Here is a 223,098-nt window from a genome sequence, read left to right as displayed (position 1 = left end):
ACAGAAACAGTGCTGAGTTAACCAAAATGCATCAAAAAACCAGTCATGTATATACAATGGGTCAAGATCTGGGCAATTGAACCAGGCGTTAAACATTTTAAAATGACAAGATGTTTTGCACCATTGTTTCACTGATATAGGGAGCACATTGTGTCCCTCAGAATGAGATCAAATAAAGGTTCCAGAGTGACTATTTTGTCACTTAGCATTTCAAACATGGTCAAGACAATAACTGCAGTGTTTTGTAAAAAAATGGCTATTCATCACAGTACTGTGGTAAAAGGTGGCATCGGGGTTGTGCATTCAGAAGCTTTTAGAATACTAATGTGAACCTTGTTCCAACAAAAGTGATCGAACATTCACAATTGATTTTGTCAGTAAAATGTGGTTCCTTTGCAAATGTGTAATTCTATGAAACCATTCATTCACACCCAAAATATTTTAGTAAGCTCTGCAACTGTAATAGTAGAAATTTGTTAAACACCTGCTATTATTTAAAAGGCATAAAAACTCAATATATTGTATGTTCAGGAAGATTTTCCCACCGGGCCTCCCCTCTATGTTTCTTTGTACTCAGTGTTACATCTTCAGGTTCCATTTCCATTTGACTCATTCAAAGCCCCAACACGTCAACCATTGTAGCTTTATATGCTCACCAATATTTAAAAAGATATCTATATCTATATATATTTAAATGTACTCCAACTAATGTATGCTATTGAAATAAAATAATTTAATTATAAAACATTGAGGCAAAGCCCTAAATCATATTGGCTTTTTTAAACAATCCATTAAACTAAAAAGCTAATTCATAACAAATTTGATCTAGCACTTAATCTGGTATTTTTCAAAATAACTTTTTTGTAACAGTAATACATGAAGTAATTAATAAACAATTGTTGAAGTCATCTTTTATTTTATAACTAATTGCATGTAGACTTTAATATTACAATATACACTCAGAGGTCACTTTATTAGGTACACCTTAGAACCGTGTGGTCTTCTGCTGCAGCCCATCTACTTAAAGAATTGATGTATTGTGCATTTAGGGATGCTCTTCTGCACACAATCATTGTAATGCATGGTAACTTGAGTTATTGCTACCTTCCTGTCAGCTTGAACCAATCTGGCCATACTCCTCCAACTTCTCTCAAAACAAGGCGTTTTCACCCATTGAACTGCCACTCACTGGATGTTTTTTGTTTGTTTTTGAACCATTCACTGTAAACTCTAGAGATTGTTGTGTGTGAAAATCCTATGAGATTAATGGTTCCTGAGATACTTAAACCATCCTGCCTAGCACCAGCAATCATTCCATGGTCAAAATCACTTAGGTCACATTATTCCCCATTCTGATGTTTAATCTGAACAACTGAACATCAAGCATCTCTGCATGCTTTTATGCAGTGAGTTGCTGCCACAAGATTGACTGATTAGATATTTGTGTTATTAGGTACAGATGCACCTAGCAAAGTGGCTACTGAGTGTATTTCTAAACTGCTTTGTATAAAAAAGGTATTTAACAATCAACTATTACATCACATGCAAACTTTGTGGGTGGCATTTGTTCCAATTTCAGAATAAAGTTTATTTCTTTAGCAAAATGAAGTAATGCAAATATTCTAATAGACAGTTGATACACATGAAACATTTGTTAAAGCAACACAGAAAAGAAATACAGTATTTGTGATTCTTCAGTATCATACAAATATACATTTTCAAAAATACACAGTGACAATGGCATTTTTGTTCTTAATTTCTTATAAACAAAACACATTAGGACATCAAGAATACATGCTCAAGATAAGCCATACTGGTAATTAATGGTTATCCATATCCATGTCTCTCTGTCAAATTTCTTTCATTTACACTCAGCTGGCCACTTAGTTTCATCAGTAACTTCACAATTAGACCAGCCTGCAGGATAGAAACAAGAAATAAAATGTAATTGAAAGATAAAAAGAGAAAATGAAATAATTCCACTCTATATTATTTACAGAGTAACATATTTACTTGATAAAGGTGATACTCTGAGAGGATGATCGGGGTCTCTCTTCCACACATCAGAGATATCTATCAGGTGTGCTGCATATGCAGAGCCCTTAGCATTGTCAATGATCCCTCCCATTGCCCAACCATCTCTTTAGCATCAGGCAAGAGGTATGTAGCATTAGAACAAGAACGGCTGGATGGGAAACAACTTCTTCCCCAGCCATAAGACTACTGAACTTCTGCCTCCACCCAGGTCTCATCATGCATTAATTGTTAAACTTGTGTCATAAACACAGCTTATTAGTTGTTCATTTACTTGTGGTAATACTACCTTATGTGTTACGTGTGTGAGTTATTCAGTACTGTGTTGAGCACCTTCATCCAGAGGAACATTGTTTATTTTACTAGTATACATGTATATGGTTGTATGATAATAAACTAAACTTGAACTTGATAATTGTTCACCTAAACTATTATTGTCACCAACTCCTGATACTGTTTTAAAATGAGAAAAGAAATTATATTTACCTCACTATTCATAATGATTTCTTACCTGCTTTGTGTGTACAACAAGGCTCATTTTATTTTCCAAACTGTGAATTTGAAAGTAGGCATCTGCTTCACCCAACTGCCACATGAGGGAGCCGTACTTAAGGCTAATCAGCAAAGCCTAACAAGAATTCAAGATGTATCAAAAAAACTACCATCAATCACTTCTGTAATTCTAAAGTACTCAGCAAATATCAGCAACAATGAACAATTCCCATCATAAATGGTCAAAGTATATACAGTATATCTGTGCAGTAGTAGTACAAGTCAGATAGGGAAAGGGCTTCCCTTTCTTCTGATGTTCTAACCTGAACAGTACCAGTTTTAATTTATTAGTTGTTACTTCGCAAACAATCAAATCATGGCATCTATTTCTACAAATTCACAATTAAAAAATGTCTTCCAAATATACAATATACATTGAAAAACCAAAGCCACGTTTTTTGATCTCTACCATAATTTTCATTTCCTGTCCACCAACTCAGCAAATAACTAAAACTACAACAGAATGTTTCAACCTTTGACCTCAAGATGAGATCCAGAACATCAATTAGATACCAATTCTCTCCTTCAGAATATCCCCTGAATCAAGCCCTGATGCACATCAGCTGTTGCTGAATTTCTCATCTATTCAAATGTATTCTGGCTACAACCTGATCATCCAAAATTCTGCAAACGTACCCCAACAAAATGTCTTCTTCACCTTTCACTTATGTGCATGGAGATTTTGGGAAGCAATTGCCAGATTTAAAATTTTAATCTTGCTTTCAAATTATTCCATGGCCTTTCCTCTCCCTATCTCTAATTCCCTCCTGTCCTAATATCCTCCTAAGATTATCAAAATCCCACTGACTCTGGGCTTTTCTGCCTGTGAACTAAATTAACCTATCACTGGTGACTAGCTTAAATACTAATTCCCTTGCCCTGGAATTCTCTCTTTAAATATCTGCATGTCACTCTTGCCTTTTAGGATATGAATTAACCCTTCTACTCTGACCAACAATCCGTTCATTTACTCTCACCAACTCTGATCATCTACTCTGACCAACATATCAGAATGAAAATATCTTTGCTAATGCTTCTAAAGCACTATATAAATCCAAGTCATTATTTTTTTGAGGAGTTAATATAAGTTGCTGTTACAAGTTTTTACTTTGAAAGCAATTTCATGTAGGAAGCACCTGAAAGTATTAAATAAACCTGCATTTGTCACATTATGAACTTATTGGGATTTATACAGTAAAATTACCTTTGTTTCCATGTTGAGCAAATGCAGACCTCTTGTGTTTACACCTACATAAACCTTGACAACCTTATGACCACTTGAGCTAGCCTTGGTATATATTTGTCCTGTGAAAAAGGCTGCTCCGTAGGTTGGAAATTCCCAGCAAATTTGCAGGAAGAGTCGTTGAAGATGGTGCATCTCCTTACTGATCCCTTCACGGCTACTTAGGCCCTATTAGAGATTACATTCTTTTAGATATGTATTCAAAAGGAAAAAAATTACAAATACTCAAAGGGAGAGAATGAGGTTTGTAAAATAGTTTCACATCTACTTGGTAATTTAAAAAAGTGCATCAAATATTATTGTTAAAAATAACAATTTACAATGGAAAAACCTATTTATTTTTCCATTGTTAAAATAAATTCCACTGTGTTATTGTTTTAAGGTTTGTCAAACTTGTGCCGAAAGATATTACTGAAAATATTTCAAAAACATACTGTTTTACATTAATATGACAGGGAGTTCAAGGATAAGAGAGGAGCCAGAAGGGAAGTCAAGAAGGGACTTGGGAGAGTTAGAATGAGTAATGAAGAGACCTTGAGTAGTATTTAAGAGAATCCCAAGGCATTCTACACATACATCAAAAGCAAGTAGAGAACTAAGGAGAGAATAGAACTCCTCAAGGATAAAGAAGGGAACGTGCTTAAAAGATTTGGGTAATATTCTAAGTAAATACTTTGTGCCTGTATTTACCCAAGTGAAGGGTACAGAGGATTATGAAAATAGAATAAAGCATGCTAAGATGCTAGGGCATCTGAAGATTAGGAAAAAGGTAGTGTCTGTGTATCTTTGCTAGTCACAGGTATGGTGCCAGAGGACTGGCAAGCAACTAATGTTGTCCAATGAATTAGGAGAGGTTAAATTACATTTAAAAAAAAGAGAAGGTAATTGTAACATAGATTTCACAATGGTGCATTTTTGATGGCTCACATTTGAGAGCTATCTGTGTAGCTTTAATATACATTGTTTGAAAAAGTGCCCAAAGGTCCACATAATGTATCAGAGATTAAACAAGGCAATTACTAACTAAAAAAAAATCTTGAAATAATTAACTTGAAACACTTGACATTTACCATAAGAATGTAGAGATTTTTAAAAATAATTATGATATCTTGGTGGAGCTGTGGTGACATTTTTCCTTGGTTTAGGTAACAAATGAAAACAGGTCATCAAATTTATTATGAAGAGAGAGATTACATGAAATTTTGGTAAATACTGCAATTTAAACCTCAGAAATAGTACAGGATAAATGGATCATTTGGGATTTGTCTAGTAAAGACCATGCACAGACACTGCTGGTAGCAATTATTCAAGGAAGATTAATTAGGAGTTCTTTTTCCACTTATTAATTTGTTTCAGACTTCTAATTTAAATTATATATTCAAACCACAGACACCAAATACTATAAAAGCTATAAATCTGAAATAAAGCAAAAAATGCTGATAAACATTAAGAAAAACAAAGTAAGTATTTTAGGGTCAATGACTCATCAGGTCTGATAATAGATCATTAACCCAAGGAGCTAAGCCTTCTTTCACATTAGCATAGATATGACCTGATCATTATTTTCTGTTTTAATTTAAACTACATTCTTGCTGATGGATATTATAAAAATTGGAAATATGGCAGTTTGAAATCAGTACATTAGTTTTCTATGGTACAATTCTCTTCTCCTTATTCAAATGTAAATTCACCTCTCTTAATTCACTAATTTACATGTCATATTATTATCTGGAGAATGTACAGGAGAATAACATTTTGTTCCACTTATGCTAATTTTGGCACAGATATGAAACAAAACACATGGGTTACACTACTGATCTGGAGACATTCCAGTATCCGTAAGTCACCTTTGTACATCGGAGGAATAGAGAGAAAGAAGCTGATCATCACTTTTTCCTCCTAACTCATGGACATAGGTGAATTAAAAGCGTAAGTAAGCTGAACATTTAATAAAATATGAAATAACAGCAAATCCTACTTATGTGGGTGCGCTTTTATTTTGCCAGTTGGGGGAGGGAGTATTGTTGCTTACGCACGGGAGCAGGGAGCTGGGGGGGGTGGATTTCGGGGTTCTCACACTTAACTGTTGTTCATTCTTTGGGGCACTTCTCTGTTTTCGTGGATGTTTGTGAAGAAAAAGCATTTCAGGATGTATATTGTATACATTTCTCTGACATTAAGTTGGACCTTTGAACCTTTCATCTTTCCTAAGACAGTTGAGGAAGCTTGGTATGGGCCCCCACGTCCTAAGAACTTACTGCAGGCGCACAACTGAGAGCATCCTGACTGGCTGCATCACTGCCTGGTATGGGAACTGTACCTCCCTTAATCGCAGGATTCTGCAGAGAGTGGTGCAGATAGCCCAGCGCATCTGTAGTGTGAACTTCCCATGAGTCAGGACATTTACAAAGATTAGTTTGAAAAAAGGGTCCGAAGCATCATTGGGGACCCGAGTCACCCCAACCACAATCTATTCCAGTGCTACCATCCGGGAAATGGTACCGCAGCATAAAAACCAGGACCAACAAGCTCCGGGACAGCTTCTTCCACCGGGCCATCTGACTGATTAACTCACGCTGATTTGAGTGTATTTCTATATTATATTGACTGTTCTATTTATTATAAATTATGAATTACTATGATTGCACATTGCACACTTAGACAGACATGTAATGTAAAGATTTTTACTCCTCATGTATGTGAAGGATGTAAGAAGTAAAGTCAATTCCATTCAATTCAAATGGTATTACATTTAGAAAGCAGCATGATAAATATTAAAGAATAACTTGAAACTGACCTTATACTCCTGTAGAATCCTACCAATCCAATGTGGACCCTTGCTTTTCACCTTGGTGCATGGTAATATACATTTGAGATTTTCCTCACTAAAAATGTTAAGAAACAGAAACAAGTTAGAACTACAGCAAACAAACACAGATAACAGACACACAATGTTCACTTCAACAGTATAGCTAAACACTGAAAGATGCAGAGGGAAAATATTTTGTCAAATAACAAAATAAAATTCTTGCTTTTTACAGAAACTATTTGATCTTAGTCAAGATGAACTCTGTAAGTGCAGTTAATTTCCCTGAGAATCCCTTTGCATGGGAAGGGAAATTAATTAAGTATAGTTTCTGTAACAGGAAGGACACATTTAAGCAAATTAGGTGAAGAATTCTGTTTGCCTCTGATAAACTGCAGAGTGATACTGAGTATTCACAAACATGGGGTTATTTACTTCATTAAAACATGAGAAATTCACAAAGAACTATATTTCATTATTGAGGAAAATAGCAGTTACAAAAAAAAAGAACTACATCTATCTTTGTCAATTCTTCCCATGCTCAATAAATCAATACCAAAGTTTAAAAATTGAAAAGACTAAATCTCTGAAGGGAAAAAAATTCCATATGTACAATGGACTCTGGTTAGTTGGGACAACACCTTATATGGGACAACTCTTAAAGAACAAACGGTAATCAAGAAAATAGCTGAGGTTCCCTTCATTTATTTGGAACACTATGCTATTTAATTGTGACAGAAGACCATTGCTGAACAGTTTCTAACTAGCATCAGTCACATTAACTTGTGTGGCTGTTAAGACACTACACTGTGCTCTGAGAGAACAGTATTTAAACAGCATCAGCTGTGTGTTCAAAAAGCAGTGATTCTTGATACTGATAGTTGGCACGAAATAAGCAATAAGACAATTCGGAGTTGCTTTGCTCACTATGGTTTTAAGCATTTAGGCTTTGAAATGTCAGAAATAGCCAGAAGTAAATATGAAACAATTTCACTACTTCAATCTCCAAAAAGAAAGTATAATCATCTACATGACATCCAGAATTAAGTACTGCACTATTAATATTCTTGGGGTAACCTGAACCACCCTGAAGTATATGCCGTCTTTTCCAAAGGGACAATTCTGAATGGAACTTCATTAGTAATAGAAAAATGTTTCAAAAAGTGACAGCTCATGTTTACTTCCTGTAATAATAAGAACTGGATCACTTTGCTTTCATTTATTCATGTTATTACTGTAAAATAGACAATCAGGGTTTCAAAGGGACAATCATTTGAGTGAGATGCACATATTTAAAGCACTGAAGTAATATTACGTTTCTCAGCCAGAAAACCAAAATAATCAATTGTGAGATGGAGGTAGTAGATAAGATCATTAAAAATCTTGAACTAATATCCTAGTAGATTTGCTCTATCTGCCTTGTCCATCACTAATAGGCATACTTACTTAAGGAATCCTTGCTTATGCTTTTTACTGTCATAATTTCCATAGATGATTTGAAGGAGGAGACCAGCCAAAATTATCAACTGACTGTCAGCACACGGATATAATCCTTTCAGCAGGTTACTACGTGCCTCATCAAATAGAATGAGGATAGCCAATGGATCGTCCACCTTTAACAAACAAAATATATGAAAATCAAAAAATAAACTGCAGATGCTGGAAGTCTGAAATAACAAAAGGAAATTCTTGGAATTGATGATAAGCTCAGAGAGCATCTCTGGAAAGGTAAACAGAATTATGTTTCAGGCTAAAGACCTTTTATCAGAACTGGGAAAACAATGGGGTGCAGAAAAGGATGCCTTGAATGATTGCAAGTTACACAGACAGAGAGGGAAGGGGGCCTTAACAATATGAGACTAAACCTTTCTCCAAGGTCCCTAGAACTTTAACTGGTTTTTTCACTTTCCTAAACACAAGACATTCTGTAGATGCAGGAAACTATGAGCAACACACATCAAAATGCTAGAAGAACTCAGAAAGATGGGCAGTATCTATGGAGGAGAATAAATTGTCAACATTTCATGCTGAGACCCTTCATCAAGACAGGAAATGAAGGGGGCAGAAGGCAGAATGCCACTTTCCTAGTTCTCATGAGGGACTTTGACTTAACCATTAATTATTTTTCCTTCCACAAATGCTGCCTAAACGAATGAGTATTTCTTTTTGTTTTTAAGTTAATATATAGATTATGTACCTAGCACCATGTAAACTATGCTTAAACATTTTTGATACAATATTAAATCCACATCAGCATAGGTGATAACATAAAATCATCAGTGGACAAGACCTCAAATTGATTACTAAAGCAAAATTGCAATAGTTACAATCAATACATTATAATTTCCAAAACACTTAATTATACATAGGTCAATATAAGTGAAAACTACATTTATGACCAATTCAATACAATACTTACTCTTTTTTTTGCATTATTTTAATGCCAACCTTTCCAAGATGCATACCTCACAATCCATGGACTGAGGGAAACAGCCCCATGCTGCCAGGCTATTGCAGATGCTGCAATGGTAATGTCAGCAAGGGAAGACTAGCAGGAATGATTTGCTCACTACTTTCCAATTCTTGAACATGTAACACCCAGTGACTGCAAATTAAAGATTCTGTTTGAATCTGATCAAGGAATAATGGAACTGCAGACACTGATGAGTCCATTTATAGTTTAGAAACCATAGTGTATTTTGATTTTAATTATAATTTTAGAATGACATATACGAAATTCAAAGCAAACTCTCATTTTCTTATCAATTCACTTCACAACAGGTTTGAGGTCCTTGACATGAAAGTTTTTTTAATTCGAACAACATTTTAATCCCAAACATGTTTAAAAATGAAAATTATTTCCAGTTTCATGAACTAAAGTGGGGCAGATATAATAATTTGGAGTATGGTATATGGTTTTGGTCATTCAGCTATAGAAGAGATGCGGCTAAACTGGAAAGAGTGCAGAAAAGATTTATAAGGATGTTGCCAGGACTACAAGTCCTGACTTTAGGAAGAGGTTGGCCAGACTGGGTCTTTATTTCTGTTTATGTGGCAGACTGAGGAGTGATCTTACAGAAATGTTTATAAAGTTCTCAGAGGCATAGATAAGGTGGATGGCAACAGTCTTTTCCGCAAGAGGAGGGAAGTTCAAAACAAAGAGGCATAGATTTAGGGTGAGAAGGGAAGGATTTAAAAAGGACACGAGAAGAAACTTTTTCTTCACAGAGAGTGGTGTGGTGAGAGTATATGGAATGAGCTGTCAGAGAAAGTGGTGGTGGAGGCAGGTTCAAAAAATATGACTTAAGAAGCACTTGGATAGGTATATGGGAGGGGGGACTTTAAGGGATATGGGCTGAAATCAGGGACTAATTGGGACTAACTGGGTGGGCACCTCACCTCGGTCAGCATGGACTTATTGGCCAAAGGACCTATATGTGACTATAAAAATCTTACTTTAAACTTTGCAAAAAAAATCAACAAAATAGAAATAAACCATGAAAATGAAAGAGAAGTGGTATGGGGAGGGGAGTGAGTAGAACTTATCCCAATTATTTCTCAGTTATCATCATACACAAGAGAACAGTGGAAAGAGCAGAGAAAGCATTGAGAACCATCAAGAGTTATAACAACAGATCCATTGTAGGAACAGTTTACCAGAACAACGCATTTCCTCAAACACTGAAATGAATTTTTGTTACGTCAAAGTTTGCTATCTTTATTACTATGACTAAGGGTTAGTTTTAGCAGTGAAAGAATAGTGATAGTAAGGTTAAAAATAATGTATATGTAACTAACTAAACAATCTATGAACATTAACCTTCTTCTCATTTTCTAGCTGAAGTCGCACATCCCTACGCAGGAAAAGTTGTGGCTTTTCCAAATGAGGATCAAGGCATGTTAATTCCATAACAATTTCCGGCCAGTCTCGCAGGTGCTGAAGTGATTTATGATATGGCTTGAGTTGCAAACCTGGACAAAGAAATTCATGTTATTTTAATGAAGCAGTAGCTTACATCTATGAAAAAAACTGATATGCCTTAAAGTCAATAATCAGAAAGTGAGAAATTTCAGTGGGTTACACGCAGACATTTCACTTCTGGGAATTAACTTGAAATATAACTGTCTCAGAGTGATGGTGTGAAAGCCAACTTTCCCACAGATTTTCAGTATTCAAAAATAAGAGCTTGGGTGCTCTTAATCTATTTTCTGCTGAATGCTGGCTTGTACCATTAAAATGGCCCAACTGTCCCATAGTCTTTTCAGCTCACGACAGTTGAATGAATGCTCAAAGGCAACAGTGAATAGTATCCTCATTTTAAAAACAAAATTGACAAAATGCACAAAAAGATCAAAGCAAGTTAAATATCTCTATTGTATTCAGAATTTATGATAGATCTAACAGAAGGTTTGAGTGGTAAGATTTTCACACAAAGGTTAATGAATGAGCTGCCTCGGGGATTTGGAGGCAGGTACAATTACAGTGTATGAAAGGTGTTTGGACAAGTACCTGGATTGGAAAGTTATATATACTTAATGCAGAGAAATGAGAATAATTCAGATGATGTCATGAACAAGGTGGACCAAAAAGGACAGTTTCTGAGCTACAAAGTTTTATGATTTTTATGATCTCAGAAATGCCAAAAATGACAAATATAACTTATTTCAGGATTGGAAAACAATCAAAATAATTAGCTATGTTTCAAAATGCTTACTAAAATTTCTCCTGATACCATGCTTACACCACCATTTTTATTTTATTCTATTTTAAAAACGGATTGAAAATTACATCCCTGACAATATCTGGCCATTTAACTTGCATGAAAATATTAATAACCACATATTAAATTGTTTTTTTAACTTTCTTACTGAGGTTCTCAGAGCAGATCCAGATGGTAAAGTACTGTTGTGTTTCCTGTGAAAGCCGCATGCCTTCCATAATCTGCTGCACTGTTGTATTGTTACCATGCCTCAGCTCAACAGCACGGTATGACCCATCAGTACGATAAATCCTAACTTTCTCGTACTAATCAAAGAATAAAAAAGTACAAGTTAAAATTTAACTATATTTTAAATGTTTCTGAAAAGTTTATCCTTCTGATTATAATGCAAAATGAACTAATCAACACCATAAAAGACAAATTCATAAAAGCATTCCCTGAGAAACATAAGCGCAGGATTTGCTGCCTGGAATTGTCAGCCCATTCATGAATCCTGCACAAATGAAAAACCTCTTAATATGTTACAAACATGAGGAAATCTGCAGATGCTGGAAATCCAAAGCAACACATAGAAAATGCTGGAGGAACTCAGCAAGTCAGGCAGCATCTATGTAAAAGAGTTAGCAGTTGACCTCTCAGGCCGAGACCCTTCTTTAGACAAGTTCTGCCAGTTGAACTCAATATCAAGGCCCATGTTGATACAGAAGCTTGATGGAATTCTAGTGAAGAATCTACTCTCAGAACCCATGACACATTGAGCTGTGTAATTAATCCATTCACTTCACTGGAAATTTTAGGACTACAAGAAGAACAGGCAATATTTTAAACCCCCAGCACTCAGGACATGCGCGCTTTCTCATTGTTACCATCAAGAAGGAGATTCAGAAGCTGAAGGCATGCACTCAGAATTCAGGATGGCTTTTTCCCTCTGCCCTCCAATTTCTAAATGGACATTGAACCTATGAACATTACCTCGCTAATGTTTTTTTCAATTTCTGTTTTTGCACTACTTAACTATTTAATATACACACACACACTTACATAGGCCAGCAATATTCAGCCTTATTCTGATTTTTGTTTCCCTTAATGTTTTTAACTTATAAATATGTTTAGATGATCTTATATTTTTAAAATTTCTTTTTAATGATTTAATTGTTCACTTGAATTTAACAGTTTTAAAAGTTTTCTGCAAGTTAGACAGAGAAACACTGAACAACTGACAGTGGACAATAAAGCTGAGATGTTGTGGTTTCACCATCTATTTGAGATCTTCAGTTTTGCTGGCCCACCCAAACATACAGTATCACTAACATCACTGAAGGTTCTTTATGCTCAGGACATTTTCAGCAGGCAAAATTATTTTTGTAATTGCAGATAAGGTAATGATACAATATCAACATCTTCTGTTGGTGTTAGGGAGTATTCTGGAGTTAAGTGAATATAGCAGGTATCAATTCAAGCAAGAACCAGTTTTCAGTTCTTATTGTATATTGCAAGCAGTGAATTGAAATTGAAAGCACAGGCTACTTACCAGACTAAAAGATAAGACTTGCAAAATGGTGACTATATTTGCATATACATCAGCCAAATGGTGGCAACTATTTACTTATGTATGTATTTACTTATTGACCAGCAATTAATTACTGTCCAGCAATCCCCTAATTTAATCCTAGCATAATGACAGGACAACTTGCAATGACCAATTAACCTACCAACCTGTATGTCTTTGGAATGTGGGAGTTATCTAGAGCACACAGAGGAAACCCGCACAGTCACAAGGAAAATGTACAAACTCCTCACAGGCAGATGTGGGAATAGGTAAAGTAATTTGCACCATTGTGATTTGAGTTAAAGGAAGTTTGCAGACTAGTCTGATATTATGTCAATTAGTTTGTCCCAGAGGTTTCTCCCACTGTAGATGTGCAATTCAGAGGAAGCACTGTCAACCCAAAGTATTGAAGTAAACAAAGTTATTGTAACTATTGAAACTGTATTGAATCACCTATTGATTTTAAGGGTATAAAAGTGTGATGTTCTTCTGAGTTTGTGAGACTCTACTGAGAGGATCTCTGGAAGAATGCCTGATTGTTGTGCTGAATTAAAGACTTCTGTATCACCAGCTTCAGTCTCTCTCTGATGACTGATGACAGTCACAACAGTTGGTATGTGCATGAGGGTAGAAATTCACAGGTCAGATTCAGTAAAATCCAGGCCTGCAGTATATTTTAATGCGCCACTTCAATGTTCATTAGTATCATAATCTGCACTGTAATATAAAATAACCTCTACATGATTTTGGAAATGTACATGTTCATGAGACAATTAACAGCAAGATACATTGAGTATCACAATTTTGTACTTTATAGCAATAATATGGTCTCTGTACTTCCTACACTTATGGGGGCATTATTCCAAATTCAGTTGCTGAGCCATCTTCAACAACTTATGGCCTTCATTGTCAATAATAACAATATTCATGCCAGTTCAATCCACCAATGTGCATGTTGGTTAGAAAATTAGAAATCTGCAGAAATGTGTGGGTTTCTATAGTTGACTCACCTTAGTCAACAAATGTATCAGAACAGATCATTGTTCCCACCTTACCAACTTATTTTGGCCCAAAGCACTATTACAAGGTAGGTAAAATTTGGTACATTTACACAATCCTTCTAAGATTTTAAAAATTAAATATTCATTCCTAAGTTTTGAAGATTTTCATCAGATATTGCTGTTCTAAAAACATGCAATTTCAAACACTGGTTAAAGTATAACAGCAAAGTTTTGTACATAGCAACATGATGCTTATAAAGTAATAAACAAAATATAAGTCTATGATTAAATATCAGACACAAACTAAACACTAAAACTATGTTTTCATTATTGAAGTAAAAATGACCAAGTCCATTAAATATCAGCATACTGATAAAACGCACAGCCTAGGATCTATCTAAAACAAAGTTCCAACAGTTAAAGAGTACTTGAACTTACTGGCTTATTCAGTGCATCAGTAAGAAGTTGTAATGTTTTTTCCCAATCATTCTGTTTGTTTTCTTTGCAGACTTGTATTGATGTCTTGCCCTGCTGGTCCACAATATGCTAGAATAATAAATATGCATAAAGTAACTCACCACAATTTGCAAGCATTCTATGATGCTATATCCATTATTAAAATATGATTCACACAAAGTTATTTGTCTGCGAACATATCCGTAAGCAACTGTTACAGAGCTGAATAGTTTTAAAGAAGCCAATTGAACTGTGATAGCAACTACTAGCCTTTTACATTTTTTAATGAATCCCCTGGATCCCTTTCTCTTTACCAATTACTATAAAACAAACTTTCAGGAAAGCAGAGGATAACTAGCAAGAAAGCTAGTATGGTCTATCAGGGGTGACAAACCTATGGCACATGTGCCCAAGATAGCACATGCAAAAATTTTGTTGGCACACAGCATGCAGTGACTCCCCGATTCTTTAAATCCTCCCAAAATAAAAAGGTACATAATGACTATTTTTACTGCCAAATGAAGCAGAGAACATTTTTTTTTACAACCCAAGAGCAGTGAGATGTTTTCACAGGAAATATTTCATGCCAGCCTGGTGCCATCTGGTATGTTGGGAGAACCTGTGTCATTGGATGACACATTTTGAAATTGTTGCAGACCTGGTCCACGCTTCAGTATATGGTTCTAGAAATCCAGAGAAACTGACTTGAGAAATCAGACAAGAGTTTCTCATCTCAGGCAGGAGGATTATAATCTTCATACTTTCCCAGAGAACTGTGAATGAAATATTAAGTAAATTCAAAGACAAAAGGATTTTTATACCACATGAGAATCAGGACCAGGTAACAACGTGGAGTTGCAATCAATGAATAGCTAAACCATTATCTTTTTGAAAGGCAGGAAAGCTCCTGGATTTCTCCTGTTCTTTTTCCTTATATTCATTTCTAGCAAACCTATACTCAATACCTTCAAGGTAAGTCCATCTTTCCTTAGACACTGAGACTAAAACTGAACATAGAATTTCAGACGCAATCTTACCACAGCATGTACAGTTTCAGGACAACTTCCTAACTCTCAATTCAATCTTCTTTCAATACAGGGAAAATACCATTTGCCCTCCTAACTCTTTCAATACTGGCATGAAAGCTTTCTGTCATTCATACACTAGCACACCAAGATCACTCCCAATACTTTATTTTTAAAAATATCTTATTATTTTTCATATCAAAGTGAATAACCTCACATTATATTCAATATGCATCTATATTTATCCCATCAAACTGTCAATAATCTTTAACAGACTCTGTGTCCCACTCAAAGTTCTGCTTGGTCCTTTCTCCTAAGGCATTAGCAAAGATTAAGTATAGCTTAGAGTTCAATACTAAACTTAAAGCATCCCATTGGAAACAGTGTATCCACATGGGCATAAGAAAATAAAGAACAAGAGCAGGAATAAGCTGCAAGGCCCTTTAAATCTGCTGCATAATTTAATAAGTTTATATTTGATATCAACCTCAGCTCCATTCCTGTTCTCAATAATGTTCTACAGGGTAATGAAATAACAATGATTTTCAGAGCCTTGAATACTTCCACTATCACTTTTATGAATAGAAGAAATAGGAGCAGAAGTCGGCTATCTGGCTCTACAAGCTTGCTCCACCATTCAATAAGATTATGGCTGATGTGGCTGTAGACTCAGCTCTAGCTACCTGCCTTTTCCCCATAACCCTCAATTCCTTTGTTATGCCAAAATCTATCTGTGTCTTAAATATATTTAATGAGGTAGCCTCTACTGTTTCTCTAGGTAGAAAATTCCAGATTCACTACTCTCTGGCATTGAAACAGTATCACCTCATCTCCATCCTAAATCTATTGCTCCAAATTGCAAGGCTATGCCCCCTAGTTCTAGTTTCACTCATCAATAGAAACAGCCTTTCAACCTGTATCTTACCTATCACTTTCATAGTGTGAGCAAGGCCTTGGGGAGTGCTGTTGAAAAGAGAGACCTAGAGGTAAAGTATATAGTTCCCTGGAAGTTTCAAAATATGTAAGTTGCTGGTGAGGAAGGCATACGGTATACTTCACTGGCAAAAGAAATTTTTCACACACAGAGTAGCTAATATGTGGAATAAGCTGCTGGAGGTGGTAGTGGAGGCAAGAGCAGTAACAAAATTTAAAAGGCATATGAACAGGTACCTGAATACGCAAATCATGGAAGGATGTGAAGGTGAAAGTATAGATAGTCATGATGGTCAACAGAGATATGATGAGCTAAAGGGCCTGTTTCTAACTTGTACAAACATGCAGCTCTGTGACTCAATAATGAAGAAAGAAGCTTTCAAAGTGTAGCTCACATGAAGACAAGAAGAAAGTGATGCAAAGAAATTGCTGAATCATACCCGATCAATCTCTGGATGCTGCAGCAGAAGTTGCACAATCTCTGCACGCCCTCCACCAGCTGCAAAATGTAGCGGGGAGCTGAGTTGTCCATTTAGAAGATTGGGATTACACTTTCCTTTTTCTAATAGGAATCGAGTAGCTTCAACTTTTCCATACCTAATGAGTAAATTGTGACAGGAAAATGTAAAAGACAGCAGCATACTTACATTCAATTACTTCTGCTTTTCAAATGAACATGATTTTGATTTTGTGATTTGGAACCTTTCTTCCATATTTAAGAAAACTGATTTGCTGTATCACCTCAATTTAATTTAACCAAGGAGATGATTGTTGACTTTAGAAAGGCAACTTTGGGACAGCACATCCCAGTTCTCACTGGTGGATCAGAGGTGGAAAGTGCAAGCAGCTTCAAATTCCTATATATTAATATCATAGATGACTGATCCTGGACCTTGTACATAAATACAAGCACAAGGAAGACATGCCAGTACCTATACTTTCTTAGAAACTTAAAGAGATTTGGCATATCACCAAATTTCTGCAGATGTATATTGTTGTAAGTATGCTAACTGGTTGCTTCATAGCCTGGCATAACATTTCCAATGCACGGGAACAGAAAAGCCCGCAGAGTCCTGGACAGTTAAGTCCATCATGGACCCAACCCTCCACACCATTGAGACCAGCTATAGGAGGTGCTGGCTCAAGGTAGTGGCACCTGTAATCAAGAATTTCCACCTTTGGGATCATGCTCTATTATCTGCTACTACCATCAGGCAGGAAGTACCATACACCACCAGGTTCCAGAACATCTACTTTCCAAACCCATCAGGTCGTGACCTGAACCTATGTCTCTAATTGTGTTTATTTCTCACTAATGTCTTACTTTTGCATAGTTTTTTCTGCTTTTTGTCTTGTCTGACTTACGAACGTCTTGTGTGTTGTCTGAACCTACACGCCTGGGATGCTGCTACAAGCAAGTTTTTCATTTTACAAGTCACTATACTTGCACATATGACAAAAGCTTGACTTGATTTAATTGTAAGTAGTGCAACGGAGATGACTGAAGTTCTGAAGATGATGTGGGTTTACTGAAAATAGATCCATACATCACATTTCTACACATCATCAGTTTTAAATACAGATAGAATAGAAATGTTGGTTTTACAACAAGATGAGATTTTTTTTAAATGGTAGAGCGGAGATAGAGCTGGTGCTCATTTTTGGACCCAAATTTTGAGTTGTATTGGTCTATCTTGTTTGTCTACGTCATAACTTGTGATTAACATGTTCCAGATACTCCAGATAGGTGTGGATCCTTCTATTCTCTCCTCTGGGCTGGTCATAAGTTTGTACAGTGTAACAATGAAAGGTATGGAAACAAGACCACATTTCGCCTACCTTTGAAGTGGCTGCTGCAGAAAATGAACCAAAATGCAAATGACCACCAAACCATTGTTATCTACGTCACAAATGAAGTTAGTGAGCTCACCTATCCAGCAAATGTGATGGCAACACATTGAGGTGTACAAATATGTCAATTCAAGAATTAGAAAAAACAATGAAAGATTATCATCTAGTTTTCCTCTTTCCATATATGAGTGTAACCTGCTGAGTATTGTCAGCAACTGTTTTGTTTCCTATTTTTAGCATCTGCAATGGGTCAGTTTTGAATGAATAAACACCTTAACCATATTTAAGAATGCTTTGACATCAAAAAGCTGGAAGTATGGTACACAAGCTAAAAATCTTTTAAAATAGTTAACTGTAAGGGATACTCAGAATTTTCTAGCCAGAAGAAAATCAAAGACAGACTATATCTGAGGACAAATGCAAGACTTGACTAATAATAGAAAGTAAAGTAGAATTTGGGTATATGTCTTATTATATATCAGATTAATTGGCAAGTGTAAAAGGGATCATCCTAAATGGCGAAGAACAATGGATGATGAAGGTGGTATGAGGCATGAAATGAATTACCATTATTTAGCATATCATCAAACATGCCACAGTGGAAAACTTCACAGCCAAACAATGCACGCACATAGGAGTACGAATGTAAGAACATGCAACAAAATATGAATTATGAAGTAGACAAACAAGACTGACCAATATAACTCCAATGATCAACCCTGTAATTCATGCGTTTGCATTTACCAAAACATCCAATATTCAAGCAAAAAAGAAAACAATGGGTGAAATTATACTTATGGCTTTATCAATGCCAGTAACTAGAATCAGTATGAACATTGTGTAGAGATGGAAATGATTTTTAGATTGTATACAGTAAAACAACTTACCAACAAGCATAATGAATGGGAGCCCAATGATCACTGTCTAACTGATTAACTGAAAAGCCACTATCCAGTAGTTTGCTCAATAACTCTGTATCACCTTCACAGGCACTGCGATGCAGGGGAAAATCATCCACCCATTGTCGCTCCCTTGAGGAGAAATCAAATGCATATTACTACCCTTCCAAATAAAATTGTCATTAGAAACATATAAAGCACAAATAAATTATTTTTCCTTTAATTTATATGCCATTCCTTGTAAGTCAAAAGAAATTACAAGTTCATTGGGATAACTTCTGGGGAAGGTATGAAATGTACAAAAAGGACGGCTTACACCTGAACCCAAGGGGGTCCAATATCCTTGCAGGCAGGTTGTCTAGAGTTGTTTGGGTATGCTTAAACAAAATTGGCACGGGTCCAGAAACCGAAGTGATAGTGCTGAGTTTACAAAGAGAGACTATATGGAGTGAGACTCCTAGCAACGAGAGGCTGATGATAGAGCAAAATTGCAGTCAAAAAGATGAGTTGCAAAATAAAAAGCAAACAAAATCCAAAAGGGTGAAAACAGGACTGAAGGTCTTATATATGAATGCTCGCACTATACGGAATAAGGTAGATGAACCTGTAGCAGTTACAGACTGGCATGTATGATGTAATCATGGCTGAAAGAAGATTATAGCTGGGAGCTTAATGTCCAAGGATACACACACTATCAAAAGGACAGGCAGAAAGGCAGAAGGAATGGCGTTGCTCTGTTAGTAAAAAAAAGAAATCAAGTCATTAGAAAAAGTTGACATGGGGTCAAAAGGTGTTGGACATTGTGGATAGAGCTAAGGAACTGCAAGGGTAAAAAGACCCTGACGGGATAAATATACAGACCCCCAACAGTACTAAGGATGTGGTCTGCATATTACAAAGGGAGATAGAAAATGCATGCCAAAAGGGCAGGGTTACAATAGTCATGGGGAATTCCAAAATGCAGGTAGATTGGGAATATCAGGTTGGTGCTAGATTCCAAGAGGGGTAATTTCCAGAATGCCTATGAGATGCTTTTTAGAGCAGCTCGTGGTTGAGCCCACGAGGTGATCAATTATTCTGGATTGGGTGCTGTGCAATAATCTGGAATTGATTAGGGAGCTTAAGGTAAAAGAATCCTTAGAGGAAAGTGATCATAATATGATTGAATTCACACTGAATTTTGAGAAGCAAAAGCTAAAGTCAGATGTATCAGTATTATAGTGGAGTAAAGAGAATTCCAGAGGCATGAGAGAGGAGTTGGCCAGAATTGACTGGTAAAAAACACTGGCAGGGATGACGGCAGAGCAGCAATAGCTGAAACTTCTGGAAGCAATTCGGAAGGATACATATTCCAAAGGGGAAGAAGAACACTAAAGGCAAGATAACACAACTGTGGCTAACAAGAGAGGTCAGGATCAATATAAAGGGCATGGTGACGGCATGTAATAGAGCAAAAATTAGTGGGAAGTTAAAGGTTTGGGAAGCTTTCAAATACTAACAGCAGGCAACTAAAAATGTCATTAAGGTAAAGATGGAATATGAAAGTAAACTAGCCAATAATACTAAAGAGGACACCAAAAATTTATTCAGTTACATAAAGTGTAAAAGAGAGGTGAAAGTAGATATTGGACCACTGGAAAACAATGCTGGGGAGAGGTAGTAATGGGGAAAGAAAGAAATGTCGGATGAATTGATAAGTATTTTGCATCAGTCTGCACTGTGGAAGACACAGGCAGTATGGTGGAAGTTCCAGGTGTCAGGGGTCATGAAATGTGTTAAGTTACCATTTCTATGGAGAAGGTTCCAGGGAAAACTGAAAGGTCTGAAGGTAGATAAGTCACCTGGACCAGATGATGTACACCCCAGGATTCTGAAAGAGGTGGCTGAAGAGATTGTGGAGGCATTAGTAATAATTTTTCAAGAATCACCAGATTCTGGAATGGTTCTGGAAGACTGTAAAATTGCAAATGTCATTCTACTCTTCAAAAAGGGAGAGAGATAGAAGAAAGGAAATTATAGGCCAGTTAGGCTGATCTCAGTGGTTGGAAAGGATTGGAATCGACTGTTAAGAATAAGGTTTCTAGGTACTTGGAAACACATGATAAAATAAACCATAGTCAGCATGGTTTCCTCAAGGGAAAATCTTGCCTCAGAAATCTGCTGGAATTCTTTGAAGAAATAACAAGCAGGAGAGACAAAGGAAAATTGGTTGATGTTGTGTATTTCGATTTTCGTAAGGCCTTTTTGGCAAGGTGCCACACGTGAGGCTGCCTAACAAACAACGAGCTCATGGTATTACAGGGAAGATTCTACCATGGCTAAAGCAGTGAATGATTGGCGGGAGAGAGAGTAGGAATAAAGGGAGCCTTCTCTGAATGGCTGCCAGTGACTAGAGGTGTTCCAAAGGGATCTGTGTTGAGACCGATTCTTGGATTTGGATGATAGAATTGATGGCTTTGTTGCAAAGTTTAAAATTGATACAGAGATAGGTGGAGGAGCAAGTAGATTTGAGGAAGTAGAGAGGCTACAGAAGGACCTAGACTGATTAAGAGAATGGGCAAAGAAGTGATAGATGGAATACAGTGTCGGCAAGTGCATAGTTATGCACCTTGGTAGAAAAAAATGACTATTTTCTAAATGGAGAGAAAATACAACAAACTGAAGTGCAAAGGGACTTGGGACTGCTTGTGTAGGATTCCCTAAAGGTTAATTTGCAGATGACCATGTGGTGAGGAAGGCAAATGCAATGTTAGCATCTATTTCAAGAGGACTAGAATATAAAAGCAAGGAAGTAATATTGTGATTTTATAAAGTACTGGTGAGGCCTCACTTGGGAGTATTGTGAGCAGTTTTTGGCCCCTCATCTTAGAAAGGATGTGCTAAAACTGAATAGGGTTCAAAGGACGTTCAGGAAAATGATTCCAGATTTGAACGGCTTGTCATGTGAACAGCATTTAATGGCTCTGGGCCTGTATTTACCAGAATTCAGCAGAATGAGGGGCATCCTCAGTGAAATCTATTGATTGGTGAAAGTCCTTGATAGAGTGGATGTGGAGAGGATACTTCCAATGGTGGGAGAATCTAAGATGAGAGGACACTGCCTCAGAATAGAGGGGCATCCTTTTAGAATGGAGATGAGAAGGAATTTCTTTATTCAGAAAGTGGTGAATATGTGGAATTCCTTGCCACAGGCAGCTGCGGGGGGGGGTGTGTGTGTGTGTGTGTGTGTGTGTGTGTGTATGTGTATAATATTTATTAAGGGAGAGGTTGATAGATTCTTGATTGGTCAGGGCATGAAGGGATATGGGGAGCAGGCAGGAGAATGGGGCTGAGTCGAGAAATGGATCAACCATGATGAAATGATGGAGCAGACCTGATAGGCCAAATGGCCAAGTTCTGTTCCCATGTCTTATGGTATAAAATGCTGCACAGATTTTTTGCGCTTGTCAAGTCAAGTCACTTTTTATTGTCATTTCGACCATAACTGCTGATACAGTACACAGTAAAAACGAGACAACGTTTTTCAGGACCATGGTGCTACATGAAACAATAAAAAAACTACACTGAACTACATAAAACAACACAGAAAACTACACTAGACTACAGACCTACTGTATCCAGAGATACCGGCCACGTGACAGATGCACTGCACCTGGCTGGTCGGAGGACACACCACATGCCAATCAACATTTGGTCCCTCCCAACTAATCAATGCACACCTAAATTATTGGTCACCTTAATTGGATTAACTTGCCCAGCCTAACTTTTCCGTTGGTCATAGCAACTGTCAGCGAAACTGGTACCCGGGTGCCCCAGTGACCACTGCCGATGATGCCGCTAAGCTGGGAGCTCCCTGGACTCTAAACGGGACCCACTGGATCTGCGGCCACCGTGCCTACCCGTTGCTCCTCACGAGCTGGTACAGCTGCTGCTTTCCAGCATATGTGGTGCCCTTCATCCACCCCTTGAATGACCTTGGGGAGCATCCGGCGTACAGCGGCCACCGGGACAAGAGAGCCATTACAGAGGCAGAGAGGTTCTGGATGATAGCCTTTCCCAGTTATGGTACGGCCCGGCTGTCCCGGGAGGTGATCCAGATGGCCAGTGTGCTCGAGACTCTGGCCAACGAGGCGGCAGTGACACTGCAACACACGGAGGATGCCCTCACCCGAACGGCGGCAGAACTGACAGCTGTCAGGATGGTTGCCCTGCAGAACCGAATGGCACTGGACTACCTACTCGCTGCTGATGGTGGAACGTGTGCGGTGGTTGGTAAGGAATGCTGTACCTTTATCCCTGATGAGTCCAGCAACATCACTCACTTGGCAGCTCACATTCAGGACTCGGTGGCTAAAATTCAAAAATCAAGGGACCAGCTCCTCCAGCACAACACCTCATGGGGCAATTGGTGGCCATTTGGGTCCCTGGGGGGGGGGGGTGGGCAACTATCATTCACTGGTCCATCGCACTCATTCTTGTACTCATATTGGAGTATAAAAGTATAAACTTTAACTATGAAGTCAGTTATTTGCTATGCATGTACTCAATTTAGTAGAATGAAATCTTAAGAATGTAGAGGTAGCTAAAGAGCTAAAGAAATGTAGATTAGAACATTGCTCAGTTCTGAGTTTTCCTATTTGCTATGCATGTACCCAATTTGGTAGGAGACTGCAGTCTTAAGATGACAATGGTGTGTTAATGAGAGGTAGCTAAAGAACTAAAGAAATGTAGATTAGAACATTGCTCAGTTCTGAGTTTATTATTTGCTATGCACAATCAGCGACTAGCTCAATGACTGTCTCAGCTTTGATTTGCAAATTAAAGTTTAATACTTCTTGAAGAATCTTCTGCGTCTCCTGGTCATTTGTAAGGCACGAAAAACCACGACACTCATAGCCATTTTTATACTATGTTGCGCATGCCAGCTGATTAAGAGTGTCTCTGCATTTACTTAGCTGCTCAAAATTGGTTATTTCTGGTATATTGCGATTTTGTTTCACCCTCTTATGTGTGTTGGACTATGTGGTGTGTCTTCTGAGGGGTGGAGTGTATCCAGAGATACTGGCCACGTGACAGATGCACTGCCACCTGGCTGGTCGGAGGACACACCACATGCCAATCAACATTTGGTCCCTCCCAACTAATCAATGCACACCTAAATTATTGGTCACCTTAATTGGATTAACTCGCCCAGCCCCATGCTTTAAAAGGTGAGACTTGCCCTTGGCTAGCCCTCTCTTACAGACCACCACATTGGAGTTAAGTGCATTGATTTATGCTTGGGAAGGTCTATTGTTTGTCCTGGTAAGGGAGCCGCAGCTATCCAAGGTCAAGGGGGATAGCTGTTGTAGTGCTTTTCCCTTGTTCTTTGTTTGTGTAACCGTACCCTGTCCCTACACCGCTTCCTGTGTATTGTAGTTGCTTGTGTTGACCCGACTTCCCCTTTAATAATAAATTCCTTATTATTAAAACTGTGTGTGTCTAGGCCTTTACTGTTGAGACTCAAAGAACCAGTTATTTTCCATCATAACACCTACCCAGGACCGCTTAAAGTGCACAAAACAGTGCAGGCATTATAATAAATAATAAACAAGACAATAGGCACAGTAGGTTAGTGTCAGTCCAGACTCTGGGTATTGAGGAGTCTGATGGCTTGGGGGAAGAAACCGTTACATATTCTGGTTGTGAGAGCCCGAATGCTTCGGTGCCTTTTCCCAGATGGCAGGAGGGAGAAGAGTTTGTATGAGGGGTACGTGGGGTCCTTCATAATGCTGTTTACTTTGCAGATGCAGCATGTGATGTAAATGTGGCATTGTTGAGGGAAGAATGTTGAACACAACACCATAACACTGGAAGAAATCCCCATAAACATTTCCAAATAGTGCTTTGGGATCTTTTACATCTGTTAGACACAGTAGAAACAACTTAGTTTGGTGACATCTGAACAGATGCCACCTCCGAGGATCCAGTATTGCTCATTACAATACTCAAGGATGTAACTTCAGTACTCCTCTTTACATACTTCATCTACTGCCCAGTAAGTGTACAATGGTAGCTTAAGCTGACTTGTACCTTAGTTTCCCTTTCCTGAATAACAATTTAGTTCTTGTGTCTTGTTATGACGTTAAACTTTGTCACTACCAATGTATATATCAGCAAATATAAATTACATTTCACTAAATTCCAGAAGTGCATTCTAATGTTTCAGGCAATGGCTTGGACAAAAGGGGATGTTTAAAACTTGAGTATTATCATTCCATTTGTGATACTTTTGTATCGACATACAAAAAAATTTCATCTGATCAGAGCCACATAGATATCATTATTGTAGCTTCTGTCCTATTTCCTATAAAGATTCCATCCCAGTTTCCTTGGTTTTGTTTAATCTGTTCTTATGATCACACCAGTACTTCAGAGGTGTCGCTAACTTTTTCCCCTTATTATAAAAGATCCTTATTATATAGTTGACAGGGCACTCAATCTTGTGTTCCATTTCCTGTGTGTATGCACTCATGCACTCTCTTCAGACCTTAAGCATCCACTCCACCAGCCTCCACATTCATGGCAGCATCCTTCATTAATTTCTGTCGTCTTTAACGTGATCCTGCTTTCTCCACATGTTCCACTCTCCTCTTATTATTTCAAATGGACTGTTCTCTCCATGACTTACTGGCCCATTTTCCATCTCCACCTCCCACTTTCTTATGACACTTTCTCAAGCAACTGCAAGAGATGCAACACCTAAGCATTTATCTCTTCCATTTACACCATTCAGCAACCCTAATACTCTTTCCAGATGAAGCAACAATTCAGTTGTACTTCTTACAGTTTCATATTTGCATTGATTGCTCTTAGTGTGGTCACCTCTGTCTCATGACATCCATGACAGAAAACACTGTTCATGACCAAGGATAATATTGAAAGTCCAATTGCCTGTCATTCTACATTCACTGAAATCATTATCCCACATTCACTCCAACTTCTGTCTTTGATCTCTTACAATATTTCAGTTAAGTCCAAGTCCAAGCCCAAGGAGCAACATCACATTGCTGACTATGTGTTTTATATGCTAAAGGTTGAATTTGAAAACTACAGACAACCAATCATTTTAGTTTGTATGAGAACTGGACAATTCTGATAAAAGATCAATAATTTGTAACTACAATTCACTTTTTTCTTTCTCCACAGACCCACCGGGTATCTCCAGCATTCTCCTTTATTTCATATTTTCAACAAATGCAATATTCTGTATCACGTTGTTCCAGTATTCTCTTTTCTCACCTGTTCCCTTTAATCTCCTTCTATTTACATCTCCTCCAGGCAAATCAGCTGCAACTAACAGACTTTACCAGTTTTCTTTTGAAGGCAGAACCTACACTAATTGTGCAATTCAGCTTCTTTTGGTTTTCACTGTATTATTTTCTTTGTTTTCCCTATCCCTCCCCTCTCTTCACAATCTAAAACACCTGTCATTTATAACTCTTCTAACTTCTCATTAAGGGCCAATCTGAAACATTAATTCTGTTTCACTCTCTGCAAATACTGCCTGACTGTTGAGTATTTACTGTACTTTTTGTATGTATTTCACCAAGTCATATTTGAGGAAAGTACTGCCAACAAGTTACAGATTATGACCATGGTTTAGGGTTCAATATTTAACAAATGATGCCGAGATGCATCTCATATGCAATGCTACCATAAATCAATGTGAAAAGAACATATTTCTCTCGGTTCCACATTTAGCCAATTTAAGTATTAAACATAAATTTTGCAATACTTACTTGTCCTCCATAATACTACTCATGCTGCGTTGCCATTTTTCACGTTTTGGAATCTGTATCTTGGAATAATCAGGAGCTCCCAGACCAAAATATGGGTTTATGACTACTTTATCTACCTTTAAACAGAACCAACAAAAATAAAGATTGTTTACATTTAAGCATCCTCTCACTCAGAATGATTAGAAACAAATCATACATTTTTAAAACAAGTAGCAAAATTAAGCTTCAGAGTAAATCCACAAACAAAATAATGCAGATGGGTTGGAATTCTAAAATATAGATGTAAAATACTTTAAGTACTCAATTCAGCGAGAATCTATGAAATAAAAAGTTAACAATTCAGGTCAGATGTTGTCTAACGTGTTTGGTATTCCTGGCATTTTCTGCTTTTATTTCAAAATATTATAATTGCATAGATGTAATATCGGCAAAAAGCAAATTTGACATAGAATATCTTTTAAACACATTCTTGTGCTTCTACGTTTGATTAAAGAAATAATGTTTAACACAATAAAATGTGTGCATTCATTATTTCTCTCTTGCTTAATTTGTAAAATGTTATGTAAATATCATATGATATAAACTAGTTAAATTGTATGGAGTAAGTAATGGACATTAATTTTAATTCTACTTCCCATTACGACATGTTGGTCTCCTTTACTGCCACAGTGAGACCACTCGCAGGTTGGAGGGGCAATACCTCATGTCCTTTCTAGGTAGCTTCCAACCTGATGGCCTGAACACTGATTTCTCTAACATCCAGTAATTCTCTGCCCACCCCCCCCCCCCCCCCACCATCACCACTTCTGTCTTTCCCATTTCTGACTTACCCCTTACCTGTCCATGACTTCTCTCTGGTACCCCTCCTCCCTCCCTTTCTCTCATGACCCATTCTCCTCTCCTACCTGATCCCTTCTTCTTCAGCCCTTTATGTCTCCCCCAGCACATCCCAGCTTCTCATTTTATCCCCCCCCCCCCCACACCTGGTTTCATCTATCACTTGCCCATCCTCCACCTTCTTATTCTGGTGTCTTCCCCCTTCCTTTCCAGATTTGAGGAAGGGTCTGAGCCTGAAATGTCAACTACTTATGCTGCCTGAAATGCCGAATTCCTCCAGCTTTTTGTGTGTGTTGCTCTGGATTTTCCAGTATCTGCAGAATCTCTTTTTAGGAAGTAACCAATTCTATCTTCTAAGAACTAAAGTGCTTCATATTTTGAATGCAGTTTATTTGTGAACGATTGTATCTACTTAAGCACAAATAGAACAAGCTGGGGGAAGAGATTGTAAGGTACGTCAAAATTTCGGTGTCCTTCACTGTACTTTAGGTAAATGAAAGAGAAACCAAGTTACTCACAGACGTTACCTCACAACCAGTATGAACAATGACAAAGCTTAAGTCCAAATAAGTGCATAGTAATATGATTTTGAGGCCCTACCCTATTCGTGTACTGCAAGTCAGATCCAAAAAGTGGATTGTAGATACAGAGATCAGCCTTCTCCAGTGTCTTCATTTTGCTTTTTATTTCCAAAGCAGTATAGCCCACATGCAACGTGTTTTCACCTTGATCCATTTCATTTACATAAGCAGGGTTTGCAACACAAGACTTGATTCTGTCAAGAGGAGATGGCCTAAAAAGACCCGGAATGGCATGGGAGATGGTGTGTTGCTCTGCCAGCCATCTGATTATGAAGAGATGTAAAAGAAAACGTGTTTTAAATAAACATTTTTCAAAAGTTTTTTCACATAACCAGTTTTTCTGATGATATGACCACTTCTATAATCTTAATGTGCTACATTTTTAAACAAGCTAACCTTTCTCAGGCACTGCACCCAAGTGACTTTTATTCTTACATGAACATTGGCAGAGAAAATAGGAAGGTAGTGTATTTTTTTTTAAGAAGCTGAGAGATTTATGGGTGTTGATGTTCAGATGAACCTGCATATCCTTCTAGGTGCAGTAAGCAATTAGGAAATCAAACAGCAGGTAGGGTGCATTGCAGGCCAGGCAGCATCTATGGAAAAGAGTGCAGTCGATGTTTCGGGCTGAGACCCTTCAGTAGGCCATCCGAAACATTTACGATACTCTTCTCCATAGATGTTGCCTGCACTGCTGAATTCCTCCAGCATTTTGTGGTGTGTTGCTTGGATTTCCAGGATCTGCAGAATTTCTCTTGTTTGAACATGTTAAATATAGTAGTTTTTGAAAATGTAAAAGAGGAGAGGGAGTTGTACTACTAATCAGGCAGAACACAATACAGCTATATGGAGGGAGAACATCCTAAAGAATTGATCCAGTGAGTCAAAATGAGTAGTGCTCAGAAATAAAAAAAGATGCAATGCTTATAATGGAGTTATGCTAAAACCCTTCAAATGACTATCAGGAGATAGAGAAACAGCTATGTAGACAGATCATTGAAAGATATAAAAACAAAAGGGTTGTTAGAGTGACTTAAATTTCCTAGTGTGGACTGGTATTCGCTTAATGCCAGAGACTCAGATGGGGCAGAAATTGTAAAGTGCATCCAGGAGGGGTTTTTGAGATAGCATGTAGATGATCCAAACAGTGAAGGGTCTTGCACAGTACTGTGCAAAAATCTTGAGCCCATCTAGATAGCTAGAGTACTAAGTCTTGCCTGGTACTGTATTTATCAATCTGGAGCGGAGAGCAAGTTTATAAATCTGGCGGGTGCAAAGGAGGAGTGCCAGGCAAGGTCACTTGATTCTGAACAATTGGTTTATTGATCATTATAGAATCTCACTGATGCTTCCTGCTCCCTCTCCTCCCACTTCCTCCTCTCCCTGCACCTTTCTTACACTCAGTCCACAATAGAGACCCAAATCAGAAGCAGGTTCATCATATGTCATGATTTTTTTGTGGCAGCGGTACAGTGCATTACATAAAATTCCTGCAGTACTGTGCAAAAGTCTTAGGCAGCCTAGCTATATATAAATGCCCAAGACTTTTGCTCATTACTGTACATGGAAATAAACCTAGCCAGCTGATTAGTTTCAATGGAAGGGCATTTTGGGAACAGTACTATATTGGAGAAAGGCTAGTTAAAACATTATTAGCCAAGAACTTTGGAGAGTAAATTCAGAACAGCTGTTATTGGGCAAGTCCACAGCTGGTGTAGGTGCCATTTAAAGACCAGCTAGTTAGAATTCAGGATCAATACCTTCTCATGAGGAGACAGATAAAGGTGGGAATGTTCAGGAAAAATGATGGACAAGAGATATTATAATTTAGTCAAAAAAAGAAAAAAGAAAAATTGAGATTTAGGAAGCTGAATTCGGATAGTGGCCTTCAGAAAAATAAAGCAAGCACCAAAGAAATTAAACAAGGAATAAAGAAGCATAAAAAGGGTCATGAAATATCCTTGCTGAATATTCCAAGGCATTTTATGCATACATTGAAAACAAGAGGATAGTTTGGAAAGAGAGAATTACTGAGTACAAAGGAGGCAATTTATGCCTGGAGCCAGGGGAAACTTATTGAGTTTTTTTTTTAAGTGCAGTGTTTATGATGATTGAAGAGTGTAGGACAGAGGATGTTAAATACAAGGAATTTAGTAAAACATTCAACAAGGTAAATTGTGGTAGGTGATCCAGAAGAATAAGGTACTTAGGATTCAAAGTGAAGGCAGTTTGAATTTTCAAATTTACCTTGACCTTGGAAAGTAAAAGGTAGTGACTAAAGAGTGTTATTCTGACCAGAGGTCACTGACCAGCAGAGTTCTGCAGTGCAGTGATCAGTGCTGTAAATTTTATTTGTGATATATAAAAATGACTTGAATATGAGTGTAGGTGGGCTGTTTAGTAAGTTTGCAGATGACACAAAAATTGGCAGAGTTGTAAACAGTAAGGAAGTTGTCAAAGGATACAGCAGAACATAGATCAGTTGGAAATGTGGGCAGAGAAATGGCAGATAGAGCTTAACATGGACAATTGTGCTATTGTACTTTGGAATGTCAAGTTTAAGTGGAAAAGATAGTTAAATACAAGACTTTTAGAAGTATTCATGTACAGAAGGCTCAGGCTACAAGTCCCTACCTCCCTGAAAGTGCAAACACAAATAAACATTAAGGAAAAGAAGGCATATGCATTCTTGCCTTTGGGACGTTGCATAAAGTTGGGAAATCATGTTACAGCTGTATGCTACTTTGGTTAGGCCACATTTAGAGGAGAGTGTGCACTTCCAGACACTGCATTACAGAAAGGGTGTGGAGACTTTGAAGAGGGTGAAGAGGATGTTGCCTGGTCTGGGTGTGTTAGCTACATGGAAAGGTTGTAGAAACTTGGATCATTTTCTCTAGAATGATGGTGCCTGAAAGATAACCTGATAAAAGCACATAAAATTATGAGACATAGACGGTCAGAATCTTTCACCGATACAGAAAATGGCAAATGCTAGAGAGCATAGCTTTAAGCTTGGGGGTGGGAAGAAAGTTTGAAGATTTACAAAGCAAGGCAACAGCATTGTATGACACATGGCAGTGATTTTAAACTTGATTCTGACTTTTTTTTAAATATACATATACAACAAATGGTAGGTGCCTAGAATGTATTACCAGGAACTTTTAGGAGACACTTAGGCAGGTACTTGTACAAATTAATTTGATTAAATTGGCATCACGGGCAGATGGTTCTGTTCTTGTCCGGTTTCTGTCTTACATTTCTCAAAATTTCAAATGTTTCATTTATCCTCTATGAACTTTTATCAGTTTATGCTTTTGGTAACTGTGTGCAAAATCTTCTAACACCTAAATGAGAAATTAAATCTAACTAACAGCTATGATGTGAGGTCCTCTGCTTTAGTAAAATCTATTTTATATAGTTTTTAAATAGCTATTTTTCTATATTAAATTTTAATAGCTCTCCTGGATGTCTTTCATGGTTCACTAATGCATCACAATTACTAATTCTCATAGCATTAAAAAGATATAAATAGCAGACATTAATTTCTGAAAAATGTTTAATGACTAATCTAAGAGGTAGTACAAGGTACAGTCTTGCAAAGCAAACAATGAAGCAATATGTAAGTATGCTTGAAACTTGGCAAATCTCAACTCGAAATAATATTCGCACTGCAGGTTACATCAAATTTAAGAAAAAAAGTGACAACAATTATTAGCTCTGAATTGTTCAGGACAGCATATTGAATCCTGAAACTTAGAGCTCCTGATCTCATCTGAGCAGTAGTGCAGTTGGAAAAGTAATCATGGAGTGAAGCTTCTTTTGCACATTTCATATTCACATTTTCAAGTTACAGTTCGTTATCAGGGATAATTTTCATCACTTTTTGTATACAAAAGTAATGTGATAGGAGGAGTGACACAATTTCTTTTATTCACTTTTAATTCAATTTCAAGACAATTATTGTGGAAAGTTTACTGGTGAGGAATTGCACAGCGTTATATGCATTTTTTTAAAACCACACCTGATCACATTTAATACATTAAATGTATGATGAATAATTATTAAACTTTCTTACTTGTCCAATGCCATCAACATTTTCGCACTGAGGGTAGAAAAATGACTGCTGGTTTCACTACACACACGCATAATATCCTGGAAGCAGTAAAAACTTGGCACTCCAAGGCAATAGGATATCTTGCTATTATCTACAAATGATAGAAGCATGAGATAAATAATACAATGACTGACAGCTTATTAAGTTACATTCATGAATATTAGTCAATAAATGCAATTCTGTAATGAAGACCAAATGATATAACCAACTTGGTCTTTTGTATATGAATGCGATTTTGAACTGAAGCTGAACTGCATCTTATATTATATACTGATAATATAACCATTACCTTATAAAATCTGTATTGTTATGTGTCATATAAAACAACTAACGTTATATGAACCATTCTCAAAGCCAATAAACATCTGTGCCAACTTGCATGAATTTTTAAGATTTTCTGCTGGGAATATCCTATTCCAATCATGAACAGATACCTAAATGCTACCTGAAAAAAGGAATTATTTTTCTCTCAAACTACTGTTGGAAATGAAGAACATCCTTACTGTTGTTGCTGTAGAGGGAGAGGAAATCTGCAAGACCATAAAACTGAAAAAAAATTCTTCTTTAGCTGACAGAGGCTTATCCCTCTTGCTATATATACATTTGACATTGTGGTATTAGCTTGCTACCTTTAATTGCAGCTGGTACAACGTAAAGTGAAGCTGATCTGCTAGCGTTCTCTCCATGAACAGGGAATTCTTTAATCCGCACCACGCGTTTACCTTGGGGTGAAATAAAGAATGACAATTTAACAGGAATAGTTTATCACCATAGATAATTGATAAGCTCCCATTTGCTTTCGCTTTGTTGGTCACACTTTTTTCATACTTAGGACAATATTTGTTCATTGTGTTTTCCATACACAGCGCAACAACACTCTTTGGCCACTTGATGGCATTGTGCACAGTATGCACACATCTACAAAGATAATTTGTGGAAATAATTTATCTTTTACTGTTTCACTAGTAGGCAATTTGCTTTTCAAAATATAAAATTCAATTGCTTTTTCTGAAAGAAAATTGGGCTCCAAAGGACAACTTGAATCAATAAAAATTCAAAGAACAATTTAGCTTATATCACTTTGATAAAAACTATAGTAAAACAGATGGTTGAATTCATTTATGCAAGTTAATGTTCATTTATTATAGAGGACGACAAAACTTTACAGTTGTTAGCTAATGAACAAAGATTTATGACATTTGGTAAAAAAGCTGAAGAAAATGTTAAGGATTTTTTTCACTGAGTCAGCTGTTATAATTTGTGATGCACTCTCTGACACACTAAGGAAGCATATTCATTGGTAAATTTTAAAGATTTTGATATTTACCTATTTAATTTGTGGGAGGAAAACATATGGAACAAAATTATAGGTCTCCGAGTGTGAACAGACATTCAAAGTAAAATGTCTTTTTATGATATACAATATAGCTCTATGGAAGTACTGTCAATGAAATAAGTATCAATAGATTATCCTGACAATAATGATAGGAAACAGCCAGTTTAAAAGATATTATAATTAATCACCAAAGGGACACAGAATCAACTTGTCAGTACTGACAATAGTATATGGCACCCATACCTATTGCAGCAGGTTTCTAAATGAGCATATTTAAGTGAATGCAGCTTACTTTCAGAGAAAAATTATCATCAATATTTACAGATCCCGGATACATATCAACAGGACCAAAGACTACATACACTGGTATATAAAATGGAGTTATAAAAAATAATATTCACAAAAGGATTTTAATGTAACTTTCAATGTAATGTGTTCTATCTGAAATATTGTTTCTCTTTATATAAATACTGTCCTGAGTATCTCCAACCTTTTCAGTTTTTACTTATTTTTGCAATTTATTGTTTTACTTTTTATTGTTAGATGCTACAGGCAGACTGATCATGCTATTGGCATTTTGAGTCAAGAGGCCTAATGATCTGGGCTGAGAGATAGACAAACTTCTCATCTGTCACCTCAGCTTTAAGCCATCTAAAGCAGAAACCTTCATTCAAAATTATGGCAGAGCAAAATGGTGTCCACTCTATCTATGGCTTCTTTTATTCACCTCTATCAAATCTGCTCCGATTCTCATTTGCTCTAAAGCCTTAGCTTGCTCCTCTGAAAATATACTCTCTAATCCAGGCAGCATCCTGATGAATCTCCTCTACATCCTCCAAAGCTTCCACATTTTTCCATGAGGCGACCAGAACTGAACACAATACCCCAAGTGTGGTCTAATCAGTTTTATAAAGCTGCAATATCATCTTGCTCCTCTTGAACTGAATCTGCCGACCAATGAAGGTGAGCACACAATACACCTTCTTGACCACCCTATCAACATGCGCCGCAATTTTGATGTGGACCCCAAGATCCTGCTGTTCCTCCACACTGTTAAGAATCCTGTCATTAACCCTATCTTCTGTCTTCAAGTTTGACCTTTCAAAGTGAATCACTTCTCACTTTTCCATTCCTCAGCCCATCTCTGCATCATATTAATATTCTATTGTAGCCTACAACTATCCACCACTCAACTAACTTTCATGTCATCTGCAAACTTACCTTCAACTTACCCTTACCCTTCAACTTCCTCATCCAAGTTATTTATAAAAATCACAGAGCATGAATCTCAGAACAGATCCCTGCAAAACACCACTGGCCACCGACCTCCAGGCAGAAAACACATCATCCACTGCTACCCTTTGCCTTCTGTGCACAGACTAATTCTGAATCCACGCAGCTAAGTTTCCCTGGAAACTATGCTTCCTGACTTTCCAAATGAGCCTATCTTGGGGAACCTTGTTAAATGCCTTACTAAAACCTATGCACACCACCTATACTGCTCCACCTTTATCAAATTGTTTTGTCAGTTCCACAAAGAATTAAATCAGGCTCATGAGGCACAATCTGTCCTTCACACAGCCATGTTGACTATACCTAATCAGACTATGCTTCTCCAAATACTCGCAGATCATGTCTTTTAAGAATCCTCTCCAATAGTTTACCCACCACTGATCCAAGACTCACTGGTTTATACTGTAATTTTGAGGGTTATCCATGCTCCCTTTCTTAAACAAAGAAATAAAATTTGCCACACTCCAATCATCTGGCACAATTCCTGTGCCAAGTGAGGGTGCAAAGGTCCTTGGCATGGATGGCATACATAACAAAGATTTTTCAGTATACCTCGTCACATGTGACCATAACAAACCAATTTAACCTATCGCAAATTACCCGAATATGTTTCTACCACTCTTTTTAGAAATGCGCTCTAGAGCACACATATTTGTTGCATTATTAAGTCACCAGATATCCTGTATATCAGTCTATTTATTAGATCTTGGGACATTCTGTAAGTGTTTTCATTTTGCTGCAATAAATAATTTCAATTCCTCTTAAATATGAAAGCATAAAATCACAAGTACTAACATAAATAGGCTATCATTTCTAAATTCTATTCCAAATCATGAGTAGGAAATACACTACTATTACTTCATTGTTCTGGTTAAAATCCTGGAAACATCCAGCTAGAAATGATACCATCAGTCCACTTCCCCTGCTCTCTGCCTGGAAAAGCGAGACTGTCTTCACTGCACCAATCGCAGTGGTTGAAAGAAAACATCATCACATCCATAGGGTTCAATGTGTTTTCAATAAAAGTCAAGGCAATTCATGCATTGATTTAATACAGCAATTAAATCTTCACAGTTGGCAATGGCAAATAAGATGCATACCTTTCACAGAAAAGAATAAACTGGATTTTTGCTCTACCTTTGATTCCTTGGTTGTTTGGAGATGTAAGCTTGGTGGTTTCAACTACAAAATCGAGTATGTCTTGTCCTTTATTTTCATCTCTTTTCAATTTTGTTTGCAACAAAACTTTCTTCCTCTTTTTTTCATTGCCTTCATTTTGCAATTCTAGCAGCAGAATCTGTAAATTAAGAAATAAGTCTTAAATAAAATGTGATACATTACATCTGAAACACATCGAAATGTGTATTTTGAGAACCCTTTGCTTTAAGAGAAACATTACTGCAGAAAGTTAGGATAAAATGTGTAAAGAACAATTCAGCTAGTCCCTACGTGACTACAGATAAAACACTCAATGTTACAAGTTCATTGGTATCTTTGTTGATAACTCTAATGCATATTCTAGTTCCTCATGTACCACTCGGGATATACTGTATTTGAGTGCTAGCAGAATCAGTGCAAAACAAGGTCAGATGCAACAGTGTGCAAGGAACCTGGCATGAATTCCTACCCTTAGCTGGTAGCAATAAAATAATTGAAGTGATCTCATTGCCTTGGTGCACTGTCTCAATGGATCAGAACACAATATACAATACCTACCCATTAGAGACGGTGATGGCTGGGTCAAGGCAAGCGCTGCAGCTACTAACTCCAGGAAGTGGGGCAACAGGGCCACAGGATGGCAAAAACAGAATGTGGCCACTGGTAGGAATTGGCAGGGCTGATCTACATGCTAGACCATAGACCAGGAGCAGAATTAAGCCATTCAACCCATCGTCTGCTCTGCCATTCTATCAATACCATTCACCTGCCTTCTCCCCATAACCTTTGGCACTCTGATTAATCAAGAATTATCAACCTCCCCCTTAAATATACCCAATAACTTGGTCAGCAGAGCCGTCTGTGGCAAAGAATCCCACTCTAGCTAAAGATAAATTTCCTCATCTGTTCTAAATGGACATCCCTCGAATCTGAGACTGTGTCTTCTGATCCATGACTCCCCAACTATAGAAAATGTTCTCTTCACATCCACTCTATCCAACCCTTTCAATATTCCATAGGTTTCAATGAGATCTGCTGTAGACCTATTGCTGCGATAGGCAAATTACAGTAGTCCATGTTCTTGCTTAGGTAGGTGTTGATTCTAGCTATGACCAACCTCTCAAAGCACTTCATCAGTCAAAGTGAGTGCCACTGTACCACAGTTACTGAGGCAGCTCACCCTGTTCTTCTTGGGCACGGGTATGAAAGTCACCCTCTTGTCACCTCAGGTGGGAACCTGCAAATGCAGCAGTGAGAGATTGCAGATGTCCTTGAACACTCCCACCAGTTGTTTGGCATAGGTTTTCAGAGCCCTACCAGGTACACCATTAGGGCCTGATACCATGCAAGTTTTAACCCTCTTGAAATACTTTCTAACATCGACATTTGAGACAGAGATCAGTGTTACCATATGCTGCAGGGATTCCCATAGACATAATTTTATTCTTCCTTTCAAAGCCTGTATAAAAGGCATTGAGCTTATTTCGGGGGGTATAAAGTATTACTGCCATTCAGTCATAATATTAGGTTTCACTATGTAGATAGTAATGGCCTGTAAACCCTGATATGCAACTGATTCCATCTCTAGCCTCAATTGGAATTGTTTTTTTGCTCTAAAGATAGCCTTCTGTAGATAACACAAAATACACTGCAGATGCTGTGGTCAAATCAACACGTACAAACAAGCTGGATGAACTCAGCAGGTCGGGCAGCATCCATTGAAATGAGCAGTCAACGGATGCTGCCCGACATGCTGAGTTCATCCAGCTTGTTTGTACATGTTGAGCCTTCTGTAGATGCCTGGACCTCTTGTACAGTTCTAGATCACCGGTCTTGAGTGCAATAGATCTAGCCCTCAGGACATTACGTATCTCCTGGTTCATCCACGGCATTTGATTTGGGCTGTCTGGTACATTCTTGAAGCCACACACTTATCCACACAGATTTTGAAGTTGCTCACAACTGTGGCATTTTCACTTAGATTCAAAGATGAATCCCTGAATATTGTCCAGTCCATCGATTCAAAGCAGCCCGGTAAGTGTACCTCCATCCCTCTTGACCATACCTTCTTGGTTCTCACCACTGACTCTGCAGTCTTTAGTCTCTGCCTTTATGCTGGGAGTAGAAGTAAAGACAGGTGATCAGATTTTCCAAAGTGAGGGTGCGGGATGGCACAGTAAGTATTCTTGATGGTGACATAACAGTAGCCAAGTGTGTTGGCTCTCCTGGTTCCACAGGTGATATGTTGGTGGTAGCTGTTCGGACTTTTTCAAGTTGACCTGTTTGAAAACCCCCACGATGATAGGGAAGGTATCAGTGTGTGCTGTTTTGTGCCTGCTGATTAAGGAGCTTAGCTCCTCTTGCATCTGTTTAACACTGGCCTGAGATGGAATGTTCATCACTACCAGGACAAGGGTGGAAAGCTCTCTTGGCAGATAAAAAGGACGACATTTGACTGCTAAATTGTTTCTGATTGGGTAGGCAGGACTGAGACAGAACAGCCACATCTGTGCACCATGATGAATTAACTATACAGCATACTCCACCTCCTCTGCCTTTAAAAGACTGAGCTATCCAGTCTTTACAGTAAATGATTAAGCCATCAAGCAGCAGTGCTGCGTCCGAAATAGCAGGGATAGCCATGCTCCCATGAACCAAAGTACACATCAGACCCTGATGCCCCCCTTGTACAGCAATCTTGCTCCAAGGTCTTTAATATTCCACAGACTGTACATTCATCAGAAGGATAGTCACGAGTAAGGGTCTAAAGCCTCTGCACATCAATCTTACTGCAGCCCAGCATGCTTTCCTCGCTTCCCCTTTCTTAAAGGGAATCTGAACTGAGTCGATAGTCCAGGATCCATCTATTTTGAATGTCGCTTTTTTTTTTAAAACATCTTAAAATGATGTTGCTTACTGTAAGTAAACATGGCTGTGGATTTCTGCTGTAGTGACCCTGAATAAGAAAATTTGATGGTTCCCATCAGAGCTGCACGTAATGAATTTCCCCTTACCGTCAACATCTTTAAGAACCTTCCATCCAGTTGCATGAGGCTTAGCTTTAGCAAATTATTTTAATTCAGAACATTCACAATTGTTTCTGAATCTGTGTTTGAAATTCATTTATTTACCATTTCAATTCTCTAACTCAATTAGTTAGATATACCAGTGTTTATGCTGGTAGTTCTCCAAGAGTTACTTGCATTTAAAAACATTTTTAAAAATCATCCTTCATAAGTTGTGTATTTTCCTCAGATCCAATATAAAACTGAGAACCGCATTTACTGCTTATGGTAGAAAATCTAACCTAAGCTTGATAAGTCACTTAAGAGCCAAAAGAGCTTCCATTACAACTTAAATTAATATTTGATTAATATAATGGAAGCAGCAATTCCATCCTTTTGTAATTTATTGTGAGTAATAAATCAAATGAAAGGTGTGTGTGTGTGTATGTATGTGTATACACACACACAAACACACACACACTCTCACTCACACTTCTGGAATTTTGCCATGTTTAAAAAGTAGTTATTTGCATACTTCATAAGACTTTGTTCGATAGTCACGAGAATTCAAACTAGCTGCATTCTTAGGACGAATCACTGCAATGTATGTATCTTCTGGATCATTGAGACTGCCCATGGCTACTTCACTCCATTTGCTAAGCTGTAACCACTGTGCCAGTTCATCTGCAGATACAAAAAAGACAGAATATCAATTTCACATTAGACGAAGATTTCAAATTGGTCCCAATCTGCCCTGAGGTAATCACGTATGAAGATTTTATGTGAAGCAGTTTACACAAAAAAGAGAAGATTTCAATTAACAGTAGTATTCTGGAAATCTGAAACTCCTTTCTTCAGATTTTATTTTCTAGAATTGTCAATTTTCCAGTAACTTTTAAACAAATAATTTCCCTATGCATTCCCAGTAACTACCTATTCAATATATGTATACTGTAATTGATTTACTTGTTTATTTATTATTATATATTTTTCCTTTTTCTGTATTATGTATTGCATTGAACTGCTGCTAAGTTAACAAATTTCATGACACATGCCAGCAATAAACCTGATTCTAATTCTAACGATGCCCAGTTCATTATATTGCTTCAAATTTAATATTCAATGTAGATGCTATGTTTCATAAATTAAACTGTGCCATAGTATACAAAAGTTAAAGTACTTCAATGACGAAAAGCACAACTTTTTTATACTTTATAACCAAAAATCAGACACTTTAACCAGAATCCTGCAGTAGCAAAATGAAAAAATAATTTCCATTACACTTTGAAACATGCAATAGCTTTGGGATGCCTGCCATTTGTATTTTTATAAGAAAATGCAGAAGCACCTTCCTTTCCTGCTGATCACAGACGTTACAGCAATGAAAGATGTTTATTTACCCACTATTACATTCGAACTGCAATTATGTATAAATATAAATTCAAGTAGGTGAGATAGGATAGAGTTTTTAGATGAGGAAACGCAGTAACTCAATCTTACATAGGTCTTTGGAGTATTGCTGGTGGACAAATATGGAGAGGTCAGAGTGGGAATAGCCACAAACTGTTGGAAGCTTAGGGTTCTCTCTGAGATACTGACAATGAACTTTTAGATGCCTGTCACCCAAATTCTCCAGCCCATTTACACTTGGTTGGCGCTTACTCATAGACTGTTCCAATGAAATGCAACATCTCATCTTCTATCTTGATGCATTAAGCACAGAGTACTTAACACTGAATTCAACAATTTCAAACAATGAGATTTCCATTTGTGTCAGCACTGGCTAGTTGTGATGCATGATCATTAACCTGATATGTGAACTCTATTTTTCAGTGTCCACATTGCACCTTGATCTGCTGAGTATCTTCAAAATTCCAGATTTATTGTATTTATGATTTCTTGCAAGTCCAGTGCTTTAGTTTTACATCCTACAATTTTCAGTGTTTTGTTTTCCCTCTTCTGCTTTCATTTATCTCCTTCAATATGCATCTCCTCCAGAAAGACAAATATTCATCACCCTAACACAGAAAGCAAATTAATACTTGTCTCGATTGGTCTTCTTACTTCCTTCACATTGCAGACATTCAATGTGTTGTCATCTGAACAGGATTGGAAAAGCTGCATGAAGTTGTAAACTCAGCCAGCTCCATCATGGGTATTATTCTCCGCAGCATCAAGGATACCTCCACAAGCTGATGCCTCAAAAAGGTGGCATCCATCATTAAGGACCCTCTTCACCCATGCCTTCTTCTCATTGTTACTATCACAGAGGTAGTACTAGAGTCTCAAAAGACACACTCAACGTTTCAGGAACAGCTTCTTCCCACTGCCATTAGATATCTAAATGGACAAAAAAACCCTTGTACACTACCTCACTATTTTTTGTTCTCTTATTGCATTACTTATTAACTTGTATTTTTGTTATAGTAATTTAGTTATTTATTGTGTATTGCAGTGTACTGCAGTACAACATATTTCACAACACATGCCAGTGATATTAAACCTGATTCTGATCTCTTCAACTTAAAAGGGATTTGCTTTTAACATTATCTCCACACAGATCATTACCCTGAAATGCTAACCCTGTTTCTCTTTCCCAGACACGTAGTAAACTGCTGAATATTCCCAGCACTATTTGCTTTTATTTCAGATTTCCAGTAGAAAAGAGCAAATTTTAGATTTCGAAACATTCATTTTCCAAAAAATTAAATGTTCGAGAACTGTTTGTATTTCATTAAAGAAAGTGCCATATTAAGTAATAGGCCACTTTTCAAATAAAAACTTGATTACTTTGTAGGTATACAGCCCAGTGTATGATTAAACAAAGATAACAAAAAGGATGCTAATGATCAATGACTTAATAAGTTGAATGAACCAAACTTATTAAATGAAACAGTTGTACATCAAATCAAAATGAGTGAAGGACAATCAAACTAAAAACTGAGAGTTTGGCAGATGTGACAGTTTAGCCTTCAAATCATTAATTCTTACACCATGGCAAAAGTGAGCATAGCAACAAGACACAAGATGGTCATATACATCATCAGGGTCTCTCCCAAGCAGAAACTTTGCAACACACAGGAGTTTCAAGACGCGTTGTCCAAGCTCTTCTGAAGAAGCACAGAGGTATTGACAAAGTTGAGCACCAGAAACAGTGGCCAGTCATGGAAACTCTGTGCAGCAACGAGATACATCAAACTGACGTCCCATCTAAATCGGAAGAAGTCCAGCACTGAGTTCATAGAAACCACTTGAACCCTAATACAGCCCTTTACTGTCTGGAGAAGTCTTGTCAGAAGTGGTCTTCATGGAAGAATTGCTGTCAATAAGCCATTCCTCCAAAGTGGAAGCTAAGCCCAGAGACTCCTCTATGCATAAAAAGTAAAGGACTGAGGTGCTAAACAATGGCATAAACTGCTGTGGACTGACAAGACAACATTTGAAGTTTCTGGTTCAAGCAGGAGGCAGTTTGTCCACAGAAAAATAGGAGAGCACTACATGAGGAGAGTCTGCAACCAACAGTGACACGCAGCGGAGGTTTGGGGCTGAGTTGGTGATCTGGTCAGAATTAATGGAATCCTCAATGCTGAGAAGTACAAGCAGATTCTCATCCATCAGGCAATACCATCAGAGAGGTGTCTGATCAGTCCCAACTTCATTCTGTAGCAGGACAATGACCCCAAACACACGACCAAGATCATAAAGAACTATCTTCAGTGGAAAAAAATAAGGAGTTCTGCAACAGATGTTAAGCCCTGATCTCAACATCATTGAGGCTCTCCGCGATTACCTGGAGAGACAGAAGCGAGCGAGACAGCCAAAGTCTGCAGAAGAACTGTGGTAAGTTCTCAAAGATGCTTGGAACCACCTACCAGCTGACTTCCTGATAAAACCACATGACAGTTTACCTAAGAGAATTAAAGCCGTTTAAACACAAAAGGTGGTCATACAAAATATTGATTTGATTTAGCTTTTACTGTTGACTGTTCTTTATAGTAATTTTTTGATTTTCAGAAACTTTTCATTTTAATATTTTTGAAAGCATCTTCGCTTTGCAGAATTTTTTTAACATTCACCCAGTACTGTATAAAAAAAGACCAACTACCATTTAACTAAGTAACAAATGATGTATTTAAATGAAATCATAACAAATTAAAACATCACTAATACTACTACAGTACTATAAAACTGTATTAGCTCCTAGTAGTTAACAGCGGAAGAATTCATCTGCTTTGTTCTTTTGAATGACTTTAAATGAACGAGATCGGCAGACACTGAGTACAGATAACACACTGCCTTCATACAGTGCTTTCAACAATTACATCCTGCAAATCTTCATTGTGTATGTTGTAACATTCAAAATAACTGGTGATACATTCAAATTCTTTGTAGTTCCTAACTTGAAGTCTCTGCGATCTCCAAATCAAAATGCTTGAAATCGCAGTGAGCAAAAGTATTCTGAATTGTCCTGCTGCTTATTTCTTGCTATCAGTGACAAAAATCACAGCTTTTTGAACACAAACACACATAAATGATACTATTTTAAAACTGTTAGCTCTAAGCATGGTGTCATTTCAAGTGCACATTTCTCATACTAGTTACAAGCTGTTCAGCAACAGGCTTTCGTCCCAATTATTAAAATAGTTTCCCAAATAATCAAAGGGAATTCCGGCTATTTTCTTGATACGTTTTTGTTAAGAGTTATTCCAAATAAGCAGCTACCCTGATTAACCGATGCCACAATTAATTGGAATCCACTGTATATAAAAGGGTGGACCAAGCACTCAGTATCTGCAGAACAAAAAGTCCTCTGCAACACACACAAAATGCTGGAGGAACTCAACAGGTCAGGCAGCATCTATGGAAACGAATAAACAGTTGACGTTTCAAGCTGAGACCCTTCTTCAGGACTGAAAAGAAAGGGGGAAGATGCCAGAATAAAAAAAGGTGGAGGAGGGGAAGAAGGCTAGTTAGAATGAAATAGGTGAAGCCTGGTGCTTGAGAAAGGTCATGGGCTGGAGAAGAAGGAATCTGATAGGAGAGGAGAGTGGACCATAGGAGAAAGGGAAGGAGTGGACCCAGGTGGATGTCATAGGCAGGTGAGAAGAGGCAAAAGGTCAGAGAGTGGACTAGAGGAAGTGGGGATGGGGGAAAAGAGGGGAAGAAGGGGAATTTGTTTACCGGAAGGAGAAATCGATATTCATGCCATCAGGTTGGAAGGTACTCAGACAGAATATAAGGTGTTGCTTCCCCACCCTGTAGGAACCCCCTCATCTTGGCAAAAGAGGAAGCCATGAACCAACATGTTGGAATGGTAAAGGGAATCGGAATTGAAATGTTTGGCTACCAGGAAGTCCTGCTTGTGGCAGATGGAGCGAACATGCTCAACAAAGTGGTCCCCCAACTTACAACGGATCTCACCACCATAGAGGATGGCCACATTGGGAGCACTGGACACAACAAGCAACCCCACTAGATCCGCAGGTGAAGTGTTGTTTCAACTGGAAAGACTGCCTGGGGTCCTGAATGGAGATGAGGGAGGTGTAGCACTTAGGCCATTTGCAGGAGTAAGTGCCGGGACCGAGATTAGTGGGAAGGGATGAACAAACAAGGGAATTGCGGAGGGAGTGATCCCTGCAGAAAGTGGAGGAGGGAGCTAAAGATATATCTAGTGGCAGAATCCCCTCCTACATAGTCCATAATCCTCTATTTTTCGTATATCCACCTGCCCATCGCCAATGCCCAATGCCATTAGGCTTTACAATTCTACCGCCAGGACTTAAGAACTTTTTAAAAGCTATTATTAATGCTTTTTGAGACGGTGATTTAGATGCATATCATATTTTTTTACTGAGTTAAGTATTGTATGTAATTAGTTTTGCTACAACAAGTGTATGGGACATTGGAAAAAAAAGTTGAATTTCCCCATGGGGATGAATAATCTATCTATCTATCTATCTATCGATGTATCTTTTAAATGACTCTATTTCATCAGGCTCTACAATCACCCTGGGCAATGCATTCCATCTACCCACCACTGTGTTAAAAAAAATGTCATCTCCCTTTAACTTTCCTCCACTCCTTTAAACAGATCTTCTCTGGTATTGGCCATGGCTACTCTAGGAAAAAGGTGCCGGCTGTCCACTTTACTCAAGCCTCTCAAAATCTTACGCACCTTTGTCAAGTCACCTCTCATCCTCCTGCACTCTAAAGAGAAAAGCCCCAGCTCATGTAACCTCTCCTCATATGACATGTTCTCTAATCTGGGCAGCAACCCGGTAAATCCCCTCTGCTCCTTCTCTAAAGCTTCTGCATCCTTCCTATACAGAGCTGTACACAATAGTCAAAATTATGGTTTAACCAGAGTTTTACAGAACTGCAACATTACATTAGTGTTTTTGAACTCAGTCCTCCAACGAATTAAGTAGCATGTAATTTCTTAACCACCCTATCACACTGCACAGCGACTTTGTTGATTATGTACTTTCATCCAGATATCCCTCTGTTGCTCGACACTGTCAAGAATCCTGCCATTACCCTTGTACTATGCCTTCAAATTTAACCTGCCAAAATGAATCATTTCACTTTTCCCAGTTGAACTCCTTCTGCCACTTTTCATCCCAAATCTGCATCTTGTCTATATCCTCTTGAAACCTACAACATCCTTTACTATATACAACACTTCAACCTTTCTGTAAGATTTACTCAGTTCCACACAAAAAAGTCAACAGGTAATTCAGAAGAACCCTGAGAGCATCTAGTTCTGCAGCCAGCACTGTTCTAAATATTAATGAGCATGAGATTTCACCAGGAGGATATGGATAATGCCCACACCATAGCACAATGGTTTTCAGAACTGCACAGAAAAAGATGAGAAAAGACAGCTAAATGTACTGAAGATTCTATATGCAGGCAAGCAGTCAGACATTACTGAGGTTGCAAAAAAAAAGCTTGATGATGGCATATTTTCTCCCTGGTGCTATGGCTCACTAAGAAGTACCAGTAATTCAAGTCTGAATAGCCAGAGTGCATAGTCCTAAGCAGCAGGACCCCAAAAGACAGCAAGTATTCTTTCAACCCTCATCCTCTTCATGGACCCGTCTTCAACCCTCATCATCTTCATGGACACCCCACTCTGGATCTCTTTATTGCTAACTGCCGACAGGACATCAACCGTCTTGTTTTAAGAGTCCTGACGAAGGGTCTCGGCCCGAAACATCGACTGTGCTTCTTCCTATAGATGCTGCCAGGCCTGCTGCATTCCACCAGCATTTTGTGTGTATTGCAAGTATTCTTTGGATTATTTTATGCCACATGCCCATGAGTAACAAACAGGAGCATAACAAGACTGTGCAAGAAAGTGAGAAAAACATTAGGGTAATACAGCTTGGTTTGACACTGGAATTCACTGAATGGTTCTGTTGTAGACCCATTATTTAACACAAGTTTAAGGCTGTTCAGAAGTGAAGTGCAAGATCAAGACAAATTTGGTAAGCAACCAAATTTTAGAAAATGTTTCCTCCTGACTGATGACGTCAAGGTCATTAGTGATATCAAGATGTCAGATAGAGTGATTACTGCTGCTCTGTGTATCTTTGCTGAGAGTTATTGTGCAGTGAAGACCATGCCTGCTTCTACTGGGTATGAACAAAATCAAAAGATTCAGAGAGCATTTATTGGGTCACTGGCAGTTGAGGAAAACTCTGTTAATATAACAACTTTTCCTGTGGCAGACAACAGGAAGGTACTCTAGTTAGGATAATTGAACTGGTCTTCTTTCTTGGCAACAATTATGATTGCTAGAGATTCCCTGGAATATCCTTGCCTTTACAGATGTGGAATTGAGGCAATGGCATTATGATTGAAGCTCAATAACAGCAATCAGGATTTCAGCACCATATACACCCATTGAGATGGCTAAGGACTTCGCATTGATATGGTGTAGCAGCAAGGCTAAACAGAACAAGTTTCTGTGGAATGGAGTCACATGCAATCATGTCCTGAAAAGAGTTGCAGTTGACTTAGACTTCAAAATGTTTCTCTTAATAGGTATAGACACCCTTTCTACCCTTCATCCCATTCCTCACCCTCAATGGATTACATTGATTTCCCTTTGATTAACCCTCCAATTCACATTATGTTTGCAATTAATTAGCTCCTTGTTCTCCTCATCATTCATCAAATCATTCCATTTTCTGCCTGTTAGAGAAACCACAGGTCTCTTCAAAGGTGCAAATTACAGTTGACTCTAGGAGAGTCCTTAAATCATAGAGGCTCCTGTAAACTCAGATTTAACAGGTTGCTAGAGGGATTAGTTTCTAAAAAAAGACAAGTTTGTTAAGCTTTGGCACTGATCTTGCTGTGGCAACACTTCTGTTGACACTAAAGTCATGGGTCCAAGTTGGAGGAGAGGATAGGGTAAATTTGGCAGTGACTGCTAAACTGACTATCAGTGCCTGTCATGGCACAGGCAGCACACACACATCTTTGTAATGTCTTGTTTTAGCACCCACCATGACTTGGGACTAGGAGATGGTGCTCGCCCTGACCAAACAGGGTATATGTTGTAAAGCAGGGACTACAGACTGCACTGATCCCCAATTCAGAGTCTGGCATCCCAAAGCACCAGAGAGGTCCTACCAATGCAGTCTCCACAAAATCCTACAAATCTTTTCTCATGCTAAATGAACCAAAAATCAGTGTCCGCTCCCAGAACAATACTTCCTTCTTAAACCTAACACAGGACTGCTGAAATAAAAAACTCTGCTCCAAACGCAGGATTAGCAAGGAGAGTTGAGAAAAGGCTTCATGGATGTTCCCAAAGTACTAAACAAAACAAAGACTCTGATAAAGGTGTACAAGATGATGAGAGGCATTGATCGTGTGGATAGTTGGGGGCATTTTCCTAGGGCTGAAATGGCTAACACGAGAGGGCACAGAGGCGATGTCAGGGGTAAGTTTATTTACGCAGAGAATGGTGAGTGCATGGAATGGGCTGCCGGCAACGGTGGTGGAGGCGGATACAACAGGGTCTTTTTGAGACTCCTGGATAGGTACATGGAACTTAGAAAAAGAAGGCTATGTAATTTCTAAGGCAAGTACGTGCTCGGCACAGCATTGTGGGCCGAAGGGCCTGTATTGCGCCGTAGGTTTTCTATGTTTCTAAAAGTAACATCCTCACCGGCAGCAGGATGAGACGAGGTTTCTTTGCTGGGCACAGAAAAAAGCAATAAAAGTGGCAAATGGAACGCAGTACCCCGCTGTCTGTCACATCGACTACCTCCTACTCCACCTGTGGCAGTCTGTAGGTCCCACACGGGCCTCGTTAAGTACAGGATTGCAGCAACAATAACAAACCAGACTCAAGTCTATCGCTTCTTCCCAGTTCTGACAAAGGGTCACCGTCCTGAAAAGTTAACTGTTTCTCTCTCCACGGGCGTGTATTGAGATGCGGAGTATTTCCAGCATTTGTCTCCATTTCAATCCAGAGGATGAAGTGAGGTGGGGTCAGAGAACCGAGTAAAAACTTCACCAAACCAATGGACACAAAAAGAGAAGAAGCACCACGCCCATGATACTCACCCGGTAACGGTAAGTGTAAAAAAAAATGACGAAGTTACACTTATCCCATCCGTAGGTGGCTCCACAAGCACTTAGTTCCGATGTTTTACGGTTGAGACGTCGCCCCCGCCTCCGATCCGGTATTGCACATGCGCAGTGACCGCCGGGGCAGAGGTTGCCACCTCGCCGTTGGGGGGAAGGAGGAAGGTGGGGAGTGTTTCCGGGTCAGAGGTGCCAGCTTTTGTTTTCATGCAGTCCGACTGGAATCGGCCGGGAGGAGAGGAGCGGTTGCTTGCGACACCTCTTGGGTAACGACCTCTCTATTCCACCCAGCGCCGCCGCTGTTTTGTCGGTGGCTTAGTGATAAGTCGCATGGAGAGGAGGCGGTTACCTTTCCCGAGCTGAGAGCTCCGGCTTCTTGAATGCCGGTTGTTGGGGCGCCATTGGGGATCGCGGCCTCTCTGGGGCACGGGACTCAGTTTATTCGCGGCGTTACTATGCGCCGTCTCCGCTTGCGATTGCTGCGTCGGTTGGACAGTGCCCGCTATAGATGGATGGGTTGGTTCTTAGCAACAGCGGCGGTACTAGGGCGCTAGGTGGTACTATGGTCCATCCCTTTGCCTCCATGGATGATGCTTGATCCGCTGGGTTCTTCCAGCAGTTTGCTTCAAGCATCTGCAGTCTCTTATGTAGTAGTACTTGAGTACTAGCAGTGCGATCAACACTTTCTTTCAGAAGCTGTAAATATTAGGAAGTCTGCAGATGCTGGAAATTACAAAGCAACACACACAAAATGCTAGAGGAACTCAGCAGACAGGATCTATGGAAATAAATAAACACTCGACGTTCCAGGCCTGAAGAAGGGTCTCGGCCCGAAGCGTTGACCGTTTGTTCTTTCAAAAAACTGTTCTGCAGAATTGTTCACATTGGAGGTTAGTCAGGAGAAACGCTGAGTTTATTGTTTCCAAAAAAAAGCCGTCTATCATTCGTCTGTTTGAAATATATCTTGGTAGAAACAAGTGAGCAAATTTACATTCAATGCAGAGTGAAGTGGGAACGATGGGAAACGTGGCATTTTATTAACGCAGTACTGTAACTCGATTAGAAGTTACGTTCCGAGCCCCTATTCTATGAGTTGGTATAATGATTGAATCTAAAATTTTAATCTTAAAAAAAGTGTCTGATGTTCCATGAGAAATATTCTTGGTAAATAATGAGTTCACCCATGTTTGCAGAAACTGTTGTTGATTGTTTCATTGACGATGTTACCTTCTCAGTAAATGTTTTATTTTTCAATGCCTAACAGATCTTGCCTACTTTTAACTATATTTCAGTTGTTAATGTCTTGCACTGTAATTAGAATGGTAGCAATCCAGATCGATCTTTTAACATCAAGACTTTGTCCTAATCAAATGCCAGGGTTATTTAAGAGAAGACTTATCTCTAGTAGTGTATAGAAAATGATAAGGTAGGATGTGCAAATCAGTTATGAATAAATTTAAATAGATATTTATTATGCACGTGTTGAGTTCTTGGTGTGGACTTCAGCATGAGCCACAGTGTTCTTATTTCATTAGATTGTTCAAAATAGCCTTGGTTGAATGTTAACTGTATGCAGTTATGTAATCACAAACAAGAGAAAATCTGCAGATGCTGGAATTCCACGCAAAGTGCTGGAGGAACTCCGCAGGTCAGGCAGCATCTATGGAAAAGAGTAAAGCCAATGTTTTTGGCTGAGACCCTTCAGAACCTCAGAAAAAAATAGATGAGTCAGAGTAAGAAGGCGGGTGGGGGAGATGGGAGGGAGAAACGCAAGGTGATAGGTGAAACTGGGGGTGGGGGAACCTGGGAAGGTAATAGGTGACAGAGATACAGGGCTGGAGAAGGGGGAAATCTAATAGGAGAGGACCGAAGGACATGGAAGAAAGAAAAAGGGGAGGAGCACCAGAAGGAGGGGATGGGTAGGTAAGGAAATCAGGTGAAAGAGGGAGATGAGAATAGGGAATGCTGAAGGAGGTGGGGTATTACCAGAAGCTCATGAACATCGATTTCTTGAACATACAGTAATCATTGCCCCCCCCCCCCCCGGTTTCAGCTGTGTTTCTTCCTCCACTCTCCTGTCTTCTTACACTGACTCCCCATCTTTTTTCCCATCCAGTCCTGTTGAAGGAGTACGACCTGAAACATTGTCTGTACTCTTTTCCATTGATGCTGCTTGAGCTGCTGAGTTCCTCCAGCATTTTGTGTGTGTTGCAATTATGAAATCTTTAGTTTGATACTTTTTGCTTGGTACTTTCACAGTTAGATAGATTTTTGAGTGTTTTATTTTGTTTGCCACACTTGTATGGTAATACGTAAACTCCAAGATGCAAGGAGATAGCTTCTCTGTGTGACCTGGTGGTCAATCAAATACAATTTCCATGCCTGCTCTCTCTGCTACCCATAGTATTTCTCTAGGAAAGAAAGTAAGTGAAAGAAATAATTCTGTACATGTCCTCAAAAAAAGTTTAAGCATAGTAAAAGATGTTTAATTTAAGGGGGGATTGTAATTTTTTAATATTTTGTAAGTTGTGTTGCAAGAATGCAATCAGTTTTCTTGTAAATTAGCCAATACTTCTAAACTTGCATTTGGTGTGGGACTCTTTAGCGTGCCAGATATGTTATGTATTTTACATAAAACAACAAACCAAAATTGTACAAAATGAGGTGCCTTCAAGCTAGATTTTACTTTAGTTATTAAAAGTTGTAGAAAAGTGATTTTGAATCTAATGACATTTATAAATTGCTCAGTATTTTTACCTGATGATCTGTATCACCTCAGCAATCATGAAGAGCTTTGAGCGGCTTGTAATGCATCTTATAAAATCCATCTTCTAGCTACATTGAACTCTTTCCATTTCACCTAACACTCAAACTGGTCTACTGATGTTGCCATACGTTCAGTCTTCCACTCCATCCTGTACCACTTAGAAAACAATGCTTCATACACTAGGATACTATACATCGATGTCAGCTTGCCATTTGACATGATCGTCACTCAGAAGCTGGTGGGTAAACTGTCCTCATTGGTACTCAACACCCCTCTCTGTAAATGGATCTTGGACTTCTTGACAGAAAGACCTCAGTCAGTCCGAGTTGGCAGCAACATCTCAAGCTCCATCACGCTGAGGACTGGTGCCCCCAGAGCTGTGTACTCTGGCCACTGCTGAATCATGATTGCATTGTCAGATCCAGCTTAAACCGCGTCATCAAATTTGTTGATGATACAAAGTGGTGTATCATCAGCAACAGTGATGAGTCGGCATACAGAGAGGAGGTAGAGAGGCTTGTCAGATGGTGTGAGATCAACTTGAGTCTCAACATGGAGAAGGCGTATGAGATGATTGTGAACTTCAGGGAGGCACAGGTTAACCATGCTCCATTGCACATCAATGGCTCTGCCGTGAGAGGGTGAAGAGCACAAAGTTCCTTGGTGTACACATAGTGCACGATCTAACTTGGAGCCACAACATCTCATTAGTCAAGAGGGTACAGCAGCGTCTACACTTTCTGTTGAGATGGAGGTTTACAAGGCTCCCCACCCATATTCTAACAACTTTCTCGAGGAATGCCATCGTGAGTGTCCTGTCTGGCTGCATCATTGTGCAGTACGAAAGGGTACTGGACTGCAAGGCCTTACAGAGAATAGTATCAATCCACAAAGGTCACCGGGATCTCCCTCCACCCCCTCATTTACCGGGAGTGTTGTATATAAGGGGCCCGAAGCATTGTTGAGCATCCCAACCACCCATCCCATAATCTCTTTGACCCACTCTAACTCAATGAATACCCTATTACCACCAAGATCTCATCATTAGGACAGCAGGCTGTTTACTATTTGCTGATTACCTGGGTTGCACATTGAATTTGAATTATATTTTATTAAATTATTTGGTCCATTGTTGTTGGTCATCTGTATCACGATCTGGTAGATAATATGGTAGATCAGGAAATTCGCAGATGACAACATTATGGGGGGTGTAGTTGACAGCAAAGAAGACTATCAGAGCTTGCAGTGGGATCTGGACTAGCTGGTTAAAATGGGCTGAAAAATGGTGGGTGGAATTTAATGCAGACAAGTGCAAGGTATTGCAGTTCGGTAGGACCAGCCAGGCTAGGTCTTACACAGTGAACGGTAGGGCACTGAGGAGTGCTGTAAAACATAGGGATCTGAGAATACAGGTCCATGATTCATTGAAAGTAGCATCATTGGTAGATAGGGTTGTAAAGAAAGCCTTTGGCACATTGGCCTTCATAAATCAAAGTATTAAGTACAGGCGCTTGGCCAAGTGGTTAAGGCATTGGTCTAGTGATCTGAAGGTCGCTAGTTCGACCCTCGGCTAAGGCAGTGTGTCGTGTCCTTGAGCAAGGCACTTAACCATACATTGCTCTGCGACGACACCGGTGCCAAGCTGTATTGGCCCTTGCCCTTCCCTTGGACAAAATCAGTGGCGTGGAGAGGCGAGACTTGCAGCATGGGCAACTGCCAGTCTCCCGTACAACCCTGCCCAGGCCTGTGCCCTGGAAACTTTCCAAGGCACAAATCCATGGTCTCTCGAGACTTAACAGATGCCTATTAAGTACAGGAGATGGGATGTTATGTTGAAGTTCTATAACCATTGGTGAGGCTTAATTTGAAGTATTGTGTGTAGTTTTGGTCACCTAATTGCAGGAAAGATGCAAATAAGATTGAAAGAGTGCAGAGAAAATTTACAAGGATGTTGCTGGGACTTGAGGACGCCAGTTATAGAGAAAGGTTGAATGGGTTAGACCTTATTCTTTGGAACATAGAAGACTGAGGGGAGATGTGATAGAGGTATACAAAATTATGAGTGGTATAGATAAGGTAAATGGAAGCAGGCTTTTTTTCACTGAGGTCAGATTGGACTACAACTAGAGGTCATGGGTTAAAGGTGAAAGTTTAAGGGGAGTGTGAGGGGAAACTTCTTCACTCAGAGGGTCGTGAGAATGTCGAACAAGCTACCAGTGCAAGTGGTGCATTTGAGCTTGATTTCAACATTTAAGAGAAGTTTGGATTGGTACATCGTACACGGTACATGGGTGTGGGGGGCTAAGGTCCTAGTGCAGGTCGATGGGAGTAGGCAGTTTAAATGATTTGACATGGGCCAAGGACCTGTCTCTGCTGACTTGTTCTATGAATACAGCCAAATGAAACAGTGATCCTCCAGTGCCAAGGCACAAAAGCACAGTAGTAATCGTCATACTCAGCAAAGCACATATAAGATAGCAGTAAACATACAGTCTCTAAAAAATATAATATTGCCCAAGTCCTGCAGACTGATGGTGTAAGAATGTTTGTTATCTGGAAAAAGCCCTCATGCACACATGCAATCTACTTTGTCGTCCACCAAGCAAATACTGGGGAGCTGCACCGACCGGTGGGGCTTGCGCCCAATCCAACATGGATACCGCACCTCAGCGCTTCTGGCTCCTCCTCTCCTGGCTGGGTGAAAAGGGTGAGCTCACAGCATGAGGCCTAGTCTATGCTCAACCAAAATCACACTTAATGGGCAATTTATTTGGTGATTCTGAACTAAATGTAGAAATAATGTTTCAGTTAGATTTTATTCCTAAATAATTAAGAATCACACCTCCACATTCATGGGAACAGCTGTGGCTTTGTGTATGTTTTGTGTATTTGGCAGATTTCCAAAGGCTTATTAGGTAGGCTTTAAGGAACCTCATGAGGCAGATTTAAAGGAATATTATAAAGACGAAGAAGAGAAGGCTTAGAAGAGGAATTTTAGACTTCTGGCTATGGTGACTGAATTAACAGTTGTTGGTAGGGGTGGGAGGTGGGGGAGACAGATAATCAACAGGCCAAAATTAATGGAGCACATATAAGAGGGTTTACAGTGTTGAAGGTAATTAGATATGAATGTGCAAAACTAAGAATTTAAAACAAACATGGGAATTTTAACATTGATTCGATGCTTGATAAAGAGCCAAATCTATCAGTAAGTGTATGAGCAAAGGCAGAAATGGGCTCAACACATGTTAGGCATGATAGCATGACTCTAAATTAGTGTGTTGAAACAGAACAAAATAGTGTCTTTCATATCCTCAGGGCATTCTAAGACATAGCCTTCAAAACAATTTGTTATGAAAACACTAGTAAATTTTGACAGCCTCTGGAGCACCTGTGGCACTAAACACTTTTCTGTTGGTAGTGCCTGACATTCCGAATGGCCAAATACACCATTATCCCCTTATCTCCACCAATTTATATTTACATTATAATTAACTGGAAAGAATGTGCTGTTGTTCTCTTTCATGTGATAAAATAAGAATCAAAGCAACTTTACTGTGCTCAAGTGAAGAAAGATAGCTGAAGACCACAGTTTAAATACTATGGCAATTGAGAAAAGTTGGTGAAAGAAAAATAACTGCATGGGAGACCATTTTATCTCCCTAAGTCACGTACATCTTTTGTCTGTAGATCAAAAAGAATATAACCTCCATGTTAGATACATCGTTATGAGCATAGAGAAAACGCCTGGAATCACTTGACCCTTGAGTATTTATGAGGTGTGTCAAAAACTAAGCTTACAAAAATGAGTGAAAAGAAAAATGCCAATATTTACAAAATCATATCTACAAGAAAGCACACTAATATCTCTGTACTTGATAAAATTTACCGTTTAATCATTCACAGTCCAGACTGGAGGAAGTATGTGAATGAACCCTTGTGTTTATTAACTGGTAGAACCTCCTTTAGCAACAATAAACTCCACCAAATGTTTCCTGTAGCTGCTGATCAGACTTGCACATCGGCAAGGAGGAATTTTAGACCATTCCTCCATACAAAACTGTTTCAGTTCATCAATATTTCTGGGATACCTTGTATGTACAGCCCTCTTCTGGTCATGCCACAGCTTCTTAGTTGCGTTAAGTTCTGGACTCTGACTTGACGCTATCAGTCTATAAGTCAAAATTGTATCAAGACATTTTACAGGAGAATTTCAGGGTAGCAGTCTGTCACCTAAAGCTTAATACAGATTGGATGATGCAACATGATGATGAACCAAAACTCAAGAGTAAATCAACAACAGAATTTTTTAAAAAGAAGAAAATTAGTATTTTGGAATGGCCAAGTCAGAGTCCAGACTCCAGTTGAGATGCTGTGGCACAACCTGAAGAGGGCTGTTCATCCAAGGTGTCCCAGAAATATTGATGAACTGAAATAGTTTTGTATGGAGGAATGGTCTAAAATTCCTCCTTGCTGTTGTGTATGTCTGATCAGCAGTTACAGGAAACATTTGGTGGAGCTTATTGCTGCTAAAGGAGTTTCTACCAGTTATTAAATACTGGGGTTCACATAATTTTTCTAGCCTGGACTATGAATGATTAAACAATGTGTTCAATAAAGACATTGAAAGTACAATTGTGCATTAGTAGTTCAGGCAGATTGTATTTGTCTACTACTGTGACTTACATGAAGATCAGGCCTATTTTATGAGTAATTAATCTAATTGCACAGTGTTCACAAAATTTTTCTTGAAACTGTACTTATGTGTGACAAAGAAGTGTAAGACAAAGAATGCTTACTGGTAGCACATGAATTCTGAGTCTGAAATGGTGGTGATCCTAAGCTGTCTCAATATATATTCTGAAGTCCAAAAATCCAAACATTTTGGATAAGGGGTACGCAACCTATAGTAGGTACTAAAATGATAAGATGATACAAATAGCCTTAGTCGTCCATAATATCCCTGGAATAAAAGTAATTTTGCTTCAAGCGAAGCTGCAACTTGTGACCCTTTTATCTTAATTGAGCTATACAAAACGATAGTAGTTCAGATATGCTAGCCAGCATTTCATAGCAGTGATAAATGGATTTCGATTATTTCTCTTTTCTTGTGTGGGATTTTACCTATTTAGAAAGCTGTATTTGCTAATGAGATCTTGAATATAATCCAAAAAGTGTCTGCAAAGATCTGGGGTTATGCAAAATTGATCAGTTAATATGAGGAAGGTATTTTCAGGATCTGGGCAATGCTGGCAAGGCCATCATTTAGTGTCCATTCCTAATTGCACTTATGAGGTGATGGTAAGTTACCTTAAACATTTAGTGAAGGTTGTTCTGCAAAGAGATCCAGGATTCAGTTCCAGCAGATTTCAGAGACTGGCAATGTATTTTGAAGTCAGGAAGGGGCGTAAATTGGTTTATTGTTGTCACGTTAACTGAGATCTGAGATGTAGTGCAATAATTTAGTTTGGCATGCCATCTGTACGGATCATTTCAGGACATAAATGCATCAATGTAGTTCGAAGGGAAAGGCAATGACAATACAGAATAGTGTTACAGTTACAGAGAAAGTACAGTGCAGGTAGAAAATAAAGTACGAGAGGTAGACTGTGAGGTCAAGAATTCATCTTTATCATACAAGAGGTTCATTAAAGAGTTTGATAACAATGGGGCAGAAGCTATGCTTGAGTTTGGTGGTGTGTATTTTCAAGCACTTATCTCCTGTCTGATGGATGGGGGAAGTGGAGAGAATGTCGGAGATGTGTAGGATCTTTAATTATGTTGACTGTTTTCCTGAGGCATCTGGAAGTGTTGAGCGAATCCATGGAGGAGAGGCTTGTTTGCGTGATTATCTGAGCTATGTCCACAACTCTGCTACTTCTTGGGCATAGTTATTGCCATACCAAACGGTGACACATCCAGATGAGATGTTTTCTATGGTGCATTTATAAAAATTGGTAACAGTCAACAGGGACATGCTGAATTTCTTGAGTCTTCCTCAGAAGCAGTGGTACTGGTGTCCTTTCTTGGCTATCGACCATGCCTCCTCCACACCATTGAAATATATAGAAGTGTATACTCTGCACTGTTTCCTCAAGTCAGTGATGAACTCTTTTGTTGACATTCTGGGAAAGGTTATTGTCTTGACACCATGCCACTATATTCTGTAACTCCTACCTGTACACTGTCTAGTCCTTGTATGAGATCTAGCCCTCTGCGTTCATGTCATCTGTGAGCTTGTAGATGGAGTTAGAACGGAATCCAGCCGCACAGTGATGAGTGTATAAGGAGTAAAGGGGCTGGAGACGTGGGTTTGCAGGGCACCAGTGTAAGGACTAGTCAGGATAAAGGTGTTGCTGCCTAACCTTGCTGATTGTAGTCTGTTGGTTAGGAAGTCAACTTTGAAGGGAACCTACAGCTGGTAATATTCCAACAACACATACAAATTGGTAGAGGATTTCAGTAGTTCAGACAGCATCTATGGAGAGGAATGAACAGGATACGTTTTTGGCCGAGTCCCCTCATCGGGACTCCTAATGAAGCGTGTCACCTGTTTATTTCCCTCCTTAGATGCCACCTGACTTACTGAGTTCCAACAGAACTTTGTGTTGCAAGTTGTTTGATTCTCTCTTGTGGTATCCTTATAACCCCACAATTCTATGGTGTGAATGCCACTTGTCAGCCCTTGTATGAATGTTTTTGAGGTCATATTTCATGCTGAGGATTTATGAATAGCACTAAACAACAACCAACATCTGATCCTTTTTCTTTCCTTGCCCCAAGATGCAAGTTATTTGTTGCCATAACTCTGCAGTAGTTTTTTCTTAAAGGAAAATTGGAACTTGTGAATTGCTTTTGGTAGAGTAGATAACAGCCTCCACACACAAATGAAATTGTATTGTGATGTATCACTGAAGCGGGCCATTTGGCTCATCATGGCTTTGCTAGTTTAACCAATCAATTGCAGAAATGATATGGTAGCATAGTGGCTAGCGCATCACTTGACAGCAGCAGCTGTAAGATAGGGTTCAATTCTTGACTCTGCCTGTAAGCAGGTTTGTTCGTTCTCCTCATGACTGTGGGATTCCTCCTGATGCTTCCATTTGCCCTCACATTCCAAGGTTAGGGTTAGTGAGTTGTGAGCATACTATGTTGGTGCTGGAACCATAACCATCGCTGATTTGATCTTCCACAAACAACACATTTCACCATATGCTTTGATGTATGTGACTATTAATATGTATCCTTCAAACCTACTGGTATATGGTTCTTCCAATAGCTATGTACATTTTCTTTTCAATTTGATTTTGGCAGTTATTGTTTAATTTACTTGTGATAATACCTCTGGTGACAACATCTAGTTGGGGATTGCACATATTTCCTTGTGTTGCTTTTAGTTCTTTTACTCTCACATTTAACTACATGTATTCAAGTTACGATATATTTTAGTGGGGAAGTTTCTCATGATTCACAATCAAAGTAGTTGGTTATTTTCAAAAGGCAGTTATTTATGTAATTTTAAGTATCAATAATTAATGGCTGTCTGGGTAAAGTGGCTTTATGGGTTTGGGGAGAGTAATGAAAAATCATTCTGTTTTGATCGATCCTGAGAGATGTTGGAAAGATTTAGTAAAATGTTTTCTCCCCATTGGCATTGTAATTATAGTTAAAGTAAGCTCTTAGTCAGACTCAGTTTTGAAGAAATTAAAATGACTAACAGTTCAACTCTCTTTAGGATTATCTTGCATGATGCATGTGTTTACAATAATACTTCTTAATATTTTTCTCTTAGGTGCTAACTGTGGTCTTAACTGCCATATGTGCTCCTTCAGAATTTTACTGTCTGGATTTTTTTTTCATGGTGGTGTCATCAATGATGTCCTCTCACAAAAAGCTGACAGAAGGTGCGTTTCTTTGGGGCAGGAATTATTTTTGTGCTTGTGTGTCTGAGTACTTTTGTATTGTTCTCTTCGTAGTCCAAGTAAAACTAGTTAAGCAACAGTTGGACCAAATAATGCTAAATCCAGCTCTGGCAGAGTGCACATGCTAATGTTTATTTGAGCAGGTTTGGTTTGTGGGAAAGGGTGGTAATGGTTAGAGGTGTTTATGGAACTGATCAGGGAAGTGTGGCAAGATGTACTCAGACCACAGTAGTAAGTGGCTTTTGGGCAGTGAAGTTCTGAGTCCTTTGTCCTACCCCACTTCCCAGAATAGCCTAGCAGCTTTAACAGGAACAAAACTGGGAGTGGGTAGCAGTGCTTCGTATCTAAACCTGACCATCTTATTAGTTCCTCCTACAGCACTAAATTGGGCTATTCAACCCACCAAATCCAGGCTGATCTTTTGACCATCTACACTGATCTATTTTGCCTTCAGTAGTATCCGTGTTTGGCTAAATGCCTTAAATGTAATTATATCAGAATACACCACCTCCAAGGCAACACATTCAAGATATCAATTAACTCTAGATGGGGGAAGGGCAGAAGAAGGGAGAAACATTTGCCACTTACGTTAGCAACCAGGGTTATGGGATTGTGTTTAGGTTTATGAATTATTGGGACTATTTTTAGGGAGGGTGGGACTAGTACAAACAACTTGGGTTTCTCATTAATCTTGTTGGGAGGTTAGCTAGTATTGTTGCAGAAGATCAAATTGAATCGGTAGAAGAAAGGGAGCAGTGTAATTTTCCAGATGGAAAGGTACTGTTACCTGGAGGAGAAAAAAAGTACTATCACCGAGAGGGGAAATTATAATTATAAGAAATTATGAGAAATGAAAAGTGAGTGAGCAAGTATACATCAAAGGAATTCAAAGCTAAATTGCATCAATTTTAATGAAAGGAGGATTACTAGTAGATGAAAAAGCTTTCATCAGCTTGGGGAGGGTCTATGGTATTGCTGACACTCAAGCCTATTTCATTAGCATAAGGCAAGACCTGACAAAAGTAGGTTCAGAGCATCTACTCTTAGATCATGGATTCAAACAGCACAGAAAAAGGTCCTTTGGCCTAACCAATCCATGCAACCAACACGCCCATCTAAGCTAGTCCGATTTGCTTGTGTTTGGCCTTTTCAGTTACAAGGAGAGACTGGTGAAATCATTCTTTGGATATTGTTGAGGGAGATGGCTCATTGGAGAAGGCAGCAGTTGCTAAGGTCATGGTACTGTGGGTGACTCTGCTGCACATGAGGGCAGGAGAACTATCAAGGTAGGAGGAATAGAAGGGAGCTTTTATGGCTGCAAATAGGACTCCTGTTAGGTATGTGGCAAGGGTAAGGAACATCTCAGAGCAGCTGGAAGGCATTCTAGAGGGGGAGAGTGAACAGCCAGCTGTCATGCACACAGGTACCAACAATATAGAAAAAAGTGGAAGGAGGCCCTACAAGCTGAATTTAGGAAGCTAGGAGATAAATTAAGAAAGACCAGTTCTCAGGATTGCTACCTTTGACATGTGTTAGTCAAAGTAGGAATAGCAGCATAATTAGGTTGACTATGTGGCTTGAGCCATGGTGCAGGAGGGAGGGGTTCAGATTCCTGGGGAACTGGAATTGGTTCTGGATAAGGTGGAATCAGTACAAACTGAACAGTTTACACCGATTGACAGGAACAAGATCAGTGTCCTGGGGAGGGATTGTTTGCTAGTACTGTTGGGGAGGGAATACGGCACAGGGATGTGAATCCATGCAGAAAGACAGAGAAGTAATGCAGAGACCAAGCTAAAGTTAGAAAATAGAAAAGTCAGAGCCAAGTACAGAAAAATCCAAAGGCTACTGGATTCTCAAAAGTCAGTGAGTTTAAGGACACTATCTGAATGCTCGTGTTTGAAACAAGATCAGTGAACTTGTGGCACAAATTAGTACAAAGGGGTATGATTTGGTGGCTATTACAGAAACATGGTTACAGGGTGGAAATGATTGGGAATGAATTATCCCATTGTATCAGGTAACACGGAAAGATGGTTGGGAAGATAAAGGAGGTAGAGTAGCACTCTTAATTAAGGATAAGAATAGGGCAATAAGATCTAAGGAGCATAAAGTTGAGTTCATCTGAGTGAAGATTAAGCATAGTAACAAGAAAAAAATCTCTGGTAGGACTTGTCTTTAGGCCTCTGAGTAATACCAAGTTATTGGAAGAAATGGCAAAAGTTATAGTAGACACATTCGTGATAACTTAAAATTCTCTGGGTGGGTCTTGAAGGATTGGGTAACAGCAAATGTCACACCACTGATTAGAAAGGGAAATTGACAAAAAGAAGGTTACTATAGGCCAGTCAGCTTACCATCTGTAGTTTTGGGAGGGGTGGGGGGAAGAATGTAAAAGGAGGAAATAGTAAGATGCCTGGATAGAAGTGGTTCCATCAGGCAGGCAACATGGATTCTTCAAGGGCAGGTCCTGTTTGACAAACTTTCTAGAGCTCTTTGAGAATATGATGAGTGCCGTGAATAGTGAGAGTTGTGGCTAGAAGTGGATGTTGTACACTCAGATTTCCAGAAGCTGTTCAATAAGGTACAACATAAAAGACTTATTCATAACGATGCATGGAGTGTGTGTGTGTGTGGGGGGGGGTGTATTGTATTAATGTGGATAAAGGTTTATTTAGCCAATAGAAAACAGAGTGTTAGGATAAAAGGATGTTTCTCTGATGAGCAGTCAGAGGTGAGCAGAGTGCAACAGCGGTCGGTACTGTGCCCACAACTGTTCATGATATCCATTAACAATTTGGAAGAGGAGACTGAGTCTAGCATATCTAAGTTTACTGATCACACTGTTTAACGGAAAAGCAAATTGCAAATGATGGAACATTTTAGTGTATATTATGATGCTTCAATGTAGAAATGACAAATTTCTAATTTCTTAAAATTGTACAGATGACCTTCATCTGGTCAGGGAAAGTGAGGAGGTGATAGATAGGAGCTATAGGCAAGTAGTCACACTGAGGCCTTGGGAGACAGATAAGTGGGTAGCAGTCAGGAGATGGAAGGACTAGAGTCAGATACTAGAGAGTACCCCTGTGGCTGTCCCACTTAATAATAAGTACTCCTGTTTGAGTACTGATGGGGAGACGACACACCTGGGGGAAGCAACAGTGGCTGCGCCTCTGGCAGAGTCTGGCCATGTGGCTCAGAAGAGTAGAGAAAGGAAGAGGATGGCAGCAGTGATAGGGGACTGTATAGGTAGGGGGTTAGACAGGGGAATCTGTGGACGCAGGAAAGAAAAACGATGGTAGCTTGCCTCCCAGGTGCCAGGGTTCGGGATATTTCTGATTGCGTCCACGATATCCTGAAGTGGGAAGGAGAGCAACCAGAGGTCATGGTACATATTGGTACCAACAACATAGGTGGGAAAAGGGATGAAAACAGATTATAGAGAGTTTGGAAAGAAACTAAGAAACAGGACCCCAAGGATAGTAATCTCGGGATTACTGCCTGTGCCACATGACAGTGTGTATAAGAATAGAGTGAGCTGGAGGATAAATGTGTGGCTGAGAGATGGAGCAGGGGGCAGGGATTATTGGGACCTCTTGGGGCAGGCGTGACCTGTACAGTAAGGATCCCAGAGGGACTAATATCCTCTCAGGGAGGTTTGCTACGGCTGTTAGGGAGAGTTTAAACTAGAATTGCTGGGGGGTGAGAACCGAACTGAAGAAATGGAGAAAGGAGCAGTTGGCTCACAAATAGAGAAAGCTTGTAGGCAGTGTGAGAGGGAGGATAGACAGATGATAGAGAAGGGATGTGCTCAGACTGATGATTTGAGTGTCTTATTTTAATGCAAGAAGTATCATGAACAAAGCGGATGAGCTTAGAGCATAGGTCAGTACTTAGAGCTATGATGATGTGGCCATTACAGAGACTTGGATGGCTCAGGGGCAGGAATAGCTAGTTAGAGTGTTAAACTTTAGATGTTTCAGAAAGGACAGGGAGAGGGGCATAAGAGGTGGGGGCATAGCACTGCTGATCAGAGATAGTGTCACACCTGCAGAAAAGGAGGAAGTCATGGAGGGATTGTCTACTGAGTTTTTGTGGGTGGAATTTAGAAACAGGAAGGGGTCAGTAACTCTACTGGGTGTTTTTTACAGACCACCCAATAGTAACAGGGGCATCTAGGAGCAGATAGACAGATTCTGGAATGGTGCAATAATAACGGTGTTGTCGTGGTGGGAGATTTTAATTTCCCCATATTGATTGGCATCTCTCTAGGACAAGGGGTTTCGATGGGGTGGAGTTTGTTAGGTGTGTTCAGGAAGGTTTCTTGACACAATATGTAGATAAGCCTACAAGAGGAGAGGCTGTACTTTATCTGGTATTGGGAAATGAACCTGGTCAGGTGTCAGGTCTGTCAGTAGGAGAGCATTTTTGAGATAGTGATTACAATTCTATCTCCTTTACCATAGCATTGGAGAGGGATGGGAGCAGACAAGTTACAAAAGCGTTTAATTGGAGTAAGGTGAAATATGAAGGTATCTGGCAGAAACTTGGAAGTATAAATTGGGAGCAGATGTTCTCAGGGAAACGTATGGCAGAAATGTGGCAAATGTTCAGAGGATATTTGCGTGGCTTGCTGCGTAGGTACGTTCCAAAGAAACGGAAAGGATGGCAGGGTACAGGAACCATGGTGTACAAAGGTTGTTAAAAATCTAGTCAAGAGGAAAAGAAAAGCTTACGAAAGGTTCAGAAAACTAGATTAATGATAGAGATCTAGAAAATTATAAGGCTAGCAGGAACAAGTTTAAGAATGAAATTAGGAGAGCCAGAATGGGCCATGAGAAGGCCTTGGCAAGCAGGATTATGGAAAGGCCCAAGGCATTCTACAAGTATGCAAAGAACAAGTGGATAAGACATGAGAGAATAGGACCAATCAAGTGTGACAGTGGAAAAGTGTGTGTATGGAACCGGAGGAGATAGCAGAGGTCTTAATGAATACTTTGCTTCAGTATTCACTATGGAAAAGGATATTGGGGATTATAGGGATGACTTGCAGCGGACTGAAAAGCTTGAGCATAAAGACATTAAGAAAGAGGATCTTCTGGAGTTTTTGGAAAGCATCAAGTTCAATAAGTCAATGGGACCGGATGAGATATACCCCAGACTACTGTGGGAGGTGACGGAGGAGATTGCTGAGCCTCTGGCAATGATCTTTGCATCATCAATAGGGATGGGAGAGGTTCCGGAGGATTGGAGGGTTGCAGATGTTGTTCCCTTATTCAAGAGAGGGAGTAGAGACAGCCCTAGAAATTATAGACCAATGAGTCTTACTTCAGTGGTTGGTAAGTTAATGTTGAAAATCCTGAGAAGCAGGACAATGAACATTTGGAGAGGCATAATATGATTCGGAATAGTCAGGATGGCTCTGTGAAAGGCAGGTCATGCTTTCCGAGCCTGATTGAATTTTTTGAGGATGTGACTAAACACATTGATGAAGGTAGAGCAGTAGGTGTAGTGTATATGGATTTCAGCAAGGCACTTGACAAGGTAGCCCATGCGAAGCTTATTGAGAAAGTAAGGACACATGAGATCCAAGGGGACCTTGCTTTGTGGATCCAGAATTGGCTTGCCACAGAAGTCAAAGAGTGGTTGTAGACGGGTCATATTCTGCATGGAAGACGGTGATCAGTGGGGTGCCTCAGGGATCTGTTCTGGGTCACCTTCTCTAAGTGATTTTTATAAATGATCTGGGTGAGGAAGTGGAGGGATGAGTTAGTAAATTTGTTGATGACACAAAGGTTGGGGGTGTTGTGGATAGTGTGGAGGGCTGTCAGAAGTTACAATGGGATGTCGATAGGATGCAAAACTGGGCTGAGAAGTGGCAGATGGAGTTCAACCCAGGTGAGTGTGAGGTGTTTTATTTTGGTAGGTCAAATATGATGGCAGAAAATAGTATTAATGGTAAGACTCTTGGCAGTGTGGAGGATCAGAAGGATCTTGGGGTCTGAGTCCATAGGACACTGAAAGCTGCTGTGCAGGTTGACTGTGTAGTTAGGAAGGTGTACAGTGTATTGGCCTTCATTAACCGTGGGATTGAGTTCAAGAGCCGAGAGGTAATGTTATAGCTATTTAGGATCCTGGTCAGACCCCACTTGGAGTACTGTGCTCAGTTCGCGTCACCTCACTATAGGAAGGACGTGGAAACTATAGAAAGGGTGCAGGGGAGATTTACAAGAATGTTGCCTGGATTGGGAAGCATGCCTTATGAGAACAGGTTGAGTGAACTTGGCCTTTTCTCCTTGGAGCGCTGGATGACGAGAGCTGGCCGGATAGAGGTCTATAAGATGATGAGAAGCATTGATTGTGTGGATAGTCAGAGGCTTTTCCCCAGGGCTGAAATGGCTAACACGAGAGGGCACAGTTTTAAAGTGCTTGGAAGTAGATACAGTGGAGATGTCAGGAGTAAGTTTTTTACGCTGAATGTGGTGAGTGTGTGGAATGGGCTGCTGGCGACGTGGTGGAAACAAATATAATAGGGTCCTTCAAGAGACTCTTGGATAAGTACATGGAACTTAGAAAAATAGAGGGATATGGGTAACCCTAGGTTATTTCTAAAATAAGTACATGCTCAGCACTGCATTCTGGGCCGAAAGGTCTGTGTTGTGCTGTAGGTTTTCTATGTTTTTATGCAGACAGTCTGCAGAGAGATACAGGTAGGCTATAAGGGTGAGCAGGAGTCTGACAAATGGAGTACAATGCTGGTAAGTGCGAGGTCATCCACTTTAGAAGGAAATGTAGAATATCGCATTACTATTTAAAAGGTGAAATTTTGGAGCATTCTGTTTGGAGAGACTTGTGAGTACTCGTGCATGAATTGTAAAATATTGGTTTGCAGATGCAACAGGTTATCAACAAGGAAATGGAATATTGACCTTCACTGCTGGAGCAGGGAGGTTATGCTGCAACTGTACCAGGGTACTGATGAGACCGCAGTTGGAGTACTGTGTGCAGTTCTGGTCTCCTTACTTGAAGAATGTCGTACTGGCCTTGGTAGCAGTGCAGAAGAGATTAACAAGGTTGTTTACAAAGAATTTGAGTCATCTGTGATTATACTCATGGTATTCAGAGTAATAGATCTTATAGAAACATAAAATTATGAAAGGGATGGATAAGATAGAGGCAGGAAAGTTGCAACCACTGGTGAAACTAGAACTAGCAGACATTGCCTTAAGATTCAGGAGTAGCGAAGGGGAAACAGCAGGTAGGTGGAGCTGAACCCATGGCCAAATGATCCACGATCTTAGTGAACGGCAGAGCACACTCAACAGACTAGAAGGCCTATTCCTGCTCCTCTTTCTTATGTTCTTGTTGAAAACAAGGAGGTTGAGGGTTCATGACTGACATATATGAGATATAGATAGAGTATACTGCAGGATACTTTTCCTCCTATCAGAGTAAGTAACTTAAGTCAGTGTTCTGTAGTTTTAAGAGAAAGAGATTCAGAGGGGATATCAGGGAAACGTTGACCCAGAGAACAGCAATTACCCTAGAGTGTAGGAAAATGCATTGCCCAATAAAGTAGTTGAATCTAGGTTGCTAACAGCATTTAAGTGTCTATATGATCACTTGAATTGTCTGGAGGTAGAAGTCTGTGGACTTAGTGTTGGGAAATGGGTGCCCACTTTTCAAAGGGGATGAGTTGGACCAAGTGATCTATTTACATGCTATACCGTTTTCATTCTTGGTGAGAGTCCTCCTGAAACTCCTTCCTCTCGTCCTCAACCTCACCCTCTTTTAGATATCTCTACCATGGGGAAAAGCCATCTATGCCTCTTCTACACTTATTTGTCTCATTGCCCCAAGGAAATCAAGCCGAAGATGCTCTGATGTTTGGAAACACTTATAAGATTACAATAATGTGGATAATTTAACATTTGAAATTTACTGAAGCTAAGAAAAATGTAAAAAACTTTTAATTATAGTTTAAGAAAAACTTTCTCATCTTCAAATCAAGGATAGCAATTGAAACGAATGTTGTCTTCATCCCATAGCAAGTATGACCAGCATGGAATTGGGAGAAGATGATTTCTCCTATAAAATGTCAGGGAAAGGCAGCAAAACGGAGCTCTACTGTTGAATGTCAATAGAGTGACATGTGTTGGGTTCTGTCACTCAGTGCGTTCCTGGCTCTCATCGAATCCATGCAAATCTGCGACTGCCTATGTAGGAAGAACTGGATTCCAGTTTAGAAATGTCAACACAATTTTGACATATTATGCAGCTTGAGTGGGTGACCACATACTGTAACAATTGTTCTAAATTTTTATTATATGCCAGTAGCTTTTTATTTTTCAATAGAAATTTAGTTTATACTCACAAGAAAATAGGAGCAGAAGTAGGCCACAAAGCCCCTCAGGCCTGCTTTACCTTTCACTATCTTCATGGCTGATACGTGCTGGTTTTATCTCTTCTTCTGTGCTGGTTCCTATACCCTCAATTTCAGAAGGGGTGGGAACCAGAGTGAAGGGACTCGCGATAGAACGGAAGGTAATAAAGCAAAGATAACGTGCAGTCAGGCTGTCAGAAAGGGCAGGCAAATGAGGACAAAATTGCAGCCAGCAGGGCGAGTATCAGTGCATTAGAGATGCAGAATCAGAAAGGAATGCAAATACAGTACTCAGTGTTATATCTCATTGCACAGAGTATAAGAAATAAGGTGGATGCTCTTGTTGCACTATTACCGATTGTCAGGTACAATGTTGTGGCCATCACTGAATCATTGTAGTTAGGAGCTGAATGTCCAAGATTACACATGGTATCGGAGGGATAGGAAGGTAAGCAGAGGGCTTGGCGTGGCTTTGCTGGTAAAGAATGCAATCAAATCAGTAGAAAGATGTGACTTAAGATGTAGGAAGATGTTGAGTTAAGGGTAAAAGGACCCTGATGGTAGTTATATACAGGCCTCCAAACAGTAGCTGGGATATAGACTGCAGATTACAACGGGAAATCAAAAAGGGGTGTCAAAAGGGCTATGTTATAATCGTCATGGGAGCTTTTAACATGCAGGTCGATTGGGAAAATCGGATTGGTAATGGATCTCAAGAGAGTGAGTTTGTTGAATGCCTAAGAGATAGCTTTTTAGAGTAGTTTGTTGTTGAGCATACTAGAGGATCAGCTGTACTGGATTGGGTGTTATGTAATGAACTGGAGGTGATTAGAGAGCATAAAGTAAAAGAACACTTAGGAGACAGTAATCACAATATGATTGAGTTCAACTTGAAATTTGATAGGGAGAAAGTAAAGTCTATCGTAGCAGTATTTCCGTGGAGTAAGGAAATTACAGTGGTATGAGAGAGGAGTTCAAAAAAATAAATAGGAAGGAGATGCAGCAGGGATGATAGCAGAACAACAATGGATTGAGTTTCTGGGGGGAAATGAGAAAGGTGCACAATAGATGTATTGCAAAAATAAAGAAATACTCAAATAGCAACATAGTGCAACCAAGGCTGACAAGAGAAATCAAAGCTGATGTAAAAGCAAAAGAGAGGGCATACAACAAAGCAAAAATTAGTGGGAAGATAGAGCTTTGAGAAGCTTTTAAAAACCTACACAAAACAACTAAAAGGATCATTAGAAGGGAAAAGATGAAATATGAAAGCAAGCCCGCAAACAATATCAATTAAAAGCTTTTTCAACATGTGAAAATAAAAGAGAGATGAGAGTGGATATTGAACTGCTAGGAAATGAGGCTGGAAAAATAATAACGGGACAAGGAGATGGCAGATAAATGAGTATTTTGCATTGGCCTTCACTACAAAAGACAATAGTAGTGTGATTGATGTTGAAGGGTGTGAGGAAAGAGAAGTGAGTGCTGTTACTATTACAAAGGAGAAGGTGCTTAAAAAGCTGAAAGACCTAAAGGTTCATAAGTCACCCAGACCAGATGAACTGTACCTTCAGGTTCTGAAAGAAGTAGTGGTGGAGAATGTGGAAGCATTATTAATGATCTTTCAAGAATCATTGTCCTTTGGCATAGTGCCAGAGGACTGAAAAATTGCAGATGTCACTTCACTCTTTAAGAAAGGAGGGAGGCAGCAGAAAGGAAATTATAGACCAGTAAAGACTCTGTCTTTCAAGTACATACCCATCTCCACCTTAAAGATATCTAATAATCTGAACTCTACCACCCTCATATAGAGAATTCCAGAGACTAACTCCCCTCTGAGTAAAAATGTCTCAGCATCTACCCTGTCATTCTATTTCGGATCTTATGTTTGAATAAGATCATGCTTTACTGTTCAAATCTCTGAAGAAATCAGACCCAAACTGTCTAGCCTCTGTTGTTTGGACTGTAATTCTCATCTCAGTAATTAACTTGGTGAATCTCCTTTGGAATGTCTCCAATGCTACTATATCCCTTTTTAGGTAAGGCACCAAAACTGTGCCCAGTATTCCATATATGGCCACCAAAATCCTGCACAACTGTTACAAAACTTACCTATTTTTAAACTCCAACTGCTTTGCAATAAAGGCCAACATGACATTTTCCACATTAACCACTTGCTGGACATGCCTACTAACTTTGTGGTTCATGTACTAGAACATGTAATTCCCTCTGAACTGCATGTATTTGCAGTCTCCCTCTATTTAGATTGTGCTTTTTGCTTCCTGAATGCTATTTGCACATTGTGTTCTGTGAAAAATAGCTAGCATCATATGTAAAAAATTTTCTCGGGTTCTGCTAAATATAAATTCTTAATTATAGATGTCATGTTTTTTGATAACTAGAGATACTTGTTGTGGAACACAACTTAAATTGGTTGCATCTGGATTTGTTAAATTTTTAAGGCTTAATTTTTTATTGGAAAAATAAGATGAAAAACTTCATAATTGAGAGCTTATTGTCCACAAACTAGAAATAGCAGAACATTGAATAAGGTATTTAGCTTGCCTGGCTCTCAGCCCAGTTCCATTACCTGTAACCCTGGGTAAATGTGGGACAAAAGTTGTGTAATGTCCAGCTGGAATAATCACAAAGTGGACTTGTCTTTTCTTCAATAATTATATGAATTGATGTAATAGTCCCTTTCTGGAATTAAAAAAGCTATAGTGGTTATTTTGAGACAGAAACCAAGCCTAAAAGTACTTAACATTTGGCAAGACATTCAATCAAAAAATACACGTGGATGTGACTGAACTAATTATTGGGAATGAAAACCTCTTATGTAATTATAATGGTTGAGAATAATCTACGCAGAAGAATAATTTGTACAGAAGCATCAAAGGATTGCTTCTTCACAAGTGCATTATTTGAAGTCTCTTTTCATTCTATAGGATGTGAAGCATGCTTTTGGATATCAGCATGTCAAGTAGCTGAAACTGAAAGTGCCAACAATTCCCAATAAAATATGGGGAACACCACAACTAAATTTCGTAAAGCTCTCATAAATGGGGATGAGTCCTTGGCTTACCAACTCTATGAGAGCAATCCTCAGTTCAAAGAATCTTTGGATCCAAATGCTTCTTATGGGGAACCCTATCAACATAACACTCCTCTTCATTATGCTGCCAGACATGCTATGACCAAGTTGTTGCGGTGAGTTTTCAAAATTGGTTGCTTAATTTGCAATGTAATTTATAGAAATCTCATGGCTTAACTCTTGTTATGCAAAACTATTTTTACTACCCATAGTCACATCTGTTGTTTTGCTTTCAAGATTCCTTTTAGTATTATGAACTGAATTTGTATTTCACCTGAATTTCCATGATAAATTAAGCATTGGAAGATATAAGTGATAATTATTCTGCTGTTATTATTTAACTGCAGGACAGTTGAAATTTCAGGTAGAGATGTAGGCAAATAGGCGATGCAGGAAAAAGTATTTTGCTGCAGTATCTTATATATTGTCTATTGAAAGCCTCCAATCAATAAAGTCTATTTTTTCCTTTGTGAACTTAAATTTCTACCAAATCCATTTAACTTTAGTATGTCGATTGCATTTGATTTATTAATCACTTCTAAATGGAGCTTTTACTGGAAATCTGCAATAGTTTCCACTTTATCATCCTGCTTCTTCTCTTAACCCCTGCTCGATGAGGAACTATCCTTGTCGTCTTATCTGTGTTACTATGCAATAAACAGGTGTTCATTTCTGCCTGAGCACTGGCACCCAGTTCTGTATAACTACCTCTTGAAACCATTCTACTCTCTCTAAATAAGAGGTTCCCAACTTTCTTCTATGCCATTGACCAATACCATTAAGCAAGGGGTCCTTGGACCCCAGATTCGAAACCCTTGCTCTAAATCAGCTAATAGTTTACAAAGGACAATGCCACATGAAAATTCTCTTTTGAGAGATTGTCTAAAATTTCTCATATTTGAGGATGAAAAATAAGTGAGAAGTTTGCTTAAAGGAGAGTTGATGTATAGGATGAAAGGATAAAAGCAGTGTTACATGGTTATGTGAAGAAGAGCTGTTTAAGGAGGTTGAGGAAACCTGCATGTAGCAGTGACATGTTTTCATGATCATTTCTGGTTCCTTTTTGCCATTGTACAAGTGATGAAGGATTTAAACTGGCTTGTAAGTTCTCAAATTTGCTAATGTGCAGCACTTTTTATATTTAGAAACATTGATTATATCTTAAAGTCACATATTTAAATGATGGAATAATGTGAACCCAATAATTATCATCTACTATACATGTAAAAGTCATAGCCATGTCTTCACACATGAAATTAAGGAACACTTCATACATTTTGTTTTGTCAGAACATTTTCAAATGACAAACTATGTACTTGAAAAATGACTTGACAGAAACTCTTTGATAAATTTGCTATTTTGCAATTTACCACCTATTTAATATAAAATATTGTGGCAACCCACTTTCTGCGCAGGCGAACCGGCACACAAATAGCCAGCGCGCTGGGGGAGACTTTGGTAATGCACCTTTGATGTCATTTCCACCCGGAGAGGGCGGGCGCTGGGGATTAAATGCGAGCGCCGCGAAGTTTGAATAAACTAGTCTCCAAACGACTTACCGACCGCGTGTCGTTATTTAGCGCTGTGTGTAGCACATCGCTATGTTGGTGACCCCGACGGTCCAAACGGGATTTGGACCGAAGATGACCGACTCTTCAACTGTTCACGCAGTTTCGCTAAAACTGCCGACTTTCTGGACACTGCGACCATGTGTGTGGTTTAGCCAAGCAGAAGCCCAGTTCCAGATTCGGCAGATATCCTCTGATTCCACGTGTTACTACCACGTGGTGAGCGCCCTTAACCTGGAGACGGCCTCCCAGGTTGCGGATTTCATACAGTCGCCCCCGGAAGAAGGCAAATATGAAGCATTCAAAGCGCTGCTCATTGGGACCTTTTGGCCTCTCACGGCGTGAGCGAGGTGCCCGCCTGCTTCACCTGGACGGTTTGGAAGACAGACTGCCATCAGCATTGATGAACAAGATGGTGTCCCTGGCTGACGGACACAAGCCCTGCCTCATGTTCGAGCAAGCGTTCCTAGGGCGACTGCCCGAGGACATACATCTGCTGCTGGCCGACGCAGATTTCAGTGACCTTCCGGAAGGTGGCGGCCCGGGCAGACGTGCTGTGGAAAGCCAAGAGGGAGAGCGTGGCGTCCGTCGGTCAGATTACCAGGCCACGCGCCCAACAGCAGACCAGACCAGGCCCGGCAGGGGGGTGCACACAACACAGAGGCAGGAGTGAGGAGGCCAGTGAGCAGTGGTGTTTCTACCACCAGCGGTGGGGCACAAAAGCCCGCCGTTGTCTCCCGCCCTGCAAGGGCCAGGGCCAGCCACTGCTAATGACTATGGCGGCTGGCCACCAGGACAGCCTCTTGTACGTCTGGGACAAACAGTCGGGACGCCGCTTCTTGGTCGACACTGGAGTGGAGATCAGCGTCTTGCCCCCGACGGGGTACGACACCCGCAACAGGAAGCCAGGATCCATCCTGAGGGCTGCAAACAGCAGCTCGATATGGACTTATGGCACCCGCACAGTGCAGCTGCAGTTCGGCACCAGCCAGTTCACGTGGGACTTCACACTGGCCGCGGTGGCCCAACCACTCCTGGAGGCAGACTTCTTGTGAGCTCACAGCCTGCTGGTCGACTTGCAAGGGAAAAGACTGGTACATGCCGAGACTTTCCAAACGTTCTCCCTGGTGAAGCCAAGTTGCCGGCCCCACACCTGGACTCCATCATGCTGTCGGACAACGTATTCACCAGAATCCTGGTGGACTTTCCATCGATTCTGGCACCGCAGTTCATGCCAGCCATGCCCAGACATGGGGTACAGCACCACATTCCAACCCAGGGACCACCTCTCCACGCCTGCGCACGAAGGCTCCCCCCGGAAAAGCTCCGCCTGGCGAAGGAGGAGTTTAAGAGGATGGAGGAATTGGGGATCGTACGGAGGTCCAACAGCCCATGGGCCTCCCCCCTGCACATGGTGCCCAAAGCAGCTGGGGGTTGGAGACCATGAGGCGACTACCGCAGACTGAACGAGGCTACCACTCCAGACCGCTACCCTGTGCCGCACATACAGGACTTTGCAGCAAACCTGCACGGAGCAAGAATCTTTTCCAAAGTAGACCTCGTCCGGGGATACCATCGAATCCCGGTGCACCCTGAAGACATCCCCAAAACAGCACTCATCACCCCATTCTGCCTGTTCGAGTTCCTCTGAATGCCGTTCAGCCTGAAGAATGCCACACAGACGTTCCAGCAACTAATGGATGCGGTGGGACGCGACCTGGACTTTGCGTTCATCTATTTGGATGACATCCTTATGGCTAGCAGTTGTCGTCAGGAGCATCTGTCCCACCTCCACCAGCTCTATTCCCGCCTGAGTGTTTCGGCCTCACGATCAACCCGGCCAAATGCCAGTTCGGTCTCGATACCATCAACTTCCTGGGTCACAGGATTACCAAAGACGGGGCAACACCTCTGCCCGCCAAGATAGACGTGATCTGCCACTTTGCCTAGCCCAACACGGTCAAAGGCCTGCAGGAGTTCGTTGGTATGGTAAACTTCTGCCACCGTTTCCTCCCCTCAGCTTCCGTATCATGCGCCCTTTGTACACCCTGATGTCGGGTAAAGGCAAGGACATTACTTCGGACGAGGAGGCTGCGGCCGCTTTCGTTAAAGCTAAGGAAGCCTTGGCAGATGCCGCGATACTGGTGCACCCCAGAACGGACGTTCCGACTGCCCTCACGGTGGACGCATCCGACACAGCAGTCGGTGGGGTGCTGGAGCAGCTCATCAAGGGTCGCTGGCAACCCCTGGCATTCTTCATCAAGCACCTACGACCACCCGAACTCAAGTACAGTGCTTTCGACCTGGAGCTGTTGGCACTGTATCTGGCAATCTGGCATTTCAGGTACTTCTTAGAAGGCAGGCCGTTCACTGCATTCACGGACCACAAACCGTTGAAATTCGCGTTCACGAAGGTGTCCGATCCCTGGTCGGCTCAGCAGCAGCGACATCTGTCCTGCATCTCCGAGTACACGACGGACATCCAGCATGTCTCGGGAAAGGACAACATTGTGGCGGACGCACTCTCCAGACCAGCTGTCCAGGCCCTGTCCCTGGGGGTGGATTATGCAGCACTGGCGGAGGCGCAGCAGGCAGACAACGAGATGCCCAGCTACAGGACCACAGTCTCGGGTTTGCAGCTGCAAGACTTTCTTGTAGGCCCAGGTGAGAGGACCCTCCTGTGCGATGTGGCTACCGGCCAACCTCGTCCCATCGTCCCGGCAGCCTGGAGGCGGCGAGCTTTTGACTCCATACACGGTTTGGCGCACCCATCTATCAGGACAACCGTCCGGCTGGTCTCCAGCAAGTTCGAGTGGCATGGACTTCGCAAGTAGGTCAGTGAATGGGGCAGAACATGCGCGCAGTGCCAAACAGCCAAGGTGCAGTGGCACACTAAAGCCCCGCCGCAGCAGTTCAAACCCACCCACCGGAGGTTCGACCACATTCATGTGGATATCGTGGGCCCCCTACCAGTGTCCTGAGAAGCGCAGTACCTCCTAACTATGGTAGACCGGTTCACGAGGTGGCCAGAGGCGGTTCCGCTCACCGACACATCTGCCGATTCCTGCGCCCGAGCATTGATTGCAACCTGGGTAGCACGCTTCAGGGTATCGGCCCACATTACCTCCGACAGAGGCACCCAGTTCACCTCCAGCCTGTGGTCGGCTGTGGCCAGCCTGTTGGGAACGCAGCTACACCACACAACTGCCTACCACCCACAGTTGAACGGACTGATGGAACGCTTCCACTGTCACTTGAAGTCGGCTCTCATGGCCCACCTGAGAGGACCTAACTGGGTGGACGAACTTCCCTGGGTCCTGCTTGGAATTCGTACGGCGCCCAAAGAGGATCTGCACGCCTCGTCGGCCAAGTTGGTGTACAGCGCACCCCTGGCCGTCCCAGGAGAGTTCATACCAGCCCCAAGGGGGCAAGAGGAAGAACCTGCAGCAGTCCTGGACAGACTATGCGAAAGGCTCGGCAACCTGGCCCCCGTACCGACTTCACAGCACGGACGGACCCCGACCCAAGTACCCAAAGACCTGCAGAACTGTAAGTTTGTGTTTGTACGAAGGGGCGGACACCGGGCACCGCTACATCGGCCGTTCGAGGGGCCATTCAAGGTGATCAACAACAACAGTCCACGTACGTTCTGGACATTGGGGGGAGAGAGGAGTTTTTCACGGTGGACCGACTCAAACCAGCCCATGTGGACGGCGCAGCCGGTCGAGGTTCAGGCACCGCTGCGCAGAGGCAGACCTCCAAACAGGCTGATCCAGACTGTGGACGTTGGGGGGTGTATTGCCGGTTCTGGGGGGGGGGAGGTTTATGTGGCGACCCACTTTCTGCGCAGGCGATCCAGCTCACAAATAGCCAGCGCGCGGGGGGAGACTTTGGTAATGCACCTCTGACATCAGTTCCGCCCGGAGAGGGCGGGCGCTAGGGATTAAATGCCAGCGCCACGCAGTTCGAATAAACTAGTCTCCAAATGACTTACATTATGCGTGTCGTTATTTCAGCGCTGTGTTTAGCACATGGCTACAATATAATTATTTACACTTGCTTGTAACTTTTTAAAAATAATGAGATCTGGTGTTGACCCAACGAACAAGTTTTCATCAAATTGTGAAAATACATATTTGGGAGCAGGTGAATGCCATTCTGTCCAGATGCCTGCTCATGGCTGACCTAATTGTCACCTAGTTTTCTATTCCTATCTGTTTTTAATAACATTTCACCTCCTTACTTACTATCTGCTTAGTATCTGCTTACTATCTGCTTAGTATCTATGCTTTAAAAATATTTGAAGTTTGTTTTCATGGCTTTTTGTGGAAGAGATTTCTAAATACTCACGACTGAGAGAAAAAATATGCCTCATCCATGTTAAATAGATAACTTTATTTAAATTGTAATCCTGATTGCTAGATTCACCCACAAAATGTAGCTAAATATATCCCAAAATAAAATTTAAGCTTAAGGCACATGTTATCCAACTCGGGCTGTCCAAAAGAATGCCTGTCTTTTATATTGCCATCGCTGTTTCAGCTCTTTACCAAAGGTCAACTGCATAAACTGCAAAAGGCCGAAGATTTGGAACTAACTGAAGCTTTAGTGAGGTTTAAAAGTGCTTTCTTCCAGGCTAATTACCATGTAACTCTTTTTATGTTCCAGCACTGTGCTTTGTATTGCAATTGTTAAACCCTCATGCTTTTGCAACAAACAGCTTACTGAATTTATTAACACATATATCTGATTGTGATCAAGTTCAGTTTTGAAAATTTTTCTCTTGTGCCAAACAGAATCTTCCTTTTCAACAAAGATGGAAATCCAAACAAGCGGAATATACATAATGAGACTGCTTTGCACTTGTTGTGTATGGGGCCGCATATCATGCTCCCTGAAGCAGCCCTGCAGCCTCGTCTTGCACGACCCAATGAAGATGATGATAAGAGAGCTGAATGTTTGCAGATGATTCTTAAGTGGAAGGGTGCCAAACTTGACAAAGGCGAGTTTGAAAAGGCTGAGAACAATGCTGTTGATAACAAAAAGAGCACACCTTTGCACTATGCAGCTGCCTCAGGGATGAAAGCGTGTGTGGAGGTAATTATTCCTAGGCTGCTGTGTGGTTTAAATATGTTTAATACAGATTTCAGTAATACTATGTCAAACTGAAGGCAAAGAGATAAAGTAGCCAATCAAGAAATATATATACTAATTTTCCATTTTGTGATAAGGCAGAATCAATTTTGAGGGAATGTTAATCAAATATTTGTTTTCAAATTCAGTATATTTATAAAAACATACTGACATTAGAGAATTGCGATGACTTTATTCCCCTTTTGAGCTTAACGTGATGAACTACTGGAAAGCTAACGATAAGAAGCATTTACATTTTTTTTAGTCTCTCCAAAGCTTAAGATGTTACATATTTTTACGTGGCTCAAAGAGCATGTGATCCTGATTTTTTTAATTTAAAGATAATTTATCGATAAAGCTCAGGATATTTTGGGAACCCAAATATGTTACATTTTAAGCTTCAGTGGGTTAACCTGATTCTACAGTCAATTGCAAAGCAGGTATCTAGCCAGTGACCTTGACAGAGTGGACTTCTAACATTCATTTAAAGAGATCACTGGAGCTGAATAAATCAAATGTTATTTAGCATCTCATTGAAGTCTTTATGCATGTGCAAATGCAGCTAACTAGGAAGTAAAAACAATACAGGTTTGAAATAGAGTTTGCAACATTTGGCATTGAGACATGGAGATTATGGTAATAGCTAAAACACTTTTTATTTTCTAATTTTAAAAATTACTGTTTAAAGATATTTAATGAAATTAAGCTCTGGTCTGTTCTTTCAGGGCAGAGAATTTAAGTTGTATCTGACTTAGTAAACCATTTTTAAAATTACTTGAGAATTGTACAAGTATAGCATTTTTAGTATTTTTGATAAGAATAGTTTCCATGTTGTTACTCATCAGTTTGATTTGTATAAATAATACAAAGGTTTTAATGCATGCACCTCATGCAGTTATGTTTCTGTGTTTTATTGTTGACAGCACCTTTGAGCATAACAGAGGTTGTTATTAGATTTATGTATAGTGTATATTTAGTGCTGACAATTTTATATTTTTTTATTATGTAGGAATTCATTGGTTAGGGTGTGGTCTTATTTATATCTCTTTCACATAGCCCAAATTCCATTCCCCCCCCCCAGCTTATTTCTGAGCTGTCTGAAGATTTTGATCATTTTCCAATGTCAAATTTCTAGACAATTCTCCACATAAGGTGCCTTATGACACCTGAAGATTTTTTTAGAATTAATATCTTGTGTAGCTTGGCCATTGTATGCTTTAATGCTAAACGCTATCTAAAAGTTCTCCCTACATTAGCTGAAATCTATCTTGACTCTAATCACTGGAAACTGTTTCTATGTACTGTAACCTTACTGTCTTTTTTAATAACCATACTCTGATATAAGCATGTCCACTAGTGGCAAACATATTTAAATAACTTTAAACAATTATCACTTTACACTCAGTGGCCACGTTATTAGGTACCTTATGTCCCTCTGAATGTATGTTCGTGATCCACTGCTGTTGTAGCCCATCTACTTCAAGGTTCAAGTACATCAGAGATGGTCTTCTGCACACCACTGTTGTAGCATCTGGTTATTTCAGTTACGTTTTCCTATCACCTTCAACCAGTCTGGCCATTTTCTCTGGCCTCTTTCATGAAGAAGGTGTTTTCACCTACAACCGTCATCACTCCATTTTTTTTTGTTGGTTTTCATACCATCCTATGTAAACTCTGGAGACTGTTGTGCATGAAAATCCCATGAGATCGGTTCCTGAGATACTCAAGCCACCCTATCTGGCACCAACAATCATACTACCGTCAAAGTCACTTCAGTCACATTTCTTCCCTATTCTGATGTTTGGTCTGAACAGCAAATGAACCTCCTGACAATGTCTGCATACTTCCATGCATTGAGTTGTTGCCACATGATCTGCTAATTAGATATTTGCATTAATGAGCAGGCGTGTACGTAATAAAGTGACCGCTGAGTGTAGTTAGCAATTTAAAATAAATTTTGCTTCACATTTCATATTTTTATAAACGCCAATGATATACACTTTGTTTTCTTAGTTTCTCGATACTTGTTCATCTATTTCTCTCCTTTCCTAGACATATCCCTCCCCATTTTAAAGTCTCTGTATTGTTTCTATGATGGTGTTTTCTTTATTTCTTTCCTGTTTTACACTTTCATTGCACAGTTGGTGGAACTGAACTTCAACTGCTGGCCAACAGAACCAAAAATAATCAGGGTATAGACCAACTGACTGTGCGTATTGATTTTAGATTTAGGTTCCTTTAATATCAGAGAATGTATATAGTACAACCTGAAATTCATACTCTTCATAGACATTTCTGAAACAAAAGACTCTGTAGAATGAATGATAGGACATTGAGACCCAGAAACCCCATCCCCACCTGCCCTTCACAGAGCCAGCAGCAAAAGCATCAAACTCACCCTCTGCCAACCCATGCCAACAAAAGCACTGACCACCCCACGATGCAAGAAACAGGAAAAAGCAAAAGCCCCAAAAAGACCTTGATCCAGAGTCCATCAAAACTACAGTCACTTCAGTATCTCAGACAGGCTCTCTCTCTCCAGTAAGGAAGAGAGCTGCTGCAACAATGAGAGCGGTGGTGAGCAGCTCTCTGTTCCAATGTTACAGTCTTCCGTATTGCTTCTCCAAGTTCCCTGTCTCTAGGGCCGACAGGCTCTCACTCTCCCTCAAAAGAAAGGAGAGGGAGGGATCGCATGAGTATAGGTACCAGTGGTTAGCAAGCACACCACTTGTTGTCTCGATGTTTCAGTCTCCCACAACACTTCAGGCAGCAAAATCAACGAAGAACCGGGTCATCCATGGGGTCATTCCCCAAGCGTGCATGTATTCCAGGCCATTAATGGAGATAGCGAAGCACTAGGATACACAGCCAGTCTGAATAAGCACTGCTTGCGAAGTACAGTAGCTGGAACTGTAGATCACGGACTCTGACAGAGCCCCATCCACCTTGAAAAGAAAGGAAGACCATAAGAGAAGAATAAGCTGTTTCACGGACAAACTGGAAGAAGTCACCTAGGTCTGCAAAAACTGCTGGCACCATCTTTCCAGGCTCCTCTTCCTTTTTAAACATTATCTGTAAAATCTAAACCCAGCAGATAGTGTAATTGTCCATTAGATGAATTGTTTTAGTAATTTTTCACAACTATAAATTACTTGATTAATTGCTTAATTAAAAGTTACTATCTTGTTAATTATTTAGCAACTGCAAATGGAGTATCAAAGGAAATGTGTTCATTGGGGAAATATTTGCTAAACGTATCTGCCATGGACTTGCATGGGCAGGAAAACTTAGCTTTTTATTTTTCATTAATTGCAGCTTTTAGTAAGGTACGATGCAGACCTCTTTGCAGAAAATGAAAACCGAGATACGCCCTGTGACTGTGCTGAGAAACAGCATCATAAGGATCTAGCTCTTAATCTTGAGTCACGGATGGTGTTTTCGCGAGACCCGGAAGCTGAAGAAGTGGAAGCAGAGTATGCAGCTTTGGACAGAAGAGAGGTATACTTTTTGTAATTTTCAGCATGGAACAAATGAACTTTGTAGTTTTGTCACAGGTAACCTTAAACATCTATTCAAATTTGTTTTAATTATTCAGAAACCAAATAAAAGATTGTTTAATTTTCAGCACCCTAACACTGATATTTTAACTATAACAAATAGCTTGCTTAGCCATTAATTGTATAGTTCAACTATAAATGCCATAAATCCAAAACCAAAAATAGGATATGCTGGTGTACAAGAGAATCTGGGAGTAGATGAGGGGTGAAGAAAATAAGGGGTATTTTATTCATCAGTGAAAGCCAAGAAAACTGGTAGTGTTGACTGCAAATGTGCTAAAGATTTGTTAATAATAGCTGTTCTATCTAGAAAAGATTACATAAGGGAGAATGTTTGAAATGTCTAGCTACTCTGATACTGATGGAAAAGGTTGAATTTAATGTTGACTTCTTTCCATTTTTGGTCCCAGCATCCAAGGGCTCCAGCACTACTTTCTACCCCCAATATGTTCTCTATGTTAGGGAAACTAAATGCAGCTTGGAGTGCCTGGTTTATAGCGTTCAGTCTGCAAAGGTGAATTTGTGTTTCCAGTTGCCTGTCATTTCAGTTCTCCATCCCAGTCTGACATACCTTAAGATTCTTGTACCAACAAAGCCGAACTAAAGCCCATGCAGTACCAAATCATCTTCTGACTAGTGAATTGAAATTTCAGATAACCAGCCTTATCTGTTTGTATTAGCACTGGTCAGGTCTAATTTTTAAAAATCATCTAATCTATAATCTAATCATTTTCCCTTTTCACAAATGCTGCCTCACTAGCTAAATATTTTTCTAGAAGCTGTTATGTTTTGTTGCTCAATTTCACCTTTCTTCTTAATTCACCTCTTTTGATTTACATTTCTCCTGACATGTCTGCAGTTATTAAGTCTTCATTACTATCTCTCAGTTGACATCACCATTCCATCTGAATCTCTTGTTTGTCATAGATGATGCTTCTGGTACTTTAATGCTGTTCTTTGGCAGTCATACAGCCAAGGTTTCTTTTACTGAAAGTTTGTATTTGTGACGGCTTAATTAAAGCTATTTGTGTTACTATTGACATAGTGACGAAGTTCAATTTAACTGCGTTTAATCCAGGCAAGGTAATCACTTAACACACACAAAATGCTGGTGGAACTCAGCAGGCCAAGCAGCATCTATGAAAAAAGAGTATAGTCGACGTATCGTGCTGAGACCCTTCATCAGCACTGGAGGGAAAAAAGATGATGACTCAGAGTTAGAAGGTGGGGGGGGGGGTGGGACGAGGAGGAAGAAACACAAGATAATAGGTGAAACCAGGGAGAGAGGAGGGGTGAAGTAAAGTGCTGGGAAGTTGATTGGTGAGGGATACAGGGCTGGAGAAGAGACGAGAACACCATGGAAGAGAGAAAAGGGGGAGGAGTGCCAGAGGGAGGTGATGGGCAGGTAAGGCGATTTGGTGAGAGAGGGAAATTGGAATGGTGAAGGGGCATTACCGGAAGATTGAGAAATCGATGTTCACGCCATCAGGTTGGAGGCTACCCAGACAGAATATAATGTATTGCTTCTCCAACCTGAGTGTGGCCTCATTGCGACCAAAGAGGAGGCCAAGGACTGACATGTCAGAATGGGATGTGGATTTAAAATGGGTGGCCACTGGGAGACCCTGCTTTTTCTGGTGGATGGAACATAGGTGCTTGGCGAAGCGGTCTCCCAATCTACATTGGGTCTCACCAATATACAGGAGGCCACACTGGGAGCACTTGATACAGTAGATGACCCCAACAGACTCACAGATGAAGTGTCGCCACACCTGGAATGACTGTTTGGGGTTCTGAATGGTAGTGAAGGAGGAAGTACAGCAGCGGCAGGTATAGCAACACAGATAAAATACTGGAGGAACTCTCCAGGCCAGGCAACATCTATGGAAAAGAGTACAGTCGACCTTATTGGCCAAAACCCTTCAGCAGGACCCAGCAGCCTGGCTTGCTGACTTCCTCCAGCATTTTGTATGTGTTGCTTGGATTTCCAGCATCTGCAGATTTTCTCTTGTTTGGGACAGGTTCCGCTTGCAAAGATAACTGCCAGGAGCAGGGGGGAGATCAGTAGGATGGAATGAATGGACAAGGGAAAGCAGAAAGTGAGGGGAAGGGAAAGATGAGCTTGGTGTTGGGATCCCATTGGAGATGGAAGAAGTTACAGAGAATTATATGCTGTATGCGGAGGCTGGTCGGCTGGTAGGCGAGGACGAAAGAAATCCTATCCTTGGTCGGGTAACTGGAGAATGTGCGTGAAATGGAAGAGATGCAGTTGAAGGCAGCGTTGATAGTGGAGGAAGGGAAGCCTCTTTCTTTGAAGAAGGAGGGCATCTCATTCATTATAGAATGAAAAGCATCATCCTATGAGCGGATGCAGCAGAGATGGAGGAATTGAGAGAAGTGGATGGAAGTTTTATAAGTAAAAGGTTGGGAAAAGGTATAGTCCAGGCATCTGTGAGAGTCAGTGGGTTTATAATGGACATCAGTAGATAAGCTGTCTCCAGAAATAGAGAGATCAAGGGCAGGGATGTATCGGAAATGGACTAGGTAAATTTGAGGACAGAGTGGAAGTTGGAGGCGAAATTGATGAAGTCCACGAGCTCCACATGGGTGTAGAAAGCTGCACCAATGCAATCGTCGATGTAGGCTTGGAACATACTGTTCCACATAGCCAGCAAAAAGGCAGGCATAGCAGGGACCCATGTGAGTGTCCATGGCTACACCTTTTGTTTGAAGGAAATGGGAGGAACTAAAGGAGACATCATTGAGAGCAAGGATGTTCAGCAGGCAGAGGTGGTGGAGCGGAACTGGTTGGGTTTATTGTTCAGAATGAAGTGGAGAGCTTTGAGGACTTCCTGGTGGGGGATGGAGGAGCATAGGGACTGGACATCTATGGTGAAAATAAGATGTTCGGAAACTTGAAATAATTGAAAAGATCAAGGATGTGTGAGACGTCACAAATGTAGGTAGGGAGGGATTGAACCAGGAGAATAAAATTGAGTCGATGTATGCAGATATGAGTTTGGTGGGGCAGGACAAGCAGAAACAATGGGTCAAACTGGATTGGCAGGTTTGTGGTAGGAGGTAGAAACAGGAGGTGCAGGGTGAGGGAATTATGAGGTTGGTGGCAGTGGATGGGAGATCCCCAGAGTTAACAAGATCAATGATGGTGTGGGAGACAATGGCCTGCTGCTCCTTAGTGGGGTCCTGTTTGACTGGTAAGTAAGAGGAGGTGTCTGACAGTCATCGCTGGGCCTCAGCAAGGTAGAGGTCAGTCTGCCAGACTACTACAGTGCCCCACTTGTCTACAGGTGGTGAGGTTAGGGTTAGTGCAGAGAGAGTGGAGAGCAGAGTGTTGGGAAGGAGTGAGGTTTGAATTGGAGAGAAGAGTGGTAAAGTCGAGACAATGGATCTCCCATCAGCAGTTGGCAATGAAAAGATCCAGAACAGGTGGAAGACCAGAGTGGGCTGTCCGGGAAGAGGAGGAGGGTTAATGGTGGGAGACAGGGTCATCAGTGTGGAGTGGAGAGTCCTTGTCAAAGAAGTAGGCTTGGAGGTGGAAGCAGTGGAAGAGCAGCTCAGTGTCATGGAACTCGCTGAGATGTGGGTACAGGGCTACAAAGGTAGGGCACTTACTAAGGACAGAATGTTCTGCTGCAGAGAGGGGATGATGAAGACCCAGCATGGATGAGAGCTAGAATCAGAAGGGTGAAGGTGGTTGGTAGTGTCAGAGGAGAGGGGAGGGTTGGGGTGTTTTCCTTGTCAAAGAACATTATATGTTGCTGGGATTTGGAGTCATAATTTTTCATTTGTTGTGCTAAGAGGAGGAAATGAATCTTTAACCAGGGTTTACTTTTGTTTATTTATACTGTTAGTGAATTATGTATTCATTTAAATAAATGTTGGGAATCACATTGTACCTACATTGCCTCTACAGTTTTTTTAAAAATTTGAATTATTTCCTCCCAATATGAAGGTATATGAGGGATTAAGACCACAGGATCTGAGGAAGTTAAAGGATATGCTGATAGTCGAAACTGCAGACATGCTTCAAGCTCCACTTTTTACTGCAGAGGCCCTGCTCCGAGCTCATGGTAATCAACTAGCAATTAAGAATATTAGTTGTAATACCGATCTAACATTTTCATTTGTTAAAATTCTCATATTTGTGAATAATTGTTTATCTGATGCTTGATCTGCCAGAGTGTTAAGATATACAAGTTTATTTAAAGGTAATAATAGGGATAATAAGAGGAAAGTGAAAAGAACTTGTACAGCAGTGAGTGTTGGAATCCAAGCGTATAACAGCATGTAAAGAAGCACGCAAGTAATTTAGATTGCTAATTAAGAGGATAAAACGTAGAAAACGTTCAAACTGTAATTTTAATTTTAAGTAATATAAAGTTAATTTTTAATGCAGGAGCTCCCCAAGGTAAAGGTGCCCTGACTTGGGGAACTCCAATCATGCAAATTCTCCCATACTATATATACATGTATCCTTCCCTCCCCCCACTTCTGTGTCTTGTCACCCACTTATGTTATTTGTCTATTTTTGTGACTTAGATGAAGATCAAACCACATTTTATGAGTAATTAATGCAAAAAACCAGTTAATTCCAAAGGAGTCACCAACCTGAAGACCTTGGCCTCAATGCATTCTTGTGCAATTGGATCCTCAATTTTCTCACTTGCAGGCCCCTGTCAGTTCAGATTGGCAACAACATCTCTTCCGCAATCCCTATCAGCACAAGTGCACCACAAGACTGTGTTCTTGGCACCCTGCTCTATTCGCTTTATACTTATGACTGTGAGGCTAAGCATAGTGTCCAATACCATATTTAATTTGCTGATGATACTACTATCATTGGCCGAATCAAAGGTGGTGATGGATCAGCATAAAGGAAGAAGACTGAAAATCTGACTGAGTGGTATTGCAACAACAACCTCTCACTTAATGCCAGCAAGTCCAAGGAGCTGATTATTGACTTTTCAGGAAGAGAAAACTAGAGATCCATGAGCCAGTCCTCATGGGGGGATTAAATGTGGAGAAGATCAGCAATTTTAAATTCCTCAGTGTTATCATTTCAGAGGATCTGCCCTAGGTCCAGCACATAAGTGTAATTTAGACGAAAGCATGGCAGCGACTCTACTTCCTGCAAAAATTCGGTATTGTATCTAAGACGTTGACAAGCTTCTATAGTTATGTGGTGGATTGTATATTGACTGGCTGCATCACAGCTTGATATGGAAACACCAGTGTGCTTGAACAGAAAATTCCACAAAAAGTAGTGGATACAGCCCAGTCCATCATGGGTAATGCTCTCCCCACTGTTGAACACATTTACATGGAGCACTGTCGCAGGAAAACAGCATCCATCATCTAGGACCCCCACCATTCAGGCTATGCTCTCTTTTCACTGCTGCCATCAGGAAGAAATTACAGGAACTACAGAGCCCACACACCAGGTTCAGGAACAGTTATTACCTCTCAACCATTAGGGTCTTGAACCAGCAGGGATAACTTCACTTGCTCCATCACTGAAATGTTCTCACAACCTATGGACTTAAAGTACTCTTTATTTTATGTTCTCCATATCTATTGCTTATTAATTTATAATTTTCACTTTTGTATTTGGTCATTTTGTTGTCCTTTGCACATTGGTTGTTTGTCTGTTCTGTTGGGTGTGGTCTTTCATTGATTCTATTGTGTTTCTTGAATTTACTGTGTATGCCCACAAGAAAACAAATCTCAGGGTTGTATATATGTACTTTGATAATAAATTTACTGTGACCTTGAATTTTGAGGTGCCTGTCTAAATGTTCTTCAACCTATACCCTCATGTATTTGATAACTACCATGGGGAGAAAAAAACCTGACTACGCCTCTTGTAATTATAATTTAGTATGCCAATGGGAGAAGTTGCTTATGCTGAAAATGTATAAAAAGCAAGTTTGGTCACTGCTTAAGTATTTTGTAAAGATTTTAGGTTGTCATTTTATAGAAAGGATATGATAGGATATGTGATAGCATGTAAGATTGTCCATGATTTCAATAAAGCTGAGAATTCAAACTATGAGGAGAGGTTGCTTAAGCTAGGGCATATAAAAATAAGGGAGATTTAAATGACCTGAATAGCTTCAGTAGGGTGTACATTCTACCTTTCATAGAGAGGACATTAAAATTTAGAGAGTGTGGCGACCCACTTCCTAGCGCACTCGAACCGGCTCACAAATAGCCAGCGCGCAGGCACAAAGGCCAGGTCCGCAACAAAGGCAAGAAGCCTGCGGGGGTTTGTGAGTACGTGTCCCTTACAGCATCCGCGCCCAGGGAGGGCGGGATGAGGGAGGCTTTAAAGCAAGGCTGTGAAGTTCGAATAAAATCATCTTTAATTGCAGTTTACCGACTCCATGTCGTTATTTTAGCGCTGCGTGTAGCACACCGCTACAATTGGTGACCCCGGCGGTCCAAACGATTTTTGGACCGGAGATGACCGACGCCGCATCTGTTCATGCGGTTTCGTTGAAACTGCCTAGCTTCTGGACGCTGCGACCTCACCTCTGGTTCCAGCAAGCAGAAGCCCAATTCCACAGATAACCTGAGGCAGATAACCTCAGAGGACACACGTTACTACTACGTGGTGAGCTCCCTCGACCAGGACACAGCGGCCCAGGTTGCGGAGTTCGTACAGTCTCCCCCGGCGGACGGCAAGTACGTGGAATTCAAAGCCCTGCTACTAAGGACTTTCGGACTCTCACGGCGCGAGCGATCTGCCCGCTTACTGCACCTGGATGGCTTGGGAGACAGACCTCCATCGGCTTTAATGAATGAGATGTTGTCTTTGGCCGGCAGACACACACCCTGTCTCATGTTTGAGCAGGCATTCCTGGAGCAGCTGCCCGAGGACATACGCCTGCTGCTGTCCGACGCGGATTTCAGCGACCCCCGGAAGGTGGCAACCCGGGCGGACTTGCTGTGGAACGCCAAGAAGGTGAGTGGGGCGTCCATCACACAAACCAGTCCAGTCCGGCCGCAGAGCCCGCTAGCCCCAGAGGCAGGGGTGGGGAGCCCAACGAACACTGGTGTTTCTACCACCAGCAGTGGGGCGCAGAAGTCCGCCCTGCCAGTTCCCGGGAAACGCCAGGGCCAGCCACCGCTGATGGCTACGGCGGCTGGCCTCGGGATAGCCTCCTGTATGTGTGGGACAAGAGGTCGGGACGCCGTTTTTTAGTCGACACTGGTGCCGAGATCAGCATCTTACCTCCGACGAGTTACGACACCCACAACAGGGCACCGGGTCCCCCCCCCCCGAGGGCCGTGAACAGCAGCACGGTAAGGACCTACGGCACCCGTGCGGTGCAGCTGCAGTTCGGCTCCAGCCGGTTCACGTGGGACTTCACACTGGCCGCCGTAGCCCAACCGCTTCTGGGCGCGGATTTTTTCCGGGCTCACAGCCTGTTGGTCGACCTGCCGAGGCAGAGGCAGGTCCACGCCGAGACCTTTCAGACGTTCTCCCTGGGAGAAGCCCAGTTGCTAGCCCCACACCTCGTCTCCATCACGCTGTCCGACAACGACTTCACCAGAGTCCTGGCGGATTTCCCATCGGTTCTGGCACCGCAGTTCACGGCAGCCATGCCCCGACACGGTGTACAGCACCACATCCCTGCCCAGGGACCACCTCTCCACGCCCGTGCTCGGCAGCTTCCCCCAGACAAGCTCCGACTGGAGAAGGAGGAATTCAAGAGGATGGAGGAACTGGGGATCATATGGCGGTCCGACAGCCCATGGGCCTCCCCCCTGCACATGGTGCCCAAAGCGACAGGGGGCTGGAGACCGCACGGCGACTACCGCAGGCTGAACAAGGCTACCACACCGGACCGCTACCCTGTGCCGCACATTCAGGACTTTGCAGCAAACCTGCACGGCGCACGGATCTTCTCCAAGATAGACCTCGTCCGAGGATACCATCAAATCCCGATGCATCCGGACGACGTCCCCAAAACGGCTCTCATCACCCCGTTCGGCCTTTTCGAGTTCCTCCGCATGCCGTTCGGCCTGAAGAATGCCGCACAGACGTTCCAGCAGTTAATGGACGCGGTGGGACGCGACCTGGACTTTGCATTCATCTATTTGGACGACATCCTCATAGCCAGCAGCAGTCGTCAGGAGCATCTGTCCCACCTCCGTCAACTCTACGCCCGACTGAGTGAATACGGTCTAACAATCAACCCGGCCAAATGCCAGTTCGGGCTCGACACCATTGACTTCCTGGGCCACAAGATTACTAACGACGGGGCAACCCCTCTGCCCGCTAAGGTAGATGTGGTCCGCCATTTCCCCCGACCCACCACGATCAAAGGCCTTCAGGAGTTCGTAGGAATGGTGAATTTCTACCACCGCTTCCTCCCTTCAGCTGCCCGAATCATGCGCCCCCCGTTCGCCCTGCTGTCGGGTCCGGGCAAGGACATTACCTGGGACGAGGAGTCCGCCGCCGCTTTCATTCAAACGAAGGAAGCCTTGGCGAACGCCGTGATGCTAGTGCACCCCAGAATGGACGTCCCTACCGCCCTCACAGTGGGCGCATCCAACACGGCAGTCGGTGGGGTGCTGGAAAAACTCATTGAGGGGCGCTGGCAACCCCTGGCGTTTTTCAGCAAACACCTGCGGCCACCCGAGCTCAAATACAGTGCTTTCGACCGGCAACTGTTGGCGCTATACCTGGCAATCTGGCATTTCAGGTACTTCTTAGAAGGTAGGCCCTTCACCGCGTTCACGGACCGCCAGCCGCTTACCTTTACGTTCACGAATGTGTCCGATCCCTGGTCGTCCCGCCAGCAGCGCCATCTGTCCTACATCTCTGAATACACGACGAATGTCCAGCACGTCTCGGGTAAGGACAATGTCGTGGCGGACGCACTCTCTCGCCCTAACATTCATGCCCTTTCCCAAGGGGTAGACTTTGAGGCGCTGGCAGAGGCGCAGCAGGCAGACGAGGAGATCCAGAGTTACAGAACCTCAGTCTCCGGCTTGCAGCTCCAGGACCTCCCTGTAGGCCCAGGTGAGAGGACCCTACTCTGTGACGTCGCCACCGGCCAGCCACGTCCCGGCAAACTGGCGGCGGCGTGTTTTCGACTCCATTCATAACTTAGTGCACCCATCCATCAGGACAACTATCCAGATGATAGCCAACCGGTTTGTTTGGCACGGACTCCGCAAGCAGGTCAGTGAATGGGCCAGAATGTGCATGCACTGCCAGACGGCCAAGGTGCAGCGGCACACCAAAGCTCTGCCGCAGCAGTTCCACCCCACCCACCGGCGTTTCGACCACATTCATGTGGATATCGTGGGCCCCCTGCTAGTGTCGCGAGGAGTGCGGCACCTCCTGACTATCGTGGACCGGTTCACAAGATGGCCAGAGGCGATCCTGCTCACAGACACCACCTCCGAATCTTGCGCCCGGGCACTGATCACCACCTGGGTGTCCCGCTTTGGTCTACCGGCCCACATTACCTCCGACAGAGGCGCCCAGTTCACCTCCAGCCTGTGGTCAGCTATGGCCAGCCTTTTGGGGACACAGCTGCACCACACCACTGCCTACCACCCACAGTCGAACGGACTAGTGGAGCGTTTCCACCGTCACCTAAAGTCGGCTCTCATGGCCCGCCTGCGAGGAGCTAACTGGGCGGACGAGCTTCCCTGGGTCCTACTCGGCATCCGCACGGCGCCCAAAGACGATCTGCACGCCTCATCGGCCGAGTTGGTATACGGCGCACCCCTGGTCGTCCCCGGGGAGTTCATTCCAGCCCCAAGGGGGCAAGAGGAAGAACCCGCAGCAGTCCTGGGCAGACTACGCGAGAGGCTCGGTGACCTGGCCCCCATACCCACTTCGCAGCATGGGCAGAACCCGACCTGCGTACCCAAAGACCTGCAGAACTGTAAGTTTGTGTTTGTACGACGGGGCGGGCATTGGCCACCGCTGCAACGGCCCTACGAGGGGCCGTTCACGGTGCTCAGGAACAACGAGTCCACGTTCGTGCTGGACGTTGGGGGGAGAGAGGAGGTTTTCACGGTGGACCGACTCAAACCGGCCCACGTGGACCTGGCGCAACCGGTCGAGTTTCCGGCACCGCGGCGCAGAGGCCGACCTCCCAAACAGGGTCCGGCCCAGACTGTGGACATTGGGGGGTGTATCGCCGGTTCTGTGGGGGGGGGGGGGGGTTATGTGGCGACCCACTTCCTAGCGCACTTGAACCGGCTCACAAATAGCCAGCGCGTAGGCACAAAGGCCAGGTCCGCAACAAAGGGAAAAAGCCTGCGGGGGTTTGTGAGTACGTGTCCCTTACAGCATCCGCGCCCGGGGAGGGCGGGATGAGGGAGGCTTTAAAGCAAGGCTGTGAAGTTCGAATAAAATCATCTTTAATTGCAGTTTACCGACTCCGTGTCGTTATTTTAGCGCTGCGTGTAGCACACCACAACAAGAGGAAGTTAATAAAAATAGGGAGATCAAGGGGGAAGTATTGGCAGCAAGGAAAAAGAAATTTCGAAGTATTCTATAGGCATGTGAAGAGATAATTGTAAGAGTTGAGGTGGCAATCAGAAACTAAAAAGGAAATCTACTTGTGAAGGCAAGAGTGCATGGCTAAGGAAGTAAATAAGTCTTTTATAACTGTCTATCAAGGAAAGTACTGGATCTCAGCAAAGGGCAATGTAGTCACAACAGCATCTGTGGTGAGAATTAACAATTCAGTTAATATCTTTAATAATAATAATAATAATAATAAGATATTAGAAATAAAATTTTAAGTTGTAGAAAAGGAGAAAAGTTGGCAGACCTCAAAAGAATGTCTGAAACAATACAGACAAAGGGAGACTGTTCTTCTCTCTCTACGGATATTACCTAGTTAGCTAAGTATTTCGCACCTTCTGTTTTTATTTCATATTTCCACTACAGTTGTTTTTTTCCTTTTCAATTTCATTTTAATACCAGAATAGCACCATGAATTTCAGTGCAATAATGTAATTTATTTAATCTGTTTTCCTAGACTGGGATCGGGAAAAATTACTTGAAGCTTGGATGTTAAACCCTGAAGACTGTTGCCAACGGTCTGGTATTCAGATGCCAATTCCACCTCCAAGTGGTTATAATGCGTGGGACACTCTCCCCTCACCTCGAACACCTCGCACCACCCGTTCATCTGTCACCTCTCCCGATGACCTGAGCTTATCTCCAACTGATGAAGATGCCCCTGTGGTATGTTTAAAAATATGCTAATTATTTCATTAGCTCTGCAATTAGTCAGAATATTATATGGCATGCAAGACTGCCATATCGTCACATTATTTGCAATATCAGCAGTTTATGTATAATTTATTTTCATCTTGAATGAACACTATTGCCTTTAATTTAAATCAAGCCTATTTTCTATCTAAAAATCTCAAATTATCCTGCTAACCTTTACTAATTACACAAGCATTAGCATTTAGAACTTAATGTCTAAAGTTCCAAAGCACTTTGAGTTGAAGGTTTCTGGATAGGGATGAACTGCTGTTACGAACCCCATAACTGGGTATCTTACCAGCAAAGATAGGAGTATCCGTTGGAGTCTGGTGATACTATTTTTAACAGTATTTATTAGTAAAAATACACAAAAAATAATATCAATGCAAATATACAGATAATATACGTCATCAATACTAAACCTAAAAGTGTGGCTATAATAATAATCAGTAAGAAATAAGCTCTATCGTTGTCTAGGGGATAATGAATTGTCCGATGGAAATATAAAGTTCAGTTCCGTTCATGCAGGCTGCGGTAGTTGTTGGTCACTGTGTTGCAATTGTTGGAGAGAGAGGGAGAGTAACAGCTATTGACTTGCCAACTTTCCTTTACGATCTTGATCCGTCGATGCGTTGTTGTTGTGGCCATTCATGTATGACCCCTCCGTCCTTTAGCTAAACCGTTCTTCTGTGGCGGACTCATCACCCAGGCAAGGGTGGACACACACACAAACCCCCACCAGTCTCGTAGCGTCTCTCCTGGTGCGTCTGGGGGGTGTTCCCCAGACCTTACTTTTATCCCCACTCACGGGGTCTCAGGTGTCAATCAGGTTGGGATGATGCAACCCATCAAACCTGCCCCCTCTGGTTGCCCCCTGAGGGGTTTCAATGAATAGAACAGTACTCAATAAACAATCCTTCTCCACGAGACAATAGCAGTAATCTCTCTTTTGTCAATAGGAGACATTCCAACCTGTGGGCCTCTCTCTCATTAATTTACATGAGCTGTGATCAATAACAACTGCCTTTGGTGTTATCTCTCTCATTTCCTTGGTATCAGACCCGAAATAATAGCGATTTTGCGATTCTCAAAAGGGGGGGGGGGCGACTTTGCACCCTTCTGCCCATCAGAGTTGCTCCTCATTCGTAACACTGCATTCAGTAAAAGATAACAGGAAAATTATGTGATCCACATGACAATGCCCAAATATAATTGGATGTGGCATTGCTTGAAAGAATAGTGCTTGCATTTATGCAGCATGCTTAATGTAGAAAAATGTCCTAAGGTGCTTGTTGAGATCGATATCAAACAAGTTATCGCTGGCTTGCTGGAACGCAATGAACTAAAGATATATCAAAGAATACTTTTTAAAAAGTAGCTTAATGGAGAAAAGAGCGATTCCGTGAAAGAGAGGAGGATGTTTATAGAAGGAATCCCAGTGTTGATGGTCACAATGACTGAAAACCTGGCCACCATTAGAGTTGAACATTGTATTATGGCCATGGGGATAACAGAAATTTGCCGTTATAGAATTTGTAAATTACTAGCCATAAATTTAAGATATGGAATAAAATTGGCTCTCATGGAACTTGTGCGCAAAAAATATTTTAACTGACTTCTTGTTACATACACAGACGTGGTATGGACTATTGCAGTATGGCCCATTTTCTATGCAGCTTCCCTCTCTAGTGCATAATAGTGCAGACAAAATTGGGATTGATGAGCAGTCTAGAATTGAAGGAATACTGATGTCCTGAATGAGAAGTGGTAAGACATGGGACGGTCTGTTTGTAATGTCAGATCTTATACCATGTAGTGCACTTGTCTTATAGTGGCACAGAGAATAGCAGGAGTGTAGACGAGAACAGAGAACACTTAATATCGATTAAATGTAGATGAGAACAGAGTTTGGAATTTGGAAAATGTCTATTAAATGCATCAGTTAATAGCACAAAATATGTTTGGGTCATTCTTCATGTATATATAAATAAGTGTAAAATGCATAACCTAGCTTTCCATGTTTGCATAATTAAAAACACAAACAGTTTTGGAATTTTGGTTTTTAATTCTAACATTAGTATTTCAAAATTCGGATTTATGATAGTCAAGCAGTTAGAACAATCAAGCTGTCATGGTCACCTCACTACAGGAAGGATGTGGATACTACAGAGAGAGCGCAAAGGAGGTTTACAAGGATGTTGCCTGGATTGGAGGGCGTACCTTATGAGAAAAGGTTGAGTATATTTGGCCTTTTCTCCTTGAAGTGATGGAGGATGAGAGGTGACTTGATAGAGGTGTATAAGGGGATCAGGGGCATTGATTGTGTGGATAGCTAGAGGCTTTTTTCCAGGGCTCAAATGGCTAACACGAGGGGGCATAGTTTTAAGGTGCTTGGAAATAGGTACCGAGGGGATGTCGGAGTAAGTTTTTCTCAGAGTGAAAATGGAATGCACTGCCAGCAACAGTGGTGGAAGCGGATACAATAAGGATTTTTAAGAACCTCTTAGGTAGGTACATGGAGCTAAAAAAAATAGTGGGCTATGTGCCAGGGAATCTCTAGGCAGTCTTTAGAGTAGGTTACATGGTCGGCACAACATTGTGGGCTGAAGGGCCTGTAATGTGCTGTAAATTTCTATGTTCTATAAAGAAATTGGATTAAGGTTAACACCTGAAGAGTAATAAATTTATCTTGTTTCTGTCTTCTGAATGTTGTTTTTAAACAATTGCTTTTAATAACTCATTTTCCAGTGTGGGATATGCATGTGCAGCATTTCTGTATTTGAAGACCCAGTGGATGTCCCTTGTGATCATGAGTTCTGCAGAGGATGCTGGGAAGGGTGAGTCAGTATAATTCTTTAAATGATTTCAGTTTGGAGAAGTAGCAGTTAAAAGCTTCTTCATCCCCTCTCCTTTAAACCCTATTTACTACATTAAATATACTTTGGAGTTGAAAATATCTGCATCAATTCTACCAAATATATTTGTGGTGAACTACATATACCTGTCTGGACACACGCCCCCTGCTGACTGCTCCTGTGGCTCCTCCCACAGACCCCGGTATAAAGGCGATTGGAGGCACTGCTCCTCCCTCAGTCTCCAGGATGTTGTGTGGTGGGCTCTTGCTGCTTTCTTCCAGCTAATAAATGCCTATCTCGACTCACGTCTCCGAGAGTTATTGATGGTGCATCAATATTAAAGAAATATTTTTAAAGAGCAAACACGAGGGAATCTGCAGATGCTGGAAATTCAAACAACACACACAAAATGCTGGTGGAACACAGCAGGCCAGGCAGCATCTATAAGGAGAAGCACTGTTGACGTTTCGGGCCGAGACCTTCGTAGTCCTGACGAAGGGTCTTGGCCCGAAACGTCGACAGTGCTTCTCCTTATAGATGTTGCCTGGCCTGCTGTGTTCCACCAGCATTTTGTGTGTGTTGTAAAGAAATATTTTTGTCATGATGCTACTTGGTACCAAGTGTTAACAAATGATATTTATAGAATTAATGAATTGAGTTCTCAAAGCTCTGGGAATATTTGTAAACCACAGGCAATGGCAAATAACTTTGCAGGCAAAATCACTGGAAAAGATAATTGAAAGAGTATCAATGCAAGTTGTGGATTGCAGCCTGTAGATCATTAGGAACTACCTGTGATCATTGAAGGAATTTCTGAGGCAGGCTTGGGTCAATTCCCGGAAAATGACAAAAGTTCCAAATGATCATTACAAGTCGGAGTCAGAGAACCAGGGTAAATAGCATTTACTCTGTTGACAATAATTATTGTATGATTAACCTTCTCATATGTACAGTATGGTTGCAGTTTTCTACATTGAATGTAATAAATATCCTTAGGGGTTGTAACAAACAAAACTTTGTGCCAGACCACTGGATGATATTGTGATTGACTAAATGCTTGATCAAAGTCACTTTTCACAGATGTGCAAACTTGATAAATGTTTCCAGTTTGTACTGTGGACTGAATTGAAGTTTTCACTTTTACTAAACTTTGATTGTCCTAATTGCACATTGCTCATTACATTTTGGGTAATTAATCTTGATCAAACATCTTTGTATTATTGATGGACATTATGTTGTTTGTTTCATTTAAAATGTTTTGATGTTCATCCTTAATATGGTATATTCCATACATAAAAATAATGTCTTGACTCAATGTGTATTTTGAGGCTGTTCACAAAAGTCTTGTTGAGAAATGTTAATTTTTTTCTTTAACTTTTGCTGCTTTGGTGGTATGGTGAGCAGCAGTTAGTTCTGCTGCTGCTATACAGCAGTACAGACACAGGTTAGAACCTGGGAAATTGATGGTGTGTGTGGTGTGGGGGTGGGGGGGGAGAGAGAGATGAATTTGCAGGGTACAGAACAATAAGGGCATCAATAATATTGCTCTGCTGGGAATAAGCCTGGATCTATGTGCTCAAGAAAACTGGAATAGGCCACCAAGCTCCTTGAGTCTGTTCTGTCATTCAATATGACCATACTCAGTGCTTTTTGACTATGTGGTTTTGTTCTGATAGAAACAAGCATAGTCTTGATGTGTTATGTTGCCTGGTTCTGTGTCAAAATAAGCAAGTTGTAATGTGTGCTTCATGAATCTTCAGTCTAAGTTGCTAAGTTGCTTACCCTAGTCACACAGGTCTCAGATCCCCTGTAGAGATATTATGCTGAAATTGGTTGCTAATTACCACATTCTTGCAAAACTTCTTAGAAATGTGTAAGTGTAATAAATGGCTTGCAATGAGTACTAATGTAAGCCACTGAGGCTTTGTGGATTTAAGTTCAAGTGAACACGTTGTCACTTCCCTATTTATAGCAATTGTGCTTTCTGCAGGTTTTTGAATATCAAGATTCAAGAGGGAGAAGCCCACAATATAGTCTGCCCAGCCTTTGACTGTTTTCAACTGGTTCCTGTAGATATCATAGAAAACTTGGTTTCCAGAGAGATGGACAAACGCTATTTGCAGTTTGACATTAAGGTAGGTTTGGCAATTGCCTAACAACACAAGAATATATCTTGGCTATTTAATTCAGTATTAATATTGATGATTACATGTTACTTTTACAAACAGTGGGAGAATAGATTAAAGGTAGTAAAGTCAATGCTATTTTAAATGCATCTAAACTTAATTAAAAGGGTTGTTCATAACTGCAGTTCTGCATTTCTCTAACTTCATTATCTTTTTATGGTTTGGGTTAAAGGATGGAGAGCTGAGAACTGGTTACTTTCTACAACTAGGGGGCAATTACAGCTAGTTAGGTCAGGTCTAATGAAGCTCTATTGTTCCTAACTGATAAAATTTCAATAAGCTACATTAACTTTCTGTGTACACATTTTCTTTGTGATGATTTACTAACCATTGTCCACTCCTCCTACTGAAAGAATACTCTCTCTGGCAGTTCGGAATACAAGGCATTTAGTCAGAAATCAGATTGCAGGCTGTCTGATACCAGGGATACTTGATAGAACAGATCTAAGGGGTACATATTGGTGAAGAAAAAGCACTGAAGCTTCAAGGTAGTCGTCTGGCACATTTACATCACCAGCCAGCAAAATAGAAATACCTAGTTAATATATTTGGTGCCAATGCTGGCTGTTAATAATTTCCTTGTTTTTATTATAACAGAGTTGTTAGTCTATCAATAATAACTAGTTGGGGTTTGCGTTATCGGGTTTGTGTTCAAGCATCTCATTTATTTATCAAATGTACCTCGAAACAGTGTTTGTGTTAACAACCAACACATCTGAGAGTGTGTGTGGGGTCAGCTGTTGCCATACATTCCAACATAACATGCCCACAATGCTCAACAGAACAACTGAATGCAACAAGCAAAAGAACAACAACATTAAAACAAGCCCCTTCCCTCCCTCCCACCCATGTACCTACTAAGTCCTTTACCCCAAGAACCGGCCTCTAACCTCCATCAGACTTGACTCAGGCTTGAAGACATTGTTCCCCAACGGACTTTCAGAGACTCACAGACATGTAACTCTGCTCTGACCAATCAGACTCCTGAACTTCCAATATGACCCCGGGCTCAATCCTCAATGTCAATCCCTGGACACGATGATCACTGAACACTAGGCCTCAAAGTCCAGACTCGCTGATGACGGGACCCTGAACGCTACGCCTTGAACTCCAGTCTCACTGATTCATGAACCCGTGATCATTAAAGCTTGTTCCTTCTGCCTGCACGAACTCCAACTGCAGACCCACCTGGGAATGGGCTCTCGTTCACTCCCTGCTTTCAACATCAGACCATGGAGATCTTGCATCTCTGTTGTTGGCCTTAAATCACGGAGACTTAGTCCCCAGCCTGACCTCTAATTCCCCTATATCCCTGTCCCTAAAACATAACTTGACCTCCTCCTGCCTTCTCTGAACTCAAAATCATCCTTACAGAACTAAAAAAGCAGTAAAATAAACACAATTTAAAATGCATTTTTTTAAAAAAACTAAATGTTATGACTGTTTGTTATCTTCCATTTATATGAAATAACTCCCAGATAACAGGACTTAATCGCAAGACTATGACTACCTTCAAGAATGTTCCTAGCTGTCTGATTGACACAAATTGTGGAGGTGGGCTTCAGGCCGTCTGCTGAAGTATTTCTCCTGATTCTTGATGACCTGATTGAAGGCAATCGAATCCATTCTTGTATGAGAAATTTGAGCTGTGTTTTATTAAAATGTAATTATTTAACCAAAGCCAGTACTTTAAATCTTTTTGGCTTTTGATTTTACCAGAGGTTTGATTTAATAAGCGGCAAGTGTTGTAGTTGAATATTCTTCCTGTCCATAGAATCCTTTTTTTTTTGCAGGGAGAAGCATGTCCCTCTTGTTTTGCATCTTTTCTTATAAATAATAGAAAATCGATTTTTTTTTGGTCTCAAAACATTTTTAACAGTGTCAACAGGGCAAAAGAAGCTGGTACAAGAGCTAGGCTAATTTTTAAAATATAATTTTTCCTTCTCTCCAGGTTTCTTTGTTCCTGCCTAGTGGTACTGACCTTTGTTAGTGTTAGCTATTCAACAAAGTGGCTGTTCTTCCTCTGAGCTTAGATATACAGTATCAGGTTATTCAAACCAAGTGTGGTAAAAGCCTCCAAGAAGACCACAGTCTTGTCATAAGGTTGGGAAGCCTGTGTGCCTCAGTGACCCGGAGAGCTATGTTGGATGGAGTCAGGGCCTTGTACTTTGGCTCTTGGTAGGATCGCCAAACAGGTCAAAGGGTAGAGGCCAGGCTAAGAGTGGTCTACTGGTCCTCTGGGTTCGAGGATTCAGCTCAGATCTAACAACCCTGACTGGTCAAAACAAAATTATTGTGGAAACAGCAGTGAAGAATCCTATAGCTCCTGGTCAAAATTTCTGTTACTGTGAATAGTTAAGTGAGTAGAAGATGAACTGATCTCCAAAAGTCATAAAGTTAAAGATGAAACATTCTTTTCAACATTTTAAGCAAGATTAGTGTATTATTTTTGTTTTGTACAATTTTAGAGTGGAAAAAAAGGAAAGGAGCACCATGCAGAAGTTTGGACACCCCAAGAGATTTGAGCTCTCAGATAACTTTTACCAAGGTTTCAGACCTTAATTAGCTAGTTAGGGCTATGGCTTCTTCACAGTCATCATTAGGAAAGGCCAAGTGATGCAAATTTCAAAGCTTTATAAATACCCTGACTTCTCAAACCTTGTCCCAACAATCAGCAGCCTTGGGCTCCTCTAAGCAGCTGCTTAACATTCTGAAAATTAAAATAAATGATTCCCACAAAGCCGGAGAAGGCTATAGGAAGATAGCAAAGCGTTTTCAGGTAGCCGTTTCCTCAGTTCGTAATGTAATTAAGAAATGGCAGTTAACAGGAATGGTGGAGATTAAGTTGAGGTCTGGAAGACCAAGAAAGCTTTCCGAGAGAACTGCTCGTAAGATTGCTAGAAAGGCAAATCAAAACCCCCATTTGACTGCAAAAGACCTTCAGGAAGATTTAGCAGACTCTGGAGTGGTGGTGCACTGTTCTACTGTGCAGTGACACCTGCACAAGTATGACCTTCCTGGAAGAGTCAACAGAAGAAAACCTTTCCTGAGACCTCACCACAAAATTAAGCATCAGAAGTTTGCAAAGGAACATCTAAACAAGCCTGATGCATTTTAGAAACAAGTCCTGTGGACTGATGAAGTTAAAATAGAACTTTTTCGCCACAATGAGCAAAGGTATGTTTGGGGGAAAAAGGATGCAGAATTTCATGAAAAGAACACCTCTCCAACTGTTAAGCATGGGGGTGGATCGATCATGCTTTGGGCTTGTGTTGCAGCCAGTGGCACAGGGAACATTTCACTGGTAGAGGGAAGAATGAATTTAATTAAATACTAGCAAATTCTGGAAGCAAACATCACACCATCTGTAAAAAAGCTGAAGATGAAAAGAAGATGACTTCTACAACAGGATAATGATCCTAAAGACACCACAAAATCCACAATGGACTACCTCAAGAGGCACAAGCTGAAGGTTTGCCATGGCCCTCACAGTCCACCGACCTAAACATCATCGAAAACTGTGGATAGACCTCAAAAGAGCAGAGCAGTGCATGCAAGACAGCCCAAGAACCTCACAGAACTAGAAGCCTTTTGCAAGGAAGAATGGGTGAAAATCCCCCAAACAAGAATTGAAAGACTCTTAGCTGGCTACAGAGAGCATTTACAAGCTGTGATACTTGCCAAAGGGGGTGTTACTAAGTACTGACCATGCAGAGTACCCAAACTTTTGCTTCGGGCCCTTTTCCTTTTTTGTTATTTTGAAACTGTAAAAGATGGAAATAAAAAAAGTTATCTTGCTTAAAAATTAAAGAAATGGTTCATCTTTAACTTTATGCCTTTTGGAAATCAGGTCATCTTTTACTTGCTTAGCTATTCACAGTAACAGAAATTTTGACCAGGGGTGCCGAAACTTTTGCATGCCACTGTATGTGTGACAGAGATGGAGGATCTTCATTGCTGCCCCACGTGCCAGCGTCATAACGGGCAGTAAGTAAGTAATTGGTAAAAGGGATCACAGTTGATACATATTTTCTTCTCACTCAGTGTCAATGTCAGGTAAATGAGGTAAAAACTATACAGTTGTTAAGCATCCACCAGTGTTCACCTTGAGTTCACAGGCCAGGGTCAATGTAGGATTTTTTCAATTGTGAATTAAATGATAAAACTGATGTAAATGGGCATCAAGTGGAAAATACTCCAGTAGCTGGAAGATGATTATTGTTACTGGAACCAATCATTCAATTCTGGGTGTTCATTGGACAAAGCCATCTTCAGCTGTTACATTAATGTCCTTCTTTCAATGATACGGTCAGAAGAAGGGAAGTTCTCAAATTACTGCAGGATACACAATGCCATTTATAGGTCCTTAGATGTAAAGCAGGAAGAGCTAACTAATGATCTTTTACAGACTAATTGGCAGATAATATTTCTGTCACACCCAGTAATCATTGAGTATATTAAAAACAAAGTAAGTTGGGTGGTTGTATTAGCTAAAGAGATTGGTGAGAAAGGGAGAAAGTTGGAACAAGGTTCTGAATTTGAATAACATGCAAGATGAAAATTAGCTGTATTTGTCACATGTACGTTGCAGCGTACTGTGAGATGAGTCATTTGCATCAATGAACAAAACAGTCCAAAGATTGTACTGGGGGCAGCCCGCAAGTGATGCTATGCTTCTGGCACCATAATCGTATACCCACACCTCACTCGTCATAACTATATATACAACGATATAAAATGGCCGCCCTGATGACAAAAGCTAATTGCAAAACAATGCGATAATGAACAATCAGCAACAGCTGTGAACACAAGTAGTGAGATCTAGTAATTAGAAATAAAATAACAATCCATATCAGGAAAGACATAACACTCCCCACTTGATATCTGTAAAACATACCGCCAACTGAACCAGGATTTTCCCAAAATAAGAATTAAACATATTAGAGTCAATGCTCCTGATCAACTGAATACACAATCAAATGCTAAAGAATAATAAAACCATCAACTGAATTTGAAATACAGGAGTAACATTCTGTCCTTCAAAGGGGATCACTACCCAAACTTTGCAATAAGCCAATTAGTTTGTGTCAAATATACAACAGAGAATTCAAAACAAATCTAGAATCTGTACAAACTTTAAATATTCTCTTCGAGAGTTCATGTTTCAATAATTTTCCGAGAGTCTATTTTTCTAATTTCTTCCTAAGTAATTTCAGGACATTTCCTGAGTGTGCGTGTAAGTGAAGAAAAGCAGCTACTTGCTTGCTCGTGGTTGTTGTAGGGGGCTACAGAAGGTTAGCAGTGCCATCCAGCTGTCTAAGCCAGCTGGTGGCGTAGTGGCATCAGCGCTGGACTTGGGAGCGGAAGGTCCCGAGTTCGAATCCAGCCAGCTCCTGTGTGCACGCTTTCCATCCGTGCTGGGAGGAGCATTGAGCTAGCAACTCAACTTCATAAAAAAATAAATTGCCTTCTACAGAAACATCAACAGCAAAAAAATGCTCTCTATGCTCTCTCATGAGTTGAAAGGCAATTTCTTTCTTCCAGCTGTTTAAGCTGTCTTGATGGAACCCACCACCCTAAGAAAAGTAAGGCCTTCCATTGAAGGAGTTATTCTTTGTATGGACAAAGACAGATTCACCCATGCTTACTATGCTGCTTATCAAACTTCTTTGTTGCGAGGTCACGTCAGCTGGTGGAAACTCTTCTTGATGTGGATGCTGCTAAGGCAGGAGGTCATGAGACAGGTATCCGTTTCTAGAATACTACTTCTGAAGACGCTCGCAGGTGAAAGTTTATGTGCACTCCCTAGGTCGACGTCTGGAAAGACCCAACTCAGTGAGACCTATGTGCATTATGTTGCTCTAGTACCTGTGTCCCTTCCCGGCAGGAGCAGGATCTCAGCCTTTGGTTTAAGTGAAGGTGCCTTGCTAGCTAGGGACGTGAGGTGAGGGTGGTGAGTCGCTGCTTCCAGAGTAGGGATTTCCTTCCTGTTATCTGAAAGTTAGACATAATCAATGAGTGTGGGGAGAACTAAATGAGTTTTTTCATCAACAGATTCGACAATGAAGCCTCTTGCTCTGGGCCCAATCGTCTGTGACATACCTGCACATGTCTTAAGTGTGTAAGGTGAGGTGCCATTGGTTATGTTGAAGACATTGAAAAAGGATGATTTATTGCTCTGATCATCGATGACAGCATACATCCTGATCCTCTTCTGACAGTGGCCTTCTGGGCAGATCCTTGAACATGACTTTCTGGTGGAGTTTTCCCCACTGACCTCAGAACAGGAAGATGTAACTAGAGAGGAAGGAGATTATCTCCCTCCCTGCCATGCTGTAAGGAGGTACTTGTGTTGTTCTTCACAAACATGAAGGTAGGCCAACATGAAGAGCAGCAATGTATTGGTCGCTGTTGCATTCAGAGCACTGGATGACAGCATTACAGTCCTTCACCTGGTGGCTGGTTGAAGAACAGCAGCAGAAACCTGTGGAGTGCTTTTTAAGAAAGGCCCTTCTCCCTGAAGCCTCTATTTCTGGAGAGAGTGTAATTTCTGATGGAGAGGGCACTGTTTGTTGGACTCCTTCTGACATTTTAGAATCATGCTTTTGAACAGTATTGTCCACCTCAGTTTTGTGCACTATGACAGGGCCTTGAACAGGTTTCTCTGATTTAAGTGGTGCTGAGCTAGAGGTGATCATGATGAAGCTGGGGTTCTTCCTCATTTTTGCTTCAATCGAATGAAACTTGAAAAGAAGGAGAAGGGTTGGGAAGCTAACTCCCTTTTCCAGTTTGTATCTAGTCCCCTCCAACCTCCATTTCTCCTGCAGACTAAGGGGAGTTTCTCCAAGATAGGACAAATTCCTCGTGCAGTATTATAGTAAGACAAGCCACAGAAGTAACCTTAAGCTTTGGCTGCCTCCAACTCCAATAGCAGGTCTCCTGGCTCTTGCAGATGTTCGTACACCCTGCTGGAACTCTTGTTGAAGAAAGCAGTCTCCATTGCCTCTGTGGGTCTGTAGCACTCTTCCAGTATTTGCCAGACTAAACTGAGAGCAGCACTGGGGTGTTTGATGTGAACTGACCTTAATTTGCTTGCTTGCTCAGCAGACTTGGGTCCAAGCCACTTCACCAGCAGGTCAAGTTCTTCACTAGGGTTGGCGTTGGAGAATGTGGACTTCCAAACCCAGTAATTTTCTGGCTTATCGAATTTGAGTTGGCCGTCAGTAGGTCACAACGGGCTGGGAATCTCGCAAGATCTGACATGTCGTGATTAATTTGGGGTTCATTGTGTGTGTAGTGCACCTTAACAGGAGATTGAGTAGTGTCACCACCACATGAGGGAGGCGGTCTCTGGTCTGTGTAAAAGATGTCAAACTGCAAGATATTATCCCGTGGAAGAGGACCCCCTCTCTCCCCCCCCACCATTCAGTCATGATTAACTGGCGTAAGGCTTCAGTGTCTGCTGGTGGATGGGGATAGCATAAGCAGACTGGTTTGGATATACTTTGTAGTGCTCTCAGCTGAATGACATGGTGAGTTTGATCTAACATTGTCATCGTCAGCTAGCTGCTTCTTGTCACCTCAAAGGCTTCGGCCTCTGATAACGCTGCCTTCACCTCACTTCCTTTTCATGCTGTGGTGCCTCTAGTGTGGCTTTCAGGTGGGTTTCTCTACATTTAATTCAGCCTATCTCACTTTAATATCAAATTCTCTGTGCAAACAACACCTTGGCTAGCACTTCTTCGGCCCTTGCACAGGCTTCCAGCGCCACTAAACTTCCCACTGATCCGTGTGGCTGCCTCGATGATCCAGCTGATCACAGCGAGCACACTGACCTAGTTTCAAAGCTTCTCCTCTGCTGACATTGACCTGGTTTTGAGGCTTCTTTTCTCCATTGTGAACTTTTTAACTTTCTGTTGTGCAGGAGCTTGCAGAATCAATATCAAATCCACCACAGATGAAATCAGCATTGAGAGTATCTTTTTACTGTTCTGACCTCTAAAGCTAGACAGATAGATCACTTCAGTCCCGGCAAAGCTGTAGTTGAAGGTGGTTTTATTATTCATCAGTACGCAAGGAGCCAGTGTTAAAAGACAGTATTTGGCTTTCTAACGAAGGGCAGATTCAAATATTGATTGAAATTCCTTCGACTTCTAACTGCTAAATGAAATGTTCAAAGATATAAAATGGCTGCCCTGATGAGGAAAGCTAATTGCTTAACAACGTGATACTGAGCAATCAACAACAGCTATGAATGCACAGGTAAGCAGAGCAATCCAGTAATTAGAAATAAAATAACAATTTCAAATCTGGAAAGACATGACAGAGTTGCTGCTCTCAAACACTTTGCTGGTATATCAGTGCATGACATTTGGCTAGGAACGTAGCCACACGACGCTAGAATAAAAATAAATCATAGGAAAGTTCCATTAAGTGTGTCTATAAAATATTAACCAGAATAGATAGAATATTTATAAGTTGTAAGAAAATTAAGATGTATTTAAATGAGTTTCAAAGCTTCTAGATCAGGAAATGATAAAGGAAGAAGTTTATAAACTGTATAAGTGAGTCAGAAATTGATTGTAGTCAGTAAAGTTCTCTAAATTGGAAAAACTTGATTGCCATTTTCTGCACCAGCACTCTACAGTGTGGGGAATTATAAGATAATATAAATTATTTGAGAAACACATTAAATAACTTGCTGGGTGAGCTCCCCTATACCTGCCTTTCCCATCCAGTCATGAAGGCATGGATGACCTCAGCATAGTGTATAGTCTTAAAGTGAGCAACAATGCAGCTTTCCCACAGTTTTGGTCTGGGTTGACTGTGAGAAGGGTATTAAATTACAACTTTCGGAAATGAAAAAATTCCTCTGAACCATTCCTGAGATCTGAGAAAATCTCGCTCATACAAGGATACCAACAATGTCCAAATTCCAGCAGCTCGGATTCTTGCCCGTACAGGATTCACAAATTACCACCCAAAAAATTTGAGTTCTTGATTGTGTGTGCGTGTGTACATACATAGATGATGTGGCTTTGTGTTACAGAAAATCACAAGACTTTTTCTAGAACCATGTCCCATGTAAAACATAAAGTACACTGCAGATGCTGTGGTCAAATCAAGACGTACAAACAAGCTGGATGAACTCAGCAGGTTGGGCAGCATCCGTTGAAAGGCACAGTCGACGTTTCGGGCCGAGACCCTTCTTCAGTCCTGACGAAGGGTCTTGGTCCAAAACATTGACTGCACCTTTCAACAGATGCTGCCTGACCTGCTGAGTTTATCCAGCTTGTTTGTATGTCCCATGTAAAACATGTTGCCTGTGCTCATGTGATTAATTGAGACTGGTTCCATGAAATTTTTTTAAAATGCAATTCACTATTTTTGCTTTATCCCTAGTTGGTATGCTGATATTCTTTTTTTTTACATAGGCATTTGTGGAAAATAATCCAGTTATCAAATGGTGTCCTACCCCTGGCTGTGAGAGGGCAGTAAGACTAAGCTGTCAAAGATCAGGCTCTACAATGGACCAGTTGAATTTTCCTCTGCTTAGTGCACCTGCAGTAGATTGTGGAAAAGGACATCTCTTCTGTTGGTTAGTGCACAGAAATTGGCATTCCACTATGTCTCAGTAATGTGGATAATATTTTGTATTAATGTCTGAAATGTGGTTGAACTTACTTCTACTACTATGCCTGGCAGTGAATCCCAAACCCTGCTCACTGTTCATTTTAAGAGCAAAATTCTCATTTTGTAGTGCTTTGTTAGTCGCCTTCATTCTTTGTTCACTCATTCTTAACTGATTTGTTCATGGAAATAGCTTCTTGCTCAGGCACATTCTTATTGAATCACAGAGTGTGCCCCAAGGGACAAATTGGATAAGCCAATTCCTATTTCTTGCATCGTTCCGCTCTTAAATGTTCAGGATTAATAGTGAACATGGTTAATCAGTTACATGCCGTCCTTAAGAATAATGATGTGTTTGTGACAGAAATTTACATTATCTTTTAATCATTTCCCAATTTAAATTGTATCAAACCAAGTAGATGCTGTGGTTTCAATACAAGGAGAGGAACTTGTAGATGAACATCATTCCCATTTCCTCACTTCTTGGAGTCAGTAAACCTGCTTAATCACCTGGCATGTATAGCCTATTAGCTTGAAATTATTAAACAATTAGAGTAAGGTAAAAGTGTGCAAAATGCTGCTACATATTTTTTAACAATTGTATTTAATGAAAACTATCTTGTGCTTTCCCGGTGTATATATAATGAATAAAGTCCTCTCAGGCTTCCAAGTATCAATTTTAACCAATGTTTCAGTGACAAACTCTGCCATCTTTATCGAGGATGAAGCCTGGGTATGTCTGGTCAGTAGTATTTACATTCCTATTGTCTATCCCTCCTGATTGGTTAGTCCTCATCCAATTAGATTTCCACTGTTCCACCTTGTTTACAGGATTCCCAATATGTCGGCCAGACAGTACGCACGGTGGAATCATGCATCAAGGAGCACAAACATTCATTTGGATTACCTGGAGAAATCAGCTGTAGCAAAACATTACATTTGCAATGGCTATGGGATTGAGTTGGGCACAAAACTACTGTGCCTCACTAATGGGCTTTGGGACTGCCTGGTGAAGGAAAACTGGAGGAAAAGACTTTTAACAAAGACCAAGGTCTCGCTCTAAGTAAAAACTGGAATTCAATTGTAAGCAAGCTTGAACTGTGGAAACCTGATTAGATGAGGACTAAGAAATTAGGAGAGACAGACATTGAGGATATAAATACCACCAGATTTTCATGCCCAGGCATCATCTCTGAGAAGATGGCAGAGTTTGTCATCGATACATCTGTTTAAAATTGATACCTGTACCCAGCTGGAAGCCCAAGAATAGTTTATTCATTCTACTTAATGGTATAAGTTGTGTATACCTGGCTAATATACATTCAGCTGCTCTTTTCCTGAAACACTAGTCCTCCATACAATTGGCAATCTATATTTCAGTAATTCTACACTTTCATCAATTATCTGAAGGAGGGATGGACAAAATGACCTCTCAAAGACAAATCCTGTTTGTTCACATTGGTCTTTTAAATAAATATTTATTTTAAGCTATTCACAAAATTGTGCTGCCTAATATTCTGTCAAATAATTGTAAGGTAAATCTTCCTGAAGTATTGATTTCATTAGTCCCTATTTAACAAATTCAGTCTGAATCTTAATGCAGCAGATCGCCTTTGTGTTGTGAAACCTGCTAACATTCTGGAAGCCTGTGCAGGGCCAAATCAGTGCTAACCAATTCCAGAGTTGTTCATAATTCTGAATTTTTTTATACATGATTAGGTAAATGGATGAATCTTAGATCTTGATGTTTTTTACAGGGAGTGTCTAGGAGAAGCCCATGAACCCTGTGATTGTCAAACGTGGAAAAATTGGCTACAGAAAATTACAGAAATGAAACCAGAAGAACGTAAGACCTGCTGTTATGTATTTTTATGCTCTGAGTCCACCTACATTTGTCCATGCCTTTCCCATTCCATGGCTCCTCCTATCTCCTACATCACGTGTCTTCATTTGAAATCATAAAAACAAAAAAAATACAAGTTGAACCCAAACGTTGCCTGCAGTTATCTCTTCCTTTCTGCTGCTTGCTAAGCATATGATTACTAAAGGAGTGATGCTTTTTTTCGAGTTATCTCCTTCCTTTAGTACCACAAATCCATATGTTTATGGCACAATGAGCACTATTTAGTTCCATAGGAGTAATTCAGACCAAGCCCATATCGTGTCTCTCTTGTCATCTGTGCACAACAGCCATGTGAGAAAGGAACTATCCCACTCACTCCATCTTTTGGTTGAGGTTGAAAGTGACAGCTTCCCTTGTATGCAGCCAGCAGAATTAGCCTTTTTCTATTCCTTCTGTTGAAGCCTTTTGTAACTTTAAACATAGCTTAATTAAATATCCTCCTTAACTTTTTCAATGGAAATAGTGCTTGATACTACTGAGCATAATCATAACTAGAAACCAAGACTTTAAAATTAATTTCTTTGAATTTGTAATATGTTCCCACTGTGTTTGAAATGCAAACAATTGCTGGACTGGAACATCTGAAATAACAAGTATTATAGCAGACCACAAGCCATCACTGTTTCTGTGTTATAACTAGTTATCAAAGCTAGAGATTCTTGTCATTCCAAAACTTTGTACAAATTCAACATCACTTTCATTTTCTAGAATTCTATGCCCAGTCTTAAAATTCCAGTGTAGCAGAGATGTTCATTTTGAGTTCCATTTGAACTGATCTCCATTTCGAACAGTGTCGCAAGTGCAGCAGATCACAATAAACACATAGCAGTGGCATTGGATGAATTGGATTTAAATTATTCCTGAGCCCTTGATGCAATTTCCCTATCACAGTACATTTACATTAAGAGCAACCCTCTCTTCTCGACTGCCTGTTACACTGTATGATAACGCATTGAAAATAACCTAAGATTAAAGCAATTCTTAGTCACAAATTTAATCAAATTCTTTATGATTAGGCATAGAAATTGATGCTAAACAAAATACTAGAACTGTACATTGGATTAGAATTTGCAAAGATAGAGAAAAATTAATGTTTCTTGTCCTTGTATTAACACTGATCTTTTACAAATGCTACCTCATTATTGAGTTTTTCTGGCATTTTCTGCACTGTATCAAATTTCCATTATTTACTGTATTTTTACTTTTAGTAATTGTAATTGATTATTATTGACATTCCTTTTATTTTTCAAACCAAGTTCTGTTTTGCTACTAGTTGCTGGTGTAAATGAAGCTTTTGAAGATGCTGCCAACTGTCTTTGGTTACTATCTAATTCTAAACCATGTGCCAATTGTAAATCTCCAATTCAAAAGAACGAGGGCTGCAATCACATGCAGTGTGCCAAGGTAAGCATATAAATTTAATTTGCAGTGAATTAGAAATGCATATGAAGTATAATTTACAAGCATGTATTTCTGATAAGTGCAGAATTATGCATTTTGAGAAGACTAATTAGATTAACACATCACAATGGTGGGAAGTATTGAGAAATGGAGAAACCTTGCTGGACAAATCCTAGCATCCTTGAAAATAGAAGCACACATAGTAAAGGTGGTGAGGAAGGCATTGGGGATGCTGTGGTCTTACAATACCAGAGTAAGGAGATTTTGCTGTGACTTAAACATTGGTTAGGCTAGAGCTCAAAACACTGTGCAGTTTTAATCACCACAGTATTAGAAGGGGCATGATTGCAGTGAAGAACATGTGCGGAGGGTGTGCCTAAGGTGGTTCATTTCCGTTATGGCAAGAGCCTGGATAGGTTGAGTTTGTTTTCTTTGGAGTGAAGGAAGCTGGAAGAAAAGGAGGACTTGAAGAACACATTCTAAATTATGAGGAGTGTAAATATTAGGAAATATTTTCCCAGAACATAAGTACTTAAACCTGGTGGGCGTACCTTCAGTAAGGTTTTGAAACAAAGTAATGCAACATGAAGAGAGGCCATTTGGCCCACCTCATCCATGCCAGTCATGGTGCCCACTAAACTAATCTCATTTGCCTGCATTTGGCACACATCCTTCAATCTCTCCTATCTGTTTACTGTTAAACATTGTTTATTTTATCTGCCTCGACCACATTCTCTGGCAGTTCATTCCATATATGTGCCAACCTCTGCCTGAATTTGCCACTCGGGTCCCTTATTAAATATTTCATCTCTTAAACCTATACTCTCTCGTTTTTAGTACAGCATCCCTGGGGGGGATAAAAGAGCTTTGTGAATTCATCATATCTATACCCTTTAGTATTTTATGTTTGTCCATTAGGCTACCTTTAAATCATCTATGTTCCAACAAATAAAGTCCTAGCCTGCACAACCTCTCCCTATAACTCAAGCCCTCAAGTCCTGGCAGCATCCTTTGAAATCACTGCACTCATTCCAATAAAAAGGCAACTAAAACTGTAAATACTCCCAAGTGTAGTCTCACCAATGTCTTGCATCATAACTTCCAAACTCTTATACTCAATGCTCTTACTAAAGGCCATTGTGTCAAATGCCCTTGTCTACTTGTGATGCTGCTTTCTATTTTTTAGAAGGGATCTGAGGTGATTTTTTTTCATCCATTCCATCTACAATTGCTTTAGCTTTAGCCAGAGCCATAATGTGCAGTGAACAGCAATCTTCTACTTTCTCAGTAACTAGAATGGTTGAAATCTAGAATGCATGTTGATGGTGGCAGGTACTCTCACACTATTTTATAGATATCGAAGCACTTGAATCCCCACTGCATAGAAAGCAATGGACAAAGCGCTGGAAAATACTATTAGTATAGATAGCTACTTAATGGTTAGCATAGATGTAGTAGGCCTATTCCTATGCTGTATGATTCTGAAGTGGCTATATGGGTGAAATTGCTCTAATACAAGCAATTTAGATTTTCACTTTATTACATGGAGCTATAATTTAAATGTTATATTTGTATGGGTGACTGCCATATATAGTCCTAAATGGTGAGGAGGGCTTTACCCATGATGGAATGGGCTGTATACACTATTTTTTGTTCAAGGGCATTGATGTTTCCATACCAGGCTGTGATTCAGCCAGTCAAAATATACGCTCCACCACACATCTATAGAAGTTTGTCAAAGTTTTAGATGTCACACTGAATCTTTGCAATCTCCTAAGGAAGTAGAGGCGCTACCGTGCATTCTTCATATTTGCACTTGTGTGCTGGGCACAGAATAGGTTAAAGAAGGTGATTTGCCATCACCTCCTCAAGGATGATTTTTTTTAATGCCAACAATAGTCAATTTTAGAAATGAAGAATCAATCCTGAGTGAGCTTATTGGAAAGATCAGAACAGAGGAGATGCACTCTCAGTTTAAAGCAGAGGTTCCCAACCTTTTTTTTTCTATGGACCAATACCATTAAACAAGGGGTTCATATACCCCAGGTTGAGAACTCCTAGTTTAAAGGATCACCCCATTAGACAGATAATTTTTTATTTCTTGAGGAAAATGAATGAGCTGTGGATGCTGGGTAGTACACAAGCTTAAGACTGTAATAGACTTATGAACTATAGCAAAGTGAACACTTGAACATCAGTAGAAAGCTGGAGTTCAAGCCAGTGATCAAATTGAATGGGACTTTATACCCGTTGTTCTGATTTCTAATGTTAAATTTGAGGCTCTATTCCAAATATGCCATTTTTGGAGTGACATGTTGAAGCTTCTAAAAGTAGCCCTGTGTTTGTACTTGGAAAATTACTGAATCTTACTTAAGTATTGGTTAGAGTTAGTTACCATGCTTTTAATGAAGCACCTGCATATTATTTTCTATGGAAAACCAGTAGAAGTATTGAGAAGTTTACTTGGATTGAAGAAGAAAAAAATAATGTTCTCTTTCTTCACAGTGCAAATATGATTTTTGTTGGATTTGTCTGGAAGAATGGAAGAAACACAGCTCATCCACCGGAGGATATTATAGATGCACTCGTTATGAGGTCATTCAGCAGGTTGAAGAGCAGTCAAAAGAGATGACGGCTGAGGTAAATATAACTCCTTTTTTTATTTTTAAAGTTAATGTAGTTACCTTTTATGGCTTCCCCTGTTCTATGCCAATTTATTTAAAGCTTTATCTTTCTCATTGCTACACTTGAATCCTCTAATTGGATAGCCATTTCTGCATGGGAAGGGTGCATGAAATAGAAGCAGGAACAGGTCATATACAGTTTCTAAATCATCTGTGCTCTTCACTAAATCCATAGTTCACTAAACTCACTAAATTCATTCAAGTCTACTTTCCCAACCAATCCCATTTACCTTAATTCCTGTAAAAATCTGTTACTTAGATTCTTGAATATACTCTGAGCATTTGCAGCCCCCTGGCACAGGGAATTCCAAAGATTAGCACCCTTGAAATTTCTTCATTGTGGTCTTACATGTCCGATTCCTTTTCCTGAGATTCTGTTCCTTACTCTCGATTCTGGGAATAAAGGAAATATCTATTCCATAAATCCCTCTGTGTCCCAATGAATTTGCACTCAATTCTTATAAATGCTTTTTTTTAAGACTAATCTTGAATGTGCTGTGTTTTTTTTTAAGGAAAAACCCTCATTCCAAAAGCTAATCTATAGTGGAATGATTCCAACACTAGTGCCTAAGCAAAATTAGAAGCATTACTTGAAATAATGTCTTGCTGAGTACTGTACAATCTCATCAAGACTTCATTACTTCTATGCTCCAGCACCACCTTACACTAAAAATTAAACACCATTTGCTCTCTTAATTACTTGCATGTTTACTTGTGTGTGACATGAACCAACACAGAGAAACACTATTTTTACATTCTTTCTGCCAAACTGTGTAGCAATAAGATATCTTACTTCCCAAACCTGCTAAACGTTTGTTCACTTGTTAAATTACGTAGTTTCTGCTGCAGATATTTACATCATCTTGCTAGCTCGCTTTCCCATCTAGCTTTGCATAATCAGCAAATGTAGGAATGTTACATTATCTTCACCCAAATAATTAATTGTGAATAACAAAATAACTCATGCCTAAAAGCTTGATAGCCTGAAAATGTTATTGCACATTTTGGTTCACATTGTCTATACTGACCATGATGCTGATCTATGTTAATCCCACTTACCTAGGATTCCTCCATACCTTTATTACGTACCTGTCCAATTGTCTTTTAAATATTGTGAAGGTATTAGTGCCCGACAACTGGCAGCTCATTTAGATAACTATCACCCTTCATATGGGGAAGAACTTTAACTCTCAGGTGTCCATAAATTTCAACCCTCTCAATTCTGGGCTCCCCTGTACTGGGAGAAAGGTCTTGACTATCACTACAGCCCACCATTCTGGGCAACATCCGGATGACACAAGAGACTGCTAATACTGGAATGTAGAACAAAAGAAAAACAAACTGTTGGAGGAACGCAACAGATTAAGCACCATCTAAGAGGTGCGAGGAGTTGTCAAAGTTATTTGGTCAAGATCCTACATCATGATTGATGTAGTATGTAGTAAATGGTCAGCCCCTGAGAGGCACTGATGTACAGAGCAATCTCAGTGTACAAGTCCATAGCTCTCTGAAAGTGGCACGGAAGGAAGTTAGGATGGTGAAGGAGGCATACAGCATTTTTGTCTTCTTTGGTTAGAGTACTGAAAATAAAAATCATCTGTTGTGCAGCTGTATAAAACATTGCTAATCTATATTTGGAGTATTGTTTGCAGTTCTGGTCACTGCATTACAGGAAGACTATGGAGGCTTTAGAGGTGGTGCAGAAGATACTCAGCAGGATATGCCTGAAATTAGAGAGTTTTAGCTAAAGAAGCGATTGGAGCATTGATGGATAAGGGGCAACCTGATCTAAGTGTATAAAATTATGAGAGGCATTGACATTGTACATAATTAACATTCTTTTTGTTACAAAGCAAATTTTAAATACTGCACGGCACAACTTCAACATCAGAAAGGCAAATTTTAATTAAGGTCTATAATTCAATTTAGTTTAAACAATGGTAGGTGTCAGCAGTGCACTGCCAGTAGAGATGATGGAAGCCCGTACGACATCATTGCATTTAGGCAGACATGTGAACAAGCAGAGAATTGAGAGATGTAGACTCATGCAGGCATGTGTCCAGTTAAATTCGCATTGTATGCCAAAGGGCTTGTTCATGTGATGTTCTGTTCTACATATGTAGCGTGATACAGTTTGATTAACTATAAAAGCAGCTGTTTCCGACTCGTGGAGAAATTGGCTTACAGGCAGCTCTTAGGAATAAAACCCACCCTTGCATAATGCAGGGACTGCCTAAATGTCCTGTTGGTATTTGAAATCCTTAAATGAATTATCTCTCATTTGTCTGGATTAAATTTTGTCTGCCAGCTCTCCAGCCAGCTGATTCATGACTCACTGTATTCTTGGACATATTTTTGGTATTGATGACTCCACCAACATACTAATCAGATCACCTACATTCACATCAAGTCATTGATGTTTAGGATGACTAGACTTATTAAATGCAAGATATTTTGTATCTTTCAACATTTCCTCTGCTCTACTAGGCATTATCAGTTAGTAAGTAGCTAGCATCCTAATAGAATATTATGCCCGGAGACTTGCTTCACGTACAGTAATTGATGATCCTAGGTCACTTACCAGTGAACAGGACTCAGGATCATCAGTTTCCACATAACAATGGATGACTTCCAGCTCCAGCTCACCATCACCTACTAACTAGTGTTCGTCTAATTCATCAGAAAGGTTGCTTGGCATTCAGTATTTGATGAACAGATTAGAAAGATTGAACCCACTATTGTTGCTTCCTTCTGACTTCATCTCTCTTCCTGGCAACTATATGATAGTGAATCAATCTGTTCTTGAAGCGTGACGCCCAAGATGAGTTTTTACAACTAAGACCACAACTTTTGCATTGGTGATCTTGCCATGCTCTGCTCCAGCCTCAATTCATCATTTGCTGAAGACCTTGATCATTTAACAGTTACTTCCATGCTTGGCTATTACAGTGTACTGTTGGCTATTCTCCATCATTCTACCCTCCTAAATCTGAAAAATTGAGGAAGATCGTATGTTCATAATCAGTCCTACCTTCACTCTAGTCATCCTCCTGTTCTTCATGTACATAGATTGCCTTGAGGTTTCCCAAATCCTACTCATTAAAGCCTTCTTATGTCCTCTTCTAACTCTCTTAAATCTCTTCTTGAGCTTCCTGGCTAATTTTTTAAAAATGCCCTGTTTGTCCTAAACCTTTGGTATGTTTCCTTCTTCCTCTTGACTGAATGTTCTGTCTCTCTTGTCAACCATTATTTCCTCATCATTTCCCTGCCTTAATAGGACAGACCTTTCCAGAACTCTATGCAAGTGCTCGCTAACAACCTCCACATTTCTGTTGTACTTCTCCCTGCAAACATCTGTTCCCGATTTATGCTCCCAAATTCCTATGTAATTGCATCACAATTAGCCCTCTCCCAATTAAATACTTTCCCATACCATCTGATCCTGCCCTTGACAAAGTCTATGCTAAAGGTCAGGATCGCCACTGAAACATCTCTGATACCTGATCAGGTTTATCACCTGGTACCAGATCCAGTATAGCCTCTCCTCGAGTTGGCCTGTCTGTCTAATGCATCAGGAATCCTTCCTGTACACTTAAATTCTGCCCTGGCTAAATGTCTTGCACTAAAAAGGTGCCATTCAGTATTAGTGAAATTGAAGTCACCCACAACAGCCTTGTTATTTTTGAACCTTTGCAAGATCTGCCTATAGAATCTGTCGTGGCCTATATGGACTATAGAATACTCCCAATAGAGTGATTGCTTCCTTCCAGTTTCTGACTTTCACCCACACTGACTCAGTAGAGGATCCTTGTGTGATGTACTCCCTTCCTGCAGGTGTGATACTATCCCTGACTAGCAATTCCACTTTCCCATCTCATTTACCTTCTTCCCTTGCCCTTTTGAAACATCTATACCCTGGAACATTGTCACAGCCAAATCTTGGTACTGGCCATAACATCATAGTTCCAAGTACTAATCCATGCTCTACATTCATCACCATTGTCCTGATACATCTCACATTAAACATATTTCAACTCATCTAACTAGCTGAGTGAGTTCAAATGTGCTTAATAAGAGAATGTAATGTAAGAATATAAATATAATCTTTATTAAATACAGTTGGTGTGTATCTGAATGTTCCACCTCCTCTATTTGAAATCTACGCCCTTTTTTGATACCCTTGCCAATAGGACAAGATTCTCACTGTCCAGTTGATTTATGCTTTTATATACCTCTTTAGAACATTGCCCAGTCTGAGAGATGTCTGCACTTTTTGATGATTTTAATCATTTGTAGGTTTTAGTGTCAACGGCACTGTTGCCGCAAGTCTGGAATTCGTGCTCTAACATCACTTATCTTTTAATATAAGCCATAAAATCTAATGTTGATTCTTGTTGCTTGGTCTCATTTTGTTTATATACACTGCAGTATAATGCCCCATATATTAAAGGAACTAAAACATTGTCATTATTGCTTTCTTCCAGATATGGGGGTCTGTTCTTTTAAATCACAAGTCTGAGGAAGGCAAGGATGGGTCCAGGGTCTATTAATGGGGAGAGCGAAGTGAAAGAGTATTGGCAGAGTTTCAGTAAAATATGCCTTGTAAAAATGATTGACAGCCAAGAATCTGTTAGTAAGTCCTTAAAAAAAATTGGACTTTTCTCTATGTTTACCTTTGAATTCATTGTAATTAATTCTGCAGTGTGATCCTAACACTTATCTTCAAACTCTGCTGGTTCTTTAAATTTTGCAAGTACAAATCCAGCATACAATTTAGAGTGATGATGTGTCTTATGTTTCAGGCTGAAAAAAAGCACAAGAAATTCCAGGAGCTTGACAGATTTATGCACTACTATTCAAGATTTAAGAACCATGAGCATAGTTATAAGGTATCTCATAGAAAGAATATTTATCTCATTGCTGCCACCTTTTGAATCAAGTAAAAAATGGGTTGTTTTTGTTTTATCTCCTGTACTAGTTAGAGCAACGTCTTTTGAAAACTGCCAAAGAAAAGATGGAACAATTAAGCAGAGCTCTAAAAGGTGGTAAGTGGAATAAATAAAATGATCAGCTTTCATAAAATGGCTGCATCCCTGAAATGACTATCTCTGACCTGGCTGCGTTTAATAAGCAAATTAGTGTAGTTTATTCAGATTTTTGTAGCATATAGGACATTTGGCCTACTAAGCCTTTGTCAACTTTCAGAGATCTCACTTTTTTTCTCTTAAGAAAGATCTTTCCAATTATAAATTCTAGTGACACCATGATGGAATATACTTGCTTTAAAACATGGCACTGTAATTATACCCACCTATCAATGATAAAGCTGTACTGAAGAAAAAATCCTATGTGCTATCCCACTACTCTTCTGCATTTGAACTTGACATATGTCATAATGTCCAAGAATTGCTTAAACAAGTGCAATGTGTGTCCTTAATTTTGATTTGAGTCGCATCTCTGCAATATTTCCTTTAATTTTTCTCAACAAATGTGTTAATGTAGGCAAAGATAACTGCAGTCTACTAATTTTAACTTCCTTACTCCTGAAGAGATTGACAATCCTCTTCTGTAATTTTTTGCAGTTATAAACTGCTTGTAGGACCATGTATCTATTTTCTGTCTGTGTGTATTGTATTTTGTGTTACAAGTTTATTATGGGTAATATGCCATGTGGGTTGGGGACTGGTAGAAGTAAATGAGTGTATTTACATATTCATGCTTTGTCTTTAGTTCAGTTTAGTCTAGTTGAGAATTAGAGGCAACTGGGAATTATATTTTTTTGATCATTAAGATCAATAATTTTTCTATTATGCTAACTTTGCTCATTCTGATTACGCTAATTTAGTTTGACTGCTTAGTAACACTGATTTGAACGCTAAGATCGCCGTATCGCTATTTTTACTCTCTTTAGTTTTTTTTTATCACTACAAAGTTGATCGTCTGCTGGTTTCATAATAAAGGATAAAACATACTTCTTTCAGTTTGGAAATTTGTTATTTTGGAAGTGCATCATACAATGTCAACCCTCATACTTGGTCTCTGAGCAGTTTTGGTTTGTTTTCAAGTAACCACTACACTGCTGTTTCCTATGCTGATTCTGTTCATTTTTATGTAATGTTTATTTATAAAATTCAAACAATGTTGTCTTATTTACTGCCTAGTAAATTCTCTGATCCGGGTGTTTTGGATTATTTATTACTATTGGTAAATAAATCTTAAATCAGAACTAACAGATGTGTTCATATTCACACTTCACAAATGTAGTGATGTGAACATAGTGATGGCACAAGCTCTTTTATGGCTGCCTGTGCACCCTATAAAAGACGTAAGCTTGGAAAATCTTGCAACCTACTACATTTTGGCGATTTTAAAAAAAATTACTTTTGTTGATTCGCTTTATGCATGTTATGTCTCCATGAGAGAAACTGGATATATTGTACATTGTTTTATTTTAATAGTTGAAGGAGTCTCTCCTGATACAACTTTTATTGAAGAAGCAGTGCATGAGCTTTTGAAAACACGGCGTATCCTTAAGTGCTCCTACCCTTATGGATTTTTTCTGGAACCTAAAAGCACAAAGAAGGAAATATTTGAGCTTATGCAGGTATGTTTGCTGAGATTAACTACTTTCAGTACTGACTATCTCAGTTTTGAAAGGCAGGAAATATACTTTAAAGTTATAAAAATGATAACACCAATTTACTTAATCTGCAGAGCAACGTATTACTACTTAATTAAACACTTCACGGCACAATAATCTTTGTTTGAATTAATAATGGTAATAAATATTTATTCCTCTTAGATGAGAGGGATACTTGAAGGTAGCTAGAGTCTTGCATTGTCTCATTGGTAGAATTCTCCCAGGTTGAACAACAAAAACACATTGCTGGAAATAGGCAGCAGATTGGGCTCCATGTATGGAGATGACTGCCCTCGTGGAGATGCATGTCTACTTCAGGAGAAATGTCACCTCTCCACCCACTCATAATCAAATTAATTTAAGCTCCTAATCAAATCCAGTTAATTGCACAACACCATATCCAGACTTGCCCTTTCCCTGGTGGGCTGCTCTAAAAAGCCACGTAGTTGGTATTCTACAAATCTCTTTTCAGGATCTAGTGCCAACCTGATTTTCCCAGACCTTCTGCTTATTGAAGATCCCCATTACCACTGTATCATTCTTTCTTGCCATTTGTAGTTTGTATCGCACATCCTGGCTACGATTTGGGGACTTGTCCATAACACCCCTCAGTGTCTTTTTATCCTTGCAGTTTCTTAACCCTGTCCACAAGGATTCTACATCTTCTGATCTTACGTCACTTCTTGCTAAGGATTTGTTTTCATGTTTTACTAAAATAGCCACCCCAACCACTCTGTCCACCTGCCTTTCTCTTTGATGGATGTGTATTCTAAGGTATTTAGGTCCCAGTTGTGTTCTTCAATCCAAGTTCCCATGTTCTCAGTATTCTTTATTAACTTGTTTTATGTTTTCTGTATCTGCACAGTTTGTCTTTTGTACATTGGTTGCTTCTCAGATTTTGTGTAGATTTTCATTGGTTCTATTATATTTCTTTGTTCTACTATAAATACCTGCAAGAAAATGGGACATGTATGTACTTTGATAATATATTTACTTTGAACTTTGAAGTTGATGCTGGCTTTTTTTAAACATAGGATTAAAACACCACAGTAGTTTTTATATTTATTGATGAGCTTCAGCAATTCTCAAGTGAATAGATTTAGGAGATCATTAGTTTTCAGCATTCAGTTAGCTTTATAATACTTTATTAGCACAATCTAATAAACACTTGCAGAACAACCAAACTTAGAAGTTAGATTGCCCCGCCTCATCTTTCAGAGGAAATGGGTAAAACTCATGGCTCTGGTATTAAAAACTGGAATATAGCAATAGCAAGAAAGGGTCTTAATTCAGGAAATTAAAGTACAATCAATTTAGCTGCAACATTACCTCACAGCTCTTGAACGCAATCCTCAGCTAATCAGGTCACAACTAATGAATGAAAGAAAAATGGAGGGCTATGAGGAAGGGAAGGATTAGATTAATCTTAGAAAACATTAAAGGGCTGGCGCAACATCGTGGGCCAAGTGGACAGTACTATGCTGAACAGTTCTATGTTCTACTCCTGTGGCTAGTAAGAGCACAAAGATCATTGCTTCCCTCGCTCCCATAGTAACCTGGAGTATATACCATCCAGCCTGGGGACTTATCTATCCTAATGGGTTTCAAAAATTCCCACCACCCTCTTTCTTAACGTCAACATATCAGTCTATTTTATCTGACTTCACATTTATCAGGGTCCCTACCACAGGTAAATACTGAAGCAAAGTATTCTTCAAGGATCTTCTGTAACTCCTCAGACTCTAGGCTCTTACTTCCTCTTATCCTTGATCAGTTCTACCCTCACTTCAGTCATACTGCTGTTCTTCATGTATGTGTAGATTGCTTTGCCTCACTTCAGTCATACTACTGTTCTCCATGTATGTGTAGATTGCTTTGGGTTCTCCTTTATCTTGCTCGCCAAGGCCTTCTCATGTCCCCTAGTAGCTCTCTATTCTTAAGCTTCTTAGCTACCTTATAACTTTCAAGTCTGATCCTTACTTCCTATACCTACATATTGTGTCAGGAATCCTTCCTGCACACACCTAACAATTTCTGTCTCATCTAAACCTTTTGCCAATCAATATTAGGGAAGTTGAAGTCACCCATGAAAACACCCTGTTATTTTTGCGTCATTTCAAAATCTGCCTACTGATCTGAACCTCAGTGTGTCTGTTGCTATGGGGGTGTGGGGAATACTCCCAACAGAGCGATTGCTCTCTTCCTGTTTCTGACTTCTACTTACAGAGACTACGGTAGTTGATCTCTCTACAATGTCCTCCCTTTATGCAGATGAGATATAACCCCTGATTAGCAATGCCATTCCCCCACCTTTTACCTCCCTCCCTGGTCCTTTTTAAACATCTGAACTTGAGAACACTCTGAAAGTCACTGCCATTGTGAAAGTCAAGTCAGTGTAATGGCCACAATGTCATAATTCCATGTCCTGACCTATGCACAAAGTTTTCCATGGTTCCTGATACTTCCCATATATTTCAACCCATACAACTGCTATTATTTCCTTTCCAATGTCTATCCTTCCTCAGTCTCTCTACACACTATATCTACCTTTACACCAACTGCTCCTTCTTATGACCTATCACTCTGGTTCCCATCACCCCGCCAAACTAGATTAAACTCTCAACAGTTTTAGCAAACTTGGCTGCAAGGATATGAATGAATGATCTTTATTGTCATTCTACTTAGATATAATGAAACTCTGTTTCATTGCTGAAGTTCAGATGTAACGTATCCCTTTTGTACAGATCATACCTTCCCTAGAAAGGTTCCCCAGAAGAGATCCCAATGGTCTACAAATCTGAAACACTGCCCTGAACGCCAATTCTTCAGCCACACGTTCATCTTTCAAATTATCCTATTCTTGCCCTCACGTGGCACAGGCAGCAATCCAGAGACTTCACCCTTGAGGACCTTCTTTTCAGCTTCCTACTTAGCTCCCTATATTTCCTCTTTAAGATCTCCTTCCTTTTCCTACCTGTGTCTTTGCTACCAATATGTGCCTACAGAAGACCAACAATATGGTAGCTTATCACTACCAAACAAGATTATTAAACAAATCCAGAACACATGATCTTGAACATAGATATCTATGGCACAATACAGGCCCTTCAGCCCACAGTGTTGGGCTGACCATGTATCCTACTCTAGAAACTGTCTAGGATTTCCCTATCGCTTAACCCTCTATTTTTCTAAGCTCCGTGTTCCATGAGCATAATATTAGATCATGGGTTGAAGATTGGTTAATAAATTCCTCATTCTAAGTGAAATTTGGAAGTATAGAAACAAAGAAAGCATTTTTAACTAAGGACCGTGTATTAAAGAATTGCACTTGGCTGATCTTACACAGTGATGCAATTTAAATGTCCTTTATTCAAACAGACAGACTTAGAGATGGTAACAGAGGACCTAGCTCAGAAAGTTAACCGACCTTACCTCCGCACTCCCCGTCATAAAATCATCCGAGCAGCATGTCTTGTTCAACAGAAAAGACAAGAGTTTCTGGCTTCTGTGGCTCGTGGAGTTGCCCCCGCAGACTCTCCTGAAGTACAAAGACGCAGGTACTACTTCAGTGATGCGTAACCTTTAGTTATTTCTATTGCTTTAAAGAAATATCTGATTAAACTGAATTAACAATTAAAAAATCAAACTATTTGGAATTGAGCTGTTTATTTCCTTTCCTCTGCTTCCTCACTTTTATATTTCCTTTACTAAAACACCCTTCCTCACTTTTAGATTTTGACAACTATTTAGTGATGTTATTACCCATGTATTAAATTTAAAATGTTAAATCTGTTTTATCCCAAAATCTTGTCTTGAGGATTTCGAACTGGTGCACTATCCAATGTTCCTATCCATTGAAAATTTCCAAACAGCATTGTTTTCAGAATGCAAGTCAATATTTTTTTACTATCCATTTCACTGATTTGAATGTGGGCAAATATTTGTGCTATTAATACAGAATATTAGCAGAAAGCACTTGTAAAAATATGTTTAAGAGGAAAGGGAAAAGAACACCTACCACAGCCCCTTAGATTTTTTGTGTTTAAAGTGAAGAGTAAACTGTAGTTTTTGTTTGATATTTGGATCTTAAATTCAATAATTTCAATGGATAAATCTTGGGATGAATTTTAAAATAACTGCAATATTGAAAAAAAATATTTCTTTCACAGTATTAGCCCTAAAATGTCCTTTAAATAGTATATTTGCTCATAAATAGAATAATTTACTTGCTTACCTTAAACAAATTGCAGTTATTAGTATTTTAGTTAGAACACTACTACTATTGGCTACCGACATAAATCAGTTAACATTAAGTAATGATCACTATCATATTGACAGAATTTTGACTTGTTTGTTACAGTTTTGCTGGTGGAACCTGGGATTGGGAATATTTAGGTTTTGCATCACCTGAGGTAGGTATACCCTGTTTGCAGTTATATGATACAGCCCTTCAGTGCAGTTTCTAGGAGGACCTTATTTAAAGGAGCTATCCTGAATAGGTGATGATAGTAAAAGGTGCCAATAATTTTGCTGCTGACAATCCTTAATCAGAAAATGTTGAATTTTGTTTTGCTTTAATTCAGAAGAACACTTCTGTCTGTAACAGGACCTGGTATGGAGGCAGACACAGTGGTTAATTACATCTGTCTATCTCTGTGCCCAACCCTGGGAGACCACATAGACCAGGTGCCAACCTTTAATGGCTGTGCTATTCTTAAAATAATTTTTTAACTTTTTATTTCTTTATGCAATACGGCCTGCAGGTATGGAGGACGGGACATAGAAGGCCTGCAGGTAAGGGTTTTAATAATTTGCATTTAAAACCCTGTTTAGGCTGCAATTATTGTGCAGGACAGCTCCTTTAAATTCTTCTGTTCTAATCATTGACTGTCAACATGTTGCAACTGCTGGAGACTACCACAATTATTGATAAGTGCCAACTAAACCACCATCAGTTAATGTTAGTTATTCTAGATTCATTCAGATTAAATTTAGAGAATCATTTTCTGATCCTCCAATTATATATTTGGGATTGTAGATTTTTCACAGGAGCAATTCCTGGTTGTGCATTGAATATGGACTTATTTATATGATAATTATAAGGTGTGCAAGGAATGTTACAATAGATTAGTAAACCAAAATGCCCAAGTTTAAAACATTGGATACAGAATCCTTTCTATGCAATCCTATATCTGCTTAACCATCAATGAAAAGCAGTCACTTGGGTTTTTTTGGCACTCCTGTTAGAATTTGATTTTACAAATTTGCATTGAATGTTACTTGCTGAGTGTTCATCAGTTATTGAAACTGGTTTCTAATCAAATGTAAACTATTAGCAGTCAATGAAAATATTGCACCATTCTGTTTTGGCTGTTCAATTTTTATTTTATTATTTAATCCTGTTGCCATTTCATTTGTTCATTAGAATTTTTGAAACATTTTCTTTCAATTTGTGTTCTTTGGTCTGAACAACAACTGAACCTCTTGACCATGTCTGCATGCTTTTATCCATTGTGTTGCTGCCACATGATTAAATGATTAGATATTTGCATTAACGAGCAGGTGTATAGGTGTACCTAATAAAATGGCCACTGAGTGTATATGAGTACAGTCAGACCCTGCATAGCTCTGATTCATTACAGTGAGGTCATTCAATTCTTTATTGAAATGTTTGAATTTTAAAAAGGACAAAAATCCATTCTACAGAACATTTAAAACTTCTCAAGAGCCCACTAGGTAAAGGTTTAATTTCAATTATCCGAGATAAACTAGCAGCCTTACGACGGGCCCCTGTGGATAAAATTAAAATGGCCTGGGAGCAGGATTTAAATATCTCCTTATCCGAGGAGAGCTGGGACTTAGTTCTCAAATCGATTAACTCAACCTCCCTTTGTGCTCGCCATTGCCTCTTACAGTTTAAGATTGTTCTTAGAGCCCATATGTCTAAATCTAAACTATCTCGATTCTACCCTGGCATTAGTCCGCTCTGTGATAAATGCAAGAGGGGCGTGGCCTCTCTCATCCACATGTACTGGTTCTGTCCTAGTTTGGAGAAATTCTGGAAAGATGTCTTCACTACATTATCGGGTATTCTGAATCAGCACCTAGAACCTAACCCCTTAATTGCTCTGTTCGGTTTTTGGGGCGAGACAGATTTATGCCTGGGTCCGACCAAATGCCGAATACTATCCTTTGCCTCTCTCCTGGCGAGACGCTTGATCCTCCTTAGATGGACGGATGTTGCCCCGCCCACTCATGCGCAATGGCTTAACAACATTATGGCCTGCTTGGACCTCGAAAAAATTCATTATTCAGTTCTTAATTCGGATCTAAAGTTCCATAAGGTCTGGGGACCTTTTATCGAGTACTTTCATAACCTTCCTCTTGACTAGGGTTTTTTTTTCTTCTTTTTTTTTCTTCTTTTCGGTCCCTTGCTTTCAGCTCCCTTTTTTTTCTGGTAGCAGGCATTATTATCCTCTGTTGCTAAGTGTATTCACAGTCTGGGAGTTTGACTGTCCGGACTTATACTCTTTATACTGTGTGGTGGTTGGTCTGGAGTTGTTGTTTTTTTCTTGTTTTGTGGGGCTTGGGGAGGACACTAAGCTCACTTGTCTTTAATTTAGGTGCTTTTTTGTTAAATTCTCTTCCTTTGTAGCATATTGTTATTGTATGCTTAATCTTGCACTGTATTAATGCTCCCCATTGGGATTTGGGGTTTTTAATTTTGTAAAATGTTTTGAAAAACTAATAAAAAAAAATGTTTTAAAACTTCTCAAGAGCAGCCTCTATTACAGTAAACATTTAATCCTGCAATGAAAGCACTTTACATATGCTCTGAGCCACATACAGCCAATCACTTATTAGTTCACGCTCTGCCTCCCCCACATGTGTAAACGTTCTTGCTCCCTTGACAATTTATGACATTTCTTTCACCCATAATGTCTGGAAAACGGCCTGCAACTTACAGTGAGGGTAGTATATCTAAGATGTCAAGGAAAAGTATTAGCATGGATGAGAAACTGCAAGTGATACGGCTTTAGGAAGCTGGTGAGCGTCAGGTTGATGTTGACGCCTCTTTGAACTTGGCTACATCGACAATTATAAAACATGCAGACAGATAAAAACTTCTGCAACAACAACCTCAAAATTATCATCAACGAAGGTGACTCATTCAAGGAGCTATTTGCTTGAAAAAATGGAAAATAGACTAAATATATGGATGGATGACCAAACAACGAAACATGCCCCTAAGGCACCTGATAATGGAAAACTCAAGAAGCATCTTCAATCAGATTCAGTAAGGCATTTGATAAAGTTCCCCATGCAAGGCTCATTCAGAAAGTAATGAAGCATGGGATCCAAGGAGACCTTGCATTGTGGATCCAAAATTGGCTTTCCTACAGAAGGCAAAGGGTGGTTGTAGATAGTTCATATTCTGCATGGAGGGTGGTGACCAGCAGTGTTCCACAGGGACCTGTTCTTGGACCCATCCTCTTTGTGATTTTTGTAAAATGACATGGATGAGGAAGTAAGTTTACTGATGACACAAAAGTTGGGGGTGTTGTGGATAGTCTGGAGGGTTGTCAGAGGTTACAGCGCAACATCAATAGGATGCAGAACTGGGCTGAGAAGTGGCAGATGGACAGATGAGTGTGAGTGGTTTGTTTCAGAAGGTCAAATTTGAAGACAGAATATAATATTAATGGTAAGACTCTTGGCAGTGTGGAGGATCAGCGAGATCTTGGGGTTCATGTCCATGGAACACTCAAAGCTGCTGCACAGGTTGACAGTGTTGTTAAGAAAGCATACAGTGCATTGACCTTCATCAACTGTGGGATTGAGTTTATGAGCCCCGAGGTAATGTTAAAGCAATATAAGACTAGACCCCACTTGGAGTGCTGTGTTCATTTCTGGTCACTACTACAGGAAGGATGTGGACGCTATAGAAAGAGTGCAGAGGAGATTTACAAGGATGTGGTCTAGATTGGAGAGCATGCCTTATGAGAAGAGGTTGAGTGAACTTGGCTTTTTCTCCTTGGACTGAGACTGAGGATGATAGAGGTGTATCAGATGATGAGAGGCATTGATCATGTGGATAGCCGGAGGCTTTTTCCCAGGGCTGAAATGACTAACATGAGGGGGCATAGTTTTAAGGTGTTTGGAAGTAGCTATAAAGGAGATTCAGAGGTAAGTTTATCACACAGAGTGGTGGAAGCATGGAAGGCACTGCCAGCAAAGGTGGTAGAGGCAGATGCAATAGGATCTTGAAGAGACTCATGGATAGGTACATGGAGTGTTGAAAAATAGAGGGCTATGTGCTAGGGAAATTATAGGCAGTTTCTAGAGTAGGTTACATGGTCGGCACAACATTGTGGGCCGAAGGGCCTGTAATGTGCTGTAGATTTCTATGTTCTAAAAAGAAGAAGAAGATACGTCAGTAATATTCACAGCCAGCAGAGGTTGGTTTGATAGATTTAAACAGCGCAGTAACCTCCATAGCATACGTACCTCTGGTGAAGTGGCTAGTGCAGACAGCAAAAGCCTTAATAACGAAGAGCTTTGAGAACTGACAGAGCGACGCATCCTGGGTGAATCTGAGGACACAGATGGAGATGAGGAAGCACCAGCAAGAAACCTCACCACAAAATTCCTCAGCAGTAGCATCACCACGATCACACAAATCATAGACCAGATCATCGATAATGACCCTGACCAGGAGCGAAGCAATAAGGCAAAGAGCAGTGTTCCTGGTATGATTTCCTGCTACCGAGAACTGCTTCACGAGAGGAAACTTAGGAAAAGGCAGTCAAATCTCAACGTCTACGTGAAGAAGAAGCCAAAGTTAGAGGAGGACCCACAGCCAAGACGTAACCACCACCTGCTTCCTTCTGCTGCTGCTCCATGAATTACTGTGTTTACATTAGATAATACGTCATATATCTTGGGTTTGATTTTCTTTCAGGCACGCATGTCCACTTACATAATGTTATAATGATCCTGCATAGTGCTGATTTACATAGCACTCCACCTCCAAGGAATGCATCCTTAGCGTTAAGCGGGGTCTGAGTGTGTTGGAAGCCGGGTGTAATGTCAATGCTCATTTTTGCATGGTATATGCACGTGCATTTCAATCCTTTTGATCACTCTGTTGAAGTAACAAGACAATAACTGAATGTTTTAATCATTTTGTTTTATTTTTTGCTTCTTACCAATTATTTATTAAATGGATAAAAGCATACTTCACCATGGAAATGAGGCACAGTCAATTTCAATGTATTTTGGGAGTTTGTATTCTCATATATTACTCTAAAATCAATTCACTTCTTAAACTGCTCGTAATACCATAATTGCTTTATGGTTTGTTTCATTAGGTAAGTTCATATGAATTCCAAACATCAAAAAAACAGCAAAATGAACCTGAAATTAAGTAAATATACACATCCATTCTAGTTACCTATACCTGACTAACACTAGTGCGTATGACTAATTGACATACTAAACTGTAATTTTTCTAATATTAAAGCAAAATTTATGGAGTACTTAACCATAAATACTTGAAAGTCAAAGGTTCATGGTGTTTACTGTGCTAATTGATTACAGGAGTAGTGTTGGGATTTCATAATAGAACGATGTCTTTTCAATTAGAAGGGCCCTCACAAACCATTCCCTTCACCTACAATCTCTCACACCATCTAACCCTTCAAAAAAAAAGCACACGTTATCTCTTAGTCACAAAATGTTTGTGTACCCATTAGCTAAATTCAGAATCCACCTCAGCTATGTTGCTGAATGCCGAAAAATGTCTATTGACATTAAATTACCCAGTGTAACACATTTGGAATGAGTATAGTCTGTCAGGAATAGTATAGCGCCCATTAAGGGTTATATTATTCCCCACTGATATGGAGCACTTCTTTATAAAAATGTAGAATATTTGCTTTTGTGAGTAATCAGATAATTCTGATCTTAGCCAATTTCTAGTTTTGTATACTTTGTCTATAATCTGAAGATAAAGCACGTTTGGGTAAAATATTTAAACCAGAACATTCAGATATGGTTTGGTCATGATTTTGAAATTAGTTATTTTGTTTTTCGTGGGTTTTTTTTTAATTTATTTAAAAACAGAAGCAAAATTTGAGGAACACTGCTATATAATTGGTAGATTGAAACATTAAAGTTTCTCTCCATAGACTTGTGAGGTGGAATGAAGTGGTATTTACTAGATGGACAGAAAAATAGACACAACTCTTTATTTTTTTTTAAAAAAGCGCAAAGCTGCTTTACTACTAATGCAATCTTTCTGTTGCTGGTTGTATTTAGGAATATGCTGAATTTCAGTACAGAAGACGGCACAGGCGACGGCGAGATATGCATAGCCTTCGGAGTAACACACCAGATCCTGAAGATCCCAGTGATAATACAATAGGTAACACTGCTAATGCAAGCAAAAATTTCCTGGTTTGTTTTTATATGTGGAGCCTACTAAATTTTGCATGTCAAACATTTTTATATAATTCAATAGCACAGTCATTTTCAAAGTTCACATTGAAGTAACTGTGCTGCTACACTAGAAGCGATGCATTGAATCGGTACCTAGCTCTGGTCTGGACATAAACAGTGGGGTTACAAATTTCACTGACTGTGAAGTTCCCAATTAATTTGACTAGTCTTGACTGACTTCTGGATAAATCTCTAACATATTTAGAATAGAAAGTAAGGGAAATATAAATTATACATTTCAAGTTATTACCAGGTTGACATTTCTGATGTGAATCCTAAGCATTTTTCGTCACCTTCTGTTTGAGATGTTTGTGTGATAATACAGTACTGTTCAAAAGGTACATTTAAAAAATTCTATAATGCAAAGACGCTTTCAAAAATAATCATTTGAAAAGTTTCTAAATATTAAAAGAATTACTATAAACAGCACTAAACAGTAAGAAACTAAATCAAATCAACATTTAGTGTGACCACCCTTTGTCTTTAAAACTGCATTAATACTTTTAGATACAGTGTTCTGCAATTTTATAAGAAAATCAGCTGGTAGGTTGTTCCAAGCAGACTTTGGCTGTCTCACTTGCTTCTGAATCTCTAGGTAATCCCAAGCAGTCTCAGTGATATCAAGATGAGGAAGGATTCTGTGGAGGCCATGCCTCTACATAGCACCATCCAGAGACAGAGAAGCAGTTTCAGCGACAGGTTGCTATCGATGCAATGCTCCTCAGACAGGATGAAGAGGTCAATACTCCCCAATGCCATTAGGCTTTACAATTCAACCGCCAGGAGTAAGATATGTTAAAGTGCCGGGGTTGATTGTATTTAATGTATTTAAGTAAACTACTTAAGAACTTTTAAAAGCTATTATTAATGCTTTTTGAGAGAGTGATTTAGATGCATATCATATTTTTACTGAGTTAAGTATTGTATGTAATTAGTTTTGCTACAACAAGTGTATGGGACATTGGAAAAAATGTTGAATTTCCCCATGGGGATGAATAAAGTATCTATCTATCTATCTATCTGAAAACATATAAAAAGTCTAGGGAGGATTCTAAGACTTTTGGACAGTACTGTAGTTCTGCCTTAACAATTGCTTTTATTACCACTAATTTCAGTGACAATTCTCTTTCATTCTAAGGCTACCAGTCGATTTAGGATGATACAAATTTAACTGGCCCAATTATTTCTGAAGTTGCCATTTAGCACACTAGTAGTGCACTTTTAGACCAAAGTTGTAAATCTAAAGCTACTTGTGTTAGAAGTTGCTTCTCCATAAAACCACAGAATAAAACCTTAAAATGAATAGATAAATTTAAAACACAACTCTGCATCAATCTCTTGTCCACATTACTTTGTGTAATTGCAACAGCAATTGCAAAATGACTTGAGCTTGCTATCTGAAATTTGGTAGTTGTATACATAGGATGGATTCTAGAATGCAAAGGTTTTTAAGGCAGTATCTTAAGTTGCAAAGGAAGGAATTTTTCTTTGGAAAAAATTCTAGATTTTCATCTCTTGTGACAAACTCCGTATTCCTCTTGGAATTGCCCCTGAATAATATAATTTCTGTGCGATTGGACTGATTATAGTTTAAAAAGCGACAGAATTGTGCTAACTCCTCACAAGTAATGACTGGATTTTAGATCCTCTGAGATGCTGATGCCAAATAACTTGAAGCTGTGCGCTCTTTGCACCGTTGACCCCCCCCAATGAGGACGTGCATGGTCCAATTGAGGGTGTGGGTGATTGACTTGGATGTTTTTGTTGTGATCGCAAGACCCTGTTGGATGTTGGTAACGTGGATAACCGCAAGTCACTGGTTCATTGACGAGATCCACAGCAGAGAAGCTGCACGGCCGCGTTGTTTGCACGGATCAGGCCCTCATGCCTCAGTGCCGCCTATCGCAGACACCTGGCAAGGAAATGCCAGAGCTGGTTGTGTGCCACTGGATTCTGTGCTGTGTTGGGGGCTGGCTCCTCCCATCAGTGCTGCTCTCCAGTGTTCGCTTGATGGAAGACGATCTGGATTGCATTCATGCATTCATCTGTGGTTGCATTTGTGCAAGATAAGGATCTGCAGCAGGCTTGTTCTTGCAGAAACGTAACTCCAGGGCTATATTCATGAACTATCAATCCACAGGCCATGCCACTTGGGCTATATTATTATTTTCTTTTTTTTTAAACTGTATGTTTTTTGCTATCATAATTATATGTGTCTGTGTGACTGTTGGTACTATGTATTGTAGCTTGGCTCCAGCGAAACTCTGTTTCATTTGCCTGTATTCGTGTGTATGATTGTATGACAGTTGAACTTGAACTTGAAAACTGAGATTATGAGCACCTGTGGAACCTTGCCTGTGAGAATGTTATAACATGGTTTGAAATATGAGATTCTATTCAATTTAGGAAATGCTAACAATAGTAAAGAGGGTCTTTAAATTTTTTTAAAAATTTTCAACACTTATTTTAATTTATTAAATACAGTATCCCTTTCCTGGGTGGTTGAGACCAGTTTTGAGGTTAATTTAATTGTCTTGCATTAATAGTTGAAAGTCATGACCATGAATTGAGATTAAAGCACTGGCTGCCCTGCTCCTGGAACTGGACGTGGTGTGCAATTTTTAACAATTTATGTTTTAACCAAGAAAAATATTCAGTTATTTTGTATACTAAGCAATCACTTTGATAACTGTTTTGACAATATCTATAAATGTCATTCTGACTTGATAATATCCAACCTCTTCAATTAAAACATAAAATAAGAGAAAATCTGCAGATGCTGGAAATCCGAGCAACACACACAAAATGCTGGAGGAACTCAGCAGGCCAGGCAGCATCTATGGAAAAGAGTACAGTTGACGTTTTGGCCCAAAACTTCGACTACTTTTTTCCACAGATGCTGACCGGCTTGATGAGTTACTCCAGCATTTTGTGTGTGTTGCTCATTTAAAACCAACACTATTGCAGCAAATTCATTTATTTTGATGCTTTATTCTAGATACCCAAGAAGGCAACAGTAGGCGACACGGTACTTCCATGGTGAGTTCAGCATCTATGAGTATTCTGCACAGCTCTTCGCTTCATGACTATACCCCTGTCAGTCATTCTGAGAACCAGGACTCTCTGCAGGTATCTCTCTTGGTGCAAATCTCTATCCTTCAACCATCTTTGCTTTGCTGCATGTTTTAACTAGATTTTAAATAAATACCTTTGGTTTTTATCCAGTTAACAAATGTTCTGTTATAATGTAATTTTTTACAATTAATCAAAAGTTGTGGCTCCGTTTCTAGTGGTTCTCCATTAGTTATCAGGTTATGTGCTTAAATTTAGCTTTGTAAAAAGCAAAGCATTAAATCCGGAGAAATACTGTAAGTTCTCTCCTATTAGATGTTGTCTTTTGGTTGAGAAATTAACCATAGGTCCATCTCTTACCTCAGTACTATAAGGTTGCGCAGTATAGTATAAAAGAACTATGGAATCTTCATCAACAACACCTAAACAGATTATCTGGTCATTATCACATCCTTGATTATGTTACTTGTTGTGCACAAACTGGTTGCTGATGGTCTAATAGTATATACGTCAAAATATATACCATTTCAATGGCTGTATAGCATTTTAGACTCGACCACAGGTTGTTCTGTTTTCAAAGATTTTGTAACATATGAGGAACATTAAGAATTATTTAGTTTTTAAAGTATTTAACATTTTACAACAGTGTTTGAGATCAAGCATTTCAGACATAGAAAGCACAACCCTGGAACAGGCCCTTTGGCCTGCAATGTCTGCAGTGTTTTATCTGAATTAAATAATTTCAAACCTTTTATTTGTTACTACTATAACAGAAACTAATGGTGTAGAACTGTAAACTGAAGATTAGCAATACTTTTTTAATACCTCCATTCTATATAGTATTACTTTCAGCAAGGGATGACATTAAAATCATTTATGAATATGTTCAATTCTTGCCATGTATATAAATACCCAGTGCCAGCAATGAAGTTAAAATGCATACAGATTCACCATCAAATTAATGTTTGGCATGGAGGCTTTTTGAGTTTTTTTCTCATTTATTCCTCAATGAGCTGGGATTTTTTATTTGTTAGACACATGACAATGACTCCTGGTTATTCTCTGCAATGAGGTATACAGCATAAGTTGAGATGCAGTATTTTTACAAAATAAATAATGCATGTCATTAAATGTACATGTTATGTTTGGTATCTCCCTGATAGCCAATCTAAGTTGGAAATTTGCTGTAAAGGTAATGACAATTTCAGTACTGGACAGTACTTGATCAACATTTTGTATTGCTCCACATTCAGCATTTGCAGTCTCTTGTGTTTCCAATGGAAATGAAAATTTTAGGTTATTCTTCCAGAGCAATACTTCAATACTACATGTACTGGTAGAAGGAGGAAATATCTGTTTTTTTAAGGTGAAATAAAACTAAGGGCATAAAAAGTCATGACTGCAAGTGAACTAACCTTGAATTATACAAAATTATGAGGGGTATAGCTAGGGTAAAAGCAAGCAGGCTTTTTCCACTAGGGTTGGGTGAGACTACAGCCAGAGGTCATGGGTTAAGGGTGAAAGGTGAGAAATTTAAGGAGAACATGAGGGGAAACTTCATCACTCAGGGTCGTGAAAGTGTGGAATGAGCTGCCAACAGAAGTGGTACATGCGAGCTTGATTTCAACATTTAAGAAAAGTTTGGATAGGTACATGGAAGGCTATGGTCCCGGTGGAGATTGTAGGCAGTTTAAATGGTTTTGGCATGGACCTGTTGAGCCGAAGGGCCTGTTTCTATGCTGTACTTCTCCATGACTCTTAACATGTATCACTTAACCACCCCACCCCTTAGCATATATAGTTTATACTTTTTATGTGGGGCATCGGTGGTGCAGCCAAAATTTAGTACTCACCTCTAACTGCCATTAAGGTAGTAGTAAATCATCACTTTAAAACCTTGTAAACATACTTCAGAGTGCTATTAGAAAGATGTTTTGGGAGTTAGGCCATGAGACAATAAAAGATAGCAATATTTTTCCAAAACAACACACACAAAATGCTGGAGGAACTCAGAGGCAACATCTATGGAAAACAGTAATCAGTTGTCGTTTCAGACCAATACCCTTCTTCTGAGAAGGAATGGGGAAGACGCCAGAATAAACAAGTGGGGGGAGGGGAAAGAGGCTCACTGGAAGGTGATAGGTGAAGCCAGGTGGGTGAAACAAGTCGAGGACTAAAGAAGAAAGAATCTGATAGGACAGGAGAGGAGAATCTGATGGGAGACAAATTTCCCCCCCCCCCCCCCCCCAAATCCCCTGACCTCTTCTCACCCTGCCTCGGGTGCCCTCCTCCTTCTTTTTCTCCTATTGTCCCTCTCGTCTCCTGTCAGATTCCTTCCTCTCCAGCGTTTACCTTTCCCACCCAGCTGGCTTCACCAATCACCTAGCTCTCTTCCTTCCCCTCCCCCCACCTTCTTATTCCAGCATCTTCCCCCTTCCTTCTTAGTCCTGATGAAGGGTCTCGGCCCGAAATATCGACTGTTTACTCTTTTCCATAGATGCTGTCTGACCTGCTGAGTTCCTCCAGTTTTTGCATATTGCTTTGGATTTCCAGCATCTGCAGACTTTTCATGTGTTTATGAATGTTTCCAATTAAGAATAGTTTATTGTGTGACAGGAACATGCAGGTGGTTGTGTTCCATGATTAGGAAGTTGCTGTAGTAGTCACTTAGGCAAGTAACTTCAGTGTATTTGGCAGACATTGTAAACTGTAGTCATGGAACACCAGTGGTGCGACACCGATAAAGTGGCCTGCTTTGTTCCTGGATGTTTATTTTCCTGTACTGTAGAAAATGTTCATCCAAGCAAGTGGAGAGTTCTATTATACTCCTGTTTTGTAGGTGGGGCTAACTATGGTAGAACTGTTTCTACTGACAGGAGAAGGGACAAAGGGGGGGTTACTGGCTCCTTAAAACCAGTCACTTCAGGCAGATAGAGCTCGTCAGCCATGGTTGGCAGCTCACCTAGGAGAAGGAAAACTGATCTTAAACCTCCACTGCCTTGCGGCTATATCCACTCATAGGGAATGCTTTGAGAGCAAATCCAAATGAAAAATCTGGAGCTGGATTCGCTAAGGCTGTCTTACATTGAGTTCAATGCTGACTGGCAACCCGTGCGGCACTGCTGGTGCCAAACTGTATCGATCTCTGCCATTCCTTTGGGTTCATCAGTTGTGTGGAGAGGGTGGCTTGCTACATGGACAACAGTTTGCTCTCCGTATCATACTGCTCAGGCTCACATACCGAGACAGCTAGGATGCAATATCCATGGTCAACTCTGATCGAGAGAGGCCTCAGCAGCAGTATATGGGGTATCACATGACAAGTCACTCACTGAAGGATACTCAGGTTCTGACTGTTGCCAAAATATTTTCCCTATTTCTTCCTGTGCAGTGTACTTTAATATTTTTGTACCTTTGAATTGTACACCTGTATCTCTAAACCAGTTGTGCAAATTGTGTTGCTGCTGCAGATTGGGTACTATATTGCAATGCTGTGGCCATTTCCGAGGCTTGATTGTCACGGGCAAGATTAGCTGCTTGATGTTCTGGGGTTTGAATGTTTCAAATGGGACAGGGATGGAGGTAAAAGAGGTGGGTGAGTGGAATTGCTAATCGGGGATAGTATTGTAACTGCAGAAAGGGAGGATGTTGTGGAGGGATCATCTGCTTAGTGTAGGTGGAAGTCAGAAACAGGAAGGGAGCAATCTCTGGGAGTATTCTGTAGGACTCACAGTAACCACCAGGACACTGAAAGCAGATAAGTTTGAAAATTTTGGAAAGGTGCAAAAATAAGTTATCATTGGTGACTGTAACTTCCCTAATCTTAATTGGCTCCTCTTTATTGCAAAAGGTTTAAATGGGGCAGAATTTGTTAGATGTGTTTAGGAAGGATTCCTGACACAAAAATGTGGACAGACTGACTAGAGGAGAGGCCGTACTGCTGTTTCATAGAGATCTGATCTGGGACCGTTGCCATTAGTGATTATTATGGATGAGGAAGTGGAGAAGTTGGTTAGTTTGCAAATGACACAAATGTTGGAGGAGTTGTGGTTGTCGAAGGTTATTATAGATTACAACAGGATATATACAGGATGCAGAGTTGGGCAGAGAAGTGGCAGATGGAGTTCGGTCCAGAAAACTGAAGTGGTACACTTTGGAAGATTAAACTTGAAGGTGGAGCACAAGGTTAATGGCAGGATTCTTAGTAGTGTGGAGAAATATACAGGGATCTTGGGTTCAAGTCCATAGATCTATTAAAGTTGCTGTGCAAGGTTGATGGCGTGGTTAAAGTGTATGATTTGCTGGCCTTCATTAGTAGAGAATTGAGTTCAAGTGTTGTGCAATAATGTTCACCTCTATAAAACTGTTTAAACCACACTTAGAACACAGTGTCAATTCTGGTAATCTCATAATATGGAAGCTTTAGAGACAGTGCAGAGGAGATATACCAGCATGAATAAGAGTCCATGTCTTATGAGGAAAGATTGAGTGAACTAGTGCTTTTCTCTTTGGAGTGACAGAGAATGAAAAGTACTTTGGAGAGGCAGAAGTATGAGTGGACATCCAGTACCCTTTTTCCAAGGGCAGCACTGGCCAATACCAGAGAAGAGTTTAGGGATGATATTGGAGGTCGGCTTTTACATAGAGTTATGGTGCGTGTAATACACTGCCATGGTGGTGGTAGAGGCTGATAAAAGACTCCTATAGGCATGACGATGTAAGAAAAATGGAGGGTTGTGGGCTCTCTAGGAGGTAGGGGTTAAATTGATTATGAAGTAGGTTTATATTGGTCAACCCAACATTATATGCCGTTCTACATTTCATGAATTAAATTCTGTTATATCGGCTTCAATGGATTTTAGTCTGCGTGTGTGTGTGTGTCTCTCTCTCTCTCTATATATATATATATATATATATATATAAAATGAAATAATAAAATCTTCATGTAGTAATAGTATGTTTTGCTTTCTTTATTAGGCTTTGAGCTCTCTTGATGATGAAGATCCAAATATCCTGCTAGCTATCCAGCTTTCCCTGCAAGAATCTGCCCTTGCTGTAGGTGGTGAGCCACAAGAATTCCTTAACAACGAACCATCTTTAGGGGCCATTGGTACTTCCTTGCCTTCAAGGCTTGATACAGCTCAGAGAGGCATGGATAGTGCTAGAGCTCTGAGCAATTCTCAGTTAATGGATTTGGATAACAACCTGATGAGACTTAATGTAAACAATGATCCCTACCCTAATACATTTAGTAGCTCCTTTGATGTACATACTAGATACTTTTCATCTCCTGAAGGTACTGATCCCACAGACACAGACCCTGCAATGAATGTAAATCTTCTTGGTAATATCATGGCCTGGTTCCATGATATGAATCCACAGAGCATTGCATTAATTCCTTCGGCATCTTCAGAAACTGACATTGATACACAGCAACTTGGTGGAGAGGAACAGGCGTCAGGCAGAATTGAGATGTTACAGAGCCTTCATGAGGACCATGCATTATTTGAAGCTGCAGTCATGAATGAAGGTAGAGGACCCCAAGTTGATGAAGCCTACTCTTTGGAAAGTACTGATGCTACCAAATCTGAACCAGAATCATCAGGTCTGAGTGACAGCAGGAGTAGAATACTCTTGGATGATGACTCCCAGCAGAATAACTCTTCAAATGAATGGGAAGAACAAATTCATTTAGTATAACTGCAACAAGTAGATTACTCATGGAGTCACTTTCATTGTGTCCCTGTTGTTTAGATCAGCATGAACCTAGGCTGGCACATAGTATAGGAGTGCTGAAGCACCTGTCAATGATAGAGAGAAGTTCTGAGTCCTCCAAAGAATATCTCAGCTAGTTAATCCCACATCGGTTCCTGAATTTTCAATGAAAAGCTTAATTCTTTTAGATCCTTGCTTATCTTTTAATTATACCAACTGGTAATTAAAGGATCTAAAGTAAAATTGCTGATGGTATAAAAGCAGGGAGGCTGTCTTATCCTACGTCATAGGCATCGAGAATTGTACTAAAAGGGAGTCTGTTGGAATACTTCTAAATTGATTGCAAAAGGAAAGTAAGCACTGCCTATTACAAGTGAATTGTGGTGCCAAAATTTAACCAGTTGAAAGCAGTTTAATCCATTGTATTCCGCTTGTGCCTGCACTGGCCAGAACTAATCAAAACTCTTTGGAGCCATCGACTGGAAGTGGCCTGTTTTTGTGGAAGTAGATGCAATTTGGAAGTAAAAGTAGCATGGTTGCTGCGGAGGCGTGGCTTGCGCTTTGATTTGTTAACAGTGGTTGCTGTTTTAAAGTGTTTTATTTAAAGGAATCAGAATTGGAGATTAACAGAGTAGTCTTTTTTGAACTCCCCACTTTACTGTAAGTTTAATTGGAGTCTTTTCATCTGGGGAAGTGCAGGGGGGAGAAGAAAAGTATTGAATTAAATGTACTGTCAGTGCCACTTTGTCTTGAAAAAGACTTGAAATGTAGGCCTAAAATTTGTTAAATGCAAAGCCATCCCTTGTAGGCAAAAAGGTAAAAATCATGTGAAAGCCACAACGATCACTTCAAATGTCTGCCTACTCAGTCTATCATTGTGCCTTGCCTTACCTACATGGTTGGTTGCCACATTTTCAGATCATCAGAATTAAGATCAAACCAATGCACATGACCCTAAATTAATTTATCATTTAATTGTTGCCATTTGCATTTTGGGATGAGAGTTTTGCATTGAATACTGTATTGGATGTGTTTCTGTGGAATTTTGTAGTAAATTTCACAGCATTTTAAATATTTGGTTGTATAATAATATAATCAAGCTTTTTCCAAGTACACAGTCATTGTCTGGAAAAAGAATCTAATTGTGCTAATTTTTATTATAAAAGTTTTTACCCTTAAAAGCATCATACTAGTCTAAATCATCGTTGCTTTTATCAAACTCAAATAATTTCATTCAGTTTTTGAAATTTGGAGTTAAATAAATATAAACAATGTAAAGCCCAAGATTTGTAAGTGGTTTAAGTTTGGAATGTTTTACTTAACTGACTTTTTACTGAGTCACTGTCTGACAAAGTAGTGTTGCATTGAAGTAATTTTGGTTTGATATTGGAAATAAAAAGGATATATATTACATGGCATTGAATATGTATTGCAAAGTTGAGCTATGTAAGAGTGTTGTATATGAAGTTAGTAGTTCTGTGGGGTTTTGGTTATGTAAAACCATTGTTTAATTTGTGGAATTTAAACCATGGTCCATTCTGTGTATTGTTGGCTATGCATGGTCATGAATCATTCAGATTCAAAACTATCTTTTCAGTTACAAGTTTTAAAACTCTTGGATTAATTTGAAAATCTGAAAAAAAAAATCAGAAATATTTTTAAGGAACTGCGGATTTTATAATACTAAAGCCAACTATTAACCTTGAATTATCTTCAAAAGAATTGTTGCTATTTGCACTTTCATAGTACTGTACTTAATACATTCCCACTTTATATAAGGATACAATATTTAGATGTTTGACCAATGCAAAGTGTCATTTAAAACTAACAGTTAAACTGTGCAAAACTGATTGGACATATTGATTTAAATTGAAGTCAGCAAATTAATTAACTTGCTAGTAGGGTCATTCACCTGAATTTGTGAAGTTACGTTTTAAGTTTTGTTTTCTCAAGCTCCTCTAATTCTGTTTTAAATATTGCAGTTATTCCTCTGAGGCCGAATGATAAAATTCACTTCTTATGTTATTGGTTTCAGTGAAAACTGCATTTCCTATATTTACTCCTTATCCTCAAGTATAATTTTCTTTGGTTCAAATGTAATAATATGGAAATGAATGGAGGTTTGATCAACACAATTGTAAATTAATATTTATAATAAATTCAAGTTTCTGGAGTTTTCATAATGAAAGTGTTTAAAGTCTGTTCAACATTATCAAGCTACTTTTGCAACATTGTCAAGCTACAGTGACAGGAGTATTAGAACAACCATAACTGCTTTTTGGCATCTCACCTTGAATTTTTTTTCCACAATGCCAATAAAAGAGAGTTGATGGCATTGTAAGTGAATAATTGCCCACGGACTTGTATTTGAGCAACTGGTCACAAATTTTGTTTAAAATTACACAGATTTCCACAAATTTCTTTGCTCCATTTTAATGCATTTGCATATTGCTGAGTGAAAATAGTCTTTGCAGTCAGCCTTAGTGTCAGAATCTTAATTTATTGTGTATAACTCCTTAAGTATATTCAAGTGATATCTTTATGCATTTTCATTAATACAGCAGAAAATGAATATACAGTAAACATTTAACTGGAATTCTTTTAATTACCTGTATAGGTGAATTTTAAATATCTGAAAACATCAGAGCTGCTAGTTACGTGGCATACACTAGTCCGTTCCAATATAAATTGGGTGCCCTGGTAGTGTAGCAGTTAGCACAAAGCTAATACAGCTTGGGGTGTTGGAATTCAATCCTTCTATCCTCTGTAAGGAGTTTGTATGTCCTCGCCACGGAACGCATGGATTTCTCTGGATGCTTTGGTTTCCTTCCACAGTCTAAAGGCATACTGATTAGTAGGTTAATTGGTCATTGTTCAAATTGTCCCGTGAACGGTCTAGGGTTAAATTGGGGACTGCTGGGCGGCGCGACTCAAAGGGACTTAAGGGCCTACTCCACACTACCTCTAAATAAATAAATCAGAAATCATTTTAAAACTCAAAATGTACCTATTGGGGCATTTGCTTGGAAACTATTGTAAAAGCTTCTCAAACCCACCATTGGATACAATTAACAGAAGCCGTATTTTTGATATGCTGTATGTTTAAACAATTTCAGCATTTTGTTCCTTGCATTAATCATTGCATTTGGTCTTTTGCAATGATTTGGAGAGATTTTGTCAAACAAACATGCACACAGCACATACTCCTGGTGATGACGTCCTTTTTTTCTATTGAACTAACTGATACGAGTCTCAGCTGCTATGGAGATACCACAATTAGCACTTGGTGTTGGTTTTAAAGTCACCCACCAATTTGTAAAGTGGTTCACGGTAAGAGCAAAAATTTTTAGAGTAATGGTCCTTTGGACCACTGAGTCCGTGCTGACCACAAACCAGTTGTTTTTACACAAATCCTACATTAATTACATTTTAATTCTCCCCACATTTTCCTCAACTTACCCTACACTCTATTACTTACCTACACACAAGGGGAAGTTTACAATTGCTAATTAACCTGGCAAAGTGCACATCTCTGGAAGGTGGGAGGAGCACCTGGAGGAAACCACAGCACAGATTGACCAGCATCCCAGCATCTGGTACTATGTATCAGTGACTGTACGAGCTATGCTGCTCCTTCTAAACTCCAGAAAGTTAACTCTTCATAACACTTTATATCAAGACTCAATATCCATGGTTAAGAACTCCCTAGTTTTATCTTGGAATTTTAAATAATTTGGAAAATTGCCAGAATATTGCACATGGAATGCCTTGAATTTGTTCCAGATCAGACCAAGAAGAGATATCAAACCCTTCTTGTTTCCCAGATGCTTGAAGGCACACCCAGTAATACAACTGCATGTGTTTAGGGTAGAGCCTATATCCTAAAATAGTTTTTTCATCAGGAACAGTGAAGAGGAATAATATAGATCGATACAAATAGAATGTGTAATATGATGGAAAAATAAAATTGTTTTAAAGTTAAAGATAAGAAACTGCAATGGAGAAAGGGTATAAGGTCTTGTGGTCGGTGTGAAGAGGGAGAGGAATTTGTGCTGAAGGATGGGAAGAAAAAGTTGTTGAGAGGGGTGTTGCTTTGGAGAGCTGATGAGGAAGATGTGGTTAGAGAAGCCTATTTGGAAGGGGGGAGTTGGCTCACTACAGGAGATGTTTTGTGAAGGGGAGCAAATCAAATTTGAGTTTATTGTTCAGTTCATTGTCATGTGCACAGTACATGCATGCACAGGTACCATGAAAAACTTGCAACAGTATCACAGGCATGTTGCATAAGTGGCATTCACAAGAAAATAAAAACATAACAAAAGAACATAAGATATTATTTACTGAGGTGACCTCCACTGCTTCATTGGGCAGAGTATTCCACAGATCCACCACTCTGGGAAAAACAGTTCCTCCTCACCTCCATCCTAAATTTGCTCCCTTGAATCTTAAGGCTATGTCCCCTAGTTTTAGTCTCACCTACCAACTTTCCTGCTTCTATCTTATCTGTCCCTTTCATAATTTTATATGTTTCTATAAGATCTCCTCTCATTCTTCTGAATTCCAGCGAGTACACTCCCAGGAGATTCAATCTCTCCTTTTAATCTAACTCCCTCATCTCTGGAATCAATCTGACTAACCACCTCTGCATCGCATTCAAAGCCAGTACATCCTCCTTTAAGTAAGGAGAACAGAACTGCATGCAGTGCTCCAGATGCAGCCTCACCAGCACCCTGTGCAGTTGCAGTGTAACCTCCCTGCTCTTAAATTCAATCCCTCTAGCAAGGAAGGCTAACATTCCATTTGCCTTCTTGATAGCCTGCTGCACCTGCAAACCAACCTTTTGTGATTCATGCACAAGCACTCCCAAGTCCCTCTGCACAGCAGCATACTGCAATCTTCTATCATTTAAATAATCTAATCTTACATTTTTCCTTCCAAAGTGGATGACCTCGCATTTACCAACATTGTATTTCATCTGCCAGACTTTTGTGCACTCACTTAATCTATCTATATCTCTCTGCAGACTCGCACAATTTGCTTTCCCACTCAATTTAGTGTCATCAGCAAATTTAGATGCACTATACTTGATTCCCTTCTTCCAGAACATTAATGTATATTGTGAACAGTTGCAAGCCCAGCACTGACCCCTGCAGCACACCGTTTACCATTGATTTCCAACCAGAGAAACACCCATGTATCCCAACACTCTACTTTCTATGGGTTAACCAATCCACTATCCATGCTAATCCCATCAACCCCAACTTTATGCAACCTTATGGTCAAGTCTTTTATGTGGCACTTTATCAAATGCCTTTGGTAAATCCAAGTAAATAATGCTCATTTTTTCCCCTCTATCCACCGCACTCATTATTTCTTCAAAAAACTCAAACAGGACCTGCCTTTGCTGAATCCATGCTGTGTCTGCCTGATGGATCCATTTCTTTTCAAATGGCTCGCTATATCTTCTTTAGTGATAGCTTCAAGCATTTCTGCCTTATTGCACAGGGCCATATCTGAGATAGCACATTCCTTTGTAGGTCCAGTAACGTGCTGTTCAAGAAAGCTATCACATATGCATACTTTGAAGTCCTCCTCAAGACTGCCTAGACCAAATTGATTCACCCAATCTATGTGCAAGTTAAAGCCCCCCACAATAACTACTGTTTCATTCTTACGTGTCTCAGATATTTCTCGGTTTATTGCCTGTGCCTGTGTAATGTTATTATTCGGTGGCTGATAGACGACTCCCACCAGTAATTTTTTCCCCTTTACTATTCCTAATCTCTACCCAGATGGATTAAACATTCTGCTCCTTAGATCTTGTATCGTCTGTCACCATCATACTGATCTCATCCTTAATTAAGAGGGCTACCCCACCTCCCTTACCTTCCTGCCTATCCTTCCGTATTACTTGATACCCTTGGATATTTAATTTGCAGTCCTCCCCACCCTGCAACCATGTCTCTGTAATAACCACTAAATCATATCCCTTTAAACTGATTTGTGCCACAAGTTCACTGACCTTGTTTCAGATGAAGTGTTGTTACACTCATTACACTTTTCAAACAGGGCACCTCTTTTACCCCCTGTTAGAGAGAGAGAGAGCCTGTGGTATGTTGAATTACTGGGTGAGTGAGAGTCTTTGGGGTACTGCAAGTCTGTCTTTATTGATGCTTTGCTGATGGGGGAGGGGAGATTGTTGCTTTGCTGCTGTTTGTGGGAGGGGGAGCTGGTGGGGCTTTGGGGTTCTAACATTTAACTGTCATTCATTCTTTAGGGCACTCCTGTTTTCGTGGATGGTTGTGAAGAAAAAGAATTTCAGGATGTATATTGTATACATTTCTCATTAAATGTACCTTTGAAACTTTGAAATCTAGTAACCTTTGTCTCTTTTGCACTTGACTTCTGCACTCCACCCTTACTTTTCTCTTTTTTAACTTTTGTTTTTACTTTATCCACACTTTACTCTTTTATCTTACCCATACCCCTGTAATCTATTGAACCCGCCCCCTGCTATTTAGTTTAAAGCCCTATCAACAGCCGTCTTTATGCAATTCACCAGGATCCAGGTTCCATCACTGTTCGGGTGGAGCCCATCCCAATTGGACAGCTCCCTCCTTCCCCAATGCTGCTGCCAGTTTCCCATGAATACTAAACATATTGTATACAATTTTTACAAAATTAGAACAAAGAAAAACAAAGGTCATGCAGGGAATATCACTGGAGGGCAATTGAAGCTAACTAGGACAATATTTTGAGGGAAGAATATAAAGCAAGCTGAACTGAGAAGAATTATTGATGGGTGACCTTTCACACCCACCCAATTTTACCTATCATCCAGCTATCCTCTTTCCCCTCTACCCACCTTTTTATTCTGGTGTCTTCTCCCTTCCTTTCCAGTCCTGAAGAAGGTTCTTGGTCCAAAACATTGACTGCTTATTCAGTTCCATAGATGCTGCCTGACCTGCTGAGTTCCTCCAGCAGTCTGAGCATGTTGCTTTATATTTAATACGATGATAGATCTGCTTCAGGCCTCTCTCCTCTACACTCCCCTCTTTTAAACAAAAATTAAATCTCTTTAAATAATTAGTGATTTAGCATCCACTAAGTTGAGAATGCTAGAGATTTGCCCTTTGTGTAAAGAAATTCCTACATGCTGGAGTTGGCTCATCTTGTAAATGTTAGCACGTAAGGTCCTGCAGGCACTGCAGGGGAAGGACGTGATGGACACGGTGGGGTGGTTCCCTGAGCAGACCGTCCAGTTCAACTGGCAAAATGCCTCATCGCCAGACCTCACCAACAGGCACCAAGACCTCGCCTGGCTGGCGGTGAGAGGGGCCCTCCCAGTCCGATCCCTCCTGTACGCCCAGAACGTCGTCTCCACACCCCTCTGCCCACGGGAGGACTGCAGAGAGGAGGAGTCAGTGACCCACCTCTTTGCACACTGGGTTCGCGGAGAAGGTGTGGAGAAGGATGGAAGGGACAGTGTCGAGGTTCATCCCCAGCAGCTGCGTAACAGAGGACTCTCCGATCTACGGGCTGTTCCCGGGGACACACACCGAGACCAACATCCGGTGCCGCTGACAGATCATCAACTTGGTCAAAGACGTTCTTTGGTCGGCCCGAAACTTGATGGTCTATCAGCACATGGAGATGTCCGTGGGGGAATGCTGCCGACTGGCACATTCTCGGCACGTGCTGAGGGACGCACTCAAACTCGGTGCAGCCACCGCAAGGGCCCGGTGGGGAAGGACCACAGTCTAGGGTTCTTCTCCCGCAGGAGTTGAGGGGTTGGGGGTCTACCCCCTGAATGTAAATACGTTAGAACAGAGTGCCACGTGGGTGGCGAAAATTTTGAAAATGTAAAGACAGTAATGGAAACAACTGTAAAGAATTGAAAGTCATTGAATGGTTATTGTGTATAATTTTATTTTTGAATAAAGTATATTTTGTTTAATAAAAAAAATTTTTTAATCTTGTAAATATCCTGTCATCTGAGACTTGCATTAGTGGAGACATTGCAACATCTACACTGTAATACTCTTAAAATTGTATGTATTTTTGTAAAATCAACCCCATTCTTCCAAAACCAACAAATTCAGATTTAACTTGTATTAGATCATCTCATCCCAGGAATTAGTTAAATGAAGCTCTTCTGGCTTGCTTCCAATGCTAATATTATCCTTGCTTTAAATAAGGGGACCAAAACCCTACATAGCACTCCAGATCTGGCCTTGCCAGTTCTTCAAACCTGTAACTAAACTCTATTTATCAAACTCTGTCCTCTTAGCAATATGCATGATGCTACCTTCATGATTTGCTGCACCCTAATACTATCACTTGTATTTCAGCTATTCCATTATCAAAGCAGATACAAACCTATCTGTCGGATTTTCCTTATAATCCAACATTTTTGAGCTGCTAATGATGCAATTATGCTCTCATCCTAGGAATAAGCCTAATGAATCTTCTGTATTGCCTCTAATACTACCCTGTGTTTTAAATTCTGCACTATTACTAGCATTTAAGGTGAGAGGGAAGTTTTGCTTACATACTGGTGGGTGGCTTGAATGTGCTGCCGGAGATAGCGGCGAAGGCGGATGCAATAGAATCGTTTAGGAAGCTCCTTAGATGGTGCTTGTGCAGACAATGGTGGGACTGGCGTACATTGCCGTCGGTTGGATGGGAGCAGGCGAAGAGCGCCGCTTTCTGCCGGTCCTCCCGGTCACCGGAGGGCGCTGCCGACTGGTCTTCCCACCGGCCGCGGAGGGGAGGCGATGTGGGCAGGTACGTACGGTGCAGTGCCGAAGGTTCAGCTGGGTAAGGGCCGGGTTTGGTGCTGTGACTCCTTAAATTAATTGGCGCTCGGACCAGACGCCGGCAAGATGCCGCTGGGTTTAAAGCCATCGTGCAGTGTATGCAAGGCCAACTCGTCGGCCATGTGGAGGAAGAGCAGCCAGGGTGACATCGTCTGCAACAACTGCGCCGGGAAAAGCCCCGGGCCTGGCTCAGCCTCGGCACCCGGAGTGGCTCCGCCAGCGCAGCAGAGCAACGGCGGTGGGAAGCAGGTGAGACCAAGGCCTCTGACTGGCCCAAGTGAGACCCCTCCCAGGGAATGGTGCGCGGTTGCTCCCGAGCTGAAGGCCCCTGAGATCGCCTCTGCTTCACCAGAAACTAAGGCCGTTTAATAGACAATTGTTTTGAGGGTGTTTGGTTCGAGAGTTGATGTAGACCAGACACAGGAAGTTGTCATTTGGCGTATTGAGTTAACCCTAGCTCCGTGTAGAAACATCTAGTTATTGGTATTCGTTTATTATTGTAACATTGTCTTGCATCATTACACAGTGCATTGAGATTGAACAGGTTAAAAAAGCCGCAGAATAAACTAGTTCAGGTAAGGTGCATATCATAACGAAGTTGTTTGTGAGGTCATGAATCCATCTTTTGGTTATAGGGAACCCACTTTAATAGTTTTATGACAGTGGGACGGAACTGTCTTTGAGCCAGATAATGGGTGCTTTCAGGTTTTTGTATCTTCTGCCCAATCGAAAAGGGGAGAAGAGAGGATGTTTGAGGTTGGGTGAGGTGTTTGATTGTGCTGGCTGCTTTTTTGAGGCAGCAAGAAGTATAGACAGTCTATAGAAGGGAGACTGGTTGCTATGGCATGTCCAGAACTCTGCAGACACTTGTGTGCAGAGCAGTTACTATGCCAAGCCCCTTTAGCCCAGCAAATCTAATTTTTGTTTGTAAGTCCCAAATGAGTCGTAACCCACAATGCTTACAAGTACTGAGTTTCAGATTATAGTTACTTTCTATGTAAATAGTTTTCCCTCCTATTTCTCATTTGTTCAAATTCAATAGGTTCAGTAAGTACATTTAATGTCAGCGAAATGTATACAATATGCATCCTGAAATTCTTTTTCTTCGCAAATATCCACAAAAGCAGAGTGCCCCAAAGAATAAATGACATTTAAATGTTCGAACCCCAAAGCCCCCCCGCCCAGCTCCCCCTCCCACGCACAAGCAGTAGTAAGGCAATGATCCCCCCCCCCAGCAAAAAAGCATCAGTGCCCTCCACTGAGCACTCAAGCGTGCAGCAAAGCATCAGTAAAGATACAGACTTGCAGTACCCCAAAGACCACTCATTTGCCCAGTATTCAACATAACGCAGGCTCTCTCTGGTTCTCTCCCTAATAAGGGATAAAGAGGTGTCTCCGTTTCATAGTGAGAGGGGAGACATAACAGAAGTCACTGATTTATTATGTTAAATGTCTGTTGTGTCGCTTTTTCCAAAACCTGCGCCCAGCGAATTGGCCCCGGAAAGGCTCAGGTCTCTGGACACACAGCTCCCGATGTTCCGTGTTCTCCCGCGATGCTCAGTCAGGGGCACCAGCCTTGATGGGCCAGTCTCCAGAGCCATGAAAATCCGGCACCCTGAAGGTGCGCAAGTCATACCTTGGCATATCAAAAAGCGGTTGGTTGTGGGACACTGAGATTGGGTCCCATTTCTGCAAAGAACCCAAGTCAGAGTGTAACTCCAAATCAGGGTCTTCAAACGAACCTTGAAAAGGGAAAAAAGAGATATCAAAGATGGAAATAGAGCTGTTTCCAAAGATGCAAGCGAAGGAATCGCTGTTTAGTGCCGCCTTAACTTTGCTCCACATTCAAATGTCATTCAAGTGTACACGTGTATACTGCCAAATGAAACAACCGTTCCTTCAGATCAAGATGTACATATAGCGCGCGCACACACACACACAATGCCTTAAGTAATATCAGGAGTCAATTAACAAATAATAAGGTACATTTACAACACTAATGAAAAAGTAAAGAGCATAAAACCACTGGCACTTCATGCGTGATGTGATCTGGGTGGTGGCCGGGAGTTCAGTAGTCTTCCTGGGGAAAAGAAACTGTCTCCCATCCTAACCATTCTTATTGCTACAGTACCTCCTGCCTGATGGTGGGGTCAAAGAGATTGTTGGACAGATGGGAGGGGTCATTAACATGCTAAGGACCTTACGTACACAATGTTCTTGACAAAGTCTCTAATAGGTGGAAGAGAGACCCTGATGATCCTTTCTGCAGTCCTCGCAATCCCTTGGAGGGGCTTGTGGTCAGATGCTTCGCGATTCCCCTACCAGGTGGTGATGAGTTGGACACTTGATGGTGCTCCTGTGAAAAATGGTTAAAAAGGGGTTGGGGGGGGGGGGGGAACCTCGATCTCAGAAAGTGGAGTTTCTGCTATGCTTTCTGACCAAAGAGGTGATGTTGAGGGACCAGGTGAGATTGTCTGTCATATGCACTCCCAGAAACTTTGTGTTCCTAACACTCTGCACGAGGAGGAGCCGTGTATGTGCAGTGATAAGTGGTCCGCCTGCACCTTCATCCCTGTGGCCTTGTCCACATTGAGACTCGCGTCTCACCATTCTACCAGCCGCTCAACCTCCTTTCTGTATGCCATCTTGTCATCGTTGTTGACTGCCATTAGCAAACTGGATCTAGCAGTGCTGAGTACACAGAGCTGGGAAACGTCAGTGCTTCGTGTGATGGAGCTAAGATGTTTCTGGCAATATGGATTGACTGGCCTTTCTGTCAAGAAGTCTACGATCCTGTTACAGAGTGAGGTGTTGAGACCCAGCGAGGACAGTTTACGCAGCAGCTTCGAGGGATGATCATATTAAATGTCGAGCTGAAATCAATAAACAGCTTCCTGGCATATGAGACGCTCCAGGTGAGTCTGGAGTGCAGAGACTATGGCATCAGCAGTAGATTGGATTGAGCTGTAAGCAAAAGCATTATCCCAGTACTTGATTTATGCAGTAAATAGAAACATAGAAAACCTACAGCACAATACAGGCCCTTCGGCCCACAAAGTTGTGCTGAACATGTCCCCACCTTAGAAATTACTAGGCTTACCTATAGCCCCCTATTTTTCTAAGCTCCATGTACCTATCTAAAAGTCTCTTAAAAGACCCTATCATATCCGCCTCCACCACAGTTGCTGGCAGCCCATTCCACGCACTCACCACTCTCTGAGTAAAAAATCTTACCCCTGACATCTCCTCTGTACCTACTTCCAATCACCTTAAACCTGTGTCCTCTTGTGGCAACCATCTCAGCCCTGGGAAAAAGCCTCTGACTATCCATACGATCAATGCCTCTCATCATCTTGTATACCTGTATCAGGTCACCTCTCATCCTCTGTTGCTCCAAGGAGAAAAGGCCGAGTTCACTCAACCTATTCTTAAAAGGCATGCTCCCCAATACTCCCCAGAACTGAGCACAGTACTCCAAGTGGGGTCTGACCAGGGTCCGTTGATCCATTGCTCCCTGAAAGAGCTAACACAAGAAACTGTGATATTTGTGCCTTCATCACTTGGATATTGAGTAGAAAAGTCGAAGAGTCCTGGTTCGGCCATATTTGGAGATTCGGTCACTGCATTACTGGAAGAATGTGGAGGCTTTGATGAGGGTGAAAAAGAGGTTCACTAGGATGTCACTTGGAGAAGTTGAACAGACTTGGACTGTTTTGTCTTGAGGATCAGAGACTGAGAGACAGTGTGATAGGAGTGTATATAATTATGAGCAGCATAGATAGAGTAAATGGTCAGAGACTTTTTCCCAGCATGGCAATGCCAAATGCCAGCAAGCCTAAGTGTAAGGTGAGAGGGGGAGAATGTTTAATGAAGGCTCTCTGGAGTGTGCTGCCAGTGGAAGAGGAGGACACCCCTAATAACAATGCTTAGGAGGCATTTAGAGAGACATATGTCAATCCAGTTCTTGTTTGAAAGTACCAAGTGAATCACATCCTCCCACACTTGCAGTAGGTTTCAGATTATAGTTACTGTCCATTTAAAGTTTTGTCCATCATATGTTTTCTGCGGAATTTCTCTTGCTGGTGTTCTCAGAGGTGTTTGAGCTATAAGTTTGAACCATACAGTGTCTCTGTTTAAAGTTTTATGAGATCAGTATCAAAGGCATTAACCAACTGATGAAATTTTCTTACATAAAAGGACTGAAGCCTTGGAGAAACCACTTACAAGATAATTGGGCCATTAGTTAATCAGGACAGCCGCTTATTTGGGACAACTCTTATAGAGCAGAAACTATCGAGAAAATAGCTGGGATTCCCTTTGTTTGTTTGGGATAATATGCAGCTTAAAAGGGGCAGGAGACTTGCTGAACAGTTACTAGCATCAGTCACATGCACTTATGTGGCCATTAGGTAGTACATCGTGCTTAGAGCAGACAGTTTTTAAATTACAGTCAGTTGTGTGTGTTTGTTCAAAAAGCAGTGATCTTTGTCACTGATAGTTGAAATAAGCAGCAAGTCAATTCAGAACTGTTGCTCACTGTGGTTTCAAGCATTCAGGCTTGGAGATGCCACAAATGGCCAAGAGTGAAAATGAAACGGATTTCACTACTCCAGCATGTTAGGAACTATGGATAATTTGAAGGTATTGACAGTCATCTCGAATATTACAATGAAAATGAAGATTTGGAGGATGCAGTCATCAAAAATATTGCGTGGAGGCAATGAATTATCTGCACTAGGTGTCTGCCCTATTTTGTTCATTTGCAGTCAGTCAAAAGAACAGGGCAACGTACACTGGATGAATTCCTCTCGTCTATAACTATTAGAAACTAATACATGGTTTTATAGTACTATATAATATAGTGTTCTAATTCTGTATTTCATTTAAATACATAATTTATTATTTGGTTAAACTTTAGTTTGCCTTTTTAAAATACCTTTTTAACTATTTCTGTGAAACTTCAGCAATTTGGACAGCTGCTTAATAGGTCAAAATGTAGTGCTCCCGGTGTGTCCTACGGAACCCACTGTATTCTGTTCAATGAGCAAATCATACTGTGCTGCCTCTCTTCACATCTGTGTTTGATCTGGATTCAGTTCTTGTGGTTTAACTGCTATGTAATAAATGGTCATCTTTCTTGTAGTCTATGCTTGTATTTAAAGACTAGGAGCCCACATACTTTTTAATCAACTTTCTCAATCTCCTTTACCATTTTAAACACTTTATATATAAACCCTGAGGTTTAGAGTCATATAGAACAATATAGCACAGATAGGACCATATTGTCCACCTAAGTAGTCTCAATTTCTTGTGTTTTGGCTATATTTTGAGGAAAAGACTATTATCATCCACCTAACTGATGTTTCTTATTTTAAATACTTCTATAAGCTTGCCCCTCATTCTCATACATTCCAGGAAATAAAGATCTAGCCTGGCCAACCTGTCAGCTCAGACCCTCGAGTCCCGACAACATCCTTAGAAATCTTTTTGTGCATTTTTCAGTTAAATTAATTTTTTCCTATAACAGTAACCAAAACGGTACACAGTACTCCCAAATGCAGCCTCACAATGACTTCTACAGCTGCACCATGATTTCCCAACTCCTGCACTCAGTGCCCTGACTGAGGAAGCCGACCATGCTAAACACCCTTTGTGCCATTCGGTCTACCTGTGATGCTGCTTTCAACGCACTATGCATTTGTACTTCCTTTATTCCATTACAGTACCAAGTGCCCTACTATTCATAGTACAGGTTTGACTTTTCAAAATGCATTACCTCATACTTACTTGTATTGAAATCCATTTGTCACTCCCTGGGCCACTTGTAGCCATTTATAGGAAAACAAAGCAACACAATAGAATCAGTGATTTTTTTAAAAGCTGGCAAACAACCAATATGTAAAAGAAGACAAACTGGGCAAATAAATTTAAATAGTGCTGAGAACGTGAGTTGTAGAGTCCTTAAAAGTGAGTGCATAGGTTGTAGAATCAGTTCAGAGTTGAACTGAGTAAAGTTATCCACACTGGTTCAGGAGCTTAGTAGTTTTAAGGTAATAGCTGTCCCTGAACCTGGTGGTGTCGGACCCAAGGTTCCCATACGTTTTTCCTGATGGTAGCAACAAGAAGCGAGCACTGCCTGAATGGCCGGGGGCCTTGATGATGGGTGCTGCACTCGTGTGGCAGCACTCCTTGTAGATGTACTCAATGTGGGGAGGGATTTCCCTGGATGGACTCGTCTGTATCCTCCACTTTCTGTAGACTTTTCCATTCTTGGCCATCGGTGTTTCCATACCAGTTTGTGATACAACCAGTCAGGATGCTCTCCACTGTGCACCTATAGAAGTTTGCTCAAGTTATGGATGACATGCCAAATCAGAGCAAACTTAAAAGAAAGTAGAGGCACTGTTGTGCCTTCTTTGTGTTAACACTTAACTGCTGGTGCTAAGACAGCTCCTCTGATGTGAAGTTACTGACCCTCTCCACCTACAATCCCGTGATGAGGACTGGATCATGGACTTCCAGCTTCTTCCTCCAGTAGTTAATTATCAACTCTTTGGTTTTGCCAACATTGAGTGAGAGGTTCAACCAGATTTTCATTCACCCTTATATATGCCAGTTCAGTTCGTCATTGCCTCTGATTCAGCCAATGGTAGTGGTGTCGTCAGCAAACAGAAGTGGCTTTGGAGCTGTACTTAGCCACACTGTAAAGGATATGCTAATACCAAGGGATCAGCTAGCTAAGCACACAGCCTTGTGGTGCACCTGTGCTGATAGTGATTGTGGAGGAGAAGTTGTACCAATCCGTACTGACCAGGGTCTTCAAGTGAGGAAATGCCTCCAGTACCATAGGGTGGTATCAAGCTTAGCGATTGGTTTTGCAGGGATGATAGTGTTGAATGCTGAGCTGTAATCATTGAAGAGCATCCTGATGTCCTGATGAATGCATCTTCATTGTCCAGATGTTCCAGAGCTGAGTGAAGAGCTAATGAAGTGTCATCTGTTGACCTGTTATGACAGTAGGCAAATTGGAGCAATTCCAAGTCATCCTCAAGCAGCAGTTAATATGCTTCACAACCAATCTCTGAAAGCAATTTATCACAGTGGATGGAAGTGCTACAGGCTGATTATTTCATGTCCTTCGGTCCCAATATCAAGAATATTATATGGCACTTTGTCGTGGTTTTTCGTGCCTTACAAATGACCAAGAGACACAGAAGATTCTTCAAGAAGGGTTAAACTTTAATTTGCAAATCAAAGCTGAGACAGTCATTGAGCTAGTCGCTGATTGCCCCCCCCCCCCCCCCCCCCCGATCCCGGACACTGCAGCTTTTATAGCAATCTCTAGTTTATACTGCACGTACATCATGTCCCTTTTGTTCCTATCAATTGGCTTAATCATGTTTTAATCTACATCTCTTAGCTACCTCTCATTAACACACCATTGTCTTCCACATTTTTAAGACTTTGGTCTCCTACCAAATTGGATACATGCATAGAAAATAATAGTCCTAGGATTATGTGACTTAATTATGTTCTAATCTACATCTCTTAGCTACCTTTCTTTAACACACCATTGTCTTCTACATTCCTAAGATTTTGGTCTCCTACCAAATTGGATACATGCATAGAAAATAATAAACTCAGAACTGAGCAATGTTCTAATCTACATTTCTTTAGTTCTTTAGCTACCTCTCATTAACACACCATTCTCTTCCACATTCCTAAGATTTCATTCTACTAAATTGAGTACATGCATCGCAAATAACTGACTTCATAGTTAAAGTTTATACTTTTATACTCCAATAACTTCAAGTGCCTATTGAAGTCTGTATATATATCACAAAACAGTATTTCCCTTTTAGACTTGCCTGTTACTCATCAAAATTTTTATCTGGTTTACTAGACAAGATTTTCATTTAACACATTTAAGCTGGTTTATGTAATTGATTTGCAGTTGTCCAAGTGACTGCTAATTCTGTTCCAAGGTCTTGAGAACTTCCCCAGCCACCAGGGTTAAACTGACATACCTGTTGTTGCTAGGTTTATCCTTGCACCCTTTTTATTTTGAGCAAGGGCGTAATATTTGCAGTTTTAGTCCTACAATCTCCAACCCTGAATCTGTAGATGTTTGAAAAATTATGTTGAGAGCTTTTTCAATTTTCTTACTATTTCCATTGGCAGCCTAGCCAGTATCTTAATAAGTTTAACTGCAGCTGGCCTTTCCAGGACCTGTTCTTTTTTAGTTTTTAACACACCCAGAATTGAATTTAGCTTCCTTTGATAAGACATCTGCAACATCATCTTTTTAATGACTGATGCAAATACTTATTTGGTGCCTTAAGCATTCCCTCTTCCTCCATGAGAAAATTTCCTTCTCAGTCTATGATGCGTCCCACCTCTCCTCTGGCAACACTTTTCCTGTTCACCTGCCTTTTTTTAAATATCCTTTGTTACGTATCCCGTAACTGAGTCACTTACCAGCAAAGATAGAGAGGTCCGTTGAAGTCTGATGGTACTATTTTTAACAGTATTTATTGATAGAAATACGCAAAAATATCAATGCAAACACACATAATATACGTCGTCAATACTAAATCTAAAAGCGCGGGTATAATAACAATCAATAAGAAATAAGCTGTATCGTTGTCTAGGGGATAATGAATTGTCCGATGGAAATATATAGTTCGTTCAATTCATACAGGCTGCAGCCATTGGGGACCCTGTGTGGCAATTGTTGGAGAGAGAGAGACGGGTTAAAACTTGCCCATTCTGTTTATAATGTCAATCCTTTGAGAGTCGTTGAGAGTTGAGTTCCCCGTTGTTAGCTAAAAACCATTTTCTGTGGCAAAGGTCACCGATTCCGGGCAAATGGAAGTGGACGCACGTGGCCTTCCACCGGCTTTCACTATTACGGGATCGCTAGATTTTCTTCTGGTGCGTCTGAGGGGCTGTTCCCACAGACCCTCTTTTTATCCTGACTCACAGGGTCTCAGGTGTCAATCAGATTGGGGATGATGCAGTCCTTCCACCAACCTCCTCCTTGGTTCATTGCCTGGGGCTTTGATTGCATCGTCCAGGATGCAATACACAAGTCTGTCTCCAAGAGACAATAGCCGGTATCAATGGGTCCACCTTTCGGAGGCCAGGACACATTCTAACCCTTTTGTGGATTTTGCATGTCTTTCTCTCATTTCCTGTGTCTCCTGAATTGACTCAATAGTGATCTTGCGATTCTCACAAAGGAGGGGGCTACCCCCGCACCCTTCGGCCCCTCAGAGCTGTGGTACATTCATAACACCTTTCATATTTAATCTCTTTTTGTGTTTTGACAGGCAAAGCAAGAAATTCACAGACGATCTGCAAGGTTACGGAACACAAAATACAGGTCTATGCCTCCCACTGAGAAAAAAGTTTCTACCAAAGGAAAGGGCCGTAGGCATATATTCAAATTAAAAAATGTAAGGCGGTTCAAAGGTACAGTCTTTGAATATTTAAAACTCTTGGGGATGGTATGAAAAAAGTTGTCCAACTAGTGTAATTATTTTGACTCGACCTGGCTTTATGGTTCACTATATAATTTATCAATCATTCTGAAAGTCTTATATCTGGTACTCATTAATAGTTGATGCCCTTTGTTCTTTAAAATAAATTTCCATCCTGAGTTGCTTGCAATGGATCTTTTATTAAGTGTGGAATATAAAAGAGTCTAAAAGTGCATGGATGACTATCATGGTTAAATCCATGTCTGTGATATACCGTAGATTCCGGATTATAAGCCGCTACTTTTTTCCCACATTTTGAACAGCTTTGAACTCTGCGGCCTATAATCCAGAGCGGCTAATACATGGTTTTTTTTCATGCCGCCTCGTAAACATTTTGCCTCGTAACAGTAGACCAATAAAATTGATGAGTAGTTCACAGAGGTCCAATGAAATTGTACGATAAATCAAGCGCACTTTCACAATTAAATTACTGTAAATCAGTCATTTGTACTCACCCTCATCAACATGGAAAATACTCGAAGAAAAGCAAGACCCGAGCGCGTCAGACCCGATTAGACCCGATCGCGTTACGCAAGCGCGTCAGACCCGATTAGACCCGATCGCGTTACGCAAGCGCGTCAGACCCGATTAGACCCGATCACGTTACGCAAGCGCGTCAGACCCGAGCACATCAGACCCGATTAGACCCGATCGCGTTACGCAAGCGCGTCAGACCCGAGTGAAAACGCTGCTTTTAAGTTAAAGTCGATCAATAACTTTTCCTGGTAGGCTGCAGTATATATATTTTTACCAGTCGCTAGGAGATATTGGAATGTTGTTCGTGCTGTTCAGTAAAAAAGTATATGCAACGTAATTTGTGTTACCGATACGTATGTATATTTAAAAGTAGCGGTGCGGCCTAAAATCCGGTGCGGCCTTTACAATTAAAAAATTGATTTTATTTCTAAAATTAGAGCCTGCGGCTTTTAATCAGGTGCGCTCTGTAGTCCGGAATCTACGGTATTTATTGATTGTGTTCTTCCAGTAACTGAACTTGTAGAAAATGCTTATGACAGCATAGTTATGGCACTTAAATGTCCATGAGTAATTTATTTTGGAGAAAATTTCACCCTCCTGTTTCCCATGAACTACTTGGCAGTACTATAGGGGAAATGTCAGCTGTGCTGCCCTATTTAATAAGTGACATCATCTAATGGTGCATTTCAAGTAGAGAGTATGGCACTGTAGCTTAGTTGATGTTTAAGGTACAGAAAGTGGTCTTTAAATCTGTTGTATCCACTTAAGCCACTTCTACGGCCTTGAGGATTGTCATTATTCCTTTTCACCCTCTCTAAGCCTCTCAGAATCAGAATCAGGATTATTATCATTGCTATGTGTCATGGAATTCGTTAACTTGATTTTATACCCTTCAGTTAAATTTGGTTTTGATTATTTCAAAGAAAGTAACCCAACCTAGTCATTTTCTCGTAACCATATTTCTCCAGTCCTGGCAACTAACTAGAAAATCTCCCCTGTACACTTTTGGTATATTCTTCTTGTAATCTGATGACCAGAAATATGCAAGTAATGTAATTCTTCCCTTCCTAATATTTTGCAGTTCTAGCCTGATCTGGAATCTAGTTGCTCATGTCTAATTTGCAGTCTCTTGTGTCTCAATCTAGCCTGACCTACCTGCTTGGTAGATGAAGGCTAATATTTCAAAAATAAGATATTTAATATTCTGGTTTTGATTTTGTAAAATTATAATAGTGGAATTTAATAAGGGACCTGTTGACTATCAGAATTGTAAGAGAAATGCTGATGATTGGGAGTTTTATATTATTGTATTCACTTGCATATAAGACCGGAAAACTGACTTCTTATTTTATGATTAGAAGTAAAGATATTTTGCATGTTAAGAAGGTGCACTGTAGAATAATTAGTTGTACATAGAACAAATTCTGTTCCCTGTTATGCAGTCTTTAATGTAATCTCTTGCACTCCAGTTCCTCATCTTTATTTTTCAAATGCTGGTTTAGTATAATAACTGAGTCTTTTGTATTTTGCAGCCAATTAAAGCACCAGAGTCTGTATCTACAATAATCACATCTGAATCTATTTTCTATGGGGTAAGACTTTTTCAGTTCTATTTTATATTTTTAAGAAAAATATCTGATAGAGATCTCATTCTTGCTTTGAAGAAGTTATTTTTATCAATGGATATCACTGATATGAAGTGAAGTTTGTTTTCTGGCAGAGGTGCAGTGAAAAAGCATAAAATTACTATAAATTACAAAACTTTTACAAAGTGCAAAAGAAAGGAATAACCAGTGTTCATGGACTCTTCAGAAAGATGGCGGAGGGGAAGCAGATGTTCCGAAATCCTTGTGTGTGGGTCTTCAGGCTCCTGTACCTCATCCCTAATGAATAGTTAACAAGAAGAAAGTATTTTCAGGATGATCCACCTCAGGCCATTGTCAATCAGGGCTTTAGATGATATGAGCAATGAGATCAACATGCACGAAACATGCATTTTGGGGGATTTTAACCAGGACAGTCTGAAAAATATCACTAAACTATTACCATCAACAGATCATTTGCAATGCCAGAGGAAACAGCACACTGGACCATTGTTACACCACCATCAAGAATATCTACCGTGCTATTCCACACCCTCACTTAAGGAAGTCTGATCACCTGGCTGTACTTCTACAAGAGGACCAAGAAGGTATGGACAAGAGAAGCACAGGAACGCTTACAAGACTGCTTTGAATCGGTGGACTGGACTGTATTCAGGGATTCGTTTTCGAAACTGTATTAGTACCCTGCAGTTGTTACCAACTTCATTAAAGTGTGGATGAGTGTGTACCTACAAAGACTTGCTGTACATTCCCAAACCAAAAGCTGTGGATGAACCAGGAGGTACATCATCTGAAGGCTACATCTGTGGCATTCAAGGCTGGTGACCCAGGTCTGTACCAGAAAACCAGGTATGACTTGCGGAGGGCTATTTCAAGGGCAAAGAGACCATTTCAAATGAGGTTGGAGGTGACATCAGATGTACAACAATTCTGGCAGGGATTGCAAAACATTACTTCCTAAAAAGCGAAACCCAAAAGCATGAATGGCAGTGATGCTTCACTGCCAGATCAATTCAATGCCTTCTATGCCCGCTTTGAAAGGGAGAAATGTGCTTAGCCCACTGCTCTATTCTCTATATACCCATGACTGTGTGGCTAGGCATACCTCAAATACCATCAATAAACTTGCTGATGATACAACCATTGTTGGTAGAATCTCAGATGGAGATGAGAGGGCATACAGGAGCGAGATATACCAACTAGTGGAGTGGGGTCAGAGCAACAACCTGACAATTCAACGTCAGTAAGACAAAAGAGGTGACTGTGGACTTCAGAAAGGGTAAGACGAAGGAACACATACCAGTCAATAGACAATAGGTGCAGGAGTAGGCCATTCGGCCCTTCGAGCCAGCACCTACATTCAGTATGATCATGGCTGATCATCCACAATCAGTACCCCGTTCCTGCCTTCTCCCCATATCCCTTGACTCCGCTATCTTTAAGAGCTCTATCTAACTCTTTCTTGAAAGCATCCAGAGAATTGGCCTCCACTGCCTTCTGAGGCAGAACATTCCATGGATCCACAGCTCTCTCACAAATCAGTCCCCGTAGAGGGATCAGAAGTGGAGAGAGCGAGCAGGTTCAAGCTTCTGGGTGTCAAGATCTCTGAGGACCTAACCTGGTCCCAACATAACAATGCAGCTATAAAGAAGACGACAACGGCTATACTTCATTAGGAGTTTGAAGAGATTTGGTATGTCAACAAATACACTCAGAAACTTCTATAGATGTACCGTAGAGAGGATTCTGGCAGGCTGCATCACTGTCTGGTATGGGGTGGGGTGGGGGGGGGCCAGCTTCTGCACAGGACCAGAAGAAGCTGCATAGGGTTGTAAATTTAGTCGGCTTCATCTTGGGTACTACCAGGACACCTTCAAGGAGCAGTGTCTCAGAAAGGCAGTGTCCATTATTAAGGACCCCCAGCACCCAGGGCACACCAATTTCTCATTGTTACCTTCAGGTCGGAGGTACAGAAGCCTGAAGGCACACACACAGCAATTCAGGAACAGCTGCTTCCCATCTGCCATCCGATTTCTAAATGGACATTGAACTTGTGAACACTACCTTACTTTTTTAATATATTATTTCTGGTTTTGCACAATTTTTAATCTATTCAATATATGTATACTGTAATTGATGTACTTATCTTTTTCCCTTCTATATTATGTATTGTATTGAACTGCTGCTGCTAAGTTAATAAATTTCACAACACATGCCAGTGATAATAAACCTGATTGTGATCCTGAGGGACCTTAGTGATGGATGCTACCTTTCTTGCTCTTGAAGACATTGTTGGTAGTGATGAGGGTTGTGGCTGTGATGGAACTGGAACCGGTGAGTTTACAAAGCTCTGTAGCCCCTTGTCATCCTTTTGTTGGATCCTCCATATACTATTCTGTGATGCAACTAGTTAGAATGCTCTCCACTGAAATTTGCAAGCGTGTCATGCCAAATCGTGCCAGCTGGTGGTGTAGTGGCATCAGCACTGCACTTCAAGGCAGATGGTCCTGAGTTCAAACCCAGCTGGGTCCTAACCTGGGCAGCAGCAGTATCTGCACGGAAGAAAGGCCTGGCAATCTACTTCCGTATCTTGCCTTGAAAACCCTATAGACTCATACGGACTTGACTTAACAACTCAACAACATGCCAAATTACCTCAAACACCTAACAAAATTGAGCTGCTGGTGTGTCTTTTTCATGATTGTATCAATGTATTGGGCCCAGGATAAATCCTCTGAGATGCTGACACACAGGAACTTGAAGCTGCTCACCCTTTCCTCCACTGGCTCCTCAATGAGGACTGGCTGTATTTCTGACTTCCTCTTCCTAAAGTCCACAATCAGTTCCTTGGTCTTGGTGATATTGAGTCAGTCCAAAGCTGTTGGTGCAACACCACTAAGCCAGCCAGTCTTTCTTGCCACTGTATGCCTCCTTGTCACCACCTGGGATATTGGCATTGTGATTTGTATACTGCAATTCACGGAGTTGGGTAGGATGTTAAAAGCCAAGTAGGAAGGTGGTTTAAATGTATGGCTAACCTTTTGTCGAGAAGTAGTGCGTTTAGAAACAGGAAGATAGAGCAGTTAAGTGCATGGCAAAGGAGTGTAAGGGGAGCTTCAGATACTTGATAATTGTGTGACCCAAATTGTCCTGAACTGACCGGGATTTGGAGAAGGGGTGTTGAGCATAAAGTTTCTCTTTATGCTGATGACTTATTACTTTTTCTCTCAAATCCATCTACATCCTTACCTCCAATGTTTTCACTTCTTGACCAGTTTAGCCAGCTCTCTGGATATAAACTCAATCTACATAAGAGCGAACTTTTCCCAATTAATAAAGAAGCACAAGAATTAACATTTCGTGATCTCCCTTTTAAAGTAGTTCATAATCAATTTACTTATCTTGGGATTACAGTTACAAGGAAGTTTAAAGATCTCTTTCGTGAAAATTTTGCCAATCTTTCATATACTATTAAACAGAGTCTGTTACAATGGTCACCTCTTTCAATGTCTTTGGTAGGTCATATTAATGTTGTTAAAATGTATGTTCTCCCTAAACTTTTATATTTATTTCAATCAATCCCAATTTTCATTCCTGAATCTTTTTTGGATTCCTTAGACTCTATTATTTTGTCATAACTATGGAAGAACAAGCGCTCTAGAATTAATAAAGCTTATCTCCAAAAATCTAAAAAAGAGGGTGGCATGGCTTTACCTAACTTTCGTTTATACTATTGGGCAGCCAATATACGCTGTGCTACCTTTTGGTCCTTTTTCCATGGCCAACCCGAGTGCCCTAATTGGGTGGCAATGGAGTTGAGCTCCACTAAAGAATTATCTATCTCTGCACTTCTTGGCTCTGTACTCCCTAGTAGTTTGTCCAGATTAATAGTTAATCCTCTTGTTAGACACACTTTGCGTATATGGGCTCAGTTTAGGAAGTTTTATGGTTTCCGTGGTTTTTCCCTTTCTAGCCCTATTTTACATAATCACCTTTTTTTACCTACTACGTATGACTCAGCATTCCATGATTGGTATAGGAAGGGCATTAGACATTTTGAAGATCTTTTTATTGATAATCGCTTCGCTTCTTTTCAACAGCTCTCTGCTGTTCAATCTGCCCAATGCTCATTTTTTTAGATATCTCCAAATTAGACACTTTATTACTCCTTTAATTCCTAACTTCCCTGAAATGCCTGAGAAAAATGTTATGGACTTATTTCTTTCTATTAATCCACTAGGTAAAGGTTTAATATCATTTATTCATGATAAATTAGCAGCCTTACGATGTGCCCCTGTGGATAAAATTAAAATGGCATGGGAGCATGATCTAAATATCTCCCTATCTGATGAGACTTGGGACTCGATTCTCAAATCGGTTAATTCAACCTCTCTTTGTGCTCGCCATTGCCTTTTACAGTTTAAGATTGTTCATAGAGCCCATATGTCTAAATCTAAATTATCTTGATTTTACCCTAACATTAGTCTGCTTTGTGATAAATGTAAAAGGGGCGAGGCCTCTCTCATTCATATGTACTGGTTTTGTCCTAGCTTGGAGAAATTTTGGAAAGATGTCTTCATAACGTTATTGTATATTCTGAATCACCACCTAGAACCTAACCCTTTAATTGCTTTGTTCGGTTTCTAGGGCAAGACAGATTTACGTCTGAGTTCGACTAAGTGTCGAATATTATCTTTTGCCTCTCTCCTGGCTAGACGTTTAATCCTCCTTAGATGGAGAGATGTTGCCCCGCCCACGCATGCTCAATGGCTTAACGATATTATGGCCTGCTTAGACCTTGAAAAAATTCATTATTCAGTTCTTAATTTGGATTTAAAGTTCCATAAGGTCTGGGGACCTTTTATTGAGTACTTTCATAACCTTCCTCTTAACTAGGGTTTTTTTTCGGTCCCTTGCTTTCAGCTCCTTTTTTTGTTGGTAGTAGGCATTAATATCTTCTGTTGCTAAGTGTATTTACAGTTTTGGGGGTTTGATTGTCCTGATTTATATTCCCTATACTGTGTTGTGGTTGGTCTGGAGTCTTTTTTTGTTTGTTGCGGGGCTTGGGGAGGATACTAATTTTACATGTCCTTAATTTGGGTGCTTTCTCAATTATCTTTCTTTGTATCATGTTCTTCATTTCGATCTGGGTTTTTTTTATCTAGTTATGTAGAAAATGTATAAAAAAACTAATTTAAAAAAAAAGATAATTGTGTGACCCTCAGGTTCGGCTGGTATGCGTTTGTCTAGGGAAGATGGCCTTTGGCTCAGCCAAACTTAGACATCTCGTTGGTGTGGATGCTGCGTAATATGTTGCCCGGTACAAATCCATACCGCAAAATATCGGACAGTACACCATATACATTTAAATGACTGAACTTTATAAATCTTAATCTGACTATAGGGTTAGTAAAGAACATAAAAAGAAAAAGGGCCCATTTTAATGAAACAGTCTTAATGTGCACGTGGGAGCTCACGTTTACATCCATTCGTTCCCCATCAACCTTCTCCAAGCGTCGCCGACTCTTGGACCCTCATTCCAAGTCCACTCCATCTAGCGGTTTACCAACTCTCTTCACTCGTGTCTTCTCTCTTTATCTCTTGCCCACAAAAGACCACAAAGTCCCTTCTCTCAGACCCACAAGAAAGCACAATATGCCTCATTGGATGGTGCACATTCCAAAGCCCCCATTATCTCTAGTCATAACCAGGTATTGCTGCTACAGAGAAACCATTACATTAGCAGTGAATCCTTACAGTGCATTACAATTGGAGTCTCTTATAGAGCAGTGGTGACCTATACAAGAAGGAAGGGTTCCACCTAAGCTGGGGGGCGGGGGAGTGGACAGCTTCTTGGCTGGAAGGTTAATCAGGATGGTTTAAACTGGTGACAAAGTGGTTGGGACCCAAAAATGGCAGTGTAACAGGACAGGAGAGAAGAAACGTCTGTAGTAAATGGAGCAGGCAATCTTGTCGGCAGAGCAGCTGGTGATGGGTGGGGAGCATAAAAGGGCTAGTAGGTTTAAGTGCATTTACACATTGATGCAAGGTGCCTTTCAGATAAGACAGATGAGCTGATGGTGTGAATCTGCATGTAGGATTATGATATTGTGGCAATTGTGGAAATATGGCTAAGGGAAGGAAAGGAGTATCAGTTCCAAGTACTGCAGACAGTATTTTCAGCGTGATTCAATGGGGGCTCTAAAAAGAGAGGTGTTGTTCCATTGATGATTAAGAAGAGAGGATTACCTCAGTACTCAGGAGGTTATACTGAAGGGTCAGCAAATTAAGCTATATGGGTACAATTTAGAAATAAGAAAGGGGCAATCACTTTGATGAGATCATACTCTAGGCCTCCAAATAGCCAGCAGGATTTAGAAGAACCAATGTGTAGACAGATAGCAGTAGGCTTGTAGTAGGGCGTGATTGAACTGGCCCAGTATAGACTGGGGTAGCCGTAATGATGTGGGCCAAGATAAGGTGGAATTTGGTAAATGCATTTGGGAAGTATGTAGCTGTACTCAGCTTTAGGATGGGCAGATGGTGGGAGTGTTTGTGGAGGAACCTTTTGTGAATAGTGATCACAGTTCAGTAAGCTTTAAAGTAGTCATGGAAGAGGAAAGGGTTGAATCTTGAGTTAATGTCTTAAATTGAGGGAAGGCTGACTTTACTAGTATAAGGCAACACTAGATTTGAGCAGCTGCTAGAGAAGAAAACAACATCCAATTAAGTGGGAGATGTTTAATAGCAAAATAGTAAGGGACCAGAATTGCCATGTCTCTCTAAGGTTAAGAAGCAAAGATGATAAGATTAGGGAATTCTAATTAACAAAGGAAATTGATCAGGAAAAAGCAGGAATTCTGGTCCATGTTCAGGAAATCGTTAATCAAGCGAATCCTTTGAGATTTATTGAGGATAAAGGAGAGACCTTAAGAAAACAATTAGGAAGTCAAAAAAAGGGACATTAAATGGCTCTGATCAGCAGAATTAAAGATAATTCAAAGGTTTCCAAAACCTTTCATAAATATATTAGAAGCAAGAGAGTAGCTAGTGAAAGAGAAGGGATCCTGAGGGGCTAAAAGAGGTCTTTGTATGGAACCAGGGGATATAAGCCCTAATGCAAGATCTGCCTCAGGGTAGCAAACACCTCCTCTGTAGTCTGTACAGGGTCTATGAAGTTGATGCTGCTTTGCCTCACTTCTGTAGACTCCATATCTGTCTCCTGAGTAAGTATAGATGCAAAGAATGTATTTAAGATATCCCCCATCTGTTTTGGCTCCACACGTGGATTACCATTCTGGTCTTCCAAAGGACCAATTTTGTTCCTTGCAATCCTTTCGCTCGTAACATACCTGTATAATCCCTTGGAGTTCTCCTTCAGTTTGTCTGCTAGAGCAATTTCATGCCTACCTTTAGCCTTCCTAAGTTAATTCTTAAATGTTCTCTTACATTTCTTGTACTTCATAAACACCTCATTTGTTCTACTTACCTAAACCTGCTCTACACCTCCCTTTTTCTCTTAACCAAACCCGGCTGGTGGCATAGTGGCATCAGTGCTAGACTTCAGGGCGAGAGGTCCCAAGTTCGAATCCGGCCAGCTCCCTTGCACGCTCTCCATCCGTGCTGGGTTAATCGCTGGTGATCTCTTATAAAAAAAATTCACCCAGCAGAAGGCTGTAACTTGCCGCATACATGATTTCCCAATATGTCAGAACGGCATGGAGGGAAATCGTTCGCCAACTGGAAATTCCAGGTGCAACCTACCAATGACCGACAAAGCCCTCAATCTCTTGAAAAGCAAGGTTTCCTACACTTGTTATCTTTACCTTTTATTCTAATGGACACATAAAAGATTTGTACTCTCAAAATTTCATTTTTGAAGGCCCCCGACTTTCCAAGTACACTTTTGCCAAAAGACAGCCTGTCCTGATTCAAACTGGCCAGATCATTTCTGATACAGTCAAAATTGGCCTTTCTCCAATTTAGAATCTAATGTCTTAAAACTAGAGGACAAAGGTTTAGGGTGAGAAGGAAAATATTTAAAAGAAATCTGAGGGACGAGTGTTTTTATACAGCAGGTAGTGGGTGTGGAACAAGCTATCGGGGAGGTGAAAGAGCAAGGTACAATCATAGGATTTAAAAAGCATTTGGACAGGTACATGGATAGAAAAGGAGCGGAGGAATATAAGCCAAATATAGGAAAATAGGATTAGCAGAGATAGGGCATGTTATTCTTCATGGAGAAGTCTGACCAAAGGCCCTCTTTCCATTGTATACAACTCTGCCTTGCTATTTGAATGATTTGTTCTGAAGAAAGATATTTTGACATTCTATTCCATCCACTTTTTCCATGCATCAGTTGTTTTCTTTCTCATCTCTACCTGATCAATATGTTACAACGTCTTGTCTTTAGATTTTTATCAAGGGGCATCTGTTCCCCACTGCTCCATAATAAAATGATCACTCTCCATTCTCACTGTCGTGGATGATGCATGGTAAGTGCTGTTTCATACATGCTAGTTAGCCAATCTTTATATTTGGTAGAATAGTGCATTCAATCAAGAATAAAGATGTACGACCCAGCTAGGCTGTGTATTTACTGGAAAATGGCTAGGAAAGGAGTACCCTGCTTATTTTGCCCTGAGGCTTCAAATCCTATTACAGCAGCAACCCAGCAATTACACCTCTGGCGTATTGGAACTATCTGTGTATAATTGGATTAATTGGGAATTTTAAGAAGCATCAGTGATAATTTTACTTAATGTTACGTGTTCTTTCAATATACTTTAGGGTATATATTACCAGGTTGGAGACGTAGTCTCTGTAGTGGACGAGGATGATGAAAAGATTTACTATGCCCAGATAAGAGGGTTTGTACAAGATCAATATTGTGAAAAGAGTGCAGTGATTACATGGCTCATTCCAACTCAGGCAAGCTCTAGGGAACAGTTTGATGCATCAACTTATATACTTGGTATGTATAAAGCCTTTTATACCACAGTCATTTTGATTGTCCATCGTAACAAACAATTGAATGTCCCATTGTGATATTATTTACTGAGATAAGTCCAAAGGGAGGGCATCACTAACCATGACACTAATAAGCATACTGTATGGAGAAGAAGGTGCCTTCTGAGACAGTTTCCAATAACCAGATACATGCAAATCTACTTGTATGCAAAATATGCAGTTTTGTACTCGTATGTAATGTGTGTAGACTTGCATGGACATTCTAACAGATACTTAAACACTTGTACGTGTGTGTGCTGATGTCTGTACACCCGAACCTATTTTTCGGTTGTATTTGGACCTCCTTGCCACTGGACCAAAACGTTATTATGCAAGTCTGTGAGATAGTTGATGTTCACTGGTTATCTGTTAGGGAAATTAATTTGCTAAGGAAATTCAATTAAAGTTGATTGTAAGTAAATTAGACACGGACTTCAAAGTAAAGAGAACTTTATTCACAGTATCTTGGGAAGTGGAACCTCTAACAGTGGGTTTCGAACTCCAAATAATACAGAGAGCAGAGATCCTTTTGTGCACGTTCAAATCAATTGCAAAAGCAAAGGCTGATTAACCTTGTGAATTAGAAAAGATAACTTGGGTTCACATGCAATTCTCTTGTGATAAGCTAACCTGTAGCAACAGCCAAAAATTTTAAAAATCATCTAATGTACAACTTTGTATTTACTGTTTATATTAACAAACAGTTTGTCTCATATCCTTGAGTCCAATTCTTACAAGATGAACAACTGGAAGTATTTATTCTAAGAGTCATCTCTGCTGAAAGCCAAAACCATATCTATAACAAACTAAGCTGCAAATTGGTTTCCATACTCAAAAAGCCAATATTAACCCTTTGTCTATCAAAATCTTTAACTCTCAATATTTCCTCCACATTAACCAATATTGAAAGTATTTTCACACGGTCAACTTCTAGTCCTCATTATAAGGTTCTGGACTAAGAACATCAGGACTCTTGGGCAACAGACCTGAATGTTATTGTGGTACAAATCATTCATTTAGTGATCATTGATCCTAAAGCAATTTCTGAGAAGAAGTGAATAATAAGCCAGGGTGCTAGCTAGCTGAAAACCACATGTTTGAACAACGCTTAAAATGTGCTTGAATACATACTGCAGTGAAGGGTCTTGCTTCATTGAAAGCTCCTTGCATACTTAATGCCACAGCCCAGAGAGAGCTGGGTGTTTCAAAACTCAGAGTGTTGTAGATTATTTTTCATTTTTATTTAGAGACACAGCACAGAATAGGCCCTTGAGGCCCAACAAACCGCATTGCTGAGTAACCCACCTGTTTAATCACAGGACACATTACAGTGACCTGTTAATCTACTAACCGGTAAGTCTTTAACTGTGGAAGGAAACCAGAACACCTGGAGGAAACCCAGGCACTCATGGGGAGAATGTATAAACTCCTTGCAGGCAGCGCCAGAATTGAATTCCAAACTCCAGAACACCCCGAGCTGTCATATCATTACACTAACCACTACGCTACCTTGGGGCCCCAAAGATGTTGCATTCAGTGTAGATGCAGCCTGATCCAAAATGAAATTCGTATACTGAGTATGAAATATGCAATCCAAAAAGAAAATTATATAAGGACACATTTTAAACTTGGCACCATGCTTATAGAATGAAAGTTTCAAATCAGTAAGGCACACAATCTGTTATTCTTGAGTATCTGTGCTCTACAGTATTGATATATATTAATGTAAAAGTTGTAATGGTCTTTTGTGAGATCATAATGTATGACAGTAAATTATAAAGTTGTTATTTTGTAAGTTTTATTTTAATTTACATATTGTAGATAAAATCATCAAGTTCTCTTTGGCATTTCAGTATTAATTCCATATTAGGGTATATGCCAACATATTGTTATAATTTTAGGACCAGAAGAAGACTTACCAAGAAAAATGGAACATTTTGAGTTTGTCTGCCACGCACCTTCTGAATACTTCAAATCACGATCTACTCCTTTTCCAGTTATTCCAACCAGACCTGAGAAAGGGTATATCTGGACCCGTGTTGGACCAACTCCTGCAATAGCTGTGAGGGAATCGATTGCAAACTGTTTGTAGCAAGAATGCCAAATGTTTATTAAAATGTACATTTTTATCATTACAGTGGATTCTGGTTAATTGAGATTCATCAGGGCCAGTACATTTTGGTCCAAGTATTTGATGCAAGTATTAACGGAAGTTTCACAGAAGTAGTTACAAAGGTATTAAAGAAAAAGACAAGCTGAAGTTTAACTGAATAACTGAATAACAAATAACAAATTATGTACTTAAGTGAAATACGGAAGAAATTAGAACACTACAAATGCTACCACAGCACTATAAAAGTATGTATTAGTTAACAACAGAGGAATTTATACAGTGTACACTGCCACGTTCTTTCGATTGACTGTAAATGAACAAAATCAGTGCAGAAATACAAGAAAATCTGCAGGTGCTGAAAATCCAAAGTAACACACACAAAATGCTGGAGGAATTCAGCAGGCCAGGCTGCATCTATGGAAAAGAGTAAACAGTTGACGTTTCAGACAAGACACTTTGTAAGGACCAGAAAGGAAGGGGAGAAGGCAGAATAATAAAGTGGGGGAAAGGGAGGAAGAAGGAGGTGGTAGGCGATGGGTGATGATGGAAGGGGTGAAGTCAAGAGCTGGGAAGTTGATTGGTGAAAGAGAGAAAGGACTGGAGAAGCAGGAATCGGATAGGAGAGGACAGAAGACCATGGAAGAACGGGAGGGGGAGGAGCACCAGAGGGAGGTGATGAGACTGAGAGAGGGAAACAGGAATGGGAAATGGTGAAGGAGAGGAGTGGGAGCAATCACCATAATTTCGAGAAATCGATGTTCATGTCATCAGGTTGTAGGCTACCCAGATGAAATATATGGTGTTGCTCCTCCAACCTGATCCTGGCAGTAGAGGAGGCCATGGACCAAACACCAGGTGCAGATAATGGATTGCCTTCATACAATGCTTTTAACAACTGCATCCTCCAAATCTTCATTTTCCTTGTAATGTTGAAAGTGATTGTTGATACCTTCAGATTCTTCATTGTCCTAAGTTGTTGGAAGTTGTGAAATCATTTTACTCCTGGCCACTTTTGGGACCTCAAAGCCTAAATGTTTGAAATCACATTGAGCAAAATAGTTCTGAATTGTCTTGCTGCTTACTTCTCGCCAAATATCAATGACAAAAATCACTGCTTTCTGAACATAAATGCACGCCGCTGACGCTATTTAAAAAGCTGTTTGCTCTAAGCATGGTATAATGCCTAACGGTCTCATAAGTGCTTGCAACTGACACTGGTTGGAAACTGTTTGGCAGTAACCTCCTGTCCCAATTAAGCGGCAAAGTGTTCCAAATAAACAAAGGGAATCCCAGCTATTTTCTTGATTGTTTTTTGTTATTAAAAAGTTATACCAAATAAGCTGCTTCCCTGATTAACCAATGGCCAATTAATCGGAATCAATTGTATCAATTTTGCTGGGATGGACTGTTACAAACTGAAATTTTGCTCATGCTCATTGCAATACTTTGGGGGTTCAGAGCCATTTTGACCCAAAATTCTTCAACAGAATACATCTCTTAGATTGTGAAAATCAATATAGACAAAACTTATTTTTGACATAAGGCTGTTGTAACTTTTGCAGAAGCTATTTGTGGTCTTTTTTAAATATAAATGAGGTGCTGTATTTGTATAGTACTGAAGATATTCATTGGAACCTTGTGTTACTTCAAGCAAATAAAGGGGCCAGCTACATGTTCAATCCTTCAGAAACTGATTTTCAGATTGCATTATTAAGAATCTGGTTTTGTACAGGCGTAAAAATTGTTTTTGAAAACCATCTATAGAGAAAATCCATATTGTGCTGTTTTGTCTGTTATATTGGCCATGTCAGGTACGATGTAGATACTATTGTTCAGATGTGAGTCTATTTAAATAAAATTAACATCTTGTTAAAGTTTCTTAAGCTCTTCTTTGTGGCTGCTGTCGTGGGCTTAGAATAAAACTGGATGGATGCATTATTCCAAGTATTTTCAGACTCTGGTGATGTTGTGTGGTCATAACTTTTGTACACTGCGTAATGACTGAAAGAATTGCACATTGTGCTTAATATAGTTAAAGTTATAAAAGTTTAACAGTTATGAGTAGGATAATTTTCGGTCCATTTATACAGCTTTATTACATAATGAAACTCATAGCATGGGTTGTCATAACAAGATGAGTTCACAAAATAGATTAACAGGAAGAATACTGCCTTTCCTCTAGTGCATATGTGCTCAGAATGGCTCCCCAATTTCAGGCTGATGGATGCTAACAATCAGTTATCATCTTGAGTGGAGTACAAGAGTGGCCAGTCACTTCTACTTCCTGAGGAGACTGAGAGCCTTTGCAGTATGCAGGCCTGTCCTTCACATGTTCTACCAGTCTGTTGTCGCCTGTATCTTCTATGTGGTGGTGTGCCAGGGCAATGTCATCAACCCAGGTGATGCCAACAGGCTCAATAAACTGATCAGAAAGGCTGGCTCTGTTACAGGAGTCAAACTGGACACTCTGGAGACTGTAGTAGAACAAAGGACCCTATGGAAAATCCTGGCAATTCTAGACAATATTTCTCACCCTCTGCATTAGGATAATCATTCATAATTGCTTAAATGTCAGCTAGAGATTTAAGTTCAATTCTGGGTGTCAAATCTAGGACAGATGCATGGGGAGATTTATGAGAATGATATCAAGGATTTATTTGAAAGGGACTAGAGAAGCTTGATTTCATCGAAGAAGAGGAAGCTTAACATCAGAATTCTAAATGCTTTAACTAAGTAGATGAAAATAAACTATGTCCAGTAACCAATAAGTAAGATTTAAGAAAATTAGAAAATATGTGACATTGTTTTACAGTAATTTTAATCTGGAGCTCAAGGTTTGAAGCCCTTGAAGCTCAAAGACAATTCAATAATTTTATAAATGGTAATTGGATATTTTCCTGAAGGATTTTTAAAAATTTATTTTTATTATGTGATTATTACTGGCAGACCTATATTTATTGTCCATCCCCTTACTGATATTCCAACAATGGTAGTAAGCTACCTTCAAGTACTGCAGTGCTTCTACTGAAGGTACTCATTTGCGCTGGTGGGAAGGGAGTTTCAGGATCTGTGCCAATATTCAAGAATTGCCTTTATATTTCCAAGTCTAATTGATGTGTACCTATTAAAAGAACTTGTTGATGTCATTGCAAAATACCAGCTGCTCTTGTTCTAGGCAGCAGATGTTGTGGCTTCAGAAGATTCAACATTTTTTACTCATTTAATTGCAATATTTTCTGAGGCCATGTTAATGATGATGGAGGGGGGAAAATCCAAAAGAAAGCAGTGATGAGCAGGTTATTGGTGAGTAAATATCAGCTTGTTAACACTTCCCTCACCAATGTGTACCTCATTTTTAGGTATAGCTGGGTGTGTACCTGGCTTGACCTTTTAAACTTTGAACCTGGTGCTCTGGCTTGTCATTAATGATATAGTGACCAATATGCTGAGCCGTTAAGTTACTGACTGTGATGGAGATCAACTCTTTTGCTGTTCATGGCTTACAGTACTTCATTGCTGTCCAGCTTTAAGCTACTTCATCTGTTCTGAATCCCTGTAATGATAATTATTTTAAAATTCTGTTCCATGTTCTTTCCTGATTCAGCAATAGGCGTTTTGTATGTATTCACAGACAAAGACACAGTACACGTGTTAAGTAACTACTTTAATAGTTATATAAAACTTGCAACACAAAAAGAAAAATAGTTAATGAATTAGCAGTACAGAAAAATATACTTATCCACTAAAAATGCTGATCTTCAGAGTGCCAACAAACTTACATGGAGAATATCTCTCTCTCTTTCTCCTCTTTTTCTCTCTCCTCTTTTGTCTCACCTCTTCTGTCTCTTTTTCTCCTTTTCTCTCTCCCTCTCCATGTATCGCTAACAATTATAGCTGTAGACTTGTACTTCCTTAAGTTCCTCAACACATTGATGTGGACTGGTTGTCTTGTATATTCTCAAAATAATCCCACTCCAAGCTAACAACATTTGTTTTTACAGACTTCCATTTTATTTTAGCATATACCAAGAAGGAATCACATTTAACTCTTTCCTTACAATTCCTGTGCTATAGAATTTTATAGCATGGACACCCTTTGCAATATTGAATCCACACTGACCATTAAGCACCCATTTACACCAATCCTGCTTTAATCCTCTTTTTATTCTTCCCACATTCCCCACCCACTATTTCTACTGTTTGCCAACACATTGGGGACAAACCTAGTATAGCCAAGTAATTTATCAATCAGCACAACTTTAGGACATGAGAGGAAAGTGGAATGCCTGTGAAAAGTCCACACAGTCAGAAGGGAGACATGCAAATTCCACACAGGTAATTGGAGTTCAGGATCAGACTGGGTGGTTGGAACTGCTCTATCAGCTGTGACACTGCACCAATTCAACATAATGATAGTGTGGCTTATCATGTCGGAAGGTGCTTCTGTGTGACAAAGTGACTTCATTTCCACAAAAACTGCTGCAGTTACTCCTACTACATGCATGCAATTTGTATTGATGAGATCAAGGTCATGGAGGCTTCATGTCTCATGTTATATTTCCTCACCACTTGCTGCTGACAGTGTTTGCCTGCTCTTATCTTTCAGAACTAGAGCAGCACAACTGTTAGTGGTGATGTTGGACACTGAACCATCCACCTACTACTCTCCTACATTGCTAAATTAATAGTGTGCAGTTGCTATTCTTTTTGTTTACAAGTATTGTTCTACAGCTAAGAAAGATTTAGAGGATACAGGCCAAAAATGGATAAGAAAGACTGAGAGGGAGATGGTCCATACGTGGGCAAAGGAGACTATCTTAGATGGGCATCTAAGTTGACATGGCCATATTAATTTATGACACATGAGACACAGATTTACCAGATCTTGGAGAATAGAAGGTGCAGCCACTTTTGGTACATTATACCTAATATTGCCACAGATGCACAGCAAGGAAATACAAGTCATCAAAGAGGGAATGTGTGATTTACAGTTTTAGGGCATGTGCTTCTCAGAATGGGATTAAGAAGGGTTTTTTTTATAGACAATAGACTAACAATAGGTGCAGAAGTAGACCATTTGGCCCTTCGAGCCTGCACCGCCATTCTGAGATCATGGCTGATCATCTACTGTCAATACCCGGTTCCTGCCTTGTCCCCATATCCCTTGATTCCCCTATCCATAAGATACCTATCTAGCTCCTTCTTGAAAGCATCCAGAGAATTGGCCTCCACTGCCTTCTGAGGCAGTGCATTCCAGACCCCCACAACTCTCTGGGAGAAGAAGTTTTTCCTTAACTCTGTCCTAAATGACCTACCCCTTATTCTCAAACCATGCCCTCTGATACTGGACTCCCCCAGTATCTGGAACATATTTCCTGCCTCTATCTTGTCCAATCCCTTAATAATCTTATATGTTGCAGTCAGATCCCCTCTCAATCTCCTTAATTCCAGCGTGTACAAGCCCAGTCTCTCTAACACCTCTGCGTAAGACAGTCCTGACATCCCAGGAATTAACCTCATGAATCTACGCTGTGCTTCCTCTACAGCCAGGATGTCCTTCCTTAACCCTGGAGACCAAAACTGTACACAATACTCCAGGTGTGGTCTCACCAGGGCCCTGTACAAATGCAAGAGGATTTCCTTGCTCTTGTACTCAATTCCCTTTGTAATAAAGGCCAACATTCCATTAGCCTTCTTCACTGCCTGCTGTACTTGCTCATTCACCTTCAGTGACTGATGAACAAGGACTCCTAGATCTCTTTGTATTTCTCTCTTACCTAACTCTACACCGTTCAGATAATAATCTGCCTTCCTGTTCTTACTCCCAAAGTGGATAACCTCACACTTATTCACATTAAACGTCATCTGCCAAGTATCTGGCCACTCACTCAGCCTATCCAAGTCACCCTGAATTCTCCTAACATCCTCATCACATGTCACACTGCCACCCAGCTTAGTATCATCAGCAAATTTGCTGATGTTATTCTCAATGCCTTCATCTAAATCGTTGACGTAAATCATAAACAGCTGTGGTCCCAATACCGAGCCCTGTGGCACCCCGCTAGTCACCACCTGCCATTCCGAGCAACACCCATTCACCGTTACCCTTTGCTTTCTATCTGCCAACCAGTTTTCTATCCGTGTCAATATCTTCCCCCCAATGCCATGAGCTCTGATTTTACCCACCAATCTCCTATGTGGGACCTTATCAAATGCCTTCTGAAAATGATTTTTTTTGGAGGAAATAAGTGAGGTAATTTAATAAAGTGAATTAATTTTGTTTAATTGAATACTGTAGAGCTAAGAGTTAGATTGGAAGTTAAGAACAATTTCTTCCCAGAGACAAAGACCTAGAAATTGCACTTCATATACAGTGGCATGCAAAAGTTTGGGTACTCCTGGTCAAAATTTCTGTTACTGTGAATAGCTAAGCAAGTAAAAGATGACCTGATTTCCAAAAGGCATAAAGTTAAAGATGCCACATTTCTTTAATATTTTAAGCAAGATTACATTTTTATTTCCATCTTTTACAGATTCAAAATAACAAAAAAAGGAAAAGGGCCCAAAGCAAAAGTTTGGGCACTCTGCATGGGTCAGTACTTAGTAACACCCCCTTTGGCAAGTATCACAGCTTGTAAACGCTTTCTGTAGCCAGCTAAGAGTCTTTCAATTCTTGTTTGGGGGATTTTTGCCCATTCTTCTTTGCAAAAGGCTTCTAGTTCTGTGAGATTCTTGGGCCATCTTGCATGCACTGCTTGTTTGAGGTCTATCCACAGATTTTCAATGATGTTTAGGTCGGGGGACTGTGAGGGTCATGGCAAAACCTTCAGCTTGCGCCTCTTGAGGTAGTCCATTGTGGATTTTGTGGTGTGTTTAGGATCATTATCCCATTGTAGAAGCCATCCTCTTTTCATCTTCAGTTTTTTTTTAAGAGATGGTGTGATGTTTGCTTCCAGAATTTGCTGGTATTTAATTGAATTCATTCTTCCCTCTACCAGTGAAATGTTCCCCATGCCACTGGCTGCAACACAAGCCCAAAGCATGATCGATCCACCCCTGTGTTCAACAGTTGGAGAGGTGTTCTTTTCAATGAAATTCTGCACCTTTTTCCTCCAAACATACCTTTACTCATTGTGGCCAAGAAGTTCTATTTTAACTTCATCAGTCCACAAGACTTGTTTCCAAAATGCATCAGGCTTGTTTAGACATTCCTTTGCAAACTTCTGACGCTGAATTTTGTGGTGAGGACACAGGAAAGGTTTTCTTCTGATGACTCTTCCACGAAGTGTGCCACCACTCCAGGGTCTGCTAAATCTTCTTGAATGTCTTTTGCAGTAAAATGGGGGTTTTGATTTGCCTTTCTAGCAATCCTACAAGCAGTTCTTTTGGAAAGTTTTCTTGGTCTTCCAGACCTCAACTTGACCTCCACCGTTCCTGTTAACTGCCATTTCTTAATTACATTACAAGCTGAGGAAACAGCTACCTGAAAACACATTGCTATCTTCTTATAGCCTTCTCCATCATTTCTTTTAATTTTCAGAGTGCTAGGCAGTTGCTTTGAGGAGCCCATGGCTGCTGATTGTTGGGACAATGTTTGAAGGGTCAGGGTATTTATAAAGCTTTGAATTTGCATCACCTGGCCTTTCCTAACGATAATTGAACAAGCCATAGTCCTAACAAGCTAATTAAGGTCTGAGACCTTGGTAAAAGTTATCTGAGAGGTCAAATCTCTTGGGGTGCCCAAACTTTTGCATGCTGCTCCTTTCCTTTTTTTACTTTAAAATTGTGCAAAACAAAAATAATACACTAATCTTGCTTAAAATGTTGAAAAGAATGTTTTATCTTTAACTTGATGACTTTTGGAGATCAGTTCATCTTCTACTCACTTAACTATTCACAGTAACAAATTTTGACCATTGTGGCCAAAACTTTTGCGTGCCACTGTAGAAGCCCAAATTAAAATGCCATTATAAATGTGATTGAGGTTAGTTTCAGTCAAGTCCATGGGACAATAATTTTCATGTCTGCCTGATAGTATAAGACACATGGTATGAGTTGTGAGCTCAAAGAATTACTGTGCACAGTGGTCATGTGGTTTCAGGAACCTTGATATGGTTGATATTGTCAGTTTCCAATAGAGACCACCATTGGAAATAAAACTTGGACAGTCAGGCATCAAGAATGTCTAAATGAACACCTAATCAGGCACTCCAATGACTGGACACCCCGAGTATCTCATAATAATTGTTATTCTGTCTGTTCTGAGCACAGGTGTATCAAGCGGATGGAGGTACATGAATCAAAACTGTACAATGTGTTATACACATTCAGAAGTATCTGTCACACCAGTGACTGAACTTGCTTTTGGTTCAATTGCACTATTGCATAAAAGTAAATGCCGTACAGTAAACCTGTAGGCCAGTGCCTTTGAGAGTAGATCACAGAAGTTCTGAATAAGTTCTCTGATACTCCAAAAGTGTTGAACAAGTTCCTGAAAGAAGTCATTCTGGCTCACTGAAAGGGGATGATTACAGTATGTTAGTTCACCTCTGTCTTTTACATGTGTCCTTTTTGGCCGTTTAGGTTCTAATTCAACGAAATATTCTTATTATTGTTAGTTATCCATTGATGTTTCAAAGAAGATTTGATAAATTGTAACAGCTAGTAAGTCACTGATGAGACCTGTCAGCAATAAAATGGATGAAGAACTGTTAAGTGTAGTAAAATAAGTAGAGTACCATTTCATTAGTTGTGATGTAAAATGTACAGATGAGGTCATTTTAACTAGTTCTGATTTTGCTGAACATTCTAACATTATTTTCAAGTTGAATAAACTCTTGGGCTTCTGGACGGGTACAAGTATCAATTATAATTGACCGTTTCGATGAGAAACTCTGCCAACTTCTTCAGGGAGAGAAGATTTTTTATTTATTTTCGAGGTTTAAAATGTTAAGGTTTTCTAAGCTGTATGAGAAGTTTCTTTCAGCTGTGTGTGTGCTCTGTTGGAGAGTATGATGCAGTATAAAGCCCTCAACCAAATTACATCACTAGAGATACAAATGACTGTAATTTCTTCTTAATCCACTGAATTAAATAGTAGTAATCTTGTGGTGATGACGGAGCCATTATTTCGGTTAACATGGAAACTACTGTACCACTTCAAATAATCTTTCATAGAGTATCAGTTAAATAAAAGTGATTTAAAAATAACTCATCCCGGGAAGTAGGTGTAATCATTAGGAAATAATTTTCACTTTGTGATTAGTTCAACTGACTCATTCTTCTCAATGAGCCATAATTTGGTGTGACAAGTCACTGAATCAAATCAGCTGTTAGTTAGACCTGCTTAATTAAGTTTTTAAATATTTGTATGGTCATAGTGAAAGTGACAACGGGTAATAGTGCAGCTGGAAAAACTGAGCTATTATGAACTGAGTGAATCAGGCAAGCAAATGTATTTCTTAACAAGTTAGATTAAAGGGATTGTGTAAGAAAAACTGATCGAGCAGTGTAAATTAGAATGTGCAAATAAAGTGGAGTCAGAAACATAAAGAAGAAATTTAAAATTGACATTTTCAGCTTTGATATTTTAAGAATCCCTTGAAATAATTAAAACTAGAATGAATAAGCATCTACATTTTAGGTGATAGAAAGGTTTAAATCTAATTAAAATTGTGCAAATGGGGTAGCTAGTACTGAGGTTAGTTTGTTTAATGTATTTCTAAGTTATGCTGAATTCCAGATTTTGGATTTCCACAATTAACTTTGCATTTACAATAAATACTGTTAAGCCCCAATAACTTCACATTTTGACATCTTAAAATAATTGCTCAACTTCACTGTGAGTCCATTTCTTAATATATAAAATGTGAAGTCTAAATCAACTATGTGAAATTAAAATATCAATATATTGTGGCGGTTTTACCAATTGATAATTACTGGCAAGGATGATAGGTGTACAAAGGCTATGACAATAGTCAGATTTTCATTAAGTATTTATAAGATCATTTATTCAAACTGATCAAATTTGAATTGCAATTTAGCCAAAATAGATTTTTTTCTGATCTTACAGCTTTACTATTGTTCTGAAAACGTTAACCTTCCAATTTTAAAATAAAATATTAAATCACAAGGTACAACAAGATAAAAATTCTTTTCACATATTGAGCCATATGAAGTTGCTCAGCTCCAGCTTCTGATTTCACATTGGATAGTCCTAATGGATCTTTAGAAACAAATCATTAAATTTATCCTGTAGATTTTCAGCAGGGGCCATGAATACAGGCAGCAAGATCTTAACTTTGCTTATTTCAATTCAAAATTGATTTCGCCAGACAAATTGGCTTTTCATTGTTATGATCCCAGCCCCCTCCTTTGTAAGAATCGCCAGAGCCCTAGTGAAGGGGGGGTCAATGACCCAAGAGAAGAGAGAGATACATGCGGTGTCCCACGTTTCACGGCGAGGCAAAGCTGGCGACTGTGGTCATTGTCTCGTGGAGACACCTTTGTGAATTGGGAACTGTACTACGTGTATACCCTCAGGGCAACGTGGGTGGAGAGATGGAGAGAGATTGCGTCATCCCAACCTGATTGACAACTGAGACCCCGTGAGTTCAGATAAAAGAGGGGTTGTAAAGACGGCCCCCCAGACGCACCAGAAGACACGCTAGAAATCCTGCGACAGCGTTTAATAGCGACAGCCGGTGGTGGGGTTCGTGTGCGTCTTTTCCTTGCCTGGGATTGGCGACCTCACCACGAAAGAACGGCTTAGCTACAGGGGAGGCCACAAGTGAGCGTCCATTCCCCAACGAGACTTCGATGAATCGAACTCCTAAAGGTTGGAAAACCCCGCCGGGTAACTGTTTCATTTAATCTCTATCTCTCTCTCTTTAACAAAGTGCACCAATGCGACACCACAAAAGACGGCAGCTGGTGGAACTGCAGTGACCGCAAGAGACTTTCAGATATACAGTGGACAATATATACATTACCCCTAGACAACGATAGAGTTTATTTCTTATTGGTTATTACTATACCTGTGCTTTAGATTGAGTATTGACGACTTATGGTATCTGAATGTTTGTATTAACCTTACTTTTGTGCCCCTTTATAAATAAAAACATTTGAAAATGGTACCATCAGACTTCAGTGGACCTCTCTATCTTTGCTGGTAAGTGATCCAGTTACGGGATACGTAACATCATATAAAACTCTCCCCACAGTAGCACCTGCAGCTTCTTCACCATTTTTCTCTCAAAAAGGTTATTGAGCACGGGTGAAGTATTCCAAAAGGATATCAATTTATTACCATTCAATTTATTCTGTTTTTTCCAAAAATTATTCTGTTCTGGCAAAAAGTGATTAATGACACAATTTTGAATTGATCTCAATACAGGATTAGATTTTTAAATGTCTTTAAAGACTTCAGTAGGCTTATAAAAATAAATCAATTGTAGATTAATTTTCTTCACTCAGATTTGCATATTATTGTGACAAAGTAGGTGCTGCCATGCAAAAGATTGGAATGGAGGTGGAGAGAGCAAGTAGCTTTGAATTCAACACGGGTGAATCTGCAGATGCTGGAAATAAATAAAAACACAAAATGCTGGTGGAACACAGCAGGCCAGGCAGCATCTATAAGGAGAAGCACTGTCGACGTTTCGGGCCGAGACCCTTCATCAGGACTAACCGAAAGGAGAAATACTAAGAGATTTGAAAGTAGTGGGGGGAGGGGGAAATGCAAAATGATAGGAGAAGACCAGAGGGGGTGGGGTGAAGCTAAGAGCTGGAAAGGTGATTGGCGAAAGTGATACAGAGCTGGAGAAGGGAAAGGATCATGGGACGGGAGGCCTCGGGAGAAAGAAAGGGGGAGGGGGAGCACCAGAGGGAGATGGAGAACAGGCAGGGTGATGGGCAGAGAGAAAGAAAAAAAAAACAACTAAATATGTCAGGGATGGGGTAAGAAGGGGAGGGGGGCGTTAAGGGAAGTTAGAGAAGTCAATGAAGCTACAGCAAATCAAGAGAAGCTACAGAAGTTTTAGGTCCCACACCACCAGGTTCAGGAACAGTTATTACGCTACAACCGCCAGGCTCCTGAACAACCATAGATACCTTCACTCACCTCAGCAAAGAGGTCGTCGAGGAAGGTAGAGAATCGGCTACAAGATTGCTTCTTGTTAGTGGACTGGGCTGTGTTCAAGAACTCATCTGTGGATGTGAATGAATACATCACGGTTGTCCGGACTTTATTAAAACAGTTGTAGATGAGTGTGTCACCAGAAAATCACTCAGTGTCTTGCCCAATCAGAAGCCCTGGATGAACCATGAGACCTAAGGGCTAGATAAGAGGCATTCAAGTCAGGTGACCAAGAAAGTTACAAGAGGTCCTTGTACAATCTCTGGACCACCATTTCGAGGGCGAAGTAGCAATTTTGGACAAAACTTGAATCAACGAAGGATGCTCAATAGTTGTGCAGGCCTTGAATGCTATCACCTCTTATAAAGTTAAATCAAGCTACACAGGTGACAACGGGGCTTTGCTTCCTGGTGAGTTTAATGCTTTCTATGCTCACTTTGATTGCCAACACATGGAGGAACCATCACAAACTCCCACAACCCCTGATGATCCTGTGATTACAGTCTCTGAGTCTGATGTGCGAGCAACCTTCGGGAGGGTGAACCCACGAAAAGCATCCAGCCCTGACGGGATATATAGCCAAGTACTAAAGACCTGTGCTGATTGATCACTTAGCTGGAGTGTTCACTGAGATCTTTAACCTCTTGCTTTGGCAGTCTGAGGTACCCACCTGCTTTAAGCAGGCTTCAATTATACCAGTGTCCAAGAAGAGCGTAATCTGTCTCAATGACTATTGTCCTGAAGCACTTGTATCCACGGTGATTGTGTTTTGAGAGATTGGTGATGAAACATATCAACTCTTGCCTGAGATCTTGGATCTGCTCCAATATGCCTACCAGAGCTTTGGCTCCACAGCTGATGTCATCTCATCAGTTCTTTACTCAAATACGCAGCAGCCTCTCTGGACTCTGGATTGGGGATTGCCAAATGTTATGTGGATTTTCTGGTGGTGTCTGTTTTGTCATGTGCTTTTGTGATATCGTTCTGGAGTAACGTTGTCTCATTTTTTAACTGCATTGCATTTGTGGTTGCTAAATGACAATAAACTGAAATTCAATTCAATTCAACCTGGGAACATCTGGACAGCAAAGAGGCATTCATCAGAATACTCTTTATCGACTACCACTCAGTATTCAATACCCCAGTCTCCTCAAAACTAATAAGTTTCAAGACCTTGGCCTCAATACCTCCTTGTGCAATTGGATTTCCTCACTCACAGACCCCAGTCAGTTCAGATTGTCAACAACATCTCCTGCACAATCTCCATCGCCACAGGTAAACCACAAAGCTGTGTGTTTAGCCCCCTGCTCTACTCACGTTACACTTACAGCTGTATGGCTAACCACTGCTGTGGATCGAATCAAAGGTGGTGCAGAATCAATATATAGAAGGGAGATTGCAAACCTGGCTCAGTGGTGCCATAACAGCAATTTCTTACTCAATGTCTGCAAGATGAAGGGGCTGATTATTGACTTCAGGAGAGGGAAACCAGAGATCCACGAGCCAGTCCTTGTCGAGGGTTCAGAGATGGAGAAGGTCAGCAACTTTAAATTCCTCAGTATTATTATTTCAGAGGACCTGTCCAGCACATTAATGTAATTACGAAGGAAGCACAACAGCACCTCAACTTCTTTAGAGTTTGTGAAGATTCAGCATGACATCTAAAACATTGGAAAAACATCTATAGATGTGTGGTAGAGAGTATATTGACTAGCTGCATCACAGCCTGGGATGGAAATACCAATGCCCTTGAATGGAAAATCCTACAAAAAGTAGTGAAAACAACCCAGTCCGTCACGGGTAAAATCCTCCTCACCGTTGTGCATATCTACACAAAGCATTGTCATAGGAAAGCAGCATCCATCATGAGGGACCCTCCCCCCCAACCACCACCCAGGTCATCCTCTCTTCTTGCTACTTCTATTAGAAATAAGGTCCAAGAGCCTCAGGACTCACACCACCAGGTTCAGGAAGAGTTATTACCCCTCAACCATCAGGTTCTTGAACCAAAGGGGATAACTTCACTCAACTTCACTTGCCTCATCGTTGAATTGTTCCCACAACCTATGGACTCATTTTCAAGGATTCTTCATCTCATGGTCTCAATATTTATTTCTCTTTATTTTATTATTATTTCATTCTTTTTGCATTTGTGCAGTTTGTTGTCTTTTGCACACTGGTTGAACCCCGAGTTGGTGCAGTCTTCCATTGATTCTATTATGGTTCTTATTCAGTGATGGATTTATTGAGTATGCCCACAAGAAAATGTATCTCAGGGTTGTATATGGTGACATTGATAATAAATTTACTATGAACTTTAAAAATGCTGAAGGCACTAAAGTGGGCACACTGTTAGCTCCAGATGATAGTGGCAAAGAAATAGTTAAGTGGTGACCGCCGTTATTGACAGAGGACCTCAATATCCCCTTGTGCAATTGGATCCTGGATTTCTTCACTTGCTGACACCAGTCAGTTTGGATTGGCAAAATCATCTCCTCCACAATCTCCAGCACAGGAGCACTGCAGTGATGTATACTTAGACAACCTGCTCTAATCGCTTTACACCTATGACTGTGTGGCTAAGTACAGCTCCAACACCATATACAAGTTTGCTGATGACACCACTGTTGTGGGCAGTAACAAAGAGAGTGATGAATCAGCATACAGGAGGGAGACTGAAAACTTGCCCGAGTGGTGTAATAGCAACAACCTCTCACTCAATGTCAACAAGACCAAGGAACTGATTGTAGACTTTAGGAGGGGGAATCCAGAGGTCAATGTGCCAGTAATCATCGGAGGATCGGAGGTAGAGAGGGCCAGTAACCTTAAATTCCTTGGTGTCACTATCTCAGAGGCCCTGTCCTGGACTCAATATAATTGCAAAGAAAGCATGACAACACCTTTACTTCCACAGGAGTCTGCAAAATTCAGTATGTCATCAGAAATCTTGGCGAACTTCTGTAAATGTGTGCTGACTGGCTGCATTACGGCCTGGTAAGGGAACACCAATGCCTTTGAGCAGAAAATCTTACAAAAGATAGTGGATTCGGCCTAGTATATCACAGGTAGAGCTCCCACAACGATTGAGCACATCTACATAAAACATTGCTGTAGGAAAGCAGCATCCATCATCAAAAATCTTCACCACCCAAGCCATGCTCTTGTTGGTAGAAGATAGAAGGTACAAGTGCCTCAGGACTCGCAGCACCAGGTTCAAATACAGTTATGACCCCACAACCATCAGGCTCTTGAACAAAAGGGGATAATTACTCTTTTGAATCTTTTAAATTGTTACTTCATACTCATTATTTATTGCTTTACATCTTTACAGATCTACTCTTTACATCTGTATTTGCACAGTTTATTTAAAATTAACAGTTCCTGATGTTTACAGTTGACAGTTACCGTTCTAGTTACTGTTCAGCCTGCAGAAAAAGAATCTCAAGGTTGTATGTGGCGACATGCATGTACTCTGACAATAAATTTTACTTTGAACTTTGAACATAATCTCGACATTTCCAAATTCTGCTCATGTGTAAACTAGAGTTAAAAGGTGGTTCCAAGAACATTTAGATTCAAGGGGTGTAGAATTGCCACAGGATTGCTGGGAGGCATGAGGCGACAACCAGCACAGCAACTTTTCTAAATGATTTGGCATGAAAATTTTGCCCTAAGAATTGTTAAATTAGTACCTTCAAACCGACACCGCTGAATTCAGATAAGAATTAATCTATTTCTATGTTCTCAAAAGGGAGCAGTGGAAAAGCAGCTGAGAGAACTCGGAATAAGAGGCACCAAAAGACAGCGTCCTCTGGTGGTTTCCCTCTCAAACTGCAATGCAGGCAGCACTGCCTCTCTCTTGAGTTACCTGAGAAGCTCCTCCAGATTGACAGGGGAATTATGATGGATTTTTTATGATATTTCTTGTTGCCTGAGTAAAGGTGAAATTGAATAGCCAAACACTGCCCAGAATGTGGCTGACATGAATGCTCATACCATGGCTATGAACTTTATGACTATACCATTGTCATATAGTTAGAGCTACACAGCACAGAAACAGGCCCTTCAGACCAACTGATCTGCACTTCTAATGTGCCCAGCTGAGATGGTCCATTTGTCTGCATTTGGCCCATATGAGACCATAAGATACAGGAGCAAAATTAAGCCATTTGGCCCATAAGTCTGCTCCACCATTTCATCATGGCTGATCCAATTTCCTCAGCCCCAATCTCCTCTCTTCTCCCCGTATCCCTTCATGCCCTGACCAATCAAGAATCTATCAACCTCTGCCTAAAATATACACTAAGAGTTGGCCTCCACAGCTGCCTGTGGTAACAAGTTCCTCAGATCCACCACTCTCTGGCTAAAGAAATCCCTCCTCATCTCTATTCTAAATGGATACCCTTCTATTCTGAGGCTGTGTCCTTTGGTCCAAAACTTTCCCACCACAGGAAACATCCTCTTCTCATCCACCCTATCAAGGCCTATCACCATTGAGTAGGTTTCAACAAAGTCACCCCTCACTCTTCTGAATTCTAGTGAATACAGGCCCAGAGCCATCAAGTTCTCCTCATATGACAAGTCATTCAATCCTTGAATAAGAGTGGCTCTAATGCACAGATGTCAGAGATCATACTTCAGTGACGTGAGTTTGCCACACTTGATTGATTTTACTTCTGTTATTTTTCTAACACATACGTGCAGTGCAAGTACTTCTTGGTCCTTGTCTGACAGAGCAGGCTTTAACCAGAGAGTAAACGTTTCCTCCTTCATTAGTTAAAGGGCAGTTTCCTTCTGAACTACTGGCAAGTCCAACAGGAGTTTCCACCAGTCCACTGAGATAGTACTGAGAACATTCTTCTTGAAGGTAAAGTTTTCATCCTTTTCCTGGGCTGCAATCATTCAGGCCCCTGAAGCCCAATATGGGAAGTCTTGGAAAGCGAGCTAAGGCTCACATAACTGCACAGCCTAGAGCTCTTTGATTAAAAATATTAGAAAATCTGCAGAGGCCAGAAATCCAAGCAACACACACAAGTTTATGGAGGAGCTCAGCAGGCCAGGCAGCATGAATGGAAAAGGGTAAACAGTCGATGTTTCAGGCCGAGACCCTTCATCAGGTCCTGAAACATCAACTGTATTCCTTTCCATAGATGCTTCCTGGCCTATTGAGTTCCTCCAGCATTTTGTGACTTTTTGATTAAGTTTATTAAAACAAAGCTAAGTGCTAAAATAATAAGTAAAAATAATATGACAAAGTATGCTACATGAATTAGCAAAGGTATGATGTAAAATCTACAAATTATCTTGTAGGATCTGGGTTTTTTCCCTCCCTCTCCCTCTCCTCTTTCTCTCTCTCATTCACTTCCACTTTCTACCGTCTCCATTCTTTTTGTCCAGTGTAGGATTGTTCAATTCCCAATGATCAGAACAATGAAGATGTTCTGATGACAAAAAGCTTGAACTTATCTAAAAGTCACTCACAAATATTTCTTAAGATGTTTTCACTTGGACGTGGTTGCTGAGGACAGGCTTAACCATATCAGGACCATCGTATTTTATAAACAATGATTTTTTCTTTGGTAAAAGTAAGGGTCAAGATGGAAAGCCTGTTCAGGATTTCCTCTCCTGTTTGGGTAGATTAACACTGACATAAGGTTCCCATTGCATTCTTGCTGAAAATGTGATTCTGTCACCTGCCCCAGCACCCCGGCATTTTGTTTGTCAGAGGCAATGGTGCCTATCCACACACCAATCACACCTGGAGGCACAAATGCCTCAAAATGGTCTCACTTATGTTCCTGACATTAACTGCTGCTCCCACTTCCCGTTACCCAGACCTGTCACCTTTTATCCCAGCCACGTTTCCTAGCTAGACCTTCACCTATTCTCCTTCCTCATCTGCTCAGCACCAAATGCAGAGCAAGGTCACTCTCTGCCTCGTCTCCTCCAATCTGGGAAAATATGCAGGGCTCTTGGATTATGTGCCTTAGACTATGATCCCAAGGGTTGATGATATCTGGTTTAGATTTACACATTGAAGAAGGTCTCTAGGCAAATATTTGTCCAAATTAGGCTTGAGGCATTCCTCATTGAATCTGGGCATGTGATAATCCTGCCAGGTCTGAACAAAGTTCATGCAGCTCCTTTTTGGTAGTTTGCCTTGAAAGCCAAAATTAGCTTAAAGCTTTTCTAGTTCGGCCTTAAAAGCTTGCCCTGCTAATATTGTGATTCCCACATGAACATTTCCTGTATAAATCGCAGTGGGTTTTCAAGTTCAGTTGCACCCTTTCTCAGAATGTGGACATAACTGCTCAAAGATCATTCTATTAAAATCCATTTACCTCGGCTAGATTCATTTCCAAATCTGTGTGAAAACTGCTAACCTATTGGTAAAGAACAGATTCTAAACTTTGACGAAATACTGCAATAATACCATTCACGAAACTATTTTGCTGTAAGTTCATCACTGATACTGTACACCATGTTGTGTAAAAATTAACAACCATTTAAAAATGACAAATAACAATTTCAGAGTTGTTAATCTCAAGAATTGATCTTGGTGATGCAGAAAGAAGAATTTACTATGTTTGCATTAAACACTTTTTATTTTGAAAATATGCCCACTTTTACAAAACTTTCACAGTTCACAAACTATCATACTGAGGCACTTTTCATATTTGCAACTGTTACATTTTAATGCTAATTTGCAATATTATTAATTAGTAAACAGGATTGAACAATCAGTTCTAATACAGGGTATTTAGGGTTTAGCTGGTACTTTGACCTTTTACATGCCTTTTTATTGTTTTGTGGAGAAATAGCTTTCCAAGACCACAAGTTATTTTTGTAATTTCTGCTGCATAATGACATTTCAAAATTATAACCATTAATATTGATCTATAAGAAAGGTAATGACATTTAGCTTCTAAGTTTACACTTTGTTGTTCTGCTTTTCATTGATTATTTACTGGACTTCTTTGTCTGAAATAAAAGATTTCTACAAGAATGTATTAATGATCAATAATTAAATAAATTTGCATAATTCACTTTTTATATCTTAACGACTCAGGCCAATGATCTGAAGTATGAAGAGGAAAAGATTTATAATGTCAAGATAAAGACTCAGGGCTGCAAAAATGTATTCCTCAGGGTTGAGGCTGTATCTGTGCTTTCCTCCCAGCATTAATTGTACGTCAATCACCAGGTACTAAAAAAGAGATACGAAATATATTTGTAGTTCAACGTATTGTAAAAAATTTGAGCAAAGGTTGCCCTTCACAGAACTCTCTGCTGTATATTAACCCTCCACGTCTTTTCTCCCCTCGGCATCCATTACTTCAGACAAAACAACCTTAGTTTGGCTAGCTTCTCATTATAACACATGTCTTCTAATCCACGCAGCATCCTGATAACTGTCTTCTGCGTCCTCTCTAAAGCCTCCTCATCCTTTCTCTAATGGGGCATAGTCCAGATGTGGCCTAACATAAAGCTGCAACATAACTTCCAGACTCTTTAACTCAGCTAAGAACGTCAAGCATGGCACACACCTTCTTTGCAACCCTTTCAACTTATACGACCAATTTCATGGAGCTATGGTCTTGGAGCCAAGATCTTTCTAAACATCAAAGATCCATCTGTGCGTCAATGATACTTCTCATCAGTATTCACTGAGACTAGGGACATTTTATTTAGAGAATTTAAGTAGGGGATTGGTGGAAGTGGTGGCTGAAATTGTAGAGCAGTTAATTGCTACAAAGGCAGAGGTAAAATGGGTAAATTCCCAGGGCCTGAATGTATTCTAGGTTCCTTGGCTGGGGTGGGGTAGGGGGCAAGGAAGGTGATTACCATGGCTCTGACAGATATTTAAATCTTCGCCGCCACAGCGAGGGTCGGATTACTAGAGTAAAGCAAATGTTGCACTTTTACTCATGGAGGGAGACAGAGGTAAGCCAGGTAAGCCCAATGAGCCTAGTGGTAGGGAAGATACTGACGTGAAAGGAAAAATTCTGAGAGACAGGATACTTGGAAACGCAGGTTAAACAAAAAAAAATCAGTATAACTTTGTTAGGGGGAGATCCTGTTAAACAAATTGACTGAATTTTCAAAGAGGTAACTGAATGCATTAGTGAGGGCACGCAACTGCTGTGGTCTACATGGATTTTGACAAAGCTGGTCCATAGGGCTAGAGCTCACAGGATCCAAGGGAAGTTGCTAAACTGAATCCAAAATAGACTTGGTAATAAATATCAGAGTAATGTTGGCTGGTGACTTTTATGATTGGAAGCCAGTGATCAGCAGTATATCACAGAGATTGGTGCAAGGACCCTTACTGTTTGTAGGGTTAGTGAGCTCAGCATGAATATAGGACGTACGATTTTCTGGTGACATAAACGTTTGTGGTGGTGGTGTTAGTGGGGAGAGCAGCTGCAGTCTACGGAATGATGTTGATCATTTGGTAAGGCTAGCAGTATCAAGAAGGATCGCACCTGCCCTGCTCATGGACTGTGTGTCCCACTCCATCAGGGAGTCTATGTAGCAGCCACGCCAGGACCACCAGACTCGAAAACAGCTGGGAAGTAGCCGACCAAGAAGTAAGGCTGATCAACACGTCCACCCAGTAACCTGCCATTTGTCATCATTTCCAGAGCTGCATTATGTTGAGACAGTCCTGTACTTGCTGTCATGTTATGTACAGATACTCAATCTATCTATTTAAGCTGTCTTCTGTATTTACATATATATTGTGTTTTTTTTAAATCTTATATGCTGCCTTGGATCCAGAGTAACAGTTATTTTGTTCTCCTTTACACTCGTGTGCTGGAAATGACATTAAACAATCTTCAATAGACAGAGCCATAAAAAAATGGGATTTAAACCTGATAAATGCAAGGGAGGACCAAGAGTGGAAGGATAATAAAATGAATAATAGAATGTGACGGACTGAGGGATCTTGTGTACCAAGTCCAAGTATTCCTGAAGGTGGCAGCACAGGTAGATGAAGTAGTGAAGAAGCCGTATGTGAGATTTGCCTTCGTGTGACTGCAACACCCTCTCTGTGTTCTTTTTGTTTCTTTTTATGACCCTGATGTTCTTACGTGTAGCATGATCTGACTTGATGGCACGCAATGGAAGTATCTCATTGATAAACCAATAAAACAACATTGTGATAGGAGCTGAAGGAGGGAGCCTGAGTGGACTGAAACAGAGGTTGATCCACGGGAAGGGGAACTGATTAGAATTGCCTTCAAAGAAGAAGCAGAGACAACTCGGGCTGTGGCCATGGGTAGCAGCTGAATTAATCCAACAAGAGTTGATAGGCACCGTTCATTGACAGTGAAGGATAATGGTATATATTTAAATCATATTGCTGAAGATAAAATAGAAGAACAAAAGCTTTGACCAGTGACCAATCTGGACATCAGAAGTTTTGAGAAGAGGAGATTTCACCAGGTCCACTGCCTGAGTAGAAAAGTGGCAGCAGGTCACAACAGTGATAAGGAGCTTTGACCAGTGACCAATTGCCATTTGGAATCGATTAGCAACAGCAAATTATAGGAAGGCGGGCAAGCACAACGGCCGTCAATGGAGTGGACAGAGTCAGAGTGGTGATCTTGAGGCTTTAGCTCTTTGTCGCTTCAGTCAGAGAAATCAAAGAAAAGAAAAACTCTAGGTTAAGATTATTTTCTCCCATCCCTTCTTTATACCTGCTCTGCTAGGACAGTAGTGATGCCAAGCAGGGTAGTGGAATGTTCCTCTTGCAGGATGTGGGAAGGCAGGGAGACTTCCAGTGTTCCTGACGGCTACAACTGCAAGGTGCATCCAGCTGCAGCTTCTAACTATCCATGTTAAGTAGTTGGAGTTGGAACTGGATTAATCTCAGATCATTCAGGAGGCTGAGGGGGTGATAGATTGTACATATTGACAGGTAGTTACACCCAACATGCAGGAGACAGGAGACTGGGTGACAGTCAGGAAGGGAAAGGGGTTAAAGAGCCAGTGCAGAGTACCCATCCCCCTCAACAAGTATATCACTTTGGATACTATTGGGGGGGAATGTCACAGTATCTGGTACTGGTCTGGCTCTGTGACTCGGAAGGGAAGGAGGGAAGAAGAGGCATACTGTGGTCATAGGGAATTTGTTAGTTAGGAGAACGGACTGGAGGTTCTGTGGGAGAGAACGAGATTCCCAAATGGTATGTTGCCTCCAGGGTGCCAGGGTCTGAGATCTCTCGGATCAAGTCTTTAGCAATTTCAAGTCGGAGAGTGAACAGCCAGAAGTCGTAGTCCATGTAGGTAGGACAAGTGACGAGGTTCTGCACAGGGAGTTAGGTGCTAAGTTAAAGGCAGGACCTCTAGGGTTGTGATCTCAGTATTGCTACCCGTGTCACGTGCTAGTGAGGCCAGAACTAGGAAGATTATACAGTTTAATACGTGGCTAAGGAGTTGGTGTAGGAGAGAGGGCTTAAGATTTGTGGATCATTGGGCTATCTTCCAGGGAAGGTGGGACCTGTACAGAAAGGATGGTTTACACCTGAACTGGAGGGTGACTAATATCCTAGTGGGAAGTTTTGTTAATACTGCATGGTGAGGTTTAAACTAGAGTTGCAGGGGATGGGAACCAGAGTGCCAGAACAGTTACTGGAAAGCTTGTGGAGGCAGATGTAGGTAAGACCTCTGACAAAGTTAGGAATGAATAGGTTGAGCATGGTGCGACTAGTTTCCTGAGCGGTGTATATTTCAATGCAAGAGGTATCGAAGGAAAGGTGGATAATAGTGCTGAAGATGAGGTAGCTGGTTTACAAACAGAGGCAACGTGTAGTGAGGAGAGGCTGTTGATAGGGCAAAATTCCAGTCAATAGGATGAGTTGTAATGTAGAAGGTGGACAACATCAAAAAAGGGTGAATCATGCAGAAGGTGTGGTATTTGAATGTGCGCAGTATACAGAATAAGGTAGATGAACAGTTGCAGATCAGCTGGTATGATGTTGTAGAATCATGGCTGAAAGGTTATAGCTGGGAGCTTAATGTCCAAGAACACACATTGTGTCAAAAGGTCAGGCAGGAGGTAGAGGGGGTGGTGTTATTCTGTTGGTAAAAAGTTAAATCAAATCATTAGAAAGAGGTGATATAGGGTTGGAAAGTGTTGAATCATTGTGGATTGAGCTAAGGAACTGCAAAAGTAAAAAGAACCTGATGTGATTTCTATACAGACCCCCAAACAGTCATAAGGATGTGGCCTACAAATTACAATGGGAGATAGAAAATGCATACCAAAAGGGCAAGATTACAAGGGGGATTTCAATATGCAGGTAGATTGGGAAAGTCAGGTTGGTGCTGGATTAAAAAGTGAAGGGGGGGGGGATTTCTAGAATGCCTATGAGGTGGCTTCTTAGATCAGCTCATGGTTGAACCCACTATAAGATCAGCTATTCTGGATTGGGTGTTGTGCAATGAATCCGAATTGGTGAGAGACCTTAAGATAAGACCTTTGGGGCAAGTGATCATAATATGATGAAATTCACCCTGAAATTTGAGGAGATGTTAAAATCAGATGTATCAGTATTACAGTGGAGTAAAGGGAATTACAGAGGCATGAGAGAGTAGTTGGTCAGAATTGACTGGAAAAGAACACTGGCAGGGAAGATGGCAGATCAGCAATGGCTGGAATTTCTGGAAGCAATTCGGAAGGCAAAGGATATGTACATCCCAAAGAGGAAGAAGTATTCTAAAGGCAAGATGACAAAACCAGACTAACAAGAGAAGTCAAAGCCAACATAAAAGTCAAAGTGAGGGCATATAATAGAGCAAAAATTTGTGGGAAAATAGAGGATTGGGAAGCTTCTAAAAACCAGCCAGAAGATAAAGAAGGAATATGAAAGTAAGCTAGTCAATAATATTAAAGACAATAGCAAAAGTTTCTTTAGATAGTGTAAAAGAGAGGTGAAAATGGATATTGGACCACTGGTAAACTGTGCTGGAAAGGTAGTAATGGGGAACAAGGAAATGGCGGATGAACTGAATAAGCACTTTGTATCAGTCTTCACTGTGGAAGACACCAGCAGTACAGTGGAAGTTCCAGGTGACAGGGGGCATGAAGTGTGTGAAGTTACCATAACTAGAGTAAAGGTTCTTGGGAAACTGAAAGGTCTAAAGGTAGATCACTCATTTGGACCTGATAGTGTACACCCCAGGGTTCTGAAACAAGTAGCTGAAGAGATTGTGGAGGTATTAGAAATGAACTTTCAAGAAGCAGATTGAATGCAGTGTCAGGAACTGTATGGTCTTGGTCTTTGGTAGAAGGAATGAAAGGGTTGACTATTTTCTAAATGGAGAGAAAATACAAAAAAAATTGAGACACAAAGGAACTTTGGAATATTCCCTAAAGGTTAATTTGCAGGTTGAGTCTGTGGTGAGGAAGGCAAATGCAATGTTAGCATTCATTTTAAGAGGATTAGAATAAAAAAGCAAGGATGTAATGTTGAGACTTTATAAAGCACTGGTGAGGCCTCACTTGGAGTATTGTGAGCAGTTTTGAGCCCCTCCTCTTAGAAAGGATGTGCTGAAACTGGAGAGGGCTCAAAGGAGGTTCACAAAAATGATCCCAGGATTAAATAGCCTGTCATATGAATAGTGTTTGATGGCTCTGGGCCCGTATTCACCAGAATTCAGAAAAATGAGGGCTGATGCCATTGAAACCTATTGAGTAGTGAAAGGCCGTTATAGAGTGGATGTGGAGAGGACATTTCCTGTGGTGGGAGAGTCTCAGACCAGAGGACATAGCCTCGCAATAGAGGGGCATCCTTTTAGAGTGGAGTTGAGGAGGGATTTCTTTAGCTAGAGAGTGGTGGATCTGTGGAACTATTTGCCACAGGCAGCTGTGGAGGCCAAGTCTCTATGTATGTTTAAGGCAGAGGTTGATAGATCCTTGATTGGTCAGGGCATGAAGGGATATGGGGAGAAGAGAGGAGACTGGGGCTGAGAAGAAAATTTGATCAGCCATGATGAAATGGTGTAGCAGACTCAATGGGCCAAATGGCCTAATTCTGCTCCTATAGCTTAGGAGCTTATGGTCTAAGTATATTTCAAATTCAAACCGTGGACTAAAATCATTTAGGATTACTTATTAAAGAAATGTAATCCTAAATGATTTTAATAAGCAATCCCAAAAGAAAGGAGATAAGGAAGTTTTAAATGCTAAAACAAAATATTGGAAATGATGAAAATCTGAAATGCTTCAAAATGTTGCAATTATTCAGCAGGACATGCAGCAGCGGTGGAAAATTAGAAGCAAATTTTCAGGTCAATGAGCTTGCATCAGTACTGATAGCACAGTGAGAAAAACAATAAAGAAACAAACAAGAGCATTATAAACTATGAATTAGATGGCCAAAGAGTAGAAAGATATTTGGCCAAGAACAAGAAGGGAAGGGCAGCTGTGCTTTCCGCATAATGTCTTTGCTACAACTGTCTTACAATGGAGCTATTTTACTGAGCGAGAAACTGTTCAGAAGCCACATTTGTTATACGTAGTTGTGTGGGAAAGCTCCAAAATTTTAAATTGTAAGCTGCAGAAACAAAGGCTTAAATATACTTACAGCCGAGAAGACCAGTGTTCCTAAAGAGGCATAAATTATCTGGAGCCACTGTAGGGAAAACAAAACAATTCAAATTCAGATAATATTTACACCTTCCTTTCTGTTCATAGGTGCTCCACATAGAAAGTAGTGGGGAGAGTAGGCATGCTTTATAAGGGCTAGTTTCGCAGCTTTGTAATTCCATTTTAGAGTTTTGCACCACTGAATGCAATGTGGAAATGTATTTGAAGAGAGTAACAGTCCCCACTAATTGGCAGTGGATGATACACAGCCTGTGGGCGGGATCTAGAGACCAGTGTGCTCCAGCTCGTGATGGACAATGATCTTGCGTTTGGAGAGTGACTTGGCAGAAGTTACTCATTAATTTGCAAATATATTGTATGTTTATCCATTTTTATCCAGTTTTCTTGTGACCAGATTTCCTGCTGGGATCCAAGTTATTCTCAATATTTTAAAAGTCTAAATTTTATAGCAGTGATTATCAAAAAATACTCTGCAATTTTTATAAGGTTAGCTTTATTTGTCACAGGTACATTGAAACATCAATACAGTGAAATTCTTCGTTTTGCATCAGCAACCAACATGGCCCGAGGATATTAAACAAATTTGGCAGGGGGGTGGGAAACAGAGCATCAGGTCAGAGAGTGAAGGGATGCAGAGGGAGGTAGATGTCAGAGCCAGTAAAAACAGGCAAGAGCAAAGTAATAGATATGATGGGATGGATAGAATGAAGTGTGTGTGTTTTAATGGGTGAAGGTGATGAATTTAGAGCATGGATCAGCACACGGAACTATGATGTTGTGGCCATTGCAAAGAGAAGGGTAGGAATGGGTGCTTAATGTCCTAGGGTTTCAATGCTTTAGAAAGTATAGTGAGGGATGGGAGGGTAGTTGCACCACTAATCACAGACAATATCACAGAACTCAGAGGGAATGTAATGGAGGGCTCGACCACGGAGTCTGTGTGGGTAGAACTCAAAAATAGGAAGACTGCAATCACTCTGGTGGGATTGTACTACAGACCTCCTCCCACCACTACCACCCCCACCGCCACGGGGACATTGAGGAACAGATACGCAGGAAGATTAAGAAAAGGTGTAAAACAACAGGGTTGTTGTCACAGGGAACCTCAACTTCTGTAACATAAACTAGGATTTTCTGAGTGCAGGAGATTTAGATGGGTCAGAATTTATTAGGTCTGTCCAGGAAGGTTTCAAGATACAATATGTAGATAATCCAACAAAAGGTGGGCAGGGGCTGTACTGGATTGGGTGTTGAGTAATGAGCCTGGTCAAGTGACTGACCAGTGGGTGAGCAGGTTGGGAAAGATGACCACAACTCATTAAATTTTAAGATAGCTATAAATAAGGACAAGTGTGGACCTCGCAGGAGAGTACTAAATTCGAGCAGGGCAAATTAAAGAGCATTCAACATGAATTAGAGAGAGTTGATTGGGACTGACTGTTATTGGGCAAGTCCACATACAACATGAAGAGGCTGTTTAAAGACCAACTGCACAGATTACAAGACAGGTATGTTCCACCATAAGGAAGGACAAAAAGTGTTGAGAGAGGTGATGAATTTAGTCAAGAAGGAAAAGGAGAAATACGTAAAGCTTAGGAAACTAGAGTCAAACAGAGCTCTTGAGGATTACAAAGAAACTAGAAAAGAACTCAAGAAGGGAATTAGGAAAGCTAGGAGGGGGCATGAAAAGACCTTCACAAATATGCTTATAGAGAATCTCAAGGCTTTCTATACATACATTAAGAGCAAGAGGATAACTAGGGAGAGGGTAGAACCACTGAAAGATAAATGGAGGAACATTTGCATGGATGTGGAAGGTGTCCTTAATGAGTACATTAATATTTATCAAAAAGAAGGATGTGGAGATTAGGGAGATCAGTGTTGAGCATATTAATATGCTAGGTCAGTAATGTTGTCTCTTAAAGAGCATTAAGATGGATAGTCCCAAGGTCGTGATGGGATATAGCCCCGGTTATAGAGAAAATCAAGAGATGAGATTGCTGGGATCATGACCAAAATTTTCATGTTGTCTCTAACCACAGGCGAGGTCCTGGAGAACAGTTGAGTAGCTAATGTTGCTCCAGTATTCAAGAAGGGAACCAGGGATTATATGGAACCTATAAACCTGTGAATCTCATGTCAATAGTAGGGAAGTTACTGGAGAGAATTCTTAGGTACAGCATTAATGAGCATTTGATAAAACATAATTTTAAGCTAGAACAGGAAAAGAAAATAGGTTCATATTAATGCAAAGTAATTAAAGACTAATTGGTCATGTTTAAGTGCAGCTCTAACATGGTTGGCAAGTGTGTTTCCATGGATATGAATACTGCTGAAAGCATAACTGGATAATGTCACATAAGCACGGACCAAAAGGTAATGCTTTCCTTAATCAAGATCTCCAGATTCCTCATAGATATAAACATTAGTAGTTAAAGTAAGCCAAACGAAACTACGTTAGTGCATCTTTCTAGAACAAATGATCAAATACAGCAGTTTATATTTGTCATTAAACCACAAAAAGTGTGCAGGTGTTTAAATTGGTTCACAGGCACCTTCTCTCAGACAATCAATGCTGGCCTTGCAGCAGGCTCCTCATCTAATATAATAAAAAAAACATCCGATATAAAACAAAGACTTACATATGATCGTATTATGGCACACAAAATTCCAAATGCCAAAAGCACCAGTAGTATCACAAACAAAATTCCAGTTCCCTTGGTGAAATCCCACTGAAAATAAAGAAAACTCAGTCATTCAGATTTTAGCACAGAGCAATTGAGCACAACAAAATGCTGGGGCAGGGACTGTAAACTGTACCTTGGTTTGCAGAGCAAATAGTGTCAGTCCAAATGCTACAAATGTAGTAGCACCAACAGCCCACATCACTGCATCAGCACCATAGAAACTGAGAAGCAATAGAGAGAAGAGTCACAACTTAAGTGTTGGAAACTAAAATTATATCCAAGTCTTTATTCAATACAAAGGACATTTCAAGCAAAGTTAAACACTTACACTGAAACTGCTCCCAACATCAAGCCTTCCAGAATGGTCTGTAGGTGAAAAGGATTAAATATATTGGATGTCATTTGTATAAAATTGAAATCAACTTTAGTGGAGACATTACACCATGGGCATTAAACCTGGGAAGTGACTCCCAGGCTGTGCAGTTTTGATGACAACTAGGAACTGGATGAGACAGTTTACAAGATGGCTGGATTTGAATGCAGATTCAAATACATCTCTCAAACAAACCTCAAGTGTAAAGTGCCACACAATAGTGTTTATAAACCAGGAAATTGAATATTTTTCTACACTAGAACTGAGCCTTTTGCAAATTGTTTCTTTGAATTCTGCACTCCCTACCAATGGAAAGTGCAAACTCATTCCATTGGTGGTCCCACAAGGGTTTGACCTGATGTCAAGGTTCAAGGTTCATTTTGTTGTCAAAGTATGCATGTACAATACAACACTGATATTTGTCTTCTCCAGATAGCCATGAAATTTAAATGAAAAAGTAAAAGAAACAAAAGTTACAGACCCCAGAATCCCCACATCCTCCCTGCAGAAAAAAACAGTGACAATAACAATCCCCAACCCCCTCCTCTGAAGAAAAAAGCGACAATAACAATCCCCAACCCCCCTCCCCACAGGAAAGAAACAGCAAAAATAACAGCAAAAATAAACTGATGTCCATTAAACCAGTGAACTGGGCTGCAATCCCTCAAAGGAACTCCTTCCAACTGTTGGAGCTGGATTGAGCAGTCAGGCTCCTTTCTGATGAAGTCATACTGACTTAGTAAGCTGAACTAATAACGGACATCAGGGAAATCACAACATCTAGATTATTACGATTAACTGTACCATTTAATCACTTACAAATAAAAAAAGAAGCACAAAGTTCCATGGAATTTTGCGTCGTACCCCTTCACAGCATGACAAGATAATGATTAAAACGAAGATGGCAGGGCTGCAATAGAAAGAAAGTGAGAGAGAGGCGTCTTAGAGATACCAACCATAATCAATAGGAAATTAGAAGAGCTTAAAAGATACTTACATTAAGGCATATGTAAACCAATAAGTTTGGAGTACCCACAAATTTAGGGCTGGCCTGGAAAATAAAATTTAAAAGATATTTATTTAAAGGGTTGTTTGTAGATTTTTGAAGAAATACATGCTGCAAATTACTTATTAAATATTTGCCGTATTTCCCAGCTTTATATCTTAATTAGGGACAAATTGATAAAAAGAGGTTTGAGAGTAGCTGTGGATAGAACAGACATATTAATGGGTCAGGTGTAGGGCCTTGCTTTATAAAAATGAAAAGCTGATGAGATATGAACACATACACATACGTGCACACACAGAAACACACATGCACATAGTCAGCAAGAACCTATATCACAGTCAGCAAGAACAAACACAGCAGGTCTAGAATATATAGTAATTTTTAAAAGAACAGGATGGCTAAATGGGGGGAAAAGACCACATGAAAAATTAAAGAAATAAAATGTTATGTATTCATGCATATTTTAACCCTTACAGGTTGCTGTAATGTGAGAGGGCATTCTAGGTAGATGACATTGTGGTGAACTACATATACCTGTCTGGACTGCTTCTGCGGCTCCTCCCACAGACCTCTGTATAAAGGCAATTGAGGCCTGATGCCCGGCCTCATTCTCCAGGATGTAGTGTTGTTCATTCTTTCAGTCAATAAAAGCCGATACCTCGCTTCTTATGTCTCAGAGTGAGTTATTGATGGTGCATCAGACATACAAGCACAAAATAAACAGCTGCACATTTGTTCTTCACTTCGCTGTCTCTCATGTGTGTTTTTCACGGCCACTCAGCTTCCCAGTACCATAAACATAACAGGTGACAATGAGGTGACGAGTCCTCCCATGACATTTATTGTTTGGCTCCCTTCAGGAAGAAGAGTCCAGGTGCAACACTGGTGGTGTACCGTTGTGTAATGTGGGTGAGTGAAAAGAAAATGGCCACAGGAAGTGTGGTCAGTGAAGAATCCGAGGGGAGTGAAACAGAATGGGATGGTTAAATAAAAGACGTAAGAGAGGAAGTGAGAGACTAGGGAAGACAAATTAACTTCTCTGGAATGTGATTGTGGTTGAAAATAGTAACAATGTTTGTAAGTTTGGGGCCATATTACAAAATGACAGACCAATGGAGTTCATATACTGAAAGATTTGAAAGATTTGAATATTTTGCACTGGCAAGTCAAATTTCAGCTGATATTCATGTTCCAACTTTTCTGACTGTGATGGGTGCAAAAATATTTAATTTATTATTCAGCTTAGCGCAACCTACTAAACCTGGCAATAAGCCTTAAGAGGACATACTGTAGTTAAAGATTATTGTTGAGAAGTTTAGATTTCATGAAAGGAATCAAGAGAAAAGTGAGTCTATTTCACAGCTTGTGGTGGTCCTGAAGCAATTGTCTGAACACTGTGATTTGGGGCAGATACTGAATGACACGTAATGTGACAGATTCGCATGTGATCTGCGTAGTGAGGTAATTAGGAAATGTTTGATTACAGAAGATAGATTAACATTGTAGAGGGCAATTGAGATCAGTAAATCTAATTAAGCACATCTTCCCAAATTCATAAAGTTTCTACAGACTTTCAGTATAAAACACCTACTGGCATTCAGTGTTACCGTTGTGGCAAAACTGGGCAGTTGGCAAGAGAATGCTGGTATAAGGATTTAGACTGCCAAAGGTGTGGGCAAAACAGAGATACTGAACAGGCCTGTAAAAGTAAAAAGACACTGTCAACCAAAAACAGTGCAATAAAGAAAACTGACTTTTGGAAAAACAGAAAGAAAGATGTGAACAAGATGGAGCATACTGAGGACGGACTGAGTGACTCTCATTCTGTGGTTGAAGAAGCTTTGCGTCTTTTATCTGTTTCAGGACACAAAGATGGCCATTGGGTGACCGCACGTTTGGATGGGGCCACAGTGAGGATGCAGGTGGACACGGGTGCTGCTGCATCTCTGGTGTCGGAGTCAGTTTACAAGGAGAAGTTGCAACATCTCACCCCAGATGAGGCAAGGTTGACTTTAAAGACTGGCACTGGTGAGGTTGCTCCAGTGAGGGGAAAACTACATGTTACAGTGGAGATTAACAGTGGAGAAGGTGCTGCCTTAGGAACTTTGGCGTGTTGTTGCAGTTCACCTTGTAGATAGAACACACCGCTGCAACTGTTTGTTGATGTGTAGGGATTGGATGCTTGTGAAAGGGGTACCAATCAAGTGGGCTGTCTTGTAGAGGATGGTGTCAAGTGTTGATGGAGCTGCACTCATCCAGGCGAGTGGCGAGTATTCCAGAACACTCCTGACCTGGACAGGCTTTGAGGAGTCAGGAGGTGAGTTACACGCCGCAGGATTCCTAGCCTTTGACCTGCTCTGGTAGCCATGGTGTTTATATGGCTAGACCAGTTCAGTTTCCGGTAACCCCAGGATGTTGATAGTAGGGGATTCAGTGATGGTGATGCCACTGAACGTCAAGGGACGATGGTTAGAGCCTCTCTTGTTGGAGATGGTCATTGCCTGGCACTTGCGTGGCTGAAATGTTACTTGCCACTTGTCAGCCCAAGCCTGGATATTGTCCAGGTCCTGCTGCATTTGGGTATGAACTGTTGGAATGGGAATGGGAAGTGGGTGGCCACCGGGAGATCCTGCTTTTTGTGGCGGATGGAGCAAAAGTTCTTGGTGAAGTGGTCTTCCAATTTATGTCTGGTCTCACCAGTATATGGGAGGCCACACCAGGAGCACTGGGTACAGTAGATGACCCCAACAGACTCACAGGTGAAGTGTTGCCTCACCTAGAAGGATTGTTTAGGGCCAGGAACGGTGGTGAGTGAAGAGGTGTAGGGGCAGGTGCAGCTCTTGTATGAAGTTTGACTGCTCCAGCAAACCACCTGAAATTAGCTTTAGTGATATTGTCAAAGTAATGCAGGAACACTTAAAACCAAAGCCATTGTTGATTGGAGAATGCTGGGTTTCATGAGCAAAATCAAAAAGGAAGTAAGTGTCAGAGCATTTAGAAGTGCAAAATAATTAAAATGGAATTTAACAATCGCCTGTAACTTATCCCCTACCTGGCCAAAGAATATCAGGGTAAAGGTCAGCTGTTCTCTCTCTGCTGGGTCCATTTTTCTGGTCGAGACTTGCTGTCAGAGCGTCCAGATATGGCCCAAGTGCAAAGAGAGAGAGAGACTGATGTGGGTCAACAGTTCACAAACTTTACAAGAGAATTTGTGTACAAGATAATGAGAGGCATTGATGCGTATAAGATAATGAGAGGCATTGATCGTGTGGATAGTCAGAGGCTTTTCCCCAGGGCTGAAATGGCTAGCACGAGAGGGCATAGTTTTAATGTGCTTGGAAGTAGGTACAGAGGAGATGTCAGGGGTAAGTTTTTTATACAGAGAGTGGTGAGTGTGTGGAATGGGCTGCTGGAGGCGGAAATGATAGGGACTTTTAAGAGACTCCTGGATGGCTACATGGAGCTTAGAAGAATAGAGGGCTATGAGTAAAACCTAGGTAGTTCTAAGATGGGGACATGTTCGGCACAGCTTTGTGGGCTGAAGGGCCTGTATTGTGCTGTATGTTTTCTATGTTTCTATTAATGCGAACCTTGCAGAATTTTAAGGGAAAGGAAAACAATAAACACTGGGCTAACAGGGCTGTTAACTAAGACTCTCAAACTGAAAGTAAAATGCCAAAACTGCGGCTGTTAGCAATATCTAAATGGTAAACAAATACCGCTCCTTTCCAGCATCAGTCGAAACTGTTGTCCTCTTTCTCAGACAAGGAAGAAAGTAAGCAGGGAGCGTAATGTTGTGTGCTTTGTTCAAATCTCAACAAGGCTACAACAATAAGAAGGGAAAAAGGATCTAAGAAACATAGAACACAGAAACATAGAAAACCTACAGCACAATACAGGCCCTTCGGCCCACAAAGCTGTGTCGAACAGGTCCCTGCCTTAGAAATTACCTAGGGTTACTCATAGCCCTCTGTTTTTCTGAGCTCCATGTACCTGATCTTGTGCTTTCCTGGCATATTTGATGCTTCCAACCAGGTCCAGGTATCAATTATAACTGACATTTCAATGACAAAATCTGCCATTTTCATCAAGGATGATGCCCAGGCATGTCTAGTCCTGTGGTATTTATAGCCCTGGTGTCTGTCCCTCCTGATTGGTTAGTCCTCATCCAATCAGGTTGCTTACAATCAAATTTCAGTTCTTACTTACTGGTTGGGAAGCATGTTGGACAAAGGAAGGGCCAAGCTGCTCAGAGGAAGTGTGGAAGTGATGAAAGCAATGGTCCGACTACAACAGATTTTGTAGGCAATGTATCTGAGAAAGCTTCTGATATGTTAATTGGGCAGTTACTTGTGAAATGTGGCTTGTTTTTAAGCTGAAAGAGTGTTCAAGAAGCATCAGGAAAGATGAATGCGCTTGGCTTTTGTGAATATAAAGATCCAGAATCTACTCTTTGTGCACTAAGGTTATTGCATGAACTTCAAGTGGGTGATCATAAGCTGCTTTTAAAAGTAGACGCAAAGACCAAAGCCCAGCTGGATGATTGGAAGGCCAAAAAGAAAGGATTCAATGGAGATACAAAAACAGAGGATATGTCAGATGATGTTGTGGATGAGGAAACCAAGAGGAGAGATCTGATGGTAAAGGGAACAATAAGAGAATACTCCAGTGAACTAAATGCATCTGTCCAAGATCAAGATGCACAAACGAGAAGAAGATAAAGGAAGAAGAAAGGGGGCTACCACTGTTGGAATCACTTCCTGCCGTCTCAGGGTCAACTTCTACAACCACCATAGAGGAGGCCCCAGTGCCTTGGATTGTTTCACAGCTGCAAGTCTCACCTGTCAAGCAGAGGGATCCTCCTTGTCAGGAAGGATGGTAGCCCACAGAAGTAAGAAAGCTTCCACCACAATGAAATTTTTCCACCTGAATGGGACACTTTAAAATATACTATGCTGTGGATGTCTATACATAGTAGTTGTATTATATAATATACTGTGCATATAGTGGAGATGCATTCTATATTGAGTTGGAATTTATAGCTAAGCAAGGAGGAGCGTTGTGTATTTAATATTTTGTTATATTTGAGTAATCTTGTGTATATATATTGGCTGGTAAAGCTTTCCTGTTCATTTAAGTAATTCCATACAGGTTATATGTATAAATTTGTGAACTGCATACGCCACCACACAACCTTGTGATTCGGCATGCATAACTTAAAGTAAATTCAAACCAGACTTGTATTCTCGGACCGCCATGTCTTCGTTGAGTTAGCTTATGACAGATATGTTATGTATCTCCGTATATTTTGACCCTTGCAGGCTGCTGTTGTGTTCTCTTTGTGTTAATGCACTGAACGTAATGCAAGAGGGCATTTGGCTGGGCGACTAGAAATAATTTAAACAGCATCTCTCGTGTGCGTCATTCACGGCCACCTGGCTTCTCAGTACCACAAACACTGCATAAAATGCATACATAAAGCCGAATGTGTGCATATTTTGTACAGTTTGAGAAGAGAAGAAGGGGAGATGGTAAAGAAAACTGTCAAAACAAAAAAAGGCAATACAGAAAATATTGGAGGAGCATGGCATGTTGGGCAGCATCTGTGGAAATGAATAAACAGCCAGTGTTTCGGGCCGAGACACTTCATCAGGAATGGGAAAGGAAGGGGGAAAATGCCAGATTAAGAAGGCGGGGAATGGGGGAAGAGTACAAGCTAGAAGGTGAAGGGTGAAGCCAGGTGGGTGGGGGAGGGTGGTGAAGTAAGAAGCTGGGAATTGCTAAGTGGAAAAGGCAAAGGGCTGGAGAAGAAGCAATCCAATAGGAGAGGAGAGTGGATCAAGGGAGAAAAGGAAGGAGGAGAGGGACTAGGGGGAGTTGATAGTCAAGTGAGGAGAGGTAAGAGGTCTGAATGGAGAAATGAAGAAGAGGGAAGGTGGGGTGGGGAATTACCACAAGTTTGAGAAATCAATGTTTTTGCCTTTAGGTTGGAGGCTACCTAGATGGGATACAACCTGAGGATGGCCTCCTCATGGCAGAAAAGGAGATCATGGACCCATCATATCAGAGTGAGAATGGGGATAAGAAGTGAAATGGATGGCCACCAGGAAATTCCATGGATGGAGCTGAGGTGCTCGACAGCACCTACAGGATCTCTTGTGTTTAAAACAACAAAAAGGCTCAAGTGTTCTATAAATTGAAAAGTGCTTTCTCTCTATAAGTTCATCACCATACACAGCTGCTGGGCAGGCAATGTTGTTTACCCTGGAACCTTGATATCCACCCTGCTGCAGTAATCATGATTTAGTTGTCACCGTGTCTTTCATGAATCACAAATGTAATGAAAAGAAAGGTTTGCCTTTATATAATCCCTGTTTAGAATGTCCCAATATTCTTGCACTTTGGAATTTCCTTTAAATGTAAGCTGTAATGTAGGGAAAATGGTACAAGCTCTTTCAAACAAGTTTCTACTTTGTCTTGGACAGCCACTCAGAGACAAGAATTACTTACTTTTACTACAGATCCACAGTGTGTGAATTCTCTTAGCATAGGATGTCCATTTCATACCAGCTATCAAAGAGGCACATATTAATAAAGGTACTGGAATAACCTTCCTGCTCTCCCTCAAAATAGCATCGGGCAATCCTTGCCATCCACATGAGAGAGCAGGTGAGGTTTCGGTTTAAATGCTTGCCCAAAAGACAAAAGGTTCAGGAGAGATATTTGTTCTCAAGTCACTGGACAGTGGCCAAAACCTTCAGTTTTCCAACTGATGACAAATAGCTTAAACTTTAAAGTCAGCTATCAGTCATCAAAGTAAATGCTAGGATGAGAAAAGCCTAATCAAATAAAGCACAACAATTCATACAAACAAACATTCCGTATCAAGAATAGAAAACAAGCCAATAGAGCTCACAGACTCAATAACTGCTTTCTAAGGGGAGCCAAACCATACAATTTATTATCATGTGAGATTTCTTAGCAAGTAATGTAGCTGAAAATCTAGGGGGGCAGGTGAATCACCAGCCACATCAGAAACTGGTGTTTTGTAACCGAGGCTTCCTGAGGCACAAAGAGGGATGAACATTGTAACAGCTATCAATAATCAATAGTACTGGGATAGATTTCAGGAGACTGCAGATATGCTAATGATAAATTCCTTAATCTTCACTTCTTAGTTTACATCTATATCTTCCAATTTTTTTTGTAGCAAATGGTAAAGAGGTTACTCATCCTATCTATGTAGAAAGGTTTTGCTGTCATTTACAGAGAAGGGTGCATATATGACGAAAGAGCAAGTTTTTAAAAGGGAATATGACTGTACTGGACAAAAAGAAATATAAATGAAGTATACTCGAGGAAAGTGAGGAAAGAGCTGTAACTCAGCTCTCCTTGAGATAAGCTCAAACTGAAAAAGGCAAACTTATCCAAAAGTGAAGGGAGCCTCTAGAGATGGGGGTTTATCAATTTGATACCTCAGAAGATTGTCTCATCTTTCCTGAGGAACAAATCTCCAGTATTGCATACACCAGGGCACATGGTTGAGCAGTTTCAAGTTCCTGGGTGTCAACATCTCTGAAGATCTATCCTGAGCTTAACATATTGATGCAATCACAAAGAAACCACGACAGTGGCGATATTTCATTAGGAGTTTGAGGAGATTGGTATGTCAGTAAAGATTCTAGCAAATTTCTACAGATGTACCATGGAGAGCATTCTAACTGGTAGCAATACCGTTTGGTATAGAGAGGCTATTACACTGGATCAGAAAAAGCTGCAGAAAGTTGTAAGCTCAGCCAGCTCCATCAATGGCACTAGATTCCCCAGCACTGAAGACAAGTCAAAAAGACAGGAGCCTGAAGAAGCACAATCAATGTTTCAGGAACAGTTTCTTTTCCTGACAGAAAAACACTAGTTTTAACCAAATATTTAAGTAAACATATGACCCTTGTAAATGTGCTTTCCAAGCTTGGAGTGCATGCATAAGGGTGTCAACATCTCTGGAGATCTATCCAGGGCCCAACATATTGATGCAATTACAAAGAAGGTATGGCAATGGCTACATTTCATTAGGAGTTTAGGTAGACTTGGCATGTCATCAAAAACTCCTGCAAGTTTCTACACATGAACTGTTGAGAGAATTCTAACTGGTTGCATCACCATCTGGTATGGAGAGGCCACTTCACAGGATCAGAAAAAGTTGCTAACACAGCCAGCTCCATCATGGTCACCAGCCTCCCAGCATCGAGGACATCTTCGAAAGGTGATACAGTACCTAAAAAAGGCCACGTCCATGATTAAGGACCGCATCACCCAAGATGAGCCCTCTTCTCATTGCTGCAATCAAGGAGAGGTTCTGAATGGACAACAAACCCATGGTTGTAGTTATTGTTTTTTAATTAATTTATAGTTACACGTTTTTATTATGTATTGCATTTTACAGCTGCCACAAAACAACAAATCTCAGGACATATGCCAATGATTGAAAACCTGATTTTGACTCAGATTCTTGACAAAACTGTTGACTATAAACATGCAGACTTTAAACAGTTTAATAGAGTAGTAATTTAGTATTATAAGCTTGTCAGATGGTCTTATTGAAACTAATCTCAGAAAATCATACTGCTATTGATTTCAACTACAGGTTGAAATTCTCTGTCTGGCATTTTGTGGCCTGGCAACTCCCATGGTCTGAAGTTATGAATCTGGCATCAACGGCTTACAGAGAGGCCATCGGTAGCTGTACAGTATTAGCATTCTGTAGTAGCAAAAATTTTCTGTATTTGCAAAATTTAAAATGTGTAATACAAATTTGCTCTTAAAGAAAGTATGTGAAAAATAAATATACACAAAATGTAAACAGAAAACTGAATTAGTTTACCAAGGACAATGTTCTACAGGTTGCTTGTTAAAAATGGTAGGTCACTTAAGGGATTTGCATTGCAACCAGACATAGTAATCCCTTTAATGATACTTGTAGTTAAAAGCTCATAGCAGGAGCCCACTTAGAGCTTGTGCAGAGTGAACTGCCAGGCCCAGGGGCTAGGCATATGTTTACATAGGGAGATCCCGAGGCATTTTCTGTGGTCCAGTGCTAGTCATGCCCAAGGATGCTGGACTAAGTTTCAACCTGGATGTATTATTTGTAACACTAAATCACTGTGACACAGCCAAACCTCACAAGTAAATTTTATGATTTATTTCAACTATTAACCATTTCAACTAAATGCATGCATGCTCAATGTTTAAGCATTACTCTGGTTAGGAACAATATTTTCAATTGTATTTTTAAAATGAGCATTAACTGATTCATTTGGTCAACTGCATCTGCAGATTCTGATGGAAGATGAGCGATATAAATATAAATAAGGATGGATGCATTCTGGTTGGCAAGGATGTGGTGGGCTGTATGGCCTCTTTCTCTGCTGTATGACTCAATACTCCACAAGTCACGTGAGGTAAAGTGGCGTCTCAATCTCAGTAAATGGTATGTCACAGGCTAGGCATGAAGAGCATTTGGTTAACTTGAAAGAATAAAAGTGAAACAGTTGAGTATTCAGCTGTGTCTTTGTCATTATACAATAATCCGGATTATATAGATGTTCAGAAATGTTAACATTGGTGAAATACTTATGCATTTGGGAGAAGACAAAGCTATCCTGAAGTAGAAGCACACAGAACAGCACAGCACAGCTACGGCCCTTTGGCTCACGATGTTTGTGCTAGCCATGATGCAGATTTAAGTTATACGTCTGCCTGAATATGGTCTGTATTCCTCCCCCCAATTTCCCACCTATTCATATGTCTGTTGAAATGCCCCTAAAACGTTACTACTGTTATCTGCTTCCACCACTACCATGACAACATATTCCAACCTCTCTCTGTATAAAAGTCTAGCCTAATAAATCTTCTTTAAACATTACCCCTCTCACCTTAAATGTATGCCCTTTAATACTGGATATTTCTAACCCAGAATAAAGACTTGGACCATCTACCCCATCTATGTCTCTCATAGCAACACACACAAAATGCTGGCGGAACTCAGCAGGCCAGGCAGCATCAATGGAAAAGAGTACAGTCGACATTTCGAGCCCAGACCCTTCAGCAGGCCATTGTACCTCCCTCTGCAAATGGATCCTTAACTTCCTCACCGGGAAACCACAATCTGTGTGGATTAGAAATACCAAATCCTCCTTGCTGACATTCAGCACTGGTGCTCCTCAAGGATGCATACTTAACCCACTGCTCTACTCTCTGCACCCGTGACTATGTGGCCAGACACAGCTCGAGTGCCATCTATAAGTCTGCCGATGACACAACTGCTAGTGGCAAAGCTTCCAATTGGTGATGAGGGAGCCCACAGGAGTGAGATAGATCCGCTGGTTGAGTGGTGTCGCAACAACAACCTTGCACTCAATGTCAGTAAGACCAAGGAGCTGATTGTGGGCTTCAGGAAGAGGAAGTCAAGTGAATGCACACAAGTCGTCATGGAGAGATCAGATGAGGAAATGCTGAGCAGTTTCAACTTCCTGTCTGTCAGCATCTCTGAGGACCTACCCTGGCCCAAAGTAGTGATGAAATTAGAAAGAAGGCATGACAGCGACTATATTCCATTCGGAGTTTGAGGACACATGTAAGTTTCTACAGATGCACCGTGGAGAACACTTTAACTGGTGGCATCATCTTCTGGTATAGACGAGCCAATGCAGAGCATTGGTAAAAGCTGCAGAACTTGGTAAACTGTCAGCCAGCTCTGTCATGGGCACTGGCATCCTCAATATCCAGGAAAAGTCAATGCCTCTGAAAGGTGGCATCCATCATTAAAGACCCCCATTACTTAGGACGTGCCCTCTTCTCATTGCTACCATTAAGAAGGAGGGACAGGAGCCTGAAGGCACGTTTTCAACGATTCAGGAACAGCTTCTTCCAGTCTAGCATTAGATTTCTGAATGGACATTGAACCCATGAACACTTCATCAGTTTTTCCCTTCTCTTATGCACTACTTATTTAATTTAATTTTGTACATGCAGTATATTTATATATATACTTACTGTAATTTATAGTTTTATTATTATTTATTGCAATTTACTGCTGCTGCAAAACAACAAATTCCACATCAAATACCAGTAAAATGAAATCTGATTCTGATTCTGAGGCCACATCTGTGGAATTAATTCATTGCTGAGGCGATTGAGCCCGACGACTGCAGGATAACACTTGGCAGTGTGAGACACAAGACTCCTGCACCTCCTGCCCGATGGCAGCAGCAAGGTGAGAGGGAGATCAGTCAACCACGACATACAAGGCAAGTAACACCTGTGCCTCTTTACCACCCTATCTACTTGTGAGACAGTCATGGACTTAATTCCCAAGATCCCTCTGCACATCAGTGCTCTTAACACCCCTGCCATTTACTCTGTAATTTCCTCTTACATTTGAACTCCTGAAAGTGCTATACCTCACACTTATCTGGATTAAATTTCACCTCCCACTTATCTCCTCATGTTTCCAACTGGCCCACATCCTTCTGTTTCCTTTGATAACCTTCCTCAATATCTACAACTCTGCCATATGAAATCAATAAATTCCCCACGATGCAGAACTTCACTGTGGGCAAGTCACCAAGGTGACACTGATAAGGCATTCCTCAGAGTTAACCAACTCAAATATGTAGAATGAAAAGGTTTTAGTGCGATTATCTCTGTTTAAACTTTTAACAGACTGAGTAATAGAATAGATTAAATTAGTGCGATGTGTGGCATTTCTATCTATGACTGAGGAACAATGGCTTAGATTCTACTGGATAGTGCTGGCCATTCTGCACGGAATTGGAATTTGCACTGTGGAACTGATCATGATGAGTAAACACTAGGGAACTGGCTCTCAGGTCCTATGCTGTTAGAGATGTAGGATTCATTAATTCATTGACCTCAATGGGGACTGAAGTGCTGTGAAAATGAAGGATAGAGAAGCTAAATTCCTGCTTCAGTTATTCGCAATTTGCAGCTTGTTAAACATTTAGAAGTTTATTTAGAAGTATATTGAGTGATTTTGTTTTTTACTCGTACACTGAATATCAAAATGTTACTTTCTAATAAATTATATAATTCCCAAACTGTACTGGTAGTCTAATTGGTTCCTGTAAATTGCCTCAGGGGTAAGTGGGTGATTGGAGATTCAATTCGGGTATTACAGGGTGCTACAGGGAAAAAGTATTAATGGGGTTGCCTTTAGAACTAACAGTGACTCAATGGGTAAAATGGTCACCTTCTTTGTCAGAAATATGTGAAAAATATATACTTGTACAAGGAATCATTTTCTTTTGAATGGAGGGATACGAAGGAGATTTTTCTATATATCAAAGGTGTGTATTTAATATTTCAGTAACATCCAAGTAATCTTGTAAATATTGTTTGATTAAGCATTCTTTGTTGTATGTCTAATTCATAATGGCTATATGTAAAAATACAGGCATTGCTTATGTCACAGCACGACCATGTGATTGTGCGCACCTCGCTTAAAGTAAATCTAAGTTAGACTTACATTTTGGCACGCTGTGTCTGTCTTTTAATTAGTTTAGTGTTTCGGAGTTACAAAAAATAAAAGTGGCGATGAGGTATTTTTAAAAATTAACCAGATATGGCTACTGACCTTTTGAAGCACAGCAAGCAAAGCATTTAAGTTCTAAAAAGGTGCATGAGGAATGGCCAAGTTAAAAAAAAACACAGCGCAGCATGTGAGGAGGCAATTGAGTTTTAAAAAATGGCAGAAAATAGAGGAATTCACAGGATCATAGACAGGAAGCCTCAGGTGAGCAGAAATGGCTAGCTACATTGGAAAGGTGTGAACTTGAAGCAGTGGCTTTGGTGGGTAACAGTATTGTCAGAGGCAGGATTAATCTTTAAATTGATCTGTCCTGAGACAATTGTTGCATTTGTATGGCTGGTTTTAATGGCCTTCTGCTACAGACATGTCCAACCTACACTGATATCCTACAGGGCTTCTTCAGAAGGCAGCAAAATGAGAAATAAATTTGCATTTCTCCCAAATTTGCATGCAACAGGCCATTCAGATGTTGGCAATCTAATTTCCTGTGGTTTGGAGAGCAGAGAAATTGAGGAAGATTTATTTGGATCATCTATTATTTCATCACAGGATATAGGATGAATGGCAAGACCTGATCCTTTATCTACCCCTTGGGAAAATTATGGTGAATAGCTTCTTGAGTAGCCATGATATTTTCCCATAGTGCTGCCAGATGGAAAGCTTGGGACTTCTGATGAAACAATGAGAGAGATCTACTGTGTCAGTTGGAGGTAGAGATATTCCAACCCATTTGCTGTGCTAATGGCTCAAGCTTGTGAGTTTGGGAAATGGAATTAAAGAAGACTTGTTGGCTGTTGCAATGCATGGCCACCTGGCAGCTGTAATGTGCCAGTAGCACAAGAAGGATATGTTACGAATGAGACGGATAATGCATTAATTACTCTAGCTTGTCCTGAAAGGTGACAACTATTTCAATGTACTTGTGACAGATGGGTAAACAGCTCTGCTAAATCAGGAAATGTTCATTCATTATTAATCTGTTCTTGTAGCCATGACGTTTTTATAGCTGGCTCAATTAGGCCTCCAGTTACTGGGAACTCTCAGCGTGTTGCCTAGTAAGGGATTCAATAATAGTGATGCTACTGGGTATTAACTGGAGGTCCAACAATCTGCTAAATCTCTGGGAGAAAATAGCCTCCTTCTGTGCTGCAAGGAAAATTATTGAGTTATTACCAGCCATGACATACCGTAACTTTCATAACCACTTGGATGTTTATTAAAAATTATCTTACTGGGGTTATCACTACTGAGGAACACGATATCAAAATCTGAACGACAAAATTCCTCTATTTTAATGCTGTGCAGGTTATGATGCACCATTATCACAAATGGCACTTTTATAAGTAAGGAAGTACTCACCAATAAAGAAACATGCAGATTATTGCTGTGGTCATCAACAATTGAACCATTAATGTGAGAAACACCTTTCTAATGAAAGCTATGGAAAGAGTAAATCATAATATTTATTAGCATTTTTGGGATGAGTAAATGCTTTTTGAAATTATCTAAAGTATTCAGATTCATCTTAGATTCCACAACCGCTCTGTCATCGAAGCGTCTCCATTTCCTGGTAAACATTTTCTTTTTCCAGTAATTCTTCCTGTTTACCAGCTCAATGAGACTCCACTCAGTTTTTCCCAAGTTTTGTTTTTAATTATACCGGGACCAGATCTGGGAACTACAGACCTGATGGCCTAAGACCAGTGGTAGGGGAATTTCTGGAATCCATAGGAAAGTGTAACATAACACTCTAAAAAGAAATAGCCATGTTAATGATCCTGGAAATGAAATGGTTAATGTATGAAGCGCTCTCATACATTATAACATTTGGTGGCTCTGGTCCTGCACTCACTGGAGTTTAGAATAATGGGGAGGGGGTGGTGTCTCATTGAAACTTACGAAATATTGAAAGGGCTAGATAGAGTGGGCATTGCAGAGAAAGTTTACACCAATGGGAGAGTCTAGGACCAGACGCCACAGCCTCAGAGTACAAGGACAGCACACTAGAACAGAGATGAGGGAGAATTTCTTTAGCCAGAGGGTGGTAGATATGTGGAATACATTACCACAGACAGCTGTGGAGGCCTAATGGCCTAATTCATTTCCTATGTCTTATGGCCATATGGTCTCCAGCTGACCCTCTGCTGTTACCCCTGGAATCTCTTGGTGATGTAACTTGTCTGTGTGACTTCAGCATCCATACGTAGTGAAGTTCAGTTCTATCCCGCTACAGAGCTATAAAGTGGCCAAGCCAGACAACATCCCAGGCCGAGTACACAGGGAGTGTGCACACCAGCTCACTGACATCTTCAACACTTCGCTCATCCAGGCTACTGTCCTCACATGATTCAAATCAGCAACCATCATCCCTGTACCAAAGAGCTCGACACCTTCAGAACTAAATGACTACAGTCCAGTGGCATTGATGCCAATCACCACAAAGTGCTTTGAACGGATTCCTGCACACTGGACGCTCACCAATAAGCTTACCGACAGAACTGTTCGGCGACAGATGCCACCGTATCTGTCATGCATCTGGCCCTGACACACCTTGAAAACAAGGACACTTCTGTCAAAATGTTGCTTCTGGATTTCAGTTCGACATTCAACACTAGTGTCAAACAGACCTTGGTGAACAAGCCCCTACTCCTCGGTCTAAATACAACAGCTGTGCAACTCAGTATTAGACTTCCTAACGAACAGACCTCAGATAGACTGCACGGCTAAATTCTCATTGTCAGTTCACCGTGACACAACAGTGGCGGGGCTCATCACTAACAGCAATGGTACGGCTACAGAAGAAGTTGGAAGAGCTTGAGGCCTGGTGACAGGCAAATATCTTCCTCCTCGATGTCAAAAAGACAAAGGAGATGGTTATGGATTTCAGGAGAACTCTGACCACTTACACGCCTCTACATCGGTGACACAGCAGTGGAAACTGCAAGTAGTTTCAATTCCTGGGAGCAAACACCTTGCTCAACTTCTCATGGTCCCAGAACACATTCCACACAATCAAGAAAGCTCACAAATGCCTCTTCTTTTTGAGAAGGCTGAAGAGAGCTGGCCTTTGTACATCAATATCACGTCCTTCTACGGGTGCGCAGTAGAGAGCATCCTAACAAGCTACAAATTTGCAGCGGACAGGAAGGCTCCTGTTGGTTTTGACGACCCTCAACTTAGGTAGTCAAAACTCCCCAATGCATCACCAGCACCAGTCTACCCGTCAGCAAGGACATATTTACAGAAAGATGACAGAAAAAGGCCAGTAACATCAACAAGGATCCTACCTATCCAGCTCATGGATCGCTTGCCCCACTCTCATCAGGGAGAAGGCCAACGTAGATTTAGGCCAGGAGCACCAGACTCAAAACCAGTTAAATTCTCCAAGCTGATCAACACCTCCACCCACGAACCCATCCCACAACAACCCCACCACTAATACTTTATCATTTCCTATCAGAGTCACCTGATGTACAGCCGCTTCTGTGCCTAGCGTCATTTTATGGACATACAATCAGTCTAAGCACATAAGCTATCTTATGTATTTATACTTATTGTGTGTGTGTTTATAATCGTGTTCTTTTTCCTATTGTGTTTATATTTTGTGCTGCATCAGATCTGGAATAACAATTATTTTGTTATATATAACACTTGTGTATGGGAAATGACATTAAACAATGTTTAATCTTGAATCTACGTCTCTCATAACCTTTCTACCAACTCTGAGCTATTGGAATGCTTGTATGACTGACCTTCCTCCAACTAAATTTTTGGAAGACTAAGCCTTTGCTTTTGGTTCCCATCATGAGCCTCACACCAATGCCAATAAATTATATTCTCAGTTTCTGTCTGATGATGACATGGGCAATCTGCAATTTTGCTATTTCCGTTATCCCACAATATCTGCTCTAATCCCACTTCCCCATTCATGAAACAACTTCTTTTCACTTCTGTAACATCTGATTTTGGCCACTGAAACCTTCAAACATGGCTGTACACCTCCAGACTCACACGATTCCAACACTTTCACTGGAAGCCACCCATCTTCCATCGTCCATAAACACAGGAAGCCACCCATCTTCCATCGTCTATAAACACAGGAAGCCACCAATCTTCCATCGTCCATAAACACAGGAAGCCACCAATCTTCCATCATCCATAAACACAGGAAGCCACCCATCTTCCATCGTCCATAAACACAGGAAGCCACCCATCTTCCATCGTCTATAAACACAGGAAGCCACCAATCTTCCATCGTCCATAAACACAGGAAGCCACCAATCTTCCATCATCCATAAACACAGGAAGCCACCCATCTTCCATCGTCCATAAACACAGGAAGACACCCATCTTCCATCGTCCATAAACACAGGAAGCCACCAATCTTCCATCATCCATAAACACAGGAAGCCACTCATCTTCCATCGTCCATAAACACAGGAAGCGACCCATCTTCCATCGTCCATAAACACAGGAAGCCACCAATCTTCCATCGTCCATAAGCACAGGAAGCCACCAATCTTCCATCATCCATAAACTATGGCTCTCTTAAAGTCTTCTATCATCACCTCCTCATTCATCTAAGGCTGGCTCTTCTCTTTGGAATGAAGGAGGATGAAAGATAATTGATAGAGGTGTATAAGATTATAAGAGGCATAGATAGAGTGGACAACCAGCACCTTTATCCCAGGAAGGCAAGGGCTAATACCAGAGGACATCCTATTTGAGGTAGAGATGAGCTAAGTGAATGGGCAAGGGCGTGTGAGATAGAAATAATGGGGGAAAGGTCACTTACATTGGTAGAAAAAAATTTAAAAAATCATATGTGATTTTTTTTCATTTGAGAGAGATTGGTAAATGCCAGTGCCTGGAGGGACTTTGGTGTCCTACAAATATCGTTGACAGATGATGGGCTGGTGGAGTGAGCAATTAGGAAAGCAAATAATATGCTGGCCTTTACCATGAGGGTATTTGAGTACAACAATAGACACAATTGTTTATGGCTTTTGTGAGACTGCACCTACAATATTGTTTACAGATCTGTTCTCCCACCTGAAGAAAGATTTACTTAAAACAAAGGGAATACAAAGATTTCCAGGGCAGGTGGGGAGAGGGGGAATATTGTTTGAGGAGACATTAAGCAATTTGGTCCTATTACTTTTAGAAATCAACAGAATGAAAGGTGAAACAAAATTCTTACAACACTTTAAAGGGTACAAGCAAGGATGAAAGCTCACTTGACTGGATGCCTCAAAATTAGGGTTGGCTATCAGGACTTAGATAACATGGAAGTGAATCTTCGGAAATCTCACTCCAAGAGGACTGTCAGTGTACAGCCACTGGGTATATTCAAGACAGATCAATGCATTTTTATGATTAAGACAATCAATGTGTCAAGGTTTGGGGCAGGAAAGCACAGCCAAGGTAAAAAGATCAGAAGCATAAGAATGGCATATTCCTGTCTCTACATCTTATTTTTTTAAATGCTCTTGGATCTTTATTGTGTTATTTGTTCATTTCTTATATGATGATTAGAGTATTTGGTGGGGGGGGGGGTGAGCTCAGAGTTAAGTGGTGATGCATTAAGGAGAGGAAAAAGGAAAGGTCAATTTGATACAGCTTGCCATTTGGGAAGGATGTAGAAGTAAAAGGTTATTTATTCAGCAAAGGTCATATACACACTGAGTGGCCACTTTATTAGGTAGACCAGCTCATTAATGTAATCAGCTAATCATGTGGCAGCAACTCAATGCATAAAGCGTGCAGACATGGTCACGAGGTTCAGTTGTTGTTCAGTCCCAGCATCAGAATGGGGAAGAAATGTGATCAAAGTGATTTTGACTGTGGAATGATTGTTTGAGCCAGACGGAGTGGTTTGAGTATCTCAGGAGCTGCTAATCTCCTGGGATTTTCATGCAAATAGTCTTCACATCCTCCTCTACTCCGAACAATTTCCACAAAAGAGGCATCAGCACCCTCCACCCAACAAGGCCCCCAGTAAAGACCTTGATCTGCAGTAAAACAAAAATGAATCGTTCACCCGACAGTTCAACATGCCACAGGGTCTCTCTCTCCCCAATAAAGGGGAAAAAGAGGTGTTCCCTTTCACAGCAAGAGTGGAGACATAACAAAACAGCTCACTGATTTACAGTGATAAAGTCCGGCATGCCGTTTTTTTTCCTTGAGTTCTGTGACTTGAAAATTGGAAACAATCTCTCACCCACTGGGGGGAGGGAGGGAGAGGGAGAGAGAGAGAGAACACGACTTGCTGAATAGATAGATAGATAGATAGATACTTTATTCATCCCCATGGGGAAATTCAACTTTATTTCCAATGTCCCATACACTTGTTGTAACAAAACTAATTACATACAATACTTAACTCAGTAAAAAATATGATATGCATCTAAATCACTATCTCAAAAACCATTAATAATAGCTTTTAAAAAGTTCTTAAGTCCTGGCGGTAGAATTGTAAAGCCTAATGGCATTGGGGAGTATTGACCTCTTCGTCCTGTCTGAGGAGCATTGCATCGATAGTAACCTGTCGCTGAAACTGCTTCTCTGTCTCTGGATGGTGCTATGTAGAGGATGTTCAGAGTTATCCATAATTGACCGTAGCCTACTCAGCGCCCTTCGCTCAGCTACCGATGTTAAACCCTCCAGTACTTTGCCCACGACAGAGCCCGCCTTCCTTACCAGCTTATTAAGACGTGAGGCGTCCCTCTTCTTAATGCTTCCTCCCCAACACGCCACCACAAAGAAGAGGGCGCTCTCCACAACTGACCTATAGAACATCTTCAGCATCTCACTACAGACATTGAATGACGCCAACATTCTTAGGAAGTACAGTCGACTCTGTGCCTTCCATCACAAGGCATCTGTGTTGGCAGTCCAGTCTAGCTTCTCGTCTAACTGTACTCCCAGATACTTGTAGGTCTTAACCTGCTCCACACATTCTCCATTAATGATCACTGGCTCCATATGAGGCCTAGATCTCCTAAAGTCCACCACCATCTCCTTGGTCTTGGTGATATTGAGACGCAGGTAGTTTGAGTTGCACCATATCACAAAGTCCTGTATCAGTTTCCTATACTCCTCCTCCTGTCCATTCCTGACACACCCCACTATGGCCGTGTCATCAGCGAACTTCTGCACATGGCAGGACTCCGAGTTATATTGGAAGTCTGATGTGTACAGGGTGAACAGGACCGGAGAGAGTACGGTTCCCTGCGGCGCCCCTGTGCTGCTGACCACCGTGTCAGACCTACAGTCTCTCAACCGCACATACTGAGGTCTATCTGTCAAGTAGTCCACTATCCAATCCACCATGTGAGAGTCTACTCCCATCTCCGTTAGTTTGTGCCTTAAGATCTTGGGCTGGATGGTGTTAAAGGCACTAGAGAAGAATACGTAGTCTTTGACAGCTTGTCCGCGGTTTCCAATGTTCCATTCTCCCAAATTTCATTATATATACCAGTGATATTAAACCTGATTCTGGTTCTGATTAACTGATGGCCCAATTACCTGGAATCACTGTATGGACCATAAGATATAGGATCAGAATTAGGCCATTAGGCCTATCAAATCTGCTTCACCATTTCATCATGGCTGATCCATTTTCTCTCTCAACCACAATTTCCTACCTTCTCCCTGTACCTGTTCATGCCCTGACAAATCAAGAGTCTATTATCCTCTGCCTTAAATATACCAAATGACCTGGCCGCCGCAGCTGCCTGTGGCAGAGAATTCCACAGATTCAACACTCTCTGGCTAAAGGAATTCCTCCTCATCTCTGCTCTAAAAGGACACCCCTCAGTTCTGAGGCCGAGTCCGTTGGTCTTAGACTGCCCCACCATAGGAAACATCCTCTCCACATCCACACTATCAAGGCCTTTCAACATTCGATAGATTTCAATGAGGTCATCCCTCATTCAGTTAGCAGAGGGCCAGAGCCATAAAACGCTCCTCATATGACAATCCTTTCATTTTCATGAGCTTCCTTTGCACCTACTCCAATGTCAGCACGTCCTTTCTAAGATAAGGGGCCCAAAACTGCTCTCAATACTCCAAGTGAGGCTTCACCTTTGCTTTATAGAGCTTCAACATATAAAAAAAATCAGGTCAAGTCAATTCTGCAATCGATCAAAATAGCCTTCCTGACACAAAACATTAAATTATCAGCAATGTTAAGATGCATTTAGATTCTATACACAAGGGTATTCATTTTCTAGATCTAAAAATGTTCATAGTTTTTGAATGATTTATATTTATAATTAAAACTTTAACTCCAGATTACCTTGCTTCATAATTAATGCTAAGTATTGCTTATCTATCATGTTAGAAGAGATTGACTTACCTCTCCTTATGATTTTGTCTGAGAAGTTCCTTTCTGTTTCATTGGCAAATTCATTTTGGTACTCTGGGGGTGCATCATCCAGAGATGTGGGGTAAGGCCCTGTGAAGGCTTGACACGGTACATTAGGAAGATGCCCCTGAAGAACGTTTTCTTGGGGTGTATACCTTGGAGCAGAGTATTCCTGCGACGGGCAGCCTGAAGGGCAATCCAGATAATATCTGTCGTGAAATTTCCCAGAAATTGCTCCTGAATTGACTGTCTGTGCTGGGAGATAAGGTGGTGAACGTTGTTCCATTATTCACTGGTTGGTTAGTTGTTTCTCTGAAATGAGGATTAGTACATCATTGTATCGTAACATTACAGAAAGTATATTCCAAATCTGAACTGCAACAACATGGATTATGAACAGGAGAAGATCTGCAGATGCTGGAAATCCAAAGCAACACACACAGAGTGCTGGAGGGACTAGGCAGGCCAGGCAGCGTCTATGGAAAAGAATGAACAGTCTTACTCTGATGCCTCATCTTTCTTTGATGAAGGGTCTCGGCCCAGAACTTCGACTGTTTCCTCTTTTCCATGGATCATCATGTTTCACTTTCAATTCAGTTATTTTCTAAAAGTGTTACTTTAATTAAAAACAAGAATTGTACTTACGGAAAGCCTGTTATAGAGCGGTTGCTCAAACTCAGAAATGGCAAACTGCTTATCAATAATGAATGGTACAAAGTACAAACAGTGCCTTTTGTTTACAATAGCACTTTGTAACATTTCAAAGTCACACTTACTGCTTCATTTACAGATGGTTCCCTTGGAAACTTTCAGTTCAACAAATTTTCCAGGAAGCTTTACTCTAACTCTTGATATGAAGTGGTAGAAAGGGGGTCTTAAATTCCCTCTAACCCCTATCAGCTGTCTGGCCCTCAACTCCTCGCTCATCTGTACCTCTTCTTCCGTCTGAAAATTCTTAGTTTTCCTATTGTGGGAGTTTATAAAATTCTCCTGCTCCAATCACTAATCTTTCTGAGATCAAAGCATGAGTGGTGTTTCCAGCTGACTTACTTCCTTTCCTATTTGAGGTGATGGCTCAATTCATATCCTTCTGGCTGACATTACCTATCTTAAACCAGAAATGCTCAGCAAGTACATAAACTTCTGCTAAAGTACCAATAGCTGCCTTTACTTTGGACCAATTAATTCCTTAAATTCAGGCTATCTCAATCTGACCCTTGTACAGACAAGCAGATAATCCCAGGGATATTTCTTTTGCTATATAAATTAAGTCAATTCTGTTACACTGGTAACCACATTATGACATTGATCCTTGCAGCAGTTATCTTCTAGCCTGCCGGTTGTTGACATGAACATTTTAACCATTTTCACATCTGATTTATCATTCAACAATTTAATAGTTCAAAGGTTCAATGGTTCAAATTAACATCAGAGAATGTATGCAGTATCCAACCTGAAATTCTTACTCTTCACGGACATCCATGAAACAGAAAAAAACCCAAAGAATGAATGACAGAAACATCAGAACCCCAAAGTCCCCCCCACACTTGCTTCAGCAAAAGCACTGATCCTCCCCCCCCCCCCATCATACAACCAATAGCAAAGACTCCAAAGAGACCATGATCTAGAGTCCGTCCCAACACTTTGGTAACTCAGACAGGCTTTTCCTCCCC

General features: G+C 40.5%; 4 protein-coding genes across 8 annotated transcripts; 2 read left to right on the top strand and 2 right to left on the bottom strand.

Moving 5' to 3' along the window:
* Window positions 1-896: 896 nt before the first annotated feature.
* krit1 (KRIT1 ankyrin repeat containing) lies at window positions 897-48,944 on the bottom strand. 2 transcript variants are annotated; one of them, XM_073054480.1, is made up of 17 exons: window positions 48,758-48,944; window positions 39,711-39,859; window positions 36,150-36,309; window positions 33,013-33,105; window positions 32,345-32,474; window positions 28,289-28,532; window positions 26,852-26,967; window positions 19,059-19,202; window positions 16,761-16,917; window positions 14,345-14,452; window positions 11,505-11,661; window positions 10,456-10,607; window positions 8,082-8,248; window positions 6,627-6,714; window positions 3,791-3,997; window positions 2,546-2,662; window positions 897-1,917 (listed from the first exon to the last, which is right to left on the bottom strand). In XM_073054480.1, exons 2-17 carry the CDS (start codon window positions 39,810-39,812, stop codon window positions 1,828-1,830), a joined length of 2,232 nt encoding a protein of 743 aa, XP_072910581.1. In that variant the 5' UTR covers window positions 39,813-39,859; window positions 48,758-48,944; the 3' UTR covers window positions 897-1,827. The 2 variants fall into 2 exon arrangements, with proteins under 2 accessions (XP_072910581.1, XP_072910582.1); XM_073054481.1 differs by lacking the exon at window positions 48,758-48,944 and adding an exon at window positions 48,357-48,648.
* ankib1a (ankyrin repeat and IBR domain containing 1a) lies at window positions 48,921-141,251 on the top strand. 4 transcript variants are annotated; one of them, XM_073054478.1, is made up of 21 exons: window positions 48,921-49,044; window positions 59,338-59,449; window positions 70,802-71,063; window positions 77,312-77,612; window positions 80,964-81,146; window positions 85,179-85,296; window positions 92,242-92,450; window positions 95,226-95,314; window positions 97,323-97,467; window positions 106,953-107,116; window positions 108,906-108,994; window positions 110,325-110,455; window positions 112,958-113,092; window positions 117,939-118,025; window positions 118,115-118,181; window positions 119,595-119,740; window positions 123,155-123,333; window positions 124,540-124,570; window positions 130,097-130,202; window positions 133,275-133,405; window positions 138,326-141,251. In XM_073054478.1, exons 3-21 carry the CDS (start codon window positions 70,876-70,878, stop codon window positions 139,046-139,048), a joined length of 3,222 nt encoding a protein of 1,073 aa, XP_072910579.1. In that variant the 5' UTR covers window positions 48,921-49,044; window positions 59,338-59,449; window positions 70,802-70,875; the 3' UTR covers window positions 139,049-141,251. The 4 variants fall into 4 exon arrangements, with proteins under 4 accessions (XP_072910579.1, XP_072910580.1, XP_072910577.1 ...); XM_073054479.1 differs by lacking the exon at window positions 124,540-124,570 and adding an exon at window positions 124,137-124,188 and having other exon boundaries at window positions 133,275-133,315; XM_073054476.1 differs by lacking the exon at window positions 124,540-124,570 and adding an exon at window positions 124,137-124,188.
* A 6,561-nt stretch (window positions 141,252-147,812) lies between these two features.
* On the top strand, window positions 147,813-172,505 carry gatad1 (GATA zinc finger domain containing 1). Its single transcript, XM_073054475.1, has 5 exons — window positions 147,813-148,131; window positions 157,215-157,340; window positions 159,434-159,493; window positions 168,296-168,479; window positions 170,416-172,505. The coding sequence occupies exons 1-5, from the start codon at window positions 147,949-147,951 to the stop codon at window positions 170,604-170,606; spliced, it is 744 nt and encodes a 247-aa protein (XP_072910576.1). The 5' UTR covers window positions 147,813-147,948; the 3' UTR covers window positions 170,607-172,505.
* Window positions 172,506-189,358: 16,853 nt separating this feature from the next.
* On the bottom strand, window positions 189,359-222,329 carry LOC140732200 (protein lifeguard 1). The gene is made up of 10 exons (XM_073054474.1): window positions 222,071-222,329; window positions 221,417-221,737; window positions 214,417-214,495; window positions 200,439-200,492; window positions 200,261-200,351; window positions 199,397-199,434; window positions 199,202-199,289; window positions 199,024-199,113; window positions 196,359-196,406; window positions 189,359-189,970 (listed from the first exon to the last, which is right to left on the bottom strand). The coding sequence occupies exons 2-10, from the start codon at window positions 221,709-221,711 to the stop codon at window positions 189,821-189,823; spliced, it is 933 nt and encodes a 310-aa protein (XP_072910575.1). The 5' UTR covers window positions 221,712-221,737; window positions 222,071-222,329; the 3' UTR covers window positions 189,359-189,820.
* Between the last annotated feature and the right edge of the window lie 769 nt (window positions 222,330-223,098).

This window comes from Hemitrygon akajei, chromosome 8, assembly GCF_048418815.1.
Source record: "Hemitrygon akajei chromosome 8, sHemAka1.3, whole genome shotgun sequence".
Classification (NCBI taxonomy): Eukaryota; Metazoa; Chordata; class Chondrichthyes; order Myliobatiformes; family Dasyatidae; genus Hemitrygon; species Hemitrygon akajei.
Note: the sequence above shows the minus strand (reverse complement) of the source record. Positions and strands in the feature narration are given on the sequence as shown.

Excerpts from the sequence above, each read along its gene's own strand:
- LOC140732200 (XM_073054474.1), bottom strand. The coding sequence starts at position 221,711 with ATGGAACAACGTTCACCACCTTATCTCCCAGCACAGACAGTCAATTCA. Across the intron at positions 200,352-200,438 it reads TGGTTTACATATGCCTTAAT|CCCTGCCATCTTCGTTTTAA; the intron begins GTAAGTATCTTT and ends TTTCTATTGCAG. Across the intron at positions 189,971-196,358 it reads GAACACTGGTCTTCTCGGCT|TACCTGGTGATTGACGTACA; the intron begins GTAAGTATATTT and ends TCTCTTTTTTAG.
- ankib1a (XM_073054476.1), top strand. The coding sequence starts at position 70,876 with ATGGGGAACACCACAACTAAATTTCGTAAAGCTCTCATAAATGGGGAT. Across the intron at positions 81,147-85,178 it reads CAGCTTTGGACAGAAGAGAG|GTATATGAGGGATTAAGACC; the intron begins GTATACTTTTTG and ends CCCAATATGAAG. Across the intron at positions 85,297-92,241 it reads GGCCCTGCTCCGAGCTCATG|ACTGGGATCGGGAAAAATTA; the intron begins GTAATCAACTAG and ends CTGTTTTCCTAG.
- krit1 (XM_073054480.1), bottom strand. The coding sequence starts at position 39,812 with ATGGGCAGTCTCAATGATCCAGAAGATACATACATTGCAGTGATTCGT. Across the intron at positions 28,533-32,344 it reads ATGTTGATGGCATTGGACAA|ATGGCTGGCAGAGCAACACA; the intron begins GTAAGAAAGTTT and ends CTTCATAATCAG. Across the intron at positions 14,453-16,760 it reads AGCATCCAGAGATTGATCGG|CATATTGTGGACCAGCAGGG; the intron begins GTATGATTCAGC and ends TTATTATTCTAG.
- gatad1 (XM_073054475.1), top strand. The coding sequence starts at position 147,949 with ATGCCGCTGGGTTTAAAGCCATCGTGCAGTGTATGCAAGGCCAACTCG. Across the intron at positions 148,132-157,214 it reads GCAACGGCGGTGGGAAGCAG|GCAAAGCAAGAAATTCACAG; the intron begins GTGAGACCAAGG and ends GTGTTTTGACAG. Across the intron at positions 157,341-159,433 it reads ATATATTCAAATTAAAAAAT|CCAATTAAAGCACCAGAGTC; the intron begins GTAAGGCGGTTC and ends TGTATTTTGCAG.